The 281914-nt window shown below is 51.5% G+C and overlaps 8 protein-coding genes and 1 pseudogene across 18 annotated transcripts in view; 2 read left to right on the top strand and 7 right to left on the bottom strand.

The window, feature by feature from the left end:
• Positions 1-26212, bottom strand: part of EPHA2 (EPH receptor A2) — a 26949-nt gene extending 737 nt beyond the window's left edge. Inside the window, exons 1-17 of the mRNA XM_027522679.1 lie at positions 26027-26212; positions 21736-21803; positions 19444-20113; positions 11070-11225; positions 10654-10986; positions 9835-9950; positions 9242-9395; positions 8725-8824; positions 7996-8051; positions 7704-7829; positions 7427-7612; positions 7238-7299; positions 6825-7034; positions 6538-6687; positions 5724-5917; positions 5026-5181; positions 1-242 (exon numbers count right to left, since the gene is read on the bottom strand). The exon at positions 1-242 is cut by the window's left edge and continues 737 nt beyond it. Of these exons, the coding sequence (XP_027378480.1) occupies positions 137-242; positions 5026-5181; positions 5724-5917; positions 6538-6687; positions 6825-7034; positions 7238-7299; positions 7427-7612; positions 7704-7829; positions 7996-8051; positions 8725-8824; positions 9242-9395; positions 9835-9950; positions 10654-10986; positions 11070-11225; positions 19444-20113; positions 21736-21803; positions 26027-26111 (2928 nt within the window). The 5' untranslated portion in view covers positions 26112-26212 and the 3' untranslated portion in view covers positions 1-136. The remainder of the gene's footprint in view (positions 243-5025; positions 5182-5723; positions 5918-6537; positions 6688-6824; positions 7035-7237; positions 7300-7426; positions 7613-7703; positions 7830-7995; positions 8052-8724; positions 8825-9241; positions 9396-9834; positions 9951-10653; positions 10987-11069; positions 11226-19443; positions 20114-21735; positions 21804-26026) is intronic.
• Positions 26213-60100: 33888 nt separating this feature from the next.
• Positions 60101-78094, bottom strand: ARHGEF19 (Rho guanine nucleotide exchange factor 19). 7 transcript variants are annotated; one of them, XM_027522647.1, is made up of 17 exons: positions 77850-78094; positions 77168-77506; positions 70523-70966; positions 69799-70086; positions 69559-69667; positions 69409-69485; positions 68856-69118; positions 68154-68314; positions 67887-68039; positions 67533-67662; positions 67318-67452; positions 67055-67144; positions 66745-66905; positions 63453-63611; positions 63071-63165; positions 61089-61193; positions 60101-60699 (listed from the first exon to the last, which is right to left on the bottom strand). In XM_027522647.1, the coding sequence occupies exons 3-17, from the start codon at positions 70935-70937 to the stop codon at positions 60542-60544; spliced, it is 2499 nt and encodes an 832-aa protein (XP_027378448.1). In that variant the 5' UTR covers positions 70938-70966; positions 77168-77506; positions 77850-78094; the 3' UTR covers positions 60101-60541. The 7 variants fall into 7 exon arrangements, with proteins under 7 accessions (XP_027378448.1, XP_027378465.1, XP_027378433.1 ...); XM_027522664.1 differs by lacking the exon at positions 77168-77506; XM_027522632.1 differs by lacking the exons at positions 77168-77506; positions 77850-78094 and adding an exon at positions 76802-77073.
• A 9027-nt stretch (positions 78095-87121) lies between these two features.
• On the bottom strand, positions 87122-94983 carry CPLANE2 (ciliogenesis and planar polarity effector 2). 2 transcript variants are annotated; one of them, XM_027522617.1, is made up of 5 exons: positions 93616-94983; positions 92107-92259; positions 90990-91126; positions 90624-90760; positions 87122-90394 (listed from the first exon to the last, which is right to left on the bottom strand). In XM_027522617.1, exons 1-5 carry the CDS (start codon positions 93725-93727, stop codon positions 90130-90132), a joined length of 804 nt encoding a protein of 267 aa, XP_027378418.1. In that variant the 5' UTR covers positions 93728-94983; the 3' UTR covers positions 87122-90129. The 2 variants fall into 2 exon arrangements, with proteins under 2 accessions (XP_027378418.1, XP_027378424.1); XM_027522623.1 differs by having other exon boundaries at positions 91002-91126; positions 93616-94976.
• A 10658-nt stretch (positions 94984-105641) lies between these two features.
• On the bottom strand, positions 105642-211276 carry FBXO42 (F-box protein 42). Of its 2 annotated transcripts, none has more exons than XM_027522591.1 (10): positions 210693-211276; positions 155194-155460; positions 152556-152672; positions 140998-141132; positions 113441-113594; positions 112514-112624; positions 110694-110790; positions 110156-110212; positions 109242-109358; positions 105642-108708 (listed from the first exon to the last, which is right to left on the bottom strand). In XM_027522591.1, exons 2-10 carry the CDS (start codon positions 155441-155443, stop codon positions 107593-107595), a joined length of 2154 nt encoding a protein of 717 aa, XP_027378392.1. In that variant the 5' UTR covers positions 155444-155460; positions 210693-211276; the 3' UTR covers positions 105642-107592. The 2 variants fall into 2 exon arrangements, with proteins under 2 accessions (XP_027378392.1, XP_027378384.1); XM_027522583.1 differs by lacking the exon at positions 210693-211276 and adding an exon at positions 187572-187772.
• On the top strand, positions 188169-190904 carry LOC113880428 (annotated as a pseudogene).
• Positions 205400-210694, bottom strand: LOC113880416. Its single transcript, XM_027522568.1, has 2 exons — positions 209596-210694; positions 205400-209562 (listed from the first exon to the last, which is right to left on the bottom strand). Exons 1-2 carry the CDS (start codon positions 210325-210327, stop codon positions 206713-206715), a joined length of 3582 nt encoding a protein of 1193 aa, XP_027378369.1. The 5' UTR covers positions 210328-210694; the 3' UTR covers positions 205400-206712.
• A 540-nt stretch (positions 211277-211816) lies between the features above and the next one.
• On the top strand, positions 211817-234282 carry SZRD1 (SUZ RNA binding domain containing 1). 3 transcript variants are annotated; one of them, XM_027522544.1, is made up of 4 exons: positions 211817-211970; positions 228391-228440; positions 229988-230242; positions 231218-234282. In XM_027522544.1, the coding sequence occupies exons 1-4, from the start codon at positions 211920-211922 to the stop codon at positions 231318-231320; spliced, it is 459 nt and encodes a 152-aa protein (XP_027378345.1). In that variant the 5' UTR covers positions 211817-211919; the 3' UTR covers positions 231321-234282. The 3 variants fall into 3 exon arrangements, with proteins under 3 accessions (XP_027378345.1, XP_027378353.1, XP_027378335.1); XM_027522552.1 differs by having other exon boundaries at positions 211873-211970; positions 229991-230242; XM_027522534.1 differs by lacking the exons at positions 211817-211970; positions 228391-228440; positions 231218-234282 and adding an exon at positions 211977-212798 and having other exon boundaries at positions 229991-230078.
• Positions 234283-234592: 310 nt separating this feature from the next.
• SPATA21 (spermatogenesis associated 21) lies at positions 234593-263020 on the bottom strand. Its single transcript, XM_027522519.1, has 8 exons — positions 261729-263020; positions 261267-261355; positions 257511-257648; positions 254337-254408; positions 254101-254218; positions 236209-236384; positions 235354-235531; positions 234593-234918 (listed from the first exon to the last, which is right to left on the bottom strand). The coding sequence occupies exons 1-8, from the start codon at positions 262298-262300 to the stop codon at positions 234876-234878; spliced, it is 1386 nt and encodes a 461-aa protein (XP_027378320.1). The 5' UTR covers positions 262301-263020; the 3' UTR covers positions 234593-234875.
• Positions 263021-266789: 3769 nt separating this feature from the next.
• Positions 266790-272703, bottom strand: LOC113881398 (spermatogenesis-associated protein 21-like). The gene is made up of 3 exons (XM_027524441.1): positions 272375-272703; positions 269974-270125; positions 266790-267800 (listed from the first exon to the last, which is right to left on the bottom strand). The coding sequence occupies exons 1-3, from the start codon at positions 272501-272503 to the stop codon at positions 267521-267523; spliced, it is 561 nt and encodes a 186-aa protein (XP_027380242.1). The 5' UTR covers positions 272504-272703; the 3' UTR covers positions 266790-267520.
• Between the last annotated feature and the right edge of the window lie 9211 nt (positions 272704-281914).

Raw genomic sequence — 281914 nt, 5'->3', positions numbered from 1 at the left:
CTGCAGCAGAGGCCTCAGGATGGTGTCAACAAAGAAAAACTGGAAATAAATACGGTCCCCGGAGGCCCAGCGCAGAAGGAAGCCAGTCCATTTCTTCAAGTATTCTCAGCAGATGGTTTGCGAGGGCTGTCGGGGCTCAGATGGGGACCCCCACCGTGTTCACCTGGTCCTTGAGACCCAGCAGGCTGTAGGCGATGCGCTTCTGGTGGCCGGGCAGCCGCACCCCAATCCTCTTGATGTCGCTGTGCGGGGTGAGGCAGAGGGGGAGACAGTGAGGGGCTGCTCTGGGGAGGGGGGCAGCCGTGGGAGGGACGGGGGTGGGGAGAGGGGGCTTGGGGGAGGGGGCGACGCGGGGAGACAAGGGTGGGGAGCGGGGTGCGGGGAGACGGGGACAGTGCAGGGAGGGGGGCGCGGTGGGGAGGGGGGCGGCATGGGGAGAGGGGGCGTGGCACCTGGGGGTGGGGGCTTCATAAGGAGGGCCCAGGGCCTGCAAGCCTGCGGACATCAACAAGTTCAGAAATGACAGAGCACTGAGTGCAAGAGGCTTTTTTTTTTTTTTTTTAATCAAATTGGCACAAAATCCGTATAGTAGATGCTGTTTTTGACCCCATTTTGCAGATTAAAAACCTGAGGCTCAGCAAGGTGAACTGACTTGCCCAGAGGGGCACAGCTGAGAGGTGGAGGAGCTGAACAAGCCAGCTGTGAAGGAAGGCCGTCCCCCCTAGCTGGGTCTGTCCTAAAGGCCCAGCTAAGTCTCCTCCCCAGGCAACACGGATGCCATCGGCAGATGCCAGGGACCCTCGGGGGGACTCTGAAGGCTCTCTCTGCCCCAGGTCTCTTCACAGCCACCGCCTTGTTTCACCCCCACTCCCTCCAAATTCTCATAACAGAGGAAGGACTCAGGAAATCCTTACTGAGGGGCCGTGGGTGCCATATGCTAAATCGTTTCAGTCGTGTCTTTTTGCGACCCCATGGACTACAGCCCTCCAGACTCCTCTGTCCCTGGGATTCTCCAGGCAAGAGCACTGGGGTGGGTTGCCATGCCCTGGTCCAGGGGCTCTTCCTGACCCGGGATCGAACCCGCGTCTCCTGCATCTCCCGCATCTCCCGCATCGGCAGGCGGGTTCTTTACCACTTGTGCCGCCTGGGAAGCCCCCTGAGGGGCCATCAGAGGTTAAAGTCCTGTGGGCCTCTAACAGGAGGGGCTTCCGGTGACCAGATCCGGTGACTAGCTCCCCCTGAGGCAGGGAACCCCGATCTCCCCACCTGTAAAATGAGGCAACTGCCTAACGGGAGGGCGGGAGACCCTGCGAACTGGTGGCAGAGGGGAAGGCAGCATCAGCACTGGCGGAAAGACGTGCCCAGGGGCCCAGGGGCCTCCCCCGCCTCCCCCATGACCCTCCATCCCCTCGTAAACCGCCTACACTCCCAGGAACCCTGGAGCAGACCTTCACTGCTCACGCTGGGAGTTCCCCCCCTTCGCCATCCTCACCCATCAGCCCTAACCCATGAAAACACCCAGATTTTTATGAGCCCTCTCCTGGCTGTAAAGGGAGCTAATTATATGGTGCAAGCAACTCTGGAGATACAACTTTCCCACAGGCTCTGGGAGCCCCTGAGAAGTGCTGAGCTCGGAAAGGCAGAGGTGTGGGAGGGCAGCCCCGGGACTGCAGCAGGAAGGCCCGAAGTCAGACACCTGGGAGAACTTCCTCACCCACCATGGCAGCGCCACTGCTAACCAGCACAGCGGAGATGCTGGAAGAGCATTACTGCTGTCCCCACAGAGCGGCCGACACCTGTGGCCTCTGGCAGACCATCCAGCTTTGTTCCCGCCCCAACCTTAGATTCTGCCTTGGGAGATCCTTGGGCAGGCACCCCCTGGATCAACTGCCATCACAGGCGTGGGGATGCACACGACCGAGGCCACCATTTTCCTGAGCTCTGGCAATGCCAGCCCCCTCCCCGCCGAGGGACTTCAGAGGCCACAACCTCCCCAGTGAGCACCCGCTGTGCACTGGCCACGGGAGCCAGGAGACAGGAGGGCGGAGGGAAAGCGGCCTGACCTTTCATCCTCTCAGCAAAGGTCCCCTCAGCATCAAGCTGTGCTGAGGGCACGTGGAGACCAGAAGACCCATCAGCCAGTGCCCCCAGGCCCCGGATGCGGTGGGCCACAGCCCCAACACCGCAGAGGCCCTTTGTTGGACTGGGTATTTTTCTGGGGTGCAACTCCTATGACTTCCATTAGCTCCTCGAGAATCATTCAGAACCACTCACTAGCCTAGCTAGAATCTCAAGTAACTCCAAAATAACACAGCGAATGCTCAAGCTGAGAAAAGACAGCCGCTGTGGAGCAGCCACAGGGACGTCCCAGGTGGCTCGGTGGTAGAGTCTGCCTGCCAAGCAGAAGGCCCAGATTCAATCCCTGGGTCGGGAAGACCCCATGGAGAAGGAAATGACAACTGGATCCAGTACTCTTACCGGAGAATCCCACGGACGGAGGAGCCTGGTGGGCTACAGTCCCTGGGGTCGCAGAGAGTCAGACACGACTGACTGAGCACGCAGTGGGGCCCCAGGTGACTGAGAAGCCTGCCCCTTGGGACGGGTGACGGATGTGGACTCAGGGCAGGGGTGAGACAGTGGAGCCGAAGTCCACACCCCATCCCAGGAGGGCTGACTTCTGAGAGCAACGCAGAGCCTCCCGCTGGGACCCACAGCATGTGTAGACACAGCCCCAGGGGTTAAAAAGTACTCTGAGGTCCCCCTTTCCCTCGTCTAATTGGAGATAAAGATGGAGGCAGCAGCGTGAGTCACACAGGCCCTGGGCCAGAGCACCAGTGAGGCTGAGAGGAGGCGGGGGGAGCGTGCAAGGACTTCCTGCCTTTATCCAGGCCTGCTCAGATCTCAACACACACACCCCCATCGGTCCAAGACAGCCCTGCTCCCGCTCATGGGAAAGAACTGGCCGAGGAGCCCCCAGGGCTATTTCAGGAAGCTTCCAGGAGCTGAGTCTCCTGTAAGCATGTCTCCCTGACCTCAGCTCTGCTCACCCAGCAAAGAGGCTCTACTGTCCTCGGTGGGGCCCCCGGGAGGGCTAAGCAGCCACTCCAGGCTCCCAGGTTACAGGAAGCAGCCGAGAAACCCTGGTATTTGCCCACAGGCTGGGGTGGGAAGCAAGAGAATGGAGAAAAAGGGGAGTGTGACATGGATTAAGCCCCTACTGTGTACCAGGTGGATCATCTGCATTGCACCCAAACAGGGAAATGGAAACCAAGGGTCAAAGATGGAACCTAACCTGACAAAAACCACCTGCTAGGAAGTGGCCAGTGTGGGACTCAAACCCAGGTGTGACTGCAGAGCCCAGGGTCTGGACCCTGCAACCGGCTGGCAACATAAGATACCCATCTCACAAGGCCCTAATGTATAGCACAGGAAACTGTATTCAAAGCCCACTGCATTCAAAACCACATGGAAAAGAATACAGAAAAAGAATGTACACACGTACATGACTGAGTCACTCTGCTGTACGGCAGAGACTGGCCCAGCACTGTACATCAACTAAACTTCTATGTAAAAAAAGAAAGACATCTGTCTCTTTCCTCTGCTTTTCCATGCCTCCCTCCGGTCAGCTGTCTCTGCCTGACTCTCATCCAGGCTGTCCCCTGGGACAGGCCAGGGCTTGCTCTGACAGGCCTTGACCAGCAGGTCAGAAGTCCAGCTGAGCAGTTTTTAGAGGCCTTGGAGAATGTTCAGACAGAGGCCCTAGCCCCAGAACTGTGACCCAGAACTGCAGGGGGCCTGGGTCAGCCCTTCCCATGCGATTCCCAAAACCTCTCAGCCCCAAGGCTCGTTTCCTTCACGACCTTGGACCTGACACAGCTGGGAACTACCACTATTTTTAGAAGCACAAAAGGCCAAGAGGACAGTGTCCTCTCCCTCCCGGGATGGGAAGAGGTGTCTGCGCCAAGGCCGTGTCGGGAAGGGTCCCTGCTGCTGCAGCTGGGAGGAGACGAGAGCTCCCGCAGGGCGGAAGCCGGGGCGGGGCCGAAGGGGCTGGCACCACTTGCCACGCCGACCGCAGGGCTGCGAGGCAACCACACGGGGAGCGGTGCCAGGGGAGGGTGGGCAGTGCCCTCCCCTTCTCACGTCAGCCAGGAAAGTGCAAGGGCTCTGCTCAGTCTGCTCGGCGTCCTGGAGAAGAACGGTGTGCCTCACTGGCTGTGTGACCTCGGGCCACGTGCATCACCTCAGCCTCAGTTTCCCTACTTGTTAAGTGGGGGGGGCAGCGGGAATAATAGCCTCTATTCACGAGTCAAATAGGGAATTCAACCAGGTGATGGCTGTGAAACAGTCTTTCTTTTCTCAGCTACAAACTGTGTGACCTGGAGTACGCCACGTAACCTCTGAGCCTCCACTTCCCCACTAACGACCTTCATGGTTTCTGACCTCTTGAGCCTGACTGCCCCAGGCTGGAGTACCGCTAAGGGCCATGGAACCCTGGGTGGCACTGTTTCTCACCTGCCCCGTGGGGCTGAGTCAAAGTACGCAAGCGCATGGGCCTCCCCTGATGGTCCAGTGGTCAGGACTTCACGCTTCCAACACAGAGGGAATAGGCCTAGTCCCCGGTCGGGCAACTAAGATCCCATAGGGTGCAGCCACAAAACCCAACTTTGATCTGTACAGTGAGGATACGTGCCCTCCGTAATAGCTAAGTTATTGCAATAAAGCATTTGTAAAAACAAAACCAAGTGCTCAAGCAGAGCTGGCACATGGTCAGCCTTCAACAGATGCCCCTGTTACGATTACAATTACTCTTATTTTCTCACCGGAGCCGCAGGTACGTGCCCAGGATTGCTGGCTGCCAGCCTGGTTCTGCCCTTCCTGCAAAGCCACTCTCCCGGAGAGAGGAGAGAGAAAGAGATGAGGGGGAGAGCAGGGCAGCTAGAGAGAAGTGTGGGCGGGTGGGAGGCCCAGAGGCAGCCTGGGGTCGCGGCGAGGACAGGCGGGGCAGGGCCAGCTCACACTCACTCGTTGGTCATCTGCACCACCTTCTCGATGGTGGTGTAGCCAGCCACCAGGAAGTGCTCCGTGTACTGCTGCATCTTGATGGACTCCAGCCACTCGGACACCGTGCGGAAGGGCACACCCTCTGAGCCGCTGGTGCTGGGCAGCCGGATGGACACCCTGCAACAGCAGACACCAGGCTGCGGGTGAGCCCCCCACCCGCCCCGCCTTGTTTTCCTTGTCTGGGCGATGGGGAAACCAGGTCAGGAGATGCTCCAGGAGACAGCGCTCGGGCAGGTCAGGAGCACTCGGCATCTCCGGCTCCTGCCGCCTCCTGCTTCCACTGCCAGGAGCACCACCAGTTTCCACAAAAGAACCAAATATGAGAGAGTTGGGTCTTCAGAGCCGTGGTCCCAGCCTGACCACTTGCCAGCATGTAAGACACTTAAGTGCCCCGTGTCTGATTCCTCATCTACAAAGGGGGTTACAGGGCCATCTCCTAAGCCGTCTAGATGAGTTAAAACACACTAAGCGCCGGGCCAACCCATTTACCACGCATGCTGATTGCTTCCGTTAGTACCGCCTGAGCCACCCTGGTCCAGGCTAAGTAACGCCCACGTGTCACTTCTGAGCCCTCACCCCCACCCTTCGCTGCCCACCACGCTGAAGCGGCTCAGGAGGATGCCTGGGGGACCGCCCTGGACCGAAAGTACAGAACTCACCGGGGGTCAAAATCAGCCAGGGTCTTGAGGGAGTCGGGGGCACGGATGAGCTTGTCCAGGATGCTGACGATGTCGGCGAACTTGGGGCGGCGGGTGCGTTCCTGCTGCCAGCACTGCATCATGAGCTGGTAGATGGCGGAGGGGCAGTCCATGGGCGTGGGCAGCCGGAAGCCGTCATTGATGGCCTTCATCACCTGGGGGCGGGCGGGGTGGTCAGGGTGCCTTCACAGCCCCCAGACTCCCACACAGTGGTTGGCAGAAGGAAGAGGAGCCCGAAACAGAGGGCCAGGCTGTCCCCTGGCCATGCCTCCTCACAGGGCACCGGGCCGACAGCCAAGACGCGGGCCCTGTAGCCAGACTCTTGGCAGTTTCTGGGTGCCTACACCCTGCCCCCTTTAGCCTGCACACTCTTCCCCTCTGTGCCTTCACCTGGCTGCTGCCTTACTATGCCTCAGTCTCAGCCGAGATGTCACCTCCTCTGGGAAGCCTTTCAGGCCTCCTGGTTGCACGAGGTGCCAGGTACTTGTACACACAGACACACAAACGCACACATAAACACACACGCAGGCACACGCTTCCCCCACCCCACTACTCCTTTCTTTGGTCTTTTGCTGAGTGTCAGCAGGGACTGGGCCTGAGCCTAGCACTCAGCCTGACACACAGTAGGCCCTCAACAGACATTCACTGAGCCAATGAAGGGCCGTACATGAAGACCAGCCCCCCAAACTCCTCTCTGCCCAACCCCTGGGGGTTGGGAATGAGTAAAGGGTTAAGCCCAGGTCCAGACCGGGCTGGGCAGGGCAAGGGGGCCTACCTCATGGTTCGACAGCTCCCAGTAGGGCCGCTCCCCATACGTCATCACCTCCCACATGACGATGCCATAGCTCCACACATCGCTGGCCGAGGTGAACTTCCGGTAGGAAATGGCCTCAGGAGCCGTCCAGCGGATTGGGATCTTGCCACCCTGCAGGGACCAGGCCAGTCACGACTGTCCCCTCAGCACCCCTGGGCCAATCCCAGTCAGGGCCACGCTCCCCGGAGACCCAGGCCCCATGTGTGAGAAGGCAAAGGCAGTGCCACCCGAGGCCGCCCGGTACTCACACTGGTGGTGTAGGTGGCCTCGGGGTCGTCCTCCAGCACACGGGACAGGCCGAAGTCAGACACCTTGCAGACCAGGTTGCTGTTGACGAGGATATTGCGGGCGGCCAGGTCGCGGTGGACATAGCTCATGTTGGCCAGGTACTTCATGCCGGCCGCGACGCCCCGCAGCATGCCCACCAGCTGCAGCACGCTGAACTCGCCGTCCTTCTCCTGCAGGGGCACCTGGCCTCAGCCGCCAGCCGGCCACGCCCACCAGGATGCCCCCCCCCCCGACCCCGCACCAGCCAGGCCACGCCCACCGAGACCCAGCCCCCAGCCAGGCCACGCCCACCGGGTACCCCAGACAGGCCACGCCCACCAGGGGCCCCCAGCCTCCAGCCAGGATCCCAGCCGACCTGGGCCCACATCCTCACCCGCAGGAACTTGTCCAGGGCCCCGTTCTCCATGTATTCGGTGATGATCATCAGAGGTTTGTCTGCGGAGGTGCGCACAGGTGTCAGGGCAGGGGCGCGGCTCTCAGCAGAGGCCCTACTGGGGGCCCCAGCGGGTGCCCCTCCCGTCCCGTACGGGTCCCCCACCCCTACTCCGGAGCCAGGACTCACACTTGGAGACGACGCCCTCCAGGCGGATAATGTTGTGGTGGCTGAACTGGCCCATGATGCTGGCCTCGCTGAGAAAGTCTACTCGCTGCTTCTCCGTGTAGCCGGCTTTCAGCGTCTTGATGGCCACAGGTACCTCCTTCTTCCCCGACGCCTTCAGGGTGCCCTTGTACACCTCCCCAAACTCTCCTGCAGGCAGGCGAGGTTGGAGAAGCACTGTCAGCCCAGGTATCAGGTGCTCCCAACCCACCCCAGGCCCCTCCGCGGCGCGCAACCTCACCGGCTCCGATCACCTTCTGCCGCGTGACGCAAGACGGATGGATCTCTGTGGTGAACTTGAGCACAGCCTGGTTGGGGTCCTCGTAGGTGTGGGGGTCCACATAGGTCTTCAGGGGTTTCAGTTGTTCTGGGAGGCAAAGGAGAGGCGGGGTCACAGACAGCTTGGGGAGGGGAGGGGCCCCTAGAGCAGGGGGAGGAGGAGGAGACGGGCCAGGGACCCCCGGGGCAGGCCCGGCTCCATCACAGACAGGGGGCACGAGGACGGCAGGCGGCCAGCAAGGGCCACAGCTCACCTGATTTGGAGAAGTAAACGTCCTCCGAGGACTGGCGTGTCCGCAGGCTCTTCCTCCTGTGAGGTCCCGTGGGAGACCAGACACATAGGGAGCTCAGTGACCCCCTGTGTCAGAGCCTCCTGACCCTACCCTGGCCCTGAGTGGGGGCCTGGTGTCCTCAGGCAGAGGAAATGAGCAAGCCGGCTCCCTCCTTGGCACCTATTCCCTGCCGTGGCCTTTAAGTGGCTGTAATGCAGGCTTCCTTAATTAGAGCGCCCGGAGTTTCCTGCCCGTGTGTCCCGAGGAAGTATCGACACGCCATCCTGATGACCACTCTGCCCGGGGCCCCTGGGGCCCCCCAGGCCCCGTGCGGAGCCCTTCACAAGTCGCTGCCATCTTCACACACACACAGCTCTCCAGGCCCTGTGCGGAGCCCTTCACAAATCACTGCATCTTTACACACACACACACACACACACACACACACACACACAATGGCCCCCCAGGCCCTGTGCGGAGCCCTTCACAAGTCGATGCATCTTCACACACACACACACACACACACACACACACACAATGGCCCCCCAGGCCCTGTGCGGAGCCCTTCACAAGTCGATGCATCTTCACACACACACCCCAGGAGGCAGGGACTAGATTCCTATCAACCTCATTGTCCCTCAGGAAACCGAGGTTTGCATCCCCGTGTCCCGCCTGAGTCCTTGGGGAGCCTGGCCGTGGGTTCCCACGAACCTGCGGTGGATGAAGAAGCCGATTCCTGCCAGCACCAGGAGCAAGACCGCACCGACAGCCACACCGCCGACCACTGCCATGTTGCCAGACCCTCCCGTGGCTGTCGGGGGAGACCAGAGCATGACAAAGGAGCCCCCACACTTCAAACCATGGTGATCCCCCGGTTGTACTTAGAGCCTTAGACACTTGCTGGGTGCCTCTACTACTGAGGGTCCATGAGGGTCCTTATCCCCATTTCACAGATGGCAAACGAGAGGCCCTCCCCAGGGAGCAGAGCAGGCGTGGGGGACCCTCTCCACACTGCAGGATTTGAACTGGGCCTGTCAGTGCCAGAGCCCACATCCTTCTCTTCTCACAGCACAGCCCTGGTTCCCTCTGCCCTCTGTCCTGCCCCCTTCCCAGGCTTGGGGCTGACCAGGAAGGGGGCACTTCTAAGTCCTTTGATCTACTCCCTCCGCCCAGGATGTCCCGGCAGTGTCGGGACGCTGGTCCGGCCTGCACCCGGGCCCCGACTCACACAGCGTCTGGAATTCGTGCACCTTGCTGCCCGCGCCCTGGCCCTCCTGCGTCAGCGCCTGCACCTGCACCAGGTAGACGGTGTCTGGGGCCAGGTCGTCCAGCGTCACAGAGAAGCCTTCCGTGCGCCGCACGTTGTAGCTGTTAGAGTCGCCCTGCGGGTGTTCAGCAGGTGGAGGGACAGACCGTGAGGACAGGGGAGGGCTGTCAGCTCAGCCTGCCGGAAAGCGACTCCAGCTTAGCAGGCTTAGTCGCTGTGTTAGCGGGGTCGGTGCCCTTCTTACAGAGGCTGCAACTGAGGCTCAGTGAAGTGAAGTGACTCGCTCCAGGTCACAGCCAGCAAGTGGAGGACCCAGGACTCAAACCCAGGTCTGCCTGATCTCCAGGACTGGGCTCTCCTGCACCCCCACCTCTTCCAGGGATTCCAGAACACCGCATCTTCTCTCCCATAAACCCCTGCTGGCTGGCCTCGGAGAGGCAACTCTCAGGAATACCCCAGACCCCCATTTCCGCATCTGCAGAGCAGAGCTTCTCCAGACGGCTGTGTCGTGCGGGGAGCATCCCTGTGCCCAGCCCCGGCCCTGCACGCATTACCTTCTTGCGGTAGGTGACCTCATACTTCCATACGCGGCTCTGCTGCAGCGGAGGGATGATCCAGGAGATGCTCAGTGAGGTGGTGCTGCGGCTCTCCAGCTTCACCTTGGGGGGCTCTGGGAGGGACAGTGGTGGCGGGAAGGGGTGTGAGAAGCCACCCAGGGGCAGGGGGCGCCCTGAGGGAGCACCCAGACCCAGTCCCATCCACAGCCTGACCTGGGGTTCTCAACTTCCAGCCCCAGAGCACAAAGCCCCAGGCTGGGGCCCCAACACAGGCTGGCACATCAGGGGTGCCCCATGAGTATTTATGAGTGCATAAATACTAAAAGGAAAGCAATAACCTCTCTATGGACCAGCCTACATATAAGGATTTCTTAAATTCTCTCAACAGCCCTTAAATAACCCCATTTTACAGGTGCTTCCTGGTGGCTCAGATGGTAAAGAATCTGCCCGCAATACAGGAGACCAGGGTTCGATCCCTGGGTCGGGAACATCCCCTGGAGAAAGGAATGGCAACCCGCTCCAGTATTCTTGCCTGGAGAATCCCATGGACAGAGGAGCCTGGCGGGCTACAGTCCCTGGGGTCACAGAGTTGGACACGACTGAGCGACTGACACTTTACAGGTGAGGACACTGAGGCTCAGAGAGATTAAGTAACTCGCCCACAGTCACAGAGCTCAGAAGAGGTTCCAGGGGCCGCGCCTCGGACCACTCTGTGCTGCCTCCCTCTGAGCCCGGCGGAGCTCTGGGTGACCATCCTAGGGAAGTGCCCCCGCCCGGGCGGGTCGCACGGGCACGGCCCCACCCCGGGGCCCTCACCGGTCTGGTTGATGCTGACGCTGGCGGTGCGGAAGCTGCGGGTGCTCACCAGGCCCGAGACGCCGTTGCGGGCCTCTACGGTGAAAGTGTAGTTCATGTGGGGCTCCAGGTCACTGACGGTCACGCTGGTGCGGGTCAGCCCCAGCGGCGGCTCCGAGTAGCGCACACTGGCCTCGCAGGGCCCGCACTCGCCCGACTCGGGCCAGCACTGCTCACAGGAGACGCTGTAGGTGAGGTCCTCGCGGCCCCCGCTGTCCTGGGGGGGCGTCCAGCGCAGCTCCACCTTGGCGCCCATGCCCACGGCCGTGAGGTAGTGTGGGGCAGACGGGGGGCCTGCATGGGGCAGGGCGGGGCGCGGACAGGTCAGCATCAGCCACCCCCCTGAGCCAACCCGCCCCAACCACCGGGAGACTCACGCGTGCAGGGCAGGGACAGTGGGTCCTGCGGGGCCCGGAAGTAGCCGTCCTCACACTCGCAGGCGGTGGCACCCTCGGAGGACGGCAGGGTGTGTGCGGGGCACTCCAGACACGGGCTCTCGGACGCCTCGGGCTTGAAGAACCCCGGCGAGCAGGCTGGGGGCGCAGGGACAGAGTCAGCTCAGCCTGCTCCCAACCCTAGTGACTCCTCCTCTCCCTCGCCCTGGGTCCCCAGGCAAGTCACTGAGCCTCTACGGGCCAGTCTGCTCATCGGCCAGACTGACGACAAACTCTGTGGTAAGTGCCCAGCTCAGGCAGGGGGCCCAGGAAGCGCCTGGCCAGCCTGCTCGAAAGCTTTGCAAACCCACCCCCAGCGGGCTCTTGCAAGAAGCGCCCCACCCCTGTGCCGGGCATTCAAGGCCCGCATCTCAGCTTCCAGCTCCCCAAGAAGCTGCCTGTCTGCTTTCCCTCCTTGAGTCTGTGCAGGCCAGCCTGGCAGGTCCCACCTGGACTACGAGCTGCCTGGGCAGTGACTCTGTCTTCTTCCCCATCTGGGTTTGTTGACTGATCACCACCCCCAGCCCGGCCCCCCAGCCTATCAGCCAGGAGCATCAGGGTGCCAGCTCTGTGGGGGCTCCCACCACCCCAAGGCCGGACTGCCTTCCTGTCCTGGGGCTGGCCCCCAGCATTTTCTCTGGATCTGCTTTCAGGGACCGAGTCACTTCCTCTGCTCACAAGGGCCGCCAGGAAGCAGCTCTTCCTTCCCTGGTGGCAGGTATAGTCCTGGCCAGGCCGAGGAGGGCCTCAGAAACCTCATTCCAGAGGCTTCTTCCTCCCGTCTCCCTGTCCTGCCCTGGCCCCAGTCCCCTTCCTGGCCCCACAGCAGGAAACTACCCAGACACTGACCACGGCTACCCCGGGGCTGGGCAGCTGCTGAAGCGGCCAGAATGGGGTGGGGGCCCCCAGGGTCCTCTTCCCCAAGCCTACAATTACCGTCCCCCACCCTCAGCTTGTTCGGTGGGAAGACAAAGAATAAGACACCTCTAGCTTCAGGTATCTGGAGAAGGCGATGGCACCCCACTCCAGTACTCTTGCCTGGAAAGTCCCATGGATGGAGGAGCCTGGTAGGCTGCAGTCCATGGAGTCGCTAAGAGTCGGACATGACTGAGCAACTTCACTTTCACTTTTCACTTTCATGCATTGGAGAAGGAAATGGCAACCCACTCCAGTGTTCTTGCCTGGAGAATCCCAGGGACGGGGGAGCCTGGTGGGCTGCCGTCTGTGGGGTCACACAGAGTCGGACACAACTGAAGCACCTTAGCAGCAGCTTCAGTATCATATTCATCAAACACTGATCCTTGACTCTACATCCAGCCCTACGCACAGACACCGTGAAAGTGTGAGTCTTCTCAGTCTTGTCAGACTCTTTGCAACCCCGTGGACTGTGGCCCACCAGTCTCCTCTGTCTATGGGATTCTCCAGGTACGAATACTGCAGTGGGTAGCCATTCCCTTCCCCAGGGGACCTTCTAGACCCAGGGATTACCCAGGATAGCGCAGGCTTCCTGTATTACAGGCATATTCTTTGCCATCTGAACCACCAGCGAAGCCCTGAGACAAAGCCCCTGACCTCAGGGAGTAGGCGCGCAAGACGATGTCCACCAGAAAGGCGTGGGCAAAGGCCCACAGGGGTAGAAACAACCTTGGCAGAGGCTCGTGGAGTCAAATGTGGGATGTTTCAGCCGGGGCTTCGGAGCTGAGTAGGAGTTCAGCAGGGCAGAAATGCTGGGAGGCGGAGTTAGCGGTGAGAAAGAGCAAGACTGACGGGAAGTATGCGTGGCTTTGTGGGCACAAGGCTGGAGAGTAGCAGGGAGTGCGTCTGAGCCGCCTCAGGGGACAAGCTTGAGAAAGGCCCTTAATGTCAGATCAAGGAACTGGGACTTTATCCTAGGGGCAGTGAGAGCCATTGAAGGTTTGATGTAGAGAATAATGGTACGGTCAGATCTATGCTGTTGAAAAAGGTTGGGGACAGTCTCCTTCCTTGTCTAGTTCCCTACGTGAGCAGAGGTGGAGAGTCAGGGGAAAGGAATTAAAGGACATCCAGTTTCTAAGGTCTTCAGTGGTGACTCCCGTTAATGACTTTGCTCGCCGAGGCCCGAGGGGACTATCGTGGAAGCTTCTCCCCCTTCTCCTGCCTGTCCTACCACGGCAGAATGTCAACACAGGCCCTGAGAGAGCTCGGGCACACACCACAGGGGAGGGGGCTTGTCCAGGACAGCGTAGCCTGGAGCCCGTCACGTGCAGCGACCACTGATTAGGCGGCTGTTCTGTGCAGTTTCTGAACCAAGCACTTGACATTCATTTAGTCGTCACAATAAGTCTGTTATCATACTAGGCACTGTTATGGTTCGTTCCACTTTGGAGGTGGGGAAACTGCTGCTCAGAGAGGTGAAGCACCCTGGTCAAAGTCAACAAGCTCCCAAGATACGAAGCCAAAGCCCCGGATGCCAGACCTCAAAGCCCCCTCCTCTCCCCCCAAACATGTCAGTTTGGAGCAAAGAGAAATCAAAGTTCTTAAACAACCCCGAAGAGAGAAGAGAGGAGGCCCGACCGCTTCAACAGCCAGAAAATCCCAAGACTGATTTCCAAGCAGCTAGTGGAGGGGGGAGTGGGTGACGCCTCCTAACACAGGGCATTTCTGTGTCCTTGGGGAGAAAGCAGTGGCGTCACACCCAGGCCACTTGGGAGGGGGTTGGTCGGGCCCGCCAGCGTGACCTCCTACTCCAAGGCCCAAAGGGCTTTGAAGTCTCCAGTTGCATTTAAGGAATCCCTGTGTATTTTGCCTTCTTTCTCATCACTTATCTGTTACAATACAAAAATAGCTCTCTCCTCCCCCAAACCTACAAGTAAACCTGAGACTTCAGAAAGCTGGGCTCTCAATTCCCCCGAATGCCCTGACTTGTCTGCCAGAGGGGCTTACACCCTGGGTAAGTGCTGGCTGCAGGTGGTCCCGGCCCACGGAGGCGGGGTGCTCAGGGGCCCCCAAGAACATAATCACACCCCCCAGCTCAAGCGCTCAGGCTGGGGAGGGACCCAAGCCCCCACAAGGCTTTCAGCACCTGTAAACCCCACAGGGCCCCTCGCCCCCCAGTGGCTGCTCCCCAGGCCTCCAGGCCCCCAGCCCCCCAGCCCCGGGCCAGAGGAGGAAGCGGGAGCAGAGGCGGGCTCCGTTCTTTGGTCTCTGAGCCGGGGGTGGCCTGCCTGCTGCCGGCAGGAAAGAGGGAATTTGGAGAGATTTCCGCTGGGCATGTGCCAGAGAATAGCGGAGAGGCAGCCCCAGCAGGGCATGTGCTGGCCTGACGGGAATGTGCTGCCCCCTCCTCCAGCCGCAGAGCTCCACGGGGCCTTCCCTGGGCCCGGCAGTGTGCCCAGGCCCATGCTCAGGGGCCCTGGAGTCCACTGCTACGCCCCCGGGTCTTCCTGATCTTGCAGGGTTGCATTTCCGGGCATTCTGGGCAGACGAGTGGGGAGGACAGGAGTCACACACTGGGTGGTCACACATTCCCAAACATAACTCACACAAAATACCCACTGTCCCTTCACCCATCAGCAAACTCCTATGCATCCTTCAATACCCAGCTTGAGCTCCTCTACACAGCCCTCCCGGACTCGCAATCTCTGGCCCCCTTCTGACCATCAGGGCATCTCTTACTCAATCTTGTGTTTACCAAACAGAAACTGAGCACTTCCTACGTGTCTGGCATGATGCTAGCTGCTGGGAGACCGTGGCAAGAAAAACAAACACCGCTTCTGCTCCAGGGGAATTCACAGCCCTGGCTTTCGGACTCCTTCTGCAACGATTTTGGGTCTTCTGTGAGACAGGCAGCTGGTGGGGTGCAGGAGTGGAATCCGCTCTCTGTGTCCCCTGGCCTGGCAGAGGGTCTGGCACACAGCAGATGCTCGGCTAACATCTGCCGACTGGACGGATGAATGAATGTGAGTAAAGACAGAACCTGTGTGCCCATCACAAACGGGCTCCAGGGCCACAGAAACGAGCGTCTCAGTGCCCAGGAGAGCTGGGGATGGTGCCTGAGATGCCACCTGCCCAGATCCAGATCCCGGCTCTGGCACACCCTGCCAGATCGCCTGGCAGGCCCAGGCCTCTCCAAGCAGGGGAACGGGGGCAGGGTGGCTGCGCCCAGGGGTGTACCCTGGTTTTTCCAGTTCCCGATGCCCGCCCCTCAGGTGGCAGCGTGGGATGACTCAGGGACATACGCCCTCTGGCGTGACGTGACGCAGATCCAGTGGCAGAGCCCCTCCTCCAGGCCCAGCCCCCTCCCCCGGCCGGCGGTGGAGATCCACCTGTGGTCAGTCACCTGCCCCAGCCCAGGCCAGCTGGCCACTCCAGCCCACAGGCACAAAGCCTGGACTTTGCCCCGCACCTGACAGGCAGCAGTCGGCGACCCTGCAAACGCGGGGCACTGACGGCCCCGGCGGCCCCGTTCCCACACACCCCGGGGAACATTCTGTGGGCACATTCCTCCACCAGGCTGCGATAAGCCAGACTCCGCCTCCCCGGCACCAGCCTTTCATCTGCTGTTTGCTTTCCCTGCCTCCTTCCTTCCGTTCAGGGACCCGCTCACCTCAGTGCACCTCAGTACCGGAGGAAGGGAGGGCCCCCCCATGGAGGTTTTGCGCTCCGTGTGAGCCGAGGGCTGGGTGGGGGCAGGGAGGGGGGGCTGCCATGGCTCCAACCCCCATTCAGGCCGGAAGAAACCATGGAAGTAAGGCCAGGGGCACTCCCCTGGAAGGGGACAAACCCACGAGTCACAGATCACAGACCACCACCCGCTCAGCCTGGGGATCAGCCCCTGCCGTGCTCAGGGACACCCTGCCCCTCACCCAGAGCCACTGCCTGCCTATGGGGTGCCTCCTCTTCAGCTCTGGACCCTGGGCCAGGTCTGGGCCACTCAGGTGCCACCCATGCAGAGGTCACCCCGTCTGCAGATTGCCAGAGCAACCCAGGTTCTCAGGAGGAACCACAGCAGAAAGTCACAGGAGGTAGGCTCTGAGTGCTAAGGCTCCAACCCACCCATTTTACAGGTGGGGAGAACGAAGCCCAGAAGGGATTCACCAAGGTCACATAGCTTGCGGGTAGAAAGCTACACACCAGGGGAATTTGAAGACAGCGCACTGCCCTCCCCGTGCCAGGCCCCAGCTCCCTCACTCACTTCCTCTCCTGGGGCCTCAGTCTCCTCATCTGTAAAACGGGAGTAAGTTGCTCGGGCTCTGGGTTGTTTGTGAAGACAGGAAACTTCGCTTGGGAAATGCTCGGCATGGGATGAGGTGTCCGTGAACTGGGGGACAGAGACTGGAGCGGGGAGGAGCTGGGCCCCTCGAGGGAGCAGGAGCCCCCAAGGAGGGACCTCCTGACCCCCAAGCCCCCACCCCAGCTGCTGGACTGAGCCTCTGGCCCAAGCTGCTGGCCACCTGCTCACCTGGCCAGCAGTCCCCGGGCCGAGGCACCAGCTGCTGTGCCAGGACAGGAAGGCGAGACAAACGGGGAGACAGAGCCGCCCCGAGGGACGTGGCGGTCAGCCTGAGCGGCTCCAGCGTCCCCTAGGCAGGGCTGGGGGCAGGGGCGCCGGAGGGAAGCGGGCTCATTCCTGACATAGCTCAGCAGAGCGCGGCTGCGTGCCCACCTATCCACACAGCACCTGGGAGGTGGCTCCCTTCCACTGTCCATTTAACTCTTTCCTGAGCTCCCTGGGGAGGGGACCTGGGGAGGAACTGGCAATCACCTGGGCCGGGTGCTGGTGACCTGGGGCTGCCCAGCCCCGCTCCGGGCTTGGCTTGCCACCAGTAAAGCTCCAGCGGGGCCTCTCGGCCCACGGCTCTGCGGAGGGCAGGCAGGGGACAGACCCGACAGCTCCGTTTCCTCTGTAACGTGCTCAGGAAGAGCCCCCGCCCCCAGCCCCCTCGCCGCCTGTGCCAGGACCTGCCACCCTGCTGCCCTGAGCGTCCATCCGGGCCGGGCGCTGACTCAGGGATTCCAGAGGAACCGGTCACTTCCCGCCCCGCCTCCTGAGCCATCCTCTGGCCTGGATGCCGCTGCATCGGCTAGATCCAGTCCTGGGGCGACTAGTCTCAGCTGTGTGATGCCAGGCAGGTTTCTTCACCTCTCTGAGCCTCAGTTCCCTGTCTGTGAGATGGGACGGGCAGCAGTCCCTGCCTCTCAGAGTGGCGGCACAGACTTGCAGGAGCAGGTAGATGGAGCGCCTGCCCGGGGCAGCACCGAGCTCTGTAACTGGCTCTCCCCCACCATCAGGGTCCTGGGGGGCTGGGGAAGGTCTGCAGGCACAGTTGCCAGGCTGGGGGTTCCCAACCACACAGAGGGCCCCCAAGCCACACGGAAGGGATTTAGGGAGAGGGACTCCAAGGGGGAAAAACCAGGGCAACAGGTGGCTGGTGGTGCGGAGGGTCCCCCGAGAAAAGTCAAAGATTCCGGTCCTGGAAACCAGGCCTCCCTCCTGGGGCAGCTCAACTCTTCACAAACAAAGCCTGAGAGGCCTGACGCCCCGCTCCCGGGGAAGGAAGCCCGACCCCCCTTCCTGCAGAGACACCCCCCCACTTCAACTGTCCACTTATCACGGCCGGGCCTGAATCACCAGCCTGTGGAAAGTTTTCAGCTGCCCCCCACCCCCCGCCTGCATTCCTGTGTGAGGATGTCATGGGGAGGAGTCTGCTTACCCAGGGCGGCCTCCCCCCAACCCCCGCGGTCACTGTCTGACCCGGGGGCGAGCACCTGAGGTCACCACAGGCAGGGCCAGCTGAGGAGCAGAGGGCAGCCGGGAGGCCAGAGGGCGGTGGGAGGGCCGGGCAGAGACCGCGCCACAGGCAGAGCGGCTCTGAGCAGACTTCTCATTCGGGGCTGTGTTAGGCAAGGTTCTGAGGACTGGCTCTGAGAGGCAAGTGCAGCCCGTGAGAAAGGGCTTCAGAGTCCTCCAGGCCTGAAACCCCGCAGGACCCATGGTTGCTAGGTAAGAATACAATCTGCTAGAACAGTTGAACTTCTCAGTCTTTTGATCAGGAAGCCTGAGGCCAGAGGTAAAGAGACATTCACCAGAGGTCGGTATGTGTAAGTGCAGGCCCCGAACCCCCGATTTCTCAACACCCCGCTTATCTCAGCAAAGAAGCTCCCAGAGCCTGCCAAAGGTCGGCACACATTCCACAAATGCCCTGCCCCACAGCCATTTCCAGAAAAGTCACCACTGAAAGAATCCACGTCACTTCAGCGCGTTCCGCTATCACAGGCCTGGCTGTGCCAAGCCACGGCCTCCGGATGAGAGCTCAGGCCCTGTCCCCAGACAGTCTGATGATGCCAGCCCCCTCGTCATCAGCAGAAGCCCCAGTGGGCAGATCTGGGTCCACGGCCTGGGGTGGGGCAGGCAGTGAAGCCAGACCGGAGCACCCTCCCAAGCAGGCCTTTTTCAAACAGCTCCTCGGGGGATTGTCACGGGCAGCCAGGGGAGGCACATCATGGGTCCACTTCACTCACCTCCAAGAACCAAAGAGGGGCCTGAGCCCCAGCGAGATTCAGTGACTTGCCCAGGGTCACACAGTGAGTTAACAGAGAAGAAACCTGCTCCCGGGACTTAAGGCACTGTACCCACTGTGCCGCTTCATAATAGATACTCAACATAAACTTCTGGGATGAACCAAAAATAACAATCACACTTAAAAACACTTCTGTGTCAGACACTGACCTAAGCATTTCATGAGTATTAAGTCACCTGACTGTCATAACAACCCTAGGAGATGGGCACTGTGCTCCCATCCACCGTGCAGATGAGGAAGCCCAGACGCAGAGCGGGTGAAGAACTTGCTGAAAGTCACACCGCTAGATGCACAGCTGAGACGTGAACTCCAGTATTCCTGTCTGGGGTCTTCCCTGGTGGCTCAAACAGTAGAGAGTCCGCCTACAATGCGAGAGACCTGGGCTCGATCCCTGGGTTGGGAAGATCCCCTGGAGGAGGAAAGGGCAACCCACTCCAGTGTTCTTGCCTGGAGAATCCCACGGACCCGGGAGCCTGGTGGGCTACAGTCCACGGGGCCGCAAAGAGTCAGACACAACAGAGCGACTAACACTCTCACCTCCATTCCTGCCTGAGAGTCTTCACTCACATTCTCCACCCTGTCCTTTTCTCAAAGGATTCGTTCTCATGAACGAGTGAATCCAGCCTAGGAAGCCTCAGAGATTTCCACTAACAGAACCACCGAGTGTCAGAGCGAGGACCACCTCACCAAGGTCCCCGCCTGCAAGAGCGGAGACGAGAGCCTGGGAACACGGCCTCCGCCACAGCCCCCTCACTCACCCTGGCAGGCGTCCTCCACCTTCTCGTAGCCCGCCTGGCACAGGCACTGGCCGATGGGCACCAGCCACTCGCCATCCACAGCACAGTGCATGCGGGGCTCCTCACCCCCGGGGGGCACCACAGCATGCTCCACGCAGTTGCCCGCGACGGTGGCCAGGGCGGGCGCGTCGGAGCCGGCGATGGTCTCGGGGAAGCGGGCCAGGCCCTTGAGCAGCTCGGGGCACTTCTTGTAGTAGACACGGACGGACAGCAGTGCCACGCAGGCGCCCACGTCCTGGAAGGCCAGGTAGAAGCCCTTGCGTGTGAGCGGCCCCACGGACCGCTCCTCCACATTCAGCTTCACGTGGCGCGCCTCAAAGTCGCTGCTGCCCGTGATCTCATCGGGCGCGATGGTGTCAATCTTGGTGAACTGGCGCTTCTGGAAGTTGGTGCCGTAGTCCACGTCCGACTCAGCGTAATAGAGGTTGAAGGTCTCCTTGCAGGAGCTGGCGCCCCCGGGGAAGCTGTTGCAGTCCCGCACGGTGAACTTGAGCTCGATGAAGATGCGCTCGGCCTCCCCCCGGTAGACCCAGTTGGTGCGGAGCCAGTTGTCCTGGTCGCCGGCCACCACGTTGCACACGGAGTACATGTAGATGGGCATGTCGTTCATGATGTTCTGCAGGAGGTCCCACTGCGCGGGAGGGGAAGGGGAGTGTGGGCAGGGAGGCGGGGGCCCAGCGGAATCAGCCAGGAGGCGGGCCGGCGCCGGGCTCTCCGGTTCCCGCCCTCACTCTCGGGTCTCCCTCACACGTTACCAGTGTCTGAACTGGATCTGACCCCTTGGTGTCGCCCCTGATGCCAGTGCCAGGGTGCTAAACCCCTTTATTAGACAGTGAGCAGAGGGCGGAGGCTGGGGGTCCCGCATGACCTCAGGCAGATGGCTTTAGCTCTCTGAGCCTCACAGTCCCCATCCTGCCAAGGGGGCCAGAGCCACTTCACAAACTTGCTGTGAAGATGAAGGGCAGAACGTCTACCGAAAGCTGAGCATGCTGCCTGGCGTGGATGGCGGGCACACAGGGCCACTGGCATCATCACCATCATCACGCACTGTGCAGACGCACGCGAGTGGCAGAGGAGGGGCGGGTCAGCAACAGCAGCTGAGTCCGCATCACTACTCAGATGACTGCTCAGCCTCCCCCAGGAAGGCTTCCCAGCTTGGACCACGGCTGGGGTGAGTGCTTCCCCTGGACTGCCACGGCCTCTGCCGTCTTAGCACCCACGTGGTGACAACTGCACCTTGCTGCCACAGCAGAGTCTGAGCTCCTTAGCGCATTTCTGCATCCCCAGGGTCTACCTCCAATACAGTAGGTACTTGGGAAAGTATTTGCTGAATGAATGAACATAAGTATGAAAAAAGCGGAATGGGCCAAGGAGAAAGGCTTGGGCCGCACTGTGCGACCTTGGCCTCAGATGCCCTTGGGCCTCAGTTTCCTACTGTGTCATGACTCAGTTGGATGACATTCCAGGATCCTAGAAACCTGCTGACGTTAAACTCCAGGCCTACAGAGCTAAGGTGACCAGGGGCCAGCGCCCAGCTCACTCACAGATCTGGCCAGCAATAGAAATGGTCTCGAGTACCCCCTGGCGACAGCTCAGGCTCCAGAACAAATTCAAGAAGGGGGAAACCGAGGCCCAGAGCATCAGTATCCTCCCCAAGCCCACACAGTAGTCACACGCAAAGCTGGGGAGAGGACCCTGGGGTCTTGCCCACCCGTCCAGGACACAGCAGGGAAGGGCGAGGGGAGGGGAGGGGAGGGGAGGGCAGGGGAGGGGTGAACTTGGTGGGAAAGAGACAAAACAAACTCAGCCTCAAGCAGGAAAGGGAAGCAACAGCTGGAGAAGCAAGGAGAGGGGCCTGGCCGGAAGGAACCTGATCTGGCTTCCGGGGCTGTGGGGACCTGAGACCACGTTCCCTGTCTCTAGCTCATCCCTCATCTCCTGAGCCAGGACCTCAAACACAGGGGGAGCCTCTAACTCTTTCCCTGCCAAGAGGGGCATGGAGGGAGCCAGAGGGGGTTCCTCCGGGCGTCAGCCTTCTGGGGCATCTTGGGGTCCTGCTCTGCTGGGCCTCCGGCTGTCTCCCAGCTCTCCCTGCCTCTCAGGACCCTTCCCTGCCCTCTCGCCCCAACCTGCCTAATCGGTGAGAAACCTGGATTTAAACACTGGCTAAGCCATCGGCTCTGGGCCAGGCCCCATCCTCCCCGGGGCTCAGCTTCCCCGTCCCCAGGCCCCCACCCACCCCAGACAGCTTACCCCTTTGCCATACGGGTGTGTGAGCCAGCCAAGCTCCCCTTTAGCCGCAGCGAAATCCAACAGGACAACTGGAAGAGACGAGGGGAAGCTGGGTCAGCTTGGAGGTATCTTCAGGGCGCAGGCCATGTGGGAAAGGCAGGAGCCCCCGGGAATCCCAAGTGGCCTTAAAGGCTTCCCCAGCCCCCAGAGAGACCCCACCACTCAGGGTCAGCATGGCCAAGAAGACCCATCTCTCCAGAAGATGGGGGGGACCCAGGGCCCCCGGGGAGGGAGGGGACCTCGTCACAGTCACAGTGCAGGACGGGGGAGGACTAGGCCTCTCCCTCCAGCCACACCGCCCCAGCTGGGCAAAGAGGGCAGAGCTCAGCCCAGCAGGGGGCAGTGGCCAGGCCTCTCTGCCTGCTTCCTGAATAGGCCCCCTGCAGCAGTTCACACGCACGCAGGTCTTGGGGGCACCCTTATCTGCTCCAGCCACATCCCCCACCCCACACACATAGCACAAAATACCCTCAACCCCACAAAGGCCATACAGACGCAGCACACGTGTGTACATGCGTGTCTCCTGGCCCTCCAAGAGGAGAGAACTGTTAACAGGTGGGAACGACTCCAGGAAGGGGAGTAGGATTGCCGGAAGGGTGTCTGCAAACTGATCTTCCCACCACAAAAGCCACAGAGCAGGCAGGACAAAGCCCTGAACCCACGGGGCCTCCAGGAGGGACCCACAGACACACATAGCCGGTGAGGCCCGGCCCTGGAGAGCCGTTTCCACTGCCTCCGTCCCTGACACCCTGGCCACTGACCTGCCAGAGGTGTCCAGGGACTGAGATGGAAACCTTTAAAGGGAGCGTCCAGACCCAGAGCAAACAGCTGCCAGGACCTCACTGTCCCCAGAGAGGCATCAGAATTCGCAGGAAGGACACGTTGCCAGGGGCTTCCCCAGATCCAGCCATGCCCTCAGGCACCTCCCATTGCCCACCCCTGGCTTTGCCAGCCTCATCGACTGCACTGAAGACCCCTGGTGCAGCCTCCTGCTCCATTTCCAAGTAATGTCCAGGCAGCTACCAACAGAAGCGACCCTCCCCAGAGGATCTGGGGCCTGGAGAACAAGCAGGGACCCTCTGTAAGGTCCCCAGATTCAGAGGAAAAGCCCCGAGGTGAGGGGTCGGGGAGGGACCTAATGCTGACTTCTTCTGGACTCTGAAACATGAGGAACATGGCCCCAAGAAGCAGCATTCCTCAAGGCCTGGACCTGAATGCCTCTCAGGGTGGAATCCCAGGCAGGTGGAGATGGAGCTGATTTAGACAGATGCGGAGGATGGGGAGGGGAGCCTGGGCAGACTCTGAGAAACGCTTTGCTGAGGGCAGACCACCCCACTCCCCGGGGACTGGGAGCGGAGCACTGCCAGCTGACTGCTGCTGACCCGGCCAGGCCCTCCAGGAAAGGCCCACAGGGCGGCTGGGGAGAGGAAACCCAACGTGGCACAGCCCGAGGCTGAGGGGACAGGGGAGGGCGGCCGGGGGGTGGGCAGGGGCAGGGATCTGCTCGGACATGCCCAAGGCCCAGGCTTGGGAAATTCACTAAGCCCACTGGCAAATGGAATGTTCTGGCTGCACAGGAAGGAATCTGGGGGTTCCTGGCTCCACCCCGGGTAAGTAGGAGGACAAAGGTGAGAGGTCCTCAGATCCGGACGCCCCCGTTCCCTAGAGGGGTGGGAAGCTGCAGTCTACACTCCTGGGGGAGAGGGCTCATGGCTCCCAGGTGCTGAAGGGTTAACCTGGCACAGAGGGACCCCCACGACCCCTGCCAGAGCTTGCTCCCCTTCCAGCCCGAGACCTGCTTTTAGAAATATCACAGGGCTCACTGGAGAAGAAAAGAAGCCTTCACACAGGAAGGAGCCCCCTCCCTCCCGGGGGAAATTCCCTAGAGCCGATCACCAGGAACTGGCGCCCGGCCCCACCCTGACGGGTGGCTTCTCCCTGAGCCGCTTCCAGGGACCCAGCTGGTACGGGCCCGGGAGCCCCTCCACGGGCCCTGAAGGCTTCACCAAGGCCTGGGCGAAGCTGGGCTCATCCAGGGGCCCCGGCTGGATCACTCCACCCCCAGAAAAACCTTCTCAGTCTGAAATTCCATCACAAATATCAACCCTGTGGGTCCACATCGCTTGAGAGCTCTTTACTCAAAGGCATCACCTCCCTGCTCTCCCCATCCCTCCAAAGGAGACAGGCTGGTTCCTAAAGAAGCAGGGAGGCAGGGGACTGGGGCTGGGGGGCAGGACGGGGAGAGGAACGAAGAGAAAAGGGGACCGGGACAAAGGGCACACTGGGCCCTTAGAGAGCCAAGACGCCAAGGGCTCCCAGGTCTCGGGAGCGCTCTCCAGCCCACCTCCCAGCTCAGGCCAGCAAGCCCTGCAGGTACTCTCACGTCTCAGGAAAACCCAGCCCAGGACCTGGATGCAGGGGCCCTGGGCTCTGGAGCCCAAGAAGCCAGATGTTCAGAGCTAACCCTCTGGAGACAAAGGGCTCAGGCCCCCCTCAGGTTCCCCGTTTGTAAAAGGACAGACTCAGGGGCTGCCAAGAGTTTAACAGGCTCCATGGGGCCTCCTAAGGCAGCCGGGTCCTGCACTCACTGGGAAGGAGGAGGGAGAGGACAGCAGACTGGGTGAAGGTGGAAGGGGCTTATGTCTGCACCCCTGACCCATCTCCAGGCAGAGCCTCCACATCCGTGGAATCCCAGCTGGGGCATCTCTCCTCCACCCCTCACCACAGGCACAGCTCCCTGCGGAGGCCCTCACAGGGACTCTGGGAGCCTGAGCAAAAACTTTCCCTGGTCCTTTTCCTCCCCCATGCCACGCACGTCGGGGTGTTGTGGGCGCTAGTCATCTAGGCTAGGGGGGCTCGACAGCGGCCCAAGGCAAGGCTGCAGCACAACCATCACCGGGGCACTAGTCCTGCCTGGTCCCCCTACCCCACCGCCGGGGCCTTCGGGAAAGGCCTGCAGTGAATGCGGCTGTCTCCCTCCTTCCCTCCAACCACAATCCCCCAGAAGGAGGACAAAAAGGTGGGGTGGGGGGATACTGAGGGTCACAGAAGAGCCCACCCACTCAGCCTGCAAGCTGGGACCAGGAACCCCGACTGATTAGGGGCGGGGACAAGATGCCGCCCTCACCCTCACCCCCAAAGAGTTCCGGCTCGGGCCTCTTTTACTCCCAACTTGGAACAGCAAAACTTCCAACCCCAGGTCGGGAGGCGGAAAAGGAAGGCAAGGCTGAAGGAAACTTCTCACGGGGCCCGGGTTTCCTCTGCACTTCCCTCTGGTGGAGCCTGCGGAAACCTCCTCTGCCCCCGCGGGCGGGCAGACCTTCTCAGTCGGAAACTGAAGCCGGCCTCGGCAGGGTGGACTGGTGGACAGGAAGCGCCTCGGCCAAGGGCAAGAGCCCCCGTCCGCTCCGCGACCCCAGCCGAGGCGGTAACGCCCCCACTCACCCGCGGCCCCGCCCCGGGCGAAGTCCGCGCGGCCCCCAACCCAGCGCGGCGGCAGGGGCGGGTGAGTCAGTCCCCCACCCCCGGGTGCCCGGACTCCGCGGTGGCCCTGGGGTGCCGGCTCCACACCTTGGCAGGCCGCGCCCCCACCTGCTGCATTTCCTGGCTCTGAATCACCCCTCGCTCAGAACTCTTGACTTTGGGACTTCCTGTCCGCACTCGCGGCCCGGGGACCTGCCCCCCGAGTCCTGGAGTGCGGGGCGGGAAGGAGGGCTGTGCGTGGGCAAACTGGCCCGAAACTCCCCGCGAGCTCTCCTCCCCGACTGGAGGCATCACGGGGCGTGGAGAAAACTTCAGGGAGCTGGGGCTTCTGCAAGGGTGTCCCTGCCGGCCATAGAGCCCCTCCCCAAAGTGAGTGGCCTCCACAGAAACGCCTTCTCCGCAAAATCCGGGCAAGAGGGTTAGCGAATTCAGGTCACCACGAAGTTGAGCCCCCGGAAAGACCCCCGGACACTCCTGCTCCAAGAGACCCCGCGCCCTCGCCGGGACGCGTTCCTGAAGCCTCGTGGCCGGCGCCGAGTCCGTTTCTCTGCGGCCTCTGAGCCCCGCGCGCCCGGGCCCCAGCCTCTTAGTACTAGGAGCGCCTACAGCCCCGAGTGGGCTGGGGCGGGGGCCCCAGACTCTCCCGGCTCGCAGCCCGCGAGCCCTCCGGACCTCAGCACGCCAGGACTGGAGTTTCCGAAGTGGCGCGCGTCCCGGCGCGCCGGGCTCGGGACGGAGCAGGGGCCGGGGTCGGGCCGAGCGCACTTACCTTCCTTGCCCTGCGCCGCGGAGGCCGCGGCCAGCGCGCAGCCCCACAGCAGCGCGAGGCAGGCGGGCGGCGCCCGACGCCCCATGCCGCGCTCCTTGCTCTCCGCCCGGCTCCGCACCCCGCTCCGCACGCACGCCCGCCGGCCCAGGTCCGCCTCCCGCCCGCAGCTTCCTCCCGCCCGCCCGAGAGCTCAATGCGGGCGGAGAGCGGACCGGCCCCTGTCCATTCATGCCCGGGTGACGTCACGGGCCACGCCCCCGGTGTCTCCGAAGGGGCCGGGCCGGCGCCCCGCGGGGGCGGGGAGGCTCTCCGGGCTCTCAGGACTCGCTGGCGCCCCCAGGTCCCCGCAGGTTTGAGCGCCTCCAAGAGCCTGTGCAACAGAGGCTAGCCTTGAGGGATCCTGCGCCGAGCCCCGCTCTTACCCTCTGCCCTCTGGGGCCGAGCTCAACACTGGCCTGAAGGCCTCAGCTGAAATGGCCTAAAGACTCAAGAAGTAGTCGCCCGCTGAGCAGCTTGACGCCCCCCTTCCTGGTATTTCTGAACTGTGCACCCAACCTTCGGCGGTCAGAGAGAGCTTCTCTGATCAGGCGCCTCTAAGAATTCAGGAATCTGAGAGCAACCGCGTCTAAGGACATGCGTATCACTTAATTCTCCTCTGAGAGGTAGATGTCATTATCCCTGTCCATATAGTCGGAAGCCATGGTTTTTCCAGTAGTCACGTACGGATGTGAGAGATGGAACACAAAGAAGGCTGACCACCGAAGAATTGATGCTTTTGAACTGTGGTGTTGGAGAGCCCCTTGGACAGCAAAGAGGTCAAACCCTGAATATGCATTGGAAGGACCGATGCTGAAGCTGAAGCTCCAATACTCTGACCCGCCCTGATGCGACAGAGGATGAGATGGTTGGATGGCATCATCGACTCAATGGACATGAGTTTGAGCAAGCTCCAGGAGATAGTGAGTGACAGGGAAGCCTGGCTTGCTGCAGTCCCTGGGGTCTCAAAGAGTTGGACAAGACTTAGTGCCTGAACAAGAGGAGTAAATTAAGGCTGCAACAGCCTAAACAATATGCCCAAAGGTTGCACAGCTCAAAGGTAGAGGAGTGAGGATTTGAATCTGGGTAGTCTCTGCTTTAACTGCTGCCCATCCTGGGAAAGGGAGGCCCAGAGGCTGCTGTGCAGAGCACCCCTCCCCGCCAGCCCTGAAATGGTAGAATCAGTAGGTCTGTTTTAACACTTTGGAGGACACTGGCTTCCCACTTGCTCCTTTAAGGAGCCTCTCCCCAAAGGTTCCTAGATGTGAGCTCATTGCCCCTCCTGACAGAAGGGCCTGGTATTAGTGAAACAAGCGGGAAGTGTTCTCTCTCCTGCCTGCCTACCTGTCCACCCGCCACCACCCACTGCCCAACCCACCACGTGGCCGGCCCAGTCCAAGAGAAACCGCTGTAGCGGGCCTGGCTTCCGGGAAACCACCGCCCCCTCTGCCCACCTCCTCTCTGACCCCAGCCTCTTCTTGACGCCCTGGACCTTCTCACCCAACAGCCCCACTGGGCTCCTCTGGCTCCTGGGTCCTCCCTGCCAGATGTGGACATCTCGGCCTTGGGCCTTGGCTCCCACCCTTGGGAAGCGGGTTCAGACATCTCCCCGGAAAAGGGGGCAGGGATTAATTACAGGTGTAGGGGCAGTATAATTAAAGCCTTTGACCAAGATGACGGGAGGAGAGTCTTGTCCTCTGAGAGCGCATGAGTGCGCAAGTGTCTGTGAGAGTGAGTATGTGGACATGTGTCTCTGTGTGTGAGCATGTGTGGACAAAAGAGGATTTATATGTGACTGTGAGTGTGTCGGACTTGGCAGAGGTTGAGAGCGTGACCTGTGGAGGCAGTCTATGAGTTTTTGGACATTTCACTTCTCGGAGGCTCAGTTTGCTCATCCGGAGGGTTACGGTGAAGATGAACATGATCATGCGTGTTAACCGCAGAGGCCAAGACGACGGAAGGCGCTTCTTAAATCTCAGCTGTTACTATGGTTACACGTGGTTCAGCCAGAGGAAGCAGCGTCTGTGGCTGAGGGGAGGGGGCAGGAGGTGTGCACAGAGCCCTGTGGATGCCAGTGAGGGGGGTGTGTGTGTGTGTGTGTGTGAGTGTGCGTGTATGTAGTACGTGTGTGTGTGTGTGTGTGCGTGTGTGTAGTGCGTGTGTGTCTGTGAGTGTGCGTGTGTGTAGTGTGTGTGTGTGCGTATGTGTAGTGCGTGTGTGTGTGAGTGTGCGTGTGTGTAGTACATGTGTGTGTGTGTGTGAGTGTGCGTGTGTGTAGTACGTGGTATGCATAAGGGTTTTGCAGTTGTGTTGTGTCCTCTGGGTTATGGGCATAGGTTTCCTGTGTGTTGTGTGTGAGGCTGCACATGTTGTGCTGTGCACACTGCAGGCTCTGTATGCTGGATGTGCCACCAGAAGATACTGTCCAAGAGGGCAGGGAAGTTTGTGGGAAATAGCATCCGACACGTGGTTGGAATCCAGCAAACTTCTGCTGAACTTCTGAACCGAGGAGTGAAGGAAGGTGTTGGCAGGTGTGTGTTTGTGTGAGCGTGTGTGTGTGGGTGTGTGTGGGTGTGAGTGTGTGAGAGTGAGTGTGTGGGTGTGAGTGAGTGTGTGTGAGTGAGTGTGTGTGAAGGACCCAGCGGTGTTGCTTGGGCCTCGTGCGGGATGTGTGCGTTTCCTTGAGCCCTCATGCCGGCTGCAGGCAAGCAGGCCCTGCTGGCTGGACGCTGAGTGCCTGGAGGCCGTGCCCAGCTCGGGGCTGAGAGCCTAGAGCTGTGTCTCATCTGTGAAACAGGACAGGCGCAGAAGCTTGTGGGCAGTGGGCAGTGGCCAGAGGGCATGGAGTGGGCACCTTGGTCTTTAGTCACTCACCTGCGACACACCCTTTCCTCTCTTCCTTTCTGACCCTGAGTCCTTCCTGCTCTGCTGACTGCTGAGAAGGAAAGCTCTTCAGCGAGTCTTATAAAGCGCCCGGAAAGGCAGTATTTATAGACATAATAAGCCCTAACGGAGATGGAATTACCCCATAAAGGCCCCAAAGAGCCCTGGGGCCTGAGTGCCACAGTGGCAAGCAGGGCTTCTGCTGCAGGCAAGTGGGGCCCAGGTGAGTGAGTGTGTGAGTGCGTGCGGGTATGAGTGTGTGAGTGTGTGTGTAGGTATGAATGGGTGTGAGTGTGTGTGGGTATGAGCGTGAGTGTGGGTGGTGTGAGTTAGTGTGAGTGTGTGTGTGTGGGTGTGTGGGTGACTCTGTGTAAGTGGGTGGGTGAGTGGGTGTGAGTGTGTGTGTGTGTATTGTGAGTGTGTGGGGGGTATAAGTGTGGGTGTGTGTATGTGAGTGTGGGTGTGTGTGTGTGTGAGTGTGTGGGTGTCTGGGGGTGTGTGTGTGGGTGTGAGTTAGTTTGTGTGAGTGAATGTGAGTGAGTGAGTGTGGGTGTGGGTGTGTGTGGGTGTGGGTGTGTGTGGGTGTGAGTGTGTGGGGGTGTGTGTGTGGGTGTGAGTTAGTGTGAGTGTGAGTGAGTGTGGGTGTGGTGTGTATGTGAGTGTGTGAGAGTGTGTGTGAGTGTATGGGTGTGGGGGGTGTGTGGGGGTGTGTTAGTGTGAGTGTGAGTGAGTGTGGGTGTGGGTGTGTATGTGAGTGAGTGTGTGAGAGTGTGTGTGAGTGTGTGGGTGTGAGGGTGTGAGGGTGTGAGTGTGAGTGAGTGTGAGTGTGAATAAGTGTGGCTGTGAGTGTGTGAGTGTGTGTGTGGGTGGGTGTGGGTGTGAGTGTGTGTGAGTGTGTGTGAGTGTGTGTGGGTGTGTGGGTGTGTGTGTGAGTGTGTGTGTAGGTGTGAGTGTGAGTGTGTGGGTGTGGCTGCAGGGCTCTCACCTGCTAATACCCGATTTCAGCCCAGCAGCCTGCTCAGGTGCCCACCTTCGCTGGACTGATTGGGGGCGGGGGTGCTGAGGACACCAGAGGACAGAGGTAAGCACTGAAACCGCAGTCTCAGCCATGAGGGAGCACTGTTCCTGTGTGCTTTTGCAAAGGATCAGGCTTGCTTGTAAAAGCTGGAAAATGGGGGCTTCCCTGGCAGCCCAGTGATTAAGAATCTGCCTTGCAACGCAGGGGACGTGGGTCTGATCCCTGGTCAGAGAACAGAGATCCCACATGTTGCAGAACAACTAAGCCTGCATGCCACAACGGAAGGGCCTGCCTGAGGCAGCGAAGAGCCTGTGTGCTGCAACTAAGACCCAGTGCAGCCAAAAAATTTCTTAAGTTGGAAAATAACTGGAGTCCTGGCCCAGGCAGCCCAGATAGATCTGGCATGCCCTCTCCCAGGTACCTCTCTCCACTGCCTCTGGAAGAACTGAATTACTCAGAACCCAGAGGGCCACTGCGGCTGGATACCTGGAACGATGCCCTGCGGCAGTCTGCAGGGGCAGTCCAGCGACCACCTCTGCCGCGAAGCCCCCAGGGATCAGACTCTCCTTGAGCCCCTGGAGCTCCCTACTACATGCCCCAGGACCCTGGTCTCAGCCAGCTCAAGTCTTACTTGTCTTCGGAGCCTCTGCACTGACTCTGGACTAGACTGCAAGCTCCCAGAGGCGAGGAATGAGTCTAACAGCCCTTCTCAGTCCCGGCACCAGCTTCAGCAGTGCCCGGACACAGGAGTCTCCCCACAGACGCCACGTCTGGCGCTGGCCCTCTAGGCCAGTTCTCTCCCTTCTGCGCACGCATTTTATCAAAGGCCTACTGTGTGCCAAGCCGCTGTTACTTGTGAACTCATCCCTAGAAGGGGAAGTTAACGTTGTCCCCACTTTTGTAGGTGAAGAAACTGAGGCTCAGAAAGAAGAACTCACCTGCCTACAGTCATACTGCAGGACCACAGAGGTAGAATAAGCGGCTGAGTGTGTTTCAGCCCAGAGCCCAGTCCAGCCGCCCTTTTTTTAACACACCGTGTGGCCTCATATCTGCCTCCAGTTGTCCAAACTGTCATCTGCCCAGACGCCCTCTCCACTTTGGCGACTCCGATCCCTTCTTTTTTTAACAACTAACCATTTTGTTTCATTTATTTACTTATTTAAACTCATTTGTTGGGCAGTGCCACGTCTCAGTTGTGCGGGGGATCTAGTTCCTGACCAGGGCTTGAACCCGGGCCCCCTGCGTCGGGAGTGTGGAGTCTTAACCACTGGACCACCAGGGAGGTCTTCTCCTTTTCCTTCTTCAAGTCCTGCCTTGGAACAACGTTGGAGGAGAGACACTGGACCCCCCACCCCCCGCCCCACCGCCACTAAATATAGGAGGGCATCTCGCCTGCAGCGTGGGCCAGGACACATCTGGCAGGTGAATGACTGAATCACAGTTCCAGCAGACCTGGATTCTGCCATTAACCAACTGTGTGGCCTTGGGCAAGTCTCACGACCCAACCGCCACGTCTGTAAAATGGGCATAATAATGGCTTCCAGCCTCCAGGATGGCTGCTGGGATTAAAGGAGATTACACCTTAAGCCCTTAGCACAGTGTCTGGCGTACGGTGAGTGAGCGTCAAATCTTAGCCACTTTTCCCTTTACAATCCAAAGTCACTCTGAAAAGCCAGCTGGGCACTCCCAGGCGAATCAATCATCTCACCCTGGAACAAACCTCAGCTCTCACCCGGCATTATAATTACTTCCTCACCTTCCCTCCCCTTCAGGCAGAGGGACTCCATTTGGGACAGAAGTCCTGTTTTACTCCATCTGGCCGTGCCCCATGGAGCTGGCATACAGCAGGTGCTCAGTAAATGTCTGTGCGTCGAACACACACACGTACTAGGGCTGCATCTTTCTCCAAGAAACACCTTCCCAGCAGCAGCTGCAAAGCAGACTTGAAGAGCAGCCGTTCAAGTGAGGTTTTTGGGGTGAACTTGGCCGAGCGGATGTGTTCCTGAGCTCCACTCTACTGATGCGGTGGTTTGAGGTTGGGGAAGGGGAACTTAAAGGTGGGCGCCCACATTTGGAGAAGAGGCAGCGTGGGAGGAAGCCCCCATAATAGCAGGGTTTCCCCCACCCCCGGAGCTGGGCTAGAGGCTGTGTTGCTTCCTCTGGGGCTTGCTCAAGCTTCCTGGGACCCTTTGAAGTGGGTTCCTTGCAAATCCTGCCCTTGGGGCCTGGCTAAGGGGCAGGGCCTCTGGGTGGGGAAAGGTTGGGCCACAGTCCAGGGCGGGGAGGAATGAGATGTCTCTCCCCTCAGTGTTCCAGGTACCCATCTTCCACCCGGCCTCCCACCTGGATTCGGAGCCCTCTTCCTGCCACGCCAGACTCCCGGCGAAGCTGCTCACTGCTTTTGGCCTTCTCTCTCCCACCTGGCCACAACCTCTCCTCCTCCCAAGCCCAGTTTAGACCCCACTCCCACAAGCTTTCCCTGACCCCAAACAGCTGGCCTTCCTCCCTTCTCTGAGGGCTAGTCTTCACCCCATGTTTAAAAACTCGGAGGAAAAGCAGAGCCCATCCACTGAGCCCCGCTTCTAGGCCAGGCCCTGACCTCAGGGCTTTGCAGCGCCACCTCAGAGACACACAAATGCCCTGAGAAGCAGGATTCTACCCCTTCTGCAGAGGAGGACAAAAAGCTTCAGAAGGTTAGAGCTCCCGCTCAAGGTCAGGAGCCGGGGAGGGGGGGCGGGGCAGGAGCGTCTTCAAAGCTGTGGGGGACGTACCTTCCCCCGCCCACACCTTCCCACCCACCATTGACAGTCACAGCCTGGTCACTGGAGTCTTAGAAAATAAAATCCAACTGCTGTATTTTACAAAGGAGGAAACTGAGGCTGCGGAGGGGAAAGGACCTGCTGGAGGTCACGGAGACCGTGAGGACTGGCCCCTGGCCTCTGGCTCCTGGCTCCTCTGGAATCACTTCTCTCTTTTCTCTCTCTCTCTTTTTTTGGCCGCTCCCCATGTGGGATCTTGGTTCCCCAACCAAGGATCAAAACCATGCCCCCTGCAGTGGAGGCAATGGAAGCCTGGAGTCTTAACCAGCAGACCCCCAAGGAAGCGCCACTAATCACTTCTCTTGACCTTCAGAGGCTCTTAGCTGCAGGTAAGAGCCTCATCCCCTTCGCAGGAAATGAACCTGGATACCAGAATCGGGCAGCCCTGCCCCAGGGCTTTTGCACCTACTTCTCCCTCCTCCGGGATCACTCCCTCTCCCGTTAAGTCTCCAGGGTTCCCTGCCTCCTTTACCTGACTGTTAAACTTAAAACAGCAGGAGCCGCCCACCTCTAGACGCCCTACTTCCCTTCCTCTGTTCTTCCTTTTCCCCTTCTCACTCCCCTCCCGCTGCGCACTCTGCATGTCACTGTGGATTAGCCTGTCGTCTGTCCCCCACCCCCACTAATACGCCAGCTCCCTGGGGGCCTGATGCTGCCCACCTCCATCCAGGGGTCCCCCCAGCAGGCCAGCCTGCAGCTGTGTGCAGGGAAGGAGCCCAGATGGTGGCTTCACCGCACCGTGTCATCCGGGCTAGCCGTTTCCATCTCCCCCGCTTTCCTCGTGGGTACCTTGGGGGGTACCGGTGGCTTCCCCTGTTAGAGAGGTGTGAAGATGGCCCAGGCTACCGTCTGCTGCTCAGCCACGCCCAGAGGTCCAGGCTGAATTCCAGAGATGAGGATCAATGGGACTAAGTTGGGGGGGGGGGTCCTGCTGCTGCTGAAGGCGTGGTGAGCAGGGGCCCCCAGCTCTACCTGAGCTCCAGGATGCTCTCCCGTGGCCCCTGGGTGCTCTGACCTGCTGGGTGCTAGTCCTACCTTATCCTGTGTCATCCTCACAACAGCCCCTGCGAGCGGCACTTTCCCCATTTCATGGACTAGGAAACTGCTCATCACACACATGTGCAAGGCCAGCATCCATCAGGCTCCGTGGCCCCCCAGCGTTAACCTCTGGAGGTCACTCCTGTCCTCTCTCCAGCCTGGTCAGCTCCCTGCTCTGTGTTCTGAGGGTCCCGCTGCAAAGCAGGGTCGTCTGTGCGGATGTGGTGAGGGCAGCGGCTGGACCCACCACCTCCTGTGAGAGCATCTTTCTCCTTGGTCAAGTAGGGATAAATATAAGACAACCCCCAGCTCATGGGGGAGCCGGGAAAGTGTGACCACCTCTGGCACACCGGCTGGCACATGGCGGGGCTTTGGCAAGGTCAGCTGGCGTTATTTTTATTGCTGACAGCATACTCGGGGGCACAAGGCCTGTGGGTGCTGCTCCCTGCCCACGCCCTGCCGGTTGGGCTGCAGACCTGGTGGGGCCCGGGGAGGAAGGGTGGGCGGGCGGGACGCTGCCCTGTCTGTCCTCTGAAAACCCCCAAGCCTGGCCCCAGCCCCTTTCCTCCCCGACAACACCACAGGCACACAAGGCCCCATTCCCGGAGCCCTGTCAATCCCGAGGGAAAGGCAGGGGGCCCGCACTTCGGGCTTCTGTCCTGCACCCCCCCACCGGGCCCATGCACTCACACGTCCACACACACACTGAGCAGGGCCGGGAACACAGCCGCGGCCCCAGCCAGCACTGCGGACGATGGAAGGCACAGACGCACGCACACCTGCTCCCCGCCCAGGCACGCAGCTCCAGAGGGCTCGGCAGGGACCCCCTGCGGCAGGACAGGAGCTCCCCCGACTCCTGCCTCCATCTGTCCAGCCTGCTCCACCAGCCAGTCCCTGCGGAGCCCGGGTCACCGCTCCGCCCCCCCCACCCCAGGCCCCTGTCTGTCCGTCTGTCTGCAGCCAGCCCGTCTGCAGCCAGCCTGGCAGGGAACAGCCCACCCTCACCCAGCCCTGTGCATCGTGGCCACTGCAGCTCCCCAGCAGGACCCTGTCCCCTCTCCCAGCAGGGCGGCTCATCACGGCCCTGCCCCCACCCACCCCTCCCCAACCCCCCATCTGGCTCCCTCATCTGTCAGTCTGTCTGTCGGTCTATCTGTCCCACTTCCTTCTTCCCCCCATCCTCCCGGTCCCTCTCAGCCCTCTGTGTCCCATCCATCACTTCCCAGACAGCCCTTCCCAGCCAGGCAGTCACCGCCTGTCTGTCTGTCTGTCCCCCAGCCCATCCATCCTTCTGTCTGCCGTCTCATCCATCACGCCACAGCCACCTGTCCAAACTTGCCACCATTTGCAAGCTTCCGGTTGGACCCCCTGAGGTGCCCCCAGCCAGCCCTGGGTAGGGTGAGTGAGTGAGTGTGTGTGTGCGTGCGTGTGTGTGTGAAGGGTGGTGGTTGGCTATTTTACTGTGTATTCTTCCTGTGCAACTGTAGTTACAACAAATGCTTCAGTAACATATTCAAAAATAAATACATAATTTGAAAAAAAAAATCCAATCTCTAGTCTTGTCTCCTGATTCCTCGAGAGGAAGAGGACCAGTGCGCCCGCCCCCGACCCTGGAGCCCCGGCCTGGAGCCGTCCACCCTGCCCAGCCAGGGGCTCGCCCTGCTCCCCGCGGCGGCCAGAGACGAGGCGGGCGCTGCGGGAGAGTCCGGCCGGCCCGGAAGGCGCGCGGGGAGCGGGGCGGGCCGGGGGCGGTGTCGGCTCCGGCCCCCGGGGGCGGGCGCCCACCTGCCGGCGGGAGGGGCGGGGGTCTCCGGGCCTGGGCGGGGCAGCAAGCCCAGCCCAGCCCCGCCGCGCCCCTTCTCGCGCCCGCCGCCGGGTTCCGGCCCCGCTGGTGCCGCCTTTGAGGGTCGCCGCGGGCGCGGTGCAGCCGGCCTGAGCCCCCTTCCCCGCTGCGAGGCACCGCCTCTGCGCCCCGCAAAGGGGGTCGGCGCCCGGCTGGGGCAGCCCCGTCGCCGTGGAAACGAGGGCTGCGGGGACCGCTACGAGGGGCCAGGCGCCCGGGCCCCGCGCTCAGGTGCGGTGCGCGCTGTGCCTGTTTCTGCCCTCGGTCCCGGCCGCTGCTCCCCCCAGGCCTCGCACGCCCCCCACCTTTAAAAATCACCTCCTCCGGGGCTTCCCCGGTGGTCCAGTGGTTAAGACTCCGCGCTTCCCCTGCAGGGGCCGCCGGTTCGATCCCTGATCCGGGAACTAAGACCCCCACGTGCGGCCAACTAAATAAAAATCCCCTCCTTCCCAAAGCCTTCGGCCTCTACCGCCTCGCCTGGGGCCTCATAGGCGCTTCACAACAATGATGATTAGTAGTAATCACAGTGAGATTGGCTGAGCTTTATCTCAGAGCCAGGCAGGGAGCTAGATCCATTCCTCTCGTCCTGCGGGAGGCAAAGACAGGCCGGCAGAGATCTGTTGAAGGCCTCACGGCCTGAAAACTACCTCCTCCGCCTGGTCTCGGTTTCCCCACCTGAAGAAAGGGAAGGTGGGACCCGCGCTTGCCAACTGCCCAGCCAAGGGCAGGAACCAGATCGCAGACTTGCTTGGGGGTGGCAGGTCTGGAGGCCTGCCTGCACAGTCCTGACTTTGGAAGTCTTTGGAGGGCTGCTGGCTGCAGTTTGCCCCAATGCCCGTGAGACACACCCACCCTTCCCCACGTGAGTCCCGCCCTCGGGGTCCTGAGGGGGTCTCTCCAGGCCAAGCCTTGGAGACTCAGGAGAGGTTCTAAGGGACCTCCCAGCTCTGACATTCCGGAGAGACTTACCTCATTAGAGGGTGAGTTTGCTGTGCCGCGTGCCCCCTCTGACTGGATGCTGGAGGGCGCAGAAGGGAATCCATGCCTCTCCTGTTAGACCGAGTGCTCCCAGGGGTCAGGACACCTCTGATGCTTCCCCAGATCTGCAGCCACCAGAAACTTGCCCAGCCCCGTAGTTGAGGGGGTTGACTGCGTCTGTCCGTGGTCGAGCACGCTCCAGGGTCTGCCGCTGCCCCTCACCCTGCCCCTGAGACCTGGGGTCCGAGGGCCTGGGTTCCTGGGGAAGAAACTGCAGGAACTCCGTGGAAACAGATGGCCTCATCCGGACCCCCAGCCCCCAAGCCCAGGCTCAGAAGGGGCGGAATGGCCCACGGGCTCCGCCCAAGTAGAGGCCACATGCCACGTGACCTGGTTATTTTCAAGCCCATTTTATATTCGGGGAAACTGAGTTCAAAGAGGGACAGTCACTGACTAAGATCACTTCCTGAGAAGTGGCCACCCCACGCTTTCCCCTCCTGCCGCCTCTCCGTACGTCTCATGTCCCAGCACACCCCACGCTGACTTGGAATTGACTGTTGACACAAAATCCAGCCTCTGCAGTATCGGGCGAGTGAGCACCTTGAAAGAAGGGAGGGAACAGGGTTTGGTTTGACTTTGTTTTAATCTGAGGCCCCAGTGCCCAGGTCAAGGCCTGGAATGCACCAGGTTTGTGGAACACGCCTGATCATATCTGTTCTCTTCCACGCTCCAGGGAGTTCCCGCTGCCCCCAACCCACCCAGCCAGCGTTTACTGAGCATCTGCGATGTCTCAGGCGCTGTACACACATCAGCCTGCACCCAGGTCTTCTCGTGGCCTCCGCCCCTCCGCGCCCTCCCCGTGACTGCCTGCATCCCTGCTTTACAGATGAGGAAGCCAAGTTTCAGGGCAATGGAAGCCAGATATGCGTGCCTCTCACACACAACCTCCCCCTGGCCAAAATGGCATTTCCTTGGGAAAGAGGGCAAGGGCACCGAGCTGGGGGCTCCGCCTGGCACCTGGCTGACGTGGGGGGTCCACCCCAAAGAAAGAATGCTGCTGGGGGGGAGAGGGTTCTCTTCACCCTCACAGGGGTCCCAGGGACCCTGCCACAGACCCCCAACTACATATACACCTGTGTGCACTTGTGTGAAGGTTCACAGGCAAGGATGTGCTGGGTACGTTGCGTGTGAGTTTGGGGGTGGTTGGAGCAGCGGGGCGTGGGCCTGCCGGTGTGAGTGTGTGAGGACGAGTGTGTGCCCACACCCGCGTGTCCCAGAGGAAGGGGGCGGGCGGGAGAGCTGTGATGACCCTCAGGTCACAGTGAAGAAGCTGAGGACGAGGGCAGGCCCGGTGCATCCGGTGTGTGTGTGTGCACGCCTGTCTGCGTGTGTGTGCACGTCTGCGTGTGTGTGCACGTCTGCGTGTGTGTGCACGTCTGTGCCCGGGTGTGTGCGCGCGCAGTGGGAGGCGGGGGTATGGAGGCAGGCTGCCTGCGGCTCCAGCCCTGTAATAGACCCTCCCCGTCTCGCCGCCGGAGGAGCAGCGCTAATAAGTGTTTTGCACAGGGACCCACCTCCTGCCACAGCCTGAACCTGTGCCCTGGGCCGGTCTGACAGAGACCCCTCCCGGCCAGAGCCTGGCCTCAGGCTGATCCCGGAGGGACAGAGGTGTCTCTGGGACCTGAACCGGCCTGGTGAAGACGCTGGACTCCCAGCAGGCTTGCTGGTTTCAGCCTTCCTGCAGGCCTCAGCCCTCAGACTGTGAACCGCCCCCCAAGGGGAGGGCACAACAGCTCCTCCAGCAGTTAGGGGGTTTCCAGGAGTGGCCTGCGTGCCCTCTCTCAAGACTAGGAGCTCCCTGTGGGCCGGAGCCGCAGCTCTTGCTTCAGAGTAGAGATATTCCGCGGGCAGGGGCCGGGGCTTACCCATCAGTTCAGCCCGTGCACCTCAGAGGAGGCGCCAGACAGCACCGCTTCCAGCTCTGAGCCCCCAGATCGTTGCCTGAGAGGGGAGGCAGGCGGGGGCAGCTGGTCGTTAGACTTGGGCCAAGGCCTCGGGCAAAGGCCGTGGGGCAGGCTGGCGGTGGAACCCCTCTGCCCTGCTCCTGCCCCCAGCCCATCTCCCAGTCTCCCACGGATTTTGACCACCCCTTCCTTCTCTTATCAGAAACCCAGAACCAGCCCTCGAAACCCCTGGCCTCGGGAAACCCCTGGCCTCGGGAAACCCCGGCCCACCCTGCACACTGTCTGCCCCGCACTGGCCCCCAGTGCCCACCAGCTGCCAGCCCCTCCCAGGCGGGCAGTGCGAGACCCCGCTAAGCCCAACCCTCTCAGCCAGCTCTCCCCACCTCCACGCTGGCTCTCCCGGAAGTGCCCCCTCTGCCCTCCGGATGCCAGTGGGGGGTGGGGGTGGTGCCTGGGGCAGTGCCTGTAAAGATAAAGGGAGTCTGGAGGCAGGCACCGCCAGGAGATCAAAGGCTGGCTGGCAGGGAGGCCGGCGGGGAAGTGATGTTCCTGACGGAGAGCAAATAGCACTGCGGAGGGCGTGGCAGGGCCACTTTCCCTGCCTCCTCAGGGCAGGGGGGAAACTGAGGCCCCAGAAGGGAAAGGGCTCTCGAAGCCAACAAGGCCAGGCCCGGGTGGCAGAGCACCCTCCGCCCCCCGCACACTGACCGCAGCTCTGAGTCCCAGGCCTGGCCCTGCCCCTTCCTCACAAGGGACCGGCCGCACCTCAGTTTCCCCAGATGAGAAAGGAGGGTAAGGACAGTGAGTCAGCTTTATTCTAGGAGATAAGAGTCCCATCAGGGTAGCCAGTGCGGCGCCGGGCACGTGGAAGCCTCCCCTCCCATCTAAAGTCCTCGCACCCTGAGCTCCGCTGACCCGACTTCTCCGCAGGGAGCATCTTAGCTCCTCAGCAGGACTCAGCCTGACTTCCCCCGCTGCTCCCAAGTTTGGACCCCAGGGCACACCTCCACCCCGACCCCTCAGGGGAAGCAGGGCTTCCTCCCCACCCGTCACCTCCTTCCTGCGCCGGGCGGCCTGCTGACTCAGCGCCTGGAGCAGCGCTTAGCAACCAGCGCGCCTCGGGCAAACAGAGCTGCGGGCAGCCGCGCCCCCGCCACAGGAATGCAGCGGCATTCCTGGGGGTGCCGCCGAGCCTGCGCCAGGGTGGGGGGGAGCAGGTGGGCACCGTCCTCTGCCACCTTGGCACCAGGGGCGGGGGCGCACGGCCCCACAAGCGTCCAGGCACGGGGCCAGCCTGCTGGGGTCCCAGCCCACAGCTTGGCATCCGAGAGTGAGGTCATGCGGCTTGGAACTCTTCGGGAGCCGGGCGACCTTGGCCCAGGCCTCTGTGAGCCTCAGTTTCCTCACCTGTCAAGTGGGGAGGAAGTAACTGTGCTGGGAGGACCGGATAAAGAATGCAGGCCCAGGGCCAGCACAAGCCCGCCTCCCTGAAGGAATCAGTGCAGGGGCCCCCAGTCAGCAAACCCACAGCGTCCAACAGGATGCCAGAGTCCTCTGGAAGGAGAAGGGGGCCCAGAGAGGGCTGTTTACCTCCTTGAGGTCACGCAGCAGAGCAGCACCTCAGGGCCCACGGCCACCAGTGCCCTCACCCTCTGCGACCCCCGGGCTGAGACCCGCACTCCCTTCTCTCCCGGGCGAGTCTGAGCCCAGGACGGGGAAGACCCCCAGGTCCAGGGCTCCCACCGGCCCGGAGCAGACGCGGCTGCAGGAGGCCCTGGGGAGCCCTGGTGCTCACAGCCCTCTCCGTGCTGCTCCATCCACCGGGGCCCCCTCCACCTCCGCGCTTCTGCCCGACCAGGCGCTGCCCACACGTGCCAGCCCTCCCCCAGTACCCCCGCGGGCAGTCAGGGGGGCACATGCCCCCAGGAGACCACCCTTCTCCCCCTTCTGCCTCCAATGTCTCCTCTCTGTCAGCCTTTGGCCTTTCTCTCTCTGGGAGAGGCCCCAGGACAGGGTGTCTTAAGCACAGAGAGTGTTTCACAGAAGACATCCCGAGTGAGAGTGGGGTCGCCTGGATCGGTGACCGCCCTGCCCCCAACTGTGCCCTCGGGTGGTCCTTTTCCCCTCTGGCCTCCCATCCCCTCACTGCCTGCCCTGCTGGTGGCCCTGAGGTCTCCGTGAGGCCAGGAGGAGCCCGCACCGGACCAAGGCCCCTGTGGGACCCCCAGCCCCCCCCCCCAGACCCTCACGGCCGCCTGTAACCCCCCCAGGTCTGTAATCTCCCTGGTTTGATGCTCTTGTCGCTGGCTGAGCCGCGGCTCTGAATGGGAAGCCGCGGCTCCCGGGCGGTGGGGCAGCAGGCAGCAGCAGGGCCTGCCAGGCCTGCCCGCAGGGGGTGGCGGGCCCCTCGCCATTCACCGCTAAGCCGGGATCCGGATGCCTTTGTGCCAAGAACAAAACCCCGGGGATCAGCCGTCCTCAGAGCTGCCTCTCTCAGCTCCGGAAGGGACGGGAGCGGGGCCTGAGGGTGCAGGGCGCCCCCTCCATGGGCCCAGGAGCTCCCCGACACCCCAGGGGGTGGGATGGAGCTGCGTGAACAAATCCAGGTTCAAATCCCATGTTCCACTTATTAAGAGATTCAGGCAGTGAGTGTGTCAACTCCTTCGAGCCTCAGTTTCATGGTCTGTGAAGTGGACGTTGTAACGGCTCCAGCCTCATGGAGTGGGAGGATTAAACGAGAGTAGGCGTTCAGCGCCTGGCAGCTTCTGGGGCCTGCTGGGAGCTCTCCAAACAGGACCTGCTCTTAGACTGGGCCTCCCACAAGATGCTGGTGGTAAAGACCCCGCCTGCCAATGCAGGAGACTAAGAGACATGGGTTCGACCCCTGGGTCGGGAAGCTCCCCTGGAGGAGGGCATGGCTGCCCGCTCCAGTGTTCTTGCCTGGAGAATCCCATGGACAGAGGAGCCAGGTGGGCTACAGTCCATGGGGTCGCAAAGAGACACAGGTGAAGCTCTTAGACCAGCTTCATTCCTGCCTGGGTCCCCGGGGGCTGCGGCCAGATCAGCTCTTGGGTCCGAGTGCAGAATGCGTGTGTGTGGGGCGGAGGGGCTCTGAGCGAGTCTGGACAGGCGTGCTGACCCGGGCCTGCACCTGCGTGTTCCTCCTCCTGAAGACCCTCCACCATCTCCACGGCTCACGGCTCACCCCCAGCCACGTGCCCTCGAGCCGGGGCTGCGGGGACCTGGGCTGTACCCTGGAGAGCGTCTGGGGACAGGGATCCCCTGCCACGCGGGCCCCAAGACGAGCCCGTCTGCTCTCAGGTGTCCTCCCGGCCAGGCGGGTTGGCTGCTCCAGCCCCGAATGACCCAGAGGCTCTGGGGGTGGCAGCTGCACTGGGGGGATGTCTGGAGACGCCTCAGGGGTCCTGCCTGCTCAGGGGTCTCTCCTGGGCCCCTCAGGCCTGAGCCAGGGCCAGAGCTGAGTATTCCGGGTGGGCCCAGGAGGCCCGTGGGCACTCTCTGCCTGGGGCCTGGGCTCCGGCCAACCGTCAGCGGTGAAGATTGCTGGGTCGGCTTTATTTTAAACAGTCAAGAGCTTTGAGTGGAAACATGTGTCTCCTCCTCTCGGCCTCTCCTTCTCTCTCATTTCTGTCTCAAACGTCTCTCCCTGGGAGGGCCCCCTTTCTCCGTCTTTCTCTTGACTTCGCTGTCTCTCCACCTCTTTCAGGGGTCACGGGCAGCACCAGACTCATGCCTTCGGGGTCTAGGCCAGGCCCCCTGCATCCCAACCCCTCCCTTCAGTCCCCGGGGGTGCCAAGGCCCCTGCAGGAGTCCCGTCCCCTGGGGTCTGAGGAGCTGAGCGTCCTGGACCCTAACCCCCGCCCTCACCCCAGCTCCCCCAGACACACCCCTTGTGTCTGCTTCTGCACCAGACACCCAGACCATCCTCCTGCATCTTCAGCCTCCAGCCTGGTCCCCCCGTTTGGCTGCCAGAGAGACTGATGTCAGGGAGAAGAGAGTCATGGTTCGCCCACGGCCACACAGGGGCTCAGGGGCCAAGCTGGGCAGGCCCAGGGCCCCCCCTCCCCCGAAAGCAGCATTGCTACCACCTCGGCCTGGGGCCTCCAGGACGCGTTCACCACCACGGGGGCCTCCTTGGCAAGTCACCCCTCCCCCGAAGGACAGCTGTGTTCTTGGGCCGTCACCTTCCAGCCCTTTCTGCCGCTCACCAGGGAGCAAAAAAGAGACTGGCATCCAGGGCTGAGTCCAGGTGCTAGTTCAGCCTCTGAGTCCTTGTGTAACTGTGAACATGACCTTTCTTTTCCCAGGCCTCAGCTTCCCCATCTTGGTGGCAGAGGGCTTGTCTGTGCCATGGGCACCTTTCTGCCCTAAAATTCTGTTACGTTCTCATGCTCTTTACAAAGAAACTCCTGGAGCGCCTGGCCAGGAATGCATATTTTTTGTTTTTGTTTTTAGCCATAGCCACACCACACAGCTCGCAGGATCCTAGTTCCCCAACCAGGGATTGAACCCAGGCCCTCAGCACTGAAGGCGTGGAGTCCTAACCTCTGGGCCGCAGCGAGTTCCCAGGAATGCAGCCATCCTTCCCAGTGTGAGAAGGCCCCTTTCCAACACGATCAGCTCTCCTTAATTTCCAGACCCACAGCCCCTGAATGCAGGCACCTAGATGCCAAAAGCAAGAAGAGAGATGCGGAGTGGGGCATGACTCCATGACCTGGTTGGCACCCCACTGTCTAAAGAGTGACCCCTTGGGTGCCCAGGCCCTGCCAGTCCTCAGCTTGGGATGGGAAGGCTGCCTGGGTGACAGAGGGGATTTCCTCCCCCTCCCATGGTGAAGGAATGAAGCCGGGGAAATGCAGCACATCCACCAGATTCGGGCAGGTGAGCCCGTCTTTCCAGGTTTGGGCAAACAGCCGTCACCACGAGCCGCTCTGCCCTCCCCTTCGCCCCACCCGCCACCTGGCTTCTGAAAGTGACTCAGACAGAAGGGCCGGGGGCTTCCTGGTCCCCTCCACGAGGCTACCCAGGAACCCTTGAGCCCGGCGTCAGAGAGGAGGAGAGCCTGCCCAAGGGACCAGGGGTGGGGAGGGGACGAGGTGCTGGCCCCCCACAGCTGATGCCCCAGCTGCCCCCTAGGCCCCTTCAGAATGCCCAGCCAGGGAGGGAAGGAGGGACCTTCTACAGTCCACCCTAGTCTTGCTGATTTTCCAGCCTCTGGGTTGCAGCATAGAAAGGGCTCATTTCATCCTCTTGACAGCCATGCAGGCAGGAACCGTCAGTACCCTACTTTGCAGATCAGGGAGATGAGGCACAAAAAGGGAAGAGGTTGACCTGAGCTTACACAGACCCCGTGATATGCTGGAGCTGGCTCCCTCTGGCTCAGGAGGGAGAGCGCGTTGTTAAAATTTCGTGAATTTTGCGAGCCAGGTTTCACTGGGACCTTGAAATAACTGTTAGAAGTATTTACACCACAGCAATCAGCAAATGATGCAAACCGGAGCTTTTTCCCCCCTTTCAGGAGCCAGTTGTTAAACATTTACCAGCTCACCAATGGCTGAAGGCCACAGCCTTTATAATGTCTCAGGAGAGTCCTTAGTGTAGAAAGTTTCAGAGCTTAGCAAGACTGCCCCCTTGTCTCAAGTTCTGTGACAGATCTGAGCCTGTCTGATTCTGCTGCTGCTGCTGCTAAGTCGCTTCAGTCGTGTCCGACTCTGTGCGACCCCATAGACGGCAGCCCACCAGGCTCCCCCGTCCCTGGGATTCTCCAGGCAAGAACACTGGAGTGGGTTGCCATTTCCTTCTCCAATGCATGAAAGTGAAAAGTGAAAGTGAAGTCGCTCAGTCATGTCCGACTTTTAGCGACCTCATGGATTGCAGCCTACCAGGCTCCTCCGTCCATGGGATTTTCCAGGTAAGAGTACTGGAGAGGGGTGCCATTGCCTTCTCTGTGTCTGATTCTAAAGCCAAAGAAATTCCTTCTCTCCCTCATGATGCCAAGACTTAGCTTCTCTCTCCACTCCACTATGATAACTTTCTATCCAGGGCGAGAGACTGTCCCAGCGATTAAAGGGGCTACAGGGTTTGAAGTGCCTGACCAGTATGCCCTGCCCTCTGACACCCAGTGATCAGTCCCACAGACATTTACCAAGCACCTCACTTAACCTCCCTGAGCCTCCCATTCAGCTGCAAAATGAGGCTCTCGTTCGTTCATTCGTTCATCCATCCATTCAGCTGGTGGTCCCATGTCCCAGTCAGGCAGTGTCCTGGAAAGACTGGGGTCAGCCTTCCTGCTCTGGACTGTGGCTGTGTCACCGGCCTCCTGTGTGACCTTGGACCAGAGCCTTCCCATCTGTACTTTGAGATCATTTGAAAAGGCTTCTCCCGACTCGTCCCCCATCTCTGGGTGTGGTGCAGGGTCCTGGGACACCTGTTGGTGAAAGCCACTGGAAGTAATGGTCCTCAGGGTAGTTAGCCTGGCTGAGGACTCAAAGGCAGCTGTGGTTCATGCCCTGGAGACACAACACCCATGTAATTCACAGCAGCAGTGGTCTCTCTTTCTGTCTACTTGAATGGAGAGCTAAGAGAGCAGGGAGGTGTGGGATACTCGGGGAAGACTGCCCGAAGGGGTGATAACAGTAAGCAAGTACTCAGTCGTGTCCAACTCTTTGGGACCCCACGGACTGTAGCCCGCCAGGCTCCTCTGTCCGTGGGATTTTCCCTGCAAGAATACTGGAATGGGTTGCCGTTTCCTCCTCTGGGGTATCTTCCCTGGCCTGGGGATCAAACCCAAGTCTCCTGCACTACAGGCAGATTCTTTACCGCTGAGCCCCTGGGGACACCCAATAACACAGTGACTGCAGACGCTTGATGAGCACTTACTCTGCACCAAGGCCTGTGCCAAACGCACCTTCTAGATCCCATTTAACCTTTACAGACTCACGAGGTGGGAACCCATATGGCGCCCGTTCTGTAGGCCAGGAAGCTAAAGCTCGGAGTGAGGAGATGACCGAGATCACCCGTTTATTAAATCGTATTTACTGATGGCACGTTATTGTCTCGTAGGGCAGAGTTTCCGTTTGGGATGATGAGAGTTCTGCAGATGAACAGTGGCCGCACAGCAATGTGAATAGATTTAACGCCACCGAGCTGAAACTCCAAGATGCTTAAGACGGTCCGTTTCACATTACATGTGGTGTATTTTACCACAATAAAAAGTCAATTAAAAAGTTGCTGATGGGACTTCCCTGGTGGTACAGTGCATAGGAATCCGCCTGCCAACGCAGGGGACGCAGGTTCCGCCCGCGACCTGGAAAGAGCCCACATGCCGCGGAGCAGCTAAGCACGTGCATGGTAACCACTGAGGCTGTGTGCTGCGACTGCTGAAGTCCACGCGCCCCAGAGCCCACGCGCTGCAGCAAGGGCGGCCACTGCAGTGGGAGCCCCGCACAGCGCAACCAGAGAGCAGCCTGCGCAGAGCAGCACAGACCCAGGGCAGCCAGATGAGGAACTGCTTTAAAGGGATTCACGGATCCCCAGCTCGGCTCTAGGCACTGTGCTGTATGCCCTGGACAGTAGAAAATGAAGCAGGTGATTTCCTCTGCCTCCGTGGAGCGGACATTCTAGAACGGTGCTGTCCAAGAGCGCTCTCTATGGATGGAGCGATGAGTGGACAGCAGTGTTCCAGATCTGCTCTGCACCACACGGTGGCCACCCGCCACCTGGGGCTCCTGAGCACTGGAAATGTGGCCAATGCCCCCCGAGGAACTGGCTTTAATTTCATTTCATCTCAATTAATTTGAATATAAACAGCCACCTGTGGCTAGCGCTGGCCGAACTGGGCAGCACGGTTCTCGAAGGTCAGTCACAGGACACGCAAGTGGTGGGGCTGGGGTTAGAATCCCCGTTTGTCTAAACTTATTGAAGCTGTGGGCCTTATTCACCGCTGTGGGCCTCCTACATCTGAATCACCAGGGAAGCAGGCTCCAAATTCAGATTCCTGGGCTCTGCCTCAGATCCACTGACTCAGGGGATGGGGCCCAGGACTCTGCATTTTTGTCAAGGTCCTTGGGTGATTCTGAGGCACTAGAGTTCAAGTTTGAGACCTACCGCCCTACTTACTCAAGACTCCCAGGTCGGGCTTCCCTGGTGGCCCAGTGGTAAATAATCCGCCTGCCAGTGCAGGGGATACAGGTTCGATCCCTGGACCGGGAAGATTCCACAGGCCACGGAGCACCTAAGCCCATGAGCTGCAACTGCTGAGCCCACATTCCACAGCTACTGAGGCCTGTGCACCCAGAACGTGCTCCACAGGAGAGGCCACCTCGGCGAGAAGCCCGCGCACCGCAGCCAGAGCGTAGCCCCCGCTCCCCGCAGCCAGAGAAAAGCCCACGCATCTGCGAAGACCCAGCGCAACCAAAAATAAATAATAGATAAAAGACTCCCAGTTATGTTGATGTTTGGCAGAAACCAACACAGTCATTGTAAAGCAATTATCCTTCAATTAAAAATAAATTTAAAAAAAGACTCTCAGCTGGCGGGACGTCCCTGGTGGTCCAGCGGTTAAAAGTCCGCCTCGCAATTCAAGGGACGGGGGTTCGATGTCTGGTTGGGGAACCGAGATCCCACGTGTCATGGGGCAGCTAAGCCCGAGCGCCACAGTCTGTGCCGCAGTTGAGACCCCATGCAGCCAAGGAATTATTATTATTATTTTTAAGAAGAGCCCCAATTGAGGAGAGTTTGAATTAGGTCTGACCTGTGCTGGGCGCCCGGGCCAGGACCAGGCCTGCCCCGCTTGGCTCCCCCAGCCTCAAAGACAACTACTCCTGGCTTCCAGCCTGTGATCCCCCGAAAAGCACAAAGGTTTGCCCTCCACCCTCTCTGCAGAGGAGCTGGGAGGGCTCCCGACCTTCCTGCCTTCCACCCCAGTCTCTGGGCTCCTGGCTCCCAGGCTCGGGTCCTGGCGGGTGGGCCGCAGGAGGGACAGGCTTGGCCCAGCGCCCCAGCACAGACCAGCCTGGTCAAGCAAGGAGAGGAAGGAAGCAAAGCCAGGGAGGGCCAGTGGGGACCGGGCGGGAGGTGACGCAGGCCTCAGGAATTTGAAAACAAACATTTAGCCAGCAAAGGAAGAGGCTGCTGTCGGTTGCTGAGCTAGGGCGGGCCCAGTTCCCTCCCGGGGCAGGGGTGAATCCCAGCCCTGCTGACCGGGAGCCCTGGCTAGAACCAGTACCCGGGGAGTTTCCACTCACCAGCAGGATGGGAAGGTCTTTGTGGCAGGTGGTGGGGGCGTGCGGGTGCCCAGACACCGGAGCATCCTGGCTTGGAGGAGAGGAAGTAGCAGAGAGCAGGGCACTGGCAGTTCCCAGGAGGAGGCCCGGCAGCAACAGGGTCAAGCTTCTACTGAGCACCCACAGTATACCAAGAACTCAGAGACAAAAGCACTGCCCAGAGGAAGAGGGAAGCAAGCACAGGGGAAGACAATGCCGAGGGAGGGCTTCCTGGCAGTCCAGTGGTTAAGACTCCGCACTTCCTCTTTAGGGGGCACAGGTTCGGTCTCTGGTCAGGGAACTAAGATCTGGCGTCCCGTGTGGCACGGCCAAAAAAGGGGAAGTCCAGGAGCCTGGGCTGTCTGCAGAGGGAATCAGAGAGGGCTTCCTGGAGGAGGTGGCACTTGAGCTGAGCTCCAAAGGACAAAATTTGCCAGAGCAGAATAAGATCAGTATGTTCCCCCAGCGCTCGCTCTGAGTGAATGGATGAGTGAGTGACCAGCAGATGTGTGGAATGAGTGAACGAATGAATGACCCACCAAATAACGTCAAGTCTGAAGTCTCTAGAAACAGACTGCAAAATCCAACTTCAGACCACCCAGCCATGGACTCTCTTCCTAGTCCTGGGGCTGTGCTCCCACTTGGTACCCAAAGATTCTGGAGCCAGCCTGCATGGGTTCAAGTCCCAGGTCAGTCACTTACTAGCTGCAGGACGTGGGGTAATTTACTTAATTTCTCTGTGCCTTGGTGAAATGGAGGTAATAATTCAGCTTACCTCTGGGGAAGACTGAGTGAGTTCAGACAAGGAAAGTGCTTAGAACCATATTAGGCATGCAGTGAGCGCTGTGTGAGTGTTTGCTAATATCACCTGGGCATTAGCTTATCCATTAATTCACTCACTTATTCATTCACTGATTCACGCTTTATTCAATCCACTGCTTACTTCCCACTCCGCCCTCTTCACTGGTCATTGGTTGAGCAATCCCAGTTCTCCCCCGCCTTCCCAGCTCCCCTTGCCAGTCCTGGATGGTGCCCACCACATTGCTAATTACATAACAATTTCATTAATTCCTCCGAAACCCCAAACAAACAAGAAGACGCTGTCTGGAGCAGGGGTGACATGCTACAACCAGAAGCAGCGTGTGGGCACTGAGCTCCAGCAGGGCTCCTTGGCCAGGGGCCGTCACCCAGAGCTGCCCCGGAGAGGGGAGGACCAGGCCTCCGATGCCACCCTGGGGCAGCCTTGCCCGAACCCCTCTTGGACAGGCTGGATTCTTTCAAGTCCTGATCTCACCGAGACAGTGGCCCCTGGCCATTCCCACTTCCTACCAACACGCGGCTCCCCTAACGCCGGGAGCCCAGAGCTGGCCGGGGTAGGAGAAGAAGCTTGGACCCATTTCTCTAGTGAACTGCGGCGCTGCGTGATGAGTATTATGACTGTGTGCTGACGGACGTCAGGTGGGCCCTCTGCAAAGGGCCCACAGCTTCCTTCTTCCCCACAGGCCCTGGGAGAACAGGTCACACTGGGGGAGAGCGAGTAAGAACCATTTCCTGAGCACCCCCCACCAGCTGGCACCTCGGGCCCCTGCCTTTCCTTTGAACAGCAAGGCCCAGTAGTGTGACAACTTGCCTCTCAACAATGAGGAAACTGAGGCTCAGAGAGGGAAAGGGACTTGCCCAAGGCCACGGAGCAGGTCCGGGTGGTCCGGAAATTCAAACCACAGGCCTCCTGAAACCTGCTTCTGCTCCAGTGTGAGCAAGTCTGGTATCTGGGAAATCGGAGCCAGGCTGGTGTGGGGCTTGAGGTGCCCTCTGGGCCAGAGGCCGGGGCGGGAGAGCACAGGGCTGGCACCAGGCGGGAACAATGGTGCGGGGCGGGTAACGGGAAGCTGGCCAGGTCCGGGGCTCCTGGGCAGGCCCTGCTGGGCCCTCGAAGCAGCAGACTCATCCCGCGGAGCTGCCAGGGTGATACCAGCCTCGAGCCGCCGACTCAGCGATTGCATCGGCCTTTTCCTGGAAACCAGCAGCTGCAGCGGGATGTCTGGGAGGAGGCACCTGTTTGGGGAAAGGGTGTGCGCGCCCTGCCCTGCCCTGCGCTCCTCCCAGCCCGCCGCTGTCCGCAGTTCCGGGAGCTCTGCCTATCAGCTGGGACCCCAAACCCTCTGGATCCAGCAGCCAGAGTGGCTGCAGGACTGAGTCCAGGGGCCTGGGGTGACCAGCACCACCCAGCACCGGTCTGCCAAGCAACACGGCCTCCCAGGGCGCCTCTGCCCCAGCCTTCTGCAAAGCCTCACGCGGCCCAACCCTGCAGGGCAGGTGGGGAAGGGCGTCAAGACAAAGCGGATATGAAACCACTGGCTGTCATTCCTTTTTGTTGGCCATCGATGCCATGCTGCTGAGGTCACAGCTGGAGGGGCGTCGAAGTCAGGTTGAGGCATCCCACCACCCACTGGGCACAAGGCTTCACCTGCGGTCACAAAGAGGGGTCTGGAGGGACTGGCGGGGTGGTCCAGGGGTTGAGAAGCTACCTTCCAATGCAGAAGACTCGGGTTCCACCCCTGGTCGGGGAACTGAGTCCCACCCGGCCTGGGGCAGCTGAGCCCACGTGCCACAGTGAAGGATCCCGCTGCCAACTCTGTCCTGAGATGGCCAAAAAAATAAATACACGTTTTGAAAAAAGAAGCAAGGTCAAGAGCACCCCAGCCCCCAGGCCAAAGGAGGAGGGTGGATGAGCCTGGGCTCCCCAAGCCGAGCGTCGCTGCAGAGCTGGTAAGAGGTGGCTGTCACAGCTGAAGGCTTCAGGGAGCAGGCCCTAGGTCAGGCAGGCCTGTGTCCAAAGAGGCTCTGCCTCTTACTTGCTGTGTGACGTCAGGCAAGTTGCTTCTTCTCTCTGAGCCTCTGTCGCCTCCTTTGAAAAATGTGAAAGGTACATACAGAACCTGCCCAGAAGGTGGTTACAGGGGGTAATTAAGGAGGCTGTTAAGGAGGTGATCAATGCTGATGAAGTGCTGTGATCTGGGGCTTCCCAGGCGGTGCTGGCGGAACCAACTGCCAATGCAGGAGACATAAGAGATGTGGGTTCAACCCCTGGGTCAGGAAGATCCCCTGGAGGAGAGCATGGGAACCTTCTCCAGCATTCTTGCCTGGAGACTCTCATGGACGAGGAGCCTGCTGGGCTACAGTCCATGGGGTTGCAAAGAGCCAGACACAAAGAAGCGACTCAGAGGCATGCATGGTGGTGGAGACTTTACTGTGCCGTTATGCAGCCAAGAACTTGGTGTAAAGACTTGGACATCCCAGGGCCAAGGCCTGGTCTCCAGATCCTCTGGGGATAAGCATCTTTCAGTCTTAGGAACACTCCCTTCCCCTTCAGTCCACCTTCGGGCAATCTCAGAAGGAAGGGGCTCTGGGCCCAGCTTGGACACCCCCCACGTACATGTATTCAATAAGCCTTAAGCACGCCTGAGAGCTCGGCCCGCGCTGGGAACCCTGAAGTTTTCAGGGGCTGACGGTCCAAAGGGAGCCTGGAGACGGTGACAAGCCCTGTGGGCTGATGCCCTGGGTTCCGGGGCTTCGGGGGAAGGCGAGGGCTCCCGCCCCGGCCCTGGTCGGCAGGTCGAGGGTGCTGGAGGCCAACCGCCGTCCTGCTGAGACTTTTCCTCTCCGAGCCGAGTCAGGACGGGGCGGGCGCTCCGACTTCCCAAAGGCTGTGCCCGCCCGTGCCCCTGCCGGCCGCTGCCCTGGGCCTGTCCCCCCAGCACAGCCAAGCGTCGGGGGCTCAAGCCGGGATGCGAGGTGGGAAGAGCGCCACCCGCAGGACCCCGGGCTCTGCTGCCCTCTAGTGGCAGGCCCAGAAGCTGCTGCTCCCACCCGAGGAAACGAATGAACCACAATTACTTTAAAAAATAATATGATGACAACACTCATCCTTTACAGTCTGAAAAATGCCTTCTCAGCCAGTTATAGGCTGCAGGGGGAGGTGCAGGATACTGGACTGAAATCATATGGGATTTAAGCCTTGAGTCAGGTTCCAACTGGTTATGTGACCTCAGACAAGTCGTGTCACCTCTATGAGCCTCAGGCTCCTCATCTGTAAAATGGGCGACAAAATAGGGTTGTTGTGGGAATTTCCTGGCAGGCTAGTGGTTAGGACTGCGTGCTTTCATAGTTGAGGGCCCAGGTTCGCAGGACACAGTCAAAATAATAATAATAATAGAGCTGTTGTAAGGATTAAAATATAGAGACTTCCCTGGTGGCTCAGACAGTAAAGCGTCTGTCTACGATGCGGGAGACCCAGGTTCAATCCCTGGGTTGGGAAGATCCCTTGGAGAAGGAAATGGCAATCCACTCCAGTACTATTGCCTGGAAAATCCCATGGACAGAGGAGCCTGGTAGGCTACAGTCCATGGGGTCGCAAAGAGTCAGACATGACTGAGCGACTTCACGTTCACGTTCAAGGATTAAAAGGCCTTATGCCTGGTGCATAGTTTGCATTGAAAACAGAAACACCATGATTGTTACCATAATAACACTTGCCCAGTCTGCCATATATCCTGATATATCATAATACTTTCTGTAAAGTCCTTTTTCAAAGTGCCACCTCCTTTAATCCGCATTATCGTTCCAGTTTAACAGAGGAGGGAATTAGAGCTCAGAAAGGGGAAGTAACTTGCCTAGAGCATCACAGCTTCTAAGTGGTGAAACAGGACCCAAGTCGGTCTGCTGACTCCAGCTATAGGGCTCACTTCCCCACACCCTGCTTTGGAAACTCGAAAACAACTTAAAATTCCCCTTATCACCGTATTTAAATAAACAGGCACAGCCTCTGCCCCCTTCAGCCTCTTTCTGCACCTTCTCCCACACCCGCGCTGGCATCTAGAATGCCAGAGCTAACAGCTGATCCCCTCCTCTCCTTCCTGACCAGATCCCCGGCCCTAAGCGTGGCTCCCAGAGTTCGCCCTGCCTGCACTCCTGCACCCCACCCAGGCTGCTGACTGTTCATCCTGTTCTTCACGCTGCTCAAGGGAGGAGATTCCATAACTTCACTTCCTCACCCGCCCAGGTGTCTGTTACAGTTCCCACAGTTGGGAAGTTCTACTTTATGTCTAACCAGAGTCCCCTCCTGTCGCAGTTTCAGCCCCTGTCCTTTTGTTCTTTCTCCCAGGAGTGTCAGAAATGTACTCTGAGCAGGACATTGGAAACCCAGAGAGAAGGACCCTGGAGTGGGAAAGGGTCACTCCAGGACAGGAAGTGAGAGCTGAGCCCAGGTTCAAATCCAGGTCAGGGAGGCAGGAGTGGCTGAGCTGGTCTCTGGTGCCCAGGGCAGCCTCACCCAGGCTGGGGTGGGGCAGCCTCACTCCCAGCATGTGGCTCCTAGTGGGGGCTGGCGTGGGAACTGAGGGGCAGAGCAGGTCTGAGGGGAAACGCCAAGTGCAGGCTCGGGAGTCGCATGGAGTTGGCTTCAAGTCCCCTCGACACACCTCTGCTGGGCGTCTCCTCTGTGCAGGCGCTGCAGGCGGCCCCGAGGAGGCCTTCGTAGACCCCACAGTCCAACAGGGAGGGGAGAGGAATCCCAGAGCGGCGAGAGGGGAGGTGGGGAGACCGCATATGTGAGGGTGACCATGGAAGGTCTCCTGAGGCGGTGGCATTTTGAGAGTCGGACCATAAAGAAAGCTGAGCACCAAAGAATTGATGCTTTTGAGCTGTGGTGTTGGAGAAGACTCTTGACAGTCCCTTGGACTGCAAGGAGATCCAACCAGTCCATTCTAAAGGAGATCAGTCCTGGGTGTTCTTGGAAGGACTGATGCTGAAGCTGAAACTCCAATCCTTTGGCCACCTGATGCAAAGAGCTGACTCATTTGAAAAGACCCTGATGCTGGGAAAGATTGAAGGTGGGAGGAGAAGGGGACAACAGAGGATGAGATGGTTGGATGGCATCACCGACTCAATGGCCATAGGTTTGAGCAAATTCCAGGAGTTGGTGATGGACAGGGAGGCCTGGTGTGCTGCAGTCCACGGAGTCGCAATTTAACTGAAGAGCAACAACCGAGGAATGAGAAGGGGCCAGACCTGAATATCTGAAGGGAGAGCATGCCAGGGCAAAAGCGCAGATGGGAAAGAGCTTGGAATCTAAAGACCAACCTGAAGGGCCCAGGGCCGTGAGCCTGCACGGGGCTCTCAAGTGTGGACTCGCATGCGGCCCTTCTCTCTGACTGTCGGTCTTCTTCCCTGTGAAATGGGACCAACAGTCCCCACTCGACATGAAGACGGGCACACAGGCCTTAACCAAGCCTGGGGAGTGGCCAGTGAGGGCGGCACTCCATCCTTCCTCTAGCGACACGCCCATCTGTGCCAGCCTTCAGGGTTCACATTTATATATATATATATTTACCTATTTGGCTATGCCAGGGCTTGGCTGTGGCATGTGGGATCTGGTTCCCTGACCAGGGGTGGAACCCAGGCCCCCTGCCTTGAGAGCACGGAGTCTCAGCCACTAGACCACCAGGGAAGCCCCATCCTAGGCCCCAGCCCAAAACCATCGCCACCAGGCGCGGGAGACACCTGACCATTCGGAGAGGTGATGGAGTGTTCTAGGGGCTATTCAAGGGCACAGCATTTCACAGTTTATAAAGCATTTCCTCCCATTCTTTGATCATTCCACAGAATTGGGTGGCTGTGGAAATATTCACAGTTGCTGGATGGCCGCATGTCCCGCTGTCCCTGGCCCACAGCCAGGGACAAAGAATGTCAGGTCCAGAACCTGCTATTCCTGCCTCCATGATGGACTTTAAAATTCCAAACACCTTTCTTACCAGACTTCCTTCATTTGAGGAAAGGATTGGGAACTTCTCTGGTGGCCCAGTGGCTAAGACTGTGCTCCCAATGCAGAGGGCCTGGGTTTGATCCCTGGATGGGGAACAAGATCCCACATGCCTCGACAAAGACCCGGTGCAGGCAAATAAATTAATTAATCTTAACAGAAAAGAAAGGATCGCTTTCCAACCACATAGATCCCTCCCCCAAGGGAGGTCCTGGCTCACAGCTAAGCTCTGTTGGAATCAGAAGCTGAGCCTCCATGTAAACCCGGAAAAAATACTGGAGCAAGACAGATCCTCAGGCCTTCTCACGTGGAAGCACAGCAGGAGCAGGCCAAAGTCAAGGTCAGGTCACAGACTCAAGTCACTGACTCCTCTTTGTGACAATAAAGAGCTTCGCTCCCAGAGGAGGGCAGATCCTGGGTCTCTGCTTTGCTGTGTCCTTGTCCCGCCACCTCCGTTTCCCCTTTCAAGATGTAGCTTGGGTGACACCTCCTCCAGGAAGCCTGCCTCGATCTCTTGTAATAGCTGACTGCTCCCTTATTTGTCCGCCCACAGCTGCAGGGCTCCTCCCACCAGGGTAAAGGTTCTGTTGAGGTCTCACTCACAGGCACAAAGTACGCAGACCTCAGTGGGTTGTCCCCAGATGAACGGCCTGGGTAAACAGCATCATCAGACTCCTCCCGGACTAGTTACTAGTTCTGCCCCAGTACCTCCGCCCTGACCTCTACCCCTCAATTAGTTTTGCCTGCTTTTGCACTTTATGCAAATGCAATCACCCAAGAAGCCCTCTTTTGTGTCTGGCTTCTCTCTCCTCCTGCAGAGTTGCAGGTGGCTTATTCGCATCACTGCATAGCCTTCCCCACCTGAGAACAGACCATAATTTATGCACTTTACCACTGATGAGCATTTGGGTAATCTCTAGTCTTTTTGTCAGTTAATGACTGGTACTGCTAGGAATCGTTCCTGTCTTTGGGGGCACGTGTGTACACCTTTCTGTTGGGTGTATATGAAAGAAAGAAGTGAAGTCACTGGGTCAGAGGGCGGCAGGTACTTGGCTTTAGAAGATGCAAACTGTTTTCCAAAGCAGTTGTGCCGATTTACACCCTGCCAACAGAGACAAGCTTGCCCAGGCTCAAAACTGTCTCGGAGTCCTTGCATTTCAACTGTTCACTCGTCTGTCTATTCCATTAGGGATAGGATGCCATCCAAGGATGCATCCAAGCCCCCACTCCCACCCCCACCCCCACCCCCCCCCCCCCCCGGCCCACAGGAGACTCGCATGAGAGAGAGAAGGAAGGGGTCAGGGAGAAGCACACAGAGGGCATCCCGGAGGTCCAGTGGTCAGGACTCTGCATGTTCACTGCTGGGTGTCTGGGCCCAATCCCTGAGTGTGGGACTGAGACCCACCAAACCACGTGGTGTGGCCAGAAATAAAGTGTCATAAAATTATTCTAAACAGACTTCAATAAGTTAAAATCCACTTTAAAAAAAAAGCACAGAGAGAGAGAGGAGAGGGAAGGAGGCGGTGGGGTGGGCAGGGAGGGAATGAAGGAGATGTCTCCCTGCTGGTGGGTGGCTGCACGCTGGCTGCGCTGGGGGCAAGGGCTTGCTGGGCTGAAACTGCGACTCCTGGTTCACCCTAAAACCTCACTGTGCCCTAACAATGAACAACTGAGTGTCTTTCTCCACTCATTTCAGGTTCAAGTCTTCCAAACAATAGGCTGTTTTCTGGGAATTACCAGGAGGGGCGAGGATAGCAGGGTCCTGGGTGGGAAGCCTTGGAGATGAGCCCCTGGAGGCCCCTGGCTTGGGGACTGGCCAGCAGACGGCCCCAGGGCCCCCCAACCCCAGACGTGCCTGCCCACTGCCCTCTGCCTCCGCAAGTACAGGCAGGGCTCTGGGTCCTCGGCCAAGGCCGGATTCCAGGGCAGAGCCTGCTGGGCAGACAGAGGGGTGCCCCCAGGATGCCAGATACACCCCCCGAAGCCGCCCCACAGGTGAGCCCATCTCCCTGCCCAGCAGCACAGACCCCTGCAGGGCCGCCCCCACCCCAGCCCCCCGCAGCCTGGCCCAGTCTCGGTGTCAGCCAGAACCCAGATGTGCCAGGGCAGCTGAATGAAGTGGGCTTGCTTCCTCTGCTTTGCCAGCCTGTGCCTCTCCACGGGCAACACGGGCTCTCTCCATGCAGACTCAGCACTGGAAGAAGCGGAGGGGCCTCTTGGTCTTCACTGAGCCGGGAATCTCGTTCCTGGACTTTCTGCGTTCCTTAAATCCTCGAGAAACAGAGGCTTCACCACCTCGCGAGGGCTCCCTCAGCCGTGCAGTTCTGACACAGTGGAAGCCATCGTTCTCTGCAGCTTCGCTAGGGACCAGACCCTGTCAACTTCACATACTTTATTTCACGGTGTCTCCATGAAGGAGGGGTTATCATTATCAAACCCATTTTGCAGAGGCAGGAGCTGAGGTTTAGAGCCATTATGCATCTGCTTAAAATCACGTTTTTCTGGTATGTGTGTATACATATATAATATACGTGCATATATATTATATACGTATATAACACACATGATATAATGTATATAATATGCACATATATAATGTATAAAAATAATTTTTTCCTACCTCTGTCTAATGAGAGGCCCTAGAAACAGTGACAGCACAATAGCCATGAGTTCATAGGTCTTAGTTCTAAATACCACACTCTAATAAAAAGGAATCACGGGCCTCAGAGAAATGGCTGATTCTCTTCCGAAAGGGAAAATAGAAGATGAGCCTGGAGCATCGTGCTGTACCAGAAAGTAAGGAAATGCTCAAGAAAGCAAAAACAAAAAAAAAGGATGAGGGGCTAGACACAGAAGCTCATCTGAAAGAGTTCCCAATGGCCAGAATGGGAACAATTTGAAGAACAAAATAAATAACTCAGTACTGAATTATAACCCAAAAGATAAGACAGATAAAGGCATGGTCCATGCTGAGAGAAATAAATGGAGAGGGGAGGGGACATCTTCCTTAGGGAAGAATTCAAAATCATATCTGTAGATGTAGCTCCCAGAGGGTGGAGCATGTCTTCTCCCCGTCGAGTGTGGGCTCCACTTGCTTCAAGTAACAGAGAATGAGAAGGAGAAAATGGTGACTGCACAGTGGAAGAGCCCGGCAGACACCAGCTCAACCATGCAATCAAGGCGGACGGGCCAGTAAGAAGTCCACGGCCACCACGCGCCTCCCGGAAGGTGACAAGGACGCTTCACCCTGGGGTCTTCTCCCCAAACCCGCAGCCCTGCCCGGTCAGGAGCAAACCATCGCACAGGCCCCAGCGGAGGGACAGTCTAACAAAACGCTGAACTCCTCAAAACTGGCAAGGTCGTGAAAAACGAGGAAAGATTAAGAAACGGCCGTGGGTCAGAGGAGTCTAAGGAGACGTGATGACTACATACGACGTGGGATCCTGGACGGGTTAAAGGAGCCAAAAAAAGAAAAAGGACGTTAGTGGAAAAATTGGTGAAATTGAAATAAAATCTGGCATTCAGTTAATAGTCATGTACCAATGTTGGTTTCTTAGTTTTAACAACTGTTGCATGGTCATTAAGACGGTACCAGTAGGGAAACTGGCCAAGGAGTGTCCAGAAGTCACTGTACAGGCCCGCAAATTTTCTGTAAGCTTAAAAGTAATTCCAGAGTAAGAGCTCTGTGTTTAAGAATCACACTTCCCCGGTGGGCCAGGGGTTAATACTGCACTCCCCAGTGCAGAGGGCACGGGTTCTATCCCTGGTTGGGGAGCTAAGATGCCACACACCACCTTAAAAAATGACCCTGGCTATAGACGTAGGAACCAGAACTCAAATTCAAATGTCTGTCTGCTTAGCCCATACGCTCCGGGCTCCCCACACCATCTCATGTTACAAAGTTGTTCCCGAAGCCCACTTCATGGGTCTGAGCCTCTCCCCATCCGCCCACCTTCACCCTCTCAGCAGACCCCATCTGCTTTCTCTCCCCACGCCCTCCTCTTGAGAGACGAAGGATGCTCCTAGCCGCTCAGCTGTGCTCACATCCCCAAGGCCACTATTCCTAGGTCCTCCCATTCCCTGGGTGACTTGGGTTTCAGTGAATGTTGGCCACCCTAGCACCCACCCCTCCTTTGCAGCAGTCATGTGATCCTACGTGGGGATCCATAGGGTTCCAGAGAAATTAACCTGGTTCCAGAGAAAAGCATACGACCTAGGTGAGGTCTGTTAGCGCACACCAACCCTGGCCACTGTGATCAGCACAGCGGGAGCCTTACGACCCACCCAGGTCCAAAATGTCCTGGGAGTTTGACAGGGGATGGTAGGGTGAAGGCGGGTCTCTTCCTCAACCTGGGATGTAAATGAAGAAGAGTCTTAGTGTGAAGCCTGAGGACAGCAGAGCAGAGGAACCGGGAAGCGGGGCTGCCACTGACATCTCTGAGCCACTGGGTCCGGCCTTGCCTGAAGCATTGCCTGAAGCATACACTGCCACTCCCCTGGCTGAGAAACGCCCTCCCAGAGGAGACCCTGGGAATGATATCTTATCAGACAAAGGCAGAGGCGACAGTTCTTGGCAGATGGGATTTAAATGAAAGATGTGGAGTGGGGAGATTATCTGCATGGGCCCCAAATGCAACCACAGGTATCCTGATAAGAGGGAGATCAGACAGACACATAAAGAAGGCAATGTGACCACAGAAGCAGAGCCTGGAGTGATGCGGCCACAAGCGCAGGATGCTGGCAGCCACCAGAAGCGGCCAGGGACAACTCCCCCTAGAGCACACCGCCCCTGCCAGAGCACCGCCCTGCCCACACCTGGATTCTGGCTCAAAGACTTCAGGATGCCAGTCTCCAGAAAGGATAGAAGAAATTCCTATTGTTTTTAAATCGCTTAGTTTGTAATCATTTGTTAAAGAAGCTGTAAGAAACAAATCCAAGAACAAATAAATCCTCCTTAATATTTAAGCCTATTTGAATCTATTGTTTTGCCCAAAGCGGTCTAAATGACATGCAGCTCCTCTCATCATGGTCTGGTCAAGAGGTGAACTCTACAGAAGGGGAGGTCCTAGGGGGAGGTGAGCAGTCAGAGAGCCTCCCGACCTTTTTCCTTGGCTGCTGCAGGTCTTGATCTCCCCAGCCGTGGTGCTCAGGCTCTTGAGAGCCCGGCTCCGCAGTTGACGGCGTGTGGGCTTCTCCCCAGTTGCAGCACCGGGGTTTAGTTGCCCCCTGGGGCACGTGGGATCTTAGTTCCACGATCAGGGATCGACCCCGCATCCCCTGCATCGGAAGGTGGATCCTTAATCCTGGATGATGGGAGAGGCCCAACCCTCCATCTCTAGCTGGGAAGCGGGGCTGGGGTCCAAGCGGTACCATGAGGCTCACAGACTCCAAGCAAAGGCATCACGGGCGTTTATTTACAGGTAAGTTACAGCAACCGGGGCCCACACAGGCTCAGGCCAGAAGACTCCAGATCTGTCTACACAGATAGGGCCCAGCGCCCAGAGCCCCTGCCAGCCAGGTCCCTGCCAGAGGGACCAAGATGGCCAGGGTGGAGGGCAAGAAAGGGAGAGGCCAGGTTCTGGAGGGCATGAGCCAGAGCCATAAACGACCCTCATCCCTGAAGTGTGGACTTGGAGGAGCTGGAGGACAGGGGAGACTGTGGAGGCAACCCCCTCCTGCGTCCAGCCTGCACCCTCGAAGCCGGGCATGAGAACAGGAGCCCCAGCGGCAGCGGTGGCAGTGGGGGGGGGGGGAGGCGTGGGGACACCGCAGGTCCCCTGCACACCTGTCCAGGCGGCGGTGTGGGGTTGCTGTCCCGGGCCACGGCCGCCATCACACGGGGGGCCCCCCCAGCTTGCTGGTGGCACTTGAGACCCGCTTATTTTCCCGCAGGTTCCGGAGGCGGGCACTGAGGCTGCTGATCTCCTCCACGTAGGCCTGGGGCACCCAGCCCTTCTCACCATCTGCCAGGCGCACCCCCTCCAGCCAGCCTAAGGGCACACAGGCCGGGGCAGCGTCAGTGGCATCCAAGGAACACCTGGGCCCTGGCACAAGCCCCATCCGCGCCTCGGGGCTGAGAGAACACCATCTCAGCATCTCCCGGGGGCAGGAAGGGGCACACCTCTCGCAGACTGGTAGGTGGATTTGTGATCTGTTGTTCCCGATGCTCTCCGAGGAGGGATTTCCCCACTTCTCCCCCACCGGTTACTCTCAACCCTACACCTTTGCAAGCGGGAAGTTCATCTTCTTGTCTAAATTGATTCTTGCATGCTGTGGTGGGTGAACCCTGGTGTAGCTTTTTCCTGTGAAGGCTTAGCCGTCTAGCTGCCTCCTGCCCCCAAAGCCCCCATCAGGAGGCCTGTCCAGGGGTCCATCTCACCGTCACTTGTCCGCATCCTCACGGCCAGGATGTCCGTCTTCTCCAAAGTCAGTTCGTCTGGCTGCAATGCCTTATATGTTCTGACACACTGAACCTGGGGGTGGTCTGAGAACCCAAGGGAGAATGAGGGAATCCCCAGGGTAGGATGGGGCAGGGCGGGGGGAGAAGATAGCGGGAGGGAGGGAAGAAAGAAAGCGCGGCTACTGCAGCTCATCGCCGGACCACCCTAGCCGCTCTCCTCTCCGACCCTAAACACGAGTGCTAAGTGAGTCCAGTGCCTCCGAGCTTCGATTACTACTTCTGTGCCCTGGGCTCCCAGCTTCCCAGCTCAATTCAGTATTTTGCTCCTGACCTCCTGGTCTGTCTCTACAAAACAGTAATGGCCCCTTTGTATGGCGCAGTGGTAAAGAATCCACCTAAAAAAAAAAAAAAAAGAATCCACCTGCCAAGGCAGGAGACAAAAGAGACATGGGTTTGATCCCTGGGTTGGGAAGATCCCCTGGAGGAGGAAATCATAACCGACTCCAGTAATCTTGCCTGCAGAATCCCTTGGACAGAGGAGCCTGGCGGGCTGCAGCCTGTGGGGTTGCACAGAGTCGGACGCAACAGCACACACGCACCCTTCGTGTGAAGTCATGCTGCTCTGATGCTCCCTCCACACACCCTTCTCAGCGGAGACTCAAACCCCACCACGGCCACTTACAACCCTCCAGGGCTTCCCGCTCCTCTGAGAATACAAGTCCTCCCACAGCCTCCAAAGCCTTGCACAGCCTAGGTTGCCCCTGCTCACCTCCTCACCTCCTCACCTCCTCACCTCCTCACCTCCTCACCTCCTCACCTCCTCATCTTCCTCCTCCTCCTCGGTCAAGCTCAGCTGCACACTTGTCATCGTGCTGTTCCCCAAACACTCCAGGCTCCCTCCTGCCTCAGGGCCTTTGCACGGCTGTTTCCCCTTCCAAGAGTGCTCTTCCCAGACACCATCGTGGCTGCCCATCCCCATCCTTCAGGGGCCTTCCCTGACCACCTCCTTGGAGGGGCAAGTTCACTCTCCAGCCCAAATACCTCTAACGCCAGTTAGAGAATCAACTCCAGTCCAGGCCTCAGCCCATTCGACCACACTCCCAGGTGGACTGGGAGTGTCAGGAAAACCACAGGCCTCGCAGCCAGACCAAGCTTGAATCCCAGCTCACTGACCGTGGGCAAGCTGCCTAACAGTCCCGGGCCGCAGTGTTCTCAGATACGAAGAATGAATCTACCTAAGGGGGTTGTCGTGAGCAGTACGCATTCCCTCTTCCAGGTGATCTCCCCGAGCCAGCGATCGAACTGGGGCTCCCTCATTGCAGGCAGAAAATAAAGGCGTATGCAAAGTCCTCGGCACCACAGCACATGGAAATCACTGGGTGGAAACGAGCTTCTTACCTTCCTTTTCGTTGGCTCAGCCCTAACACCCCTGCTCAAAAACCCTGCATAACTACCTGGCTCCCACCACGCTCCCACCAAGGCGTCCTCTGATTGGGCTGCACCCTGGCTCACCGGCCTCATTTCACGCCCAGAGAAGCCTCTGGATCAGCAGAGCAGATCCCTCGGCCTGCCGCCACCCGCGCCCCTCCCGGCCACTCTGCTGCTGTCCTCTCTGCAGCTGATGCAGAGCGACAGACAGACGCAGTTCCAGTCCCAGCTCGGCCGCTGACCGCTGAACCCGGACAAGCCACTTGCCCTCTGCGAATCTGTTTTCTAACTCATAAGAGGGGCTTCTGCGGGGATGGCATGGGGGGTGGGCAAGGCTGCATCCTCTCCAGCGTGCTGACTGCACGTGGAGCCCGCCCGTCCCCCAGGGTCTCGCAGACCCACCCCGCCCCAGGCTGACCCCTCTCCCTGCCGGCCCCGCGGGTAACACGGTGCCCAGCGCCGGGGGGAAGGGGAGCGTGATGCGGCACCCAGCCCGGGGAACGTGGCCCTCGTGGTGGGGGGCAGGCTGCTACCTTCCCCCTCGCTGATGACCTCCTTGTCCTCCTGAGGGCTGGAGGGGCACATGGCTGAGATCCACCGCTGCTTCTCACTCCTAGGGAGAGGGAGGCTGAATTGTCCCGACATGAGAACTGCAGTCTCCCGGGGCCACGGTGGGGAAACCAGGGCTGGGAGGACAGGGAATGACGCGCAGACGTGGGACCCGGGTCAGCTGTCTCCACCCCAAGGCCCACCCAAGCCAGCGCCCACCCAGCTCTGAGGATGGGCACAGAACAGGTCCAGGGCCCCCTGGATGCCGTCCCTGCCAGCTCCAGCCTTAGGCCACCATCCTGAGACAGAGATGAAAGGCCATGCACCTGCCTGGGGGGTCTGCTCCCTAAACCCAGGCCCACTCACTCCGTCCGGGCCCTCAGCAGGAACTGGTGCTTCGTGCGCTGCCCGTGGAGGAGCTGAAGGAGGAACACGTGGCCGGGGATGCCCTGCAGCTTGAGGCTCAGGTCCTTCACCTGCAGCTCAGCCATCTTGGCGTGAACGAAGACGGCAAACTTCCCCAGCCTAGAACAGGGGGGCGAGGTCAGCCTGGACCCACCCTCGGGACGAGGTGACTGCTGATGGGAAGAGAAGAGAAGGCGTCATCTGTCCCTAGGACCCTCCTCAAGAAAGCGAGGCTGCACAGGGCAGTTAGCAAAATGAGGACTGCAATCATCCTGGCTCACTGATAGAGGTGGGAAGTGATGGAGACAGTCCCTGCCCCTGATCTCCTTGGCTCACTGACCTGGCAGGAGGTGATGGAGACGGTCCCTGCCCCTGATCTCCTGGCTCACTGGCAGAGGCGGGAGGTGATACAGACGGTCCCTGCCCCTGATTTCACTGGCTCACTGGCAGAGGCGGGAGGTGATGCAGACAGTCCCTGACCCTGATCTCACTGACTCACTGATAGAGGTGGGAAGTGATGGAGACAGTCCCTGCCCCTGATCTCCTGGCTCACTGACCTGGCAGGAGGGATGGAGACGGTCCCTGCCCCTGATCTCACTGGCTCACTGACCTGGCAGGAGGGATGGAGACGGTCCCTGCCCCTGATCTCACTGACTCACTGATAGAGGTGGGAAGTGATAGAGACGGTCCCTGCCCCTGATCTCACTGGCTCACTGACCTGGCAGGAGGTGATGGAGACGGTCCCTGCCCCTGATCTCCTGGCTCACTGGCAGAGGCGGGAGGTGATACAGACGGTCCCTGCCCCTGATTTCACTGGCTCACTGGCAGAGGTGGGAGGTGATGAAGACGGTCCCTGCCCCTGATCTCCTGGCTCACTGGCAGAGGCGGGAGGTGATACAGACAGTCCCTGCCCCTGATCTCACTGGCTCACTGACGTGGCGGGAGGTGATACAGACGGTCCCTGCCCCTGATCTCACTGACTCACTGATAGAGGTGGGAAGTGATGAAGACGGTCCCTGCCCCTGATTTCACTGGCTCACTGGCAGAGGTGGGAGGTGATAGAGACGGTCCCTGCCCCTGATCTCACTGGCTCACTGACCTCATGGGAGGTGATACAGACGGTCCCTGCCCCTGATTTCACTGACTCACTGATAGAGATGGGAAGTGATGGAGACAGTCCCTGCCCCTGATCTCACTGGCTCACTGACCTGGCAGGAGGGATGGAGACGGTCCCTGCCCCTGATCTCACTGGCTCACTGACCTGGCGGGAGGTGATAGAGACGGTCCCTGACCCTGATCTCCTGGCTCACTGACCTGGCGGGAGGTGATGGAGACAGTCCCTGCCCCTGATCTCCTTGGCTCACTGACCTGGCAGGAGGTGATACAGACGGTCCCTGCCCCTGATCTCACTGGCTCACTGACGTGGCGGGAGGTGATACAGACGGCCCCTGACCCTGATCTCCCTGGCTCACTGACCTCATGGGAGGTGATACAGACGGTCCCTGCCCCTGATCTCCTGGCTCACTGACGTGGCGGGAGGTGATAGAGACGGTCCCTGCCCCTGATCTCACTGGCTCACTGACATGGCGGGAGGTGATGGAGACGGTCCCTGCCCCAGGCACACTTTCCACTCTCTCTGAACCTCTTTCTGAAGCCTCTGTTTCATAGAGCCGCCTGGGCAGCTTCCCTGCTGAGATCTGCAGACTGCTTTGTGTCTGTCTCCATAACCAGTGTAGGAGGTGGACTCTGGCTCGCGTGCTGCCGTATCACAGCACCTGACTCTGCCAGCCCCACTCTTCGGGTCTGATAAACCCTTCTAAGAAAGGTGGGCAGGTGGGTAGGTGGAGGGTGTTCCGTAGTCCCTTCCTGTCAGCCGGCCTAGACAAAACCAGTATCTTCCCCTGCAGACCAGGTCCCTCCGCAGTTCCCCGTTCCACCGAAAGTCACCAGTGAATCCCCCGAGGCCACTCAGGCCTCCACTCGCTTCTTTCCTCCCCGCCACTCACCCGGCCAGCAGCTGTGCCCTATCGTCTGCGTCCTTATTGTCCCCGGAGCTCACTGGTCCCCATGCCCACTGCTACTTCTGGAGCCTCTGCGCTTATCTGGGCAGTTGCAGGAGCTTCTGGTCTCTCCCTTCCAGTCTGTTCTCCAAACTGGCCTCCTCCGCTTAACTCTCCATGCCCTCAGAAAATCCAACCTTTCTGCCGTGGCTTTCAACACGCCAGCTTCCCTCTCTCGCCCGTTTTTCTACAAACTCAGCCGCGCTGGGCTTCATCACCCCCCAGACACACCGTGCTCCCCATGCTTCTGTGACTTGGCTGTATTTCTCCAGACACCTCTACCTGGAAAACTGCTGCGTATTCTTCAACACCCAGTTCAAACGTCCCTTCCTCTATGAAGTTTTACTGAATCTCATCCCACACCAGGGAATACTACAGTTAACCCTTCCATCAAAACCCTGAATAGGTGGTTTTCAGGATTTATTTTCACTGTGCGAGAGCGCCTGTGAGCTTCTCTAAGTTCTCAACACCCTCTGGAGGACCCAATACAGAATGGGGATTCAATGATGCTTCACTGAATGAATAAATAAATCAGAACTGAACTCTTTCCATGGCATAAGACATCCATCCCTCCATCCTTAAGGCTTACTTCATTCAGGGAGTCTCCCAGACTTATGATAATCACAGCTAATGCTGAGTGAGTGTTCAGTATACGCCAGGCTGTGTGCTAACCTCTTCATGTGTTGTTATCACAGTGCATCTCCCTACATGGTAGCCTCTGTTTGACAGATGGAAGACAGGAGAGCGCAGTAAAGAGCCTGGGATCTAGCGTCAGACAGACCTGACCTCCCCTGGTTCCTGCTCTCACTAGCTCCTTGATCTCGAGAATAACCAGGGAGGCTACTTTCCAGAAAGACACTCAGGACTAAAGGGGAAAATCCACGTAGCATGCCTGGCACAGGAAAAGTGCTCAAATGTTCGTTATTATCACTACGGCTCAGGGGCGGTTGTGCATTTAGTCTCTGCTCCAATTGGCTTAAGCTCAGAGCAGCTTCACAGTTCTTGGCACACAGCCCAGCCCTTGATTCTCCAGAAGATGGACTTGCCCCAGCTCTGCCTTTCCTGGGGGAGCCTCTCACCTTTAGGGTGCCCTGGCAGCAGAACCTGGCAGGTGGACTCGTTGTGAGCCCACTGGTGCGGAAGAAGAGAGCTCCAGTCTCACCCACCAGCACCCCCATCCTGCCCAGACTCACTCCTTCCGCCGGGAGAGCAGCAGGCAGTCATTGAAGAGGTGCAGGTACACCGCCTTGCTGGACAGCTTCAGCTTGGCCGGGGGCACCGCGGGCAGGGGTGCCAGCTCCACCAGCTCCCCGTGCCGAACCAGCCAGCGGGCCTGAGAGATCAGCGGGAAGATCTGGGAGGATGGAGGAGGCAGGGGTCAGGCCAGGGGCAGAGGGCAGGGGGTGGAGGGCTGGACAGTGATGAACTGGCCTGCAGTCCCCAGAGAGGAGGTGACAGGGCTGCCCCTCCAGGTACCCCAGCTCCCCGGCTGAGGGCGGATACCTTGCCCTCGAAGTGGATCTTCTTGCTAAGATGGATGAGCTCCTCTGTCCTCTTCATGGACTGCACACTGGCATTGCACTCTTGCACCAGCTGCGGAGACCATGGGGAGATCACCCGCAGCGCCCCCAGCCCAGGCTCCCGCAGCCCAGCCTCAGGCCCCCACTTGGAGATGAGGGACTCTGAAGACTGAGGCTCCTTTAGAGACACACAGGGGTTCCGGGGAGGCCCCTGGGAGCCAGACACCTCCTCCCTGCTGAGCTCACCTCCTTGAGGGCATTGAAGGCCTTGGTGGCCATGTCTTCATCTTCAGAGCCCTGCGCTGTCCGCTTCAGAATGTTCTGGAAGGTGGAGTCAGTGCAGCGAGGCAGTGTGGCCTCTCCCAGGCACCCTGCTCTGCCCTGGGCGCCCCAAGGGGCTGTGAGGATAAAGAGGTCTCTCCCCTACCCAGCCCTCCCCACAGCCTCGTGCCCTCAGGTACCTCCACCAGCATCTTGAGGCGGGTGATCCTCTGAAACGGCAGGATGAGGAAGGAGGCGAGGGGCAGCCGCTGGCACACAGGAGACTCCTCCAGGCGAGCCAGGATGCCAGGGAACTTGGGGTTCTCCAGGCTGGACAGTGCGGGCGGGAGAGGGTCTGCAATGACAGGGGGCCCCGAACGCGGGATCCCGCCTCCAGCCGCCCCTCTGGTCCTTCGGGGCCTCGGCAGGTCTGGCCTCCTCGTGGTCAGAGCCCAGGGCAGGCGCCCCAGGTCAGCCCTCCTCCGCCCGGCCTCTGCACCTACTGCCACTGGAACCCCGCCCCCCTCGCCGCTCCCCTTCAGAGCCCCTCCTACAGCAGGCGCTGGTAGGTGCGCTCCTGGTAGGCCTGGTTGGTGACGTAGGGCAGGTACACGCGCCGGAAGGCCGGACAGTGCTGCAGGACCACGTCGCACACGCTGAAGCGGAGGACGTCTGCCTCCAGCCGCTGCTCCAGGTCCTGCAGGAACCTGAAAGGGCAGCCAGGGGTCAGGGCTGGGGCCAGGAGGAGATCCCAGAGGCGGGAGCCCAGCCAGCTGCAGCCTGGCTGCCTGACTCCCCTCGAGGCGGGGCCACTGCCTCACCTCTCACTGGTGCTCTTGACCTCGGGCAGTTTGGAGAACAGCCACTGCTTGTCCTGTGTCCCCAGGCACTCACTCAGCTCGGCCGAGCCTAAGAAGTGGCCCACGGCCACTGACAGACTGTGGATGTAGGAGGCCTCGGATGTGATCAGCTCAAACTTGGCCTGAGTGAGGGCGGATGCAGGGCTGAACCCTGAATGCACTCGCTTCGCCCACCAAGCACACCCCAGCCCTGGATACCGCCTCCCTAGATTCAGCGCAGCTCCGGTCCCCTTTCCTTCTCCAGCCCCATCCGGATCTAGCGCCAAGTGGGGTTCAGAGACAGCCTCCTGCTGCTACTCCGGCTGCAGCCCAGCTGAGCCCAAATTTGCAGTCCGCACGGATCCGGCGGGGCCCGGATCTACCGGCCCTGGCGTCTCCGTGCGCCCTCCCGCCGACCCGGTTCCTGCTCTAGGACCTGCTGGGCGCGCGTGCACCCTGCGTTTCACCCTCTGCGCCGCTCCTCCCTCCCAGGCCCCGCTTTCGGGGGTCTTGGTCTAGGGTCCTTGCCCTGGTCCTGCCGCACCCTAGGCCTTTTCCCGCTGACCCCGCCCCGGCCCCGGCCCCGGCGCACCTCCTGCAGTCTCGCCGGCCCCCAGGACCACCTCCTGCCACCCACCCGCCCCCGACCCCTGGGCCACCCCTCCGCCCCCGGCCCGGGCGCACCTCCTGCAGTTTGCAGTCGCGCAGGCTCAGCGTGGCCAGGACGCCACTGCCGCGCACGTCGGGGATGTCCTGCCACAGCGAGAAGGTGGAGCCCCGCGCGGCGCGCTGCTCCCGGAACGAGCTGCTCGGGGAGAGGTCGGCGCGCGGCGGCCCCGGGCCCTCTTCCGCGCCCTCAGCCTCGTCCGCCGCGCCCTCCTCCTCGCGCTGCTGCCGCCGCAGCTCGCGGGCGCTGGCCACGTCGCTGTATTCCTGGTAGAGGACAGCTGGGCGGAGAGCGGAGGCCGTGGGGCGCCCGCCGGCCCCCTGCCCTGTCCCCGCGGCCCGCCTCGCCTAACCAGTCTTTCCGACGGTTCGAGGAGCGGGACTGGTGACTCGGGTCACTCGCCCACTCATCCCGCGAACCTTGGGCACCTCCTGCATGCTGCCCCCTGTACTTGACGCTCATGGTCCCGGTCTCTCCCTCCCACAGAGGCCCGACCTCTCAGCACCCCCAGATCCCGGTTTCCCGGTACCCAAGCTCCCAGCCCCGCCCTCGGCGAACCCCCCCACGTACAGTTAAGCAGGAACCGGGACTGGCGCCGCTCGCTGGCGCTCCGGGGCCCGGGCGCCGGCTCTTCCCGCGCATCCAGCCTGGGAAACGGAGCGTCAGGGCCCGTCACCGCCCCTCCCCGCCTCGGACCGAGCCTGGGGTGGGAGGTGATACCTGGGCTCCGGCCAGCTGCCGGGGACCCCGCTCAGGTCAACAGGAGCTGGCGTCGCCGTGGCGTCCGCCCTCATCTCTACACTGCGCGAGTCTCTTCCAGACGCTTTCCCTGCAGAGGGGCAGAGCTGAGGGAGGCCCCAAGAGCGGTGCTGGGCACCACACGCGTCTCAGGTGTGCAGTGATCCCGCCCCGCCCCGCATCTGCCTCTTGCCTGCTCTTAGCCCCGGGGCGAGCTGGTACCTTCTCGGGCAGCTCCGGGGCCTGACCCTGACCCTGGGCTCAGTGCCCTGGCTGCTGAATTTCGCCCCAAGCGCAGGGAAGAGTGCAGGCGGGTCATCAGCTCAGAGGCCGAGAAGCGCCTCCGCTCAGGCCCCTCGAGGCCCCCGCGAACAGGCCCAGGCAGCCCCGCGGGCCGGGGCTCCTCTGTGCTCAGCTCCTGCTCCGCGGCCTGACTTGGCTCCAGGAACACAGCGTGGGCCTCGGGGCCACCAAGGGCCTCTTCTCGCTGGTACACCCTCATCTTGCGCCCTGACGGGGGTGGGGTGAGAGAGCTCAGGCTGGCATCCAGTGGGGTCTCCCCTCCCTGCCACTGCCCTGGGACCCTGGGCATCAGAGGGATGTGCCCGAGAGAAAGGCCAATGTTTTGCCAGGATCTTTTCCTAGAGTAATGCGGTCAGCCAGAGGGGTGGAGAAAAAGCGAAGTACCTGCTGCAGGGGGCAGAGGCTCAGGAGGCGAAGGACGCCTGCTCACCGTGTGTCCTCAGACAAGTTACCTGCCGCCTCTGAGCCCCGTCCCTTATCCCTAAGATCTATCGCTTGTCCTGCCTGTCTGTGGAATCTGGGGGCTTACTGGTCCTAAAAGAGCCACCCACCTCCCCTCTATCTTCCCGCACCTCTCCTCTATCCTCCCCCACCTCTCCCCTATCCTCCCCAGGCCACCACCCCCTCCCCTGGAGTGACTCACAGGCTGACTTCTTCTCCGATCCGTGGCTGGCCCGGCGCTGTGGCTGTGGGTGCTGGGGACTCCAGGGTCCCTCCAAGGCTGGGGGCTGGGCACCAGGACAGTGTGGCCAGCTGCCAGCCCGGCTAGGCCGCATTCCCCCGCTGGTGGAGAGCTCGGGGTCCGCGCCTCCGGGGGCCGGTGGCCACAGCAGCCCCTGGAGGCGAGCAGGGGTCCCCAGAGACCAGCGGCTGCCAGGTGCCTGCAGCTCCTCCGGAGCTACGGGGAAGAGGTCCAGACACATGGGGCCTGGAGGCTGCAGGACGGGCAGCTCCGCGAAGGAAAGGCTCTCCTGCTGGCACATGGCCACTGGGCGGTGGGCAGTGCCAGGCGGCCCAGCCAGATGGGGCTGGAGGGCGGTGGGTGGCCCACAGTCCATTCCTCCTTTGCTCCACCACCCACCAGGGCCTGCAGGGGAGAAGGCATCAGAGCAACACACAGGACAGCAGTGGCCAGTGAGCACTGTGTCCTGGAGGCCTGGACGAAGTCTCCTGCACACACATCTGTACAGCACACTCACACACTTGATTCTATGGTGACAGCTAATGCTTACTTGGCACTTACTTAATGACAGGCCAAGTACTTTACACACAGTAGTTCATTTAATCCTCTGAAGCCCCAACAACCCGGAGTTGGTGCTTTTTTTTTTTTCTTTTACTTGTGGTTCGCAGGTTCAAGTTGGCGCACAGCATGAGGGATCTTAGTTCCCCAACCAGAGACCGAACCCAAGTTCCTGCATTGGAAGCCAGATTCTTGACCACTGGACCACCAGGGAGGCCCCCTGATCTGATACTGTCATTAGCCCCATTTTATAGGTGAGGAAAGTGAGACAGAGAGGTTATCTGGTAAACAGTGGGGCCAGGATTCAAATCCAGGCAGCCTAGCTCTGAGTCTGTGCCTTTAAGCACCTCGTGCATTTCCTAGCTCCCTGACATGTGATCAGACACACAGATGCATACGCTGCCGCACAGACCCGCGTCTGTTCCACGTACATCCACATGTATCTTCTTCCAGCTGCAGACACTGACATACGAGCTTTCGCAGATACACCCAGACATTCCAAATTCACAGGCTCACACATTCACACACACTGTTTTTAATACAAGTACATATATTCACTCCCTTTCACAAACACACGCTGAGCCGTCAGATATTTACACATCTGCTCAGGTTTTCTCGTACTCCTGTTCCACTCACACTCACAACACATGAAGCAGATACAGACACACAGGCCGGAGATCCTTGTTGGTGTCACCCAGCCCCCCTCCTGTGCCCAGAGTTGCTTCAGTACTGAGTGCTGCCCACACCCATGCCAAGCTGGCTGGGAGGGTCACAGATTGGCAGGCAGGCCACCACCCAGGACAGGCTGGGCCCTCCCAGGAGAAGGGCAGGAAAGAGCCCCAGCCCCCCAGCTTGGGGTGAGAGAGGGGACCCCATCTCCCAGCCCCAGGAACAAGACAAGCTGAGTGGGTCCTCTCGGGCAGGAAGTCATCCCCGGCGAGGCTGCTGGAGCCTCAGAACAGGCCTACCAGTCAGCGGGGTCTGAGTCCGCCAGCCCTGGCCCCCGGCCCCTCGCTGCAGCCCCTCACCTCTCCACCAAGGCCTGCTGCGGATGGTGTTTGGCTGCTCCGGCAGGGGAAGCCCTGTCTCTGCCCAGCTGGCTTGGGGAGATCCCACCCAGACAAAGAGTTTGATTCATCAAGCCCTGTGGTGAGGCAGACGGGTAGGGAGGGAGGGAACAGGCAGCAGGCTGGGCGGGGGCCTCCCGAGGCCTGGCCTCGCTGTGGGCAGGCTGGGCAGCAAGGATGCACCCCTCCCCAGAGGCCCGCTCAGGCCAAAGGGGCAGCGCCTGCCTGGCAGGGCCAGGACACTCAGGAGACAGAGCCGGAGAGACCAAGGGGCTGAGGCTGGAGGACAGGGATGCTTTAGAGAGCGACCCAGAAACCGAGACCCCAAAGCACTCCAAACCGGAAAACCACAGATGCTGAGACATTCAGGAACCCAGAGATGGAGGCAGAGACAGAGACACTGAGCATTTCAGACAGACCAGATACTCAGAGACAGACGTGAGGCCCAGAAAAACCGGAGGAGACAGATGGGCAAATGTCTCATGCCCTGCAGGATTGCCAGTCTCGTGCGGAAGCCAAAACAAAAACAGTTACAATCCAGGTTGGAAAGAACCAGCCCAGAGGAAGTGTCAGAGCAGAGGGCTGGGCTCATCTCGACCCAGGCATTCCCGGAAGGCTTCCTGAAGGAAGTGATAGCAAACTGTCCTGATTGGAATACCCAGGGGTCCAGTACACAGAGAGAGGGAGAAGGCCACGAAAGCCAACAGCGACAGTGTCAGTGAGCCTGCAGGGCAGGGAAGAAGGGAAGACCCAGTGGGGGCCGCTGGTCTGTGCCCCGGCCCCCCTGAGCGCAGCCCCTCTGCCGGCTTCCCCTTCTCTCTCCACCCCCTGCCTGGAGCACAGGGTGGGGCTGCTCCTAAGCACCATGGACTTCTCTGGGCCCTCCCCACAGGGAGCAAGTCTGTCTGTTTCCTCATCTGGTGAACAGGATAGTCATGCTTCAAAATGCTGATAGGAGAATTAAGAGGACTTCCCTGGTGGCGCAGGGGTTAAGAATCTGCTTTCCAATGCAGGAGATGCGAGTTTGATCCCTGGTCGGGGAACTAAGATCCCATGTGCCTGGGGCAGGGGGTACTAAAGCCCGTGCATGCGCCTCACCTAGAGCGCCCACATACTCCTCACTCGCCACAGCCAGAGAGAAGCCCGAAGGCGGCAAAGGAGGACTCCACGTGCCGCAACTAAGACCCAACACAGGCAAAAATAAATAAAGATTAAAAAAGGAAGAATAATGCAAGGGGACTTCCCTGGGAACTAAGATCCTGCATGCTGCGTGGTGTGGCCAAAAACAAGAATAATGCACGTAAAGCACCTCGCACAGAGTGGGAGCTTTGCAGTTGATCGTCACTACCCTGAGTCTTTCTCTAGTCACAAGGATGGCTTGGGCCATTACACAGGTAGGAAAACCGAGGCAGTGACGCTGAGACGCACCCTGTGTTGTAGGAGCATGTGGCAGGAGACACGGGGGACCACTGCCACCAGACAGGTCTCTTTTCCCGCTGGAATCAGCAGTCCTTCACACAGAAGCGCCACTTGCTTCTGTCGGCACGCCTGTGCAGGAACACGCGTGTGCTTCTGCTCCCTCATATTCTGGGAGAGTCTCTCCACTTGGGTTCTGGAAGCCCCCTCCCCATGTCAGCTGCAGGGTTAAATGAGCAAAACATGGAACCGTGGGGGCAGGAGCATCTCATATTAAAAAAAAATTTTTTTTGGCCACTCTACACAGCATGTGGGATCTTAGTTCGCCAACCAGGGATGGAACCCGTGCCCCGTGCAGTGGAAGTGCTGAGTCCTACCCACTGGGCCGCCAGGGAATTCCAAGGAGCACTCCATACTAAAGCCTCAGAAGAGAAGGCTGGGTAAATGGAGGGAGACGTGCAAGGCTTCCTTGGAGGAGACAAGGCTGGAGGCAGGTCCCCGGGGAGGAGGTCAGGGGTGGGTTAGCCTCCATCTCTGCCCAGGCCAATGGACAATGAGAGTGACCATCCAGCCAGGATCCCAGCTCTGTGGCCTTCTGTGGATGTGGTCCACTCAACCTCAGTGCTAGAGTGTTTATAGCTTATCTCTGCTGCTGCTGCTGCTGCTACTGCTAAGTTGCTTCAGTCGTGTCCGACTCTGTGCAACCCCATAGACAGCAGCCCACCAGGCTCCCCCGTCCCTGGGATTCACTGGAGTGGGTTGCCATTTCCTTCTCCTAGACCCCAAAAAAAAACCTCCCAGGAAGAGACTGGTCCCAGGTAACCCTGCTCAAGACCTGATCACAGGATCCTCGGGTGCCCACTAGGCAAGGGAACCCACAGGGGAGAGCCCCTGCCAACATTCAAAGCCCTGTGTGACATGGACCAGCTGTGTGACTTGAGACGAATCGTAGACTGGGCCTGGGAATGAGCGTCCCGTCTGTGGAGTAGCTCTGAGAAACTGTTCCCAGGGCTGCAGTCCCTATATTGCCCCGAATAAAACGTAACTCACAACTCTCAGGTTGTGCTTTTTTTTTTTTTAAGTCGACAGAGGGTCCCATCCACGGGGTACCCATCACATGGACAGTGGACCCACTCCTCAAGGCTGGCAGGGAGGGGCCCTAGACGCTGGCATGGTCCGGAGAAAGCATCTCTGACCTCCTGTGCCCAGCTTTTCCCTGCCCCCTCCATGGTGCCCCTTGCCCTGCTGCCCGAGGAGTGGGGCCCTGCAGGGCCCCTCTTCTTCTCAATGGAGGGAGCCAAGTGGGAGGTCATGGCTGGAAAGGAGACTCAGGCCACGCAGGCTGTGGAAGCCCAAGAGGCCACCAGCGTGTGGGGGCCAGGATCAGAGGCCTGGGAGGCTGCACAAAGGACTCTCTGGGAAGACTGGTGGGAGGAGGATGGGGCTGCTGGCAGCCGGGGGGGCCCTACCTCAACCAGGGAGCTCCGTCCAGCCTCCAGCGCGGTCCCGGGCTCCAGGCTGCCCTGGGGGCTCTGGGGTCGCAGCCAGGTCCTCAGGGGGCGATGCCAGCATGGCCCTTGAGCCAGGCAATGCAAGCTCCCGGGTATTGTGTGGGGCAGGGAGAGGGGAGGCGAGGGCGGAGGGAACCTCGCAGGCAGGCAGGCGGCTGTCTCAACGTGCCTGCTCCCCGCCCCCCTTCCCCAGAACCGGTTTGGCCAGTCTGGGGTACAAGAGGGGGGCTGGAACAATGGGAGTCCTATGCCGAGGAGAGGCTCTGAAAGGACCCCAGACCGACATCCTAAAGATGAAGGAGGCACTGCTTTCCCTCCCAGGGGACAGGTCACCCTTCCGCTGCAGCTTCCCAAGTGAGAGACGTGCTCAGGGGACTTCCTGGGGCTGGGGAGCATCCCAGAGAATGATGAGCCTTGGACTCATCAGGGACCCTGAGGACTCTGCAGGGTGCTGGTCCTCGCCGAGGCAGGCGACAGCACCTATAACGAGGTTTTCTGGCAGCTCAGGTGGTAAAGAATTCACCTGACTCCTGGGTTGGGAAGATCCCCTGGAGAAGGGATAGGCTGCCCACTCCAGTATTCTTGGGCTTCCCTGGTGGCTCAGCTGGTAAAGAATCTGCCTGCAATGCAGGAGACCTGGGTTCGATCTCTGGTTTGGGAAGATCCCCTGGAGAAGGGAACAGCTACCCACTCCAGTATTCTGGCCTGGAGAACTCCATGGACTAGTCCATGGGGTCGCAAAGGGTCGGACACAACTGAGCGACTTTCACTTCACTTCACTTCATTTAATGTGAGTGGACACAAGTACTGGGGCTCCTGTTAGTGTGTAACTCTTATTACACACTAATGTGCCAGGCACTGTTCTGAGCACTTCACACACTAAATACTCATTTAATCTCCACCACGACCCTGTGAGATAGACGCGGTAACTGCTCCCACTTTCAAGTTGAGGACGTGAGACTTGAGCAGGTTAAGTACATTATCCCATTTAAATCTCTCATCAGCTCTATGAAGTCCCTATCTTACAGATGATGAAATTAAACTTGCCAAAGGTCACACAGCAAATAAAAGTCAGAATTAATGTTCAAACCCAGGTCTGTGACTCCACTACCAATCGGTGCCCTCAACAACTGCCTGGTACTGCCTCACCAGACTTTGGGGAGGGTCTGGTGAAGAGTGTGTGAAAGTCCACTGGGAGGTGTCTCAGCTGACCTAACTAAACCCCTTTTTATGATTATAGGTGTACTAAAGGCCCTGATGAGCACAGGGCCTTTCGAAGTCCACTCCTAGATCCCATGAGTTCTCCCTTGCCAACTGGTAACCATTCAGTTGGAGAGGTTAGGTCCCTTCACTCCTTCATATCCACCTTGGCCCCCAGAACATCGGCACGTAATGAGGAGACACTGCACAGAGGGGGTGGGGACAAGGCGTCCGTGGGGAGGTGGCACTGCGGGGCGCAGAGAGATTTATTGTCAGTGTTGCTCAAGGGGCAGGAGACTGGGAACGCGCAGAGTGAGGCAATGCAGGGTTAATGGTTTTCAGAGAGCCCCAGCCCTCTCACCCCAACTCCTGGGCCGACCTTGGGGCCGCTGGCCAAGGTACCGTAGCCTTGACTCCTAGCTGGAAGCAGAGGCCCCCAAAGGAGGGAGGATCCTGGGGGAATTAGGGTCCTGGAAAGGAAGTCTCACTTCTCTGGACCCTGAGTCCTGGGCTCCAGGGACAGCGTCTCCTGCTGCAGCGGACGGAAAGCAAGGCTGGGTCAGGCCGAAGCGGAGGACCCTCCAGAGCAGAAAGGGCTCTGGTGGACATAATACAAAAGCAGGGGCGTGGCGCAGGCGAGACTGAGTGATGGCCGGGCCCAGCGGAGATGAGAGAACCAGCGGCCAATCCTCCCTCTGGGCCAAGCTAGGGGCGGGGCCAGAACGCTGACCTTGGGCCTGGGGTGGGCAGAGGGGCGGGGTCAGGGCCCGCCGACCGCACTGACCCAAGCAGCGCCTCGGCGTTGTTCGCAGAGCCTGCTCGGCCAGAGCCTGCTCGGCCAGGCCGCGCCTTACCTAGGTAGCCAGGGAGGCTGGCAGGTCGAGCACGAGCCAGGCGATGAGAGGCTGGGGAGAAGGGAGCGGTGAAAGAGAACGATGGCTTTAGCGATCTTACTCTGCCAAGCGCTTACTAAGTACAAGGCACTTCGTTGTTCAGTCGCTCAGTCGTGTCCCACTCTTTGCGACCTCATGGACTGCAGCACGCCAGCCTTCCCTGTCCATCACCAACTCCCGGAGTTTACTCAAACTCATGTCCATTGAGTCGATGCTGCCAGGCACTATTCTGAGGGGTTCTGGGGATTCATTCAATTAATCCTCACAACAACTCTAGGGAGTAAATAACTTCTGTTTCACCTGTAAGGAAGCCAAAGCATAAAGAGGTTGTCATTTGCCCAAAGACACAGAGGTACAATTCCAACTCCTACACTAAGAACCTGTAACAATCAGAGCTGGAGAAAAAGGATCTTGAGCAAAGCTAGGAGGAGTTCCAGGACTGTGACCAAGAGGTATTAGTATCAGTCGTGACATCAGTTAATTCACTGGGCACCTAACTGTGCTGTGCACGTGCTTGCCAGAAGTCTTCATAGCGACCCCATGAAGTAGATCCCGTTCTGTAATATGTCCCATTTACAGCCAGTCGGCGGCACAGCCTTAACTTGGACTCTTGTCTGTCCGGCGCCCAGAGGGCTTAGCCTACCTCGAAGGTGATGATGAAGCCCAGACGCACAGCCAGCGGCTTCCCGCAGACAAGAGTGAGATTCCTCTTCGCGTCGGGAAAGCCCTTGTACCTGGGTTGCGGAGGGCGCGTGGTCCCGCGAGGCCCTCGGCCCCACGATTGGCACTTTCACCCTCTCCACCCTAGAGCCTGGCCCGGCCAGGTTAGCAGTACCCTCAGCCGGCTCTGCCCTCTAGTCCGGCCCCGGACTCAGCTTCCAGCGCTCCCAGTTAGGCCCCGCCCCGCCCCGCCCACGAGCTCACTGCCCCGCCCCCAGGCCGAGCCGGAGGGCCCACAGAATCACGGCCCCGCCCCCTCCCGGCGGGCCCCGCCCCCTCCGTGCTCCGCCCTCCGGAGGGCCCCGCCCCCCTCCTCGCTCCGCCCCTCCGGGCCCCGCCCCGGGTGAGGTAAGCCAGAGGTGCGGACTCCCGCGTCAAGCTGACAGAGCCGCGCAGTCTGCTGCGGTGTTCCTACCGATACGGGAGACGTGGCAGGAAGTCCGAGGGGAAGGAGGTGAAGAAAACTGCAGGGGCTCCAGGCGGGAAGGCCCTCCCGCCTTTCCGGGCCCAAACGGGTCTGGTTCCACTCTCGCGGGCAGAATGAGCCTGTGCCCATTTTCCCAATCTCTCGCCCCTGTCTCTAGCCTCAGCCCCCATTTCCCTGTTCTCGAGCCTGCTCCCAGTCTCTGATCTTCACCCCCCTCCCTTCCTCCTCTCACGTTCACGATGATGGAAGGGCCATGGTTTCCGAGTAGGAGCATTCAGATCCCGGTGCCGAACTTGTGGACGTTCAATCAGATCTTCACTCAGCTGCTCAGCAGAGCAAACAGGGGAGCAAGTGGTAAGTCCTCCACGAATATGGTGATGAATCCAAACTGCAGCACTGGAGGGGGTCGGGGCATGTCAGGTCTGGGTCACCTCCCCCGCCGGGTCAGCCCCTCCCCACCCCCTCCCCACCCCACCCCGCAAGGGACCGTGCTGCACTACTGCTTGTCCATCTCCAGATATTCCTCAAAGAGGCCCCTGTAGTGGATGCGCTCAGAGTCCTCCTCCCAACACCCCTGCTCCCGCCTGATCCATCTGGATGTCCCCAAGCCCTGCCAGCCATCTCTTCTGCTGCCAGGCCTTCAGCTTCCTGGGACAGACAAAGCCATTTCTATGCTCCCAGTCCCTTGGAGATAGGCACCACGGTCATTCCCACTTTACAGATGAGGACATGGAGACTCAGAGACCTTGCCTAGGGCTCCCCCAGTTGTGAATGGTTGAGCCAGGGCTCAAGTCCTTGTTTGCTGGACTCCAGAGTCCAGAGCTCTTAAAATCTGCGCTTCCTATATGGCCATTCTTGGTCTCTGGAAGCCCTTCCCCTCTCTAAAACACGAAAAGAGAGCCCCCCTCTTTCCCATTCATCATATCATTTAATCCCCTCAGCCGTCTTGGAGAAGTGTGGCCTGTAAGCAAAGTCAGAGCTTACAGAATGCAAAGCTAGGACTTGTGTCCCTGTGTCCCTACCCCAATCAGGGGTTTTTCTGCATAGCTCTCATAAAGGCCCCCTGCCCCAGCCTCACTAGGCCCAACCCCCAGGTCGTCCCCTGCACCCACAGCCTGATGAACTCCTCCACTTTGCTGGCCAGCTGTCTGCCGGCCACAGTGATGAAGAGCCGTTGAGCTTAGGAAGGCAGCCTCCGAGCCACACTGTAATGGGCAAACACGTGGCACCTTACTCAGAGCTTGGGGGCTGGCCTCAGAGGCAGATCCTGCCCCGCCATACCTGAAGGGCGACGCCCCCCACCCCTCAAGAGTCGGCTGTCTGGGTGAGGATACTTGTGTCCCTGATCCATATGCCTAGCAGCCCGCTGTACTCACCAGGGCATCCCACAAACCCTCAGGCCCACTGGACCAATTGGCAAAATGCCCTCCCCCTCTGGATCCAGGCCACAGCTAAACTCCATGCTGAGGCGGACCCCTCTCCCTGCTGTCTCCTGAGCCTCTGGCCTCCCACCCATTGAGAGATAACTCTGGTGACCGGGCTGCTGGGACATCTTGTCCCACTGCCCCCAGTTAGGCCATGTTCCCAAGACCGGTTGGCACCATGGCCCATATCTACTGCTCAACCCATGAGAAGCCAGTTGAGTATTTCTGGGCCAGGAAGAGGGAGTCATGCTGCTGAGGGGGAGGAGGTGTGGGTTCTTTCGGTGATTCTCTCTCCCATTCCTGCCAAATGACAATGGCAATTACACAGTAACACCACCTCCTGGGAGTCTAGCCCTTGAAAACTCCTGACCTGTGTTTGTTAAAACCTGAAGCTCCTAGAGGGAAGGCCCAGCTCTGGTTTATTTCTGTGCCCCCAGCATCCAGTCCAGGCTGCTCAGTGGAAAGGCCCCCACAAAGATGGCGATGAACCCAAGTGTCAGGAATAGGAGGTGGGGTCTCAGGCCTGTGCCACTCGGTGGCCGTTGAGTGAATGAGTGAATGCAGGTGTTAGTTTCACATTTCCCCAGTGATGTGTTGGTATATTACAGCTGAGAAAACTGAAGTCCAGGAAAATCAACGGCCAACTTCAAAGTCAACAGCAAGATGTAGAGACAAATCTAGAGGCCCAAGGACAATGCCACCCTGCTGGGACTTCACTGGGTGTCAGCAGCCTTGGTCAGGGGTCCTCGCCTGCTTTGAAGAATGCTACATAGAAGGGAGCAGAGGAGAAATGGACAAACTGAAAGATGAAGACTTTGGAAGTGGGGCAATCTTCATGATGGGTCTGGGTTCTATGCATCTCTGGGCAAAGGGCAGAGCTGGTCAGAGTCCTATTGCATGTAAGGGGGCAGGCCCAGCTCATTGGGTCAGCTCATTTGCTTCTGTCCACAATCCACCTTCCCCTAAGGCCAGCCATGCCCGTTGGCCACTTCGTTTGAGGATGACTGAGCAGGCTGCAGGATCTGAGATGTGGGGAGTCCTGCATCCCAACTAATGCCAGGACACCCCTGTGACACCCTGCCCTTACTCACCCCGCCTGGTGAGCTGCTTAGCCAGCGAGGTAGACCTGGCCCAGGAGGAGGAGGAGGACCAGACTGAGCTCAGTTGCTGATGTTGGCAACGCTGCCAGCCCAGGCAGAGTGATGGCCATCACCCTGAGCCAGGCCATGTGGAGGGGCAGAAAGAATCTGAAGATGTCCACCTTGTGCCTGGAGTCTGGGACAGTGGCCCACACTCCAATGCTCCAAGAGGCACTCACTTGGGCCATGAGCACAGCGTTGCCCATGTGGAACATTTCCGTGCTGATGATCTCACGGTAAGTGATGACAGACACTAGGAAAATCATCACTACACAGAGCTAGGGCCAGCAGGGAGCGCTATCAGAGCTGGAAGGCAGGTCCACCAGGGCCCCAGCCCACCCTGGAGGGGACCATCCTTCCAGAGCAAGGACCCAATATCCCCTCATCATAAGCATGGATGCAGAGCTGGTGAGTTGGCCAGGAAGACGGGTGTGGGATGGGGAGTAGGGCCCCTTCAGGCCCGTCATGGGGTTCTGGGCCATCTGCAGGGCCAAGGTGGCAAACTCCAGGTGGGGGCTCTCCTGCCAGAGGGGGCAACAGAAATGTGCATTCCATGGCCCAAGCGGCTGGGTGTCACGGCCATGCTTCCTGCTGTTTCCTGTTTGCACAGGAGTCTCTGGGAGTGTGGGAAAGATGTCTCACTCCTTTTTGTTTCTGCAGGGCCTTGTTCCCTAGGGTCTGGCTGAGAGCCTGTGGATGGATAGATGGGTGAGAAGACAGAGAAGTAAACAACGAATGGCCGCGCGTGTGGGAGACGCTGGCTGGTCTGAAGGGTGGGTGGGCAGCAGGTAGACAGGTGGGCAGGCAAACTAGACAGGTAAGCAGCTGGCATGGCTCTGTGAGTGGGTGTGCAGGGGGTGGGTAGATGAACAGATGGGTGGGTGAGTAGATAAGGTCTTCGCTTACTCAATAACTATCTTTAAAAGGTTGATTTTATTTACGAACTTAATTTTTGGCCGCATTGGTCCTTCATTGTTGTGTGTGAGCTGTATCTAGCTGCTGCGGCTGGGGCTGCTCTTCGCTGCAGTGGGCGGGCGGCCCGTGGCGGGGCTCCGCCTGCTGTGGGGCGTGGCTCCAGGCACACGACTCTAGTTGCGGCGCTGGACTCCTAGTTCTGCCTCCGGGCTGTAGAGCGCAGGCTCAACAGCTGTAGCGCGTGGGCTTAGCTTCTCCGCGGCACGTGCGGTCTTCCTGGATCAGGGTCGAACCCGTGTCTTCTGCATTGGCTGGCCTCCAGTGTTTAACCTAACCAAACCTTACATCCTCCTGATGTCAGGGGAGGGTGGAAAAGTGACCCAGGCAAACTGTTGGCAAGAGCCAGCTATGTATCCTTTGACTCCCAAGTTCCCAGCATGGCTTGTGGCCTCTGAGTGCAGCAGGGAGCAGACTTCTGGGCCTGCAGGGCGGAGCTGGGCATCACCTCCTCTCCCTGAAGTCACTGCAGTCTCCCGGGGTGGGGGCGGGGCAGTTGGTGCTTTGGTGCTTCCGGTGCACCAGGAAAGCCATGGCCCAGAAAGGCAGGAAGTGCTAAGAACGCAGTTCCCGGATGGACAAAGAGCCCCGCTGCAAAGAAGGGAGAGAGGGCATGCTGCAGGGCACGGCCGAGCCCGGTGCTGGGCCCCAAACCCCTTCCCTTCCTCTCTTCCCTGACTCACCTTGGCCATGGGGCAGACCTTGGAAATATTCCATGTGGCACAATCTCACAGAGTGGGCATATGAGGAAGGAACCCCTTGCAGCACGGATGTCCTCTCTGTGAGCAAAGGGCACCCATCCTGGGAGGGTCTATCCTCAACCAGTCATTGCTCCCAGCCCACAAAGCCCATCCCCACCCCACCCCTGAGCGCTCCCAGTCACATGGTACGTTGGTACCGTGGCAACTAGGGAAGAGATGAAGACCAGGGTGCCCAGCAGAACACCGGGCAACAGCAAGGCTGTGCAGAAAGCTGCAGGGGTGACAGCACACGAGCCTCTGTCTCTGTGCTCAAGCCCAGCTCCCAGCTGTCACCCCCACACAGATGTCCCGGCCAGGCAAAGCAGTCACCTTCTCCCCTGTCTGTGCCATCATCCCCAGTGACCCAAGATGAGTACAGCAACTGTCAAGGGTTGAGACCTGTACCAGGCACCTGGTACCCAGCAAATCGCAGAGGCCCAGAGGGAGGAAAGTTCCAGAAAGTTCCAGCCTGCAGGGAAGTTCCAGAATTCTCTCCTGATGCCCCTGCGGTGGAAGAAAGCTGAGTTTGTGCCATCTCTACATTGCGCAGTGGGTGGGCGACAGTACAGACTGCCTGGGCCAGCAGACAGGCAGTGCCCACCTCTGCGAGTTTCTGTATCCCACAGACTGTTCAACACCAGGATCTCTGCCACCTGCCAGAAACAATTCTGCCATCAACTCCGCCCCCTTAAGGTCCCAGGCGGACCCTCCCCAGGCAGTTGACTCACTACTTGGTGCCGCTGGAGAAACGGGGGTCGTGGGAAGCTCTGCCCAGGAATCTGTGCCCAGAGCAGGGGCCGAAGCTGAAGCCTCCGCCGAATGCGAGGCCTAACATAAGGCACCGCAGTTTCTAGGCCGGGGACAGAGGGACAAACTGTGCCAGCTGCTGAAACCGCAGAGCCCTTCTCCCGACCAAGTTCAGCCTGGGCCGGTGTGTTCCCGCCAGACGAGCACCTGAGGGGGCTGAACGCGCGGGATCGGGTGCGTTAGGGCACCTCCGGGGCCTCAGGCTGCGGACAGGACAAGCCTGAAACCTAAAGTGAGTCAAGCAGTTGTCTCCCTGGCAAACCCAGGAGGAGCACAAGAGCCTGGATCTGGCTAAACCCCTGCCCCGCTGTAGGAGGCCCCGCCCGGAGAGCGCGGAACGGGACGTGCACGCGCCGCTGCAGGGGTGGCTCAGGCGCAGGCGCTGCTGTCGCTCTGCAGACTCGTCTGGGTCCGGCTGGGGGGGCCTGAGGGGCCCGGCAGGGACTCCACTACCAGGGAGGACCCCGCCCCGGCCCACCCCTCCCAACTCCACCACGCGCGCAGGCTCAGTTCCACTGCGTAGACCGCCGGCTGCTCCCACGGCGCGCAGCTCGGTGAAGCGCACTGCGCGCGCCGTGCTCCGCTGGACTGCACTCCTTGAGGGGCCGGAATCTCCGGATGGCCCAGGGCCCGGAGCCCCGCCTGTCATGATGCCTCCTGGGATGGACAGATCTCTTTCCGCGCCAGGGCCCTGGTTCAGTTGCTCACTCGTGTCCGACTCTTTGCGACCCCAAGGACTGCATGCAGCACACCAGGCTTCCCTGTCCATCACTGTCTCCCGGAGCTTGCTCAGACTCATGTCCATTGAGTCGGTGATGCCATCCAACCATCTCATCCTCTGTCAACCCCTTCTCCTCCTGTCTTCAGTCTTTCCCAGCATCAGGGTCTTTTCCAATGAGTCAGTTCTTCGCATCAGGTGGCTTAAGTATTGGAGCTTCAGCTTCAGCATCATCCCTTCTAATGAATGAATATTCAGAACTGATTTCCTTTAGGATTGACTGGTTTAATCTCCTTGCAATCCAAGGGACTCTCAAGAATCTTCTCCAACACAGTTCAGAAGCATCAATTCTTCCACGCTCAACTTTCTTTATGGTCCAACTCTCACATCCATACACGACTACTGGGAAAACCATAGCTATGACTAGACGGACCTATGTCAGCAAAGTAATGGCTCTGCTATTTAATATGCTGTCTAGATTGGTCATAGCTTTTCTTCCAAGGAGCAAGCATTGTTTACTTTCATGGCTGTGGTCACTGTCCGCAGTGATTTTGGAGCCCAAACCGCCTTCAAAAATCGCTTTGACTTGCATTTCCTCGTTTGAAATTCAAACGAGGGGGGACTAGCACCCTCACTTTAGAACGTGGATATGAACGCTGAGTAGGCCGGCACAGTAGTGGCTGCCTGTTCCCATTGGTTGGGCTCCTCCAGTGTGCCCACTGGGGCGGAGCGCTTTACACACACGCCCATTTAACCATCACAGCCCCTCTATGGGGCCGACACTAAGGTAAAGCCCATTTTACAGATGAGGTGCTTAAGTCCCTTGCACATGTCAGAGGGCTCGTTAGGGGAGTCCACGCACCCGTCGCCGCGGCGCCCACCTCCTCCAGGAGCCCGGCCGGGCGCAGTTTGTGCTGGAACTTACCAGCGCCGCTGCAGGAGTCGCTGCCACTGGGAGGGCCGCGGGGATCGAGGCTTCTACCACACGAGTGCGCAGTCCCTCCCATCACTGCGGCAGGAGGGCGGTTAGGGACAGGGTGCCCCACCCTATCCCCACTCCACCCTGGGCGGAGACCTGGGGGCTGCGTTTATCAGTCCCCCTAAGGCCCAAATTAAGCATGAAGAGGAGTCAGCAGGTAAAGAATCCGACTGCAGGGCAGAAGACACAGGAGACACGGGTTTGATTCCTGTGTCGGGAAGATCTTCTGGAGAAGGAAATGGCAACCCACTCCAGTACTTTTGCCTGGAAAATTCCATGGACAGAGGAGCCTGGTAGGCTACAATCCACAGGGCTGCAAAGAGTCAGACACGACCAAGCGACTAGGCACGATCAAGGCCCAAATTAAAGGAAATAGTTTGTGCCCACAAGAGTGACAGGGGCTAGTTAGAAGGAGGAACTCATTGCAAGAAAAGGGGAGGATTCCTCGAGGAGGTAAGACCTCTCTTACCTCTTGGCTACTCCCACTGCTCGGGGGAAGCGGGTAAGAGTCCTGCCTGGCCCCAGCCTCACGGATTTTGACCATCCAGTCCTGGATAAAAAGCTGCCGCTGGAGTCCGGCACAAATGCTGCTGGGGAGGTGCAGCGCTCCGGGTCCCCCGGGTCCTTGTCCTCTGAGCTGTCACCGTCCCTGGCACAACAGGATCGGTGCGGGGAGAGGACCCCGGGGCAGGAGCAGGGCTGGAAGCTCCCCTACAACGCATCTGGGCCTCCTCCGCCCAGCAGCCCCTGCTACCGGCTGACGGTGAAGCGCCTTCGGGGCCCTTTCTGCGTCTCCTCCACTTGCTGTCCCTCCCCAAAAATGTCACCACTACATAAGGAACAACGCCGACAAAGAGCAGCCAACACTTGCTGGGCCCTGCGTTCAGGGCCTGGCCCAGCGTTTTACCTGCATTTACTTGTTGCAACTCAGAGGTTAAGTGAGGGGGAGCTATTGTTTTCTCCATTTTACAGATGAACACAGAAGAGTAAAGTGAACAATTCAAAGTCACCGTTTTCACCTTCCTTCTGGGTCACCATCCCAAGCCTCTGTCAGCCTTCTTTGCTCCTAGGAACCACACCTTCCATCTAGAATAGAACTGAACACCAGCTCTCACCTTCACCTTGCCCCCACTGTCCCAGCCTCTGGGTCTGAGGTCACAGGGAGGGAGGGGTCCCCCTAAAACCCCCTTGCATGCACGCCTGCCAAATCCCTTCAGTCGTATCTGACTCTTTGCCATCCCACCGACTGCAGCCCACCAGGCTCCTCTGTCCATAGGATTCTCCAGTCAAGAGTACTGGAGGGGGTGCCATGCCCTCCTCCAGGGGATCTTCCCCACCCAGGGATGGAACCCGCATCTCTTAGGTCCCCTGCATTGGCAGGCGGGTACCACTAGCCCCACCCTACCCCCAGTTTGGACTCTGGCGATTTGCCTCCGCATACAACTCTAACTTGTCATGGGCCTTGAACGCCATGCCTCCCTCTGGGCACTGCGCCCCCCAGTCTGTTCCATGTCAAGGGGAGGAAGATGGGGGTGGGGTGGGGTCACAGCTTCCACCAGAGTGCCCAGGGGTTAAGGAGACCCAGGGCAGGACCCAGAAGCCACCCATCTGGACTCACCTGTGACTCTGGAGGCCTGCCCGGCAGACTCTGAGGGTCTGGCCCCCTCCTCCCCTTACTCACCCCAGGACCAAGCCCCTTGCCGGGGGCTCCACGTTGTCTACAAGGCCAGGCTTGGCTGGCAGCCAGGGAGGCACAGTGTTGTATTCTCCCTCCTGCAGGCAGCCCAGGCTTCTGGCTGGAAGAGCAGAACCAGGTGGGATCCTGAGGAGCAGGACCCAGCAGACACCACTGGAGGGTGGGGGACAGTCCGGGGGGAAGGGGCACAGCTAAGAGCATCAGGGCGGCTCCGCAGCCTCGGAGGAACGCCTAACTCAGCATCCCACCCTTAGTCCACTGGACTTCTGTAACAAACCCACAAACTAGCTGGCTTATAAACATCAGAAATGTATTTCGCACTGGAGGCTGGGAGTCCAAGAGCAAGGCATCGCCACCATCCAGCTCTGAAGAGGGCCCTCCGCCTTGTCCAGTCAGCACTTTTTCTCTGTGTCCTTAGACAGTGGAAGAGTCTAGGGGGCTCTCTGCAGTCTCTTTTATAATAGCACTAATCCCATTCATGAGGGCTCTGTCCTTACGACCAAAAAGTGAAAGTGAAAGTCACTCAGTCGTGTCTGACTCTTTGTGACCCCATGGACACACCTGTCCTCTGTCCATGGGATTCTCCAGGTAAGAACACTGGAGTGGGTAGCCTATCCCTTCTCCAGGGGATCTTCCTGACCCGGGGATCGAAGCTGGGTCTCCTGCATTGCAGGCAGATTCTTTACCACCTGGGTCACCAGGGAAGCCCCCTCATGACCAAATCCCCTCTCAAAAGCCCCTAACACCATCACACTGTGGATTAGGACTTCAGTGTATACATTTGGGGGGGCATAACCGTTCATGCCATTCATGATGGCATCATTGAGTCAATGGGCATGAGCTTGAGCAACTCCGGGAGATGGTGAAGGACAGGGAATCCTGGCGACTCTTGGAGGTCGCAAAGAGTTGGACACGACTGAGTAACTGAACAACAAACTATTCAGTTCAGAGCATTCCCCATCTCCAGGGAAGGGGGCTGGGGAGGGAAGAGGAGTGGTCTGGGGGTCTTGACAAACAGCACCAGGGTGGGCTGCAGCACATAGACACCCCCATCCCAGCCCTGGAGAGAGCAGTGCCTCCTCCCACCAGCTGCCTGCCAGAACCCTCGTGTCTGCGGGCTCAGGGCCCTGAGGGGCAGACACGACCACACTCTTCCCGCGGTTCCCTGTAGTCAGGGCTCAGCCCTGAGCTAGCCTAGGGCACCACCCTTCCCTCAGGCTGCTGCAGGGCCCACAGAAGGAGCAACAGGATATCTGGCTTTGCGCTGTTGTGAGGTTTAACCTAATGTTGGAATTTCTGGCACCAAAATGGGGAAGTCACCTGGGGTGGGTTGCCATTTCCTAGTCCAGGGGAATCTTCCTGACCCAGGGATCAAACCTTCGTCTCTTGCATCTCCTGCACCAGCAGGCAGATTCACAAATACTCCAGCGGCACGGGGGCTGGGCTTGGAGGAGCTGAGAGAGCAGCTGGCCTGCTCAAGTCCCAGCCCTGCTGTGGTCTCCGCTTTGTTCTTACGGAGAGAGATGGGAATTGTCAACTCTCTGGACCAGTGCTAGCCAGCGCCCTGACCCACCATGGGGAGGATCAGAGTTACTTCTCCAGAGCAGCCTCTGCTCTTGGTTGAGCTGGTGCCCACGAAGGATCCTGAAGAGATAACCAGCTGGGATACAGGGTAGCCGCTGCCCCCATCATGGGTATCCTTGGCTGCAAGGTCACATTCACGTCCTGAGGCCACCTTCGCGGGGTCCTCCCTTGCACTGCCTGGTGGGTAAAGTCTACTGGAGCCAAGAACACAGAGAAGTGGGCCACAGCAGGGCTGAAGGCCGCAGGGGGACACGCTGTGACCCAAGAGCGGGCATCAGCCTGTGGGCTGTGCAGGCTGTAAGGCTTGGGTCCTGCCTGGGGACATTCCTGCCCTGGGGCATGGGATAAGTTCTGGTCTCAGCTCTGAAGCTGAGTCAGGGGTAAGAAGGTGCTAAAATACGCGTTAGGGCCTGGGAAGTGTTGACAAGCCTGCAGGCAGTGCCCAGGGTGGACAGACTGGCAAGCAGTGCCGGGCAGGCCACCAGGGTGCTTAGGGGCCTGCTGTGTGCCAGGGGGAGAGGGGGCAGCATCTAGCGAGGTGTGTGTGGGCCTGTGAGTCCACGCGGTCCGGGTGGCCATGCCTGTGAGTGTGCAGTGTGCAGAGCGGCCCTCTGGAGAGCGGCCTCTGAGGGTCCGCGGGCTGCCTGGCCATCCAGCGCCCTTCCAGCTGGGTCAGACTCAGGCCAGCCCTGGGCCCAGGGGCCCATCTATGGACCCATCAGGGAGAGAAATTCTAAAGGCCGGCTTGTAGGCACTTGCCCCCTGCCCCCTACCCCCTACCGCGAACTTGAGCCTGCATTCTCGTCTCTGGCTAACGCAGGGGATGCAGGTTTGATCTCGGGTCAGGGAACTGAGAGCCCACGTGCCGCAGGGCATCAACCCGCACACCGCAGAGAAGTCCGCAGGCCACGGTGAAGACCCAGTGCAGCCAGAACGAAAAGGCACGAGAGCGGAGCTTGAGGACACACGGGTGGACTCCATTTCCCAGCATCCCCGCGCCTCTCCGAGGCCATGTGACTAGGTTTCAGCCAATGAACGGCGGGCCGGAATGAGGCACGCGGCTGCGCCAGCCCCAGGTCAGGCACAGAGGCCTGCCCGGCAACCTCCCACCGCGCGCGCTCCCCTTCTGCTGACAGGGTACTGATGGCCCAGGACAAACCGGGAGGAAGCTCAGCGAGGAGCTCAGGCCCGGATCTCTGAAGGCGTGTTCGGAGCGGGCCCCACACCCACCTCCACCTCCACGGGAGGTGAGACACAGGAAGGAGGAAACACCTGTGAAGCGAAGCCACCGAGAGCGCAGGGTTTATCTGGGACAGCAGACGGTGTCACCTCAACTAACACCGGCTCCGGACTGAAGGCGCTTGAGATCCGGGGCCCAGCTGAGGCACCCGCTCCCCAGTCACCCTCTGAGACGCTGCAGGCGGGGCTGGAGGAGACACTTGCGCCCTCGGGCCCTGCGCGTACAGGGCCTCAGTTTTCAGAAGTCCGGCGCCCGGGGCGACAGAGGAGGCCGGGGGGCACCCAGAGGCCCTCAGACCGCTGCCCTGAAGGGCCGTGTGTCCACCTCCCTGCGCTGAGCTCCACGAAGAAAGGGCCTTCCCAGGCCTCCACCCTCCCTGACAGGCCCCGTGGCCCGTCCTGGGGGGAAATCCGCATTTCTGCCCCAGCGCGGGGCCCAGGTCCTGCTCCGGGTCACCCGCGGGTGGGGAGTGCCCGCTCACGAGCCCACCACCCCTGGGCCGGGACAGGCCTCTGGGGCGGGGAGCAGGCCAGCTGCCACCTGGTCCTGGTGCCACAGCTGCTCCGCCAGGCCGTTGAGCACGTGGGCGACGTCGGCCAGCCCGGCCCGGCCGTCCAGCGTGCGTCCGTCCGCCAGCCGCCGCCCCGGCACGCTCTTCACCCGCAGCAGGGGCAGTGGCCAGGCCTGCCGGAAGGCCGCGAGGTCCCGCTCGGGCACGTCCGTGTGCACGTACTGGTCGAATCTGGAGGCGGGTCAAGGAGCCTGTCTGTGAAACCCTCGGCTTCCCCGTCAAAGCCAGCCTCCTCCCGGTCCCTCGTCCCCCGCACCCCGGTCTGCGGGAGGCCCTGGTGCAGCCTCTAGGGAGCCCGCGGGGCCGGACCCCACCGCGCGGCACAGGCAGGCCCCCGGACCCCCGCTCCGCGCCTCGCCAAACGTGGCCTCTTAACAGTGCTGGGGCTCCCGGAGGATACTTGGAGCCGATGACCATCCTGACCACGCCAGGGGCCTCGCCGGCTACTCGCGCCAGCTGTCCAGGGAGGTCTTCAAAGGAGGCCCGGTCAGTGAAGGAGAAGAGGAAGAGGAACGCGTCTGCGTTCTCCTTGCAAGCCTGGGGACGGGGTGGCCGGTGAGAGGCTGCTGCGAGGTAGCCTTGGGACCAGAAGCTGTCGGCCCCGAGAAGTCTTCCCACCGCCCGTCCATTCACAGCCCGGGAGAATGAGGCCCGGCTTGGCAGCGGCTGCTCCCGGGGCTGGGCCAGCGTCCTCGGGCCCTCGCGCCGGCGCCTGCAGACCGCGCAGGCCCCGCTCAGACGCCCCGCCCCCAGACCCCAGGCCCACCTGCCCGCTCACCGGCAGCATGTGTTCGAACTTTTTGAGCGCAGACTCCCCGCAGTCCCAGAACTCGAAGCGGAACATGACGACGCGGTCGCTGGCCTGCAGCTTGGCAGGCCAAAACACCACAGTGGTCTGGATGCCTGGGGGGCCAGGTGGGTCCCCGCGGCACGGGAGAGGCAGCGGCGGAGGGGAGGAGGGGGCCGGGAAGAAAGTCCTCAGTCTGATGGGGAAGGCACAGTCCCTGACGGGAGAATTCCTGCCCCAGGAGCCTCCAGCCTACCAGGGAGATGCAGCCCTAGCCATAACCGTGACGAAGCACTGCATCGGCCAAAAAGTTCGTTTGGGGGCTTCCCCGGTAGCTCAGCTGGTAAAAAAAAAAATCCGCCTGCAATGCAGGAGACCATGGTTCGATTCCTGGGTTGGGAAGATCCCCTGGAGAAGGGATAGGTTACCCACTCATATATTCTTGGGTTTCCCTTGTGGCTCAGCTGGTAAAGAATCTGCCTGCAATGTGGGAGACCTGGGTTCGATCCCTAGGTTGGGAAGATCCCCTGGAGAAGGGAATGGATACCCACTCCAGTATTCTGGCATGGAGAAGTCCATGGACTGTATAGTCCATGGGGTCTCAAAGAGTCTGACATGACCGAGCAGCTTTCATTTGCCATAAGGAGGTGCAGAAAAATTCAAACGAACTTTGTGGCCAGCCCAATAGTTTCCCTCTTATGCACATGCATGCTAAGTCACTGCGGTCATGCCGGACTCTGCAACCCTATAAACTGTAGCCTGCCAAGCTCCTCTGTCCATGGGATTCTCCAGGCAAGAATAGTGGAGTAGGTTGCCATGCCCTCCTCCAGGGGATCTTCCCACCCCAGGGATCGAACCCAGGTCTCCCGCATTGCAGGCAGACTCTTTACTGTCTGAGCTGCAGGGGAAGCCCGCTCTAGTACTGACCCCACTACAGTCCGAAGGGGTTGGACAGAGGCGCTTGTGTAGGCTCAGAGGGGTGAGTGGCTTTCTGGGGTTGCAGAGTAACAGGTGGGGCTGGTTACAGATTCCAGCTCATGTGGTCCAGGGCGAGTCTTTTCTCCACCCCAGGGAAGGCCTCCTAGGAGGGACTCACCAGTGGTCTCGTGGTGCACCACGGGCACCTCCAGGCCAGCCAGCTTGGCCACCAGCGCTGTCTTGCCCACGCCACTCTTCCCAGACACGAAGATCTTGTAGCTGGCAGTGTCGAAGGCCACAGGCGGGGGAAGCACTGGTCGCTCGAGCAGCCCTGAGGCAAGGCGGGAGCCAAGTGGGGTCAGGGGGCCAACCTGGGGCTTTTTTGGTGCCAACCAGCCCTTCTCTATACAGTCCCCGTGACAGAGGCTTGCCATACAAGCAGCATCCCCGGAGGAGAAGTTCTGCTGGAACCCCAGTGCTCCCTGAACCAGGCCAGTGCCTACTCCAAATAACACTTTTTTTTTTTAAAGTTCGATGCATGAGGTGCTTTTTGTTATTTTTTGCTGCACCACAAGGCTTGTGGGATCTTAATTCCCCTACCAGGGGTTAAAAGCAGGCCCCTGCAGTGAAAGAACTGAGTCCTAATCACTGGACCACCAGGGAATTCCCTGAGATGGTTTTCATTAACACTATTATCATATATCGCACATATCACATATAGGTGAAAGCAAGGTTTTCCTAATTCTTTCCTCAATGGAGAAATGGCAGCAAAAGTATTCTTAGTATTGCAAATAAGCTCCTTAGAATCAGTACTGTCAGATCTTTATGAGTGTTTTAAATTAGTTAACGAATTTAGTGTTTCTTTCTTTTTGCCAAGCTGTGTAATTTGCAGGATCTTAGTTCAGTCCCTCACCAGGGGTTGAACCTGGCCCACAGCAGTGAAAGCGCTGAGCTCTAACCACTGGGAAGCCCTGAGTGTTTTTAATTTAAAACTTGCAACAAAAAAAGTATAAACTATCAGACATCATAGTGTAGGACCTGGAAGTCTTAAAGTGTGGGCTGCCCTCTCACTCTCTGGTCTCAAGCATTCTGGCGGTTTGTGTCTCCGGGCCAAAGCTGGATTCACTTAGGGTTAGACTTAGGGTTAGTGCAGTCCATGCCAGGCCCCTCTGCGGGCCTGTCAGCTGGATGAATTAACTTCCTCCTGGGGAACAAGGGCGTCTTATTCTGGAGACAGCAGGATATGGAAGAGGCTTGTGTTTACTCACTAGGGGAGCTGGGACAAGTCTGCAGTCCTACTGAGAAGGTTAAATTGGCCTCCAGGGTGCAAAGTGGCCAGCAGAGGGCCTGGGCCGGCCGAGGCCTCAGTCAGCAGCCTCTCTGGTGATGGGGGTTCCTGGCAGTGTTTTGACTGTTTCCATGTTCCTGGCTCTGATGATGGAATTAGATCTAAGGAGATTTGGGGGTGGGGGCCCCAGGATGGGGCTTCTAAGGTTCCCAAGGATGGGGAGAGGGGTGGAGCCGGCCCTCAGTGCCCTCTCTGCCCCCGCCCCTCCCCCAGGTGACCCCCCCCCCAGGAACAGACAAGGAAGGGTCCCCCTCGCCCCCTCCCCTGCCCCGCCCCCTCCCCCAGGTGAGCCCCCCCACCCCACCCCGACCTGGGACAGGCAGCAGAGGGGGCGCTCACCAAACACCCGCCGGCGGCTCTTGCGCAGGATGCAGGCCAGGTACTCCTTGCCCTGGGCGCTCTCGTGCCAGTCTGGGACAATCACCGAGCCCGGGGCGGCCGGCCCGGCCATGGCTGGGCACCCTGACGCGGAGGGAAGGCGGAAAGCCGGGCACGGGGTACGGAGAGGGAAGCTGGGTCTGTAGCCTTCACCTGCCCCCGGGCTCCTCCCTGGAGCCCCCCTCCCCCCGGAGGACGGGGCGATCGTGAAGCTCCAGCTTCTTACTGTTCCGATTGAGGCTTCTAGCCTCCAAGCCCCCTTGCAGTACCCCGGCTCCCTCTCATCGCGCCGACCGCGCAAGACGGTCACCCCATCGCCGCCCCAGGCGGTGTTCGCACGGCCCCCGAGCCGCTTGTCACCTCCGGGGAGGTCACACGGCCTTGCTTCTCCTCCGCCTCCTCGATCTCAACTCCGGGGGCCACCAGCGCTCACATCGGCGGCCCCCGCGGGGACCAGGTGGAGCTCGCTTTGAAGGCCTGCCCCGCGTCCGGCCGCCCAGGGCCGGCGCTCGAGGCGCATGCGCGGAGTCTGTCGTCATGGAGACGCGGGGCGGGGTGGGCCGCGGGGCGGGGCAGGTCTGTCTGTCTCTGCGGCCGCGTGGGCTCCGTAGCTGGGTCTGGCCTTCTCCATTGCTCTGTCCCATCCCCAGTCTTCCTTGCAAAATTCGACCAAATCCCCCTTCTGCCTCTTTGCGCCTCAGTTTCCTCTTCTATAAAGTGGAGGTAAAATGCTATTACCTCCTAGGATTCTTTACAACAGTGACGAGTCCTTAGCAGTGTTCAGTATGTTTACTTACTATTGTTGTAATAGTATCATTATTATTGATCTCGTTCGGCAGGAACTAGACATGAATTAAACACCTGTGGCTTCACCGATGGGGAAACTGCTGCTGAGAGTGGTCAAGGGACTTGCTCAAGGCCTTAAAAATGAGTCTGATTGATTTCTTAATTGATTGATTGATGTCACTTATTCAACAAATAATTACCGAGCGCCTGTTTTATGCCTGGTTTGTTGTAGCTGCTGGGAATGCAATGGCCACGAGAGGTCCCTGCCCTCCTGGAGCTGACATTCCATTCAGAGGCTGTGAGCCCCTCCCCAGTGTCCCCACACTGGGCACCAGGCCTGTCACCCAGACGGGTGCTCAGTAAATGCACTTAGCTGGACAGTGTGCAAAATAGCTCATTACTGAAAAGTTGTCTACTACACTTTTTACCAGTACCTTCTTGCCGTGCCTTCAAGTAGGGCAAATCACTGTTTTGTAAATTCTATGAATTAGCCTTCCCAGGTGGCTCAGCAGTAAAGAGTCCACCTGCCTGCAATGCAAGAGGATCAGGTTCAATCCCTGGGTCAGGAAGGTCCCTGAAAAAGGAAATGGCAGCCCACTCCAGTGTTCTTGCCTGGAAAATCCTGTGGACAGAGGAGTCTGCTGACCACATTCCTCGGGGCCACAAAGAGCACACGCGCTATGATTAACCTTCATTGGAGGCCGACTAACTGCCAGCCGGCGGGGGCTTTAGAGAGGTCAGTTATTACCTCCATAAACAAATTTGTGTAGGAAATACTATTGCCCTTCTTTTATTTTACAGATGAGGAAACTCAGAGGCAATGGGATTATCTGAAGTCACACCACATAGGTGGTCAGTGGGAAAACTAGACTCAGAATCCAGGGTGCCTGGACTCTGACGGACGTGTCTGGTCTGCCACAGTGGCTCTTGTGTTTGTTTTTTTTTCATTATTTACTTATTTATTCGACTGCACCAGGTCTTCACTGAAGCATGTGAGATCTAGTTCCCTGACCAGGGATCGAACCCAGGGCCCCTGCATTGAGAGCACAGTCTTAGCCACTGGACCACCAGGAAGTCCCTGGGTCTTGTGTTTTTAAAACTTTGATCCCAGTCCCTAGGAGGGACATGTCTAGCAAAGATGAACGCAGACAGAGGGCCATGAGCCCACAAATCACTGAGGCCGGTTCTCAGGCCCTGGGGTGGAGTGGGGTCAGGATGTGTAAGCCGGGGCATTTGCCTTAAACTTGCTTACACCGCACTGGAAATACACGCTCGTAACCACCCCTGCAGGGCTCCGCAGCTGGAAACCACAGTCTGTGCTCCTGGGTCGCTCGGTTCCCCATCCCACAGGTCCTAGCGTCTGCGTGGCGTCTTCACAGTGGACCAGGGGAGCCTCAGTCACGAGACTAAGACCTGATGTACGTCTAGGCTTCTGGACTTCGCAGCCAGCCCTGCCCTGGCTTGGCTTGTGGAGGGCTCAGGAACAGTGAGGAAACAACTTAGCCATGTGAGCTGGCTAGTTAACCTGGAGGCCAGATACGATGTGCGGTCCTCCTGGGCTCAGACAGGGAGGCTGGAGGTCGGAGGGGCTCGTGGCCAGAGGGTTGGGGGGATCAGTCTTCACGGCCTCAGGAGCTCATGGAGAGGACACTGCAGCAAGCTGAATCAGGAGCCTGTGCAAAATGCAGATTCTCGGGCCCTGACCCCCAGAGAGTCTGCTTCCGGGGGTTGGGCGGGTCTGTGAGCCTGCACGTTTAACAAGAACGCTGGGCAGTTGGAAGCTGGGCTCTGCGTCAGTCTGCTTGGGCACTACAGGCTGGGTGGTGTACACAGCACAAACTCTCCAAGCTCTCTGGCAGCTCGCAGTCCAGAATCAAGGCGCCAGCAGGGCTGTCTGGTGAGGATGTTCCTCCTGGTTTGCAGGCAGCTGCCTCCTTCCTCCCTGCGTCCTCACGAGCCCTCTTCTGTTCACACACACCCTTGGCGTCTCCTCCTTTTTGTAAGGACATTAGTAATATCGGATTAAGGCCCCACCCTTAAGACCCCATTTAACCTTTCTTGCCTCCCCAAAGGCCCAATCTCCAAATAAGTCTGCTTGAGGGGGTAAGGCTTTGACCTATGGTGGGGGTGACACGTTTCAGCCTGGAACAAGGCCCAGGACCTCACTCACACAGTCGCCACTGCTCAGCTCAGGACAGGAACCAGTCACGGTTGGCGCCTGGCCTTTCAGAAGGATGCTCTGTGCACGGTCCAGGGGGTTCCTCTCTCCTGTGCTCCTCTGACCCCTAAACTACATGTCCCACAAGGGTCTCCTCTTTGAGTCTCAGGTGAAACAGGGAGACACTACCCACTTAAAGGCCCTTCCAGTGTAGAACCTTCTGATTAATCCACTCATTTCTTCATGGTTTGGACTTCTCCCCAGACTGAGCACCTCCTGGACAAGGCTCCACAGGGGCTCACAAGGAAAGCTTGTCATGGCAGGGACACGGGGCCATGTGGGCAGCACACAGACCAGGGGCCTGCAGCGCGGGAGGGCGGGGGCGCTGGGCAGCCTCTGCGCCATCGCACTGGCCGTGGTCGCTGCTTCCTTCGGGGCTTCCCGGCTCACCCCCTGGCCCCCGAGTGACCTTTTTGCACATAAATCAGCACTGTCCCACCCACAACTGCAGTCTCCAGTGGTTTTCACTGTGCTCAGAGTAAAATCCAAACTCCGCGTCTTCCAGGCCTTCCGTGACTGACCTGACCACCTCTTGCTTTCACTCCAGCCAGTGCCTTCTTCCCCAGCCTGCTGCACTCAGCAACCCTGGCCTTTTTCTGCTCCCACTGAGGGACTCTGTGTCGCATTTCCCACCCCCTGGAACTCCCTCCACCACCCCAGGGCTTCATGAGGCTGGCTCAGGGGAGCCCTTGCCCAGGTCTCGGGTCGACATCGCCTGCACAGAAGCCCCCCTCTGCCACTCAGGGACTTGCCCGCACATCCCAGCTCACTCTCACATCATTCTTTCTTGATCCTGAAATTTTATTTACTTACTTATTTTTGGCTGTGCTGCGCACAGACTCTCCCTAGTTGCAGCACGTTGGGGCTGCTCTCCAGATGCGTTTATGAGGCTTTGCTTGTCTGGGCGTGCCGGCTCTGGGTACACGGGCTTCAGTACTTGTGGTGCACGGGCTCAGTTGCTCCGCCACACGTGGGATCCTCCCAGACCAGGGACCAGAACTGTGTCCCCTACATTGGCAGATGGATTCCTAACCACTGAACTGACAGGGTAGTCCCGATCCGGAAATTTTAAAATGTATTGTCTGTCCCCCTCACCCTGGACATGCGCTAGGATTGGGGGCCTTGCCTTCTCGTTCTGTTATATCCCTGTGCTACCACAAACCGGGTGGCTTAAACAACGGAAAGGCATTTTCTCAGTTCAGGAGGTTAGAAACCTGAGATCGAGGTGTTAACAGGGTCAGTTTCCTGGAGGGCTGAGTGGGAAGGACCCACTCCAGGCCTCTCTCTGGCTTGGCCACCCTCTCCCTGTCATATTCCTTCCCTCTGGGCAAGCCCCTGCTCAGTTTCTCCTTATGATGATACCAGTCCTATTGGATTGGGGTCCACTCCAAATGATCTCACTTTAACCACTTCAGTAAAGATCTTATCTCCAGGACTTTGCTGTGATCCGGGGGTTAAGATTCTGCTCTTTCACTACAGGGGGTGTGGGTTTGATTCCTGATTGGGTATTTTCAACACATGTCAGAGAAGGTAATGGCACCCACTCCAATACTCCTGCCTGGAAAATCCCAGGGACGGAGGAGCCTGGTGGGCTGCCGTCCATGGGGTCACTAGGAGCTGGGACACGACTGAGTGACTTCACTTTCACTTTTCACTTTCATGCATTGGAGAAAGCAATGGCAACCCACTCCAGTGTTCTTGCCTGGAGAATCCCAGGGACGGAGGAGCCTGATGGGCTCCCGTCTATGGGGTCGCACAGAGTCAGACACGACTGAAGCGACTTAGCAGCAGCGGCAATGCATAAAGTTTTTCCAGGGTAGGGGAGACATAATTCAGCGCATAATCATCCCTACTACCTACAATATGTCTGCAATAGAGTAAAAACTTAATAAAAATGTGCTGACTGCCTGCCTATGGCTACAACATGAAGAATGGCTTGCAGAGGGCAAGCCTGGAAGAAGGACCATTAGGAAGCAGGGTGAACATTCTAAGAACGAGTAGAGGATGTGCATTTGTCAAATATTTATGAGCCAAGAGTGGGAAGACAAGAGTGAACGCGGTGCAGCCCCTGCCCTCGCGTGGACCCCCACTCCAGTGAGCAGGGCAGTGGGTGGACAGGACTCTGGCTGGTGGACTTAGTGTCCAGATTCCCTCAACGCTTCCATTTTGGCTGAGCTGGGTGGTGGCCGCTGCGCACCTGGGCTTTCTCTGGCTTCGGCGAGCGGGGCTGCTGTCTGCTGCAGTGCAGGCTTCTCACTGTGGGGACTTCTTCCACTGGAGCGTGGGTTCTAGGCATGAGGGCTTCAGTGGCTGTGGCCCGTGGGCTCAGTAGTCGTGGAGGGTGGGTTGAGTTGCCCAGCAGGCTGTGGAATCTTAAGTTTCTGGACCAGGGATCGAACCTGTGTCCCCTGTATTGGCAAGCAGATCCTTAACCACTGGATGACCAGGAAGTCCCCCAGATTCCCTTTAAACACTGAATTTGGCCAAATCATCCCCAACAGTTGGGGCTCTTTTTTCCTCACCACGCGATCTTAATTCCGCAATCGGGGATCCTACCTGGACCCTGGGTGGTGACAGCGGACAGTCCTAACCACTGGACCACCAGGGAACTCCCCCCAGGAGTTCTTTATCGGCTGAGACATGACGGGCTGGGCGCCAAGGCTTGTGTCCTTGCCCGGAAAAACCTGTCGTTCCCCGGCTGCAAACCCTCCCGGCCTCCCACGGGCCTGCCGTCCACACCGCGCCCAATCGGCAAGGCCGCCTGAGCACCCGGCCCTGGCTCAGCGCGCCACACGGGCCTTCCCGCCGTTCCTTGGACTTGTCAAGGTCACGCCCGCCTCAGGTCTGTGTGCCTGCTCTTCTCTCTGCTGGAACACTCTCCGCCCGTCTCCCCGTGGCTTGTTTTTTACATTCAGGTCTCAGCTGAAATGTCACCTCCTCAGAAAGGCCACGCAGATGAGCCCAACACCGTCACACTTTGTCACAGCCCATCTTAATTTTCTTCATGGGATTATCCACTGGAGTCGTCTTGCTTAGTTGTTCCCTTCTCCCCGCCCTCCACCAAACCATGCATTCCACAGGGCAGGACAGGGCCTGGCAGTGCCTCTGACAGAGGGAACTATGCGGGCGTGAGTGCCAAGTCGCTTCAGTGATGACTCTGCGACCCCGTAGACTGCAGCCCGCCAGGCTCCTCTGTCTGTGGGATTCTCTGGGCAAGAAGACTGGAGTGGGTTGCCATGCCCTCCTCCTGGGGGTCTTCCCGACCCAGGGGTCAAGCTCAGGTCTCTCACATCTCCTGCGTCGGCCAGCGGGTTCTTTACCACTAGCACCACCTGGGAAGCCCAAGACGGGGCTGCAGATCTGCTTAATGCGGGGATCTGTGCTGGCCAGACACCCCGCCCTCCACATGTCAGCCGCGAGGCCAGTTTTTCTGCGTTTCCCACGGACTCTCTTTGCTGCCCGTCTGGGTTCAGGCCCCGTTTCTGGGCCTTCAGCTCATCCTCCAGTTCTGCCCCGTCCCCTGCGGTCACACGGGGCCTCTGTGCCTCCCCACAGGCTCCTCCCTCCACAGAGGGAAGACCCTTCCTTCCCGCCCTGCAGTGCTCCACAGGCCCCTCTCATCCTTTCTTGTGGACCCGAGGCACGTCATCTGCTCCTCTCCAGGTGGAGCAAGTTCAAGTTTTTGCCTCCGCTGATTCACCCATTTCAGAAGCAGGGCTTTGTTTCCTCTGATTCAATTTAATCTGTCTCTGCTCTGCAGATGTTATAGTTCAGCGATTTCCTGGTAAAGTTAAATTCAGTGATTCTTCATTCCTACAGCTTAAACACTTAAGTCTCCTCAAAGCTGTTTCCTTTCATCTCTGCCTCCTCTGGTGCTGGGGTTCACGTTCAGTGGGGTGGGGGGGGGGGGCATTTACCCGAACAGCGAGGAAGCACGGTGGGCGTCCTCTCTGGGCCTTTGTGGCCAGCTGCCATGGCCTCACCCACACTGCCCCGTCAGGGGTGTGCTCTCCGCCACCGTGGGTCCTGGGCATGAGCTTCTGTCCCTGCTGCATCCGAGAGGATGGCCTCTGCTCACTCTGCATGGTCCTCGACCCTGCATGCCGGCTCCTCTGGACAGGCCAGACCCCTCACAGCTCTTCTGCACCCTTCCTGGGACACAGGGGTCTGTCTTCCCGGTCTGAGGCCCAGAGGCCTGCACGTTCTGCGTTCCTGACTTCCGGAGGCCAGGCCTGGACCCCACTGACCTGGGGTCTCCCAGAAAGGCTGTCTGCCCCTGCCTCAGTGTAGCAGGGTGAGGTCAGGACAAGGAGAATGCCTTCCCAGACCTCTGGCTCCTCGTCCACCCTCTTCTTGCGTTTTAGTGACATAATTGGACACTCTTTTGGCCCCGGAAGCTCAGGACTTGTCCTCTTTGCTCAACCGAGTGACACTCCCTGGTGAGGGATGAACCTGCGAGCTGCTCCCAGGGCAGGCCTCTCTGCCTCGTCTGAGCGCAGAGCCTTAGGGGTGAGTCCACACTCAGGGCACACGTACTGAGAGTGACCCTCAGGGCAGCGCTGGGCCTCTCTGGCCTCGTCGGGGGGCAGGCAGCCGCCCAGGTCCCCGGGCCCCCGGGCAGGAGCTTTCTTTCCCCCGAGGCTTCTGCCTGGTTAGGGCCTGCCCCGCCCTCCTTCCATCCCTGCAGTGGGTGGGCAGACAGGCTCCCTGGCGGGGACGCGGCACACTCCGCCAGGCCCCTCAGGCGTCTGAAACATCAGCTCCGCTCTGTGTGTACCGACAACGTCGGGGCCGGAGCCCAGCCCACGGGGAGAAGCACCGGCTTGCCCACAGCTGGGGCGCGGGGCGGCGCTGGGAAGGAGACACGGACTTTTTCTCCGCTGTCCCGCTCCCTTCTTAGGAGGCTTTGGACGGTGTCTGGGACCCAAAGCCTTTCCCAGGGCGCCCCCCGGTGGGCTTTTGAGGCATCACACCCGTGGTTCCGGCTAAACCGGTAACCTGTGCGACCAGCAACGTCACGGCCATTTCTGCCCTTGCAGCTGAGAGGCCCAGGGAGGCAGGAACAGCTTTCGAACAGATGCGCCCCTGGTCCGAAGTCCGTGCCTGTCCCTCATCTATAGTCTCTCTGGAAACTCCTTTCTGAGCCCACAGGACCACATCTCAAGGGTTGAAAGGGCAAACAGAGGTCCTATGGTCTCACTCTTGATCTGACCCATAAAGCAGCTCCGCCGTCTCCTCCCATGGGCTTTATCAGTCTCTGGCTGAATACTTGCATCAACAGTGAAATCAACAGAAAACGGCAAAATTCTGTAAAGCAATTATCCTTCAATAACAAATAAATTTTAAAAATACTGAAATCATCACCTCACAAAGAACCCCCGGGCATGCTGGACTGCCTTCTCCATGGAACCGTGGGGAGGAGGGGAGGAGGAGACAAACCACAGCCCCTCTGGCACCATCCCCAGCTGGCCAGCCTCAGGATCTCGGGGGCCTTTCCCAGGTTCCCCAGGTGAGGGCGACGTGGCAGGGTGGTGCCAGCACATGCAAGGCTGTGGTCTCCTGTCTGAGTTGGACGGCCTGTGGAGCCCCAGGAGCAGGAAGGACATCTGATGTCACCCTTTTGCGGGCTGGATGCTGCAGTTCAGACCCAGATGGGCACAGGCCTCTGACCCTTCAGCACCCAGGGGCGGGGCGGGGCGGGGGCTGTGCTGGGACACCCACAGGCCTGGGGGAGCCGCGCTCTGCGCTGAGCTGAGCTCTCACTGAGGACTTCTCCCCAGACTGGCGCGTGCCCTCCTCTGCCCCTCACGGGTTCTGACCTGGGTCGCTCACGCTGCCGTCTGCAGGCTCCGACCCGCCGAGCTGGGGCCTGCTCCCCCGCCATTACGTCGGCCCTTGGCCCGGGTGGACTGCGTTAGGAAGCTGGCGGGAAGCCTTATGGGACTGACCTGCCCTGAAAGCCAGGTCTTCCCCAGGACCACCAATCACCACAGGCTCCCTACCCACCAAACATCACCTCCTCTACATCCCCTAGTCTGAGTACCCAGGCAATGCTAGAAACCCTCCAGTGATGCCACACTGGTTCCAGGCTTACACAGAGCTCTCACTGCGTGAAGTGCTTCCCAATGACCCTTCTCTAGAGCTTCTACCTACTGACCCTGTTGAGCCCACAAGGAGCTATAAGGAGCCACAGCCTTAAGGAGCAAGTCTGCCCTTCCGTAAGGGCAAGTGTGGAAGCATCCAGAACAACCATTCTACTGCTTGCCACCTGCAGATCAGTGACCTGGGACCCTTCCATACACCGTGGTCTAGTCTGCCAGCTGCCTCCAAGTACGGAAAACAGAAGAGACAGCATCAGACAGCATGCTGTTACACGTGGAAGTTTCATCCTACAGCTTGGGAAAACACACATGGGCACGCAGGATGAGAGCTGCAGGCTCACAGCACCTTAACCTGAGACGAGGCTGATCCTCAGTCTGAGCTGCATGAAAGAACGATGGCGCTAACCCAGGAGTGTAAGAAGCAACCGGCAGATGAAGAATAAGGTCCAGAGGGAGGCGAACTGCTGAGACCGTTCTGACCCGACTGATGGCAGCAGCTGTCACGTTCTGCTCGAGGCAAAAAGCCTCAGAGGTTCTCATGGGGACAGGTTATGACATGACTCAGACAGCGGTGGACGCGCATAACCCTTAGTCAGGAGCGTGATCCTAACAAATTTACACACGCGGCCAGCACTTTCCTTCAAGATCACATCTTTTCTTCAAGGGCTAATTATAAACAAGAGCCACCAATTATTAAGGGCCAGTCCAGCACTGGACTAGTACTTTTCATATTCAACTTCCAATTAATCCTCATGATCCTATAAAAATAGAAACAACTAGATTTATAAACGAGAAAACTGGTATCCAAGGTTGAGCAGGAAATAGGGGATGGCAGGATGGGCCATCACGGGCTTCAGGCCCGTGCCTCCAACCCCCATCTACTGTTTCAAGAGCCCAAGGCCCTTCATCTTTGCTGAGGCGGCCAGCGATGGCGCAGATGTCGCCCAGGTCCCTGGGTGTGCTCTCCAGGCTCGTCACCTCTCTGGGGCCCCACTGCAGGGTGGCGCTGAGCGTGTGAAACTGCGTCCTTCAAGCACGCTGCAGAGCGCTGCTCCATCATTACATGATGGCTTTGGGGGCGGGCCACCCTCCTGGAGGAAGAGTATCTTTCCCACTACTTTGCTTCCAACTCCAGTCTCCAACTGCTTTTCATCATGGCTTGCTTTCTTTCTTTTATACTAATGAAACAGTTTAGACAATTCGGTCCATTTTGTTTTATTTGTTAAATCGCTAAAAAGTCATCGGGGGAAAACATTAACAAAAAATAAAATCGACGAGATTTAAATATCAATGAAATCAAATCCATTTTTCATTCCTACACTGTTATGTGCCTACAGTGATCATCTCAGCATAAGCCACCCAGGACCCCTGAGTCGCGTGGGAAACGTCACTCAGCACCAGCTTCATCAGGGCACAGCACGCGTGCGCTGATGGGAACCCTGGTTGTGGGAGGGGAGAGAGCGAGCGGACAGCACAGCGGCGCCAGCGCCTAAGGGGCGCTTTCCTCTGACAACGAACACGGTGGAGGGAGCCACCGCTTACTGGTGACCGTGCAGAACATGCCTTCTGCAGCTCATGGGGAGGCTACCTGGGGTGCGGGCCTGCAAGTCCGGCTGCCTTGCCCCTGGGTGTGTTCAGATCCCCCCCCACTGACGTGTGCACTGGTAAGAGACCACAGATAATGCAAAGCAGAGCGTCACCATGCCAGGACCACCACAAGGACGAGGACAGACAAACCAACCAACCAACCAGGAACGTCACTCTCAAGGGGAAGGAAAGAAGCGATGCAGAAGGAAACCCAGAAAGATCAAGTGAAATGGAAGGAAAGCATCCCCTTGTTCTCCATTAGTTGGAGGCTTTCTGTCCTCTGAAGCCCAGACTTAAGAGTTGCTTTTCTTCCTTCTTCCTCTTCTTCTTTTAAAGAGTTTCAGCATGGTTCCTAGGGTAGTTCGTGGTTTCAGCTCTTGATATTAAACTCAAGCGTTAAAACCAAATCAATCTGTAGAGGGCTGGGAGGAAAGGAAACCCAGGATTGCTTTACAACTGAAAGTTAAGCTTGTTCTGACATCAAATTTGTGCTCCCAAAAGAGTGGGGTGGGTGCAGTGGGGAGGGGGTGGTTTTTGGAACCCACCACCAAAACACAGAAGCAGGGCAGAAGTATGAGCGAAAATGTGAGCCCTCTCTGCTGCGCAGCCTGCAAAATGAGCAAACAGGGAGCTCTGTTCAGAAGGAAAGGAAGAGACTAAACCTCTCACGAAGTCAGTGTGGTGGCCGGTGACGTCAACGTGACGGTGGGGGGCTGCCAAGGCACACTTGCAGGAACGGAAGGGGTTAAAGCTTCAAGTAGAGACAAAATGTATCTTAAATACTTAAATACTGATAAATATTTACTTTAGGTGCTCCTGAGGGTTTAAAAAAATATTCCGTCTCAGTTTCCTCAGTGAATCTTAAGACAAAATTGGCATCGTGTCAAAAGCGGAGCGGTGGTTCAGCCGGATCTGACTGAAGCGTCCGCGGCAGCGCGGAAACGGCCCCCTCAGCCGGGACGCCCGGAGCCCCCCCGCACCCAGGAGGCGGCCACCTGGGCTGTGCCGCCTCGCTCTCCCCGGACGCACGCCCACAGTGCCCAAGAGCCAGCGGGACCAACGCCGCGGGGGCGGCAGAGGCAGAGCTTTCTTAAAGGAGTTGTAAGCAGTCTGGTTCCGAGCGGTGTGGGTGATCCTGGGATGCCACGCAGTTCCAAGGAGCCAGGCTCCTTTCTACGAGGATCATCAGCTCTGCTGCCTGCCTACTTGGGGACAGTGGAAGGAATCAACAGGTTAACAGCGGCTTAGGAAGGCCCCGGGACAGAGGGAAAGATCACCAAGTTGAGACTCAGAACTTTCAGGCTTCCAAATACTTTATATTTAAGTAGGAACTCAGTGAGTTTGGAGGCACTGTCCATGCACAGATGCAGTGTCATAAACAAGGTTCAGCAGCAGCAGCAACGCTGAAATTGCTAATCTTCTAGGCTAGCCTTCTCTTGTGAATAAGGAACCCCGCACGATCTAACGGTCTTTGCCAAAGAAGGCCTGGCAACAGGCCCAGGGTAGAGAGTCTGGGAAGCTAAGTGCTGAGCTGTGAGCAGCTGGACACCATGGTCAGCAGGCGCATGGCAGTTTCCTCACCCTAGGGAGCACGCAGAGGCACCCCTCCCCGTGAGCTGGCCCTTTCCCGGGCTTGGCACCAAGGGCGCTTTCCCACCAAGACCACATTGTAAAAGCTAAAGGCTAGGGGAAAGGATTTAACATGATGTAACAGGAGAAAGCACACTTATCAGACAGGCTGCTGAGAGCTGGCTTGGCGCCAGGACCCAGGGCCAGCTGCAGCACGCTTCGGCTTGGGAAAGGCCGACAAGAAATTGGGGAGAGCGGGGCTGAGAAACGAATTCAAAGCCTGCAGGCAAAATAACCCTCTTCTCCTGATGAGAAACCTCCAGAATGATGCATGTTTCTCCGGGTCATGGTTTAGAGACTGGCAACCCCCCGCCCCCCACCCCACCAGCACTGCTCTGGTTGGAAATGTTATCTCAGAAATGACATGAAAGTGAAAACCCAAGCCTTGTTTGGGCGACAGGTGAGCAAGACAAAGAAAGAGCTGCCCTGAGGTCAGCCATGCTTCAGAGAACCCAAGCACCAGTCCACAGCCAGGCAGAAGAATGCATGCCACAAGCGGGGGCGAAAACCCTTCTGGAAGGAACTGCTCTTCCAAGATCAAGTCTATAAACATGGATGGGTGTGTCCAATGTGCTTTGGAAATAAAAAGCAGCCCACAGTCCTTTCTGCGCATCAAGGATTTCTCATGGTATTGGTATCTCAGAGCTCCCTGCTGGTCCCCTAGTGACTCGAGAAAAAGGGTTCCAGAAATATTTCTAAGAGATTTCTCTGGACACCCAAACCTAGTAAAAGAAAGTGACAAAGGTTTTAGGGCTTAAAAAATTTCACATATCAAAGAAAAAGAGGGTGGGGGAGGGAGGAGGGGAGAACAGCAGCTGTAAATAGAAAAGGCGGCCTCTGAGCGCCAGGTTTTAAGGGGAAGAAAAAGAGAACAAATACAGATTTTGGAAACTGCGATGAAATATGACTATTAGAAAACTCCACAATCAGACCCCAGAGTGTTCTCTAAGACATGGAGGGAGCAGCAAACAGGCGCTGCTGCGTGAACGCTGTTTCACGATGACCCTGGCGCACGTGCAGCGGATCCCACTGGGGAATTTCCTCAGTCCCAACGGGCAGAAGAGGGCTGGGCAGAGGGCATCACTGCAGAGAGCAGCGGTCACAGGTCCTCTGCGGGCGGAGAGCAGACTGCTACACGTCACTGTACCTGCCAGCACCGACAGCCTGTGATCGGAAACCTCTGCTTGTACATTTTATGCGTGCCCTTTCTTTATCTAACTCTGAGAAGGCCAAATAAGATTTACAGGTGGCTCTTCAGTTTCTGTAGGAAGGTTCTGGTATTAATCTGTTCCCTAAATTCTTGGTCTAGTTACCAGTAAAGTAGAAAAAGGAGGCAGAGCCTCTGCTAAAACACAGCAACAATTTTATCTGAACCAGGATGGAGCTCTCTCCCTCTTTGTGAACAGAGTTGGCTATATAATATTTCTTTATAGATTTATATAATTTTTTTGTCTTAATGGAGATCTGATCCCAGCCTGGAGTGAGTGAGGCTGGGAACTGGGGTTTGGTTTATGAGAGTAATTTTGTCCTTTGTTTCCTCAGTTCTCAGTCCAAATGCTTGCACGCTGGAAAATTCCAAATTAAAAGCCACAGAAAGGGGAAAGGTTTTAGAACATATTATCTCTTTGCTCGCACAAAGTACAAGGCGTTTGTTTTTGGATAGTACTTCACATTCTGTTTCTTGTCCATGAGTCCTCCAAATATGATGAGCTCGCCCCTGCCTCGTACCACGGTGTGCAGGCTGGTCTCGGGAGGCCCAACCACAGAGCTGCTATTAAACACTTTCCACTTGACGCGCCCCTTCTCCTTGGTGTCCTTGATGTCCAGCACGTACATCTGCATGGGCTTGCAGTTCATGCTCTGGTACAAGGGCTTGCCCACGTTCAGGGACTGTGGAGGGTGGTGGCCCAGGCGGCGGGCGATGGGGGGCAGGGCGTGTCCATCTCCCTGCGCGGGCCCGGGGCGGGGGACGGGCACTGCTTCTCCGCTGCCCAGGTTCTGGCTCCCGGGGGAGCCTGGAGAAGACCCCAGGGGAGGGCTCAGTGCTGCGGAGGCGGGGGGACCTTTGGACGACATCGCTTTGATGGCTTCCAGGCTGCGGCGCAGGGCGCCCGGGGAAACGGCTCCCGCGAGGGCGCTGGCCACGTGCGGCGGGGTGTGCACACCGTTCGTCTGCTCGGGAGGGTGTCGCAAGCTGCCCCCCGCTGTCCTGCTGCCCACGCCATCCACGTGATTGCCACTGGAAGCAGCTTTCAGGTCCCAATTCAGATCTATTGACCCTAACCTTAGATCTTTCTGATCGGGGAGTGATCCTCGTCGAGGGGCCAGGGAGAGCCCCATTTTCAGGTCATACCCTTCAGTGGTGGACGGGGTGCTTGGAGACACAGCCTGCACAGGGCTGTCCAAGGAAGAGCCACTTACAGCTGCCGATCCCGGAGATAAACTCCCACCGTTCAGGACAGGCGAGCCATCGCCCCTGGCTGGGGAAAGGCTTCCTTCTCGGGAACCGGAGGGGGTCTGCCTTTGCGCTCTGGGCCTCAGGGTTCCCCAGCGGCCGTTAACACAGGGTGCTTCATCCATACTCCTCACGGGAGACTGCGAGCGGTACTCTCGGGTTTCAGGAACCAGGGCTGGAGGGGTGGCACTGATGGGTGATGGGCGGGAGTTCAGGCTGGGGCTAAGCGGTGCTCGCCCACTAGGCGCCTGGCTGAAGACCACCACACACTGCCCGACCTGGAAGACAGAAGACCTGCGCTCAGCTCTGATCATTTATTCAGCTATCAAACATTTTACCATGAGCGTCGGGGATGGGCCAGGCGTTCTGTAGGTGTCTGAGATCCCTACAAAGATGAAAAGAATGCAGCCTGCCCTCCAGGACAGATGGGATAATTTCTATATATAAAGTGTTTGGTTGTATAAAGTGGTTGATAAAGCTGGTATCGTGAGACATGTGCTATCACTTGAATCATGTCTGCAGAATAGGGGTAAAGGGAAGAACGAGTATTTGTGTGGGGGACCTGGGGCAAGTTTTGCAGACAGAGGTGCTTGAAGCTGGGGTGCCTGAGGGACGGGTGGGCCCCACATAGGTTTTCTGCCCGGTGGCTCACGTGTGTGAGAAATGCCTGAAGAGCTGCGGTCAGTGTCCACCTCTCGGGACATCAGGGTGTTTTCAGTTCCCATACGAAGTTGCTTGGCAATCTGACGAGTTAATCTGGCTTTAGAGTTCAGGACCTCTCCCTCTGCTGGCCCGCCGGCTTTCCACTCACCCGGCAAGCTGGATGGCACCACAATTCTGGGGCCCCGTGGTCTTCATTCTCCACCTTGAGCGGCTGCCAGGCCCAGGGACCTGAGTGCATGTGCAGCAACCAAGCATCCTTGAACAGCTGCAAGAGAAGCAACAGCAGCAGGGCTCAGGTGTGGCACAGGCTACAAGCCACACACACACACGCAGAGCCGCGATCTCCCAGCTGCACGGTCGTCACAAGAGCGTGCGAGCGCTTCAGGACGCAGAGCAAACGCGCTGGCCATTCATTCATTCGTGTATGACCGCTGGCCGGGCACATCAAACTGCACTTGGGGCCCCGTGAAGCAACGTGGTTTTGAATCTTGCCTGTGGTTTTATGTGTGTGTGTGTGTGCACACTGATAGAAAGGGTACTAGATAAGGCATATCCACAATGTCTGAACCTGCATTCTTAAATAAATTTCATGTGAGTTCTGGCCACTACCAACTTACTTTTCTCTCTCACCCCTCTTTGTAAAAAACGACAGCAGCAAACAGCATAGCCTGAAGACTCAGTGGGAGAAGGAAGACTATGCCAAGTCGCTCCAGTCGTGTCCGACTCTGTGCGACCCCAGAGACAGCAGCCCACCAGGCTCCCCCGTCCCTGGGATTCTCTAGGCAAGAACACTGGAGTGGGGTGCCATTGCCTTCTCCAGGAAGACTGTAGATATGAACATTTAAGAGATAAACGTCTCTAATGAAGAGCTTCCCCCCTTCTCCCCAAAAGAGTGGAGAAAGGGCCGGAAAATACAGAGGCTATATATCCAGAGTGGAAAAGGTATTTTCTAAATGAAAACGCTACAGAAAGGGCCTTGCAGTTTTACAAGGTGAGACAGGGGAAGCAGGTTCTGAAAGCTCAGCGGCGTGTGCATGGGAACGCCGCACCAGCCATACTCACAGCGTTGGGACCGCCACACCCTCCAAGGATTAAAATAGTTGCATCATCTATGACGATCTGGGAGAGGAAGAAATTTAAAATAAACCTACAAAGACACAGGCGTCCGACCTCCGCTACCTCAGTGGTATATGAAAACAGTCTACCTGGAGCCCAAATGACAGCATTCTATTCACCACAGGCTCCCCAGTCCCCCAAACCACGTCAGTTCTGATCCTGGTAAACAAACTACTGATGATTCATCTGCGTGAACTCTCTGTTGATTAAATACTATTAACACACGAGCGCCAACCACGTACAATGCAGGGTTCTCTCAGAAAATAAAAAAGCAAAGTAAACGCTCTGGGGAGAGGCACAGTATGAAGCCAACAAAAATAATTATAACCCATTAGAAGTTGAAGAGTAAATGCCAGCAAAAGTGAACGGTAAACTCTCCTTGGCCTGTGCGTGCTGGCCCCTTACCTGGCTCCCTCCTCCCTCTCCTGTCCTAACTGACAGACGCTACAGGGCTTGCTGAATAGTTATCTTAACTCCTGAGCACCTGAGACTGGCCGCCTCGGGGATGAGGACTGGGCCCGGAGATGCTGGGCTTGGACCATGCCCACTGCTCGAGGTCCAGCACCCAGACGTCACTGCTCCTGTAAGACAAGGACACAAGGGTGAGGGAGCCGGGCACGCCCGGGGCCACGGGAGCCAGCCCGGAGGAAGTGACGCTCTTCAGGGTTCTCCCACAACGCCACGCTCGCAGTCAGCACTCCACCACAGGAAAGGAGACTTTCAGACCTTGCTCTTTCCATTGACCCATAAGGCCGCATTTGAGTCATGTCTGTAGCCAAACAGCAACTAAAGTAAGAGTTACTTAATTGGTGATAGCAGGAGATAGCTACTAGCTGTGATACAGTCTTTCAAAGGCAAAACCCACAAGGAAGAGAGCAAAATTATTCAGAAGGCAGTTCTACCACTGTCTAGGAGATAAAGACTTATCGACCTTGGCCACAAAAGGTAATTCACCACGGCTAATGGAAGCTGCAGCTCTTGTCAAGGACAAATCAGCGTCTCCAGCCCTCAGAGGACCAGCATGGCCAGGACAGGCTCCTCCACGCAGTCCCTGTACTGTGGCCCCTCTCTAAGGGCACTCACTCACCCACAGGGACACAGGAGTGAGAACCCCAGGACCTTAAGCCCTAACCCTCTGACCTGGAGGGTAGAGCTCACACACTCCGCTTCATGAGTGTTCTAAAATAAGATGCAGAGGACCCTGAGGGAGAAGAGGGTCGGGTCTGGAATGGTTTTACTGCTGACAGCCCATCAACTGCCATTTCAAAACGCAGGTAAAGTGACCACTCCTGCTGCTGACGCCAAAGCAGAGGAAGTACTTCAGGCAGACTGCTCTGGGCAGAGCTGCCGGGCTGCAGGGGAGGAGACAACCTCATGGAGGATCAGGTCGGGGAAAGCTTTCTTGCTCCTACCCATTCTCCCAACTCATGCCAATCTGCCTCTCTCCTTCTCCGAAGCTCCAAGGGGCACGAGCTGGGCCCTAAGGAGAGCAAGGAAAAGTCCTCTGCTTCTTGGGAGGTGGCCTTCTGAGGGCACAGGCAGAAACAGACACGGTGGAGGCCCGTCAGAACCTGGCCCCACTGAACTAACCCGCACCCCAGGCAATACTGAGATTCTACATGGCCCTGTTTTTTGGGGGTTTTTTTGACATTTGAAAAATGAGCTTTATTTTAAAATTAAAGACACACTGAAAACAAATACTTTTTACAATTTATATCAAACACTTAAAACATAATTTAGGAATGTTGAACATTAATTCTTAATTCAAAGTAATGACATTCATAGAATACATCTTGGTCCCAGCCAATATGGGGTTGAAAAATCTAATATTTCATATCAGCTTAACCATTAATCCTTGCTAAAATTCACTGATTATGATTCAACTTTACAAGGTTAAGCAAGTCTTCCAGGCAATACTCTCATATAACTTTTTCAAATACAAACATTTATACCAGCAAGGCAATTATTAAAATATATATAAATTATGCTGAGGGGCTTGATTAAAAGATTGTCTATATAGAGATGCGCCTCACCTTAGAAAGCACATACACACAAAAACATTTAATCGAATATAAGACGCCCGTAGCCCTGATTTTATGGAGCAAGTTTCTCAATTTATTGGTCTGTGACTAGAACCAAAAAACAGAACACCAGGGTGAGATAACTAACTGGATTAATCGGAACCATGCTCAGGAATCTTGACCCTGACTAGTTTAGTCTTCTGCCCTAGCTGACCTTTCCAGGAGTATAATCTTTCCTGAAGATAATCTTCAGGGTGACAGTGAGCTAATCAAATGTACTCACATCTGCCTCGATCCTAGGGAGCCGCCGAAGACGATCATTTTATCGTCTATCACACAAGAGGAGTGCCCGGCCATGGGAGGTGGGCCGTGGGTGGTCACAATGCAGTTCCACCTAATGCAGAGAAACGGGGGAAGTCAGGAAGTCAGCGCCTCTGCCTCTGGCCTTCTGTGCTTAAGACGGAAGATAGGAAGCGGGCATCCATCTCACATGACAATCCTATCACCTTCAGTAGAGAAACTGTTAGACAATAAATGCAGGATGGCACAAGGCACTTATGCCTTTTCTACGGATCTGCTGAAGTTCTATTCACTCAGCCCCCCAATGGGTAAGGCTCAGACACGGAGTGGAGAGAAGAGAATGGCAGGGACTGCACCCCGTCCCTGAGCTGCTTCAGCCTAGCTCGCTGAAGGAATACCACCTGCTGTTTCTTTCTACAGGCCTGATTTGTTGATCAGCAGCAGCTGCCAAGAGCCCTGTACTGAGAAGCTGTGCAGTCCGTCACAAGGAAACAGAGGTGGCTGTCATTTTAAAAAGACGAGTCTGTGCAACAACAGGGAGTCAGCCTGGGGGCAGAGCAGGCGGCGTCCTCTGGATCCACAGCGCGCCCAGGCGCTGGCAGCCAGAGCTGAAGAGCTCTCTATTCTTCAACTGCTCATTCATTGTTCTTGGAAGAGGAAAACATGTCTTCTACCTTTTCTCTTTGGAATACTCATGCTTAACTTCAAGTCCTAGGGAGGGTCCTGTAAACCCTCTGAAACTGTAGGCAAAATTTGTGCTTAAGTAAAAAAAGTTTTATTTTTCTGGGAAGAGTCCAAAGCTTTCAACAGATTCTCAAAGAGATTTCTGGACACACACAAAAAGATAAGGAATCCAGTCATTTTAAACCTTCCTATTCCAGATTAAAAGGATCTTGTCTTTGTGGCTTACCAGTTTTTAGAGGGTGAGTAAGTGTGTATCTCGTCAAAGAACCTCTCTGGTTGGTGTAGGGGGTAAGGGCTCGGCCGTGTCCAGCCGCCAAACAGCACGAGCAGGTCCTTGTATACGACCAGGGTCGCTCCAGCTTTGGGGGACGGGTAGGACCCTGGGAGAAGCCAGAACAGCATGGTTAGCATCAGCACCTCCCGACAAGCTGCAGGCAGGCGGTCTGCAGATCACCGTTTCCTGACAGGGACAGAACAGGAACCAATACTACAAAGCGGCAGGGAGTGCGACGGCAGAGCTGGGTCTGCAGGTCTGAGAGAAAGCCATCACCAACGCACACTTCTTCCATAAGGGAAGCAGAGAAACCTGAGTGAGCGCCAAGCTGCCTAGTCGCTCTCAGACTCAGTTACTTAGTGTGCTGACCTGAAATCAGGATAAGCGTGTCCATCTCACAAGGGCGCTCTGTGTCACTAACCAGAGTCCTCACAGCGCCAAGCGCAGTGCTGGGCACACGGATGGCACTCAGTGAATGCCGCCTCCCCTGTCCGTGCCTTCAATCAGCCTAACAGACCACAGAGAGCAGTACAGGAGCCACGCAGGAGCGCGCACACTTACACGTAACTGCTGCTACCAACCACAGTAAAAGGGAAGGCAGAATGCAGTTCTTCTTTGTCCTGCAAGTCAAATGGTAACAAATGGCCTCTGGGCCCCTAGCTGTGGGCCTCACTAGCACCACCAGAAGCGGGTTTTCAAGGCTCGATGTGAAAGCGTTCCAAGGACACTGCAGCCAAGCGTGGCTCCTAAGGCCCCCAGGCTGCACCTCTGAGCTACTCTGACAGAATTTCAAAGCAACAGAAATCTGGCTTTTACTGGAAAACTGTAGGGATAACACGTGTTCCACGGAAGCACCACTTTTCTGGGCGTCTGTCTTCGAAACAACCGCCAAGTTCCCCAACCCCTTACTCTGCCACCTGCAGTTTGCTTACGACAAAGCAAGCTGTCCTGCCCAGTTCTCAGCAAATACTGGGATATTAAAAACTATTTTTGTTGTTGTTAAAGCTACAGGATCTATTTTTCAAATGGAATCGTACGTAGAAAGAGTCCCAGCAGCATAGTAACCTGACAGCAACTGAGGCAACTTGGCCGCCCCTGCAGCAATGGGCTCACGGGAGCAAGGTTTGAAAAGCCTTGCTCAGACTGTGTTACTGCTTTCCATTACACAGTTCTGAGGTTGAGAAGCTGGAGATGGGGACTGTCTTCCGTGGGATCCAACTTAAGAGTAACAACTTAACTGAAGGAACTCCCTGGCTTTCAGGAGGGCCCAGGTTCGCGCCCAGGTCAAAAAGTCAGGCAGCAAACCAAGGTTCCCTCAAAGAGCAAAACATGGAAACACACAAAAATAGAATCTTTAAGGTATTTTAAGCAGTTGGTATTAAAAATGTTTAAGTACATATGCTTTGAATCCTAAATTCCATTTCTAGGGATTAATCTCAAGAGAAAGCGGGGCCAATGAAAACAGAAAAGATACAAGGATGCTTATTTGCAGTGTTTAAATAGAACAAGGGATAGCCATATGAGAGAGTGCCTATGAGAATTAATGACTTAAATCATATAAGGCATTTCAAGCAGTGCCTGTTATTATCATTGCTAGAGCAAAATAATATGAAGTTCACACCAGGCCAATCAGCCAGAGACAGCTAACAGAACCGCTTTCTACAGGGCTCAACGCTTATGAGAACAGAACTGAACTACTGTGCATTTCACTATTAAAAACGGTGAGGGTATTCCTGGCAGAGGAACTATTTAGCTCAAGCAAGTACAACAGAAATAAAACAGTAGCTGAGGCTTCAATGATGTGAAAGGGAGGTCGTCCCAAGTTCCAGGGAGTAAATATACTGAATTACGATTTGGAAACAACAGTTAGCATGTTAAGACTAGTCGGGGTTTGCTCTTTCACTTCTGCTATGCATTTCCTGTAATACCTTTTGAAATAAATTACCAATACTCTATGAGGCGAGGTAGACCAATGTTCACCAAGCCTGCGTTCAAAGACATTACAAATGTAGTATAAGAATACGGACCTCTTTGAGGGACAGACGAGGCACAGAATTAAAAAGAGAGTGTTTGTAAAATATAACGATAAGTAAAATCAAACCCTGAAATGCTCAAATATGACCTTTAAGAAAGCCAAAATATTTAAGTTTGGGGGTGTTAGAGAAAATTAGCCTGTGGAAAAAAAAAATAAAAAAAGAAAACCAAAATATTTCCCTCTACTTCTTACCCAAAGCAATAGGAGAATCCCCTCAGCCAAGGTCTGCTTTATGTCACAAATGGAAGCTTTAACGTCAGCATCTGACTACCTTTACAGCTTTACAGGCTCATACTAAGAAGTTAACTGTGCTTCTCCATCTCAGTTTATAAAGGGTGGGGGGATCACCCTAAAGAACAAACGAAGGAGAGGCGGGGAGGACGCAGAAGTCAAGGCACAACGTGTACAGTCAGTTCGGCAACGAGAGGCCAGGCGGCTGCGTCACGTTTTCCGTGAGCCGGTCCTGCACGTAGTGCTCACAGGGTCCGCTGCAAACTGCGCACTTTAAAATGCGTATTACTTGAAGAATTCGGTATTCTGACTTTGCCAACAGCCCCTAATTTTATCATGTTCGAAATTTATTTATTTCCTATTTTGAATTTGTTTAAAGCAAACAGTCTTCAACTCCCCTCCCAACTATCTTAATGCAAGGTCCACAAATCAATCAAACTTCTGGTGAGATCAGAGACTGCAGAGGTCAATGAATTTTAGCAATTTCTTTATCTTAAACAATAAACACTCTTTAACTGACTTCTGAGAAGCAAATAATATCTTTACCAGAATTCTTAAAAAAACAACAAAACTTATTTTCAAATTACATACCTCTAATTTGTTGCTTTAAAGTCCCAAGAAAAGCAAGCAATTTAAAGAGTATTTTAAATTGCTTGCATTTACAAATTTAATTACAAAAAAAAAAAAACACAACACATGACCATACATTATTAGACAAGGAAAATAACTTTTATATAGACCCAGTTCAGTTCAGTCACTTAGTCACGTCCGACTCTTTGCAACCCCATGAATCACAGCACACCAGGCCTCCCTGTCCATCACCAACTCCCGGAGTTCACTCAAACTCATGTCCATTGACTCGGTGATGCCATCCAGCCATCTCATTCTCTGTCGTCCCCTTCTCCTCCTGCCCCGAATCCCTCCCAGCATCAGGGTACTTTCCAATGAGTCAACTCTTCGCATGAGGTGGCCAAAGTACTGGAGTTTCAGCTTCAGCATCAGTCCTTCCAATGAATATTCAGGGTTGATTTCCTTTAGGACGGACTGGTTGGATCTCCTTGCAGTCCAAGGGGACTCTCAAGAGTCTTCTCCAACACCACAGTTCAAAAGCATCAATTCTTTGGCACTCAGCCTTCTTCACAGTCCAACTCTCACATCCATACATGACCACAGGAAAAACCATAGCCTTGACTAGACGGACCTTTGTTGGCAAAGTGATGTCTCTGCTTTTCAATATGCTATCTAGGTTGGTCATAACTTTCCTTCCAAGGAGTAAGCGTCTTTTAATTTCATGGCTGTAATCATCATCTTCAGTGATTCTGGAGCCCAGAAAAATAAAGCCTGACACTATTTCCACTGTTTCCCCATCTATTTCCCATGAAGTGGTGGGACCGGATGCCATGATCTTCGTTTTCTGAATGTTGAGCTTTAAGCCAACTTTTTCACTCTCCACTTTCACCTTCATCAAGAGGCTTTTTAGTTCCTCTTCACTTTCTGCCATAAGGGTGGTGTCATCTGCATATCTGAGGTTATTGACATTTCTCCCGGCAATCTTCATTCCAGCTTGTGCTTCTTCCAGTCCAGCATTTCTCATGAAGTACTCCGCATATAAGTTAAATAAGCAGGGTGACAATATACAGCCTTGACGTACTCCTTTTCCTATTTGTAACCAGTCTGTTGTTCCATGTCCAGTTCTAACTGTTGCTTCCTGACCTGCATATAGACTAGCCCTCAATAAAATATTAGGTCCTAAACTTTCAAGAACTGTACCTATGAGCAAGCAATTCATTCCATACAGTAGCTAGAAGGGTATCACGTTATTTAACATATATTCATGAAAACTTATGACACGAGATGGAATGAGTCACTGGAAACCTTGTACAATATAGGGTATCTGACAACAGAAGACCTTCCATGGTTGAAAGGCTCCTCATTAAACTTATAAATGAAGGTTTTCTACTCTTTAGGATACTCCTTGGCCTGTCTTTAAAACATGAGGCCACTGGGCCTCTAGACAGTCCAAATATTATTGTATCACAAAAGTGGAGAAAGAAAGGGTGTCACTCCAAGTAGGTTTTCCTCGACCACCACGACAGGACCAAATATGCCCACGTCAAACTTAGACAAAAACACTACTTAAGCCTATTCCTCCCAGAGGCGATAGTTATCCTCATAGACTCCTTTCTCCAAATACCTAAAGCCTCTAATCGCACAGCAGATACGATCAATAGAGCACATTTCAAAACAAGCCAAAAAGGAATTTGTGGGAAACCAGATAATGAGATAGGCACCCTACACACAGAACTAACATTCCCTAAAATCACTAATTGGCTCAGATGTTTCCCAAGGTTCCCATGAAATCAGGAGAAATTTTCACGTATGAGAGACAGTGGTAGAATTACAAGGCCCTCTCATGTACGTTTGCAAAGAGGATGGGAAAGCAGGGAAACCATGCCCAATTCTGGTTTGGTTTCTACGCCACTTTCCCACAGCTGTAGTTCCCACTCGTGTAGAACCCAGCACCAGACGAGAAGCTCAACTGTTTGATACAACACAGAACAAGCCCTTGGTTTAATTGCGGGGTCTGCATTTTATGCATGACTAAACAGTTATTTTACCCCTCCATACTGAGACTGTTATTTCTTATTACTAGTTTATTATTCAGATGTTAAAGTTCAGTTCAGTCGCTCAGTCATCTCTGACTCTTTGCGACCCCATAGTCTGCAGCACGCCAGGCCTCCCTGTCTGTTACTAACTCCTGGGGCTTACTCAAACTCATGCCCACTGAGTTGGTGATGCCATCCAACCATCTCATCCTGTCGTCCCCTTCTCCTCCCACCTTCAATCTTTCCCAGCATCAGGGTCTTTTCAAATGAGTCAGTTCTTTGCATCAGGTGGAAAAAGTACTGGAGTCTCAGCTTCAGCATCAGTCCTTGTCCAATGAATATTCAGGACTGATTTGCTTCAGGATGGACTGGTTTGATCTCACTGTTGTCCAAAGGACTCTCAAGAGTCTTCTTCAACACCACAGTTCAAAAGCATCAATTTTTCGGTGCTCAGCTTTCTTTAAAGTCCTACTCTCACATCCATACGTGACTACTGGAAAAACCATAGCTTTGACTAGATGGATCTTTGTTTCCAAAGTAATGTCTCTGCTTTTTAATATGCTGTCTTGGTTGGTCATAACTTTTTTTCCAAGGAGCAAGTGTCTTTCAATTTCATGGCTGCAGCCACCATCTGCAGTGATTTTGGAGCCCAAAAAATAAAATCAGCCACTGTTTCCCCATCTATTTGCCATGAAGTGATGGGACCGGATGCCATGATCTTAGTTTTCTGAATGTTGAGTTTTAAGCCAACTTTTTCACTCTCCTCTTTTGCTTTCATCAAGAGGCTCTTTAGTTCTTCTTTGCTTTCTGGCATAAGTGTGGTATCATCTGCATATCTGAGGTTATTGATATTTTTCCCAGCAATCTTGATTCCAGCTTGTGCTTCATCCAGCCTGGCATTTTGCATGATGTACTCTGCATATAAGTTAAATAGGCAGGGTGAAAATATACAGCCTTGACGTACTCCTTTCCCGATTAGGAGCCGGTCTGTTGTTCCATGTCCAGTTCTAACTCTTGTTTCTTGACCTGTGTACAGATTTCTCAGGAGGCAGGTGAAGTGGTCTGGTATTCCCATCTCTTTTAAGAATTTTCCAGTTTGTTGTGATCCACACAGTCTAAGAATTTGGCGTAGTCAATAAAGCAGAAGTAAATGTTTTTCTGGAACTCTCATGCTTTTTTGATGATCCAATGGATGTTGGCAATTTGATCTCTAGTTCCTCTGCCTTTTCTAAATCCAGCTTGAACATCTGGATGTTCATGCTTCACATACTGTTGAAGCCTGGCTTGCAGAATTTTGAGCATCATTTTGTTAGCGTGTGAGATGAATGCAACTGTGCAATAGTTTGAACATTCTTTGGCATTGCCTTTCTTTGGGATTGGAATAAAAATTGACCTTTTCCAGTCCTGTGCTCACTGCTGAGTTTTCCAAACTTGCTGGCATATTGAGTACAGCACTTTCACAACATCATCTTTTAGGATTTGAAATAGCTCCACTGGAATTCCATCACCTCCACTAGCTTTGTTCGTAGTGAAGCTTCCTTAGGCCCACTTGACTTAGGCCCACAGACATCCAGGATGTCTGGCTCTAGATGAATGATCATGCTGTCAAGGTTACCTGGGTTGTGAAGATCTTTTTTGTACAGTTCTTCTGTGTATTCTTGCCTCCTCTTCTTAATATCTTCTGCTTCTGTTTGGTCCATACCATTTATGTCCTTCATTGAGCCCATCTTTGCATGATATGTTCCCCTGGTATCTCTTGAAGAGATTTCTAGTCTTTCCCATTCTATTGTTTTCCTCTATTTCTTTGCATTGATCACTGAGGAAGGCTTTCTTATCTCTCCTTGCTGTTCTTTGGAAGTCTGCATTCAAATGGGTATATCTTTCCTTCTCTCCTTTTCACGTCTCTTCTTTTCACAGCTATTTACAATGCCTCCTCAGAAAACCATTTTGCCTTTTTGCATTTCTTTTTCTTCGGGATGGTCTTGATCACTGCTTCTTGTGAATCTCCGTTCATAGTTCTTCAGGCACTCTATCAGATCTAGTCCCTTAAATCTATTTCTCACTTCCACTGTACAATCATAAGGGATTTGATTTAGGTCATACCTGAATGGTCTAGTGGTTTTCTCCACTTTTTTCAATTTAAGTCTGAATTTGGCAATAAGGAGTTCATGATCTGAGCCACAGTCAGCTCCCAGTCTTGTTTTTGCTGACTGTATAGAGCTTCTCCATCTTTGGCTGCAAAGAATAGAATCAATCTGATTTCGGTGCTGACCATCTGGTGATGTCCATGTGTAGAGTCTTCTCTTGTGTTGTTGGAAGACAGTGTTTTCTATGACCAGTGCGTTCTCTTGGCAAAATTCTATTAGCCTTTGCCCTGCTTCATTCTGTACTCCAAGGCCAAATTTGCCCATTACTCCAGGTATCTCTTGACTTCCTACTTTTGCATTCCAGTCCCCTATGATGAAAAGGACATCTTTTTTGGGTGACAGTTCTAGAAGGTCTTGTAGGTTCTTCCTAGAACCGTTCAACTTCAGCTTCTTCAGCATGACTGGTTGGGACACAGACTTGGATTACTGTGATATTGAATGGTTTACCTTGGAAACGAACAGAGATCATTCCGTTTTTGAGACTGCGTCCAAGTAAAGAAAGGCAATGCCAAAGAATGCTCAAACTACCGCACAATTGCACTCATCTCACACACTAGTAAAGTAATGCTGAAAATTCTCCAAGCCAGGCTTCAGCAATATGTGAACCGTGAACTTCCTGGTGTTCAAGCTGGTTTTAGAAAAGGCAGAGGAACCAGAGATCAAATTGCCAACATCCGCTGGATCATGGAAAAAGCAAGAGAGTTCCAGAAAAACATCTATTTCTGCTTTATTGACTATGCCAAAGCCTTTGACTGTGTGGATCACAATAAACTGTGGAAAATTCTGAAAGAGATGGGAATAGCAGACCACCTGACCTGCCTCTTGAGAAACCTGTATGCAGGTCAGGAAGCAACAGTTAGAACTGGACATGGAACAACAGACTGGTTCCAAATAGGAAAAGGAGTGCATGAAGGCTGTATATTGTCACTCTGCTTATTTAACTTATATGCAGAGTACATCATGAAAAACGCTGGGCTGGAAGAAGCACAAGCTGGAATCAAGATTGCCGGGAGAAATATCAATAACCTCAGATATGCAGATGACACCACTCTTATAGCAGAAAGTGAAGAGGAACTAAAAAGCCTCTTGATGAAGGTGAAAGTGGAGAGTGAAAAAGTTGGCTTAAAGCTCAACATTCAGAAAACGAAGATCATGGCATCCGGTCCCACCACTTCATGGGAAATAGATGGGGAAACAGTGGAAATAGTGTCAGGCTTTATTTTTCTGGGCTCCAGAATCACTGAAGATGATGATTACAGCCATGAAATTAAAAGACGCTTACTCCTTGGAAGGAAAGTTATGACCAACCTAGATAGCATATTGAAAAGCAGAGACATCACTTTGCCAACAAAGGTCCGTCTAGTCAAGGCTATGGTTTTTCCTGTGGTCATGTATGGATGTGAGAGTTGGACTGTGAAGTAGGCTGAGTGCCAAAGAATTGATGCTTTTGAACTGTGGTGTTGGAGAAGACTCTTGAGAGTCCCTTGGACTGCAAGGAGATCCAACCAGTCCATTCTGAAGGAGATCAGCCCTGGGATTTCTATGGAAGGGATGATGCTAAAGCTGAAACTCCAGTACTTTGGCCACCTCATGCGAAGAGTTGACTCATTGGAAAAGACTCTGATGCTGGGAGGGACTGGGGGCAGGAGGAGAAGGGGATGACAGAGGATGAGATGGCTGGATGGCATCACTGACTCGATGGACGTGAGTCTCAGTGAACTCCGGGAGTTGGTGATAGACAGGGAGGCCTGGCGTGCTTCGATTCATGGAGTCGCAAAGAGTCGGACAGGACTGAGCGACTGATCTGATCTGATCTGACTGCATTTTGGACTTTTTTGTTGAGTATGATGGCTACTCCATTTCTTCTAGGGATTCCTGCCCACAGTAGTAGATATGATGGTCATCTGAGTTAAATTCACCCATTCCAGTCCACTTTAGTTCACTGATTCCTAGAATGTCGATGTTCACTCTTGCCATCTTCTGTTTGACCACTTCCAATTTGCCTTGATTAATGGACCTAACATTCCAGGTTCCTGTGCAATACTGCTCTTTATAGCATCGGACCTTGCTTCCATCACCAGTCACATCCACAACTGGGTGTTGTTTTTGCTTTGGCTCCGTCTCTTCATTCTTTCTGGAGTTATTTCTCCACTGATCTCCATAGCATATTGGGCACCTACCGACCTGGGGAGTTCATCTTCTAGTGTCATATCATTTTGCCTTTTCATACTGTTCATGGGGTTCTCAAGGCAAGAATACTGAAGTGGTTTGCCATTCCCTTCTCCAGTGGACCACGTTTTGTCAGAACTCTCCACATTGAATCGTCCGTCTTGGGTGGCCCTACACAGGGTGGCTCATGGTTTCATTGAGTTAGACAAGGCTGTGGTCCACGTGATCAGATTGGTTAGTTTTCTGTGATTGGGTTTTCTGTCTGTCTGCCCTCTGATGGAGAAGGATAAGAGGCTTATGGGAGCTTCCTGATTGGAGAGACTGACTGAGGGGGAAACTGGGTCTTCTGATGGGCGAGGCCATGCTTCAGTTCAGTTCAGTTCAGTCACTCAGTCGTGTCCAACTCTTTGCGACCCCATGGACTGCAGAACGCCCGGCCTCCCTGTTCATCACCAACTCCTGGAGTTTACTCAAACTCATGCCCACTGAGTTGGTGATGCCATCCGACCATCTCATCCTCTGTGATCCCCTTCCCCTCCTGTATTCAGTCTTTCCCAGCATCAGGGTCTTTTCAAATGAGTCAGCTCTTCACATCAGATGGCCAAAGTATTGGAATCTCAGCTTCAACATCAGTCCTTCCAATGAATATTCAGGACTGATTTTCTTTAGGATGGACTGGTTGGATCTCCTTGCAGTCCAAGGGACTCTCAAGGGGCCATGCTAAGTAAATCTTTAATCCAATTTTCTGTTGATGGGCAGGGCTGTGTTCCCTCCATTATTTTATCTGAGGTCAAACTATGGTGGGGGTAATGACGATAATGGTGATCTCCTTCAGAAGGTCCTACAAAGGCACTGTTGCACTCTGTGCCCCCGACCCTGCAGCAGCCACCAACACACACGCCTCTGCCGGAGACTCCTGGGCACTCCCAGGCAAGCCTGGGTCAGTCTGGGGTCGCTGCTCCTTTCTCCCAGGTCCTGGTGCCCAAGGTTCTGTTGTGCCCTCCAAGAGGCTGTTTCCCAGTCCTGTGTAAGTTATGGCGGCTCTATGATGGGGTTACTGGCGACCTCCTCCAAGAGGGCTTATGCCACACCCAGGTCTGCTGCACCCAGAGCCTCTGCCAAAGTCCACTGCTGACCCGTACCTCCTCAGGAGACACTGAGATGCAGCTCTGTCTCAGTCTCTGTGGGGTGTCTGGGTCCTGGTGCACACAACCTATGTTTGAGCCCTCTGAGCGTCTCTGGCAGGTATGGGGTTTAAGTGCAAATGTTAAAGTTACAATTCCTTTACAGCTGTAGTTCAAATTTCAGTTGTGTCAGAAGTAGCTGAAGGAGTTGTTACAACGCAGCTTGCTGGGACCCACTTTTGAGTTTCCTGTCTAGCAGGTATGTGGTACGGTCCATGAAGTTGCATTTCTAACAAGTTCCCAGGTGACCCTGATGTTTGATGACTAGACTTTGAGGACCACATTGCAGAGAGTTAAATAACCTTCAGGTGAGCCTGTTAGACCAGTGGTCCCCACCTTTTTCGGCATCAGGGACTGGTTTAGTGGAAAAAAAAAAAAGACAATTTCCCAGGATTGGGGTGCAGGGTGGCTCACACACACTACATTTACCGTGCACTTTATCTCTATTATCATTCCACCAGCTTCACCGCAGACCACTGGGCATCAGCCCTGAATCCGGGCACTCCCGTAGTCACACGACGCTCCACTACGACACCACAAGGCACCTGGTCCTCCTCCTGCCCTTTTCCCCAGTGAGGATGATTCTCCTCAAGGCTGGACGCAACCAGACTTTGTTCCGTGTGTGCACTCTGTGTATGACTGCACGAACAAGGGTCCAAAGCAGGTGTTCCCTGACAAGTGCTTCGACTAAAGGGGTGCCAAAAGGAACTGCTTTAACACTTTCAATATATAAACATTTCCCTGGTCCTCCTCATCCACTTGGTACTGAACCTACACTGCAAAAGAAATGGAAAAAATTATTCCACCTACTGCTTTCAGACGAATCACTTTTAGACTTATTTACAGCAATAAATGACTTGCTAATAGCTCTCCATGACTATGAAAATAGACCCAATACTAGGAGTTAGGTACTTCTAAGAGGTCAAGTTTGAAAACAAGAAAACTATGAGTATGAAAAATTTTACTATGAGAGACTCATTAGCATGCCAGTGAATCCAGAAGAAAAGTACTAGACCAAAGGACCTCCACTCTGTTCATGGAGTGCTTTGGTGTATGATTTGCTTTTTTAAAAAGGGGGACATGGTCTAAACTGCTTTTTAACTGGCAGTCAAAACCTTTTCCCTGGATGGTTTCAAACTATTGTACAGCAATGGTGCCAAAGGGGACATTTACAGAATGAACAATGGGACTGAGGTCTGAGGTCACACTCTCCATCTCGTATTAACAACTCTTCACACGCACTCACTTTCTCAGGGTAGGTCCAATGAAAGGCATTCACTCGCAGCTCCAAAGGAGGTTCACTCGTTCTTCCCACACAAAAGTGGCCTCGAGGGCAAAATAAGACCAGACAGACCAGACTAACCAACAACCCTACTTCATGGCCTCTTGTGTGGGTGCTTCTCAAGTGAAAAGCTTGAGTTGCTGCGTGTAGGGGGTGAGAGAGATGGATTTTGCAGATAAGACCCAACTTGGGTCTTAGGAAACAGACCAAGCCTTTGGTGAACAGAGACTATGGTAGTATGTGAAGTGACTGACTTTGATAGCAAGACTCAGAGGTCAAGAGAATAATTTGGAGAGCCATTTCCCAGAACATCATATTAGCATCGGAATCAGAAAGCCTACAGGGCACAAGAAGCTAAGCTGGCACTTATAACTTAGGAGGCACTAAGTTATAACTTAGGAGGCACTAAGTTATAACTTAGGAGGCACTAAGTTATAACTTAGGAGGCACTAAGTTATAACTTAGGAGGCAGGGATCTCCTTAAAGGAAAACTACTGGAGTTACAATTTAACTGTGTGTATCTCTAAACTGGTTTGATTTTATAGGTAAAACTTTGTGAATAGAACAAGAAACGTATGTTTCATGGTTTTATGGTTTGAGGAAGGGGGAGAAGAAAGGAAAATTGAGAAGAACACAATTTATGAATATAAAGTCTGTTGTAGGCTATAAATACCTTGAAGACAAATAACTATTCAGAATGGTCTCTAAAGTTTAAAGCCAGGACCACAGAGGTTCTGTTTGGAACAGACAGATCAGTTCCTCTTCAGCCGATGAAAATGTTTCCAGTTTAACTTCAATGCGGCCAATAATAATTACGCCGAAATTACTTAATATTTAGATGTCCAGGGAAGATACAAAACTATAATGCTCATTTTAAAGAACAAAACTTTAAATATAAATTTACTCTTTGGCAAAGTCACTACAAAACCCCTGAACTCCTGCTTTCCAAGACTTGGTTCCAGCCAACTGTGCTGCTTAATTCAGTCTAAAGTAGGGATTTAAATTGGTCACCAAGGACATGGTACTGGATACAAAGGAACTGAATTCTTCTAGACGTGGCTTTCTTCAGGACCTCTGCCAGCACACCCCTTCCCATGCTGGGCTAAAGACCCTCCTAGAGGAGGAAGGGGTGAATGGAAAGGGATGTCCTATATCCAGCCTCAATCTTAGTATATGCTATATTTAGTACAGTGCTGAAATGATCCATTTGCTACTGCTGCTGCTACTGCTAAGTCGCTTCAGTTGTGTCCAACTCCGTGCGACCTATGGACCGAAGCCTACCAGGCTCCTCCATCCATGGGATTTTCCAGGCAAGAGTACTGGAGTGGGTTGCCATTGCCTTCTCTAATGCATGAAAGTGAAAAGTGGAAGTGGAGTCGCTCAGTCGTGTCCAACTCTTAGTGACCCCATGGACTGCAGCCTACCAGGGTCCTCCCTCCACGGGATTTTCCAGGCAAGAGTACTGGAGTGGGGTGCCATTGCCTTCTCCGGAAATGATCCATTTAGAGCCCCCCAATAAGTAAGTGTTATTATATTTAGCCTAGAAGACAGGAACTATTTCTTATGAAAATGCTTGTGGAACGGAACCCCTTCATGGAAGCCACACGGTTGTGGATGCCTCAGGAGTTGGGATGAGACCTAGGTCCAGTTAGTCACAACCTCCCAGGAGGCCTTTCACTAGGGGAAAGGCCAAACGCTTCTTTGGGTGTTCCCCTCACACTCTTTCTATTTTTTTTGCTTTTACTATTTTATTCTTCAACTATAGCATGGTCAGAAAGTTACTGATTGATATCAAAATAATTCACTAATATTAGACAAAGCTTTTAAAGCTTGTCTGGATCCCAAGCTTCAGGGCACACATGTTCATTATTGCAATTATACCCACATCTTTAACAACATCACCTGCTGGGTCATTACAGAACATCCAGAACAAGAGGGACTTCTGTAACGGGCGTGAGGAAATGTTAGATCCTGTGTAACTATATATGCCACGGCTTCCCCAGCGGCTCAGCTGGTAAAGAACCCGCCTGCAATGCGAGAGACCTGGGTTCGATCCCTGGGTTGGGAAGATCCCCTGGAGAAGGGAAAGGCTCCCCACTCCAGTATTCTGGCCTGGAGAATTCCATGGACTGTGTAGTCCACGGGGTCGCAAAGAGTCGGACACGACAGAGCGACTTTCCCTCCCTCGCTCATAACTATATAAACTACAGGTGTGAATACAAAGAAATCCCCAGTTGGCACTGTTTTCACTTCTAAACAAACCTGCATGAAAGACCACTTGATAGACAGGGCAGCACTGATCAGCTAAAATTAACGTGAAAACCAGTAACAGCTCCTTGTTTCTATTTCAAGCAGTCTTTTGATTCAATTTCTGGGGAAGGGGACAAGGTTCAGAATCTGAATTTAATCTGATAACTTGTTAACTGCAGTTCTGATGGCGGGAGTGCGTGCCCTCTTAAGTGGCTCTGTTTAGAAGTGAAAACAATGCTGCTGGTCATGAAGTTTCTGGCCTGGTATCAAAACAGGAGAACCTTGGTCAGGCAGGAGAGAGCTACACTGAGATGCGGTGTGAGCGTGTCTCTCCTCTCCCTGGACCAGAGTCACCCAGGTCTGTGCCACATAAACGTCTCCACTCTTCTCTCCACCAGGAGAGAAGGTGCACTCACTTTAGAAAAGCATGCATTCTGGAAAAACCCCAGGATCTGAACTTCATAAATAAACAGAAAAGATGCCTTCCTTTCCTAGGGGAACCCACTGGCTCTGTTCTCATTCACATCTCCCGGGACCACCACAGATCCAGGCTGCTTAGGACTGCGTAGGGCTAGAGGAGACAAGGAGAAATCACCAGCTCAAAGAAGATCAACCAGGAATGGGCCCATGAATTGGGAAGGAGCCAATACCCAAAGAATTTAAGGGAGTCACTTAGGTAACACCCTATGCCTTCTTCATAACAACTGGCGCATCTAAGTGGCATCTAGGCGCTGGATGCCTTCCTCCTATGAAAACAAAAAACTGGAGCTGGAGATTCAAATATTTCAGAGTCGTTTTAAGCAAAAGCATCTAACCTTAATAAAAACAACTGGTCTAAAAAAAAAACAAATCATAATAGGGAATTCTGCCTCGGTCAAGTGGCTAGGACTCGGTGCTTTCACCGCCAGGGCCGGGGTTCGATTCCTGGTTGGGGAACTAAGATTCTGCAAGCCACACAGTGTGGACAAATAACACTGTGACCAGAATCCTATTTCATCAGTGTACTACTGTTCTCCTTATAAATCATACTTTCTTTTAAAACCCATCCATCCATTTAAGTCCTGGCTCTATTACATTTTATAACTTAAACACCTCCATCTACTTTCTTGTAGTTCTTTATATTTCTTTGTATTGATTTGTTTATTGTCTTACAGACCTTGCTGCCGTTCACACCTACAGCTGCACTATTCAGAACAGAATGGGGCAAAAACACTCAATTAATGGGCTTCCTTGGTGGCTCAGATGGTGAAGCCTCTGCCTGCAATGTGGGAGGCCCAGCTTCGATCCCTGGGTCGGGAAGATCCCCTGGAGAAGGAAATGGCAATCCACTCCAGTACTCTTGCCTAGAAAATTCCACGGACAGAGGAGCCTGGTAGGCTACAGTCCATGGGGTTGCAAAGGGTCGGACATGACTGAGCAACTTCACTTTTACTTTCACTCAATTAAAAAAGGCATGAAAATGAACAAAGAAATGAATGCAGTCACTTTTCAAGCTCTGGGAACTCAAGGATAACTCATGACCGACCGCTCTCCTTCTTACCTAGTACTTCTGTGAACACGTGTATAAAGGTGTCTGCTCAACCAGCTCGCCCATCCCCACTCCATCTGTGTGCTGTGTTGTATATAATATGAACAGAAACTCTGAAAGGTGGACAGTACCATGTTTACCTTAAAGGTGAGGCAAGTGAAATGTTACACAACCTAAGGTCATCCAGTTCCTAACCAACCTTAGTGTGAAGAGATCAGATGGAAACCCGTTGCTCGGCACAAAAGCCGTACTCTTAACAGCACTACCAACAAACTTCCCTCCCTTCAACAACACGTTCCTTCCATTACTTTAGGTCATGTTCAGGTCAGTTCAATTGCTCAGTCGTGTCTGACTCTGCGACCCCATGGACTGCAGCACGCCAGGCCTCCCTGTCCATCACCAACTCCTGGAGTCCATCCAAACCCACGTCCATTGAGTCAGTGATGCCATCCAACCATCTCATCCTCTGTCGTCCCCTTCTCCTGCCCTCGATCTTTCCCAGCATCAGTGTCTTTTCCAATGAGTCAGCTCTTCACATCAGGTAGCCAAAATATTGGAGTTTCAGCTTCAGCATCAGTCCTTCCAATGAATTTTCAAGACTGATTTCCTTTAGGATGGACTGGTTGGATCTCCTTGCAGTCCAAGGGACTCCCAAGAGTCTTCTCCAACACCACAGTTCAAAAGCATCAATTCTTCAGCGCTCAGCTTTCTTTATAGTCCAACTCTCACATCATGAGGCCCTAGTAATACATATACCTTTACCACCAGCTGAGTGGTCTTCCCTCCTCAAACCTCTAAAATACTTAGTTACATCATCACATCCTCCTACTTAGAGCAGGACTAGGTGAATAGAGAACTCTCTGGGTACTGACTGCATCTAGAACATTCCTTAAGGCTGACAAGGAGACCTTAAGTAAGAAATGAGCGCATATGTCCACAAACTTATATAAGAATGTTGACTCCAGCTACATTCAAAGTGGAAATAACCCAAGTAGCCATCAACAGAAGAATGGGTTCAAAAAAAGGTGCTATATTCATGTTACGGAACACTCAGAGCAACGAAAAGGGACAGACCAAGGACAGATGCAGCCTATGCATGAATCAAAAAAAAACATCAAGCTGAAGCTCAGAAAAGATCTCTCAGAAGTCAGAACGGTGGGCACCTCTGTGGGGAGTGGCACCGACAGGAAAGGGACACAGTGGGATTCCACGAAGTGATGAAAACACTGTGCATCTTGCTCCAGGCGACCGTCACATGGCTGTATACGTGAGTGGGGCACTTAAGATCTGTTCGTTTTCCTTCACGTAAACTGTCTCAACATACTAAGAAAGAGGAAACGGCTGACATCGAAGCTAATGCCACACTACTGCCCCCAGTCAACAGACACGCCAGCCATCCACTGTCAGAGCTAGAATTCATTATGTGAGGCGCTTGACGGCACATTCCTCACTCAATTTATATATGTGTGTGTGTAAAATAGCAAGAGACATTTTAGGACTGGGCAACGGGGTTTCGGAAAGCTTACTAAAATTGGAAGAGGATGCAAAAAAGGAACACAGTGTAAAAGTCAACAAACTACATACAAAATCTATAGCCCATAATCACTTTCAAGGGAACCATGGAAAAGAGAATTATCAGGGATACTACTGTCACCAACCAGGGCTCCTGGCCTTCCTCAATCAACAGTCAGTGACTGGAGACCAGATGAGAAACTCAGGACAGACTTTGCTGGGGCCCTGATGAAGCGGGTGGGCTGAGAACAGACAACAGGCCCCGTTCCTGCTCACTGGCTGAGGAGGGGTCGGGGGAGCCTGCTTCTTATACAGGGTGCGGGCAGGGGGTGTCCGGGGCCTGGCCGGAGGGCTGGCCCAGGTGCTCTGCCCGCCCCTCTGGCGGTGCTGTGTGCAGGGGGCACGCTCAGTACCCTGCTGCTGCTCCCATACCCTATTTTGCTCCTGGCTCTTCAGAAGTGGCGGTGGGTTGGTCTTTTTATTTTTTATTTTTTGGTTTTTCTGCAGCTTTTGTCCAGTTTGCTCCAGCTGAGCATGCAGTTATTTTTAGTTAGTCCCATACAGTTTCTTTGTTCTTCATTGCTGGAGGAGAGGTTTGTCCCGGTGCAAGCACCACAGCAAAGCAAGCCAGGTCCTGGCCTGTCTCACTACTTCTTTGATAAGCAGAATCAATTAAAGCTCAAGAGTTCATCTCCCAAAGAAAAGATGAGAGGTAGCTTCTGAGCTTTGAAAGGACAGTTTCCCAGAATTCAGGTTGATGTTTTTAAGTTAATAAATGACCAAATACTGCTCTCACCCGCCTCAGAAAAGCACCCTGTAGATTCTTTACAAAATCTCAAGGTAGCAAGACTTGGAAAACTTGCGAAACTGGCCTGATCCTGGATTGCACAGAGAATAAACAGCCAAACCAGTGTGCATGGGGCACGAGCTGGTACACAGCACTGCTGAGTGCCCTGGAAACCAACGGGGTCGTTCATGGGGAGGGAGTGAGCACTCAAGGACAACACCATTTGTGTTCCCCCGTACAGGAACACAAATTTCCCATATGGGGGAACAATTTCATTCAGGACATAATGTTAATAAATCATACAAAATGAAGTTTTCTGTGGTCATAAAACATGAAATGCTGTCGTGGGAGGTGGAGGGGGCGGGGCAAGGGGTTATGTGGATATCTGACAGTAACAGAAACACCGGACAGTCTGAAAGTCTTACTGCACAAGGAATCCAAGAGCAACCAAAACCTACTTGTCAAGATAGCACACACGATCCACGAGAGCTCAGGAGTCTAAGGACAGTCACTGCTTATTATCAAGGACACTCTGACCTTCTATCTAAAATAAGGGGGAAAAAACTAGAGGGTTTTTTAGAAAGAACAGAAAAGGCTCATGGATTGGACCAAATGAATAGAGCTGAAGGACGCAGCATTTCCAACATGGAAGAGATACACTAAGGGAAGACTTGAATACACTTTGGTAAAACCAAGAAAAGATTCGCAGGGAAGTGCTAGTTGGGATTTCTTCACAAAAGAAATATTTAAGCAGTGAAATCAACGATTTGTTTTTAAGACAGAGAATGGAGGCTTGAAGTGCATTTGAAAGGCATGAAACAGCGTCCTCTTGCTACACTTTGCCAGTTGCTAAGCATCCACTTCTCCCCCATCTCCACAGATGGGTATTCTCAGAACACATGTGCACATCATGTTGACTTTTAAAAAAGGTATCAAGTGTTCAGATGCAAAATAATGCTAAAAAAGTAGAACCCAATGCCTGTGAGTACACTTACGTATTTTATTCTAAAAAACTTCTACACCCAGCTATTTCACTGTCAGCACTGGCATCTGGACTTGAGGCGGGGAGGCACTGGGCGGTCTTGGCCAGAGCGGTTGCCCGGTGCTGGGCACCCCGGGTGCCTTTCTGTCGTAGTGACATTTCCACAGGCTCAGGGAAGGGCAGTAAACACTAGACACAGGACAGAAAGGTTCCTCAAAGGACGCAAGAAGCCTACGTGTGTCACTTTTCAGGTGTCACCCAGAAGAGAAACAATGACAGTCTGGGCAGGTATTTCTGGGCAGTTCCAGCACTTTCCAGCTTCTAAGGATATTCTGGCCTTCCTAAAGACATCTGATATGACCATTACTTTTTCTTTTTCCTGCCCCTGACTCCAAAAGTAAACTAGCTGTTCTGTAAGATTACTCAGTGATTTTGTAAGATGTGATTTTTTTCTCTTGGGGAATGGTCCTAAAGAAACAAAATTATTTCCTGCAGAGCTTCTGACTCTGGATAGCTGGAAGGATCTTGATTTTATACGATCATAATATAAGGTCATTTTATAAGGTCATAATATAAAGCAGAGATTCTGTCTTCAGCAAACTCCAGCCTGCCACCAAAAAATTTAAAAAGGCAAATCATGTTGATATTTTAAAATTCTCTATGTATGAAAAGGTTTCTGCACTGACACACCCTCTACTCATCATCCTTTCCTGACTCTGATGATAGACATAACGGCCAGAAAGTTATTATTATGATGTGAAAAGCATCTAATAAACACTACCTCAAGTCAGGAGACAAGGTGAGCACCAAGTGCTAAATCATGTTGCCAGTGTGTGCTCATGTTGGGATACGATGGAAAGAGTCCTGTGCACCAGTCCTCCTCTCCCCAGTCCGTAACTCCAGTCCAACCGCAAGAGAATCATCAGATAAACCCTAACTGAATGGCAGTCCTGTCTCAACACCGGCAAGATCCGAAAACAGGAAGTCTGGGGACGTGTCACAGCCAAGAGGAGTCTAGGGAGACACTAAGTATCCTGGAACAGAAAAAGGACATTAGCATAAAAAAAATTAAGGAAATCTGAATAAAGTACAGATTTTAGTTAGTAAAATATCAGTATTGGTTCATTAGTTGTCAAAAATGTACTAGATGTTAACAGGAAAAACTGGGTGTGAGAACTCTGTTCTAATTTGAAACTTAAAAGTCCATTTAGAAAGTAAAATTGAATGGGGTGGGAGGTGGGAGGGATGTTCAAGAGGGAGGGGGTATATGTACACCTGTGACTTGTGCTGATGTATGGCAGAAACCAACACAATACCGTAAACCAAATATCCCCCAATTAAAGAAAAAACAAACGTGACCTTGATGATGTGAAACTAGTGCACTGCTCACAGCATGCTGCAGCCTGAGAAACACAGGCCTTAAGGACGAAAGCCTTGTGTTTCGATCACTGCTCCACTTACTGACTGTGTGATCTTAGGTAAATTATTAGCCGAGTCTCTGAGCTTCCGTTTCCTCATCTGCAAGATGGGGATAACACTAGAGCCAACCTAGTTGGGTTGGTTTGAGAGTTAGATAGTACATATGAAGAGTCTGGGGCAACACATACTGCACCTCCAAACCCTTCTCCATAATCATTTCCTTGGAAGGTCAGCTACTCTTGACTAGGGTGCGTGTGTGCATGCGAAGTCGCTCCAGTCATGTCCGACTCTTTGCGACCCTGTGAACTATATACAGCCTGCCAGGCTCCTCTGTCCGCGAGATTCTCCAGGGAAGAAAACTGCAGGAGTAGCCATCCCTCCTCCACCTGACTAGACTCACAGGGAGCTGTTTCTAGAAAGCAGTAGCTCAGACAGCACGGAGCGGCCATTCTTAAGAACAGTTAGGGAGTCCAGTTTGGCACACACCCACCTAACAGACTGTGATAACAAAGTGAGATCACAGTCTGCCCAGTAAGAAACCAAGAGATGTCACAGAGATCCAGGGTTTCCAAATTCAGCTAGGTTTGGAATCAACTGAAATGTTTTCTTTTTTAAAATGCACATCTACCACTCTCTCCCCAATCCCTTGAGATTAGGTGACTGACTGTGTTATGAGGCTGAGAAATCTAGAATTTTAGTAAGTTTCCCAGGTGACCTGCTGTGTGGTTTTACAAACAGTGGTCTTTTTACACTTTTTCCTTTTTACACAGGGAAGGAAATTGAGGCCCAGAGAATGCAGACGAGATTAACATCAAAGGCTGGCAGCTCCGGAGCAGCAAGTCCAAGATCAGAACAGGCATTGAGTCCATGTACACTGGATGGAGTAGACCAGGATGCCTTTTTCTAAAACAAAGGTCTGAACCATAGGCCATCATTCAGGATTTCATGTGTGGCTGAAAGGGAAGAAACTGGAGGGGTAGGGTGGGGAGAGTGTGATAGGAAACCAATTGTGCCCAGGCCTAGAGTTGACAGGCTGTGCTTTATGATATCATAGGGCTTCCCTTGTGGCTCAGATGGTAAAGAATCTGCTTGCAATATGGGAGACCCAGGTCCGATCCCTGCGTGGGGAAGATCCCCTGGAGGAGGGCATGGCAGCCCACTCCAGTATTCTTGCCTGGAGAACCCCATGGACAAAGGAGCCGGGCGAGTTTACAGTCCATGGGGTCGCAAAGAGTCGACACAACCGAGCCAACTAATGCTTTCACTCTCTCTGACATCATATATTAAACAGATGTCAAAATCAACCTCAGTATGAATAAGGGGTATTTTAGAAAGAGTGGTTTAGACATTAGTCTTTTGAAATACCTAAGAACTGCTCGTTTCCTTTGGGAAGTGAACACAGGCTGAGTCAAGCAAAACCGATTAAGAATGAAGGTGTTGCCTTAATACAATACCAGAAGGTGAAACATTCAACTTCCTAGAGCCACCTGGTAAAGACTACAATGAATATGATTGTACACTGAGACTCGCTGGCCAGGATTTCCAACGGCTCTGCTCTCTTCCACCCTTCATTATTTTATCTGAGTGATAAAGCGGTCAGGAGAGAACTTCCACCCGTTCCCACATCTAGCCACCCACCAGCATCTGTCATCATAGACTCCTTGCTCCACGGATAAAGGGTCAATGTTCCTGTCCACAGTCAACCCTTCTACCCGCAGAGCAGGTTCTGTTTTGTCACTATTCAAAGACACTGTCCTAGCAATAATTTCTTCCTCTATCCAAATCAGTTCCTCTCTCTAGATTCCCATCAGCATATAAACATGCTATAACTGCCATCTTAAAAAAAAATCCTCTCAATTCTACACTAATTTCTACTCAGCATCCCACTTTCCTGCTCTCTTTTATAGCAACAGTCTTAAAGAAACCAATGGGCTGTTCACATCGCCTTCAGCTCCTCTCTTCCCATTCTCTTAAAACCACTCCAAGCAGGCTGTCATCCCTACCTCTCACTGAAGACTCCTGGCTACATTCAAAGCCAAGCCTCAGTCATCGTACGACTTGACCACTTAGCTGCGCAGGACACGGTTGATGACTCCCTCCTCGCCTGGAGAGGAAGCACGTGCATGTAGGGTAGCTCCCACGCCGCTGCACTCCCCTGATTTTCTCGTCCTGACTCCTTCTCTTTCACACTCCACATCCAAACTGTGGACTCGATCCAATGCAGCCAACTTTTATCCTTCTGTTAATACCCTCATCCAAATCACCATCATTTCTTGCCTAGATTATTGGTGCTGCTGCTGCTGCTAAGTCACTTCAGTTGTGTCTGACTCTGTGCGACCCCACAGACGGCAGCCCACCAGGCTCCCCTGTCCCCGGGATTCTCCAGGCAAGAACACTAGAGTGGGTTGCCATTTCCTTCTCCAATGCATGAAAGTGAAAAGTGAAAGTGAAGTCAGTCTTGTCCGACTCTGCACGACCCCCTGGACTGCAGCCCACCAGGCCCCTCCGTCCATGGGATTGTCCAGGCAAGAGTACTGGAGTGGGGTGCCACTGCCTCCTCCGAGATTATTGCTCCCATTTCTTAACTGATCTCATGTCTATACCTGCCCTCTTACAGTCTTCTCAGCAACCTAAATGACCAGCCACTTCACTCAAAGACTGTGACAAAGCCCACAAAGCCCTTGTAGCAGCCAGAAGGCCTTGCATGTGTGGTGGCTTCTCCTGCATTAAGCTCTCTGAGCACAGCCTCCTTCGTGCACTCCGTTCCAGCCACAGAGGATCCCTCATTATCCCTAGACTGTCCCAGGCACACCTCCGCCCCGGAACCCCCACACTGCTCGCTCTCTGGAATGTTCTTTCCTCAGAGGCCCCCGAGGTCCACTCCCTGTGACCATCCTTCTCCGTGAGTCTCCCCCGACCCCTAGCTGTGGTCTCCCCTGTTCCTCATCCCCTTTACTATGCTACAGTTTTGTTTCAGGAGCATTAACCATCTTCTATTATATTATGTACTTGTCATTTTAAATTATCTTCCCTTATTTGTGGCTCAGCTGGTAAAGAGTCCGCCTGCAATGTGGGAGACCTGGGTTCGATCCCTGGGTTGGGAAGATCCCCTGGAGAAGGGAAAGGCTACCCACTGCAGTATCCTGGCCTAGAGAATTCCATGCACAGTTCAGGGGGTCGCAAACAGTTGGACAAGACTGAGTCACTTTCACTTTTCCTTTATTTGAATTTAATCTCCGTTAGGAGTACGATTTTTGTCTGTTTTATTCACTCATGAACCTCCAGCATCTAAAGGAATACTGGGCACAGAGTAAGCAATCCATAAATATTTACTGCATGAACAAAATGAAGAGACAGCAGAATTAAGTGAGCAAAAGGGCTGTGCCGTCACTCACGGGAAGTCAAGCCTCTGTTTCAAATGCCAGACTCCCCATAACAACGAATTATTTGATACCACCACTTAAACGTTTAAAGAGATTTAAAAAAAAAAAAAAAACCTCTTCCAAATATTTCTTCTGTTTTAGCAAATGGCCCCACTACCTACCTAAGTGTACGTAAGTCAGCCTTGATCGCCCTTCTCACCCTCCCATATCTAATCCATCAAGAAGTCCCATCAATTTTAACACAGAAATTCAGCGCAGATTCACTCCCTTCTCTCTATCTCCAATGCTGCGACTCTGGTCCAAGCCATCACATGCTCTCACCAGTGCTATTCCGACAGCCTCCTATCTGTTCTCTCTGCTTCACCTTCTTGCCTTCCTTTAATCCATTTCTTAAATAGCAGCAGCAGTGTTCTTTAAAATGTATGTAGGATCACAATACCCTTGGCTCCCATCTACGCCTCAACCCCGTCTATGCCACGCCACCCTTGCTCATCACGCTGCGTCCACAAGGGCTGCTTTCTGCTCCTCCGACACGCCTGTTCTTCACACATGCCACCTTCACCGCCTTCCACTCTGCACCTGTCATGTCTCAGCAGAAAAGGCTACCTCCCTTTCTCATTTCACATCCCATTCCTCGCTTCCTTTATGACTGTTTACCGTTTCTTCCCCATTACAGCATAAGCTCCACGAAGGCAGGACTCGCCTACCTGCATGTAAAAGGGAGGAGGCGGTACCTCAGTGGAAGTGTCGGAGAAGCACCACAGGTCTCTCTCAACTGTAAGAGCCGTCATTGCGACACTCATCACCACCCCCCTCCCTCCAGATGCTCCTCCTCCTATCATTTCCAAAGAAATGCAGGACAACGTTTTGTTGACAAAACACATTATTTCCAACTGCTATGGACTGAGCTGTGTCCTCCCCAAACCCACATGCTGAGTCTGAATCTCAGGGGATGGCACATGAAGATGAGAGCTTTGGGAGATAATCCGGTTTACAAAAAGAGGAAGAGATACCAGAACTCACTCTCTGCTACGTGGACACAGAGCAAGCTGCCTGGTTCTCTGAGAGCCAGGAAAGAGCCTTCACTGGCACCCGGATCTCAGACTCCTAGCCTCCAGAACTGTGAGAAATAAGTTTCTGGGGCTGAAGCCCCCCAGCCTGTGCTACGACACCGAGCAAAACGAGCTGCTCCAGTCTCATGTGCGATATCACCAACCACGCAGGTAAAAAGATACCTGATGCAGGGTGTTCTGCACCAAGCCTCGGCTCCCAACCTGAGCTGCTCCACTGTTTGTCTGATGCTCTTTTCCAAAGCGCAGCACTTGAGGGCGGAACACGGTGGAACTGCCACTCCAGACGATCTTCATCTGCAGATACTCAGGTGCTGGGAGACCTCGCGCCTGGGACCAAGGGGTAGCAGGCAGCACCCTCCCCTTGGGCACCAGCCGACTTACCCACCGCCAAGCACTCGAATGGGTGAGCCAGGCACAGCACGACACACCGACAACTGTGCTTTATTCACAGAGAATCACTGATGTTTGGCTGGGACTCATGACAGCAGAGAGGAACACTTCCTCAGGCAGCCTTCCCGTGGGATTTCCGCCTAAACGAGACTCCCACATGTTTCTGTGTGAGTGCGCTCAGTCGTGCCTGACTCTCTGTGACCCCGTGGACGGTAGCCCGCCAGGATCCTCTGTCCACGGGGTTCTCCAGATAAGAATATTGGAGTGGGTTGTGATTTCTTCCTCCACGGGATCTTCCCAATCCAGGGATGGAACCCACATCTCTTGCATCTCCTGCACTGGCATGCTGACTCTCTACCACGGTGCCACCTGCGAAGCCCACAATCTCACAGGACTCTCGATTAAACTACTGTTCATTTTTTTTTAATTTAAACTAGACATTTCAAAAAGCTCAGTCTCTACTCCCCCCACCAAAAAAGTAGCCTCTAATTGTAGATTAGAGTGATGCAGAAACTAGATTCTTTGAGATATTCTGTTAGAAAATTACTTTTAAACTTTTAGGAGCCAATATGTTTTATAAAAGGGAACAGTCCAACACTGAATTTTTTTAAAAATTCAGATCAGTTATAAAATCTGCATTACAAAGACAGTTATTTCTCTGATACTTCTACCTAGGGGATTCAAAGCCTAGTCTTTAAACTTAGTAGTTAACAACAACAAAAATGCCATGTCTATCTTATAAAGAAAAATAAGGAAAAATAAGCAAAGTAGATGCCAATAGGTTACGAAGGTCCACAACTCCACATGTGCAAGAAAGAGCAACACCCACGCCAAATTGTAGAAGGCATGAAAGTGTTCATTGCTTAAGTCGTATTCGACTTTTTGTGACCCCATGGACTGTAGCCCGCCAGGCTCCTCTGTCCATGGGGTTCTCCAGGCAAGAATACTAGATTGGGTAGCCAGTCCCTTCTCCAGGGAATCTTCCTGACCCAGGGAGTGAACCCAGGTCTCCTGCGCTGCAGGCAGATTCTTTACCTTCTGAGCCACCAGGGAAGCCCCAAAGGCATAAGCTTGGTTACGAAACAGAGAAAGGCAGTATTGGTATTTTGTTACTGGGACGTCAAAGCTACTTTGAAATGGGGCCTGGACAATAAGTACAATGGCAATAAGATGCTTAAGCTAAAAAGAGCCTCTGCATTTTAGAATCCATGATTCTAAGTATTAATCAATGCTTTGTTAAGTGCAACAGGGGTTACAAAGTGCTAGAAAAAGAAATGCTCCAAAGTACAAAGTTCTGAAGGCTCTAAAATCGTCCTAATATTCAAAACATCTTAAAGATTAACACTCTCTCATCTTCCAATAACTGTGAAGACCCCCACGTGCTCAAGCCCAGCCCAGCTCTGCGCGCCTGCTGCCACTCTGTGCTCCCGTCCTGCGTCATCTGTTGCAGAGGAAGCAGCAGCGGCTACAGCGCTGGGAAAGCAACATGCAGCTTCTTTTCATAATAAGATTTTAAGCGCCTGGCCGAGACATTCAGAGCAGTCCTCACAGAAATGCAGGGAAACGTAAAGCAGCTTTCTCAACTCGTTTAAAAACAGGATCTTCTGACTGGCCTGCACACTTCTCCCAGAGAGAGATGGTAACTTGGTCAGAGTTACATGCAGAATTGGTGATTTTTGCCCGGAAATGAAACTCACGTCGCCTCACTCTTAGCCCAGTGCCCTTTCTAATATTCCATCTTGCCTTCCGTTTAGTAATCAAAGCAAACAAGACCTAAATAAGTACGATGAATTGCAACCCTGCAAGGCCAAAAGAAGAGTGTTTGGGAAAAGCTTGCCAACAAGCCAAGCAGGGTGCTTTACACTCAGCGGACTCTTTGTCTGTCACCTGGGCCCTCCAAGCTTGTAACTGCGTTTTCAAGCCACCCCGCTTTGTGAGTGCAGAAACAATCGTGTGTGTGCGCGTTTTTCTTCCCCAAGAAAGGTTAGGTCAAAAGAGAAAATGACCCAGAAGCTTCCTGCACAGATTCTGGTGCAGCGGGATGATGCGGGGCTGCGCCGACTGTGGAATCTTCCCACACCCCTGAGCAGTTAGGAGGAACCAGCAGAGGCATGTTTCACACACTCCCCAAATGCTGACTGGCAACAACAAGCGGCATTCAGAGATCTCAGCCCTGGGACAATAGCTTCTGTCAGTCAGCTACAGTTCTCATGACCGTGCTGCTGCTGTTACTTCAACTTCATACCAAAGAGCATATCGCACCTGTACAAGGACTTGAGAAAGCCACACAAATGAGTTCACACAGCAGTACAGCAATTCTGGCAGGGTACCAATACTGATGATAAAGTATAGTTTAGAAAAAATACCAAGACCTTACACAAGCGTATTACTCTTTAGCGTTTACAAGCAGATTTGACAAAGGACCTGGGGCCCCAGTAATCTGTTCTTGAGACCAACACCAAAAGGATCATGAGTTTCCGTGCGAAGCGAGTTACCTGGTGAGGGGCAAAGAGCAGCATTTTCTCTCTCACCTGAAGCCAAAGGTCGGATCCACTCTTTGCTATTTAGGTCAAGTCTCCAGAGGTCATTGAAGGCAGCGTTGCAACTGCTCTGGGTACAGCCTCCAAACACATACATAGACTGATTAGCGTCGTAATAGCACGCACCTAGAAAGAAAACAAGTGATGAACAAGCGGTGTCTAATTCTGAAGGTACTCTAACACCTTGACTGTGGTCTGTATCTTCCAAAGCCCAATTATTTCGTGCGTATCATAACTGTTAGCAGGTGCCAACCCTTCTACAACCAGCCTCGTGCCTTCAGGTTCAACACTACGTTAACCTTTAAGGACCAGAGAGAAGCCGTGGAAATGTTATCTCCGAGCACACTAAGCAGGTTGCCCATGCTTTACGTAAGACAGCACAATTCTAGCAAGAGCACACGAGAATGCAGATTCAGAGTGTGCAATGAGTGAAATGCCAGCACGGCTCCGTAATCTGAATCTGTATCATTACCCTCACGGGCCAGTGGCAGATTCACTGCTCACAGAGGCTGTCAGTCCTCTCACTTCTCTCCACTCTTCTCACTGCTTTTGCTTTCAAATGAGATGTGAAGAAACAAAACAATAAACATGACTTTATATGAAAGAGAACGACAGAAAACAATTTTAATCAATGCCACAAAGTAACCACACACACGGAACCAACGCAGCTTGGGGACCTCAGAGGTAGTATGGTCCCCAAACCACCAAGAGAAGAAACATGAAAGTCATTAAGCTCCTAGGTGTATCCAAAAGCCACCAAAGCTGACTGCTGCTGCTAAGTCGCTTCAGTGGTGTCCGACTCTGTGCGACCCCATAGACGGCAGCCCACCAGGCTCCCCCATCCCTGGGATTCTCCAGGCAAGAACACTGGAGTGGGTTGCCATTTCCTTCTCCGATGCATGAAAGTGAAAAGTGAAAGTAAAGTAGCTCAGTCGTGTCTGACTCTTCGCGACCCCCTGGACTGCAGCCCACCAGGCTCCTCCGTCCATGGGATTCTCCAGGCAAGAGTACTGGAGTGGGGTGCCATTGCCTTTTCCCATTAAGCTTCTAGGTGTATCCAAAAGCCACCAAAGCGACTGGTTGGTGCTGAATAGAAAACCAACGCAGTAAGTAACACATAAAAAGCACCAAGGTTGGCCTTGCCTGGTGGTACAGCGGATAGGAATCCACCTGCCAATGCAGGGGACAGGGGTTCAACCCCTGGTCTGGGAAGATTCCACACGCTTGGGGCAACTACAGCCCCAGCACCATGACTACTGGAGCCTGCAGGATCCGGGGCCTGAGAGCCCAGCTGCTAAGGAGCCCTGCTCCACAAGAGAAGCCCACGCACAGCAACAAAGGCCCAGCACAACCAGAAGTAAACACACACTTGAAGTAAGTGAACAAAAAGCACCGAGGTCTCTAAGAAACGCCTTTTTAACCAGGTGATTATATGCACCTCACCAGCGGACACTATTCTGAAGGCAAGAGTCAGTGGCTGTGAGAGGGGCCGTTCCCCCAACACCTGGAAGACCAGAGCCAGGGCCTGGACAAGACACGTGGCAGCTCAGCTCCACCACCTGCTTCTCTCCATAGAGCGCATGCGGCCTCTATCCTGTGGGAGAGATGGCTGTGCTCCTCACAGCTCTGCATTCACCATCTTGGGTTTTAGGGAAAAGAGCGGAGCAAAACTATTCATCCACTCCATGCACATGAGTGGGAAAGCCAGACCTCCCAAAGGGAAACTAGGCAAAACAGTCACGCATCACGTAAAGGAAGTGGAAAGGGAAAAGAGATTCAGAGGTTCAGCCCACTAGGGCGGCACGGCTTTGCTGATCATCCACCCATCGGTAGGTCCACCTCAATTTAGTCCACTGTTTTTAAGATCCCTTCTGAACTCTGGCACCATTACTCAAGCTCAGAAAAAGGGAAATGCTGCTGCTATAATTACCTCTTGTGATACACAAACGCTCTGGGAATAACCCTCCTTTTTTATTTTTTCTAAACTCAGCCCACTTGATAGGCCTTTAAGGACTCTCCACACTAGGAAAGCCACATCTGAAAACTGGATGAGTTAAGAGGTAATAAAGGCAATGTGTTCAGTCACCTACACCCCACAGTCTCAGCCAGTGGGAGGAGTGAATCCGAAACATCTGACCTCTAACACAGCACAGTAACAGGGCTACAGACTTTTCAGATTAACAAAGAAATTAAAGAAACTGGAGATATTAGGAAATAAAATGCTGTTTAATCGTCAACAGGCTCACATCTGCAGAACACTTAATTACTCTCAGAACTCAAACATGCTACGATGGAATACGAAGGGTAACATGATTTCACACTTTCCACTACTTTCTTTCTTTCTTTTTTATTTTCTGATAGTGCCATGCAGCTTGAGGGATCTCAGTTCTTTGACTAGGGATTAAACCCAGGCCCCTGCGGTAAAAGCATACAGTGCTAACCAAAGGGCCACCAGGGAATTTCCCCATTGACTTTCTTTGCCTTGAAAATAACTTGCAATCCATAACTAAATCAGTGTTTACATTAACATCCCAATAAGAAAGGCTATTAAGGAGTGTAATCCTCGGAACTCCCTGGCAGTTCAGTGGTTACAACTTCATGCTTTCACTGCCCACAAACTGTGCAGTGTGGCCCCCAAAAAGGAAAATTCTGTGTAATTCCATTGTTCATGTTTCAGAGTTGTTAAGCACTGCAAATAACAATGGATCAAGTTAGATGACATTCAACAAACAAAAAGGATGATTACTGAAGCCACACTTCAGTCTCCACTAAAGCCATTAAGCTTCAAGTATCTTGGTCTTTTTATACTTTCTTTGAACTAGCTACTCCAAACCAGGGCAATTTTAAACGGACCTGACTGGTGCCCAGCATAAGAGAACATTCTACTCCTCTGGATAATTCGGAACCCCAGAACAGAAATTAGCCATGTCCCTTGTCTTCTGAAACTCTAACTGAGGTCCATCATAACAATGTTTGATAAGACAAATCCATGATTTCATAACTAAAACAGTCAGGAGCTCATTTATGTCCCACTATTAGTCAAAGACCAACTCTTGGCAGCTGCTTCCTTCATGTAGTAAAAGAACACAGTGCCTTTATTTTTCAAAGAGGTAGCAAACATTCTGCTGCATTTGGATTGGAAACCTAGCCAGCAGCTGGCCCCGTGAGATCTTCACCACGTGTATTTTAATCCTATACTAAAATAAGGCAAATGGCATTTTCCTGCTCTCTTTGAGCAAACAAAGGCCTCTGGAAGAGGAAGGCACAGCCCAAACTCTATGCAAAGCTAATGGGACTGAAATGACAAGTTTCACACACTGTATTTTCAACATCCAGCAGGCATTATCAACAAAGCCTGGAGAGGAAGAGAGTCAATTTAGGTAGCTATGTTTAGAACTCAGATATAATGAGAATGAGAGAACAGCCATCAATAATACCCTCAAATATTTTAAGCATCCTACTGAACTATGTTTGTCTATTTTTATTTAAGACGCCTACATGGTGGCCTGAGTGGGGGTTGGGGACCCAACAAATTCAATGGGCCTTTTAGAAAAAACTAAGAATTTAAGCAAATACCAGTGCTCAAGTAGATATTTCCTTTTACCAAAGTTCTCCACCCAAACAGAACATTTTCCTTTCAAAACACAGACCACTGGAATGTGCTATACAGAAGTTACTGTTCATTGTACGATATAATTACTCTGCTAAGAAAATATTAATAACATTGAGAATGTGATTATTCCAACTGCTAAATCTCTTCAAATTTTCTGAAACGTGCTTGACCGCTCCATGAACAACTGCTAAAAGTCACACGTCTCAAGTTCAAGTCTAGTAATTCCTATTTGAAGACAAATCAAATATTCACAATTACACACACAGTAAGCAAAGAGTTTTCAGTGCTCTGAATCCTTTTCTACTATACTATAATTCTCTGAAGTTCAAGGTCTTCCAGTTGTTTCATATTTTCCATGGCTCCTGGTAGTCACTAAATGTTCACTGAACTCCAATTTTTGCACTTTCAGAGGTTAAATTCTCTTGTTTCCTCTCTTGTCTCCAGGGAAAGGTCCTGAGGCATTTATCCCATGCTTAGGTTGTCACGTGTCTAGCATCTACAAGCCAGGACATACTTGATAAGGCCTGTAATTACATAACTATGGAATAAGACAGGTTGCTGATCCAGTCTGGGCCTGCTGGCTATTGCAGGAGCAAGATTAGCATGTGTATGGAATGACCTGACCATACATGCAGCCTGAACACCAAAAGGTTTTTCAAAACATAATGCTGGGTACTCAACAGACCCCTATGTCAATCTGAAAGGGACATTCTACCTTAGTCAAGAGTTGCATGTCTGGCCATACAAACACTCATCAAATAACTAGGGGAACTGGCTTCATTTACGTCCCCTGCATTTTCTGTCTTGATTTTTACATAAGAAAGAAGCTCTATTGCTCATATCTTTGTTACACAATTCCATAGAATTAATAGATGTCAACTATGAACCAGGCTTCAGCAATACGTGAACCGTGAACTTCCTGATGTTCAAGCTGGTTTTAGAAAAGGCAGAGGAACCAGAGATCAAATTGCCAACATCCGCTGGATCATGGAAAAAGCAAGAGAGTTCCAGAAAAACATCTATTTCTGCTTTATTGACTATGCCAAAGCCTTTGACTGTGTGGATCACAATAAACTGTGGAAAATTCTGAAAGAGATGGGAATAGCAGACCACCTGACCTGCCTCTTGAGAAACCTGTATGCAGGTCAGGAAGCAACAGTTAGAACTGGACATGGAACAACAGACTGGTTCCAAATAGGAAAAGGAGTACATCAAGGCTGTATATTGTCACCCTGCTTATTGAACTTATATGCAGAGTACATCGTGAGAAACGCTGGACTGGAAGAAACACAAGCTGGAATCAAGATTGCCGGGAGAAATATCAATAACCTCAGATATGCACATGACACCACCCTTATGGCAGAAAGTGAAGAGGAACTAAAAAGCCTCTTGATGAAAGTGAAAGTGGAGAGTGAAAAAGTTGGCTTAAAGCTCAACATTCAGAAAACGAAGATCATGGCATCCGGTCCCATCACTTCATGGGAAATAGATGGGGAAACAGTGGAAACAGTGTCAGACTTTATTTTTTTGGACTCCAAAATCACTGCAGATGGTGACTGCAGCCATGAAATTAAAAGACGCCTACTCCTTGGAAGGAAAGTTATGACCAACCTAGACAGCATATTCAAAAGCAGAGACATCACTTTGCCAACAAAGGTCCGTCTAGTCAAGGCTATGGTTTTTCCTGTGGTCATGTATGGATGTGAGAGTTGGACTGTGAAGAAGGCTTTTGATGCTTTTGAACTGTGGTGTTGGAGAAGACTCTTGAGAGTCCCTTGGACTGCAAGGAGATCCAACCAGTCCATTCTGAAGGAGATCAGCCCTGGGATTTCTTTGGAAGGAATGATGCTAAAGCTGAAACTCCAGTACTTCGGCCACCTCATGCGAAGAGTTGACTCATTGGAAAAGACTCTGATGCTGGGAGGGATTGGGGGCAAGAGGAGAAGGGGACGACAGAGGATGAGATGACTGGATGGCATCACTGACTCGATGGACGTGAGTGTGAGTGAACTCCTGGAGTTGGTGACGGACAGGGAGGCCTGGCGTGCTGCGATTCATGGGGTCGCAAAGAGTCGGACATGACCGAGTGAGTGACTGAACTGAACTAGGAACCGGGTGTTGTGAAAGGTGCACAGGTGTCTGAGACACGGGACCAGAGTGTTCTCAAGTAGACAGGAACCTTGTGGAGGAGACACCATCATTATCTTATCATTTGGCAGATTAAAACATATTTCTACAAGTGTTTCCTCAATTAAATTTCCTAGTAACCTGTGGCACAAACAGAATTTGTTATACACATTTTGTGGAAGTGTGGATTAGAGAAGCCAAGGAACTTGCTTCCCAAGTCTAAATTTCTTCTTTGGCATGTGGTCTCTCTTACACAGATAATTATTGTAAAAGGCAGATGGTAATAAACATTAAGAGGAAGGTATGAAGAGTGCATTAAGGCAGTATAAGCAGAGAAAGAGAAGAGCTTAACCTCCACACTGGGGAATTTGAGAATAGTGTGAAAGAAGGTGGCTTTTGGCTTTGTCTCCTAGATGGGTTTGAGAGGTCAGGGCATTTTCTGTCAATTAAGAAAGGGGGAACATATCTAGGGGCTAAAAAGGAATGGGAGGGAAGGGAAATGAAATCAGGGCATCTAAGCAAAGCCACGAAGTAGGGATATCAGACAAACACAGAATCTTGTGTGGGTAGAGCCTGGCTGTGTAAGGATGCAGCAGTGAGTCAGGCTGAAAAGGTAAGCTGGGGCCTTGAAGGCCACAGGAGGGGACACTTCCACATGCAACGCAGAAAGGCTGAGGCTTTTTGGCAGAGGAGTTATACGGCTGGTTTTACGTCTTAGATTTGCAGTGCTTCCCAGCACGGGGCACCTGTCACTTTGAACAGGTTGGTTCTTTGAGTGCAGGGTCATCCCGTCCACTACAGGACACCCAGCAGCCCTGGTCCTTGCCTGCTAACTGCCTGCAGCACTTTCCAGTCAAGACAATAAGCAATGACCCTGCATATTTCCAAATGTGCTAGGAGGTGGCACGGTCCCCAGTTTTAGAGATGGCTGCCAACAGTGTCTAGACCAGGTTCAGATGAAGAGAAAAGGTAAGAAGACTGTTTAGAAAAGATTTAGGGGGACTTCCCTCTTGATCCTCGGAGAAGGCAATGGCACCCCACTCCAGTACTCTTGCCTGGAAAATTCCATGGATGGAGGAGCCTGGTGGGCTGCAGTCCATGGGGTCGCTGAGGGTCGGACACAACTGAGAAACTTCACTTCCACTTTTCACTTTCATGAACTGGAGAAGGAAATGGCAACCCACTCCAGTGTTCTTGCCTGGAGAATCCCAGGGACGGGGGAGCCTGGTGGGCTGCCGTCTATGGGGTCCCACAGAGTCGGACACGACTGAAGTGACTTAGCAGCAGCAGCAGCCCTCTCGGTCCTGTGATTAAGACTCCACACTTCTGCAGGAGATACAGGTGTGATCTCTGGCTGGGGAAGTAAGATGCTGCAATGTGGGAGGGAGGGATGTGGGGGAAGAAAGGAGGAAGAAAAGACTTAGGAAAGATGGGATGATTAAGTCCGAAGTGTGAGGAATGGGGGTAAAAGGAAAGATCTGAGACAGAACAGAGTCAGCAGGGTTTGACTTCTGCTGTTGAGGGAGGGAGAGGAACTGAGCGTGAAACCAAGATTTCAAGTTTGTATAATGGAGAGAATGACAATGCCGTTCACTAAACTATGGAGAGAAGAAAATTTGGGGGGAACTACGCAATTTGGTGATGGACAGGGAAGCCTGGCGTGCTGCACTCCATGGATTTGCAAAAAGTAGGACACAACTGAGCAACTGAACTGAACTGAATTCTAGGTTCTGCTCAAAATCCTTCAAGAACTAAGAACTTTCAGGTGTACAAGCTGGGTTTAGAAAAAGCAGATGATCCAGAGATCAAATTGCCTACATTCACTGGACCATGGAGAAAGCAAGGGTATTCCAGAAAAATAACTACTTCTGCTTCATTGACTACACAAGCCTTTGACTCTGTGGATCACAACAAACTTTGGAAAACTCCTAAACACGTGGGCGTATACACATCTTACAGATGAGGAAAGTGTCGATCAGAGGAGCCAAGGAACTTGCTTCCCCAAGTCAAAAGTTTTTCTTTAGCATGTAGCCTTTCCTACACAGATAATTATGGTAAAAGGCAGATGGTAATAAACATTAAGAGACACACTACATGTCTCTTGAGAAACCTCTATGCAAGTCAAGAAGCAACAGTTAGAAATCAGACATGGAACAAATGACTGGTTCACAGTTGGGAAAGGAGTTCAACAAGGCTGTATATTGTCAACCTGCTTATTTAACTTACATGCAGAGTACATCATGTGAAATGCTGGGCTGGATGAATCACAAGCTGGAATCAAGAGTGCCAGGAGAAATATCAACAACCTCAGATACATAAATGATACCACTCAATGGCAGAAAGTAAAGAGAAACTAGTTTCTTGATGATGGTGAAAGTGGAGAGTAAAAAAGCTGGCTTGAAACTCAACATTCAGAAAACTAAGATCATGGCATCTGGTTCCATCACTTTATGGCAAACAGAAGGGGAAAAAGTAGAGGCAGTGACAGACTTTATTTTTCTGGGCTCCAGAATCACTGCAGACGGTGACTGCAGCCATGAAATTAAAAGATGCTTGTTCCTTGAAAGAAAAGCTATGACAAACCTAGACAGTGTACTAAAAAGCAGAGACATCACTTTCCCAACAAAGGTCTGTCTAGTCAAAGCTACGGTTTTTCCAGTAGTTATGTATGGATGTGAGAGTTGGACTATAAAGAAAGCTGAGCACCGAAGAATGATGCTTTTGAACTGTGGTGTTGGAGAAGACTCTTGAGAGTCCCTGGACTGCAAGGAGATCCAACCAGTCCATCCTAAGGAAAATAGTCCTGCATATTCATTGGAAGGACTGATGCTGAAGCTGAATACTCCGGCCACCTGATGCGAAGAACTGACTCATTAGAAAAGACCCTGATGCTGGGAAAGAGTGAAGGCGGGAGGAGAAGGGCACGACAGAGGACGAGACGGCTGGATGGCATTACTGACTTGATGGACATGAGTTTGAGCAAGTTCTGGGAGATGGTGAAGGACAGGGCGGCCTGGTGTGCTGCATTCCATGGGGTGGCAAAGAGCTGGATACAACTGAGCAATTAAACAACAACAAAGGGCTCCAACACTATTTGTTTCAAAACACCGTCCTCAGGCTTCCGTGGTTGTCCAATATTTAAGGAGCCACCTGGCAGGGCAAGGGACACCGGTTCGACCCCTGGTTCGGGAAGATCCCACACGCCTTGGAGCTACTAAGCCCGTGCACCACAACCACTCAGCCTGGATTCTGGACCGCTCGAGCCGCTCCCTGCCTGCTGAGCCACGGCGCTCAGAGCCGCTCTGTGCAATGGAGAAGCCTCCGCCAGTGAGAAGCCTGTGCACCAACCACCAGAGTGAGCCTTCGTGCAGCAACAAAGGCCCACCACAGCCAAGAACAAATAAATCCTGTCTCTGCTCCTCATTCCAAGCATCTATAGATAACTGAAGTTTCAACAATAAATACTGGACCTAATATGGATCCTCCCGTAATTTCATTAAATATTTTCAGCAAGGATTCGTCTAAATTTTACTGCAAAGTATACGTCTATGAACTCCTGAAAACATTTGAGACTCTTTCAAAACTATTTTTATAATCATAACAAGTAGCAGCAGTTGAAGCAGCAGTCATTGTCTTTCCACTGTGCTGACAGCCGCACACATGGTGCCAAAGCAGTGCTGGGGGAACTGCTACAGCCTCACGGCTCAGGACACGGGAACGACGCCACGACCACACAGTCACAGGCGAAAACTAACAAAAGCCAGTTCTGACCTCACAGATCCCCCAAAGAGTCTCACAGACGCCTCCCTCCCCCAAAGTCCAAGAATCACACTTTTGAGATCTACTGCTTCAGGGGGTTTACAACGGCGTGAGTGAAAACAGCTCCCTGAGAGAAGTGAAAACAGCCAAGAGTTCGAGTCATTCTTTTGATCTATTTAGATTCAGTTCAAAGACAACGATGAGCCCTCGTTTTTCACTGAACACCTTTGGATATGAGAGTACGGCGTATGGTCTGGGGTAGTCAACCTCCAAGAGAATGCCAAGGATCCTCACTGCCTGGTATTACACCCTCGGTCAACCCCTGTGTGACCTACAGGATAGAGCAGAAAGGACGGTATTCACTTCAGAGATCAGGCTGGAGAAAACAGCATGGCTGCCAGCTTAGCGTCTCCACTTCTCTCTCTGATCACTCGTTTCGTGGGAAGCCCGCTGCCAAGTCGTGAGCAGCTCTGTGGAGAAGTCCACGCAGTAAGGACCTGAGTCTTCTCTCAACAGTCACTAAGTGAGCCTGGAGACAGACTCCCCAGGCGCCGGTCGAGCGCTCAGGGGACGGGAGCCCCGGCTGACACACTGGCTGTAACCTCATGAGAGACCCTGACTCAGAACCTGCCAGCTAAGCCACTCCCAGATTCTTGACCCTGAGGAACTCTGTGAGATGACAAATCTTGTTTTAAGTTGGTAACTTTGCGAGTAATTTCTATGTAACACAGATAGCCAATAATTCTCCTTCCCCTCAAATTTCAACATACGGCTTAAAAAAAGAGACACAAATATGAAAGCCGACAGAGAAAGACAATGTGAGTTAGGCGCCAGATCAGTGTTCCAGACGCAAGTGCAGATCAGGAAAAATTTTCTGTGGCCCAGAGAGTTGAGAAAAGCTTTCCCCAAAGAGCAAGAACTTGAATTGAGCTTTCAAGAACAAGCAGGCTTCAGCTAAGTGGACGAGAATACTCCAGGGAGGAAGAAATGAGCACAGCAAAGTGACAACTTAAAATGAGGCGAGCTCTTGGGAAAAGTCAGGAGATGAAGTAGTAAATGTAGAAATAAGTCAGCTTAAAGAGGGTTTTAACTATGACTAAGTTTAGCTTTATCACTGGACAGACACTCAAGGTTTCTGAACAGGCAAGCAATATAACTAAAGTAGTAATTCCGAGAACTTTCTACAAGGCTTCCCTCTCTTCTCAACTAACTTTTGTAAAACCACTGATATATATACACCTTTACTGGCCTGCAGTGCAACACAGCTCAGTCTCACTTTCATGGATGGATACGAATCACCAATGGGCTTCCCCTGGTGGCTCAGGGTAAAGAAGTCACCTCTGGAATGAAATGATACTGGGAAGTCCCTGGCGGTCCAGTGGTGAGGATTCAGTGCTCTCATTGCTGCGGGCCTGGGTTTCATCGGTGGTCAGGGAACTAAGATCCCACAAGGTGTGGGGCATGAGTCAAAGGAAAAAATACATAAAGCAGCATCTATAAAAATCAGCTAAAATGGACAGTTAATTCTAGAATAAGTCAAAAACTCTAAATTATGTCTATTTGTCAGAACATTTTACTTATAATTTTATTACTTAAATTTGTATTTTATAATCAATATCCTTCATGTTCAAAATTTGTGTGTGACCCCAGTCAAATTCCGTGTTTGCCAAACACACACCATGTTAAAATAATGAATTCTTGCTAAACTCTGGCTGCTCCCTAAGCAGGATCACAGAAACACGCTCATGAACACCTTCCCTTCGTCCTCTCTCACCCGATGTCAAGTGTTTAAAGGCATAAGCATGACACCTTGACCTCTTTGGAGCACAGATACTGAAAAACCCCACGGAAAAGCAGAGCCTAAGATTATACCACTGTGCCTGCAGCACGTCTAGGCTCACGCTCTTCCCTAATTCTGGCTGTAAGATTAATATGAATCCTCATTTATATTATCTTCATTAGAAACGTCAGACAAAATACAAGCCTCAAAAATAGTTTTTGCAAACATGACTGCTGGCAAGATGGGACCTGCTTTCACGATAATACTTACTGTGTGAGAACCGCTGGGTGATGGGGGTCCCGGGATAAGGGTAAGTCCGACTCTCCCACTGGATGTTTCCTTCCTGAACAGCCTTTATGAAACCATGGTAACACTGGTGGGCGACACCTAAAGACAAAAATAACCGGTGCCTCAGCCTGGACTCTTCACTTGTAAATCAAATTATTAAAATTTAATCTACTGTCTTATCACTTTTTTAAGATGTAAGTTTCTTTGAGGAACTCCAAATTTCTTTGATTTTTTTTTTCATTCAAAGACAGAAAACAAAATCATGTAAGTTCAAAACTGGAAGATCTAATCTTTAGATTTTACCAAGGTTAAATGACTCCCTCAAGGTGACAAAATCAGCTCACACTTTAACTCTGCTCCACTTAGCCATATCATAAGGAAACATATCAAAATAATTGGTGCTTTTTATTCCAAAACAGAGACTTGGGAGATAATTTAGTTTTGCGAGAAAAAATATGGTAAAAAAAAATCTCTGGAATGTAACAGCTGTTCAGTAAATACCTATGGTTAGACCAAGGATTCTCCGTATTAAACAAGGAGATAATAATTAGCTGACAGTGGATTGTGAAATGATGAATTTATAACTAAGGAAAGCTGTTTAAAAAAAAAAAAATCAAGAGTTTCTGCTATAACGCTGGATACATGTCATTATACACATGTCCAAACTCACAGAATGTACCCCTAAAGTAAACCGCAGACTTTGAGTGACAATGGTATATCAATGTCGTCAATGCAGGATCATCAACTGTAAAATGTACCACCCTGGTGAGGATGCTGAAAGTGGGAGAGGCTATGCATGTCTGGGGGCAGAGGGTATATGAGAAATCTATGACCTGCGCAATTTTGCTGTGAACCTAAAACCACTTAAAAAAAAATAAAGTCTATTTTTTTTAAAGTGAGAGCTTCATACTTCTGGAACAATCTGTTTTTCCAATACATGAAATTACTATCTTATTTCAAAGAGAAGCATTTTGAATGAAGTGTACAATCAATTATTTACATTTTGAAAGAATATCACTCTTGAATTTATGCCACCTTGTGGATCCTTAAGTAGGATCACAGAACATGTTTTCCAGTGATGATCATTCTCCCTTGGTTGAACTCACAGATAAGAACTGGAATATTAAAAAAACATGGCCATTTTTAATGTGTGACCATACTGCCAACTATACACTGGTGAAGTAATACACATTTTCAAACCCTGGATTGAGATAAGGCAGTGATGCATAAAAGACAGATACGTAACGATTGAGGGGAGAAAACACTGTCCTGGCAGTGACTGCCCCCAGATCTAGGGCTGTGAACACTAGGGTAAGAGGGTAAGGTCCTTTCCTCTTAAAAAAAGAAAAAAAGATCGAAATGATAAGAATGCCAAGAATAAATAAATATCTTTGATTAGATCACCACCCCTCAGGTATGATTCTTCCTCCTCTATTTTAGAGGTAAAACCATCCACCTCCATAGTGCAGGGAGCCAATCTCTCCTGCAGAGTCCATTAATTCTGCAAACAGAAGCAAGTGTGCATACCAATGTTACCAGTTGTGAGCAAATGCACGCAGGGCCCGCGGGCAGTTTCAACACAGCTGGTCCTCATTAGCCATCGAGGCTGCACTGTGGACAACTGATACAGACCCTACTCCTCAGAGAACCTCTCTGGTTCTAGGAAAGATTTTAAGACTGATTCTGATCTAAACCTTTTCCCTCTCTCCTATCTCTGGCTGCCTTGCTCACACCAGCAAAGAAAAAGTCAATACAACCCTTGCTTTGATCAAAGATCATTCAACTGGCTTGGTCATCTTCATTCAAAAAAAAAAAAAGGCCCTTTCCACCTAAAACAAAATAACTGTTATTAATTCAAAATACAGGGGACTGCCTTGACGGTCCAGTGGTTAAGACCACTCTCCAGTGCAGGGGTGCAGGTCTGATCCCTGGTCAGGGAGTGAAGACCCCACATGCCTCACGGCCAAAAAACAAAAACAGAAGCAATATTGTAACAGATTCAATAAAGACTTTAAAAATGGTCCACACAAAAAAATATTTGGAAAAATATAGTATAATTAGTAACCTCAACATTTAGAGCTGAAATCTTGATTAGAAAATGGAGGGGAAAAAAGGAGAAATTCATTTTAAAAAGTAAAATACATATATAGGACCTGGGCTGTTTAGAGATAAAGTCAAGCATCAAATGCTTTCATAACTCCACATCTGCCACAGACAGCTACTTGAAGCTATTCACAGTTTGCCAGGATGACTGTAACGCAGTTACAATAGTCCTGACAATGGTGAGAGTTATATGAAGGTCAGCTCTTACCATCAATCCATATTCATCCCTACTCTACCTATTCCAGAATAATACAATTTACTGGATCAACTCAAAGAATATGAAGGAAAAGAATCCTCATTTTAAAACTGCAAACTGGATTCAAACCTACAGTATTCAAGTTGTTCATAACGCTAGGCAGGATAGAGAGAAAGAAAAATGTACAGAGCGAACTGTCTAATGCTAAGTTTCAGAACCACAATAAACGGAAAGGAGAAAAGAGAGAAGGAAACTGAGAGATTAGAAATCATTCAAAGAAATCTTAAATACGTGAATAAACCTTTGCACTTTCCATAGTACCTTTAATCAGTCGATACCACTGCTTGCAGACGAGGGCTGCAGTTTTGTGCTCCTGGTACGGGGAGAGGAAGGACAGGATATACTCCAAAACCTCTTCTGGCAGCTCAGACATGGACCTGTTATGTTGCATCTCCACAACCTCCAGCGCCGCGCGGGGCTCCTCGTCTTGCTCCATTGTCCCTTCCAGCACGGTCTCCTCTTGGTCCACAGCCATGAAACTGTCATCTTCGCTGTCTGAGGAGCTGGCCATGACATCCCACTTGACACCTGCAGCAGGAGAGAAGCACACACCAGGGCACACTTTCTCAAGTTCTGAACTAGCTCAGGCGCTTGCAGCCCAGCTGGTCACGATTTCATTCAGATGCTCAGAATGAAACCTGTTCTTTAGCACTTCCCCACACTAGCTGCGAGCTACCTTAATTTGTCAGGCACAGCTCAAATACCAAGCCCATCCCAAATATCTAATAATCTCTAGAGGTTTCTGATAGCGTTTTTTTCCCTCTTCACTGAAAACCTAGAGTGTCAGCCAAGTTCTGGTAAAACCACAAAACCAAAAGACTTGTTCTCAACAACTCCTCTAACTCCAGGTATGATCGGCAACAGCAAAGGAACAGCAGCTAGCTTCCCTTAGCCAGTAATACGATTCAGGACCTCAGACTTAGAAGAAAAAATGGTGCATTCTAGAAGAGTGAAAAGGACACTCTGACGATACGGGAATAAGAAATGACACAAGGCAGTTCACGTAAGAGGATGTTAAGCGTTCTAATACAAGCTTAACGAGCTGTAATAGCAGATACAAGGCAATATTTAAAATAGGAAACATCGAAACAGATCCGAGGAGCTAAAAACGGAAAACAATATAAATACCCACCAACAAGAGAACAGATAGACTGTGCTACATTCCAACAACAGAACACTATACAGGAAGGAACCACAGATACTCACGGGGTAAATCTTAACGCTGAGCAAGACAGAATAGTACACACTACACGTCCATGCTTACAGCAGATTGAACACTAGGCAAAAACAGTTTATGTACATCTTAAAAACTGGACAGAATGATCACAGTAAGAAAAACATGAGTCAAAACTCATGAAATTGCTCCTAACATAATGCATCTGCCACATTACCCATGATACCGCACTGCGTCCTGACCAAGTGGCTGCTGATGCACCGATGGTAACGCACAGCCGGGGGCCGCTGAGCAGCAGGGGCGCGGCCTCGACGCTCATGGTCGGGAGAGGGCAGCGGTGGCAGAGCAAGGGCAGCAACAATCCCCGCCATTCCTCGGAAGCAGGCAGGAACTGTGACGGGTTTACTATAAACTGTGTTAAATAAAAGATCCTGGACGGCCACCTCTGCTCTACTGTGAGCGAACTCTGTTCCATGTGCGTAACTTGCTAGAGGAAGGCCTTTCCACTTCCAGCCCTAACTCTCAGGCTAAAGAGTACAGTTATGTACCAAAATGACTATACTACCCAAGGCGATCTACACATTCGATGCAATCCCTATCATGTCACCCATGACATTTTTCACAAAACTAGAAAAAAATTCTTTAATTCTGTAGAGAGACATAAAAGATCCTAAAAGACATAAAAGAACAGCCAAAGCAATCTTGAGAAAGAAAAACGGAGCTGGACCAACCAGGCTCCCTGACCACTCTCCATGCTGCAAAGCTGCAGCAATCAGAGCGGTATGGCACCGGCCCCAGACCAGAAATGCAGGCCGACGGAGCAGGGCAGGAGGCTCAGGCGCCTCTGGTCAACTATCTGTGACACAGTGGTGCTGGGAAACTGGACAGCCGTATGTAAAAACACGAAACTAGAAAACTCCTAACACCGTACAGAAAAGTAGACTCAAAATGGATCAAAGATAAATGCAGGACCAGAAGGAAAACACAGTCAGAACACTTTTGACATGAATCACAGCAATGTATTTTTCAAGCCATCTCCCAGAGTAATGGAAATAAAAACAAAAGTAAACAAGTGGGATCTAATTAAATTCAGTAACTTTTGCACAGCAAAGGAAATCATAAACAAAATGAAAAGAAAACCTGGAGAACAGAAGAAAATATTTGCAAATGATGTGACCAACGAAGGGTTCAGTTCAGTTCAGTCGCTCAGTCACATCCAACTTTGCGACCCCAGAGACCGCAGCACGCCAGGCTTCCCTGTCCATCACCAACTCCAGGAGTTTACTGAAACTCATGTGCATTGAGTCAGTGATGCCATCCAGACATCTCATCCTCTGTCATCCCCTTCTTCTCCCTCATTCAATCTTTCCCAGCATCAGGGTCTTTTCAAATGAGTCAGTTCTTCGCATTAGGTGGACAAAGTATTGGAGTTTCAGCTTCAGCATCATTCCCTCCAAAGAAATCTCAGGGCTGATCTCCTTCAGAATGGACTGGTTGGATCTCCTTGCAGTCCAAGGGACTCTCAAGAGTCTTCTCCAACACCACAGTTCAAAAGCATCAATTCTTCGGCGCTCAGCTTTCTTCACAGTCCAACTCTCACATCCATACATGACCACAGGAAAAACCATAGCCTTGACTAGATGGACCTTTGTTGGCAAAGTAATGTCTCTGCTTTTCAATATGCTATCTAGGTTGGTCATAACTTTCCTTCCAAGGAGTAGGCGTCTTTTAATTTCATGGCTGCAGTCACCATCTGCAGTGATCTTGGAGCCTAAAAAAATAAAGTCTGACACTGTTTCCACTGTTTCCCCATCTATTTCCCATGAAGTGATGGGACCAGATGCCACGATCTTCGTTTTCTGAATGTTGAGCTTTAAGCCAACTTTTTCACTCTCCTCTTTCACTTTCATCAAGAGGCTTTTTAGTTCCTCTTCACTTTCTGCCATAAGGGTGGTGTCATCTGCATAGCTGAGGTTATTGATATTTCTCCCAGCAATCTTGATTCCAGCTTGTGCTTCTTCCAGTCCAGCGTTTCTCATGATGTACTCTGCATATAAGTTCAATAAGCAGGGTGACAATATACAGCCTTGATGTACTCCTTTTCCTATTTGGAACCAGTCTGTTGTTCCATGTCCAGTTCTAACTGTTGCTTTCTGACCTTCATACAGTTTTCTCAGGAGGCAGGTCAGGTGGTCTGCTATTCCCATCTCTTTCAGAATTTTCCACAGTTTATTGTGATCCACACAAAGGCTTTGGCATAGTCAATAAAGCAGAAATAGATGTTTACAATTAGCAAGCCTAAATAAAGGGACTCACATTTTTGTTTAATCCCCAGTTTTAAGCATTCAACCTGAATGAATTCAATTTTCTCAACTGAATTTTCAATTCAATTGAACTTTCTCATCATTCAACCATTCCACTGTCCATGAAAGGATCAAACCCGACACCCCTGAGGCCATGCTTGCTAACTTGGTCTTCAGCACAGGTGCTGAGGAGAACACACAGGCGTGGGCTCCGATGCAAGTGCTCTGCGATCACACGCCCAACACCAGTCTGCAGTCTTGCACGTCCACTACTAACTAGGTGCTGAAACCGCTACTCACACTCCCAGAGGAAGCAGAGACATTCTGAAACAATGCTTCATTTTTCCATGCCAAAAGAAGCCCTACAAAACATTTCACATGGAACTGTATTAACTCATTGAATATGGTTTTCATGAAAGTCTTTAAAAGAAATCTTCCTCGCCCTTCACATTTGTGTTAGGCCTTCTACGGTTTTTCGAATAGTCATGTATGGATGTGAGAGTTGGACCATAAAGAAGGCTGAGTGCCAAAGAATTGATGCTTTTGAACAGTGGTGTTGGGAGAAGACTTTGAGAGTGCCCTGGACTGCAAGGAGATCCAACCAGTTAATCCTAAAGGAAATCAACCCTGAATACTCATTGGAAGGACTGGCGCTGAAGCTGAAGCTCTAGCTCTAATACTTTGGCCACCTGATGGGAAGAGCTGACTCATTGGAAAAGTGACCAAGTCTTTGGGAGAAACCACAAACTGAAGCTAACTTACTAAAATCTGAGCTCCTGGAGAGCAGAGATCACCGCCTGGGAATCTTGTCTTCCAAGCACTAGACATTCAAATAAGGGCAAAGCTTATTGACATTTCTACTCACAACATGCTTTGCATTATTTTATAATAGAAATTACATCAATAATATCAACACATTCAGGAACAACAGCAGATCCTACCCTTATTATGTGTCACTAGATGCTGTCAAGATAGCTTATTGGTCAGAGAGAATATACCCCTCTGATTCCATGAATTTTGCCCTTTAAAAAGAAAAGACATCACTTTGTCAACAAAGGTCCAGAGAGTCAAAGCTACAGTTTTTCCAGTGGTCATGTATGGATGTGAGAGTTGGACCATAAAGAAGGCTGAGTGCCAAAGAATTGATGCTTTTGAACAGTGGTGTTGGAGAAGACTCTTGAGAGTCCCCTGGACTGCAAGGAGATCAAACCAGTCAATCCTAAAGGAAATCAACCCTGAATACTCACTGGAAGGACTGATGCTGAAGCTGAAGCTCCAATACTTTGGCCACCTGATGTGAAGAGCTGACTCATTGGAAAAGACCCTGATGCTGGGAAAGATTGAAGGGAGGAGGAGAAGGGGACAACAGAGGATGAGATGGTTGGATGGCATCACTGATTCAATGGACATAAGTTTGAGCAAACTCAGGGAGTTGGTGATGGACAGGGAGGCCTGGCATGCTGCGGTTCACGGGGTCACAAAGAGTCGGACACAACTGAGCGCCTGAACTGCACTGAAGTCTTTGAGACTGAGAGATGTGGTTACTGTTTCTAGCTATAATGCTGTGTGACCCAAGGTAAGTCACACAGAGTTAAGACAGGAAAAATCTATCTTTAAGAAATCAAAGTTTCAAACCCACCTACTTCATAAAGATTCTGTAAAGACAGCAGATAGCAACAAACTAATCTGAACTTATTGGAGGAAACAGATTAACTTGTGAAGAGTTAAAATCGATTCAAAGAAATTAAAGATGGGAATGAGATTACTTTGTTATTATGTAACAATCACTGCCCAGAACAATATGTGACCAATTGTACTTTTGGTTTCTACAGAACTAGACATGTGACAATCCTCTTGGAGTTAACACACTTTCTTTTCTTAAGAAAATCAGAATATACTTCACTTATCTAAAAGGAAGCTGAACATTTAAAATGTAATCAAGTTTATTCTTTACCATGTCAAAAGGTGAAAAAAGTGCAATTAAGGAAGAGACTTAATGATGATGGTAAAGTAAAGCACTGAGACTTTAAGCACGGAGGCATTCCGGATTGAACGGAAAACACCCAGAGTCATCTGTCAGCATGAGGGCCTCTCCAGCTGCAAGGACAAAGAAGCAACCCTACACAGGTATTACCATGAAACTCGTGAAGTTACCCACCCAGTCACACTAATGTTAGCTAAGGATTAAATACTATTCTTGGAAACATAAAATACTGCTGAATGAAAATTTACAGACCACAATATGATCCAATCTAAGATGATACTGTCTTCCTATTTTCCACCATTATTATCATCATTGTACTAGATCAAATGAAAAAGTTACAAAAGAAAAACTGGCAAAATATAAATTTTACCTTACTTCACGCACTCAGTAAATACCAATGGAACATTTGCTGTACGTGAAAATAACTGTACTTAGATCCCAGTTCAGTTCAGTCGCTCAGTTGTATCCGATTCTCTGCGACCCCATGGACCGCAGCACACCAGGCTTCCCTGTCCATCACCAACTCGCGGAGCTTACTCAAACTCAAGTCCTTTGAGTTGGTGATGCCATCCAACCTTCTCATCCTCTGTCATCCCCTTCTCCTCCTGCCCCCGATCTTTCCCAGCATCAGGGTCTTTTCCATTGAGTCAGCTCTTCGCATCAGGTGGCCAAAGTATTGGAGTCTCAGCTTCAACATTAGTCCTTTCAATGAACACCCAGGACTGATCTCCTTTAGGATGGACTGGTTGGATCTCCTTGCAGTCCAAGGGACTCGCAAGAGTCTTCTCCAACACCACAGTTCAAAAGCATCGATTCTTCAGTGCTCAGCTTTCTTTACAGTCCAACTCTCATCCATACATGACTACTGAAAAAACCATAGCTTTGACTTAGATCCCATGGGAGTCACAAAAAGAATATATGCCACTAATTCCTCTCAAAGAGATTTGGTAAGAGCCAAAGACAAATAAAGAATACCAATACAAGATAGACTGTGGTACCAAACAAGAAGTTCTAGCAGTTCAGGGAAGGAAGAGATGCCTTCCAACTAGTTTTGAGAAGGAAGTTACACAGAAGGAAGCCTTTGGGCTTTGAAGAATAGGGTTAGAGTTAAGAGCCATCCCAAGGAATGAAATGGGGGAAGGTGGAAAGATGAAAAATTTTTAAGTTACTGTCTCCTGTACCAATGTTCTTTGTCACTTACAGAATTACTTTTAGGACAAAAGGGCAAAAGTTATTTTTTACGTGATGGGCATTTTATCACAAGTACAAACTACTTAATATCTTTATGTACATTAACAGAAGTTCATAATCTACAGACTCCTTAACTCCTGACAGTTGATATTTTGACCAAAAAGAAATCTAGAAATAGAGAAATTTGGCATAACTACAGTTGCTATTAGCAAACTGTAAGCTATTTTGACAAGTAAATTCAGAGAGCTATTTCTAAAAAGCATTCCAAGTTTAATAACAGATATCAGCTACAGTGAGGTTCTTTTTCAATGGTTAATTCATCTCTCTGTGTTACCTAAGAGTCCTTTTAATGAAAAAGAAAAATGAAGTGTTTCCCCCAAGTACCCATCAGGATACTTTCTTATCACTCTTTGCAATGGCTGCTGTTAAATGAAAGCGGTTCACGACTATCAGAGAGCAGAAATGCGCCAGTTCTCAGGGCCACACCCTGTATTCATATGCAGCCAGCAGATTTCACTGCGTATAAATGGCTAAGGAAAATGTACCGGTTTCAATCAATGAAGATATTCTAGGTTCTGAAAATTCCATATATTCTAGGTTCAGCAAAATGTTTCATGTGGTATAAACTGAAAAAGTGTAACAGAACTTTAATACCCAAATTTGTATTTTGTGAGAGCTTGAATTTTTAGATTTTAAGTAATAACATACCAAGGACAGAACAATTCTAACTGTATAATTTAACTATTACACTGATGTGAGACAAAAGGCTTTCATCGGAAGTCCAGTATGAATCAGAGGAGAGTTAGAGAGTAGGTGCATTAAAAGGTGCAGTTTTCTAGGCTTAGAAATTATTTTTCTCTCGAAAATAATTTTTTATGGAAGACAATGCAGAAGAGGCAGATAGCCTCCCTGTAACAGCAGTGAATTGCATTAGCCCAGAGTGAACCACACCAGGCTGCAGTGAAGCTCAGGGCACGGCCACCACCCCCCCTCCCCGCCCCCCGCCTTCACACCGGCGGTTACTGCACTGCTGCCCGCCTCCTTCTCCCTAGGGCACAACAGCAAACAATTCATTTCTTGTATCCATATACACACTCAGCAAAAGGCTGCTGAATGAATAAGCAGACACAGTGTCGGGAATTCATTTCAAAGTCAACAACAAAACCTAAACGTTCACGTCTAGATATTGTGACAAAGAACAGAAACTTCCTATCAAAAACTTAAATAAGACTAATAAAATTAGAGATTTCAGATAGCTAAAAGACACTAGAGAGTAAAAGTGGGGCATAAGGACTCCCTGGTGGCCCAGTGGTTAAGACTGCACTTTCACTGCAGAAGACATGGGTTCCATCCCTGGCTGGGGAACTAAAATCTTACAAGTTGCTGGGTGCTGCCAAAGAAATTAAAAAAAAAAAAAAAAGATAAAATGTACAGTTCCTAAAAAAATGATTACTATATTTAAAATGTTCTGATTTTTTCTGCCGTTATATACCCTCACTCTGACAACAACGGAGGAGTAGGGAAAATCAGCTGCATGCCAAGATTCTCTTAGCCTTTTGGGGAAAGGTTCTATTGCAGTGGTTCTCAGACCTCTGAATTTCACAGATCAGCAAGTTTTTTTGGACTCATATAGGGTCAACAAATTTTTATTTTCCTGAATAAGGCAAAAAAAAAAAAAAACTCCAAAAAGCAAAAACAAAAAAACTACACACACACACACAAGTCCTACCATCTAATTGTCACAGTTTCACAGAAAGGTGTTTAAAATTCAAGCTGGAAAATCATAACTTCTGAATAACGGGTTTTACTTCCAAGAAAGGAAACCTGGATTTCCCTGGTGGTACAGTGGTTAAAAACCCACCTGCCAATGCAGGGGACACAGGTTCGATCCCTACTCTGGGAAGACTCCACCTGCCATAGCAACTAAGCTCACACAGCACAGGAGCCCACGTACTGCACCTACCGACGCGCACGCACCCCAGAGCCCGTGACCCACAGGGTTCTCTAGACAGGAGAGCCGCCTGCGCGCCACGGCCAGAGAAAGCCTGTGCGCAGCAACGCAGCCCCGGCGCAGTCAGAGAAGAGAGGCCTCACAAACACACGCACGCAGAGACCCTCAGGGCAACATGAACCTGGACCGGTATTCTTGGGACTACGATTTCACTACCATGCCGTGATATGAACATTTCATTTTACTACTTATTTGATTCGTGAAGACACTCCACAATTTAAACAAGTTATATAGTCTGAATTTATTAAAAGGCTAATTTAAATTAAAACTCCCAGTATGCTGGGAAACCACTTCCTAATGCTAGAAACAGAGACAATGATGGCTACTGGCAAGAATACATGAAAGATGAATGTAACCTGATCTCTTTTAGAAATAGCTGAGCTGATCTTTTGCTTCACTGGCTGGTAAATTCACAGCACTTTGCTCCTGTGTCCCCACTAAATTCTTAGGGCCTATGTTTTAATAAGACTCAACTGTGGCACTTTTCTTCTTTAAACGGCAATGAAACGTATCGATTCTTATTACTGTTATTTAGGGGTGTTGCAGGGAAACTTACAATTTCAAACTTTCCACAGAAGCTAAAGCTTAAAACATAAGATGCTATTTTATGCTACATTAAAAAAAAAAGAATAAAAAGGAACAAGTCCAAACCTCATTCCAAAATGATTTAAGTTGGAAAACTCTTCAGGATCCAGAGGAAAGTCTATGAAATAATAAGGAAAACAAAAGTCTCCCCCAAGTAAGGATGGTTAGAGCAATCACCACTTCATGGCTTCAGTTTTAAGAAGGGCTAACATCTTTCTAGTTCACTCATCCACTACAGAGCTATTTCATTGGAAGGAACACATTTTTAAAGTTTTATTATTATCATTTTTGGCCGTGCCATACAGCTTACAAGATCTTAGTCCCCTGACCAAGGATACAACCCCTGGCCCCTGCAGTGGAAGCGCCGAGTCCTAACCACTGGACCACTAGGAAATTTCCAGAAGGGATAATTTTTTAAAAATCAGAAGAACTGAACGATATCTGTATACTCATGTTCAGAGCAGCACTGTTCAAAACAGCAAAAAGGTGGGAGCAACACAAATGCCTATCAGTGGATCATGGACAAATAGAATGCAGCAGATACACGACAGAATATGACTGACCTTGAACAGGGAGGGAATTCTCACACATGCTGCAAGGAGAAGCCAGAAGGCACTATGCTAAGTGAAAGAAGCCAAACACAATACAGCTGGAGAGAGCGGCAGCTGCCAGGAGAGACAGAGGCAGGGGAGACAGGGAGCTACTGTTCACCGCGTATGGCGTTTCAGAGGAAGACAGGAACATGCTGGGATGAATAACACAACAGTGCTAATGTACTCAGTGTCATTATTAAAAAGTATTAAAACGGTAAACTTTGTTACATAAATTTACAATTTAAAAAACTGCATAGAACACAGATGCACAATTTTTTAAAAAATTAATCACTGTGTGCCCACATCTAAGTCAGAAAACAGAGCATCAGCAGGACCTTTGAAGCCTCTGACGCCCGGCTCAACCTTTTGTCGTTGTTCAGTCGCTCAGTCGTGTCCGACTCTGTGACCCCATGGACTGCAGCACGCCAGGCTTCTCTGTCCTTCACCATCTCCCGGCGCTCACTCAAACCCATGTCCATTGAGTCGGTGACGCCATCCAACCATCTTATCCTCTGTCGTCCCCTTCTCCTCCTGCCCCCAATCCCTGCCAGCATTAGGGTCTTTTCCAATGAGTCAGCTCTTCACATCAGGTGGCCAAAGTATTGGAGTTTCAGCTTCAGCCATCAGTCCTTCCGATGAATATTCAGGGCTGATCTCCTTCAGAATGGACTGGTTGGACCTCCTTGCAGTCCAAGGGACTCTCAAGAGTCTTCTCCAACACCACAGTTCAAAAGCATCAATTCTTTGACACTGAGTCTTCTTTATGGTCCAACTCCCACATCCATACATGACTACTAGAAAAACCATAGCTTTGACTAGACGGACCTCTGTTGGCAAAGTAATGTTTTTGCTTTTTAATATGCTGTCTAGGTTTGTCGTAGCTTCTCTTCCAAGAAGCAAGCGTCTTTTAACTTCATGGCTGCATCACCATCTGCAGTGATTCTGGAGCCCAAGAAAACAGTCTGTCGCTGCCTCCCTTGTTTCCCCATCTATCTACCACGAAGTGATGGGACTGGACGTCGTGGTCTTAGTTTTCCGAATGCTGACTTTGAAGCCAGCTTTTTCACTCTCCTCTTTACCTTTGCCTCCTCTCAACCTTCAGCCCGACTTACCCAGAAGTGCCACTTCCCTGGCAGCTCAGATGGTAAAGAATCTACCTGCAATGCGGGAGACAGGGTCCTGATCCCTGGGTCAGGAAGATCCCCTGGAGAAGGAAATGGCAGCCCACTCCAGTACTCCTGCCTGGAGAATCCCATGGACAGAGGATCCTGGCGGGCAGCCCACAGGGTTGCAAAGAGTCAGACACGGCTGAGCGACAGACATTTTCACTTTCAACCAGAAGTAGTCACTATGGTATTATATTTATCAATCTCCTACTTTTCTTTACAGTTTCACCCCATAAGGATGTCACATAAAAACATACATTGCTTAGGTGTTGGACACAGCTGCAATTCATGGTGTGTAAAATCCTGTTGTATGAATCAGCCATAATTTATCTTTGTTGAATGAAATCAGTTACTTCTTATGAAATAACAAGCATTTATAGCTCCTCTAGAATAGTGGCTTTCAAATTTTCTTGACAGCAACCACAATAAGAACATATATTTTACCTCACAGTCCACCCACATATATACAAATAGTAACTAGGAAAAGGTTTCACAAAATAATACCCTGAAAGTACACTGACATTTTCTATTGTATTTATCATTTAAGAAAATTGTTGGTCAAATGCCACTAAACTGTCTTCATTCTAATGGGCTACAAGCCCAGGTTGAAAAACAATTCTCTAGAGTACATATTCGGGTGTGAAATTGCTGGGTGTGGGTTACACATATTTACTAGATAATGTCAAACTGTCTTTTAAAGTAAGTGTTCCAATTTACACTCCCACCTGCAGTGTACACAGCCGTTAATTTTAATTTGATTTTAAAATCATAAAATGGGCTTTAAAAGCGTATTAGGGGCTTCCCAGGTGGTCAAGTGGTTAAGAATCTGCCTGCCAACGCAGCAGGTGTGGGTTCGATCCCTGGTCCGACAAGATCCCACAGGCCTCGGAGCAAGTAAGCCTGTGCCCCGCAACTCCTGAGGCAGGACGCCCGGGATCCGTGCTCGGCGACCAGAGAAGCCACTGCAGCGAGGAGACCTCGCATGGCAAGTAGGGGCAGCCCCGCCTGCCCCAACTAAAGAAAGCTTGTGGGCAGCAAGAAAGCCCCAGCGCAGCCAAAAATAAAATCATAAAAATAAACAGCGGCAACCTCGGCTTCATTTAAAAAAAAATCAAGTATGCTTCTGGCCTTCTATTCATTTTGTACAGTATCTTGATTATCTGAGAGTTGTATAAATATTTGTTGAGTTAGGTGGCCACCAAGACCTAAGCCAACATTAGATAAATAATACAGATAGTTACTACTTTTCACCACTTCACAAGTTACAACTCTCCTCATTAATGACTTACCTCATTAAAACTCACATTTCACGTCTTGTTTCTAGGACTTCCAATAAAGCCCAGACAAAGGCAGGAGCACAAAAGCCATCAAGACACAGCGTGCCCAGCCAGGATTCTGGTTTTAGGCAGAAAATATGCCTTAAGACAGAACATCCAGGAATAAGTGAAAACTGCCAATGCCAACCGCCCTTCTATGTGTGTTGTATCATACCGTATTCAGAGGGATAGTGTGGTGGCTAAAAATCTTTAACACCCTAATTTAAGAGTCCACATTTAAAAGGATGGAGTGAAGGAAATTAATTTCTATCTTTGACTTTCTTTAAATTTGCTATAATCTCAGGGAAACTGATTCTGCACACTCTATCAATTGTCTGTTTTTTTTTTTTTTTAAAAAAAAAAAACAAGAAATGTCAAAACACAGTACTTTGTACCATTTTTGTAAAAGTAAGCAAAGACTGTACAAAATACAAATGTATTCAAAAAAAGATTGTAATATTAAATTCCAGGTAAAAAGAAATATGCGATGGTGAGCTTCTGTACTTGGAGCCAAAGGTCAACTGAATGATCTTTTCTAAACAGCTGACTTTTTAAAAAATAACCTTATTTACTTCTTTCCATACATTTTCCGGCTGTGCTGGTCTTGGCTGCTGCACGAGCTTCTCTCCAGTGGTGGCGAGCGGGGGCTGCTCCTCAGCTCCAGGTGGCTGGGCTCCCCACTGCAGTGGCTCCTCTTCTCGGGGAGCAGAGGCTCAAGGCCTTGCAGGCTTCAGGCTCGAGAGCATAGGCTCAATAGCTGTGGCGCACGGGCTTAGCTGCTCTGAGGGATCTGGGATCTTTCTGGACCAGGTATCTAACCTTTGTCTCCTGCATTGGCAGGTGGATTCTTTACCACTGAGCCACTAGGAACAACAGCTGACTTTGAAATATTCTTTTCAAAAAAATTTTATTCAAATATAGTTGATTTCCAATGCTGTATTAGTTTCTAAATAATCCTTCAAAGAAATCTATAAGTAAGAATGTACTATAAAACTGCCGCTGCTGCTGCCAAGTCGCTTCAGTCGTGTCCGCCTGTGTGTGACCCCACAGACAGAAGCCCACCAGGCTCCCCCGTCCCTGGGATTCTCCAGGCAGGAGTACTGGAGTGGGGTGCCACTACCTAATACCCGCAATTTAATTGCTTCACATTACTACTTCAGATCAGTTTACAAATTTTAAAATCAAACTGACATACACTAATAGAGTTCCCAGCCACACAATAACAGTATCATACAAAAGAAAGACAATCCTTAGTTTGTTAGGAGTTATATACTTCCGTTACTTCTTTTAAACTGCAAACCATAATCAATACTTCAAAAAGGAAATATATTAAATGGAGAGTACATAAAGATGAGCTAAACAGACAAACAGGCGCATTAACACTAAACTTCTCCGGAAGAAAGTAAATATATCACAGAGAGTTTCAGGATGGAAAACAGTGATCTTGAGAAATTATCAAGGAAGAAATATTTGAAAAACACAGTCATACCTAACTGTACAGCAAATAGGTGGCATAACACCACAGAGATAGAAATTAGTTCAAGTAGCTTTAAAAAGCAGTATTTCTTACTACACATCATTTGTGTGTTATATTTTTTAAGTACAAAAAAAAAATCCATAAAAAAAGCTGTATTCAGTAGTCTTACTTATAGTAACAATATTGCCATTGTCCTTTTTTAATACCACAGGTACAGTGTAAAGCAAATAAATAATTATGTTTACTCCATTAAAAGCTAAAACCAAAACAAAAAACAAAAACAGATACAAATATAAAATTAAAGAGATAAAATAAAACTCCTGCAATTATAAATATAAATCAAAAGTATCAGTAGGAACTCATTTTTTCTCCTCTTAAAAGAAAGTATTTCCTAGCCTGGTTCACTGAAAAAGATTCAGAACACAAACAGTGACGTCTCAGGAGCAACGAGCACCCGAGCACCTGGACTGTGGTCTCTACACGGTATATTTCCACTAAACTGAAGTAGGTCTCCTTCAAGAATGGCTGTTCCTCCAAGTGGGGCACGAAAGACACGAGAAGAGCCTGCAGCACCTTCTTGTGCCCCAAGCAAAGAGGCCACTGCGGACAACAGCAGGCGTATCAGAAGGGCATGGACCCAACGTGAAGGCACCGCACACCCCTAAAAGCAACAACCACGAAACCCTAAGAAAACTATTATGGATGTAAATGTATCAAATATACTAACATTTGTCAGTTCAAATGACACCAAAGAAAATTCACTGGTCATCAGGAGAGGCTGCTAAGGGATTAACTCATCATTACTAAAACTTATCCAAGGGAAAGAATCAAGTTCTTTTCCTGCCTTTCCTATACTAACCATAACCAAATAGTTAACACAGCAAAGAACTTTGGGAGGAATTCTACCTAGATGAAGAAGGAATGACAGAAAATCACCATTTTGTAAACTCTAATAATTTATAATCAGTCATTTATATCAATAAATCAATAATATTTTTATAATATATAAAGCTAAAAGCTATTCTATAAAAGACTGATGGAAAACATCCTAATGGGAGAGATCAGGCAATAAATACCACCTGAACCTAGAGCTCAGTCTGCGAGCCCACCGGAGACCGCAGCTCAGGAGTGATACAATGGGACGTAGCAGAGCTGACCGTGAAGCACTTCTTCTAAAATGTTAACTGAATCATGGCTCTAGATCATGCTCAAGAAATGCTGAGGCCTTCTGCCTGAAGGCAATTTTTGTACCTCAGTAAAAGTGACGGGGAGCGCAAAGAGCCAGCGGTTTCTCTGAGTTGAGGAGACAGACAGCAGAGTTCAAGGATGCTGAAGAGGCTGGACCACGTGGGGCAGAATTCCAGAAAGGAAAGAAGTCACACAAAAAAAGAACTCCAGAAATGTCTCGTATCCTCCTAAATCTTTGCTTAGTCCTCCTAAATCTTTCACATAATGGTGAAACTCCACAAAATCAGGGAAAGAATTACAAGGAAGTTGTAATATGGACAGTTCCCACAGCTCAGAAGCATTAGACACTCAAGTTCCACCAAGTCAGACTGGACAGTCCTTGGTAATCACCTGGAATACTCAGTGGAGACCCCAAGGAGCTCACCCCAGGGATAGGGCTAAACTGTCCCTGAATTGAGGACGAGATCCACCTTCAGTTCAGTTCAGTTGCTCAGTCGTGTCCAACTCTTCACGACCCCATGAATCGCAGCACGCCAGGCCTCCCTGTCCATCACCAGCTCCCGGAGTTCACCGAGACTCACGTCCATCGAGTCAGTGATGCCATCCAGCCATCTCATCCTCTGTCGTCCCCTTCTCCTCCTGCCCCCAATCCCTCCCAGCATCAGTCTTTTCCAATGAGTCAACTCTTCGCATGAGGTGGCCAAAGTACTGGAGTTTCAGCTTCAGCATCATTCCTTCCAAAGAAATCCCAGGGCTGATCTGCTTCAGAATGGACTGGTTGGATCTCCTTGCAGTCCAAGGGACTCTCAAGAGTCTTCTCCAACACCACAGTTCAAAAGCATCAATTCTTTGGCGCTCAGCTTTTTTCACAGTCCAACTCTCACATCCATACATGACCACAGGAAAACCCATAGCCTTGACTAGATGGACCTTTGTTGGCAAAGTAATGTCTCTGCTTTTGAATATGCTATCTAGGTTGGTCATAACTTTCCTTCACAAGACCTAAAATCAGACCTGAAAAAGATGAAACTGATCAGCCAGCAACTTAACTGTCTGCCAAAACACTCTTTAAAGAAAGACAGCAAAAGCCAAACACTTATCCAACACCCAACCAAAAATGACTAGATGTGCCAAGAAAACTCCCCCACCCACCAAAAAGACCCATGCTAAGAGAAAATTCAGTCAATAGGAAAAACCCTGAAATGGTGCATGGAAGACGACTACAAGGACCTTAAAGCAGCGATAAGCAGGGGACTTCCCTGGCGTCCAGAGCTTAGGACCGCCTGCCAACGCAGGAGGTGCAGGTTCTGTCCCTAACTAGGAAGCTAACAGCCCACGTGCCTCGCAGCCCTCCGCCCCCGGCAAAAAAAAAAGACAAGCAATATTGTAACAAATTCAATAAAGGCTTTAAAAATGGTCCACATTAAAAAATATGTATCTATCTAGGGCTTCCCTGGTGTTCCACTAGTTAAGAATCTGTCATGCAACGCAAGGGACACCAGTTCCATACCCGGTTCAGGAAGCTCCCACGTGCTGTGGGATCAACTAAGCCCACGAGCCACAACTACTGAAGCCCACGTGCCTCAGAGCCTGTGTCCTGCAACAAGAGAAGTCACCGCAGTGAGAAGCTTACACCCCACTCACCACAACTCGAGAAAGCCAGCATGCAGCAACGAAGACCCAGTGCAACCAGAATTAAAACTAATAAACACTTTTTAACAAAGAAGTAAGACTTCCTTGGTGGAGCAGTGGATAAGAATCCTCCTGCCAATTCAGGGCACGGGTTTGACCCCTGGCCTGGGAGGATCCCACGTGCGGGGGAGCGACTGAGCTTGTGCGTGACAACCGCTGAGACTGCACACTGCCACACTGACGCCTGTGCGCCCAGAGCCCGCGCTCTGCAAGAGAAGCCTCCGCACCGCAGCAGACAGCAGCCCTGCTCGCCCCAGCGAGAGAGAGGGGCAGGCGGCAAAGACCACCCCACACAGCCAGAGAGAGGGAAGTATACCACTATTAAACTCGAGCAACTGAAGGGAAGCATGACTATAATAGAGAGAAGATATTTAAAATGAAAACAAAAAAACTTTCAGAAATGAAAAACATTTAACAAGAAAATGTCAGGGCAGATGATTAACAGCAGATCGTAGAAGGGAGAAGGAAAGAACAGGTGAAACTTTAAGACATGAGCAACACAGACGATCCCAAAGGAAACACACAGAGAAAAAATCTAACACAGCCTCACTCACATGTGCAACAACACCAGACAGTCTAACACACTTGGAACTGGAGTCCTGGTAGAAAACAGAAAATGAGCCAGGTAAAGATTCTTTTTTCAAATGCTGAAAATTTTTCCAAATTTGATGAAAACTATAAACCCAGGGTTCCAAGAATCTAAACAAACCAGGTAGAATAAAGCACACACACCATGATAGAACCAGACCAAAAAGCACATCACAATCAAACTGCTGAAAACCAGTGACTGGGGGTGACCGCCGGCAACTACAAAAGCCAGAAGTCAGCCGAGTGACGTCCTCAAAGGGCTGGGAGAGAAATAACGAACTTGGGATTCTATACACATGGTAATACCCTGAATATAAAATAGAAACATGTTCCAACAGGCAAGGTGGAAATAACACTAGTACACCTGCAGGACAAGAAACGTTAAGGAAGTCCTTCAGGTGGAAGAGAGATACCAATTAGAGATCTGAACATACAGATACTAATAAATGAAGAGCACAGGACACAACAGATATACGGGTAAAGATAACAGACTTTTGCTTTCTCACTTTAACAACTTCCCTGAAAGGTACGTGTTTAAAGAGTACATGATATATTGTCAGGTTCACAACACATACAAATAAAATGCATGACAACAGCAGCACAAAGAATGGGGAACAAGAGGAGGACTGGGTCCTGTGTGTGAGGAGGTACGCCACACGCCTCGGCCTAACAGACTGCCGACAGACGTGAAGTGCATGTAGCGACTGCGATGCGTTCGGTGTCTATACTGTGACCCTGAACCACAAACACACGTGCAAGCACAGCTGCTCAGCCAACAGTGGAGATAAAATATTCTTTAAACATAAAGGTGCAGAGAGGCTAAATGTCAAAGGATGGGAAAGACACAAGGGAAATTCAAGCATTAGAAAGCTACAATGTCTGTGTTAACCCAATACTGCTGCTGCTGCTGCTGCTAAGTCGTGTCCGACTCTGTGCGACCCCATACACGGCAGCCCACCAGGCTCCACCATCCCTGGGATTCTCCAGGTAAGAACGCTGGAGTGGGTTGCCATTTCCTTCTCCGATGCATGGAAGTGAGAAGTGAAAGTGAAGTCGCTCAGTCGTGTCCGACTCTTTGTGAGCCCGTGGACTGCAGCCCACCAGGCTCCTCCATCCCTGGGATTTTCCAGGCAAGAGCAGTGGAGTGGGGTGCCATTGCCTTCTCAGAGGTATAACACTACAGATAAAATCATTCAAAACTTGCTAGAATTTTGGGGGGGCTTTATTACTTTAAAAAGAGAATCTATACGATAAATGGATACATCTCTAACACGGAGCGAAGGTAACAGAAGAATACACAAAGCACGATTCCATTTACGTAAAGCCAACAAACAGGCAAAGCCACACTACTGTTCAGAGGCACACACGGGTGGTAAAACCGTCAAGAAAAGCAAGGGAACTACCACAAGACACACAGGAGCTACTTCTAAGAGAGGAAACGGCTGTAATCGAAGAAGGGCGCCCTCAAGTACCCTGAAGCACTGACAGTATGCTATCACTTGGCCCGGATGGTGGTCACACACGTGTCTGCTTATAATTATTCTTTAAACTGCACGTATTTTTATGCAGTCTACTGAATTTCTCACACTATTAAAAAAAAAAAAAACTACTGAACAATAATAATGTAAATAATTCTGCAGGTAGATTTTTATTCTGATCATGTGTCTCCATATTGATCTAAAATAGTTTCAGCTAATAGCGTACAGCAAAACCAAACTGCCAAAGATACAAAGAATGAAGTCATCAGGAACCCAGACAAAAAGAAAGAGGAAATCTCTCTGGAAATCTCTTAAGGTTCCAATGCTTTTCAAATTTTAAAGTGGATCTCAAACTACAGGCAGAGAATCAGCAGGCCTGGAGTTGACCTGACCTTCTGCACTCTAACCCTGGTGATGCCAACGTTGTCAGTCCATGGACACTGAGTACCGACACTCAAGAAATCATTAAAATGTAGCTGATGTGAAGATCAGCTAAGAGGAAAGGGAATCAGAAGGTACTGGGAGTATGTGCCAAGCACCATGTCGCTAAACTGAAAGTCGCTCAGTCGTGTCCCACTCTTTTTGACCCCCTGGACTACACAGCCCATGGAATTCTGCAGGCCATAATCCTGGAGTGGGTAGCCTTTCCCTTCTCCAGGGGATCTTCCCAACCCAGGAATCGCACCAGGATCTCCTGCACTGCAGGCAGATTCTTTACCAACTAAGCTATTAGGGAAGCCATCTCATTTAACCCTACCTCAATTCTGTAAGGGGCATATTATCAGTTATGTTTTATAGATGAGGGTAATGAGGCCCAGATAAATTAATCTGTCCACAATTAGCCAGCTCTGTTCAAAAAGAAAAATAAAGGAACAAGAATTGGAACCTAACATGTTCTGAAGTCTCTAAGAAAGAATTTACTAAATGTGAGTAAAGGAGAAGCATGGTGAAGCATTTCAGGCAGCAGAATTCAAAGCGCTATGCAACCGCACGGCATCCCGATCAAGCCTCTCAGTTTGCATACAGAGCCAGCTTCCTCACTGATACAAAAATATTCTTCAGAGACCATAATGCATTTTGACAAGATGCTGTAAGAGAAGGAAATTTTCATTTCCACTTATATTTTTTCTGGTGGTGGTCAGAGCAAAGGAATTCATGAAGGGTAAATAATGTCCCGACTACTCCCTATCCTCAGGAAACTAAAGGACAATAGCATACGCACTCGCAGTAACGCTTGTTTCACAAGCTTGCTTGATCACTAAAAAAAAATCACCTAGTAGGTACATTTCCTAGAGACTGTTTCAGAAAGCAGGGATGGGTCCAGGAATCTTAATTTAACAAGCACCCGAGCAGACTCAAGTCCAGAAAACCCTCGGTAGTACTTCTAAAACCTAACCTGATGCTCTCATCCATACTCTTCCTATGCCTTATATACTTTACTGACAGCTTTAAATTATGGCTAATAAAACTTTCAGAAAAAAATAACATATTACAGCAGGCAACCTTACAGATTATGGAGCAACTTAACCTTTATTTTACATATGAGGAAAACTTGAAGTCCAAAAACAGGTCATGTATTTAGTGGCAAAACAGAACCTGTATCGGCTCAAAGCTCCTTCTAACACATACACGCACATACCAACATCTGTTTTAAGTAGTGAGGTGGTCTTTTTTTCGCCCATGCCACGTGGCCTGCGGGATCTTTACCTTGACCAGGGACTGAATCTAGGCCCTCAGCAGTGAAAGCGTTGAGCTCTAACCACTAGACCACAGAGAATTCCCACCAAAGTTTATTTTTAAAAGATCAGCAGTAAAGCATTACTTACTGATGACCATCAGAAAGTGACTAGTTGGGACCTCCCTGGTGGTCCAATGGTTAAGACTCTGCTCTCCCAATTTAGGGGGCCTGGGTTCAATCCCTGGCTGGGGAACTAGATTCCACAAGCCCCAACTAAGAGTTTGCGCACTGCAACTAACCATCCTGCAGGCAGCCACAACTAAGACCCAGCAGGACCAACACAGAGAAATATGTGTATTTTTAAGTAGCTAGTTGAACAAATTTGGCACATTCGCAAAATGAAGCTGTGGAAATAATTAGGCACTACCTCTGTTCCAAGCATGATCTCCAAGATATGTTAAGTGAAAAGAACTTCTGAACAGTGTACATAATATGGCAACCTTCTATGTAAGAAAGGATAGAAAAAGACTATACGTAGATGTTTATTTTTGCAAAAAGAAATACTGAAAGGATAAACTGGAAATTAATAAAAGTTAGGAAGAGATGCAAAAGTAAGTACTCAAGAGATACCTGGAGTAACAGGCAAGTTTGGCCTTGGAGTACAAAATGAAGCAGGGCAAAGGCTAACAGAGTTTTGCCAAGAGAACACACTGGTCATAGCAAACACCCTCTTCCAGCAACATAAGAGAAGACTCTCCACATGGACATCACCAGATGCTCAACACCAACATCAGATTGATTATATTCGTTGCAGCCAAAGATGGAGAAGCTCTATACAGTCAGCAAAAACAAGACTGGGAGCTGACTGTGGCTCAGATCATGAACTCCTTATTGCTAAATTCAGGCTTAAATTGAAGAAAGTAGGGAAAACCACTAGACCACTCAGGTATGACCTAAATCAAATCCCTTACAATTATACAGTGGAAGTGACAAATAGATTCAAGGTAGACAGAGTGCCTGAAGAACTATGGACGAAGGTTCGTGACATTGTACAGGAGGTGGTGACCAAAATCATCCCCAAGAAGAAATACAAAAAGACAAATGGTTGTCTGAGGAGGCCTTACAAATAGCTGAAAAAAGAAGATAAGCTGAAAACAAAGGAGAAAAGAAAAAATATATCCATCTGAATGCAGTTTCAAAGAATAGCAAGGAGAGATAAGAAAGCCTTTCTCAGCGATCAATGCAAAGAAATAGAGGAAAATAGTAGAATGGAAAGACTAGACATCTCTTCAAGAAAATTAGAGATACCAAGGGAACATTTCATGCAGACTGGCATAATAAAGGACAGAAATGGTAGGGACCCAGCAGAAGATATTAAGAAGAGGTGGCAGGAATACAAAGAAGAACTATACAAAAAAGATCTTCACGACCCAGATAAGCACAATGGTGTGATCACTCACCTAGAGCCAGACATCCTGGAATGCAAGGACAAGTGGCCTTAGGAAGCATCACTACAAACAAACCTAGTGGAGGTGATGGAATTCCAGCGGAGCTATTTCAAATCCTGAAAGATGATGCTGTCAAAGTGCTACATTCAATATGCCAGCAAACTTGGAAAACTCAGCAGTGGCCACAGGACTGGAAAAGGCCAGTTTTCATCCAATCCCAAAGAAAGGCAATGCCAAAGAATGCTCAAATGACCACACAGTTGTACTCATCTCACACGCTAGCACAGTAATGCTCAAAATTCTCCAAGCCAGGCTTCAACAATACGTGAGCCAAGAACTTCCAGATATTCAAGCTGGATTTAGAAAAGGCAGAGGAACCAGAGATCAAACTGCCAACATCCGTGGGATCACACAAAAAGCAAGATAATTCCAGAAAAACATCTACTTCTGCTCCATGGACTATGCTAAAGCCATGACTATGTGGATCACAACAAACTAGAAAATTCTTAAAGAGATGGGAATACCAGACCACCTCACCCGCTTCCTGAGAAACCTGTTTGCAGGTCAAGAAGCAACAGAACAGGACATGGAACAACGGACTGGTTCAACTGGGAAAGGAGTACGTCAAGGCTGTACATTGTCACCCTGCTTATTTAACTTATATGCAGAGTACATCATGAGAAATGCCGGACTGAGTGAAGCACAAGCTGAACACAAGACTGCAGGGAGAAATATCAATAACCTCAGATACGCAGATGACACCACCCTTATGTCAGAAAGTGAAGAAGAAGAAAAGGGCCTCTTGATGAAAGTGAAAGAAGAGACTGAAAAAGCTGGCTTAAAACTCAACATTCAAACAATGAAGATCATGGCATCTCGTCTCATCACTTCATGGCAAATAGATGGGGAAACAATGCAAACCATGACAGACTATTTTCTCGGGCTCCAATCAGTGCAGATGGTGACTGCAGCCATGAAATTAAAAGATGCCTGCTCCTTGGAAGAAAAGCTATGATAAACCTAGACAGCATATTAGAAAGCAGGGACATTACTTTGCCAACAAAGGTCCGTCTAGTCAAGGCTATGGTTTTTCCAGTGGTCATGTATGGATGTGAGAGTTGGACTATCAAGAAAGCTGAGCACCAAAGAATTGATGCTTTTGAACTGTGGTGTTGGAGAAGACTCTTGAGAGTCCCTTGGACTGCAAGGAGATCCAACCAGTCCGTCCTAAAGGAAATCAGTCCTGAATATTCAATTGAAGGACTGATGCCGAAGCTGAAACTCCAATACTTTGGCCCCCTGATGTGAAGAGCTGACTCATTTGAAAAGACCCTGATGCTGGGAAAGATTAAAGGCAGGAAGAGAAGGGGACGACAGATGAGATGGTTGGACGGCATCACTGACTCAATGGACATGAGTTTGAGCAAGCTCTGGGAGCTGGTGATGGACAGGGAGGTCTGGTGTGTTGCAATCCATGGGGTCGCAAAGAGCAGATACGATTGAGCGACTGAACTGCACTGACGGAGGAAGACATGATGCAAGCACCAGCCATGCAGCACACCTTGGTGATTTCCCCTCTTGGTCGCAGCTCTGAAAGTCGCAGCAGTGCTTGAGGTGGCGGGTGCCCCTCCCCTCGATATTCTTCGAAACCGTTGTTATATCATCTCTCCCTTTTGCTCCCAGCACTTGAGGCCACAGTGTCTCCCCAGTTCTTGGTCTCTAAGTTACCCTGCCCTACTCTGTTTTGCCCTCTCAGTCTTGCACCTATGTTAAATATCCTCTACCTGAAATATCTAGTATGTTTTTCATTGTCTTGACTGGATCTTGACAGAATATTCTAAAGATAAAAAGAATCACAAATAAAATTTAAATTTACCTTAGTAATTTTGTTAGTAACAATATGAATGCTATACTTTTAAAAGTTACGTGTACAGTAGGATAAAGCAAATAAATACAAACAATTCTAGAAAATGAGATTGTCAGTTCAAGAAAGACAAATAAAAAACCTAAAGAGAAGAGCCCTGTAATATGTTCAAATTAAACTGGAATGTCGACATGAAGTTTTGATTTCTAAAAAACGCATTTTCTGTCTCTGCCCAGTGAAAGAACCTGGAAATAACGAGGACCCAGTGGCAGTGAGCATTGCTGGCGCTCAGAACTTGGTTTCTGACGGCATTCTCTGTAAAGGAGACTAGGTGTTCCTAGAAACATGGCTGATTTGGGGTCAAGAACAGAGAGAGTGCAAGGTGCACCTGGGGTATCTTGTGACAGAAAACCACCCAGAAGTGACGGCACAGGGACAGGACGCAGTGCTCACACTGGCCGAAGGCCAGCGTCAGACCCATGGCCACAACCAAGCGCAAAAGAATGAATAAATACAAATTTTGTGCCCACAGTGATACAGAGATTAGCAGGGACTCATTTGCTGCCACTGAGGTGACCGACTGTGTGTGTGCTCAGCTGCTGAGTCTCATCTGACTTTTTGCGACCTCACGGACTGCAGCCCACCAGGCTCCTCTGTTCATACAATTCTCCAGGCAAGAATACTGGAGAGGGGTGCCATGTCCTTCTCCAGGGGATCTCCCCAGCTCAGGGATCGAAACTGCATCTCCTGATTTGCCCGGCGGATTCTTTAGCAATGAGCCACCTGGGAAGCCCCAACAAAATTTATAACAAAAAGCAAAGAATCAACCAAAACACCCTGCCTTACTAGGAGAGACTTTTAGTAGTTAATCCCTGGTTGATGGTATCTCGCCAGCTAATAATTGTGAAAATAATCACCCTTTCGCAACCTCCAATGAAACTGACTGAGGCAAGGATCACTGATGGACATGAAAACCAATAGGTGAAGGAGAATAGAGTAACTGCGTTAAACTGCTACCCAACAGATTACCTGATCCACATAAAGGGAAACTTTTACAAAGGAAAGATCGAGGACTCTCAGGTTAACCAAGTGATCAAACTCAGTATCAAAACGGCAAAAGCTGACATCAAGTGTGATACAACGTGAACACAGTGTCACCCAGGACTGCAAGCAGGACTCTGTCAAGCCTTCAGACTTGTCTTAGGAGGGGATAAGGAAGGGACTGAGTGACACAATACACAGTGAAACCAATCACGACTGTGGAAGGGTCTACCAACGAACCAGACTGGCCTCTTCAAAATCAACGTCTGGGCTTCCTTGGTGGTCCAGTGGCTAAGACTCACTTCCCACGCAGGGAGCATGGGTTCGCTCCCTGGTCAGGCAAGTTCCACACGCCACATGCAGCAAGAAAAAAAAATAGTTAATGTCACTGAGGGAAAGAAAAAAGGGGAGGAGGTTTTTAGACTATGAAGCAAAAACTAAGTAACAGCCAAATGCAAGCTGGCAATCCTGACCGGATCCTGGTTCCTACTCTAGGCCTTTACACTCGCTGTTCCTTATGTCCCCAAACTTACCACTGAACGTCCTGCCTCGTATCTTTCAGCCTGAACATCACCTCTCACAGAGCCTTCTCTAAACCAATTTCAATTAGTTTTCCCTTCAAGCTAGCTCTCTTTCATCTTCTTTGAAGTACTTATGTGAAATTTTGTTCATTCATTAATTCCTTTCTTCATTCTCAAATATAAGGTCCTGGAAATCGGAGCCCTTGCCTATTCTGTCCATCGTGACCCTAATACCTTGAACCATGCCTAGCACATAGCAACATTCAATAAATGTTTGTTGAATGGATGGACCAATGAACAAAAAGGCAAGAAAGACTCAACAGACACTTGGGATTATGCAATGCTTCAGAAAGATCATGAAGAACATCAGCCATAAGAATCAAAAGCACACACTGAGTGAATATGCGATATGGAAGGACTAAATGTGCCTATGACACTAAAAATATTACATGTGGATTACGCTGCATGATATGTCCACTTTAAGATATGTGGTAGGAGTCAGCACAGTAACTTTCTTTTTGGAACCTATTTGTGCGAGGACAAACAGGTGGAGCATATAGGAGTTACTCTGTAGAGCTAGACCGAGTAGTTAAATGGAAAAAAAAAAAAAAAAAGGTTTCTATTAGGAAAATGAATCTTTCAGTTATAAAAATGAACATGATTTACATGAGAGGCAGTGAGACGAGTCTGGCTTTAACAGACTGCACGATACGTGTCGTGGAAAATAAGGCTGGAAAGGTACAAAGAAGTCCAAATGGAGAGCTTCACAGATAAGCGTGTGTGTGTTAGCCGCTCAGTCCGACTTTCCAGCTCTTTGCGACCCCGTGGACTGGAGTCCAGCAGGCTCCTTTGTCCATGGGACTCTCCAGGCAAGAATATGGGAGTGGGTTGCCATTTCCTTCTCCAAAAAGGCTGATGCAAGTGTGTAAAACCAAGATGATAACCGTATTTAGCAGCACAGTCGCAATAAAGCATCACTGAGGTCTGAGGAAGTATTCTCTTCTTATCTCACACTTAAGAGAACCAGGCAATAATGAGTTACCACAGGATCCCAATCAGAGGAGAAACATTCAGAGCGTAGTTCTTTAAGACTGGTCTGTCATAATACTGTCACTTCAATCCTAATCGTTTCCAGAAACTACCAAGAACAACTCCATCAACAGCAACTACTTTTCATAGACTATTTATCGTGTGTGGACATTTACATATTTTATGAGGCAGGAACTGTAACTCCCTTCCTGAAGATGAGGGAGACTGAGATCACACATCTAATAAACAGCACGGCCCTGGAACAAGACCAGTTCATTTAACAACTACATCAGCACTTCAGTCTGCATTCTAGAGTCACGCCAGCAAATATAACGAGAAGCAGGCAAATCTGAGGAACACTGAGCAAGATAACACAGGTCTGCACAGGGCACACACACAGATTGTTTCAGTAGTATTAACCAACGAGTCCCAGCTTTACAAGATTAGAATAAAATTACTCTATCTAGAGAAATGGGAATATTGAGATGGGAACCTGGTTAGTAAAGGTTTTTTTATCTTCAGAGACGTGTGGGGTGAAATAACGGACTTAGTTGTGAACACATGGGCAGTTGAATTAGAGAATATGCTGTATAAAGTCCCTGGAAAATTAAGAGGCATAAAAGAAAGATCACAACTGGATAGATTTAAGAAACATCCGGGCAGTGGTGTCAAATGAAGACACGAATAAGCCCAGTTCTCCAAAGACAGCAAGAGGAGCACAGCGGGAACGGGAGAACGTGTATTCCCGCTACAGGCACATCCACACACGGGCCAGGCAGGCCACTGGGACGCGCGAGGACGAAGCCAGCGGCCACGCTCCCTTGTTCCGGTCTCAACGTTCCGTCAAACAACGTAGTAACAATGTTTACGACCTGAGTGTTTACTATGTGCTAGGCAATACGTTGAGAAGTTCATTCGCACTCTGAAACTTAACTGTCCCCAAACGTGGGCATTACCCTCATTTTATAGGCGAAAAAACTGAGGGTTAAAGAACCTAAGGTCCATGCCCAAGGGAAGCAGCAGAACTAGGTAGGACATGAGCCTGGGTCTCCCCGGGGCCAGAGCCTATGATCTTAATTACTATACTGAAATAAATAATGATCAATCCAGCCCACAGAGCATATGTAAACCATTAAGCTTCCTCTGTGTGTTTATACGTTACATAAAAACTGTCATTTTAATCATTTTCGAATATGTAGTGCAGTGGCATCAAGTACATTGTTGGGCAACCGTCACCTCCATCAACCTCCAGAACTTTGATCCCAAACTAAAATTAAACTGTAACTCTCCCTTCCCTCTTCCCGGCCCCAGCAACGGTCATTCCACTTTTGCTCGCTATGAATTAAGACTGTTCTGGGGAGCTCATACCAGTGTCATCACACAGTATTTGTTCTTTTGCGGCTTATTTCACCTGATGCAACGTCTTTAAGGTTCATTACCGTTAAGTTACTTTAAGTTAAATAAAATGTGACATTCTAATCCACATACTGTTATGTATCTCAGTGGAAACAGTGTCAGACTTTTATTTTTTGGGGCTCCAAAATCACTACAGATGGTGACTGCAGCCATGAAATTAAAAGACGCTTACTCCTTGGAAGGAAAGTTATGACCAACCTAGATAGCATATTCAAAAGCAGAGACATTCCCTTGCCAACAAAGGTTCGTCTAGTCAAGGCTATGGTTTTTCCTGTGGTCATGTATGGATGTGAGAGTTGGACTGTGAAGAAGGCTGAGCACCGAAGAATTGATGCTTTTGAACTGTGGTGTTGGAGAAGACTCTTGAGAGTCCCTTGGACTGCAAGGAGATCCAACCAGTCCATTCTGAAGGAGATCAGCCCTGGGATTTCTTTGGAAGGAATGATGCTGAAGCTGAAACTCCAGTACTTTGGCCGCCTCATGTGAAGAGTTGACTCATTGGAAAAGACTCTGATGCTGGGAGGGATTGGCGGCAGGAGGAGAAGGGGATGACAGAGGATGAGATGGCTGGATGGCATCACTGACTCAATGGACGTGAGTCTGAGTGAACTCCGGGAGCTGGTGATGGACAGGGAGGCCTGGCGTGCTGCGATTCATGGCGTCGCAAAGAGTTGGACACGACTGAGCGACTGAATTGAACTGAACAGAGAATTATATTCCAAAATGCCATTATGATTTATGAAACACACTTAGAAGAGAGAACTACATTTACCGGGGGAGAAAAAAGGTGGGGAGAGGTAATGAAGACTGACAAATCAAAATTTGAAGGACCCACAGGAAAGTAAGGAAGAGAGCAGTGTGCTTGATTTTGACTAGACCAAAGGGTCTATTTGGAAAGACGTCATTACGTATCTCAAAGCAAAAGGTAAGAGAGCAGTCCTTAGAACAGACCGCAAACAACACTGCTGGACCAACCAAGGAAAGCTTTAAAATAAACACTGAGCTAGAAGGATAAACTCCCATTTCCCCTTGATCTAACCAGCAGATGGGAGAGGAGACACTTAGTAAAACTGTACTGATCAACTTAAAATTAACATCAACCTTTCTCCAAACAAGAGGTTCATTCTGGAAAAAAAAAATTTCTTGTTCTCTATATAGTAACATGAAGCAAACATTTAAGTGAGACGAATAAAGGAAACAGATTTTGGGGAGTATGCCATACTAAGGAATTCCTTAAGACAGCTGAAATAAAATTATCCTAAATATGAAATATTCTAAGAGAATATTAGTAGCTAAAACTAAAACTTGTTTGCCTTTAAAGAAATTGTATGAACTACCTGAAATCTATGTATTCAATATAACTAGGAAACAAGAGAAAACATGTTACTGTCTAAGCCAAGATACTGTCCAGAGTAGTAAAATTTTACAAATAACTATTGCTTTATATAATATCTGTACGTTTATCAGATTTATGAATTTAAAAAACATTAAAGTACAAGATACTTCCACTTTTGAAGGAAAACAGAACAGAAAGATTGGGAAAAAATTAAATGCCTAGGAGAAAACTTTAGAAATTAAAAAGTAGAAACTTAATACAGGAAGAATCAGAACTCAGAGCAAATTTGCCTTCTGATCCATACGTGAGTAAGGAAACACAAAACTAAGCTTCCCAAGAGTACCACTAAGTCATAATTTCACAAGACATTTAGAAGAATGTCACAAGAAACTATTTTTAAAGTAAGCCACAGTGTTATGAGTTTAATAGTGGGCAATTTTAAAATGACTTGTCTACCTTTCTACACGTAAGCTAGAAAAAGGAACACACCACCTTCACTTTCCTGTCAACCACGACCCGAAGCACCCATTTTCAGTTAAGGTACAGATGGTGCGTGTCCAACACTGCACCGCTTACAGATGCCGCTCAATTCAAACATCTGTAGACTTTCTGCAGCGTGGGCAACAGCACGCTACATTGATTATAAAATACCACAGCACTAAGACGAGAAAACTGTACCGAACAGAAGTTCAAGATCAGAGATGCTAAGCAACCTCAATCTATGTAAATAGATTTTACAAAACAGTTTAGTAGAGTCTGGCTTAAGCTGTTAGCTTCACTTCAAAAGGAGAAGGACGTTCTTGCTTTATTTATTATTGGGAAAAGAGACAGTATTAATAATCACTAATAGTCAACATTCTAAGGGACAGACAACTAAACATTGATTAAGTGTGATCAAATTAAAATCATAGTCCTGCATGTGCCCGTTTATAAAACAAAAACCAAAGCGTCATCCCTCTAAAGTTGTCACCACTTAGTAATCTGAGATATTTTAATTGCAGCTGCAATGTTTGTGTTTATCTCTTGTGCATGTGACTCACTCTCAAAAAGGTTCTCCCAAGCCTCTGGTGGATTTCTGAGGATGCAGAAACCATAACTGGGGCTCACTGTGTGGGAAGTGTCTGAACAGTGAATGAATAAAAGAGGAAAAGAACTCATGACAGAATTATTTTCTAAGTTTTTATAAAAAGCAGGTTGCTCACAAAAGGGATATTTTCCTGCAGAATAACAGGAAAGGCTGGGGAAAGCCACCCTGGCTCTGAGACTTTCTCACTCCTTTGGTTGGATTCAGTGCATTTTTCACACTGCGGCGTATTTAACTCATTTCTTAGACTGGCTCCCAGACCATGTTGCGAGCAACTTCAGACCAAAAGCTGTCTTGTCTTAGAATCATCAGGACCCACTTCCCAGATTGTCCAGCACAGAGAAGGCCCTCAACATGCATCTTCATAAAACTGATCACTGAATAATCAATTTTACATTCGCCTTCTATTTTACAAAGCATTTTCACAAACACTGTTGTTTCACGTAACAATCTTGTGAAGTGAGAAGGGCGTAATTTAAACAAATGGCTTCTGGTTTCATACAGACTGACTAAAACAAACCTGAAATCACAAAGACAATCGTGTATTTTTGTTCATCTCTGGAGTAACTTCTGGGGACTTCAATATTCTTGTAAAACCTAGAGGCTGCGCTAGCATTTTCACAGTATGTAGCAATTACACGGCTCTGAGTCTTACAGGAGGGTTTTAACTTTATAAAGCAGTTTTAGAGAAGGCTCTTCCAGAAATCAGACACTTGAGAAGCATTCTAAGCGATTTTTCCTGATCCTACTTTTCTGTGACTCTGAGAAGAAACTGCAAAAGGCAAAACGCTGGAGAGTGAATGATGTCATGGATGTCCTGAAGTTGCATCAATACCTGATGATGATTTAGCACAACAACCCAACACAGCGCGCCAAGAAGTGCAGTGCCAAACCACCAGGACGTTTCCTGCATTAATCTCCTGACTCTTTATTAGCACATTGATACACAGAGCGGCTCTCCAACTTTCTAAAACAGAGAAGTTGCTGGTTTAGGTTCATGTCCTTAGCAAAGGCACTGAGAGAATCTACAAATCCCTATGGAAGAGGCTCTAAGAGGAAAAAAGGCCCCCAAATTAACTAACATTAAACAGTAGTTCTTCTAACAATTAAAAGCTCCTGAAACAGACTGAAAACCCACGGATCAATATAGATAAGAGTAATACTTATACCAGGCTTGTCAAAAGCTAACAGTTATAGGATATAAAAGGACATCATGCAACAGAAAGGAAACCAGTTTATATACACGCATACACTCAAAATGAGGGATCTGAAGCAGGGCGTCACTATTCCCAGTAAAAGCTGCAGACTAAATCTTAAATGCTCACCTCTGAACGATGCTATTTCCTCTCAGATTTTCGTGTCCCTTTAAACCCATGTCATCCTTCTTAAGCACTAGTTGAACAAATATAAGTTACAAAAGGTATCTGGCGTGTCCAAGCCAAGGCTATGGCCTCAACAATTTCCCACAGAACAACTGCAACTGAAGCCATCATTCCTCAAGGAAGAAACCGCAAGGCTTCACACTGGCTTCTCTACTAGAGAAACAAAATCAAAGTCTCCACATTAGCATCTGAACAACAGCAACAAAAGTTGTTCTCAAGAAGGCTAAGAACAGCACAACGTCAGGCCAGCAACCGAGAACGGGTAATGCGTTCTGGGCAACTGGAACCAACCACAGGAAAAGTCCAAAGACTATGGCAATTAAGAAATAAAGCTTTTATTCTCCCAATAAAATTCAGAGACCAGTAGACAAAAGCAATTAGGTATCGAAATCTTAACAATCCAAAGGTTTCAAAGGAACGAGGGCTTCATTAGCACCGAAGTTACTCTGCGGAGACTATCAAGATCTTACAACTGTTTTTTCTTCGTTTACAAATTGGTTCCCACCCTCCACGGTTCCCTTTGCACAAACAATTCTCGCCAGAAGCCTTCCACTGTCACAACGTGGGCTGCTGTCTTAATCAAGGAGATCCGCAGTTCCTACTTCGCTGGGGGAACACTCAAAAAGCTAAAAGGGTAGGAAAGGTTGCTTGTGTTTCATTTTTTAAAACCAATTCCAAAATCTTCCTTTTGCAGCTGCAGCTTCAGAGATGCTGGCTCCTCGCCGCAGCCCTAATTTTGGAGAGCACCGGACTCCGGCGCCTCCCGAGGCGTTAAAGATTTGGGGGCGGGGTGGAAGGTGATCTGACACCTCAAAGCCATCCTTACCCCGGTCACACACCCTTCGTGGCCCCGGTGGGGGGACGAAAACCGCCGTGCTAGAGGGCAGAGGCCGGGTTCGCCCATCCCAGAGGCTGCCTGGAAAAGGGCTCTCCTGCCTGCCTCACCCGGAGATGCCGAGGAAGACTAAGGCGAGGCCCCCAGGCCAGCCGGCACCGACCCCCGCGCGGGGTCCACGGCCCGGGCCGGACCCAGCGCATAAAGGGCAGAAGGCGCCGGCTCCCAGCCGCGGCCCCGGGAGAGGAAGAGGCCTCACCTGGCCTAGCCCGCGCCACGTTCTCGGGTACGCTCCGCTGGCGAAGGCGGTGAGGGAACCCGGGTCAGGACGCGAGCAGACGCGCTGCGCCGCAGGCCGCGCCCGCCGCACTCGGGACTCCTCACAGCTGGCGGGACACCGAGCAGCCCGGAGCCGCCATCTTCCTCCACTCAAACGCCGCCGCCGCTCTGGCTGAGAAGACAGCGCGGAGCGCGCATGCGCCACGGGCCGGCGCGGAGGGCGCGCGCGCGCACTTGTCAGCGCGGCGGGCCCGCGCGGGGCGGCCTGTGGGCGGTGCCAGGTGGGAAGGTGCGTGCCGCCGCGCACCGCCTCAGCCCGCCGCCACCGCCCCGCACCCCACTGCAGACCCCGGCAGGTTCTCCAAGGTCGGAACGCCGCCTGTGGAGCCAGGCTGGAGGGAAGGACGGCCTCAGAACCGCTCTCACCCGCACTCCTTGGGACAATCAAGCAGGTTTACCAACGGCTTGAGACTGTAATAGATGTCAGTTAATTCACTTGTACTTCTCAGGGTCCGATGAGCACAAGTGCTCTTGATGCCAACTGATGGAGAGAAACTCAGTGCCTTGGTTATGCAACTAAGCCTCCCGTAACTGTAACCACCACTGTGTGACTGGTTACTGACTCCATTTTTCAGGTGCGGAAACTGAGGCACAGGATGTATCATTTTCCCAAAGCCACATTGCAGGGTAGTTGGGGTGCGGAGGTAGGATTTGAATTTAGGCGTAACTGGTTCCCAAGCTCTTTGTTCTTTCCATCATCATTATTGCGATGGGATGGGTTCCAGCAAAGTCCCCCTTCCAAGGGAGCAATCTGGTGTGTGAATGCCAACCTTCCTGAAGTATCTGTACAGCATGTGATCGAAGGGGGTGCCAGAGATATAGAGCCCAAGGACGTCAGTCTTCACCCCAGGCACCTAACAATGAAGCAACCTTGAACTGCCAGCCCACCACCCTGGGATAAAGTGGGCATTCTGGGACACCTCATAGGACATGGGGCTGGGTCAGAACCAAGTCTGCTCTCAAGTTGGGAAGGCAAGACGCTATTGAACAGATCTGGGTCAAGCTCACTCTGAAAAGCACTATCTGTGCTACACACTTGAATAATGCAAAGACCCCTGGTTAAACACTCACGGAGGGAGCTTTCTGGTGGTCCAGTCTTTAGAAATCTGCCTTGCAATGCAGGGGACACCAATTCAATCGCTCATGCTGGAGGATCCCACTTTCCCCGGGGGGCAACTAAGCCTCTGCATGGCAGTTACTGAGCCAGTGGGCCCTGGAGCAGGTGCTCCACAAGAGAAGCCCCTGCCCACCACAAGTAGAGAAAGCCTGCTCAAAGCAACGAAGACCCTCCACAGCCAATGAGTAAAAAAATCTTAGGGGGGGAAAAAGCCTTTCAGTTAGAAAATGTCACAGCAAAAGAGAAACTTGGTAGTTATATATAAAAATAAATATTAAAATCATATCATTAAAAATCCCAAGCTTGGCTTCCGGGTTGGCTCAGTGGTAAAGAATGTCTGCCAACGCAGGAGACACAGGTTTGGTCCCTAGTCCAGAAAGACTGTCCACGCCTCGAGACAACAGAGCCTGTGTGCCACAGCTACTGAGCTTGTGCTCCAGGCCCGGAGAGCCACAAATCCTGAGTCCATGTGCCACAACTGCTGAAGCCTGAGTGCTGTAGAGCCTGAGCTCTGCAACAAGACCAGAGGCTGTGATGAGAAGCCCATGCAGGCAACCAGAGTAGCCCCGCCCAGCACTGGAGAAAAGCCCTTGCAGCAGTGAAGACCCCCACGTGTCAAGTAAAATTTTTTAAATCTCAAGCTTAAAAATTGTCATAGAACGTGTGAACAATTCCACACCCCCAAATACTCTGTAGAGCTCAGTGTTAGAAACACTGGACCAGCTTGTAAGTGCTTCCTTTTAAAAATGCAGGTTCTACCTTTTGGCTCTCTGGAGGTCAGCAACAATGAGCACCTTATGAAAGGCAGCAAAAAGGGAACCAAGAAGGAAGTGGTTGGTCTGTTTTCTAAGAAAGATTGGTATAATGTGAAAACATCAGCTATGTTCAATATAAGAAATATTGGAAAAACACTAGTAAAAACTCTGGGAACCAAAATCCCATCTGATGGCCTCTGGGGTTGTTGTTTTGAAGTGAGCCTTGCTGATGTGCAGAATGATGAAGTGGCATTTTAAAACTTCAAGCTAATTACTGAGGATGTTCAGGGCAAAAACTGCCTAATTTCCATGGCAATGATACCTCTGACAAAACATGCTCCATGGTCAAAAATGGCAGACTGTGATTGAAGCTCATGTTGATGTCAAGATTACTGATGGTTACTTGCTTGTTTGTTTTCTCTTGACTTTACTAAAAAAAAAAAGAAAAGAAAAGAAAGAAAATGAAACAATCAGATTCAGAAGAACTCTTATGCTCAGCTTCGACAGGTCCACCAAACCCAAAAGATGATGGAAATCATGACCCAAGAGATGCAGACAAATGACTAGATAGAAGTGGTCAATAAGTTGATTTCAGACAGCATTGGAAGAGACCTAAAAGGTTTATCGGTCTATTTACCCACTCCATGATGTCTTTGTTAGAAAAGTAAAACTGCATACACACACACACACACACACACACACACACACACCTGGGGCATCCATGGTGCTTCAATGGTAAAGAATCCGCCTGCCAATGCAGGGCCTCAGGGTTTGATCCCTGGGTCACATAATTGAATCACTGTGCTGTACACCTGAAACTAACTCAACACTGTGAATCAAGTATACTTCAGTTACACTTTTTAATATAGATGAATAAATAATAAAGTAAAAATGCTGAAGAAGTTCAAGTTTGACTTGGGAAAACACATGCAGTTTTATAGTGAAGTGGTGATTCTGGAAAAGCTACTGGGGATGAGACAGGTACTAAAGTTGAATGAGCCAACAGATGTGGGCCATGCAACCAAGAATCTTTAAAATTCAGACTTTTAACGGTGGTAAAAATCTTGTGTAAAAAACTAGGTTCCAGGGCCCAGGCTAGACACTGCCTCCAACTTCTTCTAAAGCTCCCCAGGGATTCTGATGGCCAGTTGGGTTTGGAACTGCTAGGTCATGATAGAACAGGTTCAAATACAGAACCACTCCACCGTGAATCTCCTAGCTCAAAGACAGCAGGGACTTTCTGTACACTGCTTTATCACCAAATAGAGACTGGCACACATTGGAGACTCACCAAGTATTTGTTGAACGAATAAATGAACTGGGAATTTGAAAACAAGGCATCCAGTCAAATATTAGCGAGTGCCCATGGCAGCCCTCTCCACTGTTCTCGCCTGGAAAATTTCACTGCCAGAGAAGCCTGACGGGCTGCGTCCATGGATCACAAAAAAGTTGGGACATGGCTTAGTGACTAAACAAGAACTATGTGCCAAGCCATAGTAATGTACTTAAAAAAAAAAAAGTCTAGTAATGTACTTTTAAATAAAACAACAAAGTCCTTGACCTCATGGAGGCCCCACAGTTTCCTGGGAGAGACAGAAAATGCTGTGTAAAAGGCCAATAAAAATTATCATTGATGATAAGCCCTAAGTATTATTATTACAGCAATGGCAGTCAGTGTATAATGTATACTCTTATTATATACCAAACCCTGCTACTTTAGCTTCCCTGGTAGCTCAGACGGTAGGTAGAGTCTGCCTGAAATGCAGGAGACCTAGGTTCTGTCCCTGGGTTGGGAAGGTCTCCTGGAAAAGGAAATGGCAACCTGCTTCAGTATTCTTGCCTGGAGAATCCCATGGACAGAAGAGCCTGGTGAACTGCAGTCCATGGGTTGCAAAGAGTTAGACAAGCAACTAACTTTTCTATGTTGCACAACTTCTAAACACTGCTAAGTAAGTGCCTTTGTTGAGCTTATTTTGCAGCTGATGAACCTGATGAACACTGGGATTAAGTGGCTTAACCTAAAGTCACAGTGGGTTTGAACCCAGGTGGTCTCTCTTCAAAGACTGCTACTGAACTCTGTACAATGTTGCTTCTGACAAACAAAAGGAACATAAGATTAAGGTCAGTTAATATATGGCCTGGAATATCAGGAGAAAAACTGGATATTACCTCCTAGGTCGTGGAGATTTGGGGGTAGGGAGGATATATGATGAAATGGTGTTTTAGAACAATCTCTCTACATGGTGAAGACAGACTGGGACATGACTGGAGATGAGGGGACAAAACAAAGCTCGGGTGAGGGGAGTGGCTATGATCCGATCCCTCTAGTATCGTCCAGAGGCCACCACGACAATTACTGCAAGGAATTTCTTACGTATGTACTTACTTAGAGTAAATAATGTACGCACGTAAAACAAATTTCAAAGGGACAAAAGGACACATGATAAAATGAAGTGCAGCCCGTCTCCCAGCCACCTGGTAAACTTTGCCTCTCCACCAAGGTGACCACCGTTACAAGTCCCTTATATCTCTCTAGAGATGCATACACAAATACACATATAAATTTAAAAACCTACACAAAGCAAACTATACACACTGCTCTGTACCGTGTTGTTTTTCTAATAACTATAGTTCTTCGAGATCTTTTGAAGTCAGTTTATTTAGAACCACCTAAGTTTTGTTAGTAGTTCATTCTAGTCCTTTGCATGGCTGGTCCATATATTTTTAAAACAAATCCTCTAGAGATAGGCATTTGTTTCCAGTCTTCTGTGATTATAAACAAACAGCAATCAATATCCTTATACATTTATTTGCATATGAGTACACGTATCTGTAGGGAAATTTCCTAGAAATGCAGTTGCTGGGGGACTTCCCTGGGGAAGGACTGAGGCAGTCGAGTGGTTAAAACTTCACCTTCCAATGCAGAGGGTGTGGGTTCCGTCCCTGGTAAAGGAGCTAGGATCCTACATGCCTCCTGACCAGAAGACCAAAACATAAAACAGAAATAATATTGTAACATATGCAGTAGAATTTATAAAATGGTCCACATAAAGAAAATATTTTAAAAAATGGAATTTCTGGGTTAACAGACATGTACATTTTAAATACTGGTAGGGGGTTCATGGGCTTTCCTGGCAGTTCAGCTGGTAAAGAATCCACCTGCAATGCAGGAGACTCCAGTGCGATCCCTGAGTTGGGAAGATGCCCTGGTGAAGGGATAGGCTACCCACTCCAGTATTCTTGGTCTTCCCTGGTGGCTCAGAAATTAAAAATAATTTACCTGCAATGTGGGAGACCTGAGTTCAATCCCTGGGTTGGGACGATCCCCTGGAGGGCATGGCAACCCACTCCAGTATTCTTGCCTGGAGAATCCCCAGGGACAGAGGAGCCTGGCGGGCTACAGTCCATGGGGTCACAGTCAGATACGACTGAGTGGCAAAGCACAGCACAGAACAGGGGGTTCATAGAAAAATCAAGGGAATTCCAGAAAAACATCAACTTCTGCTCCAGTGACTAAGCTAAAGCCTTTGCTGTGTATGGAGTACAACAGGAAAATTCTGAAAGAGATGGGAATACCAGACCACCTTACCTGCCTCCTGAGAAACCTGTATGGAGGTCAAGAAGCAACAGGTGGAACTGTAGGGAAATTGGGAAAGGAGTATGTCAAGGCTGTATCTTGTCACCCTGTTTATTTAACTTATATACAGAGTACATCATGAGACATGCCGGGCTAGATGAAGCTCAAACCTGAATCAAGATTGCCAGGAGAAATATCAACAACCTCAGCCATGCAGATGATACCACCTAATAGCAGAAAGAGAAGAGGAATTAAAGAGCCTCTTGATGAAAGTGAAAGAGCATAGTGAAAAAGGTGGCTTAAAACTCAACGTTCAAAAAACTAAGATCATGGCATAAAATCCCATTGCTTCATGGCAAATAGATGGGGAAACAATGGAAACAGTAACAGTTTATTGGGCCCCAAAGTCACTGCAGATGGTGACTACAACCCATGAAATTAAAAGATGTTTGCTCCTTGGAAGAAAAGCTATGACCAACCTGGACAGTGTATTAAAAAGCAGAGACATCACCTTGCCAACAAAGGGTTCATCTAGTCAAAGCTATAGTTTTTCCAGTGGCCATGTATGGATGTGAGAGTTGGACTATAAAGAAAGCTGAGCACTGAAGAATTGATGCTTTTGAACTGTGGTGTTGGGAGAGGACTCTTGAGAGTCCCTTGAAAACAGCAAGGAGATCCAACTAGTCCATCCTAAAGGAGATCAACCCTGAATATTCACTGGAAGGACTGATGCTGAACCTCCATGCTGAAGCTCCAATACTTTGGCCACCTGATGCAAAGAGCCAACTCACTGGAAAAGACCCTGATGCTGGGTAAGATTGAAGGCAAGAGAAGGGAGCAACAGAGGATGAGTTGGTTGGGTGGTATCATTGACTCAATGAACATGAGTTTTGAGCAAACTGGAGATAGTGAAGGACAGGGAAGCCAGGCATGCTACAGTCCATGGAGTCCCAAAGAGTCGGACAGGAATGAGCGATTGAACAAGAAGTGGCCATTTATTTCTTAACTGCCTACGTGGCCTCAACTTGGAAATCAGATAGAAAATGTTCTCACTATGGGCTTTACTCTTATATTTCTATCACATGCTAGATTGTTTCATGTCATAGATCAAACGTACCTAAGTTCTGAGTGCAAATCCCTAAGCCCCAAACATGGTATAACGAACATTTCATAAGAAAGAGAAGCTCATGCTTTAGGGTCTCTGCCTGTGCTTGTTTATGCCACTGCATCAACTTTTGGGGCTTTCCCCCTGGAGGAAGAACCTGCCACCACTTCCTTAATTTATTCATTTTTGGCCATGCCACACAGCATGTGGGATCTTAATTCCCCCACCAAGGATTGAACCAATACCCCCTGCATAAGAAGCATAGAGTTTTAACCAATGGACCACCAAGGAAGTCCCCTACTTCCTCAATTTTAGACTTCACTTGATTCCGTCCCTTCATTTTAGAGATGAGGAAGGGACTTGCCCAAGATCACAGGCCTACATGATTAATTAGGGCAGGCCTCTTGATTACCTATTTGGTGTAACAAAAGCTGTTTCCTTTGCAGCATCCTCAAATGATCTCCAAGATATCTATCTTTATGGTCTCCTGGAAGATTCAGTCAGGAATGCTCAACCAACTCCTTTGCTAAAGCTCTTTGCCAAATGTTAACACAATTGTGAGAAACTATCGCCCTCTGCTGGTAACATGCAGTAACTTACAAAGCCTTAACCGACTGCAACAAGGAAAAACTAATCAATCCCACCTCAAACAGTGAGACTTAGCTGATGCCCGATTGATGGTCTCATCCACCATGCTGCTGCCAAGGCGGTTAGAACAATTTTCTTAAAAGAATGAGTTCAGGGCTTCCCTGGCGGCTCAGTGGTTAATAATCCACCTGCCAGTGCAGGTACTTGGGTCAGCCCCTGGTCAGGAAAGATTCCACATGCTGCAGGGTAGCTAAGCCTGTGCACCACATCTTAACGGAAATCTGTGCTGTAGAGCCCACGAGCTGGAACTACTGAGCCCACACACTTATAGCCTATGCTCTGCAACAAAAGCCCCTGCAGTGAGAAGCCCACATGTCGCAATAATGCAGTAGCCCTAGAGCCTGGCGCTGGGAGGGACTGGGGGCAGGAGGAGAAGGGGACGGCAGAGGATGACATGGCTGGGTGGCATCACCGACTCGATGCACATGAGTCTGGGTGGACTCCAGGGGTTGGTGATGGACAGGGAGGCCTGGCGTGCTGCGATTCATGGGGTCACAGAGTCGGACACGACGGAGCGACTGGACTGGACTGAAAGCCCATGCAGCAATGAAGACCCACCGCAGCCATAAATATGTAAATTAATCTTTTTTTTTTTTTTTTAAGAATTGAGTTCACAGGAGGATGTATTTAAAGTATAGTTCCAGAGAGTGAACAAAACAAAATCTTCGATCTTTCAAGGTGGTCAAGACTTTAATGGTATTAGTAGTATTTTAGAGCAGAGTATTTGAACTGCTGAAAAGTGAAAGGGAAGTCGCTCAGTCGTGTCCAACTCTTTGTGGCCCCATGAACTTTAATCCACCACACTCCTCCGTCCACGGGATTTTCCAGGCAAGGGTACTGCAGAGGGTTGCCATTTCCTTCTCCAGAGATCTTCCCGACCCAGGGATCGAACCCAGGTCCCCCGCATTGTAGGCAGGTGCTTCAGCATCTGAGCCACCAGGGAAGTCATTTGACCTGCTAGTGGAATATATATGTGAAGTGCCAATGAGAAACCTAGCTATATGAGTTGGAAACATTAGGTCAGTTCAAGGTTGGAGATGAACTTTGGGAGTCACCAACTGTGGGTGGCTTACACCAGAGGCATGTTGGTAAACAATGGACTGAGGACAGACGAAGAGATGATTGAAATTCCAGACACAGGAAGTCATGAAACCAGAAAGCTAGTAAGCATGTTACTGTAACTTCTAAATAAAGACTAGTAACAGCTTCAGCAATATGTGAACCGTGAACTTCCTGATGTTCAAGCTGGTTTTAGAAAAGGCAGAGGAACCAGAGATCAAATTGCCAACATCCGCTGGATCACGGAAAAAGCAAGAGAGTTCCAGAAAAACATCTATTTCTGCTTTATTGACTATGCCAAAGCCGTTGACTGTGTGGATCACAATAAACTGTGGAAAATTCTGAAAGAGATGGGAATACCAGACCACCTGACCTGCCTCTTGAGAAACCTGTATGCAGGTCAGGAAGCAACAGTTAGAACTGGACATGGAACAATAGACTGGTTTCAAATAGGAAAAGGAGTATGTCAAGGCTGTATATTGTCACTCTGCTTATTGAACTTATATGCAGAGTACATCATGAGAAACGCTGGACTGGAAGAAACAACAAGCTGGAATCAAGATTGCTGGGAGAAATATCGATAACCTCAGCTATGCAGATGACACCACCCTTATGGCAGAAAGTGAAGAGGAACTAAAAAGCCTCTTGATGAAAGTGAAAGAGGAGAGTGAAAAAGTTGGCTTAAAGCTCAAAATTCAGAAAACGAAGATCATGGCATCCGGTCCCACCACTTCATGGGAAATAGATGGGGAAACAGTGGAAACAGTGTCAGACTTTATTTTTTTAGGCTCCAAAATCACTGCAGATGGTGACTGCAGCCATGAAATTAAAAGATGCTTACTCCTTGGAAGGAAAGTTATGATCAACCTAGATAGCATATTGAAAAGCAGAGACATTACTTTGCCAACAAAGGTTCGTCTAGTCAAGGCTATGGTTTTTCCAGTGGTCATGTATGGATGTGAGAGTTGGACTGTGAAGAAAGCTGAGCGCCAAAGAATTGATGCTTTTGAACTGTGGTGTTGGAGAAGACTCTTGAGAGTCCCTTGGACTGCAAGGAGATCCAACCAGTCCATTCTGAATCCAGTCCCTGGGATTTCTTTGAAAGGAATGATGCTAAAGCTGAAACTCCAGTACTTTGGCCACCTCACGCGAAGAGTTGACTCATTGGAAAAGACTCTGATGCTGGGAGGGATTGGGGGCAGGAGGAGAAGGGGATGACAGAGGATGAGATGGCTGGATGGCATCACTGACTCGATGGACGTGAGTCTGGGTGAACTCCGGGAGCTGGTGATGGACAGGGAGGCCTGGCGTGCTGCGATTCATGGGGTTGCAAAGAGTCGGACACGACTGAGCGACTGAACTGAACTGAACAGTTAAGTCATGACTGCAATTTATAATAATCATTAAGCATACAGATGGCAACATTTCTCAACAGGAAACTCACTTTAGAAAGATTAAATGGCATGCTAAAAATATGAGAAGAAGCCTATTCTAAGAAGTGCATTCTAAGTCAGACAACTTCACTGTAGCAGCCAAAAGCAACGCTACTAAATAGTGCTTTGAATCCTGAGAGGCCACCGAACACGCCAGAGAGAAGAAAAAAGTTATTTGCCTCTTCTCCTGCTTTCATGTTTTGGCAAAAAAAAAAAACAGGATCAGAAGTGAGAATGATAAATCTTCTTAAGGCAGGCAGGGGCTTCCCCAGTGGCTCAATGGGTAAAGAGTCCGCCTGCTGTGCAGGAGACACAGGTTCAATCTGTGGGTCAGGAAGATCCCCCGGAGGAGGAAATGGCAAGCCACTCCAGTAGTCTTGCCTGGAGAATTCCGTGGACAGAGAGCCTCGTGGGCTACAGCCCATGGATCACAAAGAGTCGGACACGACTGAGCGACTGATCCGATCTGATCTGAATGTCGATAAAACAACTAATGTTTTCACCTCACAGTAGAGGATACAGTGTTAACAGATGCTTGGAACACTGCTTTATGAGGAGGAAATACTGTAATCACTTTCACTCTATCAGATAGAAATAATAAAATGTATGCATCCGTGGATATCTTTCATCCTTTTGTTACCAAGCAAGGGCTCACTGTCTGACACACACAGAAGCCAATACTATGGCACCAGCTTTTAGAAAAAGAATGACTTTTATTGTGAGGTCAAGCAATAGGAGGCAGGGCTCAAATCTGTCTCCCCATCCAGTGTTCAGGGTGAAAGGTAAGGGGTTAGGGGAATTTCAAACTTGGCACAGTCTTATTGGCTAGTCTTGGAGGTCAGAAAGCCGATTGGAATCAAGCTACTTGGACAGCCGGAAGCTGTCCAAGTCTTTCTTACTGAAGAACTTCTTGCTGGTAAAAGGCTCCAGTGGCAACATTCCTATTTTATGAGTTCTGTAAACTGAAGATTCTAGGTCCTGGGGTCATCCTGGAGACATGGGTTCCTGTCTGCCACAGGTGCCGTGCTGTCTGTAAAATAACTCAAGGCTTGATTAATCAACAGCCTATTGAAGGAGGCAAACCAGGGTAAACAGGTCAATGTTTATGTGCTATTTCAGATTTCCCCCTTTTCTTTGTACATTCCTCAGTCTTAAGGCAAACAGGGTGACGCCCGCTCTGGCTGTAGGAAATGGTCTCCAGCAGTGTCACAGGAATAACGCAGACGAAAGTGGCTCGCAAGACAGGCTCCACTTCTGCAGGCAAAGATGCGGGAGCCAGCACGCCGCGTGGGACGTGCTCCCGGTGTTCATCCCTGAAACGCAGGTTCCCTCCCCTGGATCCTCGCAGGCGGAAGACCACAGAGTCACAATCTTCCCCGAACGGCGCCTAAGTTTTTATTGGTCGATGGGGGTCATGCGTGATACTTGTAAGCTTCTGAGTGGAGGATTTATATTAAATATTTTCTCCAGCCCTTTAGTTCTTTGCAGGTGTGCAGGGTAAAGCCCACAAAAGTAGCCTGCCAAATTGTTCTTATGAGGAAGAGAAACCAGGAAGGTAAGAAAACAAACGACTGACAATGAGTCACCATCCTAGGAATCCTGTGCACAAGCCAGATACATACATATACACACACATATATATACATAACCTTCCTATTTAACTGTTCTAAAAAAAAAAAAAAAAAGAATCCATTTCTTCAATATTTCTTCTTTGGTAGAAAAGACCGTATTTTTCTTACAATTCCCACCCCCTTTTTATGATAGTCGATTATTCTTTTCCTCAAACTTAGCATCGAATGACTTTCATGTTCAGACTCCTCCAGGAATAGAAGGTTGATATGATAGGCTGCAGTGGACTGCTTGGTGAGAGCTGTTAATATTCATCTGTGCACTAGGCTCCTGACACAAGGAATGATGCAACACCCTACCTGGGTATTTCAAGTGTGACAATACGGGTAGTCAGGATAGACATCATGATGCCTCTCTGTATCCCAAACCACTGTTCCATCAAACTGGACAATGGGTCATCTATCCCTGAGTTTTCGGCCGACTCATTACCCAAGGTGTTCAGACCTTGCAAGGCCCTTGTTATTGTGCCCTCAGGGGCTGTGTTGTTGGGTATGAAAGTACGACATTGACACCCTCCAAAACACATACTCCTCCCTTTTCTGCCAGAATCAGGTCTGAAAGTGAAACTCATTCAGTCGTGTCCGACTCTTTGCGACCCCATGGACTATATAGTCCATGGAATTCTCTAGGATAGAATACCAGAGTGGGTAGCCTTTCCCTTCTCCAGGGCATCTTCCCAACCCAAGGATCGAACCCAGGTCTCCTGCATTGCAGACAGATTCTTTAGCAGCTGGGCCACAAGGGAAGCCCAGAATCATGTCTACGGCCACTCAGTTGTCCCCATCCATGTTGCTGGTAGCATCTGCTTTGCTATTCCCCTCAGAGCATCCCTGGTATAGTTAACAAGCCTCTGCTGGTTATAGTAAATACAGTTCATCCAATCAACATTTTTATTAATGGTGGACCACCAGAATAATACCAACTCGAACCTCGCTGCTATTTGGTTTCTAGCCTTGGATTCATTCGGAATACCTCTAGGGACCCCAATAGAATATATATGGACCAAATGACCCACCCGGGGCAAGAGTGTTCCTTTTGGCTCTATGGTTAGTCTGCTTATGAGATGGATCCGAGTGTCGAAATGCCAGGGTGAAAAGGATAGCCAATTGAACTAGGGTGCAAATTCCACCCCAATTGGCCGCTAGAGTCTCAAGCAATGGTCCTCCACAACACCACATGTCTTCCCAGGCCATAGTTCATGCAGAATGGCTGTTCATTCCCTCAAAGGACTGGACTTCACTGCACCCGGATTCACTCCCCCAGAATGCTAACTGCTCCCCCCACCTAGAGAGGCACGAGGTGTAGTTTGCATTACGGAACGGGGGTCTGACAGTCCTTGGGGGTTACGCCCTGGACCCCTCACAGTCACGAACATTAGTGACAAGGTCCTGCAGGGTTTACTACCCCAGGCCATATTGTCCTGAAGAGGAGCATCATGCATTCTATGCCCACAGCATCTGAGGTCCATCGAGTGGCAGTGGTACCACTGAGACTCCGGCCTACCTGCCGCACAAGCATAACAGCTGCTCTCATTCCAAGTGCGCACAGAATATTTAATCCATTCCAGCCAGGCATTTGTCTCCTCGTATCCTGTCTCAATGTCTATGGTCTGTTGTAAATCTTTTACCTCTAATTTATTATGTATATGACCTTGAGTTCATGGGAGTCCCAGGCTACACCTTCCTATCCATCCTGGTAGGTGCCAAGGCTATAAGTTACTACCACAACTCCACTGAGTTTCATATCAATCATTCTCTGTAAGGTTAATAATAGGCATAGTTCACCAAGTACTCAGCCTAGTTTTATAATAATACTAGGTTGATCATTCTTAGTACAATTTAATTGTTCCCAACATAAAGAGCTTTTAAACTTAACCATAGCCTGGTGTTAAGCATATAGATCCATCCCATAATTGTGGGAATTTTCCTTTTAGTAGACAAGAGATCACATTTTTTTTTTGATTGAGACTTAGCTTGTTACTGAGTTTAAACGACCCTAAGAAAACACTTAAATCTATGAGCCAGGGTCAGAGCAGGTATTATTAACTGACCAAGTGAGAGGATCCCATCTAGTAATATCATGAATAGACAGAACAGGACTGAACTCTCTTCTAAAATAAACTTCCTAGGGTCTATCCTATCAGAGTCCTGGAGAGGAGAAATCCACCAAGGTAACACAGAAGTACTAGGCCACAACCCAACAATTGGATTGAGTTTTAAATTACCATAGAATCATGTCTGTGATAGAAAACATTTGATTGATGTGCAAAGGTCCAAGAAATCAAGAAAACGTTGTCAATGATCCTATGAATCAGGTCGGGCATCTTGGGCAAGCTGTCTGCTTCTGATGTCGTCTTCTTCTCGTCCTAGCACAGTGTACTTTGCTGTTTGAGCGTCGTCTTCATTTGAGTTTGAGGTCAGCCAGTCCTCTTTATAGACCAGTCCAGTGTAGGGGCCTTTGGAAATGGGAGTTAGTCCAAGAGTCAGTTTTCCTTCAATTTCACTGTGCATGAGCCAGTTAAGAGTAGCTGATAAAAGGTCCTTCCAGCCAGGTTGGAGACTGTTCCTTAAATTATGTCTTTTTCCAGTCTTGGTGGCAGGTCGCGAGGCATCTGATCTTTATCCAAAGACAGATTATTGAGCTAAGCTTCAGAAACAAACTGAGAGTGTCCTTTAATAATTCAATTAAATTTTACATTAAAATACCCTAACAGCAAAGATCCATTCAGGAAATGAGTCTTAGTACATACAGACTTTCGTTAACAAACTGGGATTTAACACTCATTGAAACATCCTTTTCTCCCTAAAACCACCCTCATTTTTACCAAATATAACCAAATTAAGACTTGTTTATAAAATAGGTCTATTCTCAATAAACTTGACCTGATTATTTATATAACCATAATTGATCACAGACTTTTTTTGCTTTGCTGAAACTTTTATGGAGTCTCAAACTAACTTTAAAATAAAACCTTTCAGGGCTAGGAAAGTCATCCCAAAGGCTTATCACAGATTTTGCCTAACAGATCTAAGTGAATTCCTCTCTTTCTCAAGGTCTCCAAAACTGAGATTTCTGTACCAGTTAGTGAGATAATCTTCCTAATTTATCTGATAAAGTTACTGGAACCCTAAGAGTTTCCAATCTCTGAAGGGGTCAGATAGAGAAAAAAGGTAAATGTTTCAATTTGTTTATTAAATATCATTTTACCAAATTACTGTTAAGTCATAATTAGTTTGAAGGGAAGGTTTCCTAAGATCTAGAAAACACAGATTCAAACCAGTAATTTTTCAGAAACCATAAAAGTGATAAGCGTATTTCCCAATTCATTCAGTCCTTTTGTTAACCATTGTACAGTCATCAGGTTTCCCACTAGAATCCTTAATTTCTTACCCAGTTCAGAAACTTGTATTTATCCAAAAGTCCTTTCTATAAATCTTCTTGAAGAGGAAGCATTTTCAAAAGAAACTTGGTTAGTGCTATGACGACACTTTAAGATAGTAATTAGAATTATGGCAACATTTTACCTGAATATATCAGAATTTATATATAAATTGTTTCTAGGATATCTGTATTAGTGACATTTACCATAGAGACTTATTATTCACTTGACAATATTTCCCATGTAATTCAACACGGAAGTTGAACCCAATTAGTGTAATATCTCCCTTTGGGATGTTTCAGGGTCCCTCTGAAGCATCGCAAAGTTAGCTAGAAGCCAAAAGTGCTTCACCAGAATGATTTAGGAAGTTTTGTCAACAAATATCAGAAAGGTTTAGAGCACTCAGTCAGATGGGACTATAGGTCACTGTGAAACAATAGCTATTCACTCAGCCAAAGTAAAAATACGGGATTTCAAAGGCAAATACAGAACAGACAATTTAAGAGGCAAATAAACTTAGATCTACTGTCAAATGCAGTTCAACATCTGAAGAAAGTGTGTCCTTTTAACAGAGAGAAAAGCCAAATTCAAGTTTTTGCGCTAGCTTATTTTTATTCATTAACAGTCCCAAATTTCTTTAGCTTCTCTGTAAGAGGAAACTAATGTACAGTAATAAATGTTTCAAAATCTTACTTTATTTGGAAATGAGCTAGCTATTCAGTGAACTTCCATCACTTAGTTTAGGTACCCCAATTTGGACAGACTATTTCAGACAGACATTCCTAAAGCATAATTATTCTTAATAGAGTTTATCTAAAAGCTCATATCTCATTTACATTTTTTTGAAGTTTCTTCACTCAAAAAGACCGTATTTTTCTTACATAGCTGCTTCTTGCTGAGTAGCAGCATAGATTATTATAACAGGAATGAAATTGTTTTTGCACTTGATTGTAAACATTCACAAGTCCTGCTTTGAATTCTAAAGTCTCAGGCCATCATCATGTGAGTGGAAGAGGCCTTTTTAAATACACGAGACAGATAATAAGTAAAAAAATTGGTGAGTAAAAAGATTAACCCTATGATACACAGAACTATGACTCCTAATTTTAACAGTCCTCCAAAAACATACCTTATTATTTAGGAGTCCATGAAACCAAGAAAAAGAAATGCAAGAAAGCAAAATGGCTATCTGAGGAGGCCTTACAAATAGCTGTGAAAAGAAGAGAAGCGAAAAGGAAAGGAGAAAAAGAAAGATATACCCATTTGAATGCAGAGTTCCAAATAGCAAGGAGAGATAAGAAAGCCTTCCTCAGCAATCAATGCAAAGAAATAGAGGAAAACAATAGAATGGGAAAGATTAGAGATCTCTTCAAGAAAATTAGAGATACCAAGGGAACATTTCATGCAAAGATAGGCTCAATAAAGGACAGAAATGGTATGGACCTAACAGAAGCAGAAGATATTAAGAAGAGGTGGCAAGAATACACAGAAGAACTGTACAAAAAAGATCTTCACGACCCAGATAATTGTGATGGTGTGATCACTCACACTCACCAAGAGCCAGACATCCTGGAATGTGAAGTCAAGCGGGCCTTAGGAAGCATCACCATGAACAAAGCTAGTGGAGGTGATGGAATTCCAGTGGAGCTATTTCAAACCCTGAAAGATGATGCTGTGAAAGTGCTGCACTCAATATGCCAGCAAATTTGGAAAACTCAGCAGTAGCCACAGGACTGGAAAAGGTCAGTTTTCATTCCAATCCCAAAGAAAGGCAATGCCAAAGAATGCTCAAACTACCGCACAATTGCACTCATCTCACACGCTAGTCAAGTAATGCTCAAAATTCTCCAAGCCAGGCTTCAGCAATGTGACTTGTGAACTTCCAGATGTTCAAGCTGGATTTAGAAAAGGCAGAGGAACCAGAGATCAAATTGCCAATACCCACTGGATCATGGAAAAAGCAAGAGAGTTACAAAAAAAACATCTATTTCTGCTTTACTGACTATGTCAAAGCCTTTGACTGTGTGGATCACAAGAAACTGTGGAAAATTCTGAAAGAGATGGGAATACCAGACCACCTGACCTGCCTCTTGAGAAACCTGTATGCAGGTCAGGAAGCAACAGTTAGAACTGGACATGGAACAACAGTCTGGTTCCAAATAGGGGAAGGTGTATGTCAAGGCTGTATATTGTCACCCTGCTTATTTAACTTATATGCACAATACATCATGAGAAATGCTGGGCTAGAGGAAGCACAAGCTGGAATCAAGATTGCTGGGAGAAATATCAATAACCTCAGATATGCAGATGACACCACCCTTATGGCAGAAAGTGAAGAGGAACTAAAAAGCCTCTTGATAAAAGTCAAAGAGGAGAGTGAAAAAGTTGGCTTAAAGCTCAACATTCAGAAAACGAAGATCATGGCATCCAGTCCCATCACTTCATGGGAAATAGATGGGGAAACAGTGGAAACAGTGTCAGACTTTATTTTTTTAGGCTCCAAAATCACTGCAAATGGTGATTGCAGCCCTGAAATTAAAAGACACTTACTCCTTGGAAGGAAAGTTATGACCAACCTAGACAGCACATTAAAAAGCAGAGACGTTACTTTGCCAACAAAGGTCTGTCTAGTCAAGGTTATGGTTTTTCCAGTGGTCATGTATGGATGACAGTTGGACCATAAAGAAAGCTGAGTGCTGAAGAATTGATGCTTTTGAACTGTGGTGTTGGAGAAGACTCTTCAGAGTCCCTTGGACTGCAAGGAGATCCAACCAGTCCATCCTAAAGGAGACCAGTCCTGGGTGTTCATTGGAAGGACTGATGCTGAAGCTGAAACTCCAATCCCCACCTCATGCGAAGAGTTGACTCATTTGAAAAGACCCTGATGCTGGGAAAGATTGAACGTGGGAGGAGAAGGGGATGATAGAGGATGAGATGGTTGGATGGCATCACCAACTCAATGGACATGGGTTTGAGTAAACTCCGGTAGTTGGTGATAGACAGGGAGGCCTGGCATGCTGCAGTTCATGGGGTCGCAAAGAGTTGGACACAACTGAGCGACTGAACTGAACTGAAACCATGTTATTTTAAACATTTTTAGTGATTGAATATTTATTTATATAGGCCTGGACCAGACTTCTGGGCAGAAGCTGTCTACTTTGAAGATGTCCTCATCTCTTCCTGGCCAGGTGGAGTCTTAGCTGTCCTATTTCTATATGAAAAGTAACTTAAGGTCAGTTAAGGGTTCACAAGTGTCAAGAAATCAGTGATGGGTTTCCAGGCCCCACCAGTATTAAGAAGGCTGGTACGCTTACTTTCTCCCGTCCATAAAGAATGTGCCCTGTTTGAGAACTGTAAAGGGGACGGGGAGCTGCTGGTTAAAAATGGGTACTATTTTTACTCAGGAGTGGTATACCCAAGGTTTAACTATTTTTAGCTCTACTGAAGAATGTGTAAACAGAAGAACTTCATAGGGTCTATCCACTTGGGCTGCAGTTGATCTTCAACGAAGTAATGATTCCAAGTTTCAGGAGGACCCAATTCCCTGGGCTTCTGCATTGCAAAGGAATGTCTGTGGGAAACATTAATCAACTAGAGAATAAGATAGCACCAAGAAATTGTACACATTTTATACTATCTAATCCTTTTAACAATGTGATCACTTTCAAGACTGCAATAATAGTCTTAAGGAAGGGTCTCCCATATAACAGTTCATAAGGGCTCAAGTGGCCCTTACTTCCAGGGGCCATTCTAACCCTTCTCAAAAAGGCAACTGTTAAGACCTCATCGCAAGTGAAGTTGGCTTCCTGATGTACTTTGAGAGCTCCATCAAGCATGTAACTTCTACTGTAGCCCAAGGGCCCCGTAGACCCTTGAGTTACCCCGGCTATGATATCTCCTCCGCTGTCACTTTGAATTGAAAGAGGTAACTCAAAACGAGGGCTAGTTTCTTTCAGTAAGGCCTTTTTACCTAGGAAGCTCTCTCTCTGGCGTGGAAAATCTTCACCCCATTCTGTGAAGGTGTCCACAAATACCAGCAAATATCTATAATGTCCCATGGCTCTTGGCGTAACAGTCAAGTCTGTTTGCCAATCACCTCCTGGTTCTGTTGGAGGTGGCCCAGTTTTAGGGTTGTTTCTGGTGCAAATCAGGCGGTTTTGTATTACCTTTTGAATGGTCCTTTGCATTTATGGACTAACAATAAACTTTTGTAGACAATGATAGGTTGTATCCTTCCTATAATGGGTTCCTTGATGTAGTTGAGCATAAGTCTTCCCATTAAATGCTGCAGTCTAAGCACTAGTTCCTGTTCATTATATACCCAGCCTTCTTCGTTTGTTACTCATCATCATCTAAGTCTCAAAAGTCAACATAAAATCCCCTTTCATCACCTCTCTCTAGAACCATTTCTGAAAACTGATCAGTCAGGTCAGGTCTGGGATACTGTTCTTCAGTTATTTGTATACAATCGTGAACAGGTTCTTCTGTTGCACTGGGGAGCAGAGTGGCTGGGTTTAAAGCAGATACCTCCTTTAATGTTACATTCGGTTTGTCAAATAGGATGGCTCGGTATTTTCCTAGCCTCTTTGAAGTAAGCAAATATCTGCCCTTTCGTTCAAGTAAAGGTTGCACGCGGTGCGGAGTGTGCACACTAGTAGGACTGCCCTCAGTGAACTTTTCAGCTTCTTGTAAGAGGTCACAGGTTGCAGCCACAGCCCGGAAGCAAACTGGCCATCCTTGACTTACAATATCCAATTGTTTGGAAAGATAAGCTACTGGCCTTCTGGCAGTATCTAAATTTTGAGTTAGCACTCCAAGACTCACACCCTGTCTTTCATGCACAAAAAGGTCAAATGGCTTTCTAATGTCCGGGAGACCAAGGGCTGGGGCTGTAGAAATTTTCTCCTTGATGGTATGGAATGACTCAAGGCAGTCAGCAGTCCAGTTTAATGGCTCATTGACACTTCTTTTGAGAGCCTCGTATAGAGGTTTGACTATGAGTCCAAAGTTAGGAATCCAAATACGACAAAACTCAGCCTTTCCTAAGAATCTTTTCAGTTGCTTTTTGGTGGTGGGTACATTCACCCCAGCTATTGCTTCCCTTCGATCTGGCAACAGATTTCTCTGTCCTTTTGACAACTCAACTCCTAGATACTTTACAGTTGGTTGAGAAATTTGTACCTTTTCTTTGGAGACTTTATATCCCCGGTCTGCCAAAAAGTTTAAAGTGCGGACTGTATTTTGGTCTGAAGCTTCCTTAGTTTTACTAGCAATTAGTATATTACCCACATACTGGAGTAAGATTCCTTCATTTAATTGGAGATCCTTCAAGTCCTTCAAAAAGGCCTCCACAAAGATGGTGGTGGCATTTTTAAATCCTAGTGGAAGGACCGTCCAGCAATACTGCTGCTTTATGTTTGTCTCTGGATCTTCCCACTCGAATGCAAACAGTTTCTGGGACTCAGGACTGAGGGGTATGCAATAAAAGGCATCTTTCAAGTTCAGAACTGTAAACCAGGAAAAGTCTCCAGATAAATCGGGATTTGGCATCACTGAATGTATATCCTCTACAATTTGGTTGATAGCTCTCAAATTCTGCACAAAAAGATACTCTCCAGTCCCAGGTTTTTTTACTGGCAAGATAGGAGTGTTATATGGGGACTGACATGGTTGAATTAATTGGTATTTAAGAAAGGTGTTTATCATAGGCTTTATAGCTTCCTTTACTTCCCTTTTCAAAGGAGGCTGCTTTAAATTTGGAACCTGGGCACCTGGACGGAGTTTTACTACTACTGGGTCAGCTGTCTTGGCTCTTCCTGGTGTCCCATCAGCCCAAACGTCTGCTCTTATCTTTTGTAAAATTTCTTCAGGGACATCTGATGGAGTCTTGTCTCCCAATTGTAATGGTGCAGCTTGGAGGGTGAAAACTTGACCTGGGAGTACTCTGGTGTCTACTTTTTCTGCTGAGAAACCCACTCGGTCATTTAAATTTGTTAGTACCTCTTGCCCTGATAAGGGACTATGACATTCAAACTCATACATAAAGTTGTACTTTATAGATGTTTTCTCTACGTGACATTCGAGCTGCTGTAGAAAAGGTTTCTGAGCAACTTCCCCAAATACACCATTGATGGACGTTGTCTTGGAGGAGAGGGGGCCCCGTCTGTTTTTGGGACACTCCCGTTTCCAATGTCCTTCCTGTTTACAAAAAGCACACTGTTGTGGCCCAACAAATGGATGACCTTTCCGGTTGGGTCTTGGAGGTCCCTGGGGTCTTACCAGTGGCCATTTGTTCTTTCTTGCAGATGTCCTGCTGGGTCTTGAGTGGTCAAGGCTGAGCAGAGCAGCCTTCCTCAAGATGCACTGCTCCTGCTTTTCTCGAATTTTGAGTAGGCCTCTGAACACTTCAAGAGCAACCTCAAGCAACTGAGACGTTGGCAGCCACGGTCCCTCTTCCAGTTGCTGTAGTTTTCTTCTTATATCTGGGGCACTCTGACTAATAAAGGTTAAATTGACCAGTCCCATATTATTTGGGTGTTCTGGATCAATATCGGTATATTTTCGGAAAGCCTCATGAAGCCTTTCAAGAAAGGTGTATGGGCACTCCTCCTGCCCTTGCCTTACATTCTGGACCCTCTTGAAGTTGTTTGCCCCCTTTTGTAGTCCAATCATTAAACAATCTTTATAATGATCCAGCCTTGCTTGATCTTCTGGATCACTGGGATCCCATCCTGGTTCAGTTCTAGGAAGAGCCTGCTCTGCTGAAGTTCTGATTGGACTCTCTGGGTGTATCTCACGGAGCCTTTCAGCTTCCTGAAGGGCCTTCTCTAATACCATGCTGTGCTCCTCTGGACTGAGGAGGCTATTCATGAGGACCTGTATGGCAGCCCAGTTAGGATGATAAACAGCAAAGATGCCTTTAAAGAGACGTTCCATCTTCCTGGGATCATCCTGATAAGATGGCATTTTAGCTTTATAATTAAATAAATCTATTACTGATAAACCGTGATGCATCACTCCACGTGCTCTGGATTGGCACTGGTCATCTAAGCCAGCTGGGACCTGCCTTAACAGAAATTGCTTTGCCTGAGGTAGAGTGTTCGCTGGGCCAAACTGAGTACCCTGATGGGGACAGAGAAGGGAGACCGTGCCTTCCTGACCATCTGCTAAGGGCGAGTACAGAGCCGGACCAACAGCCTGAGGAAGACCGGTAGACGCCTTGGCACTGCCTGCAGGAAGGCCCGCTTCACAAGTCGAGGGAACCACCAGAGGTGTGGACGAAGGGGCTATCACAAGAGGTGGCGAGGGAGGGGGTACCGAGGGAGGGGCCACCGAGGAAGGAGCTACTGAAGGAGGTGGTGAGGGACGAGGCGTTGAGGGACCATGCGCTGAGGGACGGGCTACTGGAGGAGGCGCTGAGGGACGAGGCGGTGAGGGACGAGGCGGTGAGGGACGAGGCGGTGAGGGAGGGGCCACTGAAGGAGGTGGTGAGGGACGAGGCGCTGAGGGACGGGCTACTGGAGGAGGCGCTGAGGGACCAGGCGCTGAGGGAGGGGCAGACCTTCGGGCTACTGCAACAGCTGGCGATGAAGGGACTAGACCATCATTTGACTTTGACTCAGGTAAAAGAGACTTTTTCTGAGAGTCTTGGCTCTGACCCATCGTGATCGTGTTTTCATTAATTTCCTTATACCAATTTCTCCTCTTATATAAAGTCATAAATGATTCTACATACTGGATTTCTTCCCATTTTTTCTGTCTTTTACAAAACGAGTCTAATTGTAAAATAGTATTATAGTTCAAAGACCCATTCTGGGGCCATTTTTCCCCTGACTCCAGCTGATATTTGGGCCAGACAGTGTTACACAAGTAAAGCATTTTCTTCTTTTTCATCGGCTTAGAGCTAACCCTTGACCAACTTTGAAAAACACTTTTCAAGGGAGTGTTGTCAGGTACGCTGTTACCATTCCCCATTTTAAAAGGATTTTTTTCTTCAGGATGACCACAGCAAAATGGCAGAATACAGATTCAATAAAGTTTTTTTGTGACCATCCAATTTAACCCTACTAGCCAATTCCTAACAAATGAAATAATCAGACACTGACAAAGTTAAGGGCCTGGGACTCTAATCCGAACTTTTGAGTACCTCAGCGGCCGTAAGCGTTTTCATTTTTTTGGCCGGCTCCTGGGATCTTAGTTCCAGGACCAGGAACTGAATCTCGGCTCTCCGCAGGCGCTGTAACCTTTTATATATTCTCCCTTAGAGTGGGACCCTAACCCATAATCCTGATGCGGAATGGACAATTTAGGCACAAGCGCGTTTTTACGAGGTTACTCACCCAAAAGATCCAGGAGCTGTTTCCCAAAAAAATGAAAGGAGCGCGGAGGAGCCTGGAGCGCCTCTGCGGCTGGAAGCAAGAACCCGACAGCAGAGCCTCTAGACAAATCGCGTCTAGGTGTCCACTCAGGGTCTGTGGCGAGGACCTACACCCAGCCCGGGGCTACAGGGCCTCAGCCAGACGACCACACGGCCTTAGTCCGTTTGCGATCGCCAAAAATTCTCGTCGAGCAAGGGCTCACTGCCTGGGGCGCATAGAAGCCAATACTATGGCACCAGCTTTCGAGAAAAGAGAGAGCTTTGTCGCGAGGTCGACCAGCAAGGAGACAGGAAACGGCTGAAATCTGTCTCCCAGCGCCGCGATTTGGGGCAAAATTGAAGGAGTTACGGAAAATTCAAACTTGGCACAAGCTGATTGGCTAGTTTTCAAAGCAGTCCATATATGGTTAACAAGATACTACGGCAGACGGAAGCCGGATTTTTCTTACTGAAGGACTTATTGCTTCACCTGGTTAAGGGGTCCGATGGCAACCACTTCTATTGTTTGGGTTCCCTAGACTGAAGATTCTTGGTTCCGTGGTCATCCCGGAAACACGGGTTCCCGTCTTGCACATGCGCAGTACTGTCTCTATAAGCCCTCAAGGTTTGATTAAGTGAAGTCGCTCAGTCGTGTCCGACTCTTTGCGATCCCATGGACTGTAGCCTACCAGGCTCCTCCGTCCATGGGATTTTCCAAGCAAGAATAATGGAGTGGATTGCCATTTCCTTCTCCAAGGTTTGATTAATAAATATCCTATTTAAAGAGTAAAAACCAGTTTAAACTGGTCAATGTTTTACTTCCTGCTTCATTCTTTGACGTGTAAAAATTTTGAGAATTTTGAAAAAACATAATCTGCAGGTTATGAAAACTATAACTTTAAAAAAGTAAATTGTTTGCCCTTAGAAAAGATGGTTCCAAAGAAACACTTCCCGTACTCAAGACGATGAGTTCACAAGAACTCCCATTCAGTACACGTCCCCTTAAGAAAAATGGCAACCTTTTGATTTCTCTGCCCTCTTTCAAGATGGCTTCCCCGAGGATCGTGGGCCTTGGACCGGAGCCTCTTCCGGCCTTGGCAGGGGGCGGGGTTCATTGAGCAAAGCCCTGCGTGCAGGCGCCCGCGACAGAGACGCGCTTCAGGGCGCAGGCGCACGGAGGGGTGGGGGAGGAGGGAAAGCGGCGAGTAAGATGGAAGATGAGGAGGTCGCTGAAAGCTGGGAGGAGGCGGCAGACAGCGGGGTAAGGAGGAGCCGCCGCCCCGGGGCTGGGCCGGGCGGGACGTGGCGTGAGGGAAGCCTCCGGGGAGCGGGTCTGGGGATGGTTCTCCCCAAGGAAGTGCCCCACACGCCGGGCCAGGGATGAAGGAGAGGCCCCTGGCCCCCGAGCGCCGCGAAGGCCTCTTAAAGGGGCCGCGTTCCATTTCTCCCTCCACCGCGGCCCGGTGCGCCTCCTGCCCCCGCTGCTCCCGGGCCGACGTGCGCGCCACTGGGGCGCCCCATCCGCCGCCCGGGGCCTCTCTGCCGGGCGCCCGCCGGCCCGCCCCGGGCTCCTACGGTCCGTCCTCTCCCCGTCGGACCCCCCCACCCCGCGCCCAGAGCACCATTTTAAAGTTCATGTGCTCTGATGGGGAGCGACGCACCGTGTGGGGAGGGGTGCGCGCTCCGGGGCGGCAGGCGGGGCCCCGGAGAAGAGCGGGAGGAAACGGAGTCATTTCTGGACCCTCGACTCTGCCGAAGTGCCCGTTGCTTTGTGCCGTCCGCCACGGTGGGCGAGTCAGGGCTTTTTTCCTCTTTCAGTTTTACTCGGAGCGCCCGGGGCAGGCCGGGGTCCCGGGGACCGCGGCAGAACCGCCGAAAGCCCCGGCGGCAGCCCCTCTCCCGTGGGCGCGAGCCCCGGGAGGACCTGGAAGAGTGGCCGCCGGGCGTGGGGGCGCGCTGCGCGAGGCAGCCGCTGTCCCGGCGGGGAGCGGAGATGGACCGTTCGATACTTTGCTTTGGGGGCTTTTGTTTGCCTCCACAAGCTGTGCGAAGATAGTTTATCCCAAGCTGGAGCAGCCAGTTCGACTTGGTTCGTGTTTAATTTGGCGTTTTCAGAGTGTGTGAGTCCGTGGTGACCCTGGTGAAGGTGTGGAGGTCTTTTGGGGCTCGCGTGTTGGTGTCTGTTCATCCCCCTGGAGCTCTGTGTATCGGGAATAGGGAGGGCGTGGAGAGCCGAGTGTGGCTCAGTCGCTCTGTTGTCCGACTCTTGCGACCCCAGGCTCCTCTGTCCATGTGATTCTCCAGGCAAGAACACTGGAGTGGATTGCCATTTCCTTCTGCAGAGGATCTTCCCGACCCAGGGATCGAACCCGGGTCTCCTGTGTTGCAGGCAGATTCTTTACCGACTGAGCTAGGAGGGAAGTCGGGGTAGAACGACAGCAGCTGGGTTCCCCCTCCCCCCAAGCTTTGAGGGTGCTTGTCAGCCCTTGAGGAGGCCGAGAAACGGACCTCTCCCTTAGCATTCCCTTAATGTTGAATCTTTGGCCTTGAAGTTTTTCCCAGTGGTGGTTCAGCGTCTCTCAGGGTGTTTGTTTCTCACTTAGCATAATTGAGGATTTGAAGAATTAACTCGTTCAGAAGGTATTGAGTACAATTGTTAGACCATCTTTCTTGAATTTTGACTTGAGTAAGGAGAGCAATGGAAAGATTTTTATGAGGAGCAGCAGGTGTCAGCCGGCCGGATATTCGTTCAACAAGCAGTTTGGAGTGTCTGCTCTGTGCTAGACGGCGTGCTCAGCAGCGAGTTTGTGCCAGAGAATTCACAATCTCCGGTAGAGGCGTTTACTGCCTACGAATGTGAGTGAATCATTCAGAACCCCTCCTGCTGCTCCCTCCGAAACAGTTTGGCCTACAATTTGAATGTGACTCAAATGATAAGTTTCTTGAGAATCTTGTCCTTTCTTTGTTTTTCCTCACCTGTTTCAAAGGTACATGAGTTTCTCATGTTAAAGAAGAAAACGAACAAAAAATGAATGTTGGGTCCAGAAATTGAGTATTGCTTTAGTCTTTGAGAAGCAGCAGAGGGCTTAGAGATAAGCTAGCCCACTCGCAATTCTGTCGCTGAACAGACCCCAGAGATGTCAGATCTAACTTGGATCTTTCAGGTGCTCATCCAGGATTCTTTGTACTAAACCTTTCTTAAGTGCCGGGTACAGAAATGGAGCCCAGCCTTGTCACACTGACATCATGAGCAGTACTGCCAAAATGCGAGTTCCTTTATATGGCTTTTATGTAACTGAAATGCCCTGTAGAGGTATTATCCTCTGTAGGGTGATAAGTAAGGAAACTGAGATTTAGGGAAACCTATCTGGTTCAGGGTCACACAGATAGTAATCCGGAAGCTGGGATGTGACCTGTCTGACTCCGAATCTGGATTCTTTCTCTCGAATTCTGCTGCCTCCCACCTGGAGATCTATGGACTGTTTGGGAGTTGGGCGTTGACTTTTATTTTTAATATGTTTGCTTTGGACTTATACTTGAAGGCTCCCTTGAATCTGATTCCCTTTGCGAATTTGATTTAGAGTCTTGTAAATGCAGTTTTGAAGGCGGGGATGAGACGTGATGTCTGTATCATAGGGAAACTGACTATACAGTGTTTCTCAGATGTAGCCAGCTGAGTGTGTAAAAGTCTTAGCTTCAGGTTACCCTGTCTGTCAACTGCGATATGGTAATGAGAGTTAAATTACACACACACACACCTCCCCTTGCCAAAATAAAAAAATGGACGGCGAGGCTAGCAAATGGGGGTTGACTCATTCTAAACGTGAGCATTTAAACTTTATGTAATCTAGAGTTCTAATCCTTGAAAGTAGAGGCTTTTGGTGATTCCTGCTCTCCGACACCACAAAGATTTTGCCATCCTGCTAGAATTTCTTCCTTGTTTGTCAGGACATCTGAGGTCATTGTTTCCGGTTTATTTTCAGAACACTCAGTATCAAGTTCTGTTGTGTCCTTTGGGGGAAGACTGCCTGAGAAACCTCTCAAATATTTTGTAAATAGACTGCTTTTTGCTTTTAGTTAGTATAGTGAACACTTACCTGATATAAAATTGTCCCTTTACCTATTCTCCCAAGGAGTTACAGCCTCAAAAGAGAGAAAAGACAATTTAAAAAATATGACTTATAATCCGTCAGGGAATTCTTTAAAAATATACTGCCTTTGGGAGAAATGAACATGTAGAATTGAGTTAATGTTGATTCAGACTCTAAGTTGTGTCCTTATCTTAAGCACATTTCGAGGACAAATAGTGCAGTTTGTAATCTTCATATTTCCCCCCAAATCAGGTTAACAGTTTGCTCAATATGAAAAGAGCTTATGTTCCCAGGCTGCAGCAAAGTAGGGTGTTTGCAACAGAATTAGGACTTGATTGCAAGGAAGTGGGAGACAAGTCTCAGATCCACACCAACTGATTTTTTTACATAGGAGGATTTTTTGTTTTGTTTTGGCAGTGCCTCATGGCTTGTGGGGTCTTGGTTCCCCAAGCAGGGATTGAACCCCAGCCCTCGATGGTGAGAGCGCAGAGTCCCAGTCCCTGGACTGCCAGGGAATCCCCTAGTTAGGAGTTTCTAAAGGGGAAAGAGAGGGGAAGCTGGCGGTTAATCATTCTGTTCTGATATTTCTTAATCATCATTCCGGGAGCCAGGCCGTCTGTGCCTCCTACCCAGTGGTCTGTGACCTGGTGGTCCGGGTGTGGAACCTGCAAAGGTCATCTCGTTCTGAAAATAACAGACTTGTGCATCAGTGATGTTATCAGAGGTTACATTTTTAAGACATTACATTCTTAAGACATCTGGTACTGATCAATTATTACTGTGCAAGCATGGGATAGAAGTTAGAGAAAGAAAAGGGAGAAGGGAAAAAGTTTAAAAATGAAAACATTTCTAAAAGCTAGTTAATGGATGCGGGTTCAGATTTCTGACCGTTTGACTGAAGGTTTATATTCACTTGTTTAGACACTCCAAAAAGATACAGTCTACTCCATCTTATTGGCAATGAGCTAACCCAGTCCTAGGGGAAGGATGACGGTACATCAGTGGAATTGAACTGGTAGTTAATATCGAGCTTTGGCAACCTTTCTCATTTCATTGCCTCTCAGAAGTTGCCTTTTATTCTCTTTTGTAAGGGCAAGTCATGTAGCTAATTGGAAGAAAGTGTATCTTAAGTTCAAGGATAGTGGTCTTCTGGACTAGGAATTTATATTTACTTTCTACTCTCATTGAGCCAGTCATCTGAACATTAGCCCTTTGGGGATATCGTGTGGTATGTGAGTCTTGGTAAGGTGTCAGTGAGCGTGGAATGCTTGCTGTGTTCCAGGTCCCAGGCACAGTCCAGTGAGGAGACGAGGAGGCAGCACTTTCTGTGGAGGAGGTATAGACTGGGTCCTGGGGCTGGGATCAGAGACAGTCTTGTAGGGAAGCTGATGCCCAAAGTAAGATTCCAAGGCCCAGTTGAATTAAGCACTGGTAAGTCTGGGAGGACAGGTAGAGTGGGACCAGTGCACTCAGGCAAGGAGGCAGTGAGAGAAGAATGCAGCATTAGCAGAGCTACGGGATTTTCTTCTGGCTGGAGGGCGGGGCATTGGCGGGGCAGACGGGAAAGAGCTGAGGCCTGAGAGGTATGCGGGGGACGATCTGGAAGAGCCTCCTGGTGCAGGGCTCTGGAGAGCTTGGACTTTGTCCCGAAAGCAAAGCAGAGTGTTGGAGGCTGTCTCTTTTTAGGAGGGGTGAGTTTGCACTTGCTCTGACTGGCGTGTGCTTTCTCTAGTTGCGCGTACGGCGTGTCTTTCTGGTTACGGAGCGAGGGCCTCTCCGGTTCTGGAATGCAGCTCAGTGGCGCTGTGCGCTGGCTTCTCTGGTTGCGCTGTGTGGGCTTAGTTGTCTGCAGCGTGTGGGATCTTAGTGCCCTGACCAGGGACTGAACCCAGGTCCCCGGCACTGGAAGGTGTCTTCTTCAACACTGGGCCACCAGGAAAGTCCCCATAGTCAGGTTTTAATTTAAAAGATGAGAACTTTGATTTGCTTAGCTTTCTTTAGAGAAGAGACCATTCTCCCTGAAGCAAGACTGCCTGCCTCACTTCGGGGTCTTCAGTGGTGCCTGAAATTGCTGTCATCGTAGAGGGTGTACACTGGGTGTGGATGGGGGCAAATACTAGTTATTTGGGGGCTACCTGGTGCCGATTTCCTTCCGTCTGTGTTACAGTAAAGAAGGCATTTGAGATTTGTGGTATCAGAGAGCGCAGATCCAGGTGCGCCCTGGCCAAGGAGCCGTTGCTACGCTGTTTCTGGTCCTTACGGAAAGACTGAGCTCGCGGGACTGATGTCTTCAGAGGGGGCTTTCTATAAAGCGGTTGGCTGGTTGAGACGTGATTGTGCTGAGCAGTCTGTGCCTGGGACTCTGGAAAAAAAGATGTTTCACTGTGGTTTCGGAGAAAAATAATGAGCTTTTCACTCCTAACTGCTCAGCACTCTCCCTTGGGGCTGCACAGGGGTCTTGTTCCCAGCGTGCTCTGGGTGTACAAGAGAGCTGCCATGGTTGCTGTGGATTGGAATTTGGAAAGTTGCTTTTCCTTCTGCAACAGGACCTGTGTGTCTTTCCAGAGCTTTGGTAAAATCCGTCCAGAGAAGAGGCACTGTTGTCTGGATCTGGTGGCTCCAGTCTGCTTGGAGCCAGCCCTCTTTCCCACTGTCCCCTCTGTGCCGCAGTGGCCCCACGGTTCGTGTCCGTCAAGGCCGTATCCGGTGGCTGCCTTCACAAGCGGAGCGGGTTCTTTCCTGCACATTTTCCACGGACACAGAAATTGTTCTCCTGTCACAAGAGCTGCAGACTTGTTGGTTTCCTAGGAGATGAAGTTTAGCTACTTATATCTGTGGCCAAAATACAGAACGAAATTGGTTTTTCCTAAGTGGTTACTATAGAGATTGCTCTTCCCAAGTGGTTTCCAAACTCTGCTCGCCTCCACCAAGCATCCTTCTCCTTACCACGCAGCTCAGCTCTATGCAGGATAAAGATTAAAGCCAGCAGCCACAGAAGTTAGCAACAAATCCTAACGGTGGTCTCTGTGTTCATAAAGAATCTTATCCCTGAGGGTAAGGCATTTAAAACTGTCTCTCACAGTAAGTCACCCTCTCCCCCACACCCAAAACTCTTTCCCTTACAAAATGAACACAGGAAACAGTCTTTCCTTTCTAAAAGGAATAGTAAACATTGTTAAAATGCAGTTAAAATGGCATTCTTCAGGGATGTGATCCTTAGATGAGACTCTGCAGGACAGTTATGACTAGAGTCTGGAAAAGTCAGGACTGGCGTTACTCTTCATAGACCTTGAGAGCCACATGTCCAGCCCCTGTGCTCTGGCCTTCTTGGATTATAAAAGCATCTCTGACCCTCCAGCCGTCCGTTCTGTTCCTGCTGCTGAGTTGCATGTCTGACTGGTGAATGAACAGAGCCTGTAAACCTGTGAACTCCCACATCCACTGGCCAGTCCTGGCAGGGCTCCTTAGGCAGCCTCCTGAGGGCGCGTCACGGGGCAGGCGGAGTGCACCTCGCGTGCCCTCCGTCTCCGTGACCCAGTGGCGTGTGTGGGGCAGGAGCTCCCACGGGCAGTCCCAGCAAGGCTGCTGGCACCCTGCGCCTGTGCGTCAGGGTCTTTCTAGACTGTTTGTTTACTGTTGCTTCTTGGCAGAGAGTTAACAAGTTCAGTGCCCTAAGGTGTGTAGTTGCTGGTTCCCTCGCAGTTGTGTGTTTCCTTTGCCTGGGATTGACCTCGTTCCTCTGTAGCCTGGATGATGAGCTGGTGCATTTTGTGTATCCGAGAAACTTGAACTCAGTGCTCAAGAGCCAGAAAGACAGTGCTGCTGTTAGCTGTAATGCTAAGAACAGTGACTGTGAGATGCTGGTTGAAATCTTTTTTTTTTTTTTTTTTTTTCTTTTTTTGAGCTGTGCTTCAATGCTTGTGGGTTCCCCGACCAGAGATTGAACCCAGGCCCTCAACAGTGAAAGTGTCAAGTCCTAACCACTAGACCACCAGGGAGTGCCTTGAAATCTTGATTATAAGTGGGAAATAACTTTTTAACACCTGGCCAAGCGGAAAGAGAGAATGTGAATAACGTGCTCAGACCTCTTGGGGAAATGGAACAGCTCGGCTCTCGGGCTCCTGTATCTGTAGTTCCCACTGACGACCTCTGGTAACCTGTAACCTGTGGACTGCTTGGGGATGCGCGTTGCATTCTGAATGTTGGATCTGCACGCCTTTCCCTGGCCTTGCTTGCTCCCCACGGCCCCACCCTGGCGCCCACCTGCTCCGTTGTGCTTCCTGCCCTGCTGCCTGTGATCCTGACTAACCTGTGGTGAGGGTACCTTTGGGTGTTTGAATAAAACCTGGTGTGGGGGAGCGATAGAGACTTTGCTCCATCCCCCGAAGTCTGTAGGTCTGATATTTCCTTTGGGAGAGAAGCCTTGCTGTCTTCATTATAAAAAGGAGCAAGAAAGGATAGGTTGCCCTGGGCAGTCAGTGACCCGCTTTCTGCATCCGTGGCAGGACGGAAATCAGGAGGTAGGCTAAGGGTTCAAGTGCCAGGTGTGATTTGGGGACAAGTCACTACTTACTGAGTGAACAATTTATCGATAATCTAACGGAAAATGTTGTTCTAGCCAACTTGAAGACTGTAGTCAGCCTCAGCTCTGAGAGCAGTTTCAGATAGGTGGGGGCAGGTGCCGTGTGGTGTGCTGAGGGCTGTGTGTGGTCCGGGCACACGGCTCCGTCGGTCCTGCTGCTCTCGAGGGACGGGTGTCTTAGTTAGGCCTTCAGTGCTTTTCTCAAGTGTGGGGCGATGCGAGAGGCTGGCTCGGTGAACATTTCTCCTGAAAATAGGTAGCTGCCTGAGGACCGGTCCTGCCCGCGTCCCCAGAGCACAGGGCCTCGCCCTGACCTCCGCCCTGCTTTCTTCCCGAGGGCGTGGAGACCTGGCTGCCTAGCGGCGTGCTTGTAGAACAGGGTGGGGGGCAACATTCTTTACTGAACAGCCCCTTTTGCTTTCGGTCTTCGTTTGAGCCAAGCTGTAGGAGGCATTTTATGAGCAGTTTGCCCGGAGTGCTGGGAATGCCCATCTCCAGGTCAGGTGGCGATTTTGTTGATAGGCCATTTAATGTGCTACTGGACTCAGCCCTGTTAAACACCTCTGGCCTGCCTGACTTACTAGGCTGTGATGGTCCAGGAAATGGTTCCTCTAGCTGCTGCTTCCTGTAGCCAGGGTTAGACTATTACAGCCGTTCCTCTTGCGGAACCATATCTGTGGCCAGTTGTTTCGAGTGACCTCGTCATCATTAATTGTACTGAAGGGTCAGTCACGCATTTGGTAGTTTAAAAAATGATAATCTTATGAAATAGGCACAATGCAGGTAACAAGGTCGTGAGTAAGTATTTCAGCTGAGAACTTCCATCAGGTGTGGCCCAGTTATCTCCCCAAGTTGTCTGACCTGTTTGTTCTGCACCAGCCCTTGGGTTTAAGGGAATCAGCGTATTGGCATAATACGTAAAGTTCCCCAGAGATGTCTGTACCTACCGGGGCGAGTGGTGGTCACTCTCACCCCTTCCACGATCGACAGAGGAGTATTGTCTTCTGAGGAGTCGCGTGCCTGATGCCAGGGGGAAACAGGGGTGTCCGTGGTTGAGCAGGCACGCCTGCCACTGAGGTCTGGTTCGTGCATATGCAGGTGGCGGTGCACGCTGGAGGGGAGCAGGGAGACCCCACGGACAGGGGAAGCTTCTGTTTAAATTTTTATCGTGCCTTAAAATTTTTGTTTCATCACTACCTTTCAGCGTTGTTTTCTTCATGTGTAAAAATAGATTAATAAAATCTACCTTGCCTAGTGAAGAGTTAAATAAAGTTATCCAGGAGTAAAAAGATCATTCTGGGTGCTCTGCGCAGAACAAACTGTAGGGGCAAGAATGGAAGCACAGAGAAGAATCAGGATACTGCTGGTAATTGAGACCAGGATGGTCTCAGCAGCAGAAGCATTGAGAAAATTCAGCATACATTTTGGAAATAGAACCAACGAGGTCTGCTGATGTGGGTGTGAAGAGGCCTCAGAGGCGAGTCCAAAGTCTGGCCTGAGCCCTGGAAGACCGGACTTGCTGAAATGCGGTGGGAGGAGCAGGTTTGCGTGACGGGGTGAAATCAGGAGTTGGTTTGGACACAGTAGGCTGAGGTACCTTTCGAAATCCAAGTGGGACTGTGTATGTGGATGATTTTAAAGCTCTGGGACTAGATGAGGCCACTTAATAAGCCAGCCTTGACACAGAAGGGGCAAATTCCCCAACCTCAAGGGATCGGGAGAGGAAGAGGAACCTATCTTGTTATAGAAGAAATCAGATTCGAAGCGTGAGAGGGAACCACCGGGAGCGCAGTGTCTGGGAGGCTGAGTAAAGAAAACAGTGTATCCATTCTACTGATAAAAGCTTACTTCAGCTTTAAAAATGCCGCAGGGAAGGAGCGCTGAGTGGCGCTGAGCGGTGCTGAGGTGAGCAAGGTTTGGGACTCACCAGTAAGCTCAGCGGCAGGGCAGGGCAGTTTGGGAGGGACGGTAGAGCGCAGAGAGCTGAATTGAAGCGAGGTGGGGAGTGTTGCCCAGAGCAGGGCCCGAGCCAGACCCTGGACGCTGAGTGTGTGCTTGCTGCTTCACGCTGACACAGATAGGACCCAGCTGAGTGGGTTGCATACCCCTGAACACCATGCCTCCTGGGTCCTTCAGGCACTCAGTCACCAGCTGCTGACAGACGAAATGGACAGGAGGGAGACTTGTCATTCTAAGGTCAGGTCTAAAGCAGTGTTACCCAGCAGAAGTATCCTGCAGGCCACATAGGTAATGTAAAGTTTTCTAGAAGCCATATTTGGAAAGTATAAAGAAACACATGAAATTAGTATTTTTAATTCAATATATACAAAGTAGTATCAAATCAACATATAAACAATGTTGAAAATACATTAATGAGCTGTGTTACACTTTTTTTTAACTGAGACTGGGAAGTCAGCTGTGTCTTTGACACTTAGAGCACCTCTCGGTTTGGACCAGCCACGTGTCAAGCGTGTCCCAGCCGGTACGGCAGCACCCCTGCGCACAGAGTGGCCCAGCTGGATCTGATGCAGAGGAGAGCGTGCCCAAAGGGTTCCCCCTTTCTGGTCAGGCGCGCAGGGATCCAGAAAGCTCTGTGAAACTGGGGAAATAAAGCAGGAAGTGGTTTTCCCTTCCAAGCAAATAGAAATTGTTTGGTGTTGGCTGCCTGCCGCCCGGAGCCCTTTGCGCTTCCTGCTGCCCCTGACTTCTTCCAGTCCATCTCTTGCTGGCCCCAGGAGTTACAGCTAGTGTTCCGCCGTAGCTTCTTGAGTAGCATTGATACCAGCTAATAAGAACCTTGCTGGCCGCAGCTGAAGTAATCTCAGATGACTTTCTAAACCTAGTCTAAGGTTAGAGAGATGGGTCCGTTATCAGATGCCTCTCGAGATTTGAGCGCCTCTGTTTAAGGAGTGTCTTTCTTCGGGGCCCTTTCTTTCTCTCCCTCTGTCCTCACCGTCACTCTCTCTCCCCTGCTCTCGCCTGCATCTCCCCCTTAAGTCTCTGCCGCTCGCCTGAGCTTCACCTCTGTCCTGACAATGTTTGTGCTCCCAGGGCACCCGTGGTTGATCTGCCTCTGCCTGGCGGGGCTCCCCGTCAGCAGGGACTGCCTTACTCATCTCAGTCTCCAGCTGCTAGCTCGTCTCCTGCTTGGCAGGTTTTAGGTTTTCCGTAAATGCTTGTCTCCAGCTTTTTTTTTTTTTAATCACAGTGAAGCAAAAGGAAAACGGCCTTGAGATACATCAACAAAGCACAGATTTCCTTAGGGAGGGCGCTTTAGCACTGCATCCTGTGCCCGACAGTGACCCACGCAATTAGAGTGCAGCGTCTTTCCTTGTGCGGGAGTAACAGGAAGGCGGAATGCCTGCTGGGAAATGGAACCTTCAAACAGACCACCCGAGTCTGTGTTAAAGAGGCACCTGATGGCTTCACTGCGCTGCAAAGCTCTTCTTTGTCGCTCAACTTCTGAATTCTGCCTTTTGCTCTTTCTGATTTACCCAATCGTGTTTGCTCAGGAGTTATTGTTATTGAACCTGACAGGGATCCTGAAGCATCGCTGTAAAATCAGACCTGGGGGAGGTGACTGTGGGTGCCCTCCTTCCTGGAGTGAACCGGGGGCTGGGGCAAGCAGAGGCATTGGAGACAGCCAGCCCCCCTGGGGCAAGACCTTGTCACCACCATGCCCGAGATGTGGAGGAAAAAGGCAGGGATGAAGCGCCATTACTAAAGTTGATATGAAGGTTGTTTGGAAAAGGTTTTGTGAATTGCATATCTGGACTTGAAATAGCCAGGGATGTGCTTTAAAAGTTAGGGAGACCTTTTTATCTGGCTTTAGACCAGATTTTGCTGGTTCCACCCATGAAACCACATAATCCTAAAGGAAATCAACCCTGAATATTCACTGGAAGGACTGATGCTGAAGCTCCAATCCTTTGGCCACCTGATGCAAAGAGCTGACTCACTGGGAAAGACCCTGATGCTGGGAAAGATTGAAGGCAGGAGAAGGGGACAACAGAGGAGGAGATGGTTGGATGGCATCACCAACTCAATGGACGTGAGTTTGAGCAAAGTCTGGGATACAGTGAAGGACAGAGAAGCTGGTGTGTTGCAGTTCATGATGTCGGATACAACTTAGCGACTGAGAAACTACCCGCGAGTTATTTTTGTTTTACTCCTAAATGCAACCGAGGCCCTCGAGGGAGGAGCCAGACTCCCCCGGTGTGTGGTGTGGAGACACAGGGGCTGCTGGGGAGACTGCCCCCAGGAGGCGCTGGCAGAGGTGGTCTGCGCGCCGGCACCTAGAGAGGCTGGGCCCGGCGTGGACCCTGCCGGCTGCAGTGCAAGTCCAGGGATCAGAGCTCATTGGAAGGTGGGCTCACCGTCCACTCCTTGATGGCATTTTCTCCCAACTTTTCATCACGACCGGTCAGGCTCTGTTTCTCGGAGGAACGCTGTCTCTTCAGATCCCCCCAGGGTCTACTTGCAGGTGTGTGGTTCCCAGTTTGGAGAGCTGGACTACGTGAGCCTGTGGGGCATAGCAGTTCACAGGGAGCCCAAGATCAGTCATTCCGCCTTGAATTTGAGAGGAGAGTCAGAAGATACCAACTTCTGAAATGGCAACTGACAGAGACACTTTGTGCTCAAAAAGCCCCTTACATCGTAACTATGCTGATGAAAAGACGGTGCTTCCTGAGCAGGGCCAGGGCCTCTTAGGCCTCCATTTGGTACCGAGATTCTTGCAAGTTGTGTCGGCCGCCTGGTGAGCGGAGGGCCTGGGTTTGGCTTGGCCATCCCTAGGTGAAGTGGTGAAGTCTGTTTTTGCCACGTACGGTTGTATCGATACCGTCCTTCCTGCACTCTGCACCAAGGCCGGAGGAGTCTGCCTCTCTCGTCTGCCTCTGTCCTTCCTTCTCCCCTCCTCGCCGTGTGCATCTGTGTGTTACGGAGCGGGGCTCTCCCCGCCGTCTGTCTGCGCACACACACGTGCTGGGCCTCCGTTCTGTTGGGAGGTTCTGGCTGGGTCACGGTTGAGACTGTTCACGGCGTCTCCTTCCGCTCCTGTGCGTCCACCCCCAGCTTTCTGCTGGAGGTTCACACGAGCACATCCTTCGCAAGATTAAGGGCCTCAGCAGCCAGTGGCGCTGTGCGTCTTTCTCGGGTGTGTTGAACTTGCAGACCCTGACGTCTCACTGCACCCGTCCGTGGCGGTGACCCCCCTTCTGTCTCTCCTAAGGACCAGTCTGTCCAGGAGCAGCTTGCTGCCCACGGTGGCTCCTCGTGGCCCCCCAGCCCTAGGCTGCTCGCTCCCTGGTTTGCTTGTTCCTGCAGACCAGGCAGCGTGGCTGCTCTTGTGGAGGTGCAGCTCCACGGGTCAAGCGCTACCTGTGCTCGCTAACAGCAGACCTCGCGTGGGACTTTGACCCAGAGAGAGGAGACGCAGCATCATCTTCTGGAATCTGTTCAGTGCTGCTTAAGAAAAAACAGAGCTCTTCGGAAGGAGAAGCTGCCCGTGATCGCTTATGCCCTCACACTTGCCTTGTGCCCCAGTGAGCCTTCCTCTCTCGGAGTCGAGTTCCAGTGCTGAGCTTATGGGTTTCTTTCACCAGCCATTGAGATTGGACCTCTCACACACGAGTCTTGACCTTGGGCCGGGCCTGTGTGCATCCCTGTGGAAGAGGAAGGTGCCCTTAGCGGGCTGGATGCCTCGTTGGGGCCCACACCAGGCGCTTCCTCAGGCCTCATGAGGCCGACGGAAGCCCTTCAGCTGCCGCCTCTCTGGCGGAGCCCAGCGTTCTCCGTGTAGTGTGCCCTGTAGGGAAGTTTCCACTGGCTCCAGCTCCTCAGAGCCGGCGCCGGAGAGTGGACTGATTGCATGGGCCTGTCCAGGGAGAGAATGGACGGACTCACGACCCCTGGACAGACTCCAGTGGGAGATGCGGGGCCCCCTCCAGCTGCTGGCAGAGCACCCGCCCCCTGCAGACGGCCCTGGGTGCGCTGGGGTGCAGCAGGCCAGCCGAGGCGGCCGGGACCGCTTTCCACCAGGGCTGTCGGCGTCAGAACCCGTCCTCCCCACTGCAGGCGGAGTTCCTCCTCAGCCCGGTAAACTGTCCTGCCCGAGGCCGTGGGGATTCATGCGTGTATTAGTTACTGGGGTGCGGGGGCAGAGTAGGAGCCAGAGGGTGGAAGGAAGCGGAGCTCGGTGTCTGCTGGCTTTCCCAGGGGTTGAGCAGTGTGGGGGCGGCAGCACGGGGTGGGCCTCCAGAGGCCTTAGTTCTGGGGCTGCACTGGGACTGTGGGGCAGCTCTGTAACCTCTCTGAGCACCTTCCCCTCATCTGACGGAGAAAGAGAAAGCCACTCTGGCTCACACAGGGTAGGTGTGACCGGAAAGGGAGTGTTAGGGAAGGTGCATTGACAGCCTTGAGGCACTGCCGTCTGTTCCCTCTTGAAGGGCTTTCCTCCACCAGGCTCATGTGCTGGGCCTGGGCAGCGTCTCTGTCTTCCCACGGGCCCTGGAGAAAAAGGGAGCCACGCCCTCCTGAAAGGGAAGCCTTGCACGGCGCCCTCAGATTCAGTCACCGCCATGTGGATTTCCCATAGTGCTTTTAAAAACCTGCTAACCCGTTATTAGGTCCATTTGCCTCGTATTTGGTCCTCAGAGCAATGTACAGGCAAGAGTCCCTGGAATGAAGTTTAAACATGCAGAGCTTTCTCATCACTCTGAAGCAGCGGAGTCAGCCTCCTGGGCGCGGCTGCCTGTCTGCGGGGATGAGTTCTCCCTGGCCCCTCGGAGCCCCTCCCCTTGCCACTGTGCTCCCTTCAGAGGGAGTGTGGGTGCTTGCCCGCCTCTAGAGGCATTTGATCTGACCCATTTGAAGACATCTAAATCCCGTGGATGTAAAACCTTACATTTATGATGGAGGAACTTGAATAGGAAGTCTCATTTTCAGATTGTAGCAAAATGACACAAACTTTAAAACTGCAAGTTAGTTGTGAAAAGCCCTTAAAAGTTGGTGGGCATTAGTCTGACATGACGGAGAAGGTGATGGCACCCAACTCCAGTACTCTTGCCTGGAAAATCCCATGGGCAGAGGAGCCTGGTAGGCTGCAGTCCATGGGGTCGCTAAGAGTCGGACCTGACTGAGTGACTTCACTTTCACTTTTCACTTTAATGCATTGGAGAAGGCAGTGGCACCCCACTCCAGTGTTCTTGCCTGGAGAATCCCAGGGATGGTGGAGCCTGGTGGGCTGCAGTCTCTGGGGTCGCACAGAGTGGACACGACTGAAGCGACTTAGCAGCAGCAGCAAATATAGTTTGAGTCTTTCATAAAAATAAAACATGTTAAACACACCTCAGCATCAGTCATATCAGTGTCAGATTCCGTTTAGATTCAGCTTCATGTCATTAGGCGAGCTTCATATTGCTTACAGGAAACAAAAATAAGGAATGGAGGGAAGTAAAAGGGGGAAAAGCACATTCCAGGTGATACCAACCAAAAGAAAAACGGAATCGCTTTATTGATGTGAAATAATAGATTTTAAGATAGAGATTGTCACTTACAATGGTAAGCTTTAATGTACTAAAAGGAGTAATTATTGATTATTTTAGTCTATATTTCAAACAAATCAATAAGATTGTAGAAGATTTGAACAATACAGCTAACCAGCTTGAACTGTAGCCATCAACTATATTTCAGGACATAATTTGTGAAAACCAGCTCTGGGCTCTGAAGTTTTTGAAGAAAATATTTCAAAAACTGTTCACTAAGGCCATCGTTGTTAACATTTTGCAAGTACTAGAGTCCTTTGAAAACCCACCCATCTCACTCGGCCAGGGCTCCTCAGCCTCGTCACTGCTGCCCTTTGGGGCTGGATGGTCTCTGCTTCGAGGCTGCCCTGCGCACTGGAGGGTTTCAGTGGGTCCTGGTGGCCGTTTCAGCCCACTGGATGCCAGCACACCTCCCGTCCAGTAATGACACCTGAAAAACGTCTCCAGAGGTGGCCATATGTACCAAAGTCACCCCAGGTTGAGAACCAGTACGTAATTTTGCATATGATTGCGCCCCTCTCCAGTAGCTAGATGGTCTTGCCCTCCCTGAACACGGTTGAATGGGACCTGTTTTAAGAACACACAGGGGACAGCTGAGGAGCCCGGAGCCTGGGCTGTGCTGGGCGCCGCTTCCCTGTCCCGCATGTGCAGACTCGCACGCCAGGCTCTGGAGGCAGCCTGTGGTTCCTGGTGCTGAGGCTCGGAGGACTCCAACTCCATCCTGCTGTGCAGAGGGTCAGCTTCTCTTCTGTTCTGGGCCTCTTGCTAGCTGCTAGTCTCAGAGTTCTAGTCCATACAAGTGAAAAAAAAATGATTGTAAAATATGTGATCCACGGCTTATGAAGGGAGAGCGTGCATCTGAGGAGCAGGTGATGACCGGTATGGGAGCAGAGGAGACTTCATAGAGGAGAGGCAGCCGCTCAAGCTGTGTTTTGCAGGATACCTGGGAGTTTCCAAGGGGGCCGAGCCTGGAGGCAGGCGGACCACACACCGGGCTACGGCACAGGCCAGCTTGGTTTTGCTGTGGTTGGTGTGACAGGAATAGGAGCTGAAGGCATGCGTGCGGGAGGCTTGCGTAGGGCTTGGACCGGACCGGCGAGCAGTTGAAGCGTCTTCAGTGGGGACGTGAGCCAGGCTGGCTCATGTTTGCAGAGTTGATGTGAATGGCTCTTTGAAGGACAGGTTGGCGACCAGGAGACTGGTTGGAGGCCGTGTAGAGACCCCAGTTGAAGGATGAGGTCTAGAACTCTCACCACAGCCTCAGGCATGCAGGGGGAAGAACCTGCAAGGAGTCAGGGCCCCACGCCCCAGAGGCTCGTGAAGGGAGGGCTGCACCCAAGAGTTTAAGGACACACTGTCGTCCCTGGTCACAGAGGACGCTGCCCCTGGCTCTGAAAATAAAGACGTAAGTTTTTATTTGAGAGAGATTTTTTTCCACTTTTTATATACATTTTTTTCCTCTAGGAAATAGACAGACGGTTGGAAAAAAAACTGAAGATCACACAAAAGGAGAGGTAAGGCTGCTGTCTGGTCTGAGGGCTCACGCTCTCTGCTGTGAGCGCTGGGCAGTCAGTGGCGTCTCCAGCTGGCCGTTAGGTGTGGCAGGTCAGGCTCGTGGGCAGCGAGCGCTTCCTTTAGGGTCAGACACGGCGGCTGTGGGAGTGAGGCTGGAGTGGTCACCTGCGTGCTGCGTTAGCGGGCCCCTGTGAGGCGGTCTGCAGAGAGGGGGTGGTGCCAGGGCTGGGTGGGCACGGAGGCTGACTGAGGTGTGGGCACGCTGTCTCCTGGACGCCACTTTCCTTCTCTGTGACACAAGGGGGTCGGGCAAGAGAGTCCCCTGGACCCTGCACGATTGGCATCACGAGGGGATCGGGAAGAAAAGGTTCTCGAAGTTCTTCAAGACCTTTAAGGATCGCTTTTCCCCACTCAGGCAGCAGAGGCAGTGGGTTTGCAGAGCAGGTACAGGTTGAATGGCGCGGTCTGTCTTGGCCCTGCTGACCTGACCTGTCAGCGTCCCGCGGGGAGGAGGAGAGGGCCTCTGCGGGCTTGCCTAGTTTTCCCCGGGGGCCGGGGGGGCCCTGCCCGCCGCTGGCTTCCCGGCTCCCCGTCTGTCTGCGCGCCTGGTCACAGCGCCCTGGCCCCCCAGACCCGCTCCAGGCCCCGGGCCGGCAGCCCCCACCCCGGTCCCGACCCCTCCTGAGAACAGGGCCCTGAAAGCAGGCCCCTGGGGCTGTTCGGTTCTGAGGAGGAGCTAGGTGACCACTCGGGGAGGGTCTTCGTGGCCCTGCCCGCCTGCACCCTCGCTCCCCACTGTCCCTGCTGTCCAGCCCGCCCTGTGTGCACACGCCCGCCGTGCGCCCCCAGCCGTGGGCGGTGCTTTTCCTTGGAGCGCTGCCAGGCGCCGTCTGCATCGTCCTGACCGCAGCCCCGCCGCATCCAGCAGACGGAGAGCCCTGCTGCGGGGGCGGGAGGGGCTCAGCTCGGGAGCTCTTCCGAAGGGGCCGCCAGCGTCCAGGAGGCCCAGGCCCCTCAGCAGAAGGCCGGGCTGTGTGGCCAGTCCCGCCTAGATGCCGGTCAGGGCGGCGGGCCCGGCCCCCTGGAACCCGGGTCTGAGGGCATGTTGGGACCTCGACTGGGAGGGAATGCTTTGCCGACCCCCAAGCTAAGGGGCTCCCACCTACCAGCCTGTTACATTCTGGTCTGCGTAGGGAAGCTGGGGTTTCTAACCGAGGCCGATGGATTCTGGACAAGAGATGTTTTGCCACCGGGGCCACACTGTGGTGGTTGTGACTGTGCTGAACACGAGGAGAGAAGTCTCCGAGTGAGCTGGTGTTCCCGCCCCCCTCGCCCGCGGTTCGGTCTGGGGAGCAGACCTGGGGCTGTGTGAGCTTAATAGGCAAGCTTGCTCTTTGGCGAAACCCTTCTTGAGTGAGAATTTCAGCGTCTGGTCAGAGGCCAGAGACTAATGGATAGGCTTGGGAGCGGGAATGGTGAAGCGGGGCCCGGCTGGGGCCTCCTCACCGCAGACAGGACTTCTGAGGCTGTGTTTGCTCTTCGTCAGCAGGAAATCCAAATCTCCTCCCAAAGTGCCCATTGTGATTCAGGACGATAGCCTTCCCGCGGGGCCCCCTCCACAGATCCGCATCCTCAAGAGGCCCACCAGCAACGGTGTGGTCAGCGGCCCCAACTCCGCCAGCAGGCCGGCCCTCCCGGTCAAGTCCCTGGCGCAGCGGGAGGCGGAGTACGCGGAGGCCCGGAAGCGGATCCTGGGCAGCGCCAGCCCCGAGGAGGAGCAGGAGAAGCCCATCCTCGACCGGTGAGTGTGGCCTTCGCGCCCCCGGGGGAGGAGCGCGGCCTGCGGGGCGGGGCTTCGCGCTGCGCGGGTTCCAGTCACATTGGCCGGCTCTGAGCGCACCTCTGCCGCTTCCTTCTGCTTAGCTTAGACCTACCTAACCCTCTGTGTCCTCACCGCCTCATCCGAGAAACGGGATGATGATCGCCTGCCTTATCCATTTATTGTACAATTAAATGGCAAGTGAGTTGTGGATGTTATCTTCTGGGTCTCATATGGCCCGCTCTGATGTTTTTGTGAATTTTCTCAATTCTTTTTTTTAATCATGGCCTTTTTGCCTCTGCAGCTCTAGAGGTTGCATTATGTAAGTTTGTCACCTCCCGGTAAAGCAGTGTTTGTTAAAACATCCTCTTTCTAACTACGAGAAGCCTCTTTGGGAGGGAGGGGGTATTCTGAGGCTTGGAATAATCTGTACCGTGCCTTCATTATTTTGATGGACTCCCGTTCTCTGTCCTCTAAGCCCTCATTTGGCAAAGGAGTAGAAGTCCATTCTCTTTCAGTTCTTCACAGTCCTATGAGTCAGCCATGAGCCCTGTGATTTGGAGAGGAGCGGTGGGGCGGCGCGGGGTCACCGCTGAGCCTCGGTCAGAGGTCTTAGCCTCAGCCCGGCCTCTGGGGAGCCTGGCCCCTGAAGGTCTGCAGGACACGTGCTCTCCATGGTCACTGTCACTGCCCCTGGACAACAGGGGCCCTGGGGCACTGCCCCCGCCTCTTCTAGAGTGCTGCGGGCGCTAGCGAGCAGGGGCCGGCCGCCCCATCTGCTCTCTGGGGCTTCCCAGCGTGGAGGTGTGCCGGGTGTGCTCGAGAGAGAAGCAGGCTCACGGGGCCAGAGTCGGCCGGGAGCCACTGGCCTCCACCCCAGATGCAGGAGTTGACTTTAAGATCTGGGGGCCTCTCCTTTGCCCTTTCTCAGGCCTCCCTCTGGTCTTCTTCCTTCAGGCCAACCCGGATCTCCCAGCCGGAAGACAGCCGGCAGCCCAACAATGTGATCAGACAGCCTCTGGGTCCTGATGGGTCCCAAGGCTTCAAACAGCGCAGATAAACGCGGGCTGCCGAGGATGCCGCCGCCCGCTGCAGGCCGCACTGCCGGGGCAGACCGCTGGACTTGAGCAGAGGGAGCGACCGACTGACTTGCACTGTGATCCCCTTTGCTCCGCCCACTGTGACCTTGACCCCCATGCACTGTGACCTCCCTTCCCCCTCTTCCCACTGCGATTGGCATGTCTGCAAGGGCTGTCCCCAGTCAATGGAAAGGGAAAGGGTGGGGGTTAGAGGAGGGTTGGGGTCCCCCCCAGGGACTCAGAGTAGAGAGTCAGGCAGTGCCCCTTGGCTACTTGGGGTGAAGCCAGTGCCAGCAATAAGTTTATCATGCTCGTTAATTTGGGATATCAAAACGCAGATGAGAACTCCCGTCCACCACCCTCAAGTGCGTGTCTTCATCACTTAAAAGCAAGTTCCATGGGAAAATATCCTTTTTTTTTCTTTCCTTCCTATTTTTGTTTATACAAATATTTGATTTGCAAAAAAAAAAAAGTGCATGGGAGAGGTTTTAGCAGTTTAATGAATTTTTAATTGAGAAAGGGTAGTTTGGTAGTCTACTTAAAAGTGTTTCTGGGAAATTCACTAGAAACATTAACCAATAGGACTTTGGTGAGCTTAGCTTCTGTGTTCCTACTGCTGCCCAGCCGGGGCCGGGCTCTGCAGCCCCCAGGACAGAGGAGCAGCCACGCCTGTACCTCCCTCCCCCGGCTACGGCCCAGGGCCTCTGCGCCCTGCCTGCAGACTGGGCTAGCTCTGTAGGCTCAGAGAGCCTGGGGAGGGTGCCAGCCCCTCACCTCTAGTATTTTGGGAGATGGAGACGGTGAACAGACGTCCCCTTCCAAAACCCCTCAGGGTGGCTCCCTGCCAGCCAGGCTGGCTGCTTCTGGAAGGCGGCGGGGGTGAGGCCGCGGCTCCCGGCGTTAGGAGAAGGGCTGCGAAACTTGCTCAGTGTTTCGCTGTCAGCACAAGGGAAGCCCGGAGACAGTCTGACTCCAGGATGCTGAGCCTCCTGCTGAGTGCGGGCAGAACGTAGGTGGACTTTGCTGCCGCGCAAGACTTAGAACTAACTCTCGCGTGTCTGTGGGGCGCCATCGCTGTCGATGGCGTCAGCGTGGTAACTGTACCCAGGACACTTCCCCTGTGAAATCACTACCTTAGGAGCAAACCATTCTGAGTGCGTTTGGGGAAAACAAGCTGTGCATTGCAGAGGTTGGTAATGACAGACTGGTTCCCCCTGCGCCTAGGCTACCCTCCATCCCTTTTTTCCAGAGCAAGGGCCTGGAATGAAGGCAGTTTTCCCTCTGTCCTTAAAGGCTGGAGACTGGCTTTGGCTCTTTGAGGTGGAAGAGGCTTAGCGGGCTCCACCCAGAGCAGCTGTGTGCGTACCATCTGGCTCCTCTCAGGCTCTCTGATCTCTCTCGTTGCACTGCACCTTGCGTCCCTCAGCCAGCCAGACGGCCTGCCTGCTCGGCAGATGAGTGTTGGAGCGGGTGCTGTGGCGTCTGTGGTTGGGGCAGCTTGCACTGGCCACGGTGGCGGGCCAGGTCTTCAGGCTTGCTCCCGCCTTTGGTTCACCTGCCCTCACCTCACCCCGTGGGGATGTCAGCAGGGCCCAGCAAGCCTTGGCCGGTTGCGTCTGCCCCTTAGGAGTGGAGGTCAGCTGTCAGCCGAGTCAGCAGCTAGTCCACAGCACAGGCTTACCTCTGAGTGAAGCCCGGAAACGGTGCATGCGCAGAGCTGGACGCAGCTTCAGTGAGAGCCTGCGGGGTGCTGAGGGCCGCCACAGGCTGTTCTGCGGGGTGGGCAGGAGGGAGCTGCTGTCTCCACGGCCCCGCAGCCCTGACCAGGTTTCCGCGTCCGAGACGGACAGCGTCCATCCCTCACATGACAGTGGTGTCTGGCCCAAGATGAGACTGTCCTTTTCAGCTGGAGAAGGTACAGGGGTCGGCAGGTGGGGAGGCCAGAGGTGCTGAGGGCCCTGCCGTTGGGACCAGCTGCCCTCGCTCCCCTCTCCTGGCGGGGGCCCAGGAGGCCGGCTGACGGGTGTCTGGACCGAGGAGGTTGTGGGGACTGCCGCTCCCGCCTCCCTCCGGCCAAAGATGGGCTCTGCCCGCTGCGTGCCTGCCTCCACCCACCAGCAGTCTACCCTGGCTCCCCAGACGGAGAGGTGACGGGCAAAACTTTGAAAAGAAATGAAATAGGAAACTCTTGTGTTGGGGGGAGGTGGGCGGGGAGATGGGAGAACGGTTTGGATTTTGTGTGTGTGTTTGTGGGGTTTTTTTGTTTTTTTTTTTTTTTGTAGCTGTCTGTAACTTTCCTTAAGTGCTTTTTTTTTTTTTTTTTTAAGTAAGCTGCAGGCTTTGGCTTGGAAAACCCCAGGGAGGGTGAAGGGGGCAGAAACCTGAGGCTGCTGCCCCTTTCTGCCTCCGTGGTTCTGTCCCCTTCCCCAGCTCCTCCCTGACCCCCGAGCCAGGCCTCAGACCTCCCAGCTAACCGCTTCCCATGAGCCACTACTCTGACGTCAGCCTTTAACCAAAGGAGCTGGGGGTCTGGGCCTGGTGACCCGCCCTTCTCCGCCCACTCAGTCAGGGTGCTCCCCACCTGCAGGCAGGAGGCAACACCCGATCTGCTCCCCTCAGCCCTTCCAGGGCCCCCGCCCCGCCCTGCCCAGCCCCGCCATCCCCTGCTCGCCCCGCCTGGGGACGCTCTGCTCAGGGACGGGCCGGCAGGGCTACCCCAGCCTCCCCGGTAGGCAGAGACTCTGGAAGCCTCCGGGGTCCTGTTTTCGGCCATGTGGCCCCCGGGCGTCTGAACGGGGAGGGCCTGGGAGGGAGCCTGTCCCCTGCCGTCCTGCTCTGCTGGTCCAGCGGGCATGCCCACCCCACCCGCACCGCGGGCTCCTGAGTCGGCAGATGAGGCATTTTATAAATTGTATTTTAAATACATGTTTTAAACTTGTCAAAGCCTTGTCCTCGTTTCAGTCTCTGATCTTCTCAGCTTTCGCTGTGGCTGCGTGTTTCACTGCTGGGGGCGCTCTGGGGACAGGACTGGGGTGGCCGAGGACCCACGCCCATCGACTCCCAGGGAAGGAGACCCCTGGGTCTCAGCCCCCGAGGGCCTCCCCACACCCGCCCCCAGCCGCCTTGCCATGGGGTCTGCCTGTGTGAGAGGCCAGGGTCTGTCCCAGGCACGTCCCTTACGTTCACCATTCCCTTCAGCAAGGGGGAAGAGTTCCTGCCCTTGTGGGGCTCCTAGTCTGAGGCCTGGAGACAGTCATCTGAGGACAGTCCCATTCTGTGCTTAGAGAGTGCACAGAAGGTCAAGACTTGCACCCAGGCCGCCTCTAGCAGGACACCTGGCCCTCGGCAGGCTTTCGGGGCGAGTCTGCCTTCAGGGCTCTGGAGCCTGAGGCCCTGTGCTCTGACAGCCGGGTGGCACAGAGGCACAGAGGCTGAGGTTCTTGTTTATTGGCTTACCAGGCCGCAAAAGGAAAATCCAGCAGCAGTCCCTGCCCGATGACCCGTCTGTCCGCAGGCAGAGTCAGGACTTCACAGGGTCAGTGGGTTCGAGCCGGCACAGAACTGAGACGGCCGGGTTCCCTGGGGGAGAGGCGGGAGAGCAGGGCGAGAGGGAGTGGCCACCCTCTGCCCCGGTTCATCCCAGCAGGCCTGGGGAGGACCGCTGCAGGCAAAGCTCACATCCACCTGGCTGCCGAGCCGGTTTCCTACTCCAAAAGCAGAATCAGACTCAAAGAACTTGAGAGTTAAACCCTGTGCGTGAGAAGGGCAGGTGGTGCCAGGGAGTCCTGGGCACCGAAAGGCAGAAGTACTCTGACTCTGGAACAATCTGCCCAGCCCACAGGCTCTCAGAGACTAGTTTCTTCCCTCTTCTGTCCTTTCCCCTCTCGTCCCTGGAACAGCAGTGTCTGCATCCACCTCCTGGAACGCTGGATGCCCCTTGGATTAGGCCCCGGCCCTCTGACACGGCGGCGGATGGGCCTGCGCCGGGGCCTGCCGTGCCCTCGGGGTACCCACCTGCCTCCCTGAGAGCCAGTGTGCAGGAGGATGCTGTGGATGTCGGGGCCCAGGCCGGGGGAGGGGCACTGCTCCAGCTCATAGTGGCCGCCCTGCTTCCGGCGGACCGTCTTCTTGTCCAGCCGCGGGCAGAGTGGGATGCAAGGCACCTGGGCGTACGGGCTCTGCAGATTGGCAGCTGGCAGTGGTAGAAGAGGCAGGAGAGGGGTGTTTCAGAGCACGCTCAGCCTTGGGAGCCAGGCCGACCCCTGGGAGAACCCGGCTCTGCCACAACAAGCTGGGTGGGTTTGGGCCACTCACTGGACCTCCCTGAACTGCTACAGAAGCTGGAGATGATTGTGCGTCCACCTCAGAGCTGATGAGGATTTAAGGGAGCGCAGGGTAAGGGCTAATAGCAGCTTAGAAAGGAGCACGTCTAGACACTTGGAAGGCTCCTCGTCCACCCACTTGGCACGCAGCAGGAGTCTGGCCTGCGTATAAACTCCCCTTTCTGACACATGCGAGCTGAGGGGCCTTACGCAAGTTGCTTAAACTTTTAATTTTCTCAGTGTAAATGCGTGGGGTATTAATAAACACATGATTATGATGACTGAATTCTAGCACATCTGCAAAGGGCTTATCACAGTGAGTGACCCCAAGAGTGCTCAAGAAATGATGAGCTGGGATTGCTCAGCCCCTCTGCCCTCCCAATCCAGGCTCTTGAGACCAGCTGTGCTCCCTGGGCTCAGGCTCAGGGTAAAGAGTGTGGGGGGCTGGGCTGGAGCGAGTGGTCGTCAGCACACAGCTAGGCCCAAAGCAGGGAGCTGCGCCTCGGCCCCGGCTGGGGGAGCCACTGGGGGAGCCCGGGGCCCTCACCGTAGTTCTGCTGCTTCAGCCGGCTCAGGACCCTGAGGACTCTGCGTTCGGGGATTTCCAGGGTGTCTGCCTGCGGGGGGCTGTAGGGAAGCTTCTTCCGGGGCCGCAGCCGCCCTGTGGCCGATTCCGTCTCCCGAGCCTTACAGGCGCCTTCCTTCAGCTTCCGCTGGTAATAGCTGGGGAGGCAGCGCCGCCCAGCTCAGCACTGCCTCGTCTCCTTTCCCCTCCTCACTCCCTCTTCCTGAGCCCCTGTTCTGTCTGGCCAGCTCAGGAGCAGGGGCTCAGGAGCTCTGGGTGTTCGTCCTGGCTCTGCCATTCACTCCTGTGACTGTAGGCAACTTACTGCCCTGCTCTGAGCCTCAGTCCGCCCGTGTGAAGTGGGGGAACAGTTCTCTCTCCCAGTCACTGGACGTCACCTGACTTCTCAGGTGAGTCGGTCAACATTTTATAGTGTTAAAAGCAAAGACTAACAAGACCCATTAAGCATTCAGCAGACTGGCCCAAGAGCTTGGTAAATGTTACCATGAGTTCTGTCACGGGTATTTTTACTTAGATGTCCAAATGCTTTGTAAGCCAGCTATGCAGTTAATTCCTGCTCATCTTCCAGATTTCAGCTTAAGGGCCATCTCTTCCAGGAAGCCCTCTCTTCCAGTAGACTAGCTGGGCTCCAGCTTATAGACCCCCTGACAGCCTGTACTTAGGCCATCACAGCCCACTTAATATTCCTAACTCATCACTACTTGCCTTTTCCCCACTAGACTGCAGCCCCACACGTACATTCATTCATTCAAATATGTATCAAGTGCTTGCTGTGTGTGGCCACTCATCTCAGTGCTTGGGGAAGGGCAGCAGTGCTGCTGAGTCGCTTCAGTCGTGTCCGACTCCGTGTGACCCCACAGACGGCAGCCACCAGGCTCCCCCGTCCCTGGGATTCTCCAGGCAAGAACACTGGAGTGGGGTGCCATTTCCTCCTCCAATGCAGGAAAGTGAAAAGTGAAAGTGAAGTCGCTCAGTCGTGTCTGACCCTCAGCGACCCCATGGACTGCAGCCTTCCAGGCTCCTCCGTCCATGGGATTTTCAAGGCAAGAGTACTGGAGTGGGGTGCCATTGCCTTCTCCGAAGGGCAGCACAGAAGATGTTTATTTAAGGTCCTTGTGTTGTCTCCCAGCCCCACCTCTTACCAGCCATTGTCACAGAAACCACTTCTCCGTGGGCCTCAACCAGCTTTGCACAGGGACAGCCTGACGGGGTCTCACCTCAGACCGTACCTCCTGCTTCTTGCTGCAGACCTCTCTGACATGTATGCAGCCCAGAAGTGCAGGGGAATTAAACGGCTGTGAGGGGCACCCCTGACAAAGGAGCCCGCTCTGGGGTGTACAGGCTTCTCGCTCTTCCCCTCAGAATTCTGAGCCACCACTGACAGTCTTCCTCAGAAGACCCTGGGGTGGTCGACTCAATAGCACCTCCTTGTATTGACGACGACTCCTCTGTTCACACCCCTTGCCTCACTTCTGCTCCCTGGTATCACTTTCTGAATCAGCTTCCTAGGCCCTTATCTAGTCAAGAGTCAGATCCTGAACAAATAAAAATCATGGTCCTCATGTGAGTAGTGATGGGTGCTTTGAGAGAAAGTAAAAGCTGAGTAAGGGATAGTGATGAACTCCGTTGTTCAGAGTCAGGGAGAGTCTCCAAGGTGGTGACATCTGAGCAGGAGGAGGAGGGAGCAAGCTAAGGGGATGTCAGGAAGAGGCAGGCGGAGGGGACAGCTTGGGAAAGGCCAGGAGGTGGGAAAGAGTTGGTGAGCTCTGGGAACAGGGGGCGAGAGGTGGTGTGTGAGGGGTAAGGGGGTGGAGACGGGCAGCAAGCTGGGAGGTCCAGCCCGCCGGGGACTCCAGGCAGCGGTGAAGGGTGTGCGGGCTGCTCAGAGCAATGGACCGCTCTTAGGGCTTCAGCTGGTGGCTAAGCTGGGCCTCTGCCTGTCCTGACAGCCTGGTGCTGGGGGTTTTCATGAGGGTCACACACAGGAAATGAACTCCAGAGCCCTCGCATGGAGACTGGGTCCAGATCCCTGTGTAAAATTACAACCTGAAAAGGCAACATCCTGAGTAAAAAGATGGACTAGAAAATAACTTCACCCAACGGGAGCCCACAGAACTGATCAGAGGGTGTGCAAGCTTCTCAGTCACAACTTTAAAGGAAACTGCTTGCTCTCTCCTTCCTCTCCTTCCGCTTCTTACGGGCTTGAATGTAGATGTGTTTTGGTAAACTGGCTTAGGATCGACCCAGGGAATGGTGGGACGATCAGTGGGGTAGAAGCTGGGTGCCTGAACAACTCTGCCTTCCCACCTGCTTCCTCCAGACCATCCATGTGAGAAATAAACTACGTTGTTTAAACTACAGCACACGGGTCTATTCCTTAACCAATACACTAATCTAGAATTCTGTGCCCAGCTGAGCTGTTCAGTAAGAATGACAGAATAAGCATTTGTAGGCATACAAAATCTTAACACTTTTGCCTCCCATGCATCCTTTCTCAGGAAGCTCCTAGAGGGCATGTTCTTCCAAAATGAGGGCAGAAACCAAAAAAGAAAAGGAAGATATACATACAGGAAATAAGAGACCTAACACAGAAGACAGATGGACGTTAAAGATGGTGAACAGATCCCACGAGGGCAGCGCAATCCCCATAGCGGACAACCAGTTTAGATGAGGTCACTGTAGCTAAAAACACAGAAATATCTAGGGTGGGCATTCCCATACCTGGTGTTAGCTTTCTAACCCCCAAAAGCTACTGGTAAAACATGCTTCCTTTTTTTTTTTTTTTTAAGCAAATCAAACCAAGAAAGAGTAAGCAAACCAAGAAAAGGTAATACATGTGATCCAGTAGCCAGAATTCCTATCGGAAGGAAGAATTTCTAGGATGACTACAGACTCCCAAGATGACAGCTCTGTCACAGGCCTAAAAGGAAATCAATCCAAAACTGAGAAGAATGGAGTTATTTAGAGAATGCTGCCAAGAAACAGAAGTTTTAGGAAGGTGCAAGAATTATCAGTGAACACAAAGGAAAAACTATCAAGGCAGGGCTTCCCTGGTTGTCCAGGGAATGACACCTTGCAATGTGAAGGACCAGTTCAACCCCTGGTCTGGAAGATGCCACGTGCTACAGGGCAACTAAGGCCCCGCGGCACAACCAGCAAAGCCCGCGTGCCCGGAGCCCGTGCTCTGCAAGCGGAGGCCCCTGTAGTGAGGCGCACGCACCGCAGCAACTAGCAAAGCCCGCGTGCCCGGAGCCCGCGCTCTGCAAGCAGAGGCCACTGTAGTGAGGTGCACGCACCGCAGCAGAGCAGCCTCCCACCCCCGCCGCTCAGCCCTGCTCGCCACAACTGGAGAAAGCCTGCATGCAGCCGTGAAGACCCAGCACTGCCCCCAAAATTGATATTTCTAAAAAAGGTGATTGTCGACTGAGAAAATAAAACAAGAAAGAAAATTAAATCAGTATTATAAATGCTCAGCTATGAATAATTGCATAGCTATAATATTAGAAACCGCAAATATTTAGTAAAAAAGTGATAATATATTGGGACAGGGAGGAGCTGAAGGGACAGTTGTATCAGACAGCTAAATTCTCACCGTAACAGGAAGTCGGGAGACAGAAGTCGATAACCAGTATGTTGTAGTGCATCCGTAGCATGTAGACATAAATGCCAAAAATACTCAAGGAGAAAGAGGAAGTCTGGAGAGGGTGTGGAGAAAAGGGGTCCGCTCACACTACTGGTGGAGATGTGAACTGGCACAGTTCACAGTGAACTGTGCAGAGGTTCTTAAAAAAAATGAAAAATAGAGTTACCATATGACCTAGCAATCCCACTCCTGGGCATATATCTGGACAAGATGAAAACTCTAACTGAAAAAGATACGTGCACCCCAGGGTTCACAGCAGCACTATTTGCAATAGCCAAGACATGGAAGCAACCTAGATGTCCATCAAAAGATGAATGGATACAGAAGATAGAATATAAAGTGGAGCAGTAATCATAAAAGAATGAAATAATGCCTTTTGCAGCAACACTGATGAACCTAGAGATTATCACAGTGAAGTATCGTCAGAGAAAGACACTTACATGTGGGATCTAAAGAATGATACAAATGAACTTATTTACAAAACAGAAATAGATTGCTGTAAAAAGTCTGTGCTCCACCTCCTCCCATTTCCCCTCACCCCAGTCAGCACTAATCTTTTTACTGTCTTCATTGTTTTGTCTTTTCCAGAATATCATGTAGTTGGAATTATAAACTATATAGTCTTTTCAGATCAGTTTTTTTCACTTCAGTTCAGTCGCTCAGTCGTGTCCGACTCTTTGCGACCCCATGGACTCAGCATGCCAGGCTTCCCTGTCTGTCACCAACTCCCGGAGCTTGCTCAAATTCATGTCCATTGAGTCGATGATGCCATCCAACCATCTCATCCTCTGTCACCCCCTTCTCCTCCTGCTTTCAGTGTTTCCCAGGATCAGGGTCTTTTCTAATGAGTCAGTTGTTCGCATCAGGTGGCCAAAATATTGCAGTTTCAGCTTCAGCATCAGTCCTTCCAATGAATATTCAGGACTGATTTCCTTTAGCATTGACTGGTTTGATCTCCTTGCAGTCCAAAAGACTCCCAAGAGTCTTCTCCAACACCACAGTTCAAGAGCATTAATTCTTCAGTGCTCAGCTTTCTTTATAGACCAACTCTCAAATCCATATGTGACCACTGGAAAAACAATAGCTTTGACTAGACAGACCTTTGTTGGCAAAGTGATGTCTCTGCTTTTTAATATGCTGTCTAGGTTGGTCATAGCTTTTCTTCCAAGGAGCAAGCATCTTTTAATATCATGGCTGCAGTCACCATCTGCAGTGATTTTGGAGCCCAAGAAAATAAAGTCTGTCACTGTTTCCATTGTTTCCCCATCTATTTGCCATGAAGTGATGGGACCGGATTGCCATGATCTTAGTTTTTTGAATGCTGAGTTTTAAGCCAGTTTTTTCACTCTCCTCTTAACTTAGCAACTGAAAAACAACCAATTCTACTGTATAGATGTAGCACAGCTAATTTATCCGTTCACCTACTGAAGGACATCTTGGTTGCCTCCAAGTTTTGGCAATTAGGAATACAACTGCTATACACATCTGTGTGCACGTTTTTGTGTGGACTGAATTTTCAGTTTTTTGGGGTGAATCTCAAGCGGCACAGCTGCTGGGTCATGTAAGAGTTTGTTTAGTTTTGTAAGAAACCACCAAACGGCCTTCCCAAGTGACAGTACCATTTTGCATTCCCACCAGAAATGAAACAAGACTTACTCTGATTCCACATCCTTGCCCGCATGTGAAGACTGTCAGCGTCTTGGACCTTCACCGTTCTAACAGGTGTACAGTAGCATCTCATTGTTGTTTTAATTTGCAATTCCCTAATGACACATGATGTCGAACATCTTTTCATATGCTTGTTGATCATCCATGTACCATCTTTGGTGTTTATTCAAATCTTTTGCCTATTTCTTAAGCAAGTTGTTTGATTTCCTGTTATTTCATTTAAAAACTCCTTTGTAAATTTTAGATAACTTTTTATTAGATAAGTTTTGAAAATATCTTCTCTCAGTCTGTGTCCTGTCTTCTCACTCTCTTGATATTTGGTGTTTTGTGTTGACATTTGCACTAAAGCTACAAAACAATGGGGGGGATGTAAAACCACCTTAGCATAAATCAAGGAAGCGGCACCAAACTCCTCTCAGAGTCACTGTATTCTTCAGTGCCAGGCCAGGGCTCACATGCTGTAACCAGAAGATTCTGCATGGTACAACTAAGATCTGGCACAGCCAAATCAATAAATAATTTTAAGAAAAATGATTTCTGATTAAAAACACACTGAGTAAAACAAGAAAAATCCTTGGTGAAAATAAAGTTATTAATTGTATTAAACCTTGACTCTTGAGTACTTCGCGCTTGATTACTCCATAAATATTCTTTTCTCTTGGCTGCACTGGAGATCTTACTTGCAGCACACCAGTGGTAGAGAACCCGCCTGCCACTGCAGGAGACATAAGAAACGTGGGTTCCATCCCTGGGTCTGGAAGACCCCCTGGAGGAGGGCACGGCAACCCACTCCAGTGTTCTTGCCTGGAGAACCCCATGGACAGAGGAGCCTGGCGGCTACAGTGCATCAGGCTGCGCAGAGTTGGACACGACTGAAGTGACAGCATGCACGCATGCAGGACGGCTAGTTGCAGCATTTGGGATCTTTTCAGTTGCAACACGTGCAGCACGCAAACTCTTAGTTTCTGCATGAGGGATCTAATTCCCCGACCAGGGGTCGAACCTGGGCTCCTGCATTAGGAGTGTAGAGTCGAAGTCACTGGACTGCCAGGAAGTCCCTCTATAAATATTCTTTTTTAAAAAATATTTATTTATTCGGTGGCAATAGGTCTTAGTTGCAGCATGTGGGATTGGCCAAGGATGGAACCCAAGCCCCTTGCATTGGAAACAAGGCATCTTAGCCACTGGACCAGCAGGGAAGTCCCTGTAAGTGCTCTTTAGAAGCCCTGCTGCTGCATACTATGACTGTCTTGAGGAAAAGCGCGTGCGCCATTGAGTTGTGGGCTACACTGCTCATTGTTTTTTCTTTTGAAGGAGTTCAGAACCTGCCACCCCCACAATATGCCACTTTGGGATGTTGGTTATTTTGGTTTTGTGGGTGTTTTTTGTTTTGTTTTGGCTCTGTCACAAGGCTTGAAGGATCTTAGTTCCCTAACAAGGTCTCGAACCCAGGGCAGTACAGTGAAAACACCAAGTCCTAAGTACTGGACCCCCAGGGAACTCCATACTGCTTATTTTGAATTAAAGGCACTCGATAAACTGTAGATGCAAGAGGGGTACACTGACCTTCCTTTTTTTTCCTAAAAGCAGGATATAAATATGCCACGTGAGAGGTGCCTTCTCTATGGTAGGAGGAAGAAGCATTCTTATCACAAGAGATGAGGCTCAGAGGCCAAGAGAACTGTATCCAGTTAAGCGGTGTTTTCCTTCAGCCTGCCCGTATGAGGTCCAGGGCACACAGGAGCCTAGTGGGCCACGTCCATCAGGTCGCAAGAGTTGGACATGGCTTAGCGACTAAACCATCGCCACCACGTCACTTAGGCACTCTTCTACAGCGACTACTCTTTGTTCAGCTGGTATACAGGCACTTAGGCCTGGGCACTTCTTTGGGTCTTCATTTTTCTTGTGAGCGTTCTTCTTCTTTTGTTCATGTAAATACATTTTATGCTTTTCTCCTGTCTTATGTCAGTCCCAGCTGAAAACCCTAACAGGACAGGGGAAAACTTCAGCTCCTATATGTTTTTAAGAAGGATGAGTTAGCATTGTCTGGGACACCCTCCTCTGGGGCGGTTGGGGGGGAAAGGAGGGCTGCCCCTGAGAGATCCTGGGTCCTGACTAAACTGGCCCAAGTTAGCATTTCCAACCACATCATTCCTACCTCCTCTATCCATGCGATTTCCCAGGCAATACTGGCGCATGTTGCCATTTCCTTCAGGGCGTCTTCCCGACCCAGGGATCAAAGCCCGGGTCAGCAATTGCAGGTGGCCTCCTGCGTTGCTGGGGGACTCTTTACCAACTCCCTGGGGGAGCCACCAGGGAAGACTGGTCAAGAGAGGAAGGTAATAATTCCTTCTTGTCCCTTCCTTTCCAAATTCAGATCGGCAGGAAAAAAAAAAAACATTTGTAAGAATTAGTTATTTGGGATGAGACTCTTGCGAATTTGGTTTTGGGTACCCACTGGTCATTGATCCTTTCTGTCCCAGGCATGGCCTTCTCTGGTGGCTTAGACGGTAAAGAATCTGCCAGCAGTGCAGGAGACGTGAGTTCCATCCCTGGGTTGGGAAGAGCCCCTGGAGAAGGAGATGACAAGCCACGTCATCTCCTTTCCCATTTCTTCCCTGGCTTTAGCGGGCTTTAGTCCATAGGATCACCAGAGTCAGTCACAACTGAGCGACTGACACTCCCAGGGACAGCTATTGCTTTCCCTCTTTTCTCATTTTCTGTCCTGAGGTCTTAGCTGTCTGCCTGCCCGGGCATGCAAGTTGTCGGGCCGGTCTGTGTCTGTAGGTGGCCAGTTGTCAGGCTGGGAGCCCTGAGAATACACAGATGTCCTCACAGAAATGTGGGTCACATTCTGTTTATGGCTAGTATCCTAGGAACCATCGACAGTTCACGAGATGTGGAGGTTATTTAAGACTTTCTTTTAGCTGTCTTGGAGATGACTCTGGATCTTGGGAGGGCTGTATGTTTTGCACCCTCTTTGAAGATGCCTCTTGCATTTGTGGTTAAGTCATAAAAAGCTCATTAGTTTTGGTTTTGAGTCACTTGAAACAGGTATGCCTTTGGTTTTACAAGAAAAAAACAAAAAAGTTTGATACTGCCAGTAAAATTCACTGTTTGTAGCAGCTGAAACATGATAAGATGTTGAAGTGATTTTTTTTAAGGGATTATATGCTTAGAAGTTGGCCTGATATTCAGAGGCTGTGTTTCCTAAGCTAAAATAAAACTATTGTACTCAGAGGAGAAAAAAAGAAAAAAAAATTCTGAAGCCTTTGTGGAATTATTTATTAAAATATTCCAAAGCCACACAGCTCTAAATCTACAACACAGGAGTCTTGCAATTTCCATCTGGAGACCGGAAGGAAAAGTCTTCTCCTTAACATAAAGAAACAAATCCAAGATAATGCACTGGATGGGTAAGTCACCCTTCTTGGTATCATTCAAGCAGCAATCCAATTCTCTGAGAATTAAAAACAACTGTCCTTGTCTTGTAAAGTAACTCTTTAAAAAAACACCAGTGTGCCTCTAGGAGTAATTCAAAACCAGTCTTACCAGTCCCAAAACCTCCTTATTGTCTCAAGGCACTTTCAGATACTGTAAAATATCAGGACATTGGAAACAGAACAAAATTATCATGCACTTAAGAGGGCCATGTGGCACCAAAAGTCTTAAAGCACTTCTCCACAAATATTAGTAAAAAGCTTTAGCCTTCTGGGCAACTGACTTTAACTTGTTCCATCTGCCAGAAATATAATTTGGATCCAACTATTTTTTTTTATAGCCTAGTAAACTTCATATTATTGTACCTACCTCATAACTAAGGCTTTAAATGAAAGCCTTAAGACCTGTCTTGGCACCTGTCTGTATGTTTACATATGCATATGTATATATTGTTGCTGTTCAGTCGCTCAGTCATGCTGACTCTTTGCGACCCCATGTATATACACATATATATATAATATGTATGTAATGTTTTTCTACTCCAGACAGTATTCCTAAAAATTAACTTGTAAGAGAGCTGTATTTAATTGGCTTAAGGAAAGAAAAAAAAAAAAAAAAAACCTCTCTAAAGCTGAGACTAGTCAAACAAGCATATCTTATCTCTACCAGATGTTTACCATTATAATGGTATGAATTCAACCCAAGAACAAAATGTACAATTAAAGTGCATTGCTTGATGTGTGTCAACCATGACGGTAAATTTAAAGAAAAAGGAAGAGAGCGCTTTGTTGAAGTTCTGTGTTCTTTGCCATAGAACATCCGCCACTAGACCACTCAGGTATGACCAAAATCAAATCCCTTACAATTATACAGTGTAAGTGACAAGTAGATTCAAGGGATTAGATCTGATAGAGTGCCTGAGAGCTATGGATGGAGGTTTGGAGGTTCGTGACATTGTACAGGAGGCAGTGAACAAGACGAACCCCAAGAAAAGAAATGCAAAAAGGCAAAATGGTTGTCTGACCAGGCCTTACAAAGAGCTGAAAAAAGAAGATAAGCTAAAGACAAATGAGAAAAGGAAATACCCATTTGAATGCAGAGTTCCAAAGAATACCAAGGAACCATAAGAAAGCCTTCCTCAGCGATCAATGCAAAGAAATAGAAGAAAACAATAGAATGGGAAAGACTAGAGATCTCATCAAGAAAATTAGAGATACCAAGGGAACATTTCATGCAAAGACAGGCACAATAAAGGACAGAAATGGTATGGACCTAACAGAAGCAGAAGATATTAAGGAAGTGGCAAGAATACACAGAAGAACTATAAAAAAAGATCTTCATGACCCAGATAACCACGATGGTGTGATCACTCACCTAGAGCCAGACATCATGGAATGTGAAGTCAAGTGGGCCTTAGGAAGCATCACTATGAACAAAGCTAGTGGAGGTGATGGAATTCCAGTGGAGCTATTTCAAATCCTAAAAGATGATGCTGTGAAAGTGCTGCATTCAGTATGCCAGCAAATTTGGAAAACTCAGCAGTGGCCACAGGACTGGAAAAGTCACTTTTCATTCCAATCCCAAAGAAACGCAATACCAAAGAATGTTCAAACTACCGCACAATTGCACTCATCTCACACACTAGTAAAGTAGTGCTCAAAATTCTCCAAGCCAGGCTTCAGGAATACTTGCACTGTGAACTTCCTGATGTTCAAGCTGGTTTTAGAAAAGGCAGAGGAACCAGAGATCAAATTGCCAACATCCGCTGGATCATGGAAAAAGCAAGAGAGTTCCAGAAAAACATCTATTTTTGCTTTATTGACTATGCCAAAGCCTTTGACTGTGTGGATCACAATAAACTGTGGAAAATTCTGAAAGAGATGGGAATACCAGACCACCTGATCTGCCTCTTGAGAAATTTGTATGCAGGTCAGGAAGCAACAGTTAGAACTGGACATGGAACAACAGACTGGTTCCAAATAGGAAAAGGAGTTTGTCAAGGCTGTATATTGTCACCCTGCTTATTTAACTTATATGCAGAGTACATCGTGAGAAACGCTGGACTGGAAGAAACACAAGCTGGAATCAAGATTGCCGGGAGAAATATCAATAACCCCAGATATGCAGATGACACCACCCTTGTGGCAGAAAGTGAAGAGGAACTAAAAAGCCTCTTGATGAAAGTGAAAGTGGAGAGTGAAAAAGTTGGCTTAAAGCTCAACATTCAGAAAACGAAGATCATGGCATCCGGTCCCATCACTTCATGGGAGATAGATGGGGAAACAGTGGAAACAGTGTCAGACTATTTTTCTGAGCTCCAAAATCACTGCAGATGGTGACTGCAGCCATGAAATTAAAAGACGCTTACTCCTTGGAAGGAAAGTTATGACCAACCTAGATAGCATATTCAAAAGCAGAGACATCACTTTGCCAACAAAGGTCCGTCTAGTAAAGGCTACGGCTTTTCCTGTGGTCATGTATGGATGTGAGAGTTGGACTGTGAAGAAAGCTTAGCGCCGAAGAATTGATGCTTCTGAACTGTGGTGTTGGAGAAGACTCTTGAGAGTCCCTTGGACTGCAAGGAGATCCAACCAGTCCATTCTGAAGGAGATCAGCCCTGGGATTTCTTTGGAAAGAATGATGCTAAAGCTGAAACTCCAGTACTTTGGCCACCTCATGCGAAGAGTTGACTCATTGGAAAAGACTCTGATGCTGGGAGGGATTGGTGGCAAGAGGAGAAGGGGACAACTCCGAGGATGAGATGGCTGGATGGCATCACTGACTTGATGGACGTGAGTCTGGGTGAACTCTGGGAGCTGGTGATGGACAGGGAGGCCTGGCGTGCTGCGATTCATGGGGTCGCAAAGAGTCGGACACGAGTGAGCGACTGATCTGATCTGATGCAGAGTACATCATGAGAAACACTGGGCTGGATGAAGCACAAGCTGGAATCAAGATTGCTGGGAGAAATATCAATAACCTCAGATATGCAGATTAACACCACCCTTATGGCAGAAAGTGAAGAACTAAAGAGCCTCGTGATGAAAGTGAAAGAGGAGAGTGAAAAAGTTGGCTTAAAACTCAACGTTCAGAAAACTAAGATCATGGCAAACAGATGGGGAAACAGTGGAAACAGTGAGACTTTATTTTCTTGGGCTCCAAAATAACTGCAGGTGGTGACTATAGCCATGAAATTAAAAGACACTTGCTCCTTCAAAGAAAAGCTATGACCAACCTAGACAGCATATTAAAAAGCAGAGAGATCACTTTGCCGACAAAGGTCCATCTAGTCAAAGGTATGGTTTTTCCATTAGTCTTGTATGGATGTGAGAGTTGGACTATAAAGAAAGCTGAGCACCAAAGAATTGATGCTTCTGAACTGTGGTGTTGGAGAAGACTCTTGAGAGTCCCATGGACTGCAAGATCCAACCAGTCCATCCTAAAGTAAATCAACCCTGAATATTCATTGGAAGGACTGATGCTGAAGCTGAAACTGCACTACTTTGGCCACCTGATGCGAAGAACTGACTCACAAAGCTTGGAAAGATTGAAGGCGGGAGGAGAAGAGGGCAACCGAGGATGAGATGTTTGGATGGCATTACGGACTCGATGGCCGTGAATTTGAGTGAGCTCTGGGAGTTGGTAATGAACAGGGAAGCCTGAGTGCTGCAGTCCTGGGGTGGCAAAGAGTCGGACAACTAAACTGAACTGAGTGTTCTTTGCTTCTGTGATTTCTGTTTATAAATATATATACACTTCTGTCTTTTGGCTGTGCTGCACAGCATACAGGATGTTTTGCTGACTGTGGATCGAACCTGGGCTTCCACAGTAAAAGAGCCCAATCCTAGCACCTAATATATATGCATTATATATGATGATATATAGTCCCAATAATTATATATAATATACATTTATAAAATATAATATATATATGAACCACTTTGCTGAAACTAACACATTATAAATCAACTACACTTCAATAACAAATCAATTTTAAAATAATTTAGCCATGCTTAATGAGACTAGACTTGTTTCACAAACAAATTAGTCTTACTTTGATTTTCTTTGAAAAAATGGGCATGATTGTGGAGAGAGACATTCTATGTTTCAACAAAAGCTGTCACACCCTTGTTGGTCGCAGGACAGTTCACTCACTTTGAGCCTTCTGTCCTCTGTATAAACTGCCTCCTGCCACTCTGTGTGCCTGTAAGGTCGTCGTCCTCCCACCCTCCTGAACTGGCACCACTAAAAACTAGGACTGCCCTTTCCCCCCGTGCCCTGCAAGATAAAGCAACTTAACATAAACTTCAAAAGGAAAAACTCACAACAGATTGTGTATAAAAACCTGAATGCCTGCTGCCGTTAGTTCACCGGAACACCTGATGCCATCACCAAGGACATTTGAACTGCAAGCCAGAAAATTCCTGAGAGCCCCCAGACAGCCTCCTTTTTTTTGGCTGAGCCTCAGGACTCGAAGGATCCCAGTTCCCACAACCAGGGATTGAACTCGTGCCCCCTGCAGTGGAGTACAGAGTCTCAGCCACTGGACTGCCAGGGAAGTCCCTCAGTCCACCTAAAGATGCTTTGAGCCTGACACTTAAGAATCCTTGAAATTAACTGCCCTCTGGACTCAAAAACTGAGTTCACAATTTCTTCCCGTTAACCTCTGTTTCTCTTTTGTTTTCAAAGAAATGTTCCCCATTAAATGCTTGCTCCAAAAAATTAAAAAAAAAAATCTCCATGATATGTGGCTTAAATAAAAAGACTATGAAAATACTTTTTCCAATTACATATTTGTGTGACGACTGATTTCTTCATATTCTTCAACTGAAAAAACAGATTGCAACAGATTGAATGCAGAAGCAGATAAGAAAATCCAGCCAAGTTCTTTTATTCCAGACGCTGAAGAGACTCTCGATACTGTAAAGCAATGACATTCTTCTCATTAACTTTTTTGTTTGTGTTGGAAAGTATTGTTATTTTTTTTATTTAAAATGTTTTGGATTAACATGTAATTGGGTTCAGTTCAGTTGCTCAGTCGTGTCTGACTCTTTGCGACCCCATGAACCGCAACATGCCAGGCCTTCCTGTCCATCACCAACTCCTGGAGTTCACTCAAACTCACGTCCATTGTGTCAGTGATGGCATCCAACCATCTCATCCTCTGTCGTCCCCTTCTCCTTCTGCCCTCAATCTTTCCCAGCATCAGGGTCTTTTCCAATGAGTCAGCTCTTCGCATCAGGTTGCCAAAGTATTTCAGTTTCAGCGTCAACATCAGCCCTTCCAATGAACACCCAGGACTGATCTCCTTCAGGATGAACTGGCTGGATCTCCTTGCAGTCCAAGAGACTGTCAAGAGACTTCTCCAACACCACAGTTCAAAAGCATCAATTCTTCGGCGCTCAGCTTTCTTCACAGTCCAACTCTCACATCCATACATGACTAATGGAAAAACCATAGCCTTGATTAGACGGACCTTTGTTGACAAAGTAATGTCTCTGCTTTTCAATATGCTATCTAGGTTGGTCGTAACTTTCCTTCCAAGGAGTAAGTGTCTTTTAATTTTAGAGCTGCAATCACCATCTGCAGTGATTTTGCAGCCCCCAAAAATAAAGTCAGCCACTGTTTCCACTGTTTCCCCATCTATCTCCCATGAAGTGATGGGACCAGATGCCATGATCTTAGTTTTCTGAATGTTGAGTTTTAAGCCAACTTTTTCACTCTCCTCTTTCACTTTCATCAAGAGGCCTTTTAGTTCTTTCTCACTTTCTGCCATAAGGGTGGTGTCATCTGCATATCTGAGGTTACTGATATTTCTCCCAGCAATCTTGATTCCAGCTTGTGTTTCTTCCAGTCCAGTGTTTCTCATGATGTACTATGCACAGAAGTTAAATAAGCAGGGTGACAATATACAGCCTTGACGTACACCTTTTCCTATTTGTAACCAGTCTGTTCCATGTCCAGTTCTAACTGTTGCTTCCTGACCTGCATACAAATTTCTCAAGAGGCAGGTCAGGTGGTCTGGTATTCCCATGTCTTTCAGAATTTTCCACAGTTTATTGTGATCTTCATAGTCAAAGGCTTTGGCATAGTCAATAAAGCAGAAATAGATGTTTTTCTGGAACTCTCTTGCTTTTTCGATGATCCAGCGGATGTTGGCAATTTGATCTCTGGTTCCTCTGCCTTTTCTAAAACCAGCTTGAACATCAGGAAGTTCACAGTTCAAGTATTGCTGAAGCCTGGCTTGGAGAATTTTGAGCACTACTTTACTAGTGTGTGAGATGAGTGCAATTGTGCGGTAGTTTGAACATTCTTTGGTATTGCGTTTCTTTGGGATTGGAATGAAAAGTGACTTTTCCAGTCCTGTGGCCACTGCTGAGTTTTCCAAATTTGCTGGCATATTGAGTGCAGCACTTTCACAGCATCATCTTTTAGGATTTGAAATAGCTCCACTGGAATTCCATCACCTCCACTAGCTTTGTTCATAGTGATGCTTCCTAAGGCCACTTGACTTCACATTCCATGATGTCTGGCTCTAGGTGAGTGATCACACCATCGTGGTTATCTGGGTCATGAAGATGTTTTTTGTATAGTTCCTCTGTGTATTTTTGCCACCTCTTCTTAATATCTTCTGCTTCTGTTAGGTCCATACCATTTCTGTCCTTTATCGAGCCCATCTTTGCATGAAATGTTCCTAATTTTCTTGAGGAGACCTCTAGTCCTCCCCACTCTGTTGTCTCCTCTGTTTCTCTGCACTGACCACTGAGGAGGGCTGTCTTGTCTCTCCTTGCTGTTCTTTGGGACTCTGCACTCAGATGGGTGTATCCTTCCTTTTCTCCTTTCCTTTTCGCTTCTCTTCTTTTCACAGCTATTTGCAAGGACTCCTCAAACAGCCATTTTGCCTTTGCATTTCTTTTTCTTGGGGATGGTCTTGATCCCTGTCTTCTGTAGAATATCACATAGCCCTAGCTTATCTTTGTTAAATAAATAGATATTTATTTTTTAGATCTCTCAGTCTTAAATTCAAGTATAAAAAAATAATAACAGATTTTCTAGATCAAAAAGTTTCAAAACTACAGCTCTGAAGAAACTCTCTCTCAGGTGTCCCAGGAAACAGATACAGAACAGTCACGCTGTTTCTACTATGGCTGGGAACTGAATGTAGACCTAACGTCCACTCACTGATCAAATAGGTTCTATTGTGATGTCGTCATGGTTCCCAGGCTGCTCAGTGGGTATAAAGAATCCACCTGCAGTACATGGGTTTGATCTCGGGGTTGGGAAAATCTCCTGGAGGAGGGCATGGCACCCCACTCCAGTATTCTTGCCTGGAGAATCCCAGGGGCAGAGGAGCAGGCAGCTACAGTCCATACGGTCACAGGGAGCTGGACACAGCTGAAGCCACTGAGCACACACGCACGCACAGTCAGGCTGCGCTGCAACCACGGAGCTGGCACGCTGCGACAGAAGCTCCCACATGCGGCAGCTAAGAGCTGACACAGCCAAATAGATACATAAAATTTTTTTAAAATGTTAAAGTTTGGGGGGAAAGGCATTATGCTGAGTGAAGGAAGCTGGACACTAAAGACTGTACTCTGTATGTTTCCATTTATATGAAGTTACAAGACAGACAAAACCAATCTGTGATGGAAAGAAATTAAAAGAAGTGTAGTTTCAGGGACCAGCTGGGAAGGGTCATGAGGGCACTTTCTGGAATGATAGTAAAATTTTGTATAACTTGACAGGGGCTCAGGTTGCTGGGGTGTGGGAATTTGTTGAGACTCACTAAATGATACACATAAGATCTGTGCATTTCACCGAATGTACATTATATGAATCTCAAAAGATATGGGTGGGGAAGCTCTATACAAATATTGATCATTAGCTGATGATAGGTATTGGGTTGGCCAAAAAGTATATTCAAGTTTTTCTGTAAGATGTTATGAAAAACCCAAACAAACGTTTTGCCCAGCCCCAAATACTGACGTATTTAGAGGGAAATGACTATAATTTACTATAAAACGAAATGAAAAACAAGACAGACTGGAGAATAGAGGGATGGATAGGTAAAAGAAGGGCAAAATAGCAACAGTTGAATCTAGGTGGGCATCTAACTGTTCACTGTACAGTTCTTTTAACTTTGCCACACGCTTGAAACTTTCAATGAATGACATGGGAAAAATAAGCAGTGAGATTTTAAAACAAAAGCAAATGAATAAGCGTTGGTTCTTGTTACAAGAGAAAGTACTCTGTGGTTAGGGTAGGGCACTCAGGGGCTTCAAGATGATTGGAAATTACCTATTTTTAAGCTGAAGAAATGGATACATGGGAATTTGTTTTATTGCTTTTTAAATTATTCATTTGCCATCTTCAGGTTGTATATGTTTAGTGATTTAGAGATGCTGGGAAAGACAGATCTCTTGTCTCTGGGGTTTGCTAAGTTGGTGTGCTGAAACACATGTAATCATTCCACCTCTTCTGGCCTCTGCGGAAAAGGCCTGGTCTGTGGTAGGAAAAAATTATCCAATCTTCTCAACAACAGAGACAAGCCTCTGAGCGCTGCAAGAGCGACCCTTTGCTTCTAGCCATCAAGTGTTCATGTCATTTTTTGTACACAGCCATCTCTTTCTTAGATGAGAAGGACCACCCACCAGCCCACTCTGGAAATGCGGGGAGGCTTCCATCTCTTGTTGTCCAGCCCAAACAGGCTCTGTCCCATTTTCTTTCTGGGATTGCTATATGTGTACTGCAAGAAGCTACTCCTCTTGCTGCTGAGGTTGCAAAACAAGGAGGGTAATGAGCAAGGGCTGCCAGTTGCCATCCTTCTCACTGTGGGAAGAGCCTAGCTGAACTTGAAGCCAATGCAGAGATGAGCAGGAGAGAGAAAGCCTGAATGGTATCAGCTGGTCTCCTGGATCCAGCCATTCCTGAAGCCCTGAGCAGTGATGTGAGCCGATACATTCCCCTTTTGCATAAGCCAGTTTTATGTATGTTTCACTTGCAACTAAGAGTCCTAACTATCCAAAATCCTCCACTGCCAAAAGGCTAGGTGCAATTTCTGTGCCTACAACCCTCCACCCACAACCAAAAGACCTACTCACCTGGTGATCTCTTCTAAGGCTCCTTCCGGTAAGGCCAGCATCTCCACCAGCAGGGACAGGATCTCAAAGAACAGAGTGTCGGGGTTTGGAGGAGCCATGTCCATCAGGGCATTCTGTTCTGGGGACATGGGATGGTAGCTGCCATTACCATTTGACACCCTGGCGTGCCCAAGCCCCCCACTAGCCACCTGCCCCCCCATCCCAGCTCTGAGTGCCCTGGGCTCACCCCTGCTCACCCACAGAGCAGAAGAAGCGCCTGGTGTCTGTCATCACAGTCAAGAAGTCTTTGAAGTTCACGTGACCATCTCCTGTGGGGGCCAGAAGAATACAGAGTGGACAGGGGCCTTCCAGAGCAGGCTCGGACACTGCAACCCAGGCATGGCTGTTAGCATTTACTTGTTGGAGTTGATTATAAAAGTAACACACAGTTGATGTAGAAAGTGTGGGACACTTAGAGAAGTAGAAGGAAAAAAAATAAAATCTCCTGGGTTAGAGGCTCCCAGAAGGTTCTAGAAACAGCAGTCTGGGTTCATGTCACTCACTATCTCTGTGACCCTGCCGAAGTCTCAGCCCCACTAAGCCTTAGTTTTCTCATATAACAGGGTGAGGATAACCACAACGCCTTTCTCAAGGGAGAGAAATGGAGGCAATGCACTTAGAATAGGGCCATGCACACAAACACGTGCTCAACAGATGTCGGCAACTCTTATTACAGTGTGTTAGTCTTGCATGAGCACATATCTTTGCCTACAGTGTTCCCACTGTGGCCTTCAAAGTCCTGCTAGGCCTGCCTGTCAGCTGTCTGCAGCCTCACCAGGTACCAAGCTCCCGCAAGCACTAACCTGCTCCCACCGGGGGCCCCTCCTCCCCCACTCCGGGCCTTTGTACGCACCGCGTTCTCATCTCAGAATTCTCTCCAGCACACGCTAACTCTGTGTTTATTTGTTTTTGTTTCTTGTGGCCATGCGATGCAGCTTGCAGAATCTTAGTTCTGCAACTACAGACTGAACTGCGGCCCCAGAAGTAAAAGTGCCAAGTCCTCAGCACTGGACCACCAGGGAATTCCCTCCAGCTCTTTCCCTTAATGCTTCCTTTGACCACCACTTCCTGAGGGAAGTCAGACCAGTATAGGTCAGATTCCCAATTGAACATTCTCATAAAACACCTGTACTTCAACCACACGCTCACGAGACCTGGGGCTTCACGGGAGCTCTGGTGGGCGGGCGCTGGGTGCTTCATTCTGTACTGTGTCCTCAGGACTTAAAACAAAGAGGTGCTTGGGAAATGCTCTCTCAACTTTGTTATTACTGTTCAGTCACTGTGTCCAGCTCTTTGCACCCCCATGGACTGTAGCACATGAGTCTCCCTTATCCTTCACTATATCCTGAAATTTACTCAAATTTAGGTCCATTTGAGTCAGTAATGCCATCCAACCATCTCATCCTCTGTCGTCCCTTTCTCGTGCCTTCAATCTTTCCCAGCATCAGGGTCTTTCTCAATAAGCCAGCTCTTCACATTAGGTGGCCAAAGTACTGGAGCTTCAGCTTCAGCATCAGTCCTTCCAGTGAATATTCAGGCTTGATTTCCTTTAGGATGGACAGGTTTGATCTCACTGTAGTCCAAGGGACTCTTGAGTCTTCTCCAGCACCACAATTTGAAAGCGTCAGTTCTCTGGCACTCAGTTTTCTTTATAGTTCAACTCTCACATTCATACATAACTACTGGAAAAACCATAGCTTTGACTATACGGACATCTGTTGGCAAAGTGATGTCTCTGCTTTTTAATACGCTGTCTGGGTTTGTCATAGCTTTCCTTCTTTTAAAGGAGCAAGCGTCTTTTAATTTCGTGGCTGCAGTCACTGTCCACAGTGATTTTGGAGCCCAAGAAAATAAAATCTGTCACTGCTTTCCACTTTTCCCTCTTCTATTTGTCATGAAGCAATGGGACCAGATGCCAGTTCTCTCAGCTGCTTGACAAATTAATGAATGGTCTCTAATCCTTAAAGTCATCCTTGGGGTGGGGGGTGTGGACGAGCGGCAGGCGCTAATACTCTAATCCCCCTCATAGATGAGGCCTGAGGCACAGACAAAAACAGGCTGTTGTGTGGGATCACCCAAGGGCCAAGCTGAGGCCAATGCCTAGCCTAGCTTGAGTGAGGACTCGCCCTCAAGACAGTGCTGGAGGAAGCAGGGCTGCCACTCAGGGGTCAGGAGCCCAGGCCCCCAGCGCTCTGCTGTGTTCCCTGCATCTAGTCAACCAAACCACGATGGGACAATGCTCTTCATTCTGTGCCCTAAGCCCTGTGTGCAAGGTATTTCTGCCAGCAGGAATGACCTTCTTCTCGTCCTGCCTAACTCCTGCTTGCTCTTTCACCATTTGGCTCAGGCATCACCTCCTCCAGGAAGCCTTCATCCCTCATCCCTTATCCAAGCCACTGTGAGCACTGCTGCCTTTAGCAACTCTTCCTTCTGTGTCATTGGCTGTGCGAGCATCTTGAGGGCAGATCTCAGAGGTCTCACACATCCCTCTATGCCAGTGCCCAGCACAGGAATGGGCACACGCAGGCAGCTAAAGAACACTTAGAGGATGGACGAGACCAGCGGTCAGCGTCTCCTGCGTGCAGCCTGTGTGCCACGTGCAGTGCTCCGGCTTTGCCTGGGTTACCTCATTCAATCTTCTCAGCAGCTCAGTGAGACGGGTAACTGCTGTGAGCCCCATTTTACAGGCGGGGAAACTGAGATGCGATGAACTTCAGTGACCCTAACCCTAACCCTAGCCCCAGGCCATACAGCCAGTAAAACGAGTGGCCAGGTCACAAGGAATGTCCGACGGAGCACACATAATGTCCTGGAGGAGTGATCTCAGAGATGACCTACATCTTAGGGTCGGGAACTAGGTCTTGGTCATCTCTGGGTCCCCAGAGCCTGGCACTGCATAGGTCCTCAGGAATCACTAACTTTGGGAGCCAGAACCAGCTGTATTATTTGCATTTGCCCAGAGCAAAATGAAAATGCAGCACTTCCCTCGTGGTCCAGTGGTTAAGAACCCACCTTCTAATGCAGGAGCCTCAGGTTCCATCCCTGGTCAGAGACCTAGGATCCCACATGTGGCAGGGTGACTAAGCCCACCGCTCCACAAGAGAAGCCCAGAAGCACTGCGACTAGAGAAAGTCTGAGTGATGCAATGAGGGTCCAGTGCAACCAAAAAAAAAAAAAAGAAAGAAATGCAGAACAGGGCCCCTCGTTCAAAAATGATCAAGAATTTCTAGACCGCAACAGCAAAACGGTGAACCAAAGTCAGGATCCTGTCACCGAGCCCCATGTGACTGCACAGGTCTCATGCTGCGGGTGAGCCTGATCCCGCCAGGGCTCAGGATGAAGCAACCCCAACCCCCCGCCCCCGCACTCACCGTCGATGTCAGCGCTCCTCAGGGCACCCTCCACCTGGGCCGTTGTCAGGGAGATGCCCACAAGCAGCAGGATGTTCTCCAGGCTCTGCGCGTCCACCTCACCATGACCGTTGAAGATCTCAAAGTAGCTGAGGAAGGCTGGGGTGGGCGGCGGGGTGGGGAGGGGCGTGGTCACTTCCTGTCTCTAACATGCATCCCATCCGCTCCACGCACCCCTTGGGCGAGCCTCCTCTATCTCATGGCTGGGTGGAGAGACGAGTGAAACGCGGAGGAGCAGGCTCCGTAGACGCACCTCTAGTACAAGGTCAGGCCAAGGATGCAGCGGGCTGCCTTCACCGGCACCAGGAGCACGCCCACTCAGGGCACCGCTGCAGTGTGCCAGGAACTATGCCAAGTTCTTCACAGCCAGGTTCTCATGTAATTCTTACAACAGACTCTTAAGAGTAGAATGCTTATTTCCTTGTACGGATGGGGAAACTGAGGCTCAGAGGTTAGAGCACCAGACAGATCTTTTTGACTCTGAGTCTGTGCCTTGGCTTTGGGGCTCTGCAGTTACATATCTAAGCTGAAGCTCCAACACTTGGGCCACCTGATGCAAAGAGCCAACTCATTGGAAATGACCCTGATGCGGGAAACATTGAAGGCAAAAGAAGAGGGTGGCAGCTGATGAGATGGTTAGATGGCATCACCAATTCAATGGACATGAATCTGAGCAAACCTTGGGAGATACTGAAGGACAGGGAAGACTGGCAGGCTGCACTCCACAAGGTCACAAAGAGTTGGACACGGCTTAGCGACTGGACAATAACGGTTACTTATCTGGATGGACATAGCCTCTAAGATGGGCTTCCCTGGTGGCTCAGATGGTAAAGAATCCACTGGCAATGTGGGAAATCTGGGTTTTATCCCTGGGTTGGGAAGATCCCCTGAAGGAGGGCATGGCAACCCACTCCAGTATCCTTGCTTGGAGGATCGCCATGGATAGAGGAGCCAGGCGGGCTACAGTCCATGGAGTCACAGAGTCAGACAGGACTGAGCAACGAAGCGCAGCCTCTGAGATAACTGTCTGGACCAGAGCAGAGGGCCCAGGAGGATGTGTCTCAGTCGCAGGACTCTCTCGAGTGCCAGAGCTGCATCAACTGATAGAAGAGTTACGTCCTGGTCCTAACAAGGGCGGCACCGGCTTCACAGCTCACGGCACAGTCCAGGTTAGAATCAACAGGCCTGCTGATGAGACTGGCTCCGCCATCTGCTGAGAATCAGGGTCGCTGTTACACATGCTGCATCATGCTCACTGCCTACATTCATATATTGAAGCCTTGACACCTGCACTGCCCATCCCCACTTGTCTTAGAATGTGACTGTATCTGGAAATAATGCCTTTAAAAGGGTGATTATGTTAAAATGAGCCCCTTAATCCAGCCTAAGGGGTGTCCTTAAGAGAAGAGGAAATTTGGACAGGGATGCACACACACAGAGGAAAGGCAGGACCCAGGAGAAGGCAGCCAGCTGCAAGCCAGGAGGGAGGCTCCAGGAGAAACCAACCAACAAAGAGAAGAGGAAGAAACCAAATGTACCAACACCCCAGTCTGGGACTTCTAGACTCCAGAACTACAGGAAAGTAAATTTTAAGCCACCCAGTTGATGGTACTTCCTTATGTCAGCCCAAGCACACTAATATGGTTGCGGTGGGCAAGCCATGGCACTTCTCTGACCCCCAATTTTCTTATCTATAAGGTGGGCAGATAGTGTTGAACATGGAACAATAGACTGGTTCAGAATTGGGAAAGGAGTATGTCAAGGCTGTTGTAAGAGTTACATGAGAACCTGGCTGTGAAGGACTTAGCATACTGCCTGGCACACGGCAGGGGTGCCCTGAATTGGTGGTATTCCTGGTGCAAGGTGAAGGTGTGTATTGTCACCCTGTTTATTAAATTTGCAGGCAGAGTACATCATGCAAAATGCTGGGCTGGATGAATCACAAGCTGGAATCAAGATTGCTGGGAGAAATATTAACAACCTCCGATATGCAGGTGACACCACCCTTATGGCAGAAACTGAAGAGGAACTAAAGAGCCTCTTGATGAGAGTGAAAGAGGAGAGTGAAAAAGCTGGCTTAAAACTCAACATTCAAAAAATTAAGATCGTGGCACCTGGTCCCATCACTTCATGGCAAATAGATGGGGAAACAGTGGAAACAGTGTCAGACTTTATTTTTCTGGGCTCCAAAATCACTGCAGATGGTGACTGCAGCCATGAAATTAAAAGACGCTTGCTCCTTGGAAGAAAAGCTATGACCAACCTAGACAGCATATTAAAAAGCAGAGATGTCACTTTGCCAATAAAGCTCCGTAATAGTCACAGCCATGGTTTTTGTAGTAGTCATGTACGAATGTGATAGTTGAACCATAAAGAAGGCTGAGCGCCAAAGAATCGAGGCTTTCAACTGTGGTGCTGGAGAAAACTCTTGAGAGTCCCTTGGACGGCAAGGAGATCAAACCAGTCTATCCTAAAGGAAATCACCCCTGAATATTCACTGGAAGGAATGATGCTAAAGCTCCAATACTTTGTCCACCTGATGCAAAGAGCTGACTCATTAGAAAAGACCCTGATGCTGGGAAAGATTGAAGGTGGGAGGAGAAGGGGGTGACAGAGGATGAGATGTTTGGACTGCATCACTGACTCAATGGACATGAGTTTGAGTAAGCTCCAGGAGTTAATGATGTACAGGGAAGCCTGGCATGCTGCAATACATAGGGTTGCAGAGTTGGACATGACTTGGCAACTGAACAAGAGGGACAGAACAAGACACTCTCCCAGAGAGGCTGTATTAATTCAGCACTTGGGACATCATAGGCCTTGTAACTCTGACACACAGAACTGAAATGTGGGGAAGAGGTAGGGCTGGGCTTAGGGTTGGAGTGAGTGGTGAGCTGCCGCAGGCAGGCAGCCTGAAAAAGGAGATAAACAGAACAGCCCTCATTTAAGATCATCTCAAATCAGGGTGGTTGGGCCATCAGAGCAGGTAGCCAGCTCTTTCCCCACCAGGCGGGCTGAAAGTCCTGGGAGGATGCTGGGTCTCTATGCCAGTGTGTCATGTTGTCCCTGAACTCGGCTCAAGGCGGCGGGGCAATGGGTGCTGGACTTAGAAAAGCCCTCCAGAAAGAGTAGAGAGCTTTAAAGCTGAAAGGAGCAAGGGACTTCCTTGGGGGCCCAGTGGTTAAGAATCCACCTGGCAATGCAGGGGCCGGGAGTTTGATCCCTAGTCAGGGAACTAAGATTCCAAATGCCAGGGCACAGCTAAGTGCACACACTGAAGTACTCAAGCCCACGTATTCCGGAGTCCTCGCCCCACAACTCGAGTCCGTGCGCCGAAGTAAAAGATCCTGCCTAGCCCAACAGATCCTGCAACTAAGACCAAGGAACAACATTTTTTTTAAAAAGAGTGAACTGCAAGGATCCGGCCCTGGGGAGCCAAAGAGTGTATTCAGGAAAGGCAGAAGGGCCCCCCTGGCCCTGTCTGGGGCTCAGACTGCTTGCTCCGTTCGTTCAGAGACCCGCGGGAAGAGAAGAGGGAAGAGGGCTCGGGTCAGCCGCCTGCCCTTCGCCGCGCCGCCAGCACAGCGCAGGATGGGACGGACACAGGGCCGCGGAGTGATCGCTGGCCAGTATCCAACCTAGACCCGCCAGCCGGAGTACCGAGGGCACTGAGAGCCCTCCCCCCCCACCCCGCCCCCCGGGAAGGCCCGCCCTCACCTTCCTCCTGCTTCATGGTGAGGTGCTCCTCGGCCCTCTCCTCCCAGGTCTGACACACATTCAGGAGGCAGCGCTCCTCCAGCTCCTGCCTGCAGAGGACAGAGCCGGGCCCAGGGCACATCCGGCTGCCCACCCCCGCCCCGGACCCCGAAAGCTGGGGGTGTGAGGGGGCAGCCAGGGCAGGGGGGTCATAGGAGGGGCCCTGGGGAGGCTTTGAGAGGTCACAGGAGTCTTTGAGTGACCCGAGGGAGCAAGGCAGAGGTGAGAGGCGTCTAGACGGGTTAGAAAGAGAAGCAGGGTTGGCAATGAGGAAGGGGCTTCAGTGTGAGAGACAGAGAGCCGGGAGAGGCAGGGGACACACAGGAGGGGCAGATGGGCGCGACGCCGGGACGGGAGTCTGGAGGGGATGTGAGGGCCATGGGGCCGCGCTCGGATCCCGACGCTTTCTGGGGTGGCTCCTACCGTGCCTTCAGGCTCCTCTCCCGGCTGTGGCTCAGAAGTTCTGTCCTTCTCCAGGCCAGATCCGACGCGGGCACCGGCAGGACAGCAGCGGGCCCTGGAGCAGGGCCAGGCGTCCCCGCAGGGGCGGGGACTGGCGCGGGGACTGGCGGCCGGGCCCAGGCCCGGGCGGAGGCGGAGGCTGGGGCCTGGGCCGCAGGCAGGGGCGGAGGCAGGCTGGGGGCAGGGGCGGGCACGGGACCCAGGGCCCGGGGGCACCTCCGGCCTGGCAGGGCGCGGGCCTTGGCGGCCCTCCGAAGCGCGGCCTCCTCCTCCTCTACCTCCAGCAGGCGCCTCATGAAGCCGGGCCGGGCGCTGCCGGGATCCCGGGCGCCCGTGGCCGCCGCGGGCTCCTGAGGCTGCTTCTGTGTGGGGTCCAGCCCCCTCGCTCCCGTGTCCACCGCCTCCTGGGGACGGGACGGGCAGGCGATGCGTGAGGCCTCCAGCAGCCGGACGGTCCCGCGAGCTGCTCGCGGCCACCCACCCCAGGGCACCCTCAGCCTCTCCTTCTCCTCTGGGTCCCGGGGAACCCACATCTCTCCAGCATATTCTAGACCCCTTCCGCACGTCCTCCTCGACCCCCGACCTGGGCCTCGTCCCAGCTCTCCGAGCCGTGCTCTTGAGTGGTGCTTCTTTCCTCCTCTGCAGTCAGCGCAGCCTGTCCAGCTCGCTGCTTGCCCTCCCTGGAAGCACGCTCCCTGGGGCAGGACGGCACCTGCCTCTTTGTCCTATCAACACAGCAGCCTACCCACTTGGCAGGCGCTCAGTAGATTCCCATCCACGTGTTCAGCAAATCCAGCACCTCCTAGGTCTGTCTCTCCTAGAGAGGGGTGAGCTGTCCCCTGCCTGCCTCCACCCAGGCGGCCCCAGGCAGGCTCCAGCCCGGCCCTTTCTCCTGTTCAAAGATGGAGCTGTCACCACACACCTGCTCGACCTAAAGTATCAGCACTGCCCTCTCCGCCAGATTACTCCCATCAGCATGTAAACACACTATATTATTTTCCTTCTTTAATTTAAAATTATTTAATTATTATTACTTTAAGGTTTTTAAGCTGCGCCCTGTGGCAAGCAGGATCTGAGCTCCTGACCAGGGATTGAACCTGTGTCCCCCACATTAGGAGCATGGCGTCTTAACCACAGGACCAGAGAGCCTCTTATCTTCCTTCTCTAAAAGAAAAACTCTCAGGGCTTCCTTGGTGGTCCAGTGGTTAGGAATCCGCTTTCCATTAAAAACTAAAAAAAGAATCTGCGTTCCAATACAGGGGACACGGCTTCAGTTCCTGGCTGGGGAACTGAGATCCCCACAAGCTGTGGGGCAACTGAGCCCGTGGACACAACTGCACAGCCTAGGGGGTTCTGGGTCCGTCGGGCCTGTGCTCTGCACCTAGACAAAGTCCACGCGCTGCAGCGAAGAGACAAAAACCCAGCGCAGCCGGAAAGAAACAACGCCCGCACTACACAGCCTTTCAGTGCCACCCGGTTCTCCGCCCTGCCTTTCGAGCAGAATGCCTCGAAAGATTGGCTGCGCCTGTCTCTGCAGAACACTTCCCTGACCAGAGACTGAACCCATGTGCCCTGCATCGGAAGCACAGAATCTTAACCACTGGACCACGAGAAAAGTCCCTCCATTTCTGAATGTGGTGGAGACCAGTGGCCTGTCCTCAGATGCCTTCCTGCTCCGTACAGTCTCCTAGATGTTACCCCTGTTTTCCTCACATTTACATCTCCCATCCTGACCTCTCTCTCCTTCCTAACTCCATACGTCCTCTGGGTATTTCTTCCTGTTTGCCCAGAACATGACCAAAGCAGAACCTGGGGCTCTTTCTGTCTGTTCCTTCACTAGTGTCACTCGGGCCCCAGACTGAAAGCCTCTTTAAAAAAAAAAAAAATTCTCTGGGCTTAGATCGAATCTGGGCTTAGAATCTGCCTGCAATGCAGGAGACCCAGGTCCAATCCCTGGGTCAGGAATATCCCCTGAAGAAGGGAATGGCAACCAACTCCAGGATTCTACCCTGGGGAATTCCATGGACAGAAGAGCCTGGCAGCCTACAGTCCAGGGCGTTGCAAAGAGTCGTACACAACTGACTAACACTTTCACTTTCAAAGTCAATTTACGATATTAGTTTCAAGTGTACAACACAGTGGTTCAATATTTTTGTAAATTTTATTTCCTAAAAGCTCTTTTGATTCCTCTTTCTCCAACCTGCCTTTCCACCAGGCAGATGATAACTGTTCACAGGTTGCCCAATCAAATCAAAGAACTAGGAAGTGAGAAAGCTGTTGGATGTGGGGATGACTTGGGAGGGGATGGGAGTCTCCCAGGCATTCAGGGAAGCTTTGGGTTGTGTGCTGTGACTGAGCAGCTGGCCGACAGAGATCCGTGCCAATGTGGAAAAAACCACTGTGGCCTGGGGTGAATTTGGGGGCTCCAAAGTTGTAAGAGCAGCCTTGACTCGCAACCAAGATACACACATGTGGGCACACACATGCACATGTGCAAACACACACACATGTGTGTACACCCATGGAAACACGCAGGCACGGACTCACACCTTCCCCAGTTTGTGAATACTGCCCCATTCTGCCTCTTCCCTCCTTGTCCTGATCTCCCCCCGCCCCGTTCCCTTCCGCACTGTGGTTCTACTTACAGGTGGACGAGCAGGCCCCAGTGTTGGCTGGATCTCCACAGCCTCGTCTCTAAACAAGGGAGAACCCCCAGGTGAGGGGGGGTGCAGCTCACGGCTCACCCTTGCAAGGCCTTCTCTCAGCCCCAGGAAACTCAGATCCACCGCTGCAGTTTCACCCCTGGGCTTCTGCTCTCAGAGGCGCTCCTCATTCTTCCACATCCCTTGTGGGGACTTGGCCGGTGAAGAATGGGCCCATGGGGCAAAGAATTCTGTACTAGAGCTACTATACAGATGGGGAAACAGGGGTTCGGGGGGCATGGCTTGACCAAGGTCTTACATCGTTTCAAGAGCTGTCAGGACTAGAAGTCACCTCCTCTAGAACTAGCAGAAGAGCAGTCTTGTTGGGGTCAGGGAGGGGTGGGGTGCCTTACCTTGCTTTGGGTGTGTCAGATCGTGGCCTGGGTGGCGGGGCAGTGTGAACTGTCTTTTCCTCCAGAGTTGCCGTAGGCATTAGGGACACTTCTTCCTGGGAACTGTCCTCACATCCCCCTGGGCCAGGCTCTGGCAGAGCCCTCTGTGGCCCGATGGGTGGGGTGTCCACCTCCTTGGGGGGCTTGTCCTCCAGTTGCTGTTCACAGCTGTCCAAGGTGCAGTAAGGCTCTGTTGGCTGCACTGTGTCTGACTCACTGGCTGCCAGGCGACCTGGGATGGGCTCACCCTCTGGGTCCTGCCAAGAACCAAGACGTCAAGACAGGGAGCCCCATCCTGGCTCTGAGGTGACCCTCAAAACTCACCCAGAGACCAGCTGACAAACAGTTACTCTGGTCCAAGCACTGCAAGCATTACCTTACTGAGCTCTCCTGGCACGCCTAGCAGGTTCCCTAAGCAGGGGTCAATTCCTCCATTTTGAGGACTGAGGAAACTGAGGTCCAGAGGAGGCGTGGCTTACCCAAGCCGTGATCCACGCCTCTCTGTGCAGGCAGAGTGGGAGCCTGGGGAAAGCGAGGCCATCCTCTGTCCGTTTTGTGTATTTATTTGCCACACTGCATGGCATGTGAGATCTTAGTTCCCAGACCAGGAATCTAACCCATACCCCCTGCAGAGAAGCACGGAGTCTTAACCACTGGACCACCAGGGAAGTCTCTGACACAATTCTCTTTAAATGGGATTTCTCAAGGGGTGTTTCAAAGAACAAGAATCCTGCATGGTACTCCCTACAAAAGAGATTTTTACATTAACTGATTTCAAGACTTTAATAAGTTGCTATAGTCAAGACAATGTGTGGGCCTTCCCTGGTGGTCCAAGGGTTAAGACTCCATGCTTCCACTGCAAGGGGCATGGTGGGCTCAATCCCTGGTTGGGGAAAGTCAAAGTGAAAGTTGCTCAGTCATGTCCGACTCTTTGTGTACCCATGGACTATACAATCCATGGAATTCTCCAGGCCAGAATACTGGAGTGGGCAGCCTTTCCCTTCTCCAGGGGATCTTCCCAACCCAGGGATCGAACTCAGGTCTCCTACATTGCAGGCAGATTCTTCACCATCTGAGCCACGAGGCAAGCTCCAGAGAAAGGAGAGTCTCCAACAAATGGTGCTGGGATGACTGGACAGCCATATGCAAGAAATGAGCCTCAATCCAACACTCAGACCACATACAAAAATTAACTCAAGCTGGATCATAAACCTAAGTGTTAAACCTAAAATAACAAAACTTCTTGGAGAAAACATAGGATAAAATCGTATGTGACTTCAGGTTAAGTAAAGATTTCTAAGAAGTAACACCAAAAGCACAGCCATAAAGAAAAAAAAGATCAACTAGACTTCATCAAAATTAAGGCTTCTGTTCTTTGAAAGTCACCATTGAGAGAATGGAAAAGACAGTTGACTATTCAATTAAAATGATGCGCAAAGTATTTGAATAGACATTTCTCCAAAGATACATAATATGTGCCTATAAACACATGAAAAGATGCTTGACATGTTTAGTCATTTGGAAAAGAAAATAAAGACCACAGTGAGATTCTACTACACGCTTATTAGAATGCTTAGAATTAAAAACAGACCATACCAAGTTTGGGGGAAGATATGGAAGAAGTGGAATTCTCATACATCGCTGATGGGATGTAAAATGGTACAACCACTTTAGAGAAAAGTTTGGCAGTTTATTAATAAATTAAACATACAAATACCATATGATCCATTCTACTCCTGGGCATTTATTTTCCCAAAAGAAATGAAAGTATCTGTACACACAGACATGAATGTTTCTATGTCTTATTTGTAATAGTCAAAAAGTTGAAACAAACCAAGTGTCCATCAATAGGTGAAAGAATGAAGAAATCGAGTTTTGTTTGTTAATTTCCACAGAACAGCAAAGTGATTCAATGATACATATATACACACTCTTTTTCATATTCTTTTCCATTGTGGTTTATCACAAGTTATTGAACATAGTTCCCTGTGTTGTAAAGTAGGACAAGAAATCGTGACCTATCCATACACTGGAATAATACTCAGCAGCAAAAAGAATAAAGTATTGGTCTACACAATAACGTAGCTGAGTCTCAAAATATTCATGCTAAGTGAAAGAAGCAAGACAAAAAGAATGGATACTTATGCTTCCATTTATGGAAAATTCTGGGAAATACAAATTCACAGCTGCAGAACACAGATTAGTTGTTACCTGGGGCTTAGAATGAATGGGAGAACCGATGACAAAGGGGACAGAAAACATTTTTTGGGGGGAATGACAGATGTGTTCATTTTCTTGATTGCAGTGATGGTTTTGTGGGTGTGCACATGTATCCAAAACAATAAAGTATACACTTGAAGTATGTACAACTGTGTATCAATTGTACCTTATAAAGCTGTTTTTTTTTTTTAAAAAAAAACCTAAACCTTAAAATAAAAAATAAATTAAAAGATATTTTATAGTCAAATCAGTTTGGAAAAGGTACCATACTCTAACCACCTCTTGAAGGGTCCCACAGAGCTCAGCAGCTAAGAAACAGCTGCTAGAACATTCTAGCATAAGAAAAAAAAAATTGGGCCTTGTTAAACCCAGCGTGTCCTGTTTTCAATTTTACCCAGAAGCCCCACCTGCTCCCTGCCTCTAACAGTTCCCTGCTCCCTCACCTCCCCTGCGAGTCGGGCATTCCAACCCCTCCTGCCTGGGATTCTGTGGACATTACCTGGCGACTCTCAGGGCCCTGACCCTCCACTGGCTCTGGGTTCTGCTGGCTCCCCTGTTGGTCCTCGGTCTCTTTCCCTGAGCCCTGCTGCTGCAGCCCTTCCTGTGTCACAGGGACCCCGTTGGGGGGCACCCCCAGCTCACTTCCTGGCGTGGCCAGATCCTGGTGTGCTTGCAGCTCCCTGCGCCCTTCCTGGGGGACCCAAGATGACAGCTTTGTCCTGGAGAGAACAGACAAAGGGACACTTCAGCTCCCAAACTGGGGGCAGGGTTTTATATTCTTCTGCGTCTTCACGGTGCCCACACGGGACTAGGCACACCATAGGTGCATGCTTAATGCCTGGGAGAAAGAATGAAGGACTAACATGAATTCCTCCAACCACAAACACTTTGATGTCAATGTTTAAGAGAGTTAGGATTTAATATTTTCATTATTACTTAGTGCTTTTTAGAAAAAAAGAAAAATCAAGGAGAACTGGAATGCATAGTGGTGGGGAAGACTTGAGCCTTGGATCATTAAGCTAAAGTTGACATGTCTGGATTTGAATCTGCGTCCATCTGATCTCACTTTAATATTATGGAGTATTTCCTCCAGGCTTCTTCCTTAAGGACATACATACATACTTTCAATGGGGATTAGTTTAAAATCATCTTCCAATAATTGTATACTTTCAGTTATATTGTGTATATAATTCTGCAATATTTTTTCAATTAACAGTATAATCTAAATTTTTCCCATGCCCCAAATCTTTCATAAACATGTTTTTTAATGAAAGCATAAAATTCTCTATTTTATAGATAATCATAATTTGCTTAACTATCCCCCTATTGTGGGCATTGAGCACACACTGGGGTGCTTCCCTGGTGGCTCAGCGGTAGAATCCGCCTGCCAGTGCAGGTTCTATCCCTGGGCTGGTAAGATTCCCTGGAGAAGGCAATGGCAAACCACTCCAGTATTCTTGCCTGGAGAATCCCATGGACAAGGGAGCCTGGCAAACTACAGTCTATGGGGTGACAAAGGGTCAGACAGGAATGAGTGACTAAACAACAGTACACACGGACATTTTAAAATTTTTTAGCCTTTAAAATAAGGTGCCAGGAGAAATCTTTGCACATAAAACTTTGCCTGAATCTTCATTTCTTTCCTTAGGGTATATTTCTAGAAATACATGAGGTTAAAAGGGAAATAGATGGGGAAACAGTGGAAACAGTGTCAGACTTTATTTTGGGGAGCTCCAAAATCACTACAGATGGTGACTGCAGCCATGAAATTAAAAGACGCTTACTCCTTGGAAGGAAAGTTATGACCAACCTAGACAGCATATTCAAAAGCAGAGACATTTCTTTGCCAACAAAGGTCCATCTAGTCAAGGCTATGGTTGGATGTGGTCATGTATGGATGTGAAAGTTAGACTGTGAAGAAAGCTGAATGCCAAAGAATTGATGCTTTTGAACTGTGGTGTTAGAGAAGACTCTTGAGAGTCCCTTGGACTGCAACGAGATCCAACCAGTCCATCCTAAAGGAGATCAGTCCTGGGTGTTCTTTGGAAGGACTCATGCTAAAGCTGAAACTCCAATACTTTGGCCACGTGATGCGAAGAGCTGACTCATTGAAAAAGACTCTAATGCTGGAAGGGATTGGGGGCAGGAGGAGAAGGGGACGACAGAGAATGAGATGGCTGGATGGCATCACTGACTCAATGGACATAAGTTTGAGCAAACTCTGGGAGTTGGTGATGGATAGGGGGGCCTGCTGCTGCTGCTAAGTCACTTCAGTCGTGTCCGACTCTGTGCAACCCCACAGACGGCAGGCCACCAGGCTCCCCTGTCCCTGGGATTCTCCAGGCAAGAACACTGGAGTGGGTTTCCATTTCCTTCTCCAATGCATGAAAGTGAAAAGTGAAAGTGAAGTCGCTCAGTAGTGTCTGACTCTTAGCAACCCCATGGACTGCAGCCTACCAGGCTCAGCAGTCCATGGGATTTTCCAGGCAAGAGCACTGGAGTGGGAGGCCTGGTGTGCTGCAATTCATGGGGTCACAAAGAGTCAAACACGACTGACCGACTGAACTGAACTGAAAAGCAGTTTTTTAACAGAGTTCGAGGCATGTAGTAGAGGGGCAATACATATTCCCTGAGGGATTTTTAAAGTTAAACAAGACACAAAAATGCCTCTTGAACACCACACGTCACAGAAACTTGTGGCCTAGTGGGGGAGCTCAGACAAAAAACCGGCACACATGATTACTCAGTGTGAGTCGCGCTCCGGAAAAAAGTACAGGAGTGGTGAGTGGGCAGATCCACCTTAGTCCGGGGTTCCCTCCCCTCTCTCTCCCCACCGGTGGGCCACATTGGGCTTCCCTCCTGGACCTGCTCTCTGGGAAGCCCCCAGCTCACCCTGGTCCTGCCGGAGGCTTCTGCTCCTGGGGACTGAGTTGCGGAAAGCCCTCCTCTGACGCATCTCTGTGTCCGGGCCCGGTCTCCAGGGCTCCCAGGGCTGGTGCGGGCTGCGGGCCACTGTCCATCGCTTCAGCATCTGGAAACACAGCCTAGAACAAAGATGCCCACGGCCCGGGCTCAAGGAACGGGTCATTCTGAGAGGGGAGACCCCCGCGCCTCTCGGGAGGGGGGAGACCCCCGCGCCTCACGGGAGAAGGAAACCCTGCGCCTCACGGGAGGGGAGACCCAGCGCCTCAGGGGAGGGGGGAGACCCCGCGCCTCACGGGAGAAGAGAGACCCCCGCGCCTCACGGGAGAGGGGAGACCGGGCGCCTCAAGGGAGGGGGGAGACCCCGCGCCTCACGGGAGAGGAAACCCTGCGCCTCACGAGAGGGGAGACCCCGCGCCTCACGGGAGAAGGGAGACCCGGCGCCTCACGGGAGAAGGGAGACCCCCGCTCCTCACGGGAGAGGAAACCCTGCGCCTCACGAGAGGGGAGACCCAGCACCTCATGGGAGAGGGGAGACCCGGCGCCTCACTGGGGTGGAGCAGACCCCCACGCCTCACGGGAGGGGGGGAGACCCCCGCGCCTCACGGGAGGGGGGAGACCCTGAGCCTCTCGGGATGCGGGAGACCCGGCGCCTCACGGGAGAGGGGAGACACCCCCACCTCACGGGAGAAGGAAGACCCCCGCGCCTCACGGGAGAGGAAACCCTGCACCTCACGGGAGGCGAGACCCCGCGCCTCACGGGAGAGGGGAGACCCGGCGCCTCACGGGAGAGGAGACCTGGTGCCTCACGGGAGAGGCGCTGAAAAGACGCGGGGAAGAGACATGAGGCGGGGAGGGGCCCAGTCAGCACCAAGGGCGCCACAGGAACCTGGAGCCCAAGCGGCACCTTGGCCACGGCGATCCTGACAAGGAGAGCTCGACGGAGCGCATGTGGGGGCCTTCCCCGGCGGTCCAGTGGTTAAGACTCTGAGCTTCCACGTCAAGGGCACGGGTTCAGTCCCTGCTTAGGGAACTAAGATCCCGAAAGCCACAAGGGGCAGGCAAGAAAAAAAAAAAGAGAGAGAGAAGGGGCAGCCTAGATAAAAAAAGAAAGAGAGAGACCCTGGCAAAGTCCCAGGGAGGCTTCCTCAGTTTCCGCTGGGTTTTGATGTCTATCACTCCCTAGTTGGGTGGCCTGGAGCCAGCGAGTCCGAGGGAGCTCCAAGCCTTACCTGAGTCAGCAAACTCCAGGCAACTTGGCTCAGTCAACTGATAGTAGTTGTTATAATACAAGATTCCTCTAGGAGTCAACACTAAGGGCATCTACCAAGGGGCAGGGGCAGGGCCAGGGCCAGGTGCCCCCAGGGATTTAACCCATTTAATCCTCAGCATGACACACATGAGTCCAGGAAGCTCAAGGGCTGCAGTGCCAAGCCCAAGATCATACAGCTGGTTAAGTGGCAGCACTGAGACCTCGTGACTATGCTTGTTGGAAAAACAAATGGGCAGGTATCAGAAGCCCTGAATGTTTCCTCCAGGCTCCTTCCAAGACCCCTCATTTTAGGCCCTCTTCCTGGGCCCACAAGAAGCTGTAATTTATAACAGAGGCTACAGTTAGAAGGGTATACTTAATCCAAAGAAATGTTGCCTTTTTTATGGTGACATTTTTAGCTCGGGACACAGTAAAGAAGGCACAGAGATCACGGATGGAAACTCTGAGTAGCTGTCAGGGGAATAAAGGTTATGGGGGAGGGGGAGGGTAAGGGCCATGGAAGGCTTTCTACTTAGCAGAGCAAGTAAACAATTCTTGTTTTCCTCATCCAGCCAAAATCTCTTTTGGAAACAGAAGCCAACATTCTTTTATGGGAACCTTCCTGCCTCCTTTCAAGAGTACCCCTGCTGACTTCATTATACAAAGAGATCCAGGCCACTCTGCCCTGCCATGGTGACTAATTCGGGGACAAATATGTGACTACAACCCGGGCCAATGACACTGATACCGGAGACTTTCTTCGGCTATTGCAAAGGGGCTCTCCTCTTGTTTGGGATGTTAAACCAGAGGAAGTATGATGGGAAGATGTAAGCCTGGAGCTGCCAGGGCAATTTTTGCCGTTTTGCAGGGAGAGCGTGCCTGGGAATGCCACAGAGGCAGGCAGAGCCGAGAGACTCATTTAGCACCTTTATCCAGCCATACCTGAAGTCTACAGGCAGGTCTGTCAGTTACACAGCTGATGTGATCTTGTTCCTGCCTAGTCCAATCTGAACTGGGTTTTGTGCCAGTTGTTGTAGAGGCTTGATTAAAGAAGTCAGAGAGAAAGCCTGGGCATGGGAAGGGAAAGGCGCCTGCTGCGGGTGGAGAGGCAGGCCCTACCTGGCAGACTTCTGATGTGGTGGGCTCATCGCCAGCCCTGTCGCTGGCAGTCCTCAGGCCAGGGCTTGGCCGGGCCCCTGGCGCCTCGATCCTATCCTCCACGTACATCTGGGTGTTCCCGCTGTCCATCGTGCCAGGGCCGATGAGGGTACCAAGTGAGGAGCATCAAACCCTGTGTTCCCAGAAAAGAAATCCAGTCAAAGTTCCACCAAGCCCAGTACCTAACTGCCTCTTCAGCAGAGGCAGAGTCTATAGTGGAGAGAGCCTGGCTTAGGGGAAGAAGTAGGGCCAGGCCTGGCACAGGACGGGCACATGGCCCGACCAGGGACCTCCCCGCATATTTTACCCACATAGTTTCCCCAGTTCTCACAATGACTCTAGGAGAAAAGGAGGCTCTGGGAAACAAAGTGACTTGCCAGAAGTCTAACACCAGATGGGTCACAGAGCAGGAATCAAACCGTGGCCTGCTGGGTCCCCAAACCCACACGCTTTTCTCTAGAGCAGAATTTCTTTTTTTTTTTTTTTTTTTAATTTTTAAACTTTACAATATTGTATTGGTTCTGCCATATATCGAAATGAATCCGCCACAGGCATACACGTGTTCCCCATCCTGAACCTTCCTCCCTCCTCCCCATACCATCCCTCTGGGTCGTCCCAGTGCACCAGCCCCAAGCATCCAGTATCGTAGAGCAGCATTTCTTAACAGGTGTTCTCCAGAATACTGGCTCCATGAGGGGCACCACAAAAAGGTTCTGAGGCCAAACGTGTCTGGAAGGTTCTGAGTTAAAATGAAAGAGACTGGGACTTCCCTGCTGGTCCAGTGGTTAAGAATCCACCTTGCAGTGCAGGGGACGCAGGTTCAACCCCTGACTGGTGAACTAAGATCCCACGTGCCGCAGAGCAGCTAAGTCTGCGAACCACGACTACTGATCCTGCTTTTGCCGCTCAGAGTCCACGGGCCACAGTGAGGATCCCACTAAGACCCAGGCAGCCAAATAAGTAAATATATTTTTTAACGAAATAGGCTCTTTTTGAAGGATTTCTCACAGTCTTTAATGTACTAAATATGCACTTTAAAGAGAGCCCGAGAGTGTCACAGTTGCTGCTGCTACTGCTGTAGAGGAAAGATCTGTTCCTCCCGGGGCTAAGGAACAAGAAGTGGGGAACATCTGTGTGGGGCCCTGAAGTCTCCAGTGGCACTAGAGGGTATGCCGAATCTCCCCTTCCTTGCCTTGGGCATATCCTTTTCTACAGCTTTCCTTAGTCTCTCCCCTTCTGCCTTTCCCATCCAACCTGAGGTTCAAACTGAGGTTCAGGGTGAATCCCAACTGAGGCTCAGGGTGGCCCAGCGCTTTGTCCAGCGCTACACAGCAAATCTGCAGAGGAGCTGGTTTCAAACCCAGGCCTGTGCGACTCCTAAGACTGCTTCTCTACTGTATCATCTTGCCTCCAAAGAAGCTCAATTCATTCCCTCACTCACCCGCACTGCCATCAATTGTGTGCCAGACGTACCCATGCCTGGCACAACATCAGGCCTTGGGAGCACGCTGGGGGTCCCGGTGGCTCTCACCAGGGGCTCTGGGGACGTGCCCCTCACAGCAGTTGACCCGAATGCCCCTCTCTTCTCCTTCCCTCCCCACCGTCCCTCCAGTCTCACCAATCCCACAGTGCAAAGAGGACCCCTGCACAAGGGGACCCCACCGCGGGAGCAGCTCCAGTCTCCCCGAGGACCGAGACTCTCACTGGGCACAGAGGAGTCAGCACCTTGGCAAGCCCCTCTCTCTTCCCCTGGGGTCCCTCCCTTCTCTTCCCTTAGGCTTCCTAGGCTGTCCCCTTTCCTCTGAGCCCTCCTGCCCCAGACGTAGATGACCCATCTGGGAGAAACCTGGCCCCCTCCACACCCCTCACACACACCCCACATTGTCCACTGTCTCCACTCAGAAAGCACAGGCTCAGCCTCAGAATCCTCAGGCCCCAGTATTCCACAGGCTGGGTTTTGAGGGGGCAGCAGCTCCAGAGGGAATCCAGCCCCCTCTCTGTCCCCGTCTGGGGCTTACAACTTCCCTGAGAATCTGGATGAGAAGGGGAAGCCCCCGCCCCCAGCAGGAGAGCATGGATCTGAGGATAGAATCAGGGGGTGCCCAGTACACCCAGGCACTTTCTTGCTCGTTTTTATTGAGATTTAATTCACACATCACACCACTCAGCCACTTAAAGTGTACAGTTCAATGGCTTTTAGTGTATTCACAGAATTGGACAATCCTCACTCCAATTTTAGAACATTGTTCATCACCCCCAAAAGAAAGCCCACAGCCCTTAGTCATCACCTCCATCCCCCCAACCCACCCCCAGCCCTAGACAATCACCAATCTACTTTCTGTCTCTATAGTCTTGGCTATTCTGGACATTTCATTTAAACAGAATCATACTTCCATGGTGGCTCAGAAGGTAAAGAATCTGCCTGCAACGCAGGAGATCTGGGTTCGATCCCTGGGTGAGGATCCCATGGAGAAGGGAATGGCAACCCACTCCAGTATTCTTACCTGGAGACTTCCATTTGCAAGGAGTTGGACATAACTGAGCGACTAACATATATATAATATGTGGTCCTGAGTGACTGGCTTCTTTGGCTTAGCAGATGTTTCCAGGGTTCATCTGATTTATGGGTTGTATCAGCCCTTCGTTCCTTTTTTTGGCCAATATACTACATTTTTTTTGGCCATGTCATGCAGCTTGCAGGGTCTTAGTTCCCCAACCAGGGATTGGACCTGGGCCACAGCAGTGAAAGCTGGTAATCCTAACCACTAGGCCACCAAGGAATTTCCCCCTTTATGTCTCCATTTATCAGTTGACAGACATTTGAGTTCTTTCCCCTTTTTAGCTATTATGAATAATGCTGCCATGAACATTTATGTACAAATTTTTTTTGTGTGAAAATATTTTTTCATTTCTCTTGGGTGTGTACCTAGGAAAGGAATTGCTGGGTCATGTGGTAACTCTATGTTTAGCCCCTGGAGTAACCACCATGCTGTTTTCCAAAGTGGTCGCATCAGCCTACATTCCCCAAAGTGTAAGATGTCTGAGGGCTCCAGTCTCCCACACCCTCAGCAACACTTGCTGTGTGTGTGCTTTATTCTGGCCACTCTAGTGGGTGCGGGTAAAAAGCAGTATCTTATTGTGGGTTTGATTTGCATTCCCCTGATGGCTAATGATGTTGGTCACCTTTTCATGTGCTTATGGTTATTTGTGTATATTCTTTGGGAAAATGTCTATTCAGGTTCATTGTCCATTTATAAATTGGGTTATTTGTCTTTTTGTTATTGAATGGTAAGAACTCTATATAATCTAGGTGCAAGTCCTTTGTCAGATACAAAATTTGCAAAATCTTCCTCCAATTATGTGAATTGAGCTTTCACTTTTGCTGTCCTTTGAAGAACAAGCATTCTTAATTTTAAGTTTCATTTACCTACTGCTCTCTTTTGTTGCCTGTGCTCTTAGTGTCATATCTAAGAATCTGTTAGATTCTTTGTATTATAACGTAAATCCAAGACCATAAAGATTTGTCTATGTTTTCCTCTAAGAGGCATATGGTTTAGCTCACACATTTAGGTCTGTGAGCCATTTTGAATTAATTTTTGAATATGGTGTGAGATATGGGTCCAACTTCATTCTTTTGCGTGTGCAATGTAGGTAACTCATTCCCGCACCGTTTGTTGAAAAGATTATTCTTTATCAAATTGTCTTGGCACCCTTTGGGAAAAATCAAGTGGTTATAAATGTGAGGGTTTATTTCTGAATTTTCCATTCTATTTCATTGTTCCGTGGTCTATCCTTATACCAGTACTATACTGTCTTGATTACTGTCCCGTCATATTAAGTATAGAAACTGGGAAGTCTGAGGTCACCAACTTTATTCTTTTATAAGATTGTTTTGTTACCAAGTGCCTTTTTAAAGTAGTTTCCCCATGGCTCAGATGGTAAACTATCTGCCTGCAATGCGGGAGACCCGGCTTTGATCTCTGGGTCAGGAAGATCCCCTTGAGAAGGGAATGGCAACCCACTCCAGTACTCTTGCCTGGAGAATCCCACGGACAGAGGAGTTTGGTGTCCCTGGGGTCACAAAGAGGCAGACACGACTGAGCGACTAACACTCCCCATCTGAGAAACAGGGAAATTTCTCTTGGAAATGTTTATGATGGCAGAAAAACACAGCAGGTAAAGATAAACGACCTATCATAGTTCTAGAAGCCATACAGGAACACTGCTCCCCTCAAGCCCCCACCTTGGCCCTGGACTTACCAGAAAGCCGCTGGATGAATCACAGTGAGGTTGCGCACCGCTGTCACCTCCTCCCATATGAGATGGGCTCTGTGTGAGCCTGCACTCTGCCTGTTGGGTTGAATTGAATTTGTTAAATAGCGGCGTTAACCTGGGAGTAGCCAGTAGGCCCTCTTATTCTTGGCAATAGATGTTTAGAAATGCCTTTCAGGCGTGTCTGGCCATGTGACTGGGGTTTGAGAATAAGGCAAAGGACAGTCTGACCTCCCACAGCCAGAGGACAGTGTAGCTTCCCTGGGCTGGTCACTGCTTCAGTGGCTCCACTACACAATGAGGATAACAATCCTCGCCCCGCCTACCTCACAAGGATTATTGTGTCAAGGTAACCTCTTCCAGGGAGCCTTCCCTGACTGCCCCCAGGCTGAGAGGTCTCACTTCTTAGCTCCCACACTCCTCTGTGAGTTTCTTCCATCATAACACTTTTCACTCCGCAATGCAAATGATTTATTTTTTCTCTGTCTCCTCCTCTCTGTAAGCTCCATGAAGGTAGGAGCTGGCTGGGCCTCATCTCTGTGGCCCCAGCACCCAGCACCTGGCCTATAGTAGCTCAGTGCCCATCTCTGTTAGGCTGAACTGAAGGGCAAGTGCTCTGAACATGTTGTAAGACCTAGCTACACGGAGCGAGCATTCCCTGTGAGATTGAGAGGAAGGTGTCCTACTTGGGGCAGCCACATGGGGCCACTGTGGGCCGCCTTCACACTTGGCTTCCAGAGATGAAGTGATGGAACTTGGTGCTGATGGTGGACGCTATCCCAAAGTTTAGCTCTTAAGAGCTAGTCCCAGATGCTCTCCCAGGTGGAAGATTCTTCAGGTACCTTATTCCTGGGACACCCTATTTTCCCCAGGTGTTGTTCAGCACATACTGATGCAAAGAGTCAGAGTGTGAAAAAGGAAACACAGTGGCTCATCCCCAAATCACTCCTTGGCTTTGGGATGTAGCCAACTGAATACCCATACACACACACACAGAGTCATGTACTTTCATTCACTGAGCACTTAGTCTGTAGCAGGCCCTGTGCTGCTGAATACGGGAGTCCAGAAAGGCAGGGACAGGGTCCTGCATTCAAGAAGCTTGTAGTCTAGTGGGAGAGTGGACATGGAAACAGAACAACAAGGATGTGAGGGGTAAGACTGTCAGCGTGAGAGGTGCCCTCCCTCACCTCTCAGCATCTCTCCCCTCTAGCTTCTAAGGGAACTTCTGTCTTTGTCACTCCAGGATTTTAGGGAAATGAAACAGAACTGGGAGAAAGAAATCTCATTTCTCAATCTCTTCTTTGTTGTGCAGAAACAGGGTAAAGTTGAAATTAAATGTTAAATCAATTCACATAAAGAGAGGTTAACTTCATACCCGCCAGGATGGCAAATATCAAAGGAAATGGAAAATAAGTATTGGCAAGGATGTGGAAATTTGGAACTTTGCTGGCAGAAATGTAAAATGCAGCTTCTGTGGAAAAGTTTAGAGCTCAAAAAGCTACACGTAGAATTACTGTATGGGCTAGCAAGTCCCGCTTCTAGATATATGCCCAAAATAACTGAAAACAAGGAATTGAACAGATATCATTCACCACTAATTCAGGTGGCATTATTCACAATAACCAAAAAGTGGAAACAACCCAAATGTCCATCAATAGACGAATGGATAAACAAAATGTGTTCTATCCAATGTTCACCTGAAGTAATGAAGTTACCAGAACTGCTCCAGCAAAAATGGGTTTGCATGAGATCAGCAGAGAATTGCAACTCGGGGTCTGCAACCAAGGCCAACCATGTTGTGCAAGTCTCCTCAGGGCAGTTCAGTTCAGTTCAGTCGCTCAGTCGTGTCTGACTCTTTTTGACCCCATGAATCACAGCACGCCAGGCCTCCCTGTCCATCACCAACTCCCAGAGTTCACTCAAGACTCACGTCCATCAAGTCAGTGATGCCATCCAGCCATCTCATCCTCTGTCGTCCCCTTCTCCTCCTGCCCCCAATCCCTCCCAGCATCAGGGTCTTTTCCAATGAGTCAATTCTCGGCATGAGGTGGCCAAAGTACTGGAGTTTCAGCTTTAGCATCATTCCCTCCAAAGAAATCCCAGGGCTGATCTCCTTCAGAATGGACTGGTTGGATCTCCTTGCAGTCCAAGGGACTCTCAAGAGTCTTCTCCAACACCACACTTCAAAAGCATCAATTCTTCGGCGCTCAGCCTTCTTCACAGTCCAACTCTCACATCCATACATGACCACAGGAAAAACCATAGCCTTGACTAGACTGACCTTTGTTGGCAAAGTAATGTCTCTGCTTTTGAATATGCTATCTAGGTTGGTCGTAACTTTCCTTCCAAGGAGTAAGCATCTTTTAATTTCATGGCTGCAGTCACCATCTGCAGTGATTTTGGAGCCCAAAATGAATGCAGAGCTCCTCAGGGCAAGGGGAGCAGAACTCTTTTATTGAGGGGAAAAGGAAGCTGGGGAAAGGAGGGATACAGTACACAGAGTCTGTGACTTTTCATTGGCTGAGTCCTTGCCAGGAAAGAAGAGAGTCTTGCTTCCTCCTTTTGGGCTAGCATTGCAGGGCCTGGGAGCTCCCCATCCTGGGCTCCTGACTCTTATTTAACCAAACTTTCTGTTTATTAATTTTTTATACCATACAGTGAAATATCATTCAATCATTAAAATAAATGAAATTCTGATATAGGCTATGACATGAATGAACCTTGAAAATACGAAATAAATAAAATAAACAAAAACAAATACTGTATGATTCCATTTATATGAGATACCTGGGAGAGACAAATTCATACACAGACAGTAGAACAAAGGTTACCAGGGGCTGGGGGTAGCAGGGAATGGGGTGTTATTGCTTAATGAGTATAGGATTTTGGATGATGAAAAAGTCTGGAAATAGACAGTGGTGAATGTACTTAATTTCACTGAACTGTACACTTAAAATGGTTAGAATGGTAAAGTTTATGTTATGTATATTTTACCACCTTGTTTATATTTTAAGAGGGCAGATCAATCCTGTAATAAGGAGTTTATACAGAGTGAGTAAAAGGAGAGAGAGACAAGAGGGAAGAAGGAGGGGGAGAAAGTTTAGGAGCGTTTAGCGAATCGGAGGTTTGGAATCAGCTGCGGCACACAGAGGACCTAACTCATCATAAGCACTGAAATGTTTCTGTAATGAATAAGAGAATGGTAGGGCTTCCCTGGAGGCTCATTGGTAAAGAATTCACCTGCCAATGCAGGAGACGTGGGTTCTGGGAAGATCCCTCATGCCTCGGGGCTTCTAAGCCCCCGGGCCACCACTGTTGAGCCTGAGATGTAGAGCCCGAGTTCTGGAACCTGCTCTTTGTGCTCCGTAATGAGAGAAGCCACCCACCGCAATGAGGAGGCACACGTCGGAACTAGAGAGTAGCCCCTGCTCACTGTGACGAGGTAAAAGCCCATGCAGCGACGGAGACTCAGAACAGTCAAAAACAAATTAATATTTTTTAAAAAGAAATAGAATGGTAGAGAAGGGGAAGGGATTTTGATAATTTGACTCAGGGTGACACAGTGGTAAAGAATCTGCCTGCAGTGCAGGAGATCTGGGAGACTCGGTTTGATCCCTAGGTCAGGAAGATCCCCTGGAGGAGGAAATGGCAACCCACTCCATTATTCTTGCCTGGAAAATCCCATGGACAGCGGAACCTGGCTACAGTCCACGGGGTCACAAAGAGTCGGACACAACTGAGCGTGCACCCAAACATTGTAACTCCCATAACATTCTGAGAAATCCAAGTTAAGACTGGGATACTTTAAAAAGTACTTATATTAGTAAACTTGGTTCCTTTTAATACATCCTTTTGTTGAATCTAGACTACAGGGGCCCAGGGCACACAGTGGGTTAGGATAAGGGTGGCACAGTAGGGAAATCACATTTAGCTGGTGGGAAAGGTAAAGCTTTCTCTAGAAGGAAAAGGCTCGGTTGCATCTTAGAGTCGGCTGATGGCAGGACCTTCAGGAAGAGCAGAAGGAAGCAAAGGCTGGAAGAGAGAGAGGAATCAGACAGAACTGTCTAGGTAGCTACAGCTTTGAATCTCAGCCAACTGGACATCAGGTGTAAGTGTCGAGGCAACAGAGATGACCCACAACCAGACAATGGATTGCAGTGTGATGCGTATTAAAGTTTTCTCTGCGGCTCCTGAGATGTTGTGGAAGGGGAAGTGCTCAGACAACCCTTGTTGTTGTTGTCGCTAAGTCATGTCTGACTCTTTGTGACCCCATGGATTGCAGCACGCCAGTGTTCCCTGTCCTCCACTATCTCCTGAAGTTTGCTCAGATTCAGGTCCATTGAATCAATGATGCCAACTAACCATCTCATCCTCTGCCACCCTCTTCTCCCTTCGTCTTCAATCTTTCCCAGCATCAGTGTTTCCCAGAATCAGGGTCTTTTTCCAATGAGTGGGCTCTTTACATCAGGTGGCCAAAGTACTGGAGCTTCAGACATCAAGTAACCTAAGTGTATGCTAAGCCACTCCAGTCATGTCCAACTCTTTCCGATGCAATGAACTGTACTCCGCCAGGCTCCTCTATCCACGGGATTCTCCTGACAAGAATGGGTTGCCATTTCCTCCTCCAGGGGATCTTCCCCATATAGGGATAGAACCCATGTGTCTTATGTCTCCTGAATTGGCAGGCAGGTTCTTTACCACTAGTGACACCTGAGAAGCCCTTCAGACAACCCTCAGTCAGTCAGTCAGTTCAGTTGCTGAGTCGTGTCCAACTCTTTGAGACCCCATGGACTGCAGCACATCAGGCTTCCTTATCCATTACAACTCCCAGAGCTTGCTCAAACTCGTGTCCATTGAGTTGGTAATGCCATCCAACTATCTGTCTCATCCTCTGCTGTCCCCTTCTCCCACCTTCAATCTTTCCCAGTATCAGGGTCTTTTCTAATGAGTCAGTTCTTCAAATCCAGTGGCCAAAGTACTGAAGCTTCAGCTTCAGCATCAGTCCTTTCTATGAATATTCAGGATTGAGTTCCTTTAGGATTGATTGATTTGATCTCCGTGCAGTCCAAGGGACCCTCAAACATCTTCTCCAACACCACAGTTCAAAAGCATCAATTCTTCTGTGCTCAGCTTTTTTTATAGTCCAGCTCTCACATCAATACATGACTACTGGAAAAAATATAGCTTTGACTAGACAGACCTTTGTTGGCAAAGTAATGTCTCTGTTTT

The sequence above is a fragment of the Bos indicus x Bos taurus genome, chromosome 2 (assembly GCF_003369695.1).
Source record: "Bos indicus x Bos taurus breed Angus x Brahman F1 hybrid chromosome 2, Bos_hybrid_MaternalHap_v2.0, whole genome shotgun sequence".
Taxonomy (NCBI): Eukaryota; Metazoa; Chordata; class Mammalia; order Artiodactyla; family Bovidae; genus Bos; species Bos indicus x Bos taurus.
This window is presented reverse-complemented; position numbering and strand designations above follow the sequence as displayed.

Excerpts from the sequence above, each read along its gene's own strand:
- ARHGEF19 (XM_027522632.1), bottom strand. The coding sequence starts at position 76,922 with ATGTCCACCAGAGCCCTTTCTGCTCTGGAGGGTCCTCCGCTTCGGCCT. Across the intron at positions 67,663-67,886 it reads CGCACCTACCAGCGCCTGCT|CCTGGAGAACCCCAAGTTCC; the intron begins GTAGGAGGGGCT and ends CGCACTGTCCAG. Across the intron at positions 63,166-63,452 it reads CTGCTGAGGGCCCGGACGGA|CCTCCCTCTCCCTAGGAGTG; the intron begins GTGAGTGGGCCT and ends GGGACAATTCAG.
- CPLANE2 (XM_027522617.1), bottom strand. The coding sequence starts at position 93,727 with ATGGCCGGGCCGGCCGCCCCGGGCTCGGTGATTGTCCCAGACTGGCAC. Across the intron at positions 90,761-90,989 it reads TGCTGCCGGTGAGCGGGCAG|GCTTGCAAGGAGAACGCAGA; the intron begins GTGGGCCTGGGG and ends CCCCGTCCCCAG. Across the intron at positions 90,395-90,623 it reads AGGATGGTCATCGGCTCCAA|ATTCGACCAGTACGTGCACA; the intron begins GTATCCTCCGGG and ends ACCCGCCTCCAG.
- FBXO42 (XM_027522591.1), bottom strand. The coding sequence starts at position 155,443 with ATGGCCAGCTCCTCAGACAGCGAAGATGACAGTTTCATGGCTGTGGAC. Across the intron at positions 152,673-155,193 it reads GTGGTATCGACTGATTAAAG|GTGTCGCCCACCAGTGTTAC; the intron begins GTACTATGGAAA and ends TTTTGTCTTTAG. Across the intron at positions 108,709-109,241 it reads GGTGCCATCCAGCTTGCCGG|GTCGGGCAGTGTGTGGTGGT; the intron begins GTGAGTGGAAAG and ends TCTGTCTTCCAG.
- LOC113880416 (XM_027522568.1), bottom strand. The coding sequence starts at position 210,327 with ATGGGGAATGGTAACAGCGTACCTGACAACACTCCCTTGAAAAGTGTT. Across the intron at positions 209,563-209,595 it reads TTCCCTCGACTTGTGAAGCG|GGTCTTCCTCAGGCTGTTGG; the intron begins GGCCTTCCTGCA and ends AAGGCGTCTACC.
- SZRD1 (XM_027522534.1), top strand. The coding sequence starts at position 212,090 with ATGAAGGAGAGGCCCCTGGCCCCCGAGCGCCGCGAAGGCCTCTTAAAG. Across the intron at positions 212,799-229,990 it reads GGAGCAGCCAGTTCGACTTG|GAAATCCAAATCTCCTCCCA; the intron begins GTTCGTGTTTAA and ends CTTCGTCAGCAG.
- SPATA21 (XM_027522519.1), bottom strand. The coding sequence starts at position 262,300 with ATGTGGGTTCCCCGGGACCCAGAGGAGAAGGAGAGGCTGAGGGTGCCC. Across the intron at positions 257,649-261,266 it reads CACCATGAAGCAGGAGGAAG|CCTTCCTCAGCTACTTTGAG; the intron begins GTGAGGGCGGGC and ends CGCCCACCCCAG. Across the intron at positions 236,385-254,100 it reads GCCTTAGAAGAGATCACCAG|CTATTACCAGCGGAAGCTGA; the intron begins GTGAGTAGGTCT and ends CTGCCTCCCCAG.
- LOC113881398 (XM_027524441.1), bottom strand. The coding sequence starts at position 272,503 with ATGGACAGCGGGAACACCCAGATGTACGTGGAGGATAGGATCGAGGCG. Across the intron at positions 270,126-272,374 it reads CCACATCAGAAGTCTGCCAG|GCTGTGTTTCCAGATGCTGA; the intron begins GTAGGGCCTGCC and ends TCTTTGTTCTAG. Across the intron at positions 267,801-269,973 it reads AAGCCTCCGGCAGGACCAGG|GACAAAGCTGTCATCTTGGG; the intron begins GTGAGCTGGGGG and ends TGTTCTCTCCAG.